The sequence below is a fragment of the Rhamphochromis longiceps genome, linkage group LG22, assembly GCF_057381845.1.
Source record: "Rhamphochromis longiceps isolate RC_006_pf linkage group LG22, R_longiceps_female_GT1.1, whole genome shotgun sequence".
NCBI classification, from domain to species: domain Eukaryota; kingdom Metazoa; phylum Chordata; class Actinopteri; order Cichliformes; family Cichlidae; genus Rhamphochromis; species Rhamphochromis longiceps.
In genome coordinates, this window is record NC_140577.1 from 20,398,200 (window position 1) to 20,636,938 (window position 238,739).

The 238,739-nt window shown below is 41.4% G+C and overlaps 7 protein-coding genes, 1 long non-coding RNA gene and 1 pseudogene across 10 annotated transcripts; 3 read left to right on the forward strand and 6 right to left on the reverse strand.

The window, feature by feature from the left end:
• Positions 1 to 1,519: 1,519 nt before the first annotated feature.
• On the forward strand, positions 1,520 to 8,518 carry LOC146644001 (uncharacterized). Its single transcript, XM_085396866.1, has 2 exons — positions 1,520 to 1,742; positions 1,993 to 8,518. Exon 2 carries the CDS (start codon positions 2,236 to 2,238, stop codon positions 4,156 to 4,158), a length of 1,923 nt encoding a protein of 640 aa, XP_085252992.1. The 5' UTR covers positions 1,520 to 1,742; positions 1,993 to 2,235; the 3' UTR covers positions 4,159 to 8,518.
• Positions 8,519 to 8,975: 457 nt separating this feature from the next.
• Positions 8,976 to 11,170, reverse strand: LOC146644002 (progranulin-like). The gene is made up of 5 exons (XM_085396874.1): positions 11,075 to 11,170; positions 10,863 to 10,940; positions 10,413 to 10,715; positions 10,106 to 10,279; positions 8,976 to 9,309 (listed from the first exon to the last, which is right to left on the reverse strand). Exons 2-4 carry the CDS (start codon positions 10,938 to 10,940, stop codon positions 10,112 to 10,114), a joined length of 549 nt encoding a protein of 182 aa, XP_085253000.1. The 5' UTR covers positions 11,075 to 11,170; the 3' UTR covers positions 8,976 to 9,309; positions 10,106 to 10,111.
• A 595-nt stretch (positions 11,171 to 11,765) lies between these two features.
• On the reverse strand, positions 11,766 to 17,547 carry LOC146644003 (progranulin-like). Its single transcript, XM_085396873.1, has 5 exons — positions 15,980 to 17,547; positions 15,565 to 15,714; positions 15,215 to 15,436; positions 14,172 to 14,309; positions 11,766 to 14,076 (listed from the first exon to the last, which is right to left on the reverse strand). The coding sequence occupies exons 2-5, from the start codon at positions 15,712 to 15,714 to the stop codon at positions 13,987 to 13,989; spliced, it is 600 nt and encodes a 199-aa protein (XP_085252999.1). The 5' UTR covers positions 15,980 to 17,547; the 3' UTR covers positions 11,766 to 13,986.
• Positions 17,548 to 17,694: 147 nt separating this feature from the next.
• On the reverse strand, positions 17,695 to 24,107 carry fam133b (family with sequence similarity 133 member B). Of its 2 annotated transcripts, none has more exons than XM_085396868.1 (11): positions 23,978 to 24,107; positions 23,166 to 23,263; positions 22,768 to 22,846; positions 22,113 to 22,199; positions 21,975 to 22,007; positions 21,725 to 21,796; positions 20,394 to 20,492; positions 20,251 to 20,289; positions 20,033 to 20,125; positions 18,536 to 18,586; positions 17,695 to 18,403 (listed from the first exon to the last, which is right to left on the reverse strand). In XM_085396868.1, exons 1-11 carry the CDS (start codon positions 23,999 to 24,001, stop codon positions 18,308 to 18,310), a joined length of 771 nt encoding a protein of 256 aa, XP_085252994.1. In that variant the 5' UTR covers positions 24,002 to 24,107; the 3' UTR covers positions 17,695 to 18,307. The 2 variants fall into 2 exon arrangements, with proteins under 2 accessions (XP_085252994.1, XP_085252993.1); XM_085396867.1 differs by having other exon boundaries at positions 20,251 to 20,292.
• A 1,471-nt stretch (positions 24,108 to 25,578) lies between these two features.
• Positions 25,579 to 64,638, reverse strand: cdk6 (cyclin dependent kinase 6). Its single transcript, XM_085395104.1, has 8 exons — positions 64,110 to 64,638; positions 62,899 to 63,264; positions 57,356 to 57,491; positions 52,234 to 52,401; positions 37,094 to 37,203; positions 29,800 to 29,850; positions 29,344 to 29,479; positions 25,579 to 28,823 (listed from the first exon to the last, which is right to left on the reverse strand). Exons 2-8 carry the CDS (start codon positions 63,120 to 63,122, stop codon positions 28,671 to 28,673), a joined length of 978 nt encoding a protein of 325 aa, XP_085251230.1. The 5' UTR covers positions 63,123 to 63,264; positions 64,110 to 64,638; the 3' UTR covers positions 25,579 to 28,670.
• A 21,682-nt stretch (positions 64,639 to 86,320) lies between these two features.
• Positions 86,321 to 95,563, forward strand: hepacam2 (HEPACAM family member 2). Its single transcript, XM_085396726.1, has 9 exons — positions 86,321 to 86,538; positions 88,895 to 89,254; positions 89,357 to 89,644; positions 90,813 to 91,112; positions 92,640 to 92,765; positions 93,194 to 93,215; positions 93,310 to 93,344; positions 93,738 to 93,811; positions 93,907 to 95,563. Exons 1-9 carry the CDS (start codon positions 86,472 to 86,474, stop codon positions 94,015 to 94,017), a joined length of 1,383 nt encoding a protein of 460 aa, XP_085252852.1. The 5' UTR covers positions 86,321 to 86,471; the 3' UTR covers positions 94,018 to 95,563.
• A 2,764-nt stretch (positions 95,564 to 98,327) lies between these two features.
• Positions 98,328 to 234,057, forward strand: vps50 (VPS50 EARP/GARPII complex subunit). 2 transcript variants are annotated; one of them, XM_085395498.1, is made up of 29 exons: positions 98,328 to 98,467; positions 98,970 to 99,038; positions 112,375 to 112,497; positions 113,411 to 113,482; positions 124,575 to 124,628; positions 130,238 to 130,308; positions 131,941 to 132,058; positions 133,016 to 133,051; positions 133,501 to 133,583; positions 149,084 to 149,126; positions 150,132 to 150,230; positions 153,301 to 153,441; positions 163,316 to 163,448; positions 174,310 to 174,401; positions 174,579 to 174,673; positions 178,704 to 178,802; positions 180,120 to 180,210; positions 181,262 to 181,447; positions 182,685 to 182,803; positions 184,311 to 184,417; positions 185,413 to 185,534; positions 190,152 to 190,229; positions 190,700 to 190,780; positions 211,667 to 211,815; positions 215,997 to 216,093; positions 216,737 to 216,895; positions 222,384 to 222,505; positions 232,293 to 232,482; positions 232,591 to 234,057. In XM_085395498.1, the coding sequence occupies exons 1-29, from the start codon at positions 98,435 to 98,437 to the stop codon at positions 232,708 to 232,710; spliced, it is 2,982 nt and encodes a 993-aa protein (XP_085251624.1). In that variant the 5' UTR covers positions 98,328 to 98,434; the 3' UTR covers positions 232,711 to 234,057. The 2 variants fall into 2 exon arrangements, with proteins under 2 accessions (XP_085251624.1, XP_085251623.1); XM_085395497.1 differs by lacking the exon at positions 190,152 to 190,229.
• Positions 135,827 to 141,141, reverse strand: LOC146644008 (histone H1 pseudogene; annotated as a pseudogene).
• On the reverse strand, positions 141,546 to 143,947 carry LOC146644009 (uncharacterized). Its single transcript, XR_014909240.1, has 2 exons — positions 143,113 to 143,947; positions 141,546 to 142,992 (listed from the first exon to the last, which is right to left on the reverse strand). It is a non-coding gene; the product is annotated as an uncharacterized LOC146644009 (long non-coding RNA).
• Positions 234,058 to 238,739: the final 4,682 nt, after the last annotated feature.

The window sequence follows — 238,739 nt, forward strand, 5'->3', positions numbered from 1 at the left end:
AGCACTCAGAAACTGGGACAATCTCTGACAGGAAGAGGTCTGGCAGACCCAAAGCCACAACTGAATCAGAGGAGAAGTTTCTGAGAGTTAACAGCTTGCGTGATAGGCAGCTTCAAGCACAGCTTAATAGTGGTCGTAGTAATCAAGTCTCAGTTTCAACTGTGAAGATAGGACTTTGAGCTGCAATGGACTACTAAAGACTGGAAAAAGCTATTATGGACTGATGAATAAAAAATTGAAATCTTCGGTTCATCACACAGGATCTTTGTATGCTGTTGAGTAGGTGAAAGGATGGTTCCACAGTGTGTGGCATCAACTATCAAATATGGAGGAGGAAGTGTAATTGTCTGGGTTTTTTGGGTGGTACAGAGTGAGAGGTACCCTGAACCAAAACTACTACAACAGCATTCTGCAGCATAATGGAATATCCTCTGGTATGCGCCTAGTTGGTCAGGGGTTCATCCTACAGAAAGATAATGACACAAAACATAAGTGCAAGCCAGGCCAGAACTACCTCAGGAAAAAATAAAAGATGATAAGCTTGAAAACATGGAGTGTTCAGCACAGTCTCCAGACTTAAACCCCATCGAGCTGGTTTGGGATGAACGGACAGAAGAGTGAAAACAAAGTAACCTACAAGTTCCACACATTTATGGGAACTTCTGCAACAGATATGGGAAGAACTTTCTGAAGAACATTTGATTTCTATTGTAGAAAGTCATGGGTGTTTTCAGCGGTTATATCTGCCAAATGTGGCTACATTGATGACACAAAAGTTTATAATACATCTTTCTCTATAAATTGATTTACTGATTTACTGGGCTTTCATTTCAGGGTGCAGTGAGACATTAAACTGCATAATTTCCAATAAAAACTGGAACAATTGTGGTGTTCTGATCAGATGGAAATTGAAATTAAGAATTTAGCGACTCTGATTCCATTTAGATATCACCTATCGATTTAATTCCTTTTTTTATTCTCTTATTAATTCTCATTGGCTTCTCGTTGGCTTCTCGTTGAGTCACCACCATCACTAAACAATATATCAATAACATTTAATTTTTGCAAGTTAATTGCATGCTTTGTTTATGTATGTGTAGATTTCCCCTCTTTGTTGTAATCAGTGTTGGAGCCATTACTCAAAAAACTTAATGTATTACACATATTGTCAGCTTTAACATCTCTCTGGGTTCTTGCGTAGCTTAACATTAAAATGCTATCTGTGCAGGTGCTTACAAAGAGACGAAGTTGTGTTAGCAGCGTAATGTAGTTGTTTCTGGCCTGGATGTAGTTTCCACTTCACAATAGTCCTCCTTTTGTGCAATAAAAATAAAAGTAACGTCCATATCCACCGTGTAGACTGCGCCACCATTTTCCTCCTCCAGCACACAAACTAAAATCAGCAATTCTTGTTTTAATACTGGAACATGCAAACATACATTGATATACAGAGTTTGAAAATCAATATGTGGTTTGTTCAACTTTATTCCTCAAGTAATGCTGTTCTGTATCACTAAAATATTATTCCCAGTACGTTGTTAGTTATGTGTTTTTAGCGCCCTCTGTGGTCGTTTCAAGTAATGCACCGTAGAAATGGTTTGTTTTGAAACAACTTTATTGAACAGGAAGTCAGCTCAAGGAAAGGAAGCGAGCGAAAGAAAGAGAGACATATCGGCACACGGCTTATGGTGTCCTGTCGGAAAATTTACTGTCTACATCTTTGGTTTACGGTTGTATCGCCGGTATGTACTTAAAGTTAAATTACAACTTGTTTTTGTACATTATGTTGCCGCTAGCGCAGTATTTGACCGTAAAGCTAATCTCGGTGCTAAGCTAGCTATCCGCGATGTCGGAGGTCGTCTGAGATGGCCTCAGTAGTTGTTTAAAAGTTTATATAATTAGACGTATGCTGTGTATTAGTACTGCGGTGTATAAATGTATGTTATGCTACGCTTATGTATGTCTTGACTGTATTTTTTGTCTTGTTTTTAGTTTTACCCTTTTGAATGTCAGTAAACCTGTTGACAACGCCCATCGGTCTTCAGAGTGGTGATATGAGAAAGGTGTTCACGCCCTTGCATCAGACATGCACCCGTAACGGCACAGTAAAACGGCGACATCCGCACGAACAAAGATAACGCAGTCATCGCACACTAGAGTGAAGCTGACCACTACTACGCCTGGGAGCAACACGGCATACAGCAGTGAGCCAGCAGTCGTCTAATCAACTCCAACATGTCCAGCAAGGCGTCATCCCTCAAGACCCGGTCCGAAGCTTCGTGTGCCTCCTCTACAGGTTCTGCAGCAGCCAAAGCCAGAGCAAAAGCTGAGGCAGCCAAGGCACGGCTCAGCTTCGCAGCTAAAGAAATGGATTTGAAGGTAGAAAAAGCACAAATAGAAGTAGCAAAAGCTAAAGTCGAGGCATCCATCGAATATTTACAGCATGAAAAAGATGTAGCTTCAGCCATTGCTGAAGCAGAGTCATTAGAAGCAGCTGCTGCCACACAGACAGAAACGCGCAGCAACATCTGTCCCTCAGTAACAGCAGAACGAACTAAACAGTATGTCATTGGCCAATCTACATTTGTGAGAAAAGAAAATGATGCTGCTCTTCAACAATCACAAAATGAAAATGTAACACAAAGTAAATCAGAGCTCACCTGTGATCAGCCACCAAGCCCTAAAAAGGAAAATGACCCACAAAAAATTCCAATTGGTCTAACAGATGATCCTGACTGTTGCCAAAAAACTCCAGTCATTTCCCCTTCTCCCCATGCTAATAAAAATTACAGTACCAATTGGTCAAATCAGGTGTCAGCATCTAGCTTCCATGATGCTAGGCCTTTATACAAAGAGCCTAGAGAATCAAATGTGAGTGACTTCATCAGATACTTTGCTCGTCGTGAAATAGTGGCAACAGGGCTGCTCCAGTTTAATGACAAGCCCCAAAACTTCAGAGCTTGGAAACACTCATTTGAAAATGCTATAAGCGGGTTAGATCTAACGGCAAGTGAAGAAATGGACTTGATGTTAAAATGGCTTGGCAAGGAATCGGCTGAACATGCAGAACAACTCAGAGCCATACACATCAACAACCCAGTCAATGGCCTCAACATGATATGGGACAGACTTGAACAATGTTATGGCTCAGCTGAAGTGATCGAGGATGCACTGTTTAAAAGAATTGATGCATTCCCAAAAATCTCATCCAAAGACTTTGCAAAACTGAGAAAATTTAGTGACCTGCTCATGGAAGTGCAGTGCGCTAAAGCTGAAGGAGACCTCCCTGGTCTCGCGTTCCTAGATACAGCAAGAGGAGTAAATCCAATCATCCAAAAACTTCCCTTCTACCTGCAAGAAAGGTGGATTACGGTAGGAGCCAACTACAAATGCACAAAATGTGTCTCCTTCCCACCATTTAGTGTTCTAGTAGACTTTGTTGCACAAGAAGCTGATGCTAGAAACGACCCCAGCTTTAACCTCACACCATCACCTGATGCACCCAGACCAGACAAACTATCTTGGAGGGCAAACAGACAAAAAGAGATTTCTGTGCACAAAACTGATGTCATCTCTCGCACTAGTTCAGACACACAGAGGTTCCCAAACAAAACTGTACATGGTGAAAAGATTTGTCCAATTCACAAGAAAGCCCATCCTCTCGCAGTGTGCAGAGCATTTCGCATGAAAACACTGTTAGATAGGAAAACGTTCTTAAAAGAAAATGACTTTTGCTTCAGGTGCTGTGCTTCATCTTCACACATAGCAAAGAACTGTAAAGCCAAGGTACAGTGTTCCGAGTGCAACGATGAGAAGCACTGCACGGCTCTCCACCCAGGACCAGCTCCCTGGCTAAAAGAAACCGAACCAGCAGCAGAGCATGGCGGGGAGCCTGACACCACTGAATCAGAGGAGATCACTTCTAAATGCACTCAGGTTTGTGGTGTGAATGAAGCAGGCACTTCATGTTCTAAAATCTGTCTCGTGAATGTCTACCCAGCAGGCCACCCACATCAAGCAGTAAGGCTTTATGCCATCCATGATGAACAAAGTAACAGATCACTAGTACGTCCGGAGTTCTTCGAGTTGTTTAATGACTGCGGCCCTAGTTCCCCTTACTCGCTTAAGACGTGCAGGTACCAAAGAGACAATGGGTAGAAGAGCTACAGGTTATGTAGTGGCAGCTTTAGATGGTTCAGTCCACATCTCACTGCCTAGCCTAATTGAGTGCAAAAATATCCCAAATGACAGAGACGAGATCCCCACACCCAGTGCAGCTAGACACCACAGCCATCTAAAGTCAGTGGCTCACCTCATTCCTGCCTTGGACTCTAACGCCCCCATACTAATGCTTCTTGGACGGGATGTCATTAGAGCTCACAAAGTCCGCAAACAGATAAGTGGCCCTAACAACGCACCCTATGCTCAAAAATTGGACCTAGGATGGGTCATAGTAGGAAACGTGTGTTTAGGTGACGTCCACAGAACTCCTGCAGTAAGGACTCTGTTCACAAATGCAACTGAAAGGGGACGTCCCACAGCATTCGAGCCATGTCCTAATGTTTTCAACATAAAAGAGAAACATTGTGGGATACAAGTTCCACTCAACTTCAGCTCCCAGCTGGCAGACAGTGCTTGTGAACCTGATCATTTAGGATGTAATGTGTTCAAACAAACCAGAAATGACAACTACATCTCACCTTCCATCCAGGACAATGCCTTCTTAAAAATAATGGAGGAAGGACTAACAAAAGACACAGATAACAGTTGGACAGCTCCTTTACCATTTAAAAATCCACGCCGAAAGCTCCCTAACAACAGACCACAGGCCCTGAATCGCCTAATGTCTCTTCTTCGCACCTTTGAAAAGAAGAAAGAGATGAAGGAACATTTCATCACCTTCATGGACAAAATATTCCAAAACAAACATGCAGAGATCGCCCCTACACTAAAAGAGGATGAGGAATGTTGGTATCTGCCATTATTCGGTGTCTACCATCCCCGTAAACCCACGCAGATCAGGGTCGTCTTCGACAGCAGCGCCAAGTATGAAGGCGTATCCCTGAATGACGTTCTGTTAACAGGACCAGATTTTAATAACTCATTGCTTGGGGTCCTAATACGCTTCAGAAAAGAAGCCGTTGCCTTCACAGCAGACATCGAACAGATGTTTTACTGTTTCAACGTGCGAGAGCAAGACAGGAACTACTTACGCTTCTTGTGGTTCCGTGACAACGACATTTCCAAAGAAGTTGTGGAGTACAGAATGACGGTCCACGTCTTTGGGAACAGCCCATCGCCAGCAGTAGCCATATATGGCCTGCACCAGTCTGTCCAACGCGTTGAACCGGACTGCGATGCAGATGTGAAGCAGTTTGTCATGCGTGACTTCTACGTTGATGACGGACTCAAATCTCTACCTACTGTTGAAAAAGCCATATCTCTACTCCAAAGAACCCGAGACGCACTTGCAAACTCAAACTTAAGACTGCATAAAATAGCAGCAAACAGGAAGGAAGTACTAGAGGCATTCCCGACTCAAGATTGGATTATTGTAACGGTCTTTTTACGTGTCTTAACAAATCAGCTCTGGATCGCCTTCAGTCTGTACAGAATGCAGCGGCAAGACTTTTAACTGGTACAAACAAGAGGTCACACATTACTCCAGTTCTGGCTTCTCTTCATTGGTTGCCTGTAAATTTTAGGGTTCATTTTAAAATTTTAGTTGTAACTTTTAGAGCTCTGCATGGTGAAGCTCCCCAGTATATCTCTGACCTGTTGAAACCTCATGCTTCATCCCGAGCACTTAGGTCTTCAGGTCAGAGGCTACTGGTGGTCCCACGTACTAGATTTAAAACACGTGGGGATCGAGCTTTTCAGGCACTGGCACCTAGGCTGTGGAACTCTCTGCCGTTGTCTTTACGCTGTCTAGACTCTACTGACTCCTTTAAAAAGCAGCTGAAGACATTTTTATACAAACGGGCTTTTAATTAATTTAATTAATTTTTACTTGTATGTCTGATCTTACTGTAAAGCACTTTGTGATTTTTATCTGTGAAATGTGCTATATAAATAAATTTTACTTACTTACTTACTTACTTACTTACTTACTAAGATCATGCCAAAAATCTAAAAAACCTGGACTTCGAAAGTGATTCGGTGCCCATGCAGCGTAGCCTAGGTCTCCTCTGGGACCTAAGTAAAGACCGCTTCACCTTTGAAGTATCTGATGAGTCAAAACCCTTTACCAGACGAGGTGTTCTATCAACAATAAACAGTCTCTATGATCCGCTGGGTTTTGTAGCACCAGTCACCATACAGGGGAAGTCGATTCTACGCGAACTTACAGCTGAAAATGGGGACTGGGATGCTCCACTCCCTCCCGAAATGGAAGAGTCTTGGACACAGTGGAAAGACTCACTCAAAGACTTGCCTAACATGACCATTCCCAGAGCATACACAGACATTTCCCCTTCAACAGCCGTGAAAAAAGAGTTGTGTGTTTTTTCAGACGCATCTACCAAAGCCATAGCTGCAGTGGCCTATTTAAAAGTGACAGATGCAGAAGGACACAGTCAAGTAGGCTTTGTAATGGGTAAGGCTAAGCTAGCACCACGCCCAGATCAGACTATTCCAAGATTAGAGCTTAGTGCTGCCGTTTTAGCGGTTGAGCTCGCAGATCTTATCTCAGATGAACTTGACTGTAAACTAGATCACACTACTTTCTACACAGACAGTAAAGTAGTCCTAGGTTACATCTACAACGAGTCTAGAAGATTTTATGTCTATGTCAGTAATCGTGTGACTAGAATCCGCAGATCTTCTCAGCCATGCCAGTGGCACTATGTAGCTAGCAGTCAGAACCCTGCAGATCACGCCACTCGTTCTGTTCCTGCATTCCAGCTGCCGCTTAGTAACTGGCTCACCGGCCCTGACCTTTTACATCAGATTCAGAATTCTCCAAATGACTCCTATGACCTTGTAGAACCCAACATGGACGCAGATGTAAGACCTCAGGTAACCGCACTCAAAACAACAGCCTCAACTAAAGAACTGGGCTCAGACAGATTCACCAAGTTTTCTACCTGGAAATCCCTCACACGTGCTCTTTCTAGACTAATACATGTCATCCACAACTTCAAATCACCACCAGGCAAAGCCAATCACTGTAACGGCTGGCATTACTGTGAAACGGGACTTACTGTGGATGAGTTAAAGCAAGCTCAGAACCTTGTCATTCGAGCAGTACAGCAGGACGTGTATGCTGAAGAAATCAAGTGTGTGCAAAAACATGGAAAACTACCCAAAACCAGTCATCTCAAAACCTTAGACCCCTATCTGGACAAAGAAGGACTCCTTAGAGTAGGTGGTCGCATCAGAGACTCAAACATTAGCCAAGGTGAGAAAAACCCTCTCATAGTTCCTGGCCACCACCATGTTGCAGCGCTTCTCATAAAGCACTACCACGAGCAGACCCAGCATCAAGGTCGCCTTTTCACAGAAGGAGCCGTTCGCTCCGCAGGATGGTGGATAGTGGGCGGTAAAAGAAAAGTGAGCACAATCATCTATCATTGTGTTACCTGCAAAAGACTTCGTGCTCCTTTGAGCACACAGAAAATGTCAAACCTCCCTCCAGACCGTCTCACAACGGATCCCCCGTTCACGAATGTGGGCTTAGATGTGTTTGGTCCGTGGTTTGTGTCTTCACGACGTACAAGAGGAAGCGTCAACCAGAATAAAAGAGGTGGCTGCTATCATAAACTGTAGACCCCTCGTCTCGGTTTCATCAGACCCAAGTGACCCCTTTATCTTGACTCCAGCTGTTCTCCTGACTCAAAAGGTAGCACCCCTTCAGGCTCCAGCTGAAAAATTCACAGCATCAGACCTCTACAAACATCAGTGGCGCCAGGTTCAGCACCTGTCGAACATCTTCTGGGACAAATGGAGGAAAGAGTTTCTCCCTACCCTACAGCCACGCCGCAAATGGCAGTCTAGCCAGCCTAACGTGAGCTTAGGAAATGTTGTGGTACTCAAAGACAGTCGAGTGCCAAGAAATGAGTGGCCTCTTGGTCTCATAACTAAGGTGTTCCCAAGTAAAGATGGTAAAATACGTACCGTGGAAATTAAGGTAGTTAAATCAGATGGTACAAAGGTGTTGACCAGACCTATCTCAGAGATCGTACCCTTGGTGCCTTCTTAACGTGTTGTTTTCTTCAACGTTTAATCGTGGCGTTTATTCACGCCAGGCGGGGAGTGTTCTGTATCACTAAAATATTATTCCCAGTACGTTGTTAGTTATGTGTTTTTAGCGCCCTCTGTGGTCGTTTCAAGTAATGCACCGTAGAAATGGTTTGTTTTGAAACAACTTTATTGAACAGGAAGTCAGCTCAAGGAAAGGAAGCGAGCGAAAGAAAGCGAGACATATCGGCACACGGCTTATGGTGTCCTGTCGGAAAATTTACTGTCTACATCTTTGGTTTACGGTTGTATCGCCGGTATGTACTTAGTTAAATTACAACTTGTTTTTGTACATTATGTTGCCGCTAGCGCAGTATTTGACCGTAAAGCTAATCTCGGTGCTAAGCTAGCTATCCGCGATGTCGGAGGTCGTCTGAGATGGCCTCAGTAGTTGTATAAAAGTTTATATAATTAGACGTATGCTGTGTATTAGTACTGCGGTGTATAAATGTATGTTATGCTACGCTTATGTATGTCTTGACTGTATTTTTTGTCTTGTTTTTAGTTTTACCCTTTTGAATGTCAGTAAACCTGTTGACAACGCCCATCGGTCTTCAGAGTGGTGATATGAGAAAGGTGTTCACGCCCTTGCATCAGACATGCACCCGTAACGGCACAAATGCATTATGCTGGGCTGGTATTGGGCAGGCTGAGGTGTTCATGGGCACTCAAACTGTGACGTGAAAAGATGATAAATAAATGACTGCATGACACAGCTGGGAAGAAGACGCTATGATTTTTTTATTGGTGAAGCTGGACAAAAGTATACAAAGGAATGGGAAAAAATCATAAAACAAATCAAAACATTTTCACCTCACCATCGTAACATCATACTGGTCTATATTCACTGACACTCAGTCACATAGGCAGTATAGGAGAATGGAATAGATGAAAAACACATTTTCATTATTTAAAAAACAATCGATAAGATGATTTGAGATTAGCTTGAAATCATTAATGATTTCCCTATTTCTACAATAGGGATTAGGCATTTTCAACACATGATGACCTCAGTGAAAAGTTTGCTTAGCTGGTCTGTGGAGATGACTGGTGACTCTTTCTCCAGTGGGCCTGAAATTAGTGCAAGTCTTTGTGTTAGAACAACATATTATAGTCATCTCACTAAGTTTCTCCCTAAGTCAGGGGTGTCGAACTCCAGGCCTCGAGGGCCGGTGTCCTGCAGGTTTTAGATCTCACCCTGGGTCAACACACCTGAATCAAATGATTAGTTCATTACCAGGCATCTGGAGAACTTCGAGACATGTTGTGGAGGTAATTTAGCCATTTAAAACAGCTGTGTTGGATCAAGGACACATCTAAAACCTACAGGACTCTGGCCCTCAAGGCCAGGAGTTCGACACCTGTGCCCTAAGTTTTCTATTTGGCCACTAAGGGGCCACAGAAACAAGCTGTGATTTCTGGTCCTTGGGCTGCTACATGCTTCACTATGCTTGCAGGCTAGTAGCTGAATTAGCTTGTCTGCTGTGTGTTTTGGGAAGCCAGCATACTTTGGATTTATAGGAATCTTTCAAGGCTGCAAAACGATGCAGAAATACTACGCAGAGCTGAAAGATCCAAATTTGGTAATAATACTCTATGACCTCATCAGGACAAGAAACAGCTGGTTAGAGCAGGTTCATCATGTCACAGTAGTCTGTCAACATAAATGATCAAACCCACAACTATCAGTATATTTAGCTGTTGTTCAATCCTGGTTGGTGATCAGATGTGCACGCCATCATTTGATATAACACCAGTAAACAAAGAAAGTCTAAAATGTAGCCTTGAAATTTGATCTGAACAGTGAGTGAAATTATCCCAGGATGTTCTCCACATGTGAAGGTGGTTAGAGTGTGGCGTTTCCTACCTTCTTCTAATTGTCGTCTTCCTCTGAAGATGGGATGAAGGACGCAGGTCCTGAAGGTAGTGCTGGCTTGCGGAGGAAAGGATATGTGAGTTTTTCCCTCACACAGTGCTGGTAGGTTCGGTCACAGTCAAATCCAATTGGACAGCAGTGGTAGCCATCCAGACAACATTTGCCCTGCAAGAAACACTTTTAGTCTCTCAAAAGAATAATTATCATAGCTGCAAACTTGTTTCATGGCAGTGGAAGCTAAAAGGAATTTTATTACAATCATATGTCTTATTGCACAAGAGTGTTTAGGCTGACTCACAGGAGAGTAGGGACAACAGGTCCAGCCTCCTTGTGGGTGTCTGCAGCAAGTAGTGCCATCAGGACAGTAGGTGTAACTGTCACAGTGGACCATTGATTTCTTTATTTGATCTGGGACGTGGCTCTCTTTAAGCTCCTGGAGTGGAGTTCCAGGCAGTTCAGGGGTGTTTGGTTTCTCCGCAGCCTCCTTCTTCACCATGGGTATGGTCAGCCACGGCTGGTCTAATTTCTCACAATTCATGGTAACCAGGTTACAGCGATATCCTGAAGGGCAGCAGTGGAGCAGGTCGGCGCAGCACATGGCCTGCAAAGTAAGACCAGCAGAACTTTTAACAACCAACAATCAAGTTACTGCACTGGTGGAAAGTTTCTGACTTTTATGTGCATGAGGACAGCAGCCAAAGCTGATTTTAGCCTTGCAGCAGGTGGCGTTGTTTGGGGAAGTACTCACATCAGGACATGCGATAGAGCATGAAGCAAATCCCCACAGAAACACACCGAATGACAAACACAGAGTGATCGTCAACATCTGGAAGACAGTAGCAAAATGACTGTAGATTTTGTCTCTTTGGAGTATCAAGGTCAGACTTTGTAACTTTAATGTAACACTAACACAAAAGCATAATTCACCGTAGAAGAAGTAAACTTTTTTGTAACCTTTACCTTTAGATAGTGAAGAAATTCAACAGCTTCCTGTGATGCCTTTCACTATTTCCCTTCTGTGGTATCAAACACTGCTCTTTATATTAGAGGTCAGACACTCCCACTGCACAAAAATGAAAGTTTCACTTCACGTGACACCCCTGTGTCCTGTGACTGAGACACTGAAGTACTTATTCAACTTATTTATGCAAGTAAAAGTGAAAAAGTATACACTTGTAAATGTACTTAAAGTATAAAAGTAAAAAATAAATAATAAGAAGAAGAGTTTATTTTTAGACTTTCAAAACACTCAAAGACACCTCGCACTCAATTAAAATTGCTTGTAAAATAATAACAAAATAAAAGTAAGAAGTACCCCTTCTGCAAGTTATCTTGTTCTAACTGCACTCTCACTTACAATATTAATTGTTTCACGTGTTAAAAAATGTGCCCATATTAGCAAAGTGTAAGATGTTTCTCATCCGCTCTCTCCACACACACACACACACACATATATATATAAACAAAATATAGTTTTTGTTAGCTACTTTTAGTTACTTCCAGTTCTAGCGAACTATACTAACCCTCGCTCACGACCACGATACAAAACATTGTAACTTGTGCTTCAGTTCTCCTTTCATGAGGCTTCTCTTTGTGTTATAAGTTGTTGCATTTCATTAAATCCTGATCCACAGTTTCTGTTCAGGTGCTCGCAAACTACTGCCAACACATAACTGAGTACACACAGACCTATAGAGAGAAACGTGCCTCGAAAGTGTTACGAGACTGGTGCGGTATTTATGCACAATTTTTCAAGTTCAGCTTCACGAATCAGATAGTTTACTCCTTGAAAAAACGTACAAATGTCTAAAACAGGTAAAATCACTCTCACTTCCTCACTTTTTTTGTTTGTTTGTTTTGCTTTCAAAAGTCAGTGCACATCTGCAGATAGAGGGATCACCGTGGTTGTGCATCACTCTGTCGCCCTCTGGAGTGAGTGTATGCCAACTAATCTCTGTATATTTTAAATATAGATATAATCCATGTAATGTGGAATAAGACGTTGATGCTAATCTTACCATTCTCTGGTAATAGCAGGCTAACACTAATGTTAGCTAATGACTAATCCTGAATAATTCACTAAGTCGTAGCAGTTTATTTAAACCATATATTCCCTTACTGGATGTTATTTGTATCCCTACTGTGTAATGCCTTTAGTTGTTAAATCTATGTTTTCTGTTGGAGAGGTGTCTTATTCTGTTTTTTTAAGATAAACGAAATGCCTACTTTAAAAACATACATTAAAAGGAGGAGGAAGAGGAAGCTCAGATGTCCCGGTTTTACACTGGGACATGAAGGCAGCCTACGTTTGTGGATCTGTGCAAAGCTGGCAGTCTGAAATTCTCAAAACCAGATGTGGCGATCCGTGCGCACATATTTAAGGTTTTGTAAGGCAGCCAGATGAATGTGAGACATTTACATGTACAGAAAGTTTTTGGAAGAGAAAATCCTCAGATTTCTGAAGCTAAACTCTAATTGCTTTGTAAATGTGTGTGCACTGGATTTGGACCATCTATTTTTTTGTGCAATTTTATGCAAATCATTTGGTTGGATTTTCATGCCTGGCTTCAATCGAGTGGGATTCAAATTACCCCATTTACCTTAAATATGATATTGTTTGGTGTGTTTCTGAAGGAAAAGAAAGCCAATTATGGTGTTAATGTTTTATTAATCTTGTGTAAGCAATATATACACAAATGTCATTATTTTAAGAGCAAACCAACCCTACTTCATTTAACTTAACTAAGTTTAACTTATATTAAAACTGTGTCTACAGCCAAGCACTGTTTTAATGTCTTTATATTTTGATCCAAGCTCATAATAAAAATCTATGACTCTCTCACACAAAAAAAAATGCACACAAATCACTGCACACTGGAAATCTTAGTTTACACTTTGTAAGACCTTTCTCTCCATATAGACCCAGTCTTTACTGGTTATTGCCACACTTCTTCCTTTTGACATGTGTTTGAGTGTTGGCTGTAAAATGGAGCCTGTCTTTGTTTCACTTCCCTTTTTTTTTTTTTTTTACCATAACTTTACCATTCCTCCTCCAACACTATTGTGTTACTGTCTTTCCTCATCTAACGGTGTTGCACCATCAGCTTCTTCTTGATTTCTCCATAATTCTAAATCTGCTGCCACCTGCAGAAACCCGGCTGTGGTGCCTGATTTGCAGCAAACTCAGCATGTCTGCTGCTATATCCAGTTGGTCAGATAGGAGACAAACAAAGTAAAAGAAAGAATAAAACACACAAAAATAAATACTTTTTTTTAAAAAAGCTTTCACCTTCCAGTCATCCACTTCTTTATGTGGCAGTGTGACCTTGCAACCGGTCACACCAACACACCAACATTTTGCGGCATGAAAACTCACATTTCTATCATTTTTATTTGGAAATGTTCTCATGTTTTAAACTTTCAATACAAAAATTTGACTTGAAAACAGCAGAAAAGCCTTTGATTTTTCAGTTTATGAAAAGAATCCAGACATTAGACATTTTCAACATGACCGCAGTGGAAATAAATGGTTGCAGGAAATCTTGTGAAGCTAATTTGTGAAGTTAAATGGTGAGAAGAAAAAAAACCAGAAGTTAAATGGTGACTGTCCAGTGACGCAGAAGTATCAATTTAAACACAAAACAGTCAACAGATACTTAAAGTAATCTTACGTGGATATAACATCAATTACCCACTTGCTGTCTTCTTGTGAAGCTGATCGGCTTCTATCTCAGATGAGGCAGTGTGTCTAACAATTTTCAGCAAAATCTTGACAAATCTTGAAGTAAAATAGTTTAAAAAATTTTAAAAATTAAAAAAAGAAAAAAAATATATATATATATTCAACATTATTTGTGCAGCCCCGAGAAATCTCAAGAGTAAGAATTTCTGCATTTCAAGGAGGAGGCCTCGCAGGTGTATCCATACTCACAGCAGTGCAGACCATCTGCACAACACTGGCCCTGAAATCAGTCAAAAGTGTTTGTGTTAGAACAAAACACCAACCTTATTCCAGCAAGAGGTGATGGCATTTCTGGGATTTATGTACAATCCTTACCAGTGGGTAGGGACAGCAGTTCCACTGGCCTGAGGATGCCTGGCAGCAAGACATCCCCCCCTGGCAGTAATGTAGGGAATCACAACGAATGACTTGAGCCTCAGGGGAGCCGACGTGTGTTAGAGCTGGTTCTGGTATCTGCAAAACGGGAAGGACAACCTAACTATTAGCCTGTTCCTCTTATCCAAAAATGAGTCCATTCATCAATTCTCTTAAATGGGGGATAAAGTCTATCTGAGCTGTCACTCAATGTACACTTTGTATGTAGGGATGGGAATTGATACAAATTTATTATACATCGTAGCATATCAAAGACATTACATTTGCGAAAACTGACTGCATGCTGTGGGTCAAATGTTTGCAGGTGCTTGCAAAGTTGCTTCAGCAGCACGATGCAGTTGTTTCTGTCCTGTATGCACTTTGCACCTTACCATTGCAATCTTGTCCTTTTAAGCAATAAAAATCAAAGTAATATCCACGTCCAAGACTGTGCCACTGTTGTCCTCCTCTGACAAGAGGAACCGATAAACAGAGTGTGCAAGCAGACTAACAACTCCAAGGAACTGAACTTTTTCTGTGTGTATGTGAGCGTGTGTGTGATTTTATCTAAAAGTCCTTAAAAAAACTGGTTTCTTTTTGTATTTAATTAATCAAGTTAAACCAGGATTTTTTTTTTACTTTACTTGGCCATCTAAGGAGCAGCAGTATTTCTGAAACCCACGAGGAAAACTACACAGAGCTAAAGGATGCAAAGTTGCAAAAATCAGCAGCTGTCCAGGTATGCTCTCATCGTGGTGAGAAACAGCTGATGCACGTGCACTTCTTTTCTTGTCACATATAAAATGATTACAGCAGTCTTGCAATATAAGTGAGCAAACCCACAGCTGTCATCACATTCATGTGACTGGTGAACTCATGTGATCCTGCGTTATTGCTTTATTTATTAACTCCTTGATTCTTTGTGTAACATCGCTTCTTTTCAACAAAGTGAGGAGTTAAAGCGACAGGCAGCCTTTAAATGTTGTAAGCGCAGTGTGTCCTACCTCGTTCATGCTCTCTTTGTCCTCTGACATAGGGATGACAAAGGCAGGTACTGAAGGCAGCGCTGGCTTATAGAGGAAAGGGTATGTGAGTTTCTGTGCAGCGTCCTTCTTCACCATGGGAATGCTCAGCCACGGCTGGTCCAGTTTCTCACACAGCTGTGTCACCAGGTTACAGCGATACCCTAACGGACAGCAGTGGGCCATGTCTGCGCAGCACACTGCCTGCAGAGTGAATAAGACTTATTTCCAATCTGACTTCCAAAACCAACAACAAGCAAAACAATAAATAAAAAAACAAAACAAAGCAACAACACTAATGGAAAGTTATATTTGTGTGAATATAGACTTACTTTTGGATACTGACAGCAGCCATATCCATACTCAGTCTTGCAGCAGGTAGAGATGTCTGAGCAAGTACTCCCATCAGGACACGTGATAGAGCAAGAAGCAAATCCCCACACAAACACCTCGACTGACAACCACAGAGTGAGCCTCGACATCTGGAGGGAAGAGCATCACAGTGACTTTTTCCTTTTCCCTTTAATTCTTTTCAACTGACATCAAGGTGATATTAAAAAGTAGATAAAGTGCATATTTCTTCGCAGCTTACAAGTCAGACTTTTTGATCATATGTACTCCTGTACCTACAGTTTCACGTTCGCTTCTTTGAAAACTTCTTGCTCTCAAATTAAACTTACAAAAGAGGATATTAAACCAATAAATTGCCCATAAAAGATTTTAAAATCAAATCTTTGAGTCACAAACCTTCAGATAGGGAAGAGATTCAACAGTTTCCTGTCATATATTTCGCACTTCCACTTCGCACTGAAACTTGCATGGCTTTTTATAGTGCAGGTAAGACCCGCCCACTGAGGAGCAGCTGAGAGCTTGACTTCACATCACAGCACTTCTGTCCTGTGACAGTCATATAGCAGTTTTTAAGGTTTCTGGAACTACTGTAGCTCACGCCCACAGATAAAGCTTCTATTTTTAAAGGGAAATGCATTGTTTACTGGGAAACTTAAAGATTAAACAAGGCTTTATGAGCACACATTAACCTTTCATACCTCGCACTGTTTTGATCACAAGACCTGCCTGTGAAGTCTCACTGAGACACAGTGCTGTCACTGTGATGAGTGGGTAAATGTTCTCAAACTTTTATTTGGCCTTTACGCTCACAGTTGGTGAAAGCTTTATTTTTTTTATTATTATTGAAATCACCTAAACTACGAAATGCCAGCACATCTTTGCTCAAAGGAAACCAATACCCCCACCCCCACCCCCACATTAATTCTCAGTTCCCACTTTTATACGTTAGGGAAATTACTGCATGCCAATCCATGGCTAAACGTGTTCTACTCTGCATTTTTCTATCCAGGTATGCTTTTACTGCACTGGCAGCGCATTTGGGATCATTGTCATGATAAAAAATGAAGCTGTTGCCAACCAGATGATTTCCAGATGGTATTTGCATGGTGGTCCAAACTCTGAAAGAACTTTGTTTTCATAATGCCATCAATTTTGACAATATATCTCAGCCACTTGCTAAAATGGCCCCAACCGTGACAGAGCCTCCAGCGATCACTCTCCTGCATTTATAGATGGCAATTTGAAGCTAAATTTTCAAAGTTCATAAGACCTGTTGCCACTGATTTTCTGTCCTGTTCTTGTGTAACTTGACATTCCCCAGCCTTTTCTCCTTGTTTCCTTTACTTAGGAATGGCCTTTTAACAGCCACCGTCCCTCTGAGACCATTTCTGATGATCTACCTGCTGTTCACTGAAGCTGAAGGGCCCGATGCACCTCCTAGGTCTTTTCCCCCCCTTTCTTAAGGATATGACTTTCAGATGGTGTTCATCTCCTGTGGAACCACTTTGTTGGTATAAAAAAAAGAATTTTATTTCTGTCAGTGTTATCTTTGCCATTTTTCATAGACTGAAGCCTAGATACAATTTAAAACTGGTTCTTTGCCAAGTTGTGTGTAGATACAAATAGGTTCATCCCTCAGGTTGTAAGGTGCTGTTTTTATGCTTGAATCATTCACAGGTCAGAGTTAAGTGGCTTAACAAACAAAAAAAAATCCTCTAAAAATGTCAGGTAGAAGCACTGGGCTGAAAGTGAGTGAAAGCCTTTCAGAAAGCCTGCAGAACTGTTGCTTGAGACCACTTGAAAAAATACGAGTCTGGCTCCTTAGAGACAAAATATGGAAAAATGAAGCTCATAACACTTTCCACAATGGTGTCACACTTTCGGCTCCTGTGGTTTCATCGGTGAGGCATCTCATTCATTTCGAGGTATGACAGATTCAAACACAAAGTCAGACTCATGGTTCAGTAACAGGCATTTAAAGTCTTAGTGAGGCTTACATATTTGTGTTTCTTTTTCTGGTTTCAGAAACAGAATGGAGAACTGGGTCCAGCAACCTGGAGACCTGCAAACAACACTTTCTGGCCTCAGTGTTGTAACTACATAACAGCAGCAAAGGTTAAAACAATACTTTATTATTGAACTCCATTGTTTGTACAACTACACTGCAGCGTAACAACTCATCTAACAAAAACAATTATCCCTTGTATTACTGTATGACTGTGCAGCTCATTTCTTACAACAATGGCCAACTTCAATATGAAGCTGGCGAGACATCTGGTCATCACGTCTACATGCATCACGCAGGCACTAGCATCAACAGCCTCGTGTAGCAATGAAAGATGTCAGGTATGAAGCACAGAGGCTAACTCCTAGAGGGCTAGCGTTCTGAAGGCGGTGGGGAGTGCCAGGCACACTCAAATCTCCAGAAAGAGATTTGGGGGGGGGGGGGGAGTTCAGTCCTGTCTTTGAGTGAACTTCAGACCAATAATGCAGAAAAATCATGGTGGTAAAACAAAACAAAAAAGATATGCACTATTTGTTTCCACTTAGAGGGACCAGCACTTTCTTCCCAATTTTCACTTCACACATAGAAGCCGAGCATTTAGGCCTGCTGCTTCCCCTGTATAGGTGGAAATCCCCAAAAATTGGATGCGAGTAGTTTTTGGTAGTCAAAGGCAAACATGACTCTACTTTTGAGCTGTCAGAAAAATGGAAGACATGTTTTCAGTCGAGGTCCGAGTCCGACTGAGACGCCGTCTTCTTTTTCTTTTTTCTGCCATGTTTTTTGTGCTTCCTTTTCCTCTTCTTCTTGGATTTATCCTGGAAAAAAAAAAACTTCTGCATTTTAGCGACTGATTCGTCTTTTGAACGATGTACAAAGATCTACTGCTCCGCCCACAAAATCTTGTTTGCGGACTGTCTTGAAATAGGAAATGAAGTAAAATGTCTCACTGTGAATTTCTCCTTTTCCTCGCTGCTTCTCTTTTTTTTCTTGGCTTCAACCTGCAGGAGTAGAAAGTTGAAAGGTGACGAAGAATTTAAAAAAAGAAAGGAAAAACAATTCCCCTAATATTTCACAATAGTGGAAATTTTGCAACAGCTGTAACAGCTGTGTGGTCAATCCAGGATTAAAGATGTTGTCAAACATAAGTCTTCATGACTCCTTTATCCCTCTTCTGAATTATTAAATACAATACATGCAGTACAGATCACTGGTTAGTTAAAGATGGGCATGTGACCCAGTTTGAGATTATCATTTATTTATTTATTTTATTTATTGCATCTTGTGTTTTGTAATTTGAATATATTTATTTACTTATTTAAATTCTTAAGGCTGTTTTACTCCTATGTTCAGCAGTTGCTATTTTTAAAAGTGCTTTATAAATGAAGCTGGCTTGGCTAAGAACACCATTTAATCGGATAAAGAAACTTGACACAAAGATTGACTTCCCCCTACAGTAAAGAGACACGAGAGCTTGAACATCTGGTTGCATAAACATTTTAGGAAAAATGAAACCGATTTGACTTTTGTTCTGTATCGCTACTGTATCCAAGTACGAGGTTTAAAGAGGGACACCAGCGAACGGCCTCAATCTGACAGGGCTGAAATGTAAAAGGCTCCATTGAATAACATGAAAAATGGTTCAGTTTGACTGCTTGAATGATTAAAGTAACTAAGGCTTTGTCCAGATAACTATCAGAATGAAAAGGTAACAATTCAAGACATAAATCAAAGTGGTTCGTATTTCTATCCGATGTCTACATGTGCATCTCAGGGTGAATGCTTAAATAAGAAAATAACATCTAAATAAATAGTGCTCAAAAAGTCAGCAGACAGAAACAAACATGTGATTTATTCAAGTATTTTGGTTGGAGGCTTCTTTTATGTGCAAAACAGGAGGATCACTAATGAGTAACCGACCCCTTTGTGATTACAACAGAAGCCCTCTGAAAAACTCAGGTGACATCTGGACCAGAGCCACTACAGGTTTGTATTTGCCAATTAGCTTTTTATTTTTATAAGATTATTTCTGTTAGTTTCAATTTTTCCCCTAAGACATCTAGTTTTCTGATTTTATTTTACCAAAACATTTTTTCTGATCTAATTTTAAGTTCAGTTTTAATCAGCTATAAAAAGCCTTGGTCTGCACAAACAATCCGTTCGTGTGCAAACAGCAGTGAAGACAGACTGCCATAAATATCTGACCTGAGAATAAGATCGACTCAGCTCTGACCAAAAAAAAAAAAAATTATCAGGGGAGCAATTACAGTGAGGAGCTATTACATTTAAAAGCCGAGAGGACCAAATAAGCAAAAGAGGAACAAAGGATGAACAAAGAGTAACGCTCAACTACTTCAAGTCTATTTGTTAAGTGAGGCGATGGATACATTAGCAATAAAAAAATAATGACTGCAGAAATGTGTGATAGAGACAGAAATAATACTTACTGCCTCATCATCATCAGAGTCAGCAGACGACTCTGATGATGAGCCTTTATAACTTCTCTCAGCCTTCCTCTTTCCTCTACGGCTCTTTTCATCCTGATGGACACAAGATTTATTTATTTAAGTTGTTTCGGGAAGAAAAAAGCCAGAGGAATGCATTTTAAATCAAGTGTCACCATCAAAATGACAGATAAGTGAATAACGGAATAAAAGTAAATTACCTTATCTCTGTCACCTTCTTCCTTTATTCTTTTCCTTTTCTTCTTGGAAAAAGAAAAAAAGGACAAAAAATTACCACCACAGTCCATTTCTATAAAACTGCAATGAATCGACTACAACTACATGCAGCATTAGAAAGAAAAACCTTGCTTTCAGCATCTGACTCATCCTCTGAGCTGTCCGATGCTCTTCTGGATGACGACTTCTTTCTCTTCCGCTTCTTCTTTACAGTCTTCTTTTCATCCTGCACGTGCAAACAAAAACTGCAATCAGGGTTTTACTGTATGTGAAGTAAAGCAGGAATCCTTCTAAGATCCATTAAAGTCTTTATAAATCTGATCTCTCTATAATGTACAGTTTTTTTCTTGTTTTTTTTTTTTTTTTTTTACTTTTGGGGGCTTTTTACCTTTCTATTAAGGTGAGAGAAGGCAGGGAAAAGACATACAGCATATGAAGTCAACAGCCTTGTGGCACACGGGTTGACTGCTCAAGCCAAAAAACTTGCATCGCGAGTTAGTTTTGATAGTAAACTGTCATCCAGCAGACTCCAGAAATGTCCCAACCCAAACCCGTTTAATGCTACATGCCGTGCAGCTGTATTGTGTTACACTAGATTAGGTTCAAATAAAGCACATGAGATTAGGGCTGCACAATTAATCATTAGAAAATCGCGATCTCAATTCATACTTATGTGCGATCTCATTTCCAAATGACAACGGTTTAAAAAATAAAAAAAAAATTTAAAAAAGGAATAAGAAAAAAAAAGAAAGATGACAATTGTACCGCATTTTGATCCGGGACATAATCTGCATGAAAACAAGCGCTTACTCTTCCTGCTCAACAAATGACAAGGGCGGAGCCTTATACCACGTGATACAGAAGCCAGCTGGCAGGGAAAAAACAACGGAGAGCATGTGAGAGATGATGAAGCTGCAAAGGCCAAGAAAGTGACAGGAGAAAATCCGTCCCGGTCAACCACCCCAAACAACAATAACAGGAAGCTTATACAGCGCTTCCCTATACCCGTCGAACTCCCGCAGGCACAAAGAAATTACGGAGGCTATTACTTATCACCTGGCTAAATATATGGCTCCCATCAACACTGAGCAAAACAAGGGATTTAGGAAAATGATCAACACCCTAGACAAACGCTACACAGTGCCGTCACGTAACTACTTTTCAAATGTTGCACTACCTGCTCTATACACACAGTGTCGAGCAACGGTGGAGGCGGAATTACAAGCAGTACAACATTTTGCAGCAACGACAAAATGTGAGACATTTGTTGTTTTTATGTTCAGTCTCAACTGTTACGAAGTTGATGTGCAGTTAATAAGTGCAATAAATATTTATATTGGAAAAGAAAATCGTGAGAGAATCGTGATCTAAGCAAAAATAAATAAATCGTGATTCTCATTTTATGCAAAATCGTGCAGCCCTACATGAGATGTAAAATGAATCGTAAAAGGACCTTACCTCGTCATCTGACTCTGAGGAGGAGCTGCTGGAGGAATCAGAACTCGATGAGGAGGAGGAAGATGAAGAATGCTTGACCAAAACACAGTGGAAGCAGGGTTCATTAGATATGAGGTTATTCGATTGTTTGAAAAAACAAACTGCATTTACAGGCTTGAATAAGAGACGAGTTTAGAAAACATGCACTCTGTGTGTATGTATCAGTAACACGGCACAGCTGTTAATCAAAATACTGGAGGTCTCTCCTCACCCTGCTGGATTTCTTCTTCTCCTTCTTCTTTTTCTAAACACAAATGCCAAGCAAACGAAGCACAGAGAAACAAAAAGTGAGTAAAGGTGAGAAATAAAAATAATACTTCATGAATCTGATACAGGATTCATATCATACCTCTTTTTTGTCTTTCTTCTCCTCCTTGTCCTTTTCACTTCCGCCTAACATTTTCTCTCTGTTTTTGGCGAGTTCTTTCCTCCATCTCTTAAAAAGCAAGAAACAATGTTACCAAAATAGTATGTGGTGTTTATCCGGTAACTGTTTCAATAAGGTGCAATATTCTCATCTAATATGAATTACAATGTGGCTACAGTGAGAAACAGTGATGACGCTTCAGATGCTGTACACAATAAAATAAATAAAAAAAAACTCTCAAGCTCTCACAGTACGGGCACGTTTCCATTGCAAACACAGATTTCCCCTAAGAAGGTAAAATATGTGCTCCGAGTCCATTGTATCAAACATTCTCACACTTGTACATAAACAGCCAATTAATAATAACCAACTAACCAAACAAACACATCTTTGGACTGTGGGAGGAAGCCAGAGTACCAGGAGGCACAGAAAGGCTCCAGCTGAACAGGATGTTTGAACAAGTGCACCCCTGTGCCACCCACAAATTAAATAACTTTAAGATTTCATTTGTCTTTTTAACTTATAGACAAGTAAGGCCGCCATGGAGTATTAAAAGTAAGCTAACTCCAGAGGAAAACTGTTGATTAACAGCCCAGTTCATGCCTGTTCAAATACTCTGTATATAATGCAAACGTACCTCGTTCATTTTGTCCTCAAAGTCAGCCAGGGCTCGAGAGCCCTTTTTCTTCTTCTCCAGCTGTTCCTTTAGCTCCTCCCTGATAAACACAATAAATAATTTTTTAAAAACGGATTTAATTCCAAAAGTGTCACCTTTTGGGAAAGACTGAATTATTCTAGTTAAAGGTGAGGTTAGTATTCTTATTTAGGAATCACTAATAGCTTTATTTACTTAATACTGTTCATACGCTTTAGAGTTTTGAATTTATTATAACCCCTTAACAAAGATTGTGCTGCCAGATATGTGCACCTTGACTCCTTTGGCTCTTTAATAGTACACCAAAAATGTTCTTGTGGTGATGATAAAGTGAGGACACCACTTTACACCACTAAGCTGCAAATCTGCCCTTTACTTACCATGTTGGTCGAGGTCTGCTTAAATAATCCTGAATGGTTGGCCCAGAGCCCTGTACCGGCCCCCTGGCTCGTGCAGCAGCAATGGGGTTAATGTAAGCCTGAAACACAGACAAAAGCATTCATTTCCATCCTTCTAATAGAGGGACACTTAAAATATGGCATAATGCATTGCAATTCACCAGTACTACATGCTGGATCGCTAAAATAGCTGTGAAACAGGGCAAACAGAGCCTGGGCATGGGGTTTACAGCAGGACTCTGCTACTGTGTAAGATTTATGTGTACCTGGAGCCTCCCCGAGGCGATAATATCATTGGCTAACATTAAAGGGGGAGACACTTGGAAAACGCTCAAAAGTAACACCAACATTAACATTAGCAGGCACAGCGCATTTAAACAACATTTAAAACAGGGACTGGAGTGCACAAATTACAGTAGTAATCAGTAAACAAGTAGTTGCTGTATTTTCTGCCAATCAACGACGGTCAAGGCAGTTCGCCTAAAAACCTGAACTACTCCCAAATTTAGGATTACCTTCTGATGCACTAAGCTAACGTTAGCTTTGCGTCGATCAAGCTGTTTGAAAGCCTAAAGAAACCAATCTACACTGTTGCATTTCCAAGCTAAGTGTGTATATGCGCGGCTAAACTAACCACCGTACACAGCAGGCCTAGCATCACAATACCTAGTGGACACGTACGTAAGCTAACCAATGCTAACTGCAGCGCTAGCCCGTTTATTTTTATCTTGTTTACTAAATGTCACGCGGTATATATGCAAATAATTTTAATCAAATTATGCGGCACCACTCACCACTCGATTGTCTCTCTTGCCCATGTCGAGTCAGCAATGGGGAACAATATCCAAAAGAAAGAACAACCATTTGTGTCACCTTGCTAACATTTACGTAGCCACTTCGAGTTGATAAAAGCTCGACTGATTCTTCTTCTTCGGCTGCACAATAGGCGGCTGCCGTCGCAAATACTACACTACTGCCCCCTTCTGGAAAAGAGTAGGATTTTGTGTCAGAATCCAAGTAGTGTTGTGCGACATTGCGAAATAAGCCAGAAATTAATGCTATTACTAATACTTTTATTTTACTTCTTCTTCTGGCCGCTCCGTTTAGAGGTCACCATAGCTGATCCTCTTTCCCCCATCTCACCCTATCGCAAGCATCCTCCTCTGTCACACCAACTCTCTGCATGTCTTCCTTTTTTCTTCTTGCCTTGCAGCTCCATCTTCAACATCCTTTGTCCACTATATCCACTATGCCTCTACTGTACAGGTCCAAACCATCTCAGCCTCGCCTCTCTAACTCTAACTGCTGAACCTGAGCTGTCCGTCTGATATACTAATTTTTAATCATGTCCACTCTGCTCACTACCAGGTTGACATCTTCATCTCCACCTCCCGTCTTTTTGTCACTCATACATCATAGCAGGTTTCATTATCATCTTGTAAACCTTCTCTTTACTCTTGAGGTTATTCTTCTGTCACAAATGATCCCTACGACAATCTCCTCCCTGCCTAACCCCTTTTTCGCCTCTCTTGTGCACTGCCTGTTGCTTCGCATGGTTGACCCCAGGCATTTAAACTCATCTACCCTCACTATCTCTGCTCTTTGCTGTTTCACTGTTACACCTGTTTCCCTCTCATTCATACACATTGTGAGAAAGTATTAAAGCAGGTGGCATGTTTCAGTTCCCCTATGATATGCAGAGATAAGGAGTAGGTTGTAAAGAAGAATAGAAAGCAGGAAACTACAAAGGAACAGTTGGGGAGTGTACCTTTCTATGTGAACGTTAGGGGGTGTGGCCTTGAATGTCATTGATAAGGAAACAACGTATTCTTTGTATGACTCGGTTTGCTGACTGTAGTGGGCGTAGGGTGGGCTCACCTGTAACCCCCGTGTCTAATCATGTGATTTAAAGGTTGCAAGATGCTTGTGGGACTACTAGATAAATATAGGGCAAGTCCCTTAAGGGAGCGCCCAGAGCCTTTATAATGAACAGATTGAGGAATTGCTCCTCAGATCCACTTGGTGCTTGCTGTGGCTGCATGTAGTGTGATCTCCCAACACGCATTGGTAATAAAGCTTTGATGAACGAAAACTTCAGCCTCATCTGACTCTTCTTCTCCAGCTGGGATATCAAACAGATCGGTGAGGTCGAGAAGTGAACCTGAACATGTATTCTGTTGTTTCAGTACTTTCTCTAGTCCCACAAAGTCCGTGCATTTCCTGACCTTCTCCATCAGCACTGAAAGCAAACAGATTCGTAGCGCTCTTTCTCAGCATGAAGCCACACTCCTGCTCACTAATCGCCTCTTTCCCATTTCTTCATGTATGCCTCACGAGCATTATCCCTCTGTATTTACTCCAACCCTGATAAATAAGTCCAAACAACATTAATAAAAAGCTGCTTTTTATTCAGCTGGTGCAACATAATAATAAGACACCGATGCATTCATACACAAGTATAATGCCAATCTGAGTGATGGATGAAGCGACGTTCAAAAATAGTGACACTGCTTAGAGTTCAGCAGTGGAGTTCAGTTGTTATGAGACTGAAGAGCATTACAGATCGGTTAAATCATAAGAAAGCACACAGTGACTGTATTAACTGTAATGAGATTAAAGCAGTCAATATTTTAAATGTAAACCTCCGTGTCTAACGCATTTGTAGCTTTCATTGCATTGTAGATGCCACTTACACCAGAAATGAGTCGTTATCAAATAGAAAAAAAAAAGAATAAATCACACAGTGTTAAGCAGACATGTATTTCTGTCATGTTTGCCACCTGGCCATTAGTTTGTGGCAAGAACAGTTTATACAGGCAGTTATCTTCAGACAGTAAGAACTACAGTAACATATATTTGATAAATAGTAAAGACAGTAGATTGTGATCAATGATACGATCCTTAGACAGCTTGACAGAGAACCTGAAGAAGTTGTATTGTAGTCATTCAGTAACCCAGAGATGTGCAAACTGTGCCCGAAAGGTTTCGGACGTCCGTGGAGAGAACCTGAGAAAGTCAGAGATTGAGTCTGTGTGTGTCTGTGTCTGTGTGCTAAAAGCACTACCTGTTACGAAACCCAAAAACAAAAACCAGTGTTACAAAGTTACTGTTCTGCAAGAACTACTAAATACAAAAATACAACTCTGGAAAAACTTGCTTTTACCTCGCGGGTCAAAACTTAACTTGGATAGAACGGCACGCCAAGGTAAAATAAAGCAGAAACTGTACACAAAATATTGTGCATCACATCGTCATCAAAACTACTGGAAAATCCGTAGTAGTTCTCAACACATGGTAAAAGAAATCCATCGGAACAACCCACCCCACGCAAATAAAACAGAAAACAAAGAAACACCTCTTGCCATGCAACATTCTGCAGACCCTCGCTACTCTACGTCTATCCGTTTTAACGACATGTCTATGTGCTGACAAACGCACATATCAAAAGGTTTCTATTGTTACAGCTTGTACTTTAGAACTAGCACAATTTACTGTACAGTACCAATGCTTTTCCTTTATACATTCCTTACAACGTCAAACTATTCTTACACGGACTCTACAATCCTTTAACGAGTTGGCATCACTGGTGTAAGAACACTGTATACCCCAGCATTAAAAAAAAAAAAAAATCAAGTTACAAGTATATAAGACTCGTCAATAAAATTAAAATTAAATACAGAATATTAGTGACACAAAAGTGTGCCAAAAATTCTACCATGTTGAATGAATAGTGCTTGTGGGTCTCTCTTTGACACTTCCTGCAGATCTGTCTGTGCATTACGGTATGATTTGGAAAGAAATAATTGGATTTCACAATAATTATAAAACAAAGAGTTCACGATGGTACAGCTAAAAGTCATTAAAAAGTCAAAGTCTATGTAAGTGGTAGGAACAACTCCAAGATGTCTCATTGTCTCAGCACCGATATCAGCCCCGTTACGAGTTCCTCAATGTGTGCAGAAACCATTAGAATCCCGCTACTGGTCTGCAGTTACTCTACACTTCCACAAGGTGGCACCATTATTATAGGTAAAACTGGAATGATAATGGACATGGCAGTGGGTGGCTGGTTTGTGATGCCTAACAATGTCTGAGTGAGTACACGGGTACATGAGCGTGCTTATGTCAGCGGCAGTGGGGACAATAAATGTGCGTGTGAAACGTTCGTCTTCTCACTGCACACACCAGCAGTAAGCAAGCTATTTATAAAAACAAACAAACAAGACAACAAAAATAAAGAGGCAGGTGAGATCCATCCAGGCTCTGGTCTGGTCCTCTATCTCTCTCTCCTGCAGTCCAGAGTCTTTTTTTTTTTTTCCATTGATAAGGATAAACACTGGGCATAAGGAGGTTTCCGCTCTTCGGACTCTACAGTCCCAACTCCAAATCCATATGAGGATTGGGTCACTTTGCATTGTTACACAACATTTCACATCCTGAAAGCAGCATTTACAATCCATCAGTTCGTGGAAGGATGACAGCTTGTGTGTGCAGGGTTCTGGGGGGCATTTGGTGCCATCCGTTTGACGCCATCTTCACCCGCTCCCTGCTCCCCAGAGCGTTTTATACGCCCCAGGGGGAAAGTATTTGCCCACTGCAGTCTGTTTTAGGCTTCGTTTTATATGTAACGTAAAACCAACATTAATGATGCTTTTTTTGACACTGATTATCAGAAAAAAAGCCATAAAGACAGAACATTTAACGAAGCTACCTATTAAGGAGTGCGAATGTTACCGCTCTAAACCGTGTCACACTTTGCATCAGCTCATACAACTCATTGCTTATCAGGTTTCTGGTATCAAGGGTCTCTACCTTTCAAAATAAAGTATCTCCAGGTGACTGCTGTTGTGATTTGGCCTTTATCTTTCCGGAATAAATAAAACTGAATTGAACTAATGTGGCTGAGCGCTGCTGATGGAGACCCAGATGTGCTGTTGTTTAGTTAAGATCACGCCTGCAGGGCCCAACAGCTGGAAAATCTCATTACTTGTCAGCCTGTATTTGGCACTTAGGGCAAACATTAAAACACAGCTCGGCAATCGCCCTCAATTAAAGCTTTCTGACCAATAACTAAGTGCTATAGGTTGGTGGTGACGCATCTTTGCAGGAGGCCACTGAGGCCTTGAGGAGAGAGATCAATGAAGCAAAGGATAGATTTTGAAATTCACAATGTAAACCTCATCACAGTGTGGCGTCATCATGATGGAGAAAAGCTGCAGTACTCAAACACTGATGCCTTTTCTGGACTCTTAAATATTTTCTTGAGATGGTGAGCTCTCCTGTAACCAGCTGTTTTGTTTTTACTTGATTTGAGTGGATTTGTTGAAAGGGAAACCTTTTTTTGGTAATCAGTGCCAAAAAAACTTTAATGTACTTTGATTTAACGCTGAAATAAAACATGACAAACTTTTTAGGAACGCTACGGTAAATACTACTTATAGCCAGGGGAACGTGGGGGGGGGGTTAAAGGGGAAAAAAAGAGGACTTTCAGGCACTCCTCTCCTCCATCGTGGACTTGTTGCTGGGGATGGGCTGGGCTGCGTACACACTTCTGCTGTGGCTGTCCACGCTTTGAAAGTAGGGGTGACTCAGCGCAGTGAAGGCCGATATTCTCCTGGACGGGTTGAAGGTGAAGAATTGCTGCGGGGAGGGAGAGGAAAAGAAGATAATGAGAGACCACCAAGTATAGATGCTTGTTTACATTTCTAGGTTGAATAAAATATTGCGTGCAGCTCGGTTCCCACGCTGTTTTTAAAATCAAAATCGATGCTCCAAAATGCAATAATCCTGATGAATGATCGATTATATTTGTGCTTTTATAAACAAGCCGAACTACAAGTTGGGTATAAATCTGCTCGATGGTGAAGTAAGCGCTTTGCTTCATGCATTTATTTTCCACACATGAGGATTTCAGGCTCCATGTTCAGAAAAAAACAAGGAGTTAGAAGATATAAAATGTATATTAAAAAAAAAACAAAATGGTACAAGGTCGTCAAGGTTACTGACAGAAGTTGTTTTGTTAGCTTAGCTCCTCGTAGCGCTTTGGCACATAAATAAATGTGCACGATGCCATAAAGGTGACAGTGATGCGCAAGTGACAGCTTTAAAAACATTTTCCATGCAATCTTTTGGGGACACACATGAGAGTTACACTACAAACCATTAACAAGGCCCGTCCCTGCTCGTCCATGTCTGGAACTAGGTCTTCTAATGGTTTCGGGGGCCGGGGTGTGAAGGCACTCTGTGGCAGGGCTACTTCCTGGGGCCAGTCTTCTGCCGAGGGTACCCCAACAACACTGTGGAATCATACAGATCATCAGTGTCTTCATCATCGGCAATGGGAAGCATTCACCACTTAATTCCAGTTCAGAGCATTTTTAAGGATTATCCATGAGTGTTGGTAAAGACTGGGGGGGCACGAATACATGCACCCCAGAAAAGCAGTGTGGGTTCATCTGATGGGTTTTTCATTAATTAGAAAAACAGTAGATGAGTGCATGTTCTGCCCTTAATGTTTAGGCAAAGGTTTGACTGAATCTTCCAAAATTCCACTGAGTTGAAAGAAAATATAACCGAGCCTGAGGAGAAATGGAAAACAAGAGTAGTCATTACTTACTCAAAAATCTTTCCAAGCTGATCAACATCCGAGTTTCCTCTAAACAGCGGCCTAGAAAACAGAAATTATAAAAAGGGTTAGTTTAGTTTCTACATATTATGTTGCAAAAACAAAACAAAACCCGGAAATGCAGAAAAAGTAAAATGTAAAGATTCGGTTCTCTCTTTTGTAACCTGCTTTAGATAGGAGTCATTTTCCCATGGTACGCTGTAAGACCAACAGCCCTGACATATAAGCTTTTGGCTCGAGGAATGTGGGACTCCGATGTGAACGTTTTGAAGTAGCCACACGCTCGCAGCTCCATCCCAGGAAACAGGGATTGTGGAGCAGTGTTGGTGGTGCTGCTGAGGATGGGGAGGGAAGGAAACGGGGGATGAAAGGAGGGAGGAGAGCGGCAGCAGGGCTGCTGGTGGTTCCTGTGGCTTTGGGCAGTCTTCGGGTGCCCGTGCTTGGCATGGGATCAGCACAGATTCCAGTAGTCATCATCAGCACAAGCCTGGCAGTCGCCACACGGGACAGAAAAAGCCTTTTTATCCCGTGTGTGTGTGTGTGTGTGTGAGAGAGAGTGCGAATGTCTGCTTTTGCTCTTGCTGACTGAAAGCGTGGAGGAAATTGGGAGGAAAAGGCGTTTGAAAGAAAAGTTGGATTATCCTAACAGAGAAAGAGGTATAGGAGCTGGAGCTTCCTGTCAAAGTTCCTCTGAGGGGAAATAAGGAGGTCCTGTTGTCACAAGAGGGGACTTGTTTAACATTGCACACACCACCACTTTTAGGCTAAACGAGATTAATATTTCTAAGTGTTCCTCACAAAACGAACACACAAGGCTCAGAAGGGGAAACAGCTCTCTCTCTGTTTCTTTTTTAAAAATACATTCCACTTCTTTACTGTGTTTGCTCACCAGCAGATGTCAATGTAGTGCCAGGGTATCATCATATAGATGTGCCTTTATGCATGCCTGTCTGCATTTTGTATCCAGGCCTTAGTACACCTCAAGTGCACCCCACTTAACTGAACTCAACAGAGACTGGTTTAGCCACCATGTGCTCCTTGTGCTTTCCCACTTGCAGGAAGCTTTGCATAGCTTACACCCACACTTTCCTACAGTGGAGACACTGGGGATATTAGTCACACAAAAGGTGTTTGGAACATTTTTACTGTGACAGCAGACTCCCTGTCACAGGCTTAAGTTTGGAAGTGGAATTAAGATCTTAGTTTCTTTCCAGTGTTCAGAAATGGTGTCCTTGAGTAACGGATGTCTCAAAAATGATTGCATATGCAGGTCTTTTAGGGCAAGGCACCGCACTGAGAACTTTGAAAGGCATGTAAGATCAGACCAAACCAGTTTCTGACTGTTGCAAACGAAAAAAAGAGAAAAAAAAAAAAATCACCTACAGCAAAGTTATCATGCCAAAACAAGTAGGGCTGATAATTCCGAGAGGTCCATTTTTAAACCTGGAGTGGTTTGTTGGTTTGTTGAAGGGGGATAACTGGATTCACACAGAGCTGGCCGCTGGCATGCACACACAGTCAGCAGCTGAGTGCGAGTGCTCGCGCCCTGGCATCGTTTCCCACCCTGAGATTTGCACGTACAAATCCCAATGCCCATGCACAACGCCACACAAGTGGCTGCAGTGAAAAGGCCGAGACCGAGTTGGGACAGGCAGCTGAGTCACGCATCCTTTAGTGCCAGCACGGCGTCGTCCCACATTCCTTTGAGAGAACCTCTGGAATGCGCGTGTGAATTCGCATGTTTGCACGTGAGCGTCTCGAACTATCTAAGTGGGAGCTGGAAAGAAATGAGGTGTGTGTGTTGGACTGCGGACTTTTCACGCAGGCTATCCCGCGCTGTACTGCATGCACGCGTGCATGCAAGGGTGTGCTTTTGAGAATTTATCAATCGAGTTCCAAACTGTGAGAAAGTCAACACGGATGTGGGGCCTCTCCCGGGCCATTAACGAACCGCGTTCAACCTTTTTGGTTAGGGGAATGTCAACAAGCACAAGCTCTCTCCAAAATTCATTCAAACTGTGACTCACCCAACACCATCCCAGCCATGCAGATGCAGACTTGTATAATATTTGCTCAAATTCCTTTGAGAGCAACTATTCTCACTACAGTACATAGTCATTAAAAAGACTTTTAATGACCATGTACTCTAATAGCATGTTTGGTGGTGAAAGTGAAGAAGAATGTGCTTATGAGTCATGAAACCTTTGAAGTCTCATGACTCAAAGAAAGACTTCACATGTTTCTGGCCTGAGACGTGACGTGGTGCGTCAAAAATGGGGGTCATGGCTGCTCGTGGGGGGTTTTAGGCTTACTTTCAAAATTACATCTAACCTATGAACTGACTGTTTCTTCTTCACTCAGCCTTTTTCACTCTGTGCTTATAAACTACTCTGCATTTAAATCATTAGTTATGAATCTCTGGTGTTCTTCCACAGGGCATCTTAACCAGTCGAGTCAGATGGCTGGCCCTCTCTGAGACAGTTTGTGTTGGAGGTTTCTTCCTGTTAAAAGGGAGTTTTTCCTTGCCACTTTCTCTAGGTGCTTGCTCATAGAGGTTGATTGTTGGGGTTTTCCTCTGATATTGCAAAGTGAAGATGCTACAATAATGCAAAGTCCAACCCGACATCTTGCAAACCAAACAAAATCAAAGTAAGCGACAGAAAACAGGAGACCAATTATTTTTCCTTTGTTTTCTATCATATATGTACAGACGGTTTAGTCCTGCAGTGTAGATGCTCACAGTGGTGAGTATAAACCAAAAGATCAGGGTTAACAGCTCAAAATGCTTCAGCTAATCTTTTTTACTACTCTTGATTCTAGGATGTCAGAGCTCTTTATGTCGTCACAACTCTGGTTCTGAGCAGTCGCTTTACCTGACCAACTATCTGTTTCCGAGGGGGCACCCAATCAGAAGAAAGCTGACTTAAAGGATGATGGACGAATGAAGGGGGCTCCAACAAGTTCTAGTATAAGACAAATTTGACTTTCAATCATGCAAAGATTTTCTCTAGTGGAGCAAGGAATAAAAATGTTTAGCTAGCAATGAGCATAACAGATCTCCTTTAAAAGTGGTAAACAATTATTCTGAAAAACAGCTTAATTGTGAGCATAGAGGTCTGCTTTTGTGCCCGTGAGCTGTCAGCATTTCTAATCTCAATTTCAATATAACTGCAAAACTAACAAACACTGCTTTCTCTCAATATCTTGCTTTCTTTCTCTTCTCCCAGGTGCCCTTTAATCTCTGACAGGTGGCCTTTTAAAAGCCATCTTAATCACCTGCTGAGACTGAGCAGAGAAGTGCGTGTTCGGGTGCGTTTGTGGCCATCAAAGAGCTTTGCCTTACCTTCTACCTTAAAGCAAAGTTGGGCAGATGCCAGATTTTGAAAATGAACTACACAAACCAACACACTTCAAAGTTTATTGTGTCAGGGTGCGAGGAGATGTACTGCATTCAACTGCTCACTCTGATCAGGGCTGCAGGCAGAACCAGTCTGTGCTTTTAAATGAGCACCATATAACACAAGGACAGACCTTTTGTACACAGATTAAGCACACATTGTTTCTACTATTTGACTTAAAAATGTTTGATTACAGATCAAGATCAGTTTTTTCACGACTGTAAAAGACGCATTGATGGGAAATAAACTTTGCTTTGTTCTCTTCATTTAAAGCCTGACCTTCAATAAAAAATTCCAGCTTGACCTTGCCACAAGTATGGAAAGTACCATACATCACTGACATTGAATGAAGTAGTTACGAGCATGACTGTGAATACATTACCTCTAAAACTTATTCGAAATTCACCCATAAACCGCTGAAAATATTTGAAATGCGGTGCACAGACACAATTTCTGAACGCCAATGACGAGGATAACGTTTTATACCTGGCGCCACAAACTGAAAACCTGTAAATGCTTCACCTGCTTTGCATGATTCGGAGTTTGAAATAATCCTGCTTATTTTTGGACCGCGGCCCCCTTTAATTCATCACCGGTCTCCGTTCCCCCCACCCTTCAAGGCCGACTATGAGAAACTTTTGACAGCAGAGGGGGACTTCTGTGACCACAGCTGTGTCATTCAGATGACCATACAAGGGATCTCTGCTCTCACCGAAACCTCTGCATACGCTGACCTCATGAAACTTTGGCCATGTTTCACGATTACACATCATTATGAAAGTGCACATATGGCGTGTGTATGTGTTTTGTTTTTTGATAAATATATGAACAACAGGAAAATAAGGAAACTTGAAACAGTTTGAAAGATGTCAAATGACGTGGGAACGTAAGTTCGAAGAGAAGCTATACTGTGAAGTGGTCTCGATTTAAATGTTGCAAACTAAGAGAATGAAACCTTAATCCTAATTATAAAACTAAGTATCAAAGCAGTCTCTCACAGTCCCAAAAGACCCATCTTTTTGTCCTATGTGTGAAAACTTGTAAAGCATCATTAAAATACGGTCACCTGCCAAGATTTAAATAGCCGGCAAACAAATTGAGCTTGATCAAACAACTCTTAGATCAAGTTTCATCACGGCACCATTTGTCAACAAGATACTCCGAAAGTGCCTCTGCGTGTTTTTGTGCAGCACGACTAGATGTTAGCCTTGGGTAACCTTTTGATAGAGGAACCTATACATTCCCATCAGGTCCCAAGTACAGAGCGTGGGTTGCTGTGTGCGGCCTTGCATGCTGGGGTAAGGAGTCGTTTGGGGAAGGAAGCAGGGCTGCTTCTCTTGGCACTTAGCCCTACCTCAGAAAGACTGTTATTATCTACTGTAGAACACACCACAGCCTGGCGCGGCCTCTCTACTCTCAATTAAAGCATACATTTTATACATACTATAGCACCTTAAAAACATTAAATCAACGTCGTCTTAATTTGACGAGGATAAAACTGCATCTTTTTGCCCCCGTCTTTTCTTTCTTCCAAAAGACCAAAAACAGGCAGTTGTAACTCTTTTTTTTTTTTGGGTGAAAACTGTCCGTTATTAGCTTGGCTCGCCAGCATGAAGTTCGTTAGACCACAAACTGACAAATACCTACACCAAGTAGAAGTAGAAGTAGAATCTAGACTTGCATGCTGCAACCACAGCAGACAGCAGTGTTACTGTAATGGCTTGATAAGCCAACCGAAATGTGATTCCTCGCTGCTCATAACGCATCTGACAGGTGTCATTTGAGGAAAAGATGACTACAGTAAGAAACTCCCAAATAACCGATTGTGACGAGTGATTTCAGTTCGTGTTTTTCAAGTTAAATTAGAGCAATGATACAAAGGACGCCCGTGGCCCTCTTCGTCGAGCTGCTCCTTTGTGAGCGATTGTAAATACAACAGTCAAAGAAAACTTAAAGCTTTTTCATCTGTTTACATGGGAACATTTTTATGAGTATTGACACAAGGGGTAAAAATCAAACTTGGGTCACAGATAATAACTGGATTTTTGAATTTATTTTTTTTAAACCGTAAATGTGGTCAACCCACCAGTAAAGAAGACGTTTTGATGTCTTATACTGCCCCAAAAATGTGTCTATTATATTATTTAATTCTTACTATTACTGCAACTTATATGATAAAATGAACAGTCAGATAATTTATGAGGGGGGCTACAGAGACTTTTTTTTTTTTTTTTGCCTCCGTGACTCAGTTATCAGATTTTATTGCAAACAAGTATGAAGGAGTATTTAATATTAATGACACAATGACTTTGTTCCAGTCCCCCATATCACTTCTCATGTCTGTAACCTCCCCAAGTGATTCGGTTAAAGTGCTGTGCTCACTGAGGAATGTCATCATTACTCAATCATTACTTAACAACACAGTAAAGGGACTTTGGTGGGTATTTTCCCTTCCACACTGCTTTGGCGTAACCCAAATAAGAGAAATTACAATAGCTATCAAGAGTTTGTTGGAACAGAAATAAAACTTCATCAGTCTTGGGTTGGACACCCTTTTCCCTTCAGAAATGCCTTAATTGCTTGTGGCACAGATTCAACAAGTGGCTCTAAAAATTCCTCAGAGTTTTTGCTCCACGTTGACATTACGGAGTCATTCAGTTGGTGCAGATTTGTCGGCTGCACACCCACGAGGTTAATCTTCCGCTGCACCACATGCCAAAATGCTGCATTGGATTGATATCTGGTGTCTATGGAGGCCATTTGAGTACAGTGAAATCATTGTTATGACGATATGAGCTTTGTAACATAGCACTTTATCTGCCATCAGAAGATGGGTACTCTGTGGTCTGTGGTCATAATATTCAGGTAGGCTGTGGCATTTCAACCATACTTATTTGGCATTGAGCATAATTTTAAATGGCACAAAAATATCCCACACACCATCACACCATAACCAGCAGACTAAACCTTTGATACTAGGCAGGATGGATTTATGCTTTCATGTTCACCCCAAATTATGACGCTAACATCCGAATGCTGCAGCAGAAATAGAGACTCATCAGATCGAGCAACATTTTTCCAATTATCTGTGGTTTAAACTTGGTGAACTTGTGTAAACTATAGCCTCAGTTTCCTTTTTTTTGGCTGAATAGGTGGTCTTCTGTTATTAAAGCTCATCTGCTTTCAGATTGGACATGTTGATCGGTCGTCTTGACCATGTCAACACGTCTAAAAGCACCGATTCCCTGCTATGTGATCGGCTAATTCGTATAAACAAGAAATTAAGCAGGTATACCCAATATAGTGGCTAGAAGTCTCTATACCATGCAACGTCACATCTTGGCAACAGGAAAGCGGGTCATCTATAAGGTCTACATGGCCTTAAGCACAGCCCCGAATCCCAAATTGTCTCTTATATAACCGTTAGCCTAAGTGTGTATATCACAGATAAAGACTTACAGTGCATTGAATAAGGTGTTGCACAGATGTGTGTGCAAATAGGTGATGTGGTTAGTAAGACCCAGCAAAGTGCTATTAAAAAAAGATACCAGTGAAAACAATCAAGACAACATGACGCTCACAAAGAGTCTGAATTTGAAGACCAAAGTCTAACATGTGTTTAGACTTTACCGCCAAGGTGCGTCAACACTAAACCTCTGAATGAAATGTGATCGTGTGACTCGGGAAGCATTTGTGAAAACTTCGACAGAATCCTTCCACATTATGTTTATTGTATGGTACACTGCTCAACAGTAAAAGTACCAGAATCAACATTAGTGGAAGAAACAAAGGAATACGAGAAATGCTTAGAGACTTTAACTGAAGTTCAAAGTCAGTCCAGATTTAAACAAGTATAAAGCCCAGATAGCTTTGCCCATCGGCCTCACCTTCTCCTGAACATCTCAGCGAAGATACAGCCGACACTCCACAGGTCCACCGGTGTAGCGTAACTTGACTGGAGCAGCACTTCTGGGGCTCTGTACCACAGCGTCACCACCTGTAACACAGCAGAAAACCCGTCAGGTTTTACTGCACAAAATACACACACAGACACACAAGTCACTAATGCACAGGGTTAATGCTTCTCTGCCCCCATCTTGAGCTTACGTAAGACATGAAATCATATCTGGCAGGACAGGCCTCCCTGTTCCCATTCTGGTGTACCCACTTCACACAATCTTTCCACATCAATCCACCGGGGAAACTCAGAACTGTATGTTTATTTACAATTGCAGCGTGAACGTCAGTACAGAGGAGCACCTATTACAAAGACGCACAATACATGTCTCAAACCTGGCAGACAACATGTGCATGGGAAATGAAAAGGGGGTGATTAACTGATATCAACCGCCCCGCTCTACCCCTCCTTCCTGTCAAAATAGAGAGAGAGGAAAAAAAAGAACACTTCCTGTCTTTTATCAGACTACCCTACATCCACCTGAAGCATCAACAGCAGCCATTTTGTGCTACTTCAAACCTAGCATGTTTTCCAAATTTGTCCCTGTAACTCTCCCTGGGACCTCGCAGTTTGTGTGTGTGGAGCCATGAGCCTGCAGGAAAGCAGCAGCATTGTTAACAGCTACAGTAGGGAAAGCCTCCAGACAAAACTCAGTGACCCCTAGTAAGAGAGTGGACGGGTTCCAGGTGCTTTCCTAAACTCCAGATTTTTCCTACAGCTTTTGGCTGCAGTTCCCCCTCCAGGCACTGCAGGCTGCTTATCTGGATCTTCAAGTCAGGGACGAATGTATGTAAGCAAAGAGGATGCACTGTCACGTAGATATATTTATAGACTTGGCTGGCTCTGCACAAGTATGAAGGAACAATCATTGGATTCTCCCCCTTTTCTTATAAGATCTTATTCAGTCTTAAAATATGCTTGAATAGGTCATTTGAGAGGAATGATCTTCAAAAGAAGTACGCAGTTAAATATAAACTATTAGTGAATGAACTGGGTCATTGTTTATGTGACCGGCACAAGTTGCTTGTGTGTTTCTGACTTGCAGGATTGTGGTGAAAGGAAACTCATGTTGGGTCTGATGCTCCACACTTTGCTTTCAGTATTTTTCAAAAACCTCTGAAACTGCTCTAAAACTTTCAGACACTCACAGCAACCAGGTGACACTTTCACAGACTCTGATTTGGATGATGAGGGTTTATTACTGGAAAGCTAATGAAATCCTCATAAGTCCCAGGTGGGCTTTCAGTTGATTGCCAACTAGCCTAAATTACATCCAAAAACTCCACAAAACATGCTACAAGTAATCAGACAGTATTAGTTTAAAGTACTGCAGTGACTAAAGGGTTTATGGTTGCTGGGCTGGTGTCTATTTGCATAGATCTTTACCTGCACAGAAAAGAAGGATTGTGGAAATGTAATCAAAGCACGTTCAAGATTAAAAATGCATGCATTATAAGCAGCAACAGTGGCTGCAGAGGACAGTTTTCATTGTTTTCAAGCACTCGGTTTCACTTCAATATTTAAACTTCTTTCTCTGTTATGTCTTCTCCACAGCAGGGAGGGCCGGGGGTAGTAGCTAAAGGGACCAACAATAGCACAAACACAAACAAACACAGGTAGCCCAGATTACAGTTTGCTCTACATATGTGACAATGCCATCGGGTGCACATACACAACTACGAAGATAAGGGTGTGCAAAGGTCTGCAGAACACATGTGTAGGGGTTTCCTTGTGCAGTGCTGCGTCAGGAGTCGCAGGTAGTGTACAACTGGATTTAAATACATTACTGGCAGCCTAAATAAATATTCTAGGCCAATCAATTACCAGGTCATCCGGCCATGGAATAGGAATTCCACGGAAATCACTTTATATATGACAGTGGCACGAGAAGATGTCCTGGATATGTGAGGTGAACTGAGCAAGTGAGCAAATCTCCAAGCCGACAAGTGAGATTGATAAGAGGAATAAAAACCTGAGCCGCATTTTTTCTAAAGTGAATGAGACTATTAATAGAGCCGGGGGCCGCATTTTGCAGATGTGTGATACTTTCTCATCTCTACTTCCTGCTTCAGTGGAAATAGGGCGGAAGTTGAGGCTAGTTGGCTGAGATCCGTCGGGCGAGTCACGTGACCAGAAATGAGACACGCATCTGCCAAGTGAGCACACTAACGAATTTTAGAACAGTGAAACCTCAAACCTCAAAGAAAATCATGAATGGAAGTCGCACAGCTTCCCATAGAGCCGGGCTACATACTTTCATTTTAATCAAGGACAGGACTCAACACAGCATTGCTACATTTTTGTTGGAATTTTTTAATTTTTTAAAAGAGATTTTAAGTTTGCAGCAAAGTACTGAGCTCAATCTTCAGTTACAGCATATCTGCATCTGGCGCCTATGGAGATATTGCCATGAGACGTTTAAATGCAGGTCGCCATTTTTAAACATGGATAGATGCTTAACCGACAAATGGCCCGCTCCACGTCTTCCTCTTACGCTTGTAGTTGCAGGCTAAAATGCATGTGACCTCAGTCTATTGCATGGATTTGTCACCCTGCAAAGTCAAAAGTCAGGACTCCAATATACACGTATGCACGCACGCACACATGCACACAAACTCACACTCTCACAAAGCCTTCTAGGAAGAACCACAGACCTAGAGCTCGGGGTATATCCGCCTCAGTGAAATGCAGTTATTCGAAAACCCAGCCACAACTGCAGATTAAGGCATATACATAACACATGCATGCACTTGCAGACACACCGGAAGATAGCTGTATTAAGCTTTATTTCAAATATGAAATTACACCCCAGCCACTTGCAAAATACTAAACCATTTTTGTAGCCGTGTATTTATGGCCTTGCATGCCTGCACTGAAGGATAAGCCAGCATTTACTCTAGATTTGTGTTTTTTGTCAATGGTCATCATAAAGGAAACTAAAACCAAAAGCAGATGATTTTTCAGTACTTTCCAATTTCCCTTACTCCATCTTTGACACTTAAATTTATTCCTGCTCAAGACATAAAAAAGTCACATATTTAAAAACATATTTATAGATCATTTTCATCCATATTCTTTGCACTAGATAGTGTTTAGAGCACCAGCTCCCTTTTCTCCATACATCCTCCCTCATCTCTATAAAAAAAAGCCTATTTCTCTGTTTCTGTAAGTCTATAAAACACACGTGTCTAAAATGCAGTACAGCCCAGACTTAAGTTGGAGAACCTACTGTGTGCATGAGTGGGTTTAGATCACACACAGTTTGACACTATGCATGGAATGCTCAAGCCTGTTGCATCCAACCCCTTGAAAGAAATAAAAAACAACAACTCATCCCTACAATGCTTTGAGACGAGGCCTAAACACACAACCAAATAACTGTTTTCACAGAGATGATTATAACAACATGTGTCTGCTACAAAATGAAAAAAGGACATTCCACACTTGTAATGTTCCCTTTTGCCCCCCCCCGCAATCTTCTTCCGACCACGTTTGCATTCCTCCTTCCTTAGTCTCGCTTTCTCACCCTTCTTATTCTCTGTTCTGCTTCACAAATACCCTCATTATACACTCCTGCTCTCCTTTTTCTGCACGGGCTACATGAACACACACAAACTCATGCACGCAGTATAACGAAAAGTCAAAAAAATGGGTCGGTCGTTTTGCATTTTCAATCTGCCTGCGTCCATCTGAAACCCTTCTTCGCCTATGGCACGGAAACAGAAAACCCAGGAGGTGGTCAGATAAAGCCAAATGAGAAAAAAGACAGAGCAAGCTAAGAGCAACACAGCGAGAGAGAGAGATGTAGTGAGTGCACGAGGCTGACTCCAGATTAAAGGACAACATTCTCGGAATTCCTTTCTGCTGAGACCATCGTCCTCAGCCCTGCCTGCTGCTCTTTCCTCCCGGCTCCTCATCAGGGAGGAAATGGCTTCTCCTACCCCCGAGGACCTCCAGACCTCCTAGGTCAGACCTCCAAGCCTGTCCGCCTTGCAACATCCGTTCCAGTGCTGCCAGTGCATGCTGCATGTACGGGGGGGCTTGTATGACAATAAGGTGCATGCACGTGAGCAAGGGTGGGGTTGGAAGTAGGGGCATTTGGTTTGAGCTATGTGTGAGTATTTGCATGCGACTTAGAGAGCACCTGCTTTAGCTTGGATGAGTATGCTTCAGTGCCAAGAACCTTCTTGTGCTAGAGTGTGTAACTGCAAATGCATGCAAGTCATCTGCAGCATGTGTTTGATGTTTAAGGGATAAGTCAGTTTATTACAGCCTGGGCTTTATTTTTCCCAGATTAGTGCATCTTTGTTGTCAGTGATTAGCCCGTGTGTTTACCAGTTAACTGAAGCAACATTTCGAAATGGCAACTTTCCATCGAATCAGAAATATATAACATCTGAGTAACAATTATGAACAATGAACTCTGGGACAGGCCATCACCCCCCACGCCATCACGGTGCCGAAAATTCAATCGAGGTAGCTTTCAAAATAAGGTCAAAGTGACTTTTTGGTAAACAACAGCAACTCTTATCTGAAGTAAATCTACTGCAGAATGGCTTGAAATTGGGTGCGGGGCAATCTCAATCTTAATCCAAAAAGAGATGCGGTGAAATGCCCTCATGGAAGCTGCTCATACCACACGTCACAATATCGCTGAGCTGAAGGATGTCTTTAAAAGTATGTTCCAAAAGTCCGCCAGAATATTGTGCAGGGTCTGCACTTTTGTTAAACACGTGTGAAACCTACGCTCGCCTCTTTGCCAATGTCGTTAGAATCACAAATATTGGCTGCGGTTGCACAAAGTAACAAAATAAGCCATAAACACTATAGCTCGGCTAGAAAAACAGGACCTACACTGTAATAACCAGAGTCAGTCATTCTTTTAGGTGAGCAGAACGTTTTTTTGAACTATTGGAGACCACATGCTTCATTCCTCATCCCATTCTTCTTCAAATCTCCAGACGTCTTCCTGTCAGTCAGCGTGACCTGATGTCATAAGGGGCTGCAGCGCCAGAAGCGAGGAGGCTGATGGCGCTTGGCTCTGGGCCCATGTTTACATTCCCTGTCACTGAGGAAGCCTAGGATGAAAGAGCACCACTGCACAGTGATACACGCCCTCCACACACACACACACACACACACGTAATCGAAAAGAGCAGGATTGTCGAAAGTCGATATTTTCAGTTGCTGAATCAACCGGAATAGAGTGGAGTGCACTTAGGTTTGAGCACATTCCTGAAAACAATCCACAACAAGTTGAAGTCTTCCTAAGAGAACCTCAGAGGAAAACGTATAAAGACTCCGGTGTATGTGGGCTGGCCAACATTTGGGTGAAGCAGAGCGGATGTCATAATAATAAGCATTAAACAGCATTGTGTCTCCAGAGAAACGTCAGCAGTCAGCCATCTTGTAAACACCATTATTTCATTCCTCCTTCACTTTTCCTCTCGCTCCCTTTTTTTTGTTCTGCAAAAAAAAGAAAAAAAATTCACAGCCTCCGATAATCACTCTGCCCAGACCAGGAAAGAAAATAAAGGAGAAAATTTAAAAGAAAAATGAGGTGGGGGGGAGAAAAGGTTCATGGAGACAGAGACGCCTGTGGGATGGACTGAGAGAGCGCGAGAGAACTACAGGGGCACAAAAAAGAAAAGTGCAAGAGCAGCACACAAACTGTATACAGTAAAACGAGGGGCAGTGAGACTGCTGCCAAAGTATGCACAGCGTACAGGAATGCAGCACGGGGCCCTCGGCACACAAAACAAAGACAGCACAGTCAGTGGCTCTCTCTCCCCAGTGCTACCACATCCGCACATCATTAACTGGAAAATTCCTGATATATGCTGTAATCCCCCCCCTCCTATTCCTCTTGCTGCTGCTGGTACAGACTAGGCTTTAAAATCCAGGTGACTGGTGCATGTGCACATGTGATTCACACGCACCAGTCAGTAGCCTCCTTTTCCGCACCTGCTGGGTTGCCAAGACATCGGCAACAATTAATACAGCAATGTGCAGAAGTACGAAAGTGTGTGTGTGTGTGTGTGTGTGGGGCGGGAGGGGGGGGGATGGGATCTCTAATCATATATGTATGTGTGTGTCAGTGTGTGTGTGTGAAACCCTGCGAGTGTTTGCTTATGTCAAACTGAGGCCAACCCCTTTGCTCCAGCCGGCTGCAGTCAAAGCATAGAGGATGACTTTTCCTTTTTTCCCATGTGGAGCCGTTTGAGGAGATATCTAAACATTCCCACATTCAGTGCTGCACGTGCTCTCCTGCGTGCACTGCGAGGACTTTTTCCCCTCCCTCCCTCGCCCAGCCTGCTTGCCTCTGTCTCTCTCTCTCTCTCTCTCTCTCATTTCTTGCCTGTCCAGAGCAGAAACACATTGTTTGGCATGAGGACAAATTCACAGACATGACGATCCGCTTCATACTTTGTCATCGCCGAGTTATTTCATTTTCGCCGAGTTATTTCATTTTCGCCCGAATGTTTCTGAGCTCTGCTGCATTAAACAGTGGCGGTGCATAGCTGATGTCTGACATAGTTGGACGATTGCATCGGCCCCTACAGCATGTTTTGGAAAGAGGCTTTTTTTTTTGTTGTTTTTTTAAACATTGCATTTGGTTTAAGGGGGGGGGGGGGGGGCACGACACACCTTATTTGCATGATCATCACTATCTTCTAAGAACATCATGACACTTTTTCCCGCCAACAGATTTTAACTGATATTTGTAGTCAAACGAGCATGCAGAGGTGGGAGACACTTTCATAGTGAAAATGCAAATGCAGACTGAATACAGTCAGACTGCTCTTGAAAGTCTTGTGGAGTTAAAAGCACGTCTGCCGTTTGAGCATGGGCAGGAAATCTGGTTTCAATTTGTTTAATGTCGTCTGAGATACGGGTGTCTAATTCTGGTACGGGTAGTGGGAGGGCTGCGAGAGGGAACCGGGGGGAAGAAGTGGGAAAACACCTTTGATCAGGTAACAGTTACAGTCCCCTGCATGTCACCAACCAACATTTTACGGGAAGTGGTGGCTGTCGACGTGCAGATTGTTTGAGACGAGTCTATTCAAAATTATGCAAATCAGAAAAGCAGCAATGAGTAAAAAAAACAAAAAAACAGTGTTTGTATTCAAAACAAGTAAGCCTCAGTTTAGCCAGGACATAAAATTCCCTTCGGCTCCCATGTCTCTCAACACACTGATGTAAGATAAGATCAGAGGCAAGACAAAAAACATTTTCACCACTAATAAGCTTATCTTGTCATTCCCAATGATGGCTGCGCGCTCCATGTCTTTTCAGTTAAAGCTAGAAAAACACAAGAGTTCAACAGACACCGCTCACATCAAAGTCTGCTGGCATTCCCCTTCAGTTTTCCAAATTCAATTTGAGTGGCAACGACATGCGCGTGACAGACATAAGAGCGGAACGCAATGGGCATCATGGGATCATCCTGTCGAGCCTTGTATGACGATGATTATCAATGTGTGGATGGCAACAATGGAAAGACCCCTATGGTCAGGTTACAGGAAGTTATTTATTGGAAGCTTCACCTAACTTGACCTGCATGAGTCACATGAAGCTGAGGGGATTCCCTTATCTTACCGTTAGGAATTTTCTTAAAAACACTGAGCTGGATTTCTCCTCAAGCTCAAGGTTTAACATGAACTGATATGTTTCATGCATTACGTATATGGTCAATAGGGATTAGCTGACCTTTTCATTAATTAAATAAAACATTCATTAATGCACAGGAGTGAAGAGAGAGAGATGAGTTCCTCAACGTGCATCCATTTCCATCATTCCAGTTATGCAGAGTTGCTGATTTGTTACAGAGCCCTGAGCTGGATAAGCAGGAGAGGATCGATTAATGCTCAGATGATGGAGGCAGATTTAAAGGACTTTTCTGCTAGAATGGCTTCATTTCCCAGAACTTTAGTGGGAGTGTTAACGAAAAGTGTAAGAGTTTAGTGTAGGAGATGAAGTTATACCAACATCCTGTTGATCCTAAGTGGGCAGAGCAGATGCTGTGGTGTGTTTGAAGGGAAAAAGAGATTCACTCAGATGCATAATCAACAATAACCAGCCCCAAAAATCCACCGTGCATTAGTTATTTCCTAAACATTCAAAATTCATCCACCCACAGCTATTACAAGACACCATAAAGTGTGTTTTCATTGTTACTAGGCTACCTGTTGCCTTTTTTGGTAGTTATTTTAATGGTTAGAGTTCATATCCTGTGAGACTGAAATGGAAAATTCTCCATAATAAAACTCTTGAAATGACAGGAAAAAAAGATCTCTGCCTTTATTAAAATAGATCAGAGTCTTACTAACATCCAGCAGTTATGGTGCTCTCTACCAAATAATCTACACGTTACAAACTGTGTCTGTCAACTAAAGGCATGCGTGCTCTTGTTTGTGTGCTCCAATGTTTATGGCCTAGTGTTGGTGCTGACATGTGGAAACTGTCTGATGTGCAGACTCTTGTGTGCAGAGAAAGCCTCTTTAAGCTGTATTTGTTCAGAGAAACACTTTGCACGTCTGTTTCAAAACACTGCTGTGACTCATGAAATACATAGTTTGTATTTCATGATATTTTATGTGAATCTGTTGCATGTGCTTTTCGTTGCAACTGCCTCTCGAGATTTATTTATATTTACCTACTTGAAGTTATAACCTTCGCCAAGGAGGTTATGTTTAGCATTTGCATGATTTCCCGTCTGTTAACATAATAGGTCGAAAGGTTTTGAATGAATCCTGATAAAACTTTGTAGCGGGTGTCGAGTGGGGTCATGCTAACAATCCATTAAAATGTGGCCTACATCCAGCGAAGGTCTTCCACGCCAACTTCATGATTTGTTACAAAAATTGGCGAAAAGACTTAGATGTGATGTGTATTGTCAAACTGTAGAAAGTACTGTGCAAAGATCTAAAATATGTCACAACAATTAATACATGTCACATGTGATATTTAAAACGGTTTCTCATGGGCTCTGCAACATGAAGGACGTGATACCGGTATGTGGGGTGTCACATTTGACGTTTCACCTCATTTTTACATTTCACGTCCCTTTCTTTCAAGTTGACCTTAAAATCTGCTATATCTGTAAAGTTATGACAAGAGAAAGAGCTAGTTAAACGTACTGCAGCATAATATAAGATCATAAGATCAAGTTATTCATGCCCAGTTACAAATAAATACCAATCATCTACTACCTACTCCTACAAAATGTTTGTGTATTAAAAGTAAATGTGTTATGCCATGTGTTGGCACTCTTTTAGTGCTTTTTGGTGAATTTATTATAGATTCTTCTTTATGTTTTCTGTTCACTCACTGTACTGGTGATGCAAATGATTCCTAGAAGGTTCACTGACACGCGTCACCTGCAGGGTTTAGGACGCTGTCACACTGGAAGCCGGTCAGGCCTTTAAGAACTCGAGTATTCATTTTAGATGTTGAATGAAATGAACGTTGTGCACATTTATGACAGATTCTCTGAGAGTGTATTGCATGTTTGTAACATCTATAAAGTAGAATATAGTATAAATTTCTACTTTTGACAGCTCAACTGAACTCTGAGTGGAATGAATTTTAAGAATGTCACAGTTTTTACATTTACAGCCACTCCCTGTTTAACGTGGTTTCTCTTTTTCTCTAAACCCACTGGCCCGAAGAAGGGCCGACACTGAGAAGTCACAAATTACTGCATCTCTGCAAAGACTATGTGCAAAGTCTTTTAGTTTTACAAATTAAACAACAGTCATCCCAAAGCATTTCATATTCTGAGATAAAGACCCTACCAGTGATTTAAACGTCTTGATGCATTCTCAATCATCCAGGTAAGTAAATCTCCAAAAGTTGATTCTGTTCATCTGGATGTAGCATTTTCCTGCAGCTTTTATAAGACTGGGGAAACCTGCAGTCAGCTGAGACTGAAGAAGTCACTTGGATGACTGACGAAACGTTTCTCCCACGGAAAACGCTACATCCAGATGAACAGAATCAACTTTTGGAGAACCCTACCAGTGTTGTCATCCTGCTAACAAACCCAGCGTTTACTAAGTCCATTAATAATCTCATTACATGTTTTCTGTCACTTTATGCATTTAAGATGCAAGAAAAAGTTGTGCTACTCTGTGAGTTGGTTTGTTTTGTATTAAAATGATGTGACACTTCTTCCCATTTCCAAAAAGATTTTGCTTCAAGTGCTTTGGCAGAAGGAGGATCTTAAAGAGCCCTCTGCACTCTTTCCTGTTATGTCAGATTAACCCATCAGCTTTTCCCATCTGCCTGTCACTCAAGGCAGTACAATGAGGCTGTAGCCAAACTAGGGTCATAAAAAAAACCCATCAACAAAGCAATGGTCCCTCAGGGACTGCCGGGGGGCACCCTAATCTGGACCCCCACACAAACCCTTTGGGTGGTCTCCCTCCCCTCTCCCTCTTTTTACTCTCCACCTCCTTTCTACGAGAAGCCGATTTGGTTGGGTTGGGGGGCAATCACTCATATTCATTCATGCATGCACCCGGACTCCATGACCCATTTTTAATGCACGTGTATTAGCAAGCCACCATGTTGCTATGTGAGGCAGCAAATTCATCACAAAAAGAGAAGTTCAGGCAATGCTGGTAAATCATCAGCAGAAAGTACAGCAGTGCTACTTTCAGTTAGCAACACTGGGGGGAAAAAAAAAAACCAAAAAAAAAAACCATAAGAGTGAGTGAGGGACTCTTTGACAACTTCATGCAAATGTTCATTTCAGTCATCTTGTCATTCTAGAAGTGCTAAATGAATCACTTTGAAAGTGAGAGAGAACCTCATTCGCTTAAGCAACAGCAGTTCTCTAAAGCCCATCTGTCTACCAGTAACGGTGGCATTAGGTGACTAAATATGTAACTGTTGGTCTGTTGGGCAAAGGGGAAGATCCTCTTAAACACTGTGTGTGTGTTGCATACAGTGTAGATTGTGCGCTTTATTATTAGCAAGAGGAAACAATGAATGGATGAATGGAGATTGTGTATGTGTGCGCGTTTGTTTGTGTGTGTGTTGGGCTGATAGGGGGATTCCAGATGCAGGAACATTCATCTGGAACCGAAGACCCCGTACTCGCAGCTCCACACCAGCGCGTGCATGTGCTGAGACACACACACACACACCCCCCATCTCGTTTTGTGGCCCAATCTAACCGAGGAAGGAAATGAGTGCTCGAGTGTGACTGCAAACAGATTAACATGTTATGTGCTGCTCTGTGTGTGTGCGCGAGTAGTTTCGGGGACTTCATAACTGCTGCTCATATGTGAAGGTGAATCCCCTAGCAAGTATTCTTTCCTCGACAAAAATGCCCCCGTCTAGTCATAAAAAAAAGAAAAGAAACTATCACACCTACTTGAGACAAATCCTCAGTACAACCACATACACACTAAATATTGTGTAACACTATGCAAATTCTATGGTTAATCATGTCTTCATCTACTATGAATAATCATCAGTCAGGATGATAGATAACTGAGGAAATACTTATCTTAATCTAAAAAACGTACCCTGTATGATAATACTGAGAAATTATATGTTTATGGCGTGGCCTACGATCATTACTCAAACTGAATTTCTTTCCTCTTAAAGACTAACCCAGTTAAAAGCAGCTATCAGGTGTAACCTTTGGAACCGTAACTCATCTGTACTTTCCAATAACTGCTGCCTTAATAATGAAAGTGCAAGTTCACATCAGTGTTTCCAAGACAAAGACTTTACCTGCCAATCTGCCCACTTATGTGAATGCCTCCCAGGGTATTTGTTGAGTAATCTTAGCATTTAATTTAATTATTAACTTAAAATTGAACAACAATGCCATCCACAGTGGATCTACCAACAGACACGCCCTCCATTCTTATTTATTAAAGTCGCCACCAACACGTAGCCGACCAGAGCACATTTTATACTCTTCTATTAGGAGCAAGTCCAAGCTCATGTACATGCCTGACATTATTGCCAACAGAGTGTGAAACTGATGACTGAAAATATCACATCTGGACTTTAAGAAGACAACGTACACAAAGGTCACTGGGGCATGCATGCTGGGATGGTCAGCTTACTTGACATTTTTAATGGGTTTGGGGTTTTTCTTGAATCTGGAGATTTGTTTCATTAAACTGCCTTTAAAACCACCAGAAATGGTATTTCTCCATAAAATTGCCTACAGAGCACCAGAAGTTGTTACTGTGCAGTAGATGTAAGCATGTCGGCTTTGGCTGTTACACAGAGAAGAGCACCAATGACAATGCCACAGACGAGCAGAATCAAAGCTTGTCCTCTATCAGCTCAGCTTTCTCGACATTTATGTCACCTGCACCCAGGTGGATTATGGTGGATGCAGAAAAGTACAACACCAGCCTATCCAGGTGCATGCACTTTTTCCTTCTGACATATTTCTGCCAAAAGAAAAAATAAATTAGGTTTTTGCCCCACTCACATGAGCCTTCAACAAGCCTTAACATAAGGTAATGACACTATCCCAATGGACTCAAAAAGTCCAGACACATTAATGATGAAATTTCCTAAAAGGCGGGCAGATCAGAAAAGCTTTGAATAAAAGTTTTTTTTAAAAAGGAAAAAGAAACCCAAAGTACTGAGCTACTGTTGCTGCCTACCTTGATCTTGAAAGTCTCATCTCTCCTCATTTTAAACTCTTCCAAAGACTCTTTTCAGTCCCTCTCTATATATATTATCTGGTCATCAGAGCCCAGAGCTCAGCAGTTAGGCATCAAAGTCCCGACAGCGGGACGGGAGGGGTGTCTGTCTCTCCTTGCCTGTTCCATCCCTGTCTGCGACAGCCACTGAGGGATTCCTGAGGCAGGCCACGGGGCCCCTTGGCTCTCAATTTACACAGAGAAATCCTATCATTTGGCGCTGTTCTGCCGAGCTACCCGTTGATGCCCTGTAAGTGCCCGCTACAACACATTAGACGCTTTTCATCCAACTCTCAGGGGATGGGAGGGAAGTTCAAGGCAGTGTGTCTTGTGTTGGGCTTTGGGGTCAGGAGTGGGATCCACCAAAAAGCCTTGAAGACAATGTCGGCATGAGTTTGAAGTATCCACACACACATTTTATGAAGATCCTACTACAAAGTGCATGTTCGAGGATGGTTGGTACAAATAAATAAAAGACAACACACACACTAAGTGAAACCCTGTAGAAAAGAAAAGAAAAAGGTTTCGAGTCAGTTTTTGAATGTAGTTACAGCTGTAACTGACTTCAGGTCAGCAGGCAGGTTGTTTCCAAACAGCATCACAGTAACTGACAGAACCTCATGAAACTTAGGATCTAATTCTGGAAACAGTTAAAAGACCTGCACCTAATGACCTAAGAGGTCTGACTGGGTTATAGGCACTAAACCAGTCAAAGGATTTTAAAGGTAATTCTCTGTTAAACTGGGAACCAATGCCTTCAGTACTGGAATAATATGTTCAAGTTTGCATGTACATGTAAGGACTGTAGCTGGTGCAGTGAGCTTAAGTCATTCTACTGATGATTCTAATAGTCAGTATTAAATAAATAAAGACTTACAACAGTCTAACCTGCTAGATATGAATGCATGGATCAATTACTCAAAGTCAGTTTGAGAGAAGGATTTTCAATTTTGTTTTTATCAATTTAGGTGGATGTAAACAGTCCTCGTGACTTTATCAACATGACTGAGATGACTGTCCAAAATAATGCCAATGTTTTAACCTGCTGACTGTGTTTGAGAAAAAGTGGTGATAAATATGAACAGATTTTCTCTCCTATTTTTAGAACAACAAATATTTCCATCTCGTTTCTGTTCAATTCAGAAACGTTTCTGACTTCCAGCAAATAATGTCATCAACGGATCTTATTCATTTGTGATCGCTATAGCAGTATAACAGTTCACCTTTCTGTGTTTCGGCGATTTTTTTTTTTTTTGTGCAATTTTGAATGCTTTGAGTTTTTTTATACTGTCAATCTCGTGCGAAGTCTCCTGTCCAGTACAGAATACGTTCACCTTGTCAAATTTACATAGATCTTCGATCGCTAACAGTGTTACTCAGAAGTGCTGTACTGTAAGTCTTCTCCCCAACAAACACAACACTGTCGACGAAGCATTTTGCACTGTCAAAGGCACCGAAAGGCAGAGGAAGATGCTAACCATCGCACAAAAAGTTGGACTTCTGGACACAATCAGATAAGTCAAACTTTACTCAACTCATTCTTCTTGCTTCCTCTACTTCTGTACCATTGATTCATTAATGTTGGATTCTCTGGCAGCTGCTCTATTCCCATGTTCTGGACCTGAAAACAGGGTTTGATCTTTGGTTTCATTCTATAATATAATTCTATAATATAATACTATTTTCAGAACGTAACTCCCGCGAAAAACGAGGGAACGCTGTACCAAGCAGGAGCATGTGAAGGTTAAAGAGCGATGGACCAAAGAAGGACCCTTGAGGAACTCCCAATGGAATTTTCATTGTGCAGATCTAAAACTGCTAATTGAAACATGAAAACTTGTATCCATTAGGTATGATGGCAACCAGCTGAGAGCCCGACACGTTAAAACCAATTAAATCGCAAAGCTGTTTAATTAAATCATTACAATCAAGAGCCACAAAGTCAACAATGGCATCAAGCACAACAAAGAAACAGTCTGTGGATCACTGTTGATCTTCAGGTCACTGATGACTTTAATAAAGGCAGTTTCTGTGCTTCTATTGGTTCTGAAACCTGATTCAGTTCAGGTGCTTCAGTTGTTTAGTTAAAAAAAAAAAAAAAAATTAACTATGAAATATTTTGCTTTGAAAGATAAGATCAGAAGTAGGTCTATAATTATTAATTGCCAATAAATCCAGCTATTTTTCTTCAGTAGTAGTGTGATTGCAACTCAAAAGAAGAAGAAAATAAATTTAAAAAACAAAAATCACCATATTTCATGGTGAGAAGTCTTGACGCGCTCATTCAGTCGGGAACCCATGCGCTTACAGTTTTGCGAGTATTTGTTTTGAAGGCCTCCACTGGATGAGACCAACAGCGTTTAAAAATATGACGACCATAACTCACCACTGACGTGAGCGCCATCTGGAAGCTGTAGATGCGAGCTAGACCAAAGTCGGCCAGTTTGATCTGTCCTCCGCTGGTGACCAGGATGTTTTGGGGTTTTAGGTCACGGTGAACCACACGGTGCGAGTGCAGGAAGTCTAACCCCTGGAGCAGCTGGTACATCATATCCTGTAAAAGAGCCAAAGAGGGAAACAGAGGGGCAGCAAGGACATAAACTTAATATGAAGTTTAAAAATGGATGGTTTAATTATGAGACTAGTACAGCAACGGCACTATTGAACACATACGGCGCAAAAAGGGCTGAGCGGATGGTCGTGGATGTTGATTACATTTGCAATATGATTACGTCTGACCTGTTGGATCGTCACTTCCGAAACAGTTCGTGCTAACTGTCTACACAAAGTCTAGGCTGCAAAACCTTGCACAGCTACAAAGATTTGAATCCATTTCTCCTTTGCCCTGAGCAACGAAAGGCCAGAGTGACAACAGCCTGCAGTGAAAAGCATTGTGGTACGGAGGGAGTTAACTAGAGGAGGCCTGCGTCTTTTCTCGTCGACTGTGGCAGATGTTTGATAACTGACACACACACACACACACACACACACACACACACACACACGATAGAGGCAGAAAGAGGCCCCTGCTTTGTACAAGCACAGATCTCTGTTACTCAGCAGCTGTCCTGCTAGATTTAATTGGCACTCGCTCGTTTTTTTTCCCCTCTTTTTTTTCTTTCAATGCCCCAAAGCTGACCTCAGAAAATAGCCATAGGCACCGCATCGCCCACGACACAAAGGGGAAGGTAAACTGGCATGAGCAGGAATGAACAAAGCAAGCTAAGACTTGTTCTTTTCAAATAGGAATACTCTCAAACAGGTGCCACACCTGTAAACAAAAAAACAAGTCATTCCAAGGGATTGTGATCAGGTAGTTTTGGCAAAGGCTGTTTAAGTAAATAAAAGTCGAGGGAGTGGTATTTCAGGTTGAATCCTAAGACCAACTTAAAAGTGTGTGTGCGCGTGTTTCTTTTTTTAGCCTCGCTTACATGTAGCACACAGCAGAAGAGCTTCAGGCACCTTCTCTGCTGAAAATACTTCATTTGGTTTAGGTGAGATGGGGGCAACACCTGAGTAGACCCATTTGTTCTGGACAATTACCTGGTCCGTGCTCAAGCGGGCATTAAGCAGACTTCGTATAAAGGGAGCTGCAAGTTCAAGTCTGTTTAGCGAAAAGACAGAACGATCCCCACGGTTGTGCTCTTGGATCTCCGATCGGGTACCCTCTAGAAATAGCCAAGGTTTGCGATCCATGTTTGAACACCCCTTTCTACAGCACCCATACTCCCTCCTACTCACAAGACACCCCCCCCCCCCAAAAAAAACAACCCAAAAAGCACTCCGCCAAGACCTCACAAGTGACATGGACCTGAGCCCGCAGCTCTATTCAGTGGCCGACCAGCTGGTGAGTGAGTCAAAGGGGTCTGCACACTGAAGCAGAAAACATTAGCGAGCAGTGTGGGGCTGGCTGCTGTGCGGGCCACAGAGGAGGAGACAGGGCACCCTGCTCACAATACTGTGCAGATGGGGAGTGATGTGAGTGTGTGTGTTTGTATACACAAACTAACAATGTTCCCCCTGGCTTGGTGCAAGTATGAGCGCATCCATTTCCAAATCCCTGTGTATGTGTGTGTGTGTGTGCACCTCGGTCTGTGTGAGGGTGCATCAGTGTGTGGGTGCCCTCTGACCAAGGACAGGCAGGATGTATAAACAGACCTTCCTTTCTACATCTCCACTGAGCCATGACCTCCCGAGGAGGGCAGCAGACAGACAGGACCATAGGACAGAGGCAGGCAGTTGGTTATTTTGTGTCTGTGTGTGTATATACAGGGTGGGGGGGGGGGGGGGGGGGGGGCTGACACAATAGCACGGCCCCCCCACCCATCAGTTCCTCTGTGCTTTAAATAGCCATTTCACCATGCTTCCTTTCAACAGCATTTCCTAGTAAATACTAATTATCTCACAAGTGTGACCTTTGGACAAACACATAAACAGTCTTGGCCTCCGCGGCCTGAGTGTCATCTTCTCTGCACTATCAGGTAGAGTCACAGCTGAGTAATGCAAAATATTTCAGTTACGTTCTACATGGTCAATATAACCACTGACAGCAGGCAAACATTAAGTTTATGCATACAAAAATATCGTTTATAACTTCTTAAAAATATAAAGGCCACTTGTGGCACAAAGCGATCCACCTCCCTCAAAGCTGATTCCAGCTGCAGAGAGATAAAAGTGGCTCACACAACTGTCTTCAGCTGGCAACGCTTCAAACTAAAAAGCTCCACAAACAACTTGGCCAGGAGGAAATAAAAAAATAAAAAAAATAAATAAATCACACAAAAAAAAGCAACAGATCTGACCCTGAAAAAAAGAAAAAAGAAAAGAAAAAGAGGTCCAGGGAGGGAGGGAAAAAAAGTAGTCAGCCCATGCAAAAAGCAGTCAAAAACATGGCTTTCTGAGTGCGCCTCCTTTTCTAATGCAAATGTAGCAGAGGCAGCCATATTGTTTATTGTAGCCAGGCACAATATGGGACATCTGCCGGTTAGCGTTAGTGTAATTCCCTCCCCATGCTTCATTAACCTCTCTTCTCCCCCTTCTTCGTGGACCCACAGAATAGAGTTGTGGAAGCTTGGATGATGGTGGCGGAGGAGGGTGGGCGAGCCCCAAGCGGTGGCCCGGCTGACGAGCGCTGAGGTTGGGGCAACCTGGCTGCTTGATGTCCTTCCAGCTCATTTGATTCCTGGACGAGGGCCCCTTGCATCAATGACCATGTGGTGGGTCTCGAGCCTGAGTGGGTGGTGTTGGGCGGAGGGCTGAAGTGGACAGGCTAGGTCAGGGTGGGGTGCTTCGTGCTGCGGTAAGACCGACTTTGAGAAAAACTATGCCTCTCCTTTCGGAGTTTAGGGCCACTGGTTGAAGGTAAATGTTTTTTCACGGTTAAAGGTGGACACGTTCACACTCAAGGGTAACTGCCATTTAATCAGATGGGCACCGGTGACACACGTCTGGACTGGGATTCAAAATCTGGAGTTGTTTTGGGGGGAGGGGATCCCCTTCGAGTTACTGTGGAGTGTCCACTGTCCCAGCAATAACACGGGATGGTGCCTGGCTGCCTCTGTAGCATTGTCGCTGTCCTTTTGTTCCTTGAGGCCTCAGCTGTTAGGAGAAAGCAGAGCCTGGGAGGGGGCTTAAGGGGTGGCCACATTGTTCAGAGCCCCAAAACGCCTCCTCAAACTTTTCCAACGTCAGATATGTCCAAGCATGGATAGCGTAGATGGTTAGACGGGTTGACATCTTATAAAACTGGCAATCCCACAAGTAAGCCTACTTCAAGTATTGTCAGGCCAGGTTTGCAGAGTTAAGAAAGCTGGCCGAAATGTAACTTCTCTGTCTTCTTTCCTTTCCAGTACAAACCACTTCCTCATCTTTTCTTGAATACTGAGCACAACAACACAGGCTTCTTAGTGGAGGTATGTACCAGTGTCCAGATGTTTCAACACGGCTTCAAATGTGAACAGACCGTTGACACATCTTCACACGTGGTCTGAGACTAAAAGAGGGGAGCGCTTGTTCACTACAGTCGTATTCAGTGCAGTAGCCTCTACACTGCCACAGAAAGAATCTGAGTCATTCGGGGTTTATGATCAGTCCTTTCGTTGATTAATTCGTTGAGTCCTATGCGACAAGTGGTCAGAGATCTGCAACCATTGGTTCGGCCATTTAACAAGACAAATAAGCAACAATCTTTTGATAAAACTGCACATTTTTACTCCATCCACTGGCACTACAATTATTAAGGAGTTGTTTTTAAATTAAATTAGCTAAATTCTAACCGAGAAAAGGACCTTTCTTCCCACCCTTTACTTCCATTAAATCCCCTTGGGCTATGTCCTTATTTTCAGTTTATTAAAAAAAATAAAATATAATTAGTTAATACAGCTTCATGGGACTCAAAACAACTGACTAGCTAATAAGGATTAACCTTCTGCTGAAACGGACTCAAAAACTGAAAGTAGCTATACATAATGATTGTGAAAATTTCTGAAGCGTCGAGTTTCCAGAAAAACGCTGCAGTATTATAATATCTGCTGCAGATGTGATCGGCGCACACATCACAGAAACCACAGTCTGTATCAACTTCGGCAAAAGTCATGGGAAAGCCTCAGGTGTGATCTACCCGACTCGTCTACGCTTGCACTGCATCCCACTGACGGCGTGGCTCGACACAAAGCTTTCACAAGCGAACCCAGGCCCGGGGTGATGATCAGCGGTTGCCGTAGCACCCGAACCTCTACGTTTCAAATTTGACACTTCAAACTCTCGAGGCTCCTCTGTCTAAAAAAAAAAAAAAAAAGAGATATACCTTTCCAATATTATTCATGACACATCAACTGACCTTGGGGTGAAACCCGATAAAGATCTTTTTTTTTTCTTTTTAAATGTTTCCCACACGAACTCCACTTTAAAAAAAAAAAAAAAAAAAAAAAAAGAGACCATAACAGAGGAAAGGAGCTACTTCCGACCTTTTGGCAAAGTGTAACTGGATGCTCAGTGGATTTATTTAACAAATTTCCCTATTCAACAACTTTTAGCACACAACTTAGAGGGCTCTGTTTTCAAAGACACACATGGAAGATTTTTAAAACTGGCTCTGTGTCTGTAATATTGTGTAAAGTCGGAGAGAAGGGTGAAAATAGAGAAGGCAGGGATCCTTTAATTTGGAGCCCATCTGCCACATGTGCTGCCCCTCAGAGTGCCCCAGTAACTCTGATGTTGGAGGGAACTGCTCTGCCTTCTGGGTCTCTGGCCAAGAAAACCCACTCAGAACCATAGAAACATGGCTGTGTTCAACCAATGCTACAGCCGCAGGAGATTAACCAGGCGCTTCCTATATACACTTCAAACAGAAATAATATTTAAAATAAGCCTCCTTGGGGGGTTTTTTATTGGAATATTGTGCAATAGGCAAGCACACACACATTTATAGTGATCATTAAAATGGAAAAAAACAAAACAAACTGCATTTACATTCCACTGTAAACCTAAATTAGAACGACAGCGGTTACCTTGATGGTCTCAGGCGGTACTCCAGGGTCAGGAGCCTTTTCCAGGTAGGTGGTCAGGTCCTGATCTACATGCTCAAAGACCAGAGTGAGTTTGGTTTCTCGGTCAGTCCGAGAGACTGTGCACACATCAAACAACCTAGGATAGGAGAACAGATGGACCAGATCAATACAACTGATTGAACGGGGGTGCACTAGGCTAAGCTCACTGCTGCTACACAAGGTAAGAGTACATCTACACAACATCAAATATTGCCCACAGGCTCTTATTACTATATAGACTATAATTAATCACCTTCTATAACAGACTGTAATTTAAGATTTCAGATTCTTATGCCCCATCAGTGAAGTAGGTAGGGTACTGCATTTGTTTTAGAGTATGAACACAACAATATATTATTAATATTGTAATATAGTATTTTAAATAAGAAGTTTATGATACCAGACAACGGTGTAACTAAAGATATTATCAGCAGTGTTGGGGAGTAACGGAATACATTAACTCCTCTCTCTGTCTCTCGCTAGCAAAGTTGACCCAGACAACAAAGTAAAGCTAGTTTTTGGCTACGAGCCCGACACTGACCCGACGTATTAACTTTACTACGGTTTGGAGCCGCAGACCTGTTTTATATACGCGGGAAACAGTTTTCTATACAAGATGGCTGCAAAAAGTGCAGCTTTACCTAATGTCCACCCTACTGTTAGTCATTTTATATTAAGATTTAAAATCTAGTTGGTATTGGTATGGCAAGTATCCTTCAGTAATGGTAATAAATCACACAGCAATAGTACATTCATGTAGTTGTAAAAAGCATGATAATATATTATGTAATCCAAAGTATTTAGAATACGTTACTCTCATTGAGTAATGTAACGGAATACGTTACAAAATGCTTTCTGGGGCATGTATTCTGTAATCTGTAGTGGAATACATTTTAAAAGTAACCTTCCCAACACCTATTATCAGTAACTGATCAGGGTCATTATGATAGCTAAATGTCAGTGTGTTTCCTGCTATGACAAGTGCTAATGCAAAAGCACAACCAGTTTTCTTAAATAGATAAAAAGATAATAATTAAAATGTATTAACAACCTAGCTTTGAATAAAAATGTTCCTCATATTAAAACCAAGAAATGAATCTGTATCTACCACCATCGCCAAGTTTTAAAGAACGGGACTGCTCATGTTTTCCACTGTGTTTCATGACCTTTTCTTTTAACAACACTCAGTTGTTTTACTTTTGAAATTAAAAGGTTTTTTCCATTCTCGCTCGATGCAGAAATTGGCCTGATCAACACTTCCAGGTGTTCTTTGTCATATTTATTTCACTCAATAATGTGCCAGATGTTTTAAGTGGGTGACAGGTCTGGGCTGCATGGAAGCCAGTTTAGCACCTGGTCTCTTTCACTGAGCCACGCTGTTGTAATATGCGTAGAATGTGGTTTGTCATCATCTTGCTGAAATCAGTAGGGGTGTAACAATACTTCAAAACCACAGGTTGGTTCATACCTTGTCATTTTTGTGCCTTAAGACACAGGATCGTCCTGTTTTTGTCTTTTGAGATGGTTTAAAACACCCCTATGAAAAAAAATCCTCCAATAAAACCATCATAAAAGCTGGGATATGAACTCATAAATCTGGACCCCCGATTTATCCTATGGGACGATAACAACATCTCCAGCTACGGCCACTGCTTTTTTGCAAGCCTTTTAAAACTTTAAGACTATTGAGCCTTAAACACGAGCACCTTGGTTTCCCAAGGTGACCAACTAAGGCCAAGCATCCAAATTATGTCAGTAGACCTGCCAAGGAAGGCTTTGATGAAAAGCTGGAAAGGAAAAAAAAAAAATCTATCCAGTGTGTCCTCTTCAAAGAGCACGGGACTACAAGCAGCATTCCTCAACCAGCACTATGACAACTCCTGACACGCTATGGGACGTCTAGTGGAGCCTGCCTGCAAAGGCAGCATCTTTCATCGTGACAACATAGAAGACGAAAAGCGCCTTGATGGATCTCCACCGAGCACATGTTGCATTGTCATTAAGGGGGTTAATATATGCAAGAGAGCAAAAACTAAACCATTATTTTCTTTCTCTTCTTCAGTCTACGATATAGTTTTTTTAGCAAAAAAAAAAAAGTTTAAATTAACAGGTTAAAGTTACATTTTAAGTGTTGCTCGTTTAAAAGATATTTTGAGTTATCCTAATATTCAGAGTTTATTTTAACTTTGAGTTGTCCTAATGGACAAGTATAAAATTATTACAAGCCCTAATTAAACTCAAAGTTTGGAAGTTTGCATTAGTTATGAAGACGGAAACTAAAAAGTAAACATTTTCCTCAAAAACTAATTTAGTCCTGTGGAGGAAAAAGTTTTGACTTAAGCTGCCAAAAAACTGGAGATAAAAAAATAATGAAATAAGAAAAGCTCACTGGCTTCATTCATGATCGTTGCTGTACTCGTTATATTCATGAGGTACCGTATTAATCCAGTGTGAAAACATCTTACACTTTAATGCAGGCACTCATTTAACTTACCTACAGTTGTAAAAGCACAGAAAAGAAATAACTAAATCTCCCTGGAAACTTGTTTACTCCTCAGAGAGGCATCATTTGTCCTTGCCAACAACCTGTTAATCAATGGGTTTGGTCATGCTGGAGTCAGAGGAGTGAGTGAGAGGCGATTCATTCAAGGTATTAGTACTGTGCATGATGTCAGAGAATAGAAGGCGCCCTCCTTCTGAAGCACTGGGGTTAAACGCCCCTCACAGCTCGATTGTTGGCCTACAATGGAGGCTTTTAGCAGACACTGAACATATGGAATGAATAATGGGCCTCATTACAAACATCCAGGGGTTGCCTGGAGTCACACAGAAGGCCCACAATGCACTTTTCCTGGCCCTGTGCTGCTTGGCTATGCTAGTTGGCTAAACTCAAGGGTAGAGGAGTTTCTCCGATGCTTTAAAGAGCTGCTGGTTTACGTGCTTTAACAAACAAATGTTGCTGCATAATATGGAAAGCGTCTAGTGAAGCAAAGTGTATCCATCCATAAATATAACTGACCAAAGATCGTTTTAATACTTGCTTACATGTCCGTCTTCCAGTAAGGACAAACCCCCACTGTGGACCCATTAAGCGAAAGCCACAACCATTATCCTCCATTATTCATTGATACGTTGGGGAATTATTGTTAGAGTCACAAGGGCACAAGCCATGCCTCTAAAACATCCATTTAGAGCTTCCCCTTCAATCCCAAAGCACTCGATATTCAGACTAAAACAAGCACAAGGTCAGACCTTGGCTTGTGCCAGCATGTGACGCAGTATCAGAGTCCTGCTCTCTCAGTGAAAAGTCATTACAAAAACCAAAAGAAAATGGCATCTGTGTGCAAAACAGTCAGAAGGAAAACTAGAAAAATATAGCTTCTTTTGTTTTTAAATATGCAGTATTGCCAACTGGCATTGATCGTGCCAAGTGTCATACTGGAGGCCATTTGGATAGGATAGAACAGTACTGATGGGCACATGAGTTTAACTACAGAGACAGTTATGGAAACGCCAGCACATGATCTCACTAAATCAACATGGGAACAGCTTTAATGTGCGTTCACATTGATCCTACAAGTCTTAGAAACTGTACTGGGGGGATGGACACCATTCTTCTGAAAGACCTGGTGTTGTGATGATGATTATGAAGACCAGGCAAAAATCTCCAAAAGGTGTTTAGTTGGGCAAAAAGCCCAAACCCTTGGTGATCCCTGGAACCCTGCAGACAAGGGTCATCCTGGAAGGGATCACTGCCATGCTACAGAAATCACACCGAGAGAAAGTTGGTCTTTAAGGTTGATTTGTGGTCAAATTTCACTCCAAGAAGCCATGTCTCACTTATCAAATACAAACCAGTGGCTGTGGATATATCGATTTAACGAAGGATTTATACTCTGCTGTTTAAGTAATCAGTAATAGACCGTTTGTGCTTAGTCACCTAAGGAAGAGTGGCTCATCGTTTTTTCCTGGCATATCACATTGCATGCATAATTCATTAAATGTGCAATGTAGACCACAATTTCCAACCATATTAACTACTGTTCATCTAGATTTAAATGCAGGCTTGCCAACTGAGGAGTCTTTCTGATGTATTTGCAATCAGTAGCCCTACAATGAAATTGTTCAAAGTCGCTTAGATCTTTTTATCTTCTTGATGCAGAATCATAATCAGCATTACCACGCATGCCAGAACATGGCGGGATGTTTATTTGATTGTTAACTGTAAAATTCAAAACATTTGCTCTTAAACTTTTTATTTATTTCATGCTTTTATTTTGTTTGTCACATTTCTGTAGGCTCTCTAGATCAAATGTATCTCGCTGGTTGGAAAATCATGTATACCCATTAAAAAAAAAAAAAAACTGAGTACATACCACATAGCACAGACCATTTTAAAGACTTCGTCCAATGAAAATCGTTACATGCACACGTGTTAACATGTGATTATGGTGTTGTTGACTACTCCCCTTTCGTCATGAGTGCATAAGCAGTCAACGGCATGGCTGCGCAGGCTTGCCAGTTTCAAACACGTGGATTCAGATTGCCAGGGTTTCACATACCTAACAGAGTCATCTTAAATAGGAAAATTAAGCGTTTCTGTTTAGCTTCTGTTGTAACAGTTAAAGAAAAAAAAAAGGTAACTGCTGGTTAAGCAAAACAATTGACTGAGAAATGTTACAACAATCCTCACCTAGTAGGCAACGTAATGTCACGTGGAAACTTAAAGGTTTCACTGAATGCAATGTCTTGTATCAAGTAATCCTGGGATGAGAAATATTTTGAGTGTTCTTAAGAGTATGGATTTCTAAGCAGGTAATTTCAGTTTTGTTTTGTCTTTTTGAAGATATCAGTATTTTTATAAATATTCCAAAATGTGAAAGGAGGTCCGAATGTTGAACGGCTACATTGTATGTCCGATGGAACCTCACATGTCTTCACCATTCCTAATATCAAAGGGATCTTGACCAAGCACCCCTAAACACATAAACATGCAGGTCTCGCTTCATTCTGCAAGTCAGCGATAATAGAGGCTAGGGTAGTGGAAAACCACCGCTTCCGAAGGATGCTGCTGCATCTTATCTATAGATGAAGATTTGCACACATGAAATATGCATGAGGTGACAAATGTGACTGGTGCCAACCAATCAAGATAAACCGGGGCGGGCTTTTGAACTAAACAGGAAGTTGAGAATGCACAGGTGTGCGCCTAAAACCTGCTGATAGTGACAGCCTCCAGTGTGTTGTTGTGGAGCCTGTGTTGCCTGCAGGAAACTAAAAGGGCCACCAGCTTCAGACAAGTCTGCAAGCAGGCTTTGCCACCAAAGGTCATATGAGCCATCACAGTTGCCACAAGAGACCATCAAAAAGGAAGTAATGTATACTTAGTCTCATATGCATATTTCTTTCACCTCCACCACCACGATCCCCCCACCCCTCCCCTCCATCCTGTCTCTTAAACATAAAGCAGGTTGGTTCCCCACCTCCGCTCACCCCTCACTTACCTGACAACATTGGGGTGCTCAAAGGCTTCAAGCTGCCTCAGCACCGCCACCTCGCGGATGGTGGAGAGCGGCATGCCTTCTTCCTCCGTCTGGACACGAACTCTTTTTAGGGCAACAAAGCGTCCCCCGTTCTTCAAATCTCTCGCCTTGTACACTTTCCCGTAGGCGCCTTCTCCAATCTCGGCCACAGGCTCATACTGAGTACCAACACTTTCTTTGTCCATTTTTGCAGAATCCACCCCCCCCCCCCCCCCCCCTTCTTCTTCTTCTCTTGTTGAAAATATTGCGGGGAATCCCGGGAGAGGATGACGAGCCAGACTCTCTTACAAAGGCATTTTCAGAGAAAAAAGTTGGCACATGCAATGCCTAGATGACAGGGAGACACAGATGGGGGAAGACACCATCTTTGTCAGATTTGGTCAAAGAGTGCTCCAGGTAGGCAATAAAAAGACTGTCATGATGTTTTATTCCGACTATCAAAATGAAAAAAAAAAAAAAGAACCGCTGCGTCCCAAGTTCCACTCCTCCTCCTATTACGCACTGCAGCTCATGTCCTCCTACCTCTAACATAAAACTAATGTGAAAAATAATTAAAATTAATCCCAGTTAACCCCTTTCAAGGCTTGCTTTGCATCCAATAATTTGTCTCGTGCAATCAATAATTCACCCCGCATGCGGTGTTGCTCATGTAATCTTCGCACGAGCTGTCTCGGGTTTTTTTTTTTTAAATTATTTGTTATCACAACATGCAAAAATGACCATATATTTCACCCGCTTCTTCGTTTTACGCCAGCAACAAGATCAAACTAGCAGCCCTCCCTGTGCTGGTTTGTCAGAGTTTCTCTTTGAGGACACCCAAACTTGCGAGCACGTGGCTGCATTGTCTAAACTTCCTACAGCAACAATCCATTTAAAACCCCTTAAATGTCGCTTTCCGAGCCCGAAACGGTTCGAAATGTGTGAAACGACACCGCATCCGAGTTTCAAGTGTGTTTTCATTAGCCTGGGTGGCTTTCCCGAATTTTTTTCCAATTTATTTTGTGCGTGGACGCAAAGTGTGCCAAATAATGGCTTACATTCTAATAAATCGGGGAATTGATCATGTCACCGTTTAAAACCTCATTGGGTTGCAAAGCAAGCATTGTCAGGCTCATAAAGACACTTTGTTTTGCACAAATATCTGCATAAATATGCCCACTTTCAGCGTTTACCTTGTTTTATGTTGTCAATACAACGTCGCAACGTCGGCATGCCCGGTATAACGCTGAGGACGCTTTCGTGTGTCGGATAAAAACTGCTCCGTCAAATGCATCCCTGTCCACTTTCCTCCATGCCGGGGCCACACAGGTAGTTGACGGTGCAGGCTCTAACCCCCCATCCCCTCAGACTACACCAGCCCAGGCAGACACCAAAATCGAGCGGAGGAGGAGGTGGCGGCGGTGGTGGTGGGCCGTACGCAAACTTGCGCGCACACACTCTCACTTCAAGTTTGTGTGTGGAGGGGAGGGGGTGTATGATTGGGAAGGGGGGGTCATAGGACAAAGGCAAACGCGTGATATAGCCCTCCAGAACCACGCTCTTCTTTGGATTTTCTCCTTTCTTTCTTCGTTTTTTTTCTTCTTCCATATATCCGCGGATAGGCCTATGCAACTGCAGCCTCGCTCGCCTTGTGTGAGCTCCGTCTCTGCCTGGCTTTCCCACGCCGGCTGAATGTGGCCTGACCCCCTTCAGAGAGGTTTGACACGGAGCGGGGACATTTCCGCATTCCTCCCCGACTACAAAGGCACACCGCCTCCTTTTGCTCTCCCTCGGCCTCCTCGGTGCTTTACCATTCATAGTCCTCTCCGCGGGTTTTGTCTCCTGTGTCAAAACCGGGAGCACGCAGAGATCGGGGAGGGGAGAGAGGAGGTTTGTTAGATGGACGGCCACACTATCTCCCTCAAAACTATTGAGGAGCTCCTGCGGCAACAATGCACCAGCAAGAATGCAATGTGACAAGCTCGCCCTAGATGAGCCGGAGGGGTCAGGTTCAAGGCCCGGTGGCTTGATCTGTGGCAGGGGGAACCCCCCTCTGCTCCGGTGGTCGTTTGCAAGGCATAACTAATGAACCTGTTTGTTTATTTATTTTAGAAGTTGGACATTTCTACAGAGTATCAGCTTCATCTTCACATCAGGATGAACCTCTGATTTATTTCACCTAAAAGGAGACGTTAAGAAAAATCTACAAATCCGTTTTTATGCATTAAAAGAATTATTATTAAGTTTTTTCTGATCTTAAAATTGTACCAGCATCTTCAGAAAGATTTGTAAGTCAATCAGCAAATTGTAGAATTTATCATTAGTTACTGCTTTATTTGAGATTCATGTTAGTCCCCGTTTTTTCTGACATCTGAATATTTTCTTAAAAAAATAAATAAAAATACATTTGTACAGATAAATGTATATATTTATCTTTTATAATTAAATATTAGTAGAGCTAAGTTTATTTTCATCTTCAAAACTTATTTATAGTGAATACATATAAATCAATAATATTAAGAAAATTTAAAGAAACCACTAAAAACAAATTTTAAAAACAAGAAGTAGTTTCAAACTTTAAAAGCTATAAATTTGACAATTATTATGGTAAATTTCCTCTTTTTTAACTCTCGTGCTTAAATATTTAAATTAGTTTCAAATTCCAACAATTTCATGTAAATGATCAAATTTTTACTTTTTTGTATGAAAGAGTCAAAAATGTATTGTTTTGCTTTTTTCCTTCTACTTCTGGACAAAGTTTAGATGTGACAGCACTTGATGTCAGATTGTCCCAATGAATAGCCAATTACAGGCTTGTAAGTAAGCCCCCCCATGATCATGCTTTCATTGGAACCCATGTTTTCAGAGAGTCATAGATGATCACAAGAAGGTCATTATCCCGGTGCTATGATTTTCATGCAAACTTGTCTTCCATGCTGTTTGCAGAGTTCCCCGATTCCCTGTGAAAAGGTAAAACTTTGGGGGGGATAATGACATGGAAGTATCTATGTCAATCTCCCTCCGCCCAGCCTTGTACGCAACCCCACATTTAAATAATTTGCATCACAAAAAACGCACAGTGCCGACAGAGTGTCCCAGACCAATTACTGTAAATGGGGACGTTTACATTTTTTCATCATCATTGTTCGTGTGAAATCAGCTCTGAGAGCCATCGCCCAGATTGAATACATTAGCAAACATACTTCTGATCTGGCTGGAAAACAAACCAACTAGATATGTTGAGTGCAGTATAGAGATGAGAGAGTGACACAAACCTCAAACGTTCACACACACAAAAACACTTTCTGAAACTGTAACCGTGTAACTCCACGACTTCTACAAATTACTCAATAGCTAATTCATAAAGTTCTCAAGCTTGTTTTGTTTTTGTTTTTTTCTCATGCAGGAACTGTCAATGACAGGATGGTCCAATTAAGAACATCCTCCTTTGGGACTAGCACGATCGGAATTTGATCTGATTTGATGTTTAATGCATGTATGAATACACGTACTTTTTCATAAAAATAAGAAATTGGAAAAAAGATTGGCCAAGGATTTCATTTATGCTAACTTTCGCCACACTCAGTTTAGCTGCTCTTATATAGAGACATCTTTAAACACTCTAATTTTCTGAATTTATTATTAAGACTTTATTATGAAAAAATTAAATTTCCCCTCCTTTTTCAAAATAAAACCAGTGGCAGTGTACAGGATTCTGACACACGCTTGCTAATCTTAATTTACAGAAAACAATGTGGATGATACTCATTTTTAAAATTTTCTCCAATTTCTCATTTTTAATAGTTTTTTTAAATAAAGGCGTCCATGCTGTGTTAATCAGAATAACCACAGTTTCCTTCAGAAAAACTAGAAAACTCAAAAAGGATTATTTTTCATTATAAGTAAATGTTCTGCATTCAAAATTCTACTTTAATTTAAAGTTTAGTAGTTGCGACACTAAATTGCACTCAAATATTTGTAGTTGTGTAGTAAAATGATATTCTGTAACAAAAGAAAAAAAATACCTATAAGGGTCTTATTCTGTGTGAAAATATTAGGCATTTAACAATATTTGGCTGTTGCTATTTTCTATGATGAGCCTACATTCGGCATCATAGGGTTGCAGATTTTTTTGAACTTCCCTATTTTATGAAATATTAGATAATTTAGGGAAGTTAACTAGGAAGTTTTGGGGGATGTTGCTAACACTCACAAGAAAACCAGACAAAAGGCAGCATGCATTTGCTGTAAAGGATTTTTTTTAAGACAAAAAGCCTGAAACCACCAGTTTCATCTCTGAGAATGTGTAACTATTAAGAAACTGAGTTTATGCTGAAGCAAAGCCAAACACCCGAGCTTGCTTTTCATCTCAATTTTCCTGAGAATTTACATTTGGCATTCGTATCGTGGAGGAATGTTTCTTAACAGAGCCACTCCTTTCATGTTCTTGAAAACAAGAACAACAACAAAAAAGTTTGGGGATTTAGCAAGTAAAATTCCTTATTACCGTACCATTGTGCGACCCTATTTATTGACAGGTTCGCACAATTGTTACGAAAGGTTGTCGGGACATTTTCTCAGGTATGAACAACTGGCAGCTTTGTCTGTCTGTGATAACACAGTGTGAGAGGTTTGGGGCAGGACTGCTGAATCAGGAAAAGGTGAAACCAAATAAGGAATCAAGTATCAGGCAGGCTCTGTTAAACTTTCTAATAACTCCTGGTAAATTATCTATAAAGGTATACGGCTTTTTCCCCTCTTAAACTCATTAAAGGGTTCAACTAAAATGAAAAAGAATAAAAAAGGAAATGTACAGGACATTAAAAAAAGCTTAAAGGATTAAGTCAGCAAAACACTCCAGTGGGTCCCCCTGTAGGTTAATCACTGCAAGCAGTTGCTTTTAGATTACTTTTATAAAAAAGATTTAAAAATATATACGTATTTAAAATCTGTATTAGTTACATTTGGATTAAGAGGAAAAAAAGAGAAAACGTCAAAAGAGAAGACAAATCATTTATTAACTGTCATGAAGAAGAAGAAACCCAGAACACGGCCTTAATTGAAACCAGTTCACACTGCAATTTGAAGTCGATTTGAAGTAGTCATACCAAACTGCTGCTTTAAGCGCCCCAACAAGGCCATTTCTATCTTTCACTCTGACTCTAAAACGTAAAAGAGAATGCAGTATGTTTGTGTGCGTGCGTGTGTGTGTGTGTGTATGTGTGTGTGTGTCCGCACGGCAGCTGCTGATCAGCCTAGCCAAGAGAGAATTACGGCCCTCCCGTGGGGGAAGAGAGAGGGGCCAACAAGGGACAGGTGACTCCTAGTCTCTCCCAGATCTCCTTACACCCACCCACCCATCCACACACACACACACACACACACACACACACACACACACACACACACACACACACACACACACACAGAGGGAGAGATTGATTGTGGGCTGGTCTACCACATCCCACTATAACAGAGGGGGATGTCCATATCACAAGGCAGGGGGTACAGTAAAATTAAGCCTTTAGGCAAACAGCTGTCTCACCTGGGGAGAAAGCTGATATGATGTGTGATATCGGATGCCTTTCTAAGCCCTCAGTCCCATTGTTGGGATTTACAAGCATCACTTAGTCTGCAGTTTTGAACCAGCCGTCAGCAGCTTGATATTTAAGTGACATTTTGAGCGTGAAGACAGAGGCTGGCGTGATGCGAGCAGACAATCCGACTCTGTTCTGCGTCTCTGACTTGATTTCCTTTCTCTCGTCCAACCAGTGTTAAGTCCAGAGTGTTTGGTAGAACTAAAGCTCCTTCTCTCTTCTTCCCCTGTCCTCCTCTTCTCCCCGCCACCGGCCCCCAGACACAAGCCTCTTTCTGTTGGGGCATCCCCATGGCAACCAAGCCACTAACTTGAGGAGACGACATAAAAACCTGCTCTTTTAGGGGACACAGGGACACCTGCTACCTCCGCCGTTGGGGAGGGCCTGGGCCTGGACGCAGAGCCACGTGCAGACACAATCACATACAAATTCATGTGGTCACAAACGCGCACACATTTCCGCACAAACGTAAACAGAGGGTCAGTGTGACATTCAAATGAGGCCTCAAGCTAGCATCTGCTCCCCTTTGGACGCTAATCTATCTTCCAATAACATTTCAGGTTGTTTTGGTGGCTTTTATATGTTATGGTAAAAGGAAAAAAAGAAAGAGTTCAATGGAAACAAAAGGCTGATTGTTAGTTTTAGTCTACAAATTTTTTTAATGTCTCAATCTTTGTAAGCTTCTATCTTTTTAGACAACAGTAGTTTCTCTAGCAAACAAAAAAAAAGGTTCTAAGGGACTGGCATGCACCTGCTCTGCTTACCGTCTAGGTTTTCTATACAATATCCATCAAAATACTGAATTTCTATGTAACAGTTCACCTCATCAACCCCAGCAAACATTTCAGCATTGAATAACTCTCACCCGAAAGTCCAGTCTTGAAAAATACACTTCGTCAGGCACAACTCCCCAACTGCTCATTAATGCAAAAATTTAAACAGCCAAACATATGCCAGCAACCCAAATGTTTAGGCATGTAGTCATGGTCAAGTCGACTGCTGAAGATCAAAGTGAGGATCACAATAAGGAAGAAAGCTGATTTAAGTGATCTTGAACATACCAGAGAGCGGTAGCTATCTGAGTGAAAATGCTTTGTTAATGCCAGAGGTCAGTAGAGAATGGCCATACTGTTTCAAGCTGATAGGGCAACAGTAACTCGTTACAATCAAAGTATGCAGAAGAACATCTCTGTAGGTGCTGATCCTTGAAGAAGATGGGCTACAGCAGCAGAAGACCACACTCCTGCCAACTCAAAACAAGAAACTGAGGCTACAATTCCCATGGGCTACCCCAAAATTTGATAATTGTGGATTGGAAAAACATTACTTGGTCTGTCCCCAAAGTTTTATTCTGTTTATCTGGATGTAGCGTTTTCAGTGGGAGAAACGTTTCGTCACTCATCCAAGTGACTTCTTCAGTCTCAGCTGACTGCAGGTTTTCCCAATCTTATAAATAGTACATTTGCATAATGAGTGAAACTAGTTTATAAGATTAGGGAAACGTGCAGTCAGCTGAGACTGAAGAAGTCACTTGGATGAGTGACGAAACGTTTCTCCCACTGAAAACGCTACATCCAGATGAACAGAATCAAGCTTTAGGGATTTATTTACCTGGATGATTGAGCATGCATCAAGATATTACTTGGTCTGATGAGTCTCGATATCTGCTGCAGCATTCAGATGGTAGGGTCAGAATTTAATGTAAACAACATGAAAGCATGGCTCTAGTTCACTGCACTCAAACTGTTTCCACAATCATCAGATCTCAGTCCAATAGAGCACCTTTGGGATGTGGTGGAAGAGCAGATTCACATTATGGACATGCAGATGATAAATTTGGAGCAGCTGTACGATGCTATCATACCAATATAGAACAAAATCTCCAAGGAATGTTTTCAGCACCTTGTTGAATTCGTGCCATGAAGAATTAAGGTAGCACTGAAGCCAAAAAGAGATTCAAACTGGCACTAGCAAGTTGGCTGATGAATGTGGCTCCAAAATGAAAGCATCCCAGACTTTCTTCCTTGTCTGCCCAGCAAAAGGAAGTTTATATCAGGCCATATTATATTTTCATCAGTTAGAACAAATTTAAACAAAACTAATCTGTTATTAAATATACACACATGTCATAAACTATAGCTGTGTCTAAAGTCAAACGAACACTGCAGCATCATTGAGAGTTAAAAACTGTCTAAATTAAGTTTAACATCCTGGCATCCATGAAAACTTAAAATTATGATGTACAGCTCTGCTACCACTTCCAACATAAATGAAGACAGAAAACTAAACAGCAGTGACGTTTCTTGGGTTACTGAAGTTGGACTAGCTGGTATATATAATTATGTGCTATGTGATCGCTAGCGACACAGCTATGTTAGCATAACATAAGTGAAGCTGGAGGATGCATGCTAACTTTTTTCGATTCAAGAAAAGTTAACGTAAGGGTTCCCGATGGTTAAGGACAAATGCAATAGCATGGCAGGATGCTGTAAACAGACCAAACTTCAGCCAGAAGAACAACTGAGATAATCCATCCACAATACGAGGTTAGTCATTAATATACTGCAACAACATGGGAATAGAGCAGCTGCGAGAGAATTCAACACTAATCAATCAATGGTACGGAAGTGGAGGAAGCAAGAAGAGTTGAGTAAAATTTGACTTATCTGACTGTTTTGTTTCACATAATGCGCCTTATAATCTGGTCCACCTTATGTATGAAAACAGACCCGTTCATCGACAGTGCGCCTTATATGTGTGCCTTAAGGTACGAAAAATACGGTACATAGACTAAGTTATAGGATCTAGATCGGGCCTATTTAAACTTGTAATTTTCATATCGTTAAAAAAATCTCATTAAATTGCACTTCAATAGATCCAAAATGCTGCTACTAGAAGAAGACATTATATTTTTCCTATGTTAGCTTCTCCCGAAGTCCGGATTTGCCAAGAATTGATTTTGAAATCTGGGACTAGCACAACTTACAGACTTTTGGTGTCCTATTATCCCACCAGAGTTCCAACATCAACAGTATCCCAACCGTTCCTAGATTTTCTAAAAGTACAACGGGACGCAGAACCTTCAGTTATCAGACTCCTCTCTATTAAATGTGCATAAACAGCCTTTTTCTGGAAACCCCCCACCTTTTTAACATGACTTTCTTATCCTTCGGGGCAAATCACAAGTGTCAGTTTCGTGGCAACCAGATGCACTTTGAGAAGAAGACAATATAGGCCTAAATACCACTTTCCAACATTATAATACATCAAGTCATTCTGTTGTCATTCTGCTCATGGCCAATGGGTGAAATCTCATCAAACAGACAGCAATTTAAAGCTCCAGCAGACCCATCAAAGGACCCAATTAACAAGTGTCAGTTTGGGGTCACCCTCCAAGCCGAGGCTTCCTGCGTCCTCCTGTTGCCGGTGGAATATTCTGGAGAGACTGCTGAGTGAACCTCTGGTGCCTGGCTGCTGTTATTTAAGAGTATTAATGATTAACTGAGAGTGCTATTGTCCCCTCAGGCCCAGCTGTCCCTCCTCTGCCGTTGATCCACTCCGATGCCTCCGGGCCACTAAACTGGCTCCATTCATGTGCTAAAGTGACAGCTGCTCTTCACATTCCACAAAATATTAACCGCAGAGACCGGAAAACAAGCCGGGAAAAGATAAATAAAATTTGACAGGTTTCTTTTGTCTTTTAAAAGGACGGCTGGTGATTAAAGGGTGGATCAGAGGGATTATTTCAAGTCTGCGCCTTTTTACAGTTAAGTAAGCGGAAGACAGAAGGACAGATAAATTTAGCTGTGTTGGCCCTTAGTCATTCAGGGGATGTGAAGCAAATGAACTCAGCAATTTTACTGTTAAACTGAAAGACGCCAAACAATGTCCGAACACGTGGCCGATTAGAGGTGAAATCAGTTAAAGAAAATGTATGATTGGGGTTATACGCGATGAGCAAAAGTCTGCTGTGTGTGGGAGTTTATCATCCATATCAAAGCCTTTATTGCCATGCCGTCTCCTTTTATTGTGCTGGGCTGTATTCAAGAAATTTTCGGTTGGCGTGTTTTTACCTGGGAAAGACCTGCGGACTGACTCTTCTGATGAAATAGCTGGAGCCAAGAAAGAAGAGTTTATAACTGCTATTTAATGTGCAATTTAAAGTGGCATTTGGAGAAAATGTACAGGATATGAATCTTGGCTTTACTCCTGTGGGAAAATGAGAGATAATCCTAATTAACCTGCATAAAGAAACAACAGAATAAAGAAAAAAGAAAATAAAATGAAAATTATCTGCACGCAATCGCACCATGCATTCTGTTGAATGTCTAAATCCTTTTCTGCCTTCTTACTCTGGAATCACTCACTGCAAAAGCAAAAGTATAGTAATCACTATCAGTAATTCAAACCTGTATCATCCTTACAGCTATATTGTTTTACAGCATCGGTCTTTAAAGAAATCTTTAAGCTTCATCTTACCGCGTACGGCACTTTAACAAGGTCTTTCAAAAGCACCGCTGGTGTTTCATTAGCATTTGCAGCTCTTTCAGTGTATTGTGAAGAACTGTTATTCTGTCACATGGAGATGGTTATCTCGCCTTATCTGTAATCAGCTGAGTGGTCACAGATACTGTTTGTGCCTGCTGTGCGAGCACAGGTTACTGAGGGTCATGTGCCCTTTACTGCTGTGCTTCTTGAACACAGGTGGGATCTAATTACTGGTAACGTGGTGGATTCTTTCCAGATCACCTTCAATTAAAGGGTCTTGCCAAACCCCTTTCTCTCTTTTTTCTTTTTCCACACACATAAACACATATTTTACATCCCAGCTTTTGATTTCTAGTGTGCATCCAAAGATGGATGCAACCGCAGTACCATCTTGCAAAGCAAATTAACAGCCTTGGAGCTCGTACCTGCAGGGTAAGCCTTATAATAATGAGTTTTGGTTAAGCCTGAGAGTGGTTACTTTTGAGACTGTAGTGAACAAAGTAATTCCCCTCATACCATATGTGGGTGATGGTTGAGCATAGTTCCTCTTTGCTTTTGCACTTTTGCAGTGCATCAACACAAATTTTTGAGTTTTTCCTCCAGTAGCATTGCAACCATTCTAGGTTTTTAAAAGCTGACACACCACAAGCGACTTCAGCCGCCCCACTGCCTTGTCAAAAACTCATTGGCTGATGTTCGAATAGGCGTGTACTGGTTACTGGCTCAGTGTATGTGTGGCTCATTTTGAGCCTGCAGTTTTAGTTTTTTGATTTACAATAGTGGTAGTGCAGGGAGTCCTCCTAAAAAAAGATACAAATAAGTAGCAGATGTTCATAACTCTGGAGTTTACTTTGCCAGAATTTGATAACAGGAAAAGGTTAACACAGTGAGAAATACCCCTTTTTGCATTGTGAAATACCTCTTTTTGCTTTCTGTTAGAGTGAGAGATCCTCATACGTGTCCGTTAAAGCTACTGCCAGCAGGTGGTTACGTTAGCACAGACTTGGTAAATTCTGTTCAAAGGTGAAAAAAAGTTTACAGATTAACATATCACATCCTGTTTCTATCACTTTTAAACTGTCCCAGATATTTATTTATTTATTATTTTTAGCCTGAAAGAGTCCGAAAATCTTTGGATTTTAAGACTTTGCCTTTGATTAGCCATGTGTTCGCCTATACATATACTAGGAAAGCTAAGGTTATTTATGGCGGGAAAAAAAGCATGTTTGAAACAGTCATAAGTGTACTGAGAGAGCTAGCTTCAGGATCATCTAGCCTCCACTTGACATATTGGAAAGTGGCTGTAAAAGTGTCTCTTTGTGGATTAAAAATAACTCCTCATTGCCACTGAAACTCAAATCACCAGAGCTTGTTTTACTTCCCACTTCTTGCCCCACTGCAGGGTGTCCTATGGAAGTACCCTTAAAAAACATCATCAAGTCATTATTTCCTTCCATTCATTTTCTTCTGCTTATCTGGGGCTGGGTCGCGGGGGCAGCAGCCGAAGCAGAGAAGCCCAGACTTCCCTCCAAGGCACCAAGGCATTCCCAGGCCAGCCAAGAGATATAATCGCTCCAGAGTGTCCTGGGTCTGATCCTGGAGTTCTTCCCAGTGGGACATACCCGGAATACCTCACCGAGGAGGTGCCCAGGAGGCATCCTTGTCAAAGCCCCGAACCACCTCAACTGGCTCTTTTCGATGTGGAGGACTAGCGGCTCTACTCTGAGCCCCTTCTGTATGGCCACTCCTCACCCGATCTCTAAGAGAGAGGCCATTCACTCTTTGGAGAAAGCTTATTTCTGCTGCTTGTATCCACAATAGAAGCTGCTATTATTTCCACATATGGAAAACGACTGGTGCTAATTTCTACTCTTATTGAGTACACAACATGATTTCTAAAAGCCAAACCCAGTCACACACATGTATTCATGCAAGTGCTTTTTTCGATGCCTGTACATACACGGATCCATCAAGAGCAACTCAGTGTCGTGTTCAAGGATACTTCATCATGCATAGTGGAGAAACTGGAAATCAAACCTCCGACCTTCTGACTGGTGGATGACCCAGTCTACCTTCGGTCATGGAGAACATTTTCTGCCTGATACCTCCAGGGAGAAAACCCCGGCTCCTCGGTTTCTCAACAGGAGTGACATAGCAGCTCTGGTGGGCGGCGGCGGATCTGGCCACCAGTGTTGGTCAAGTTACTTGCAAAAAGTAATCAGTAACTAACTACTGATTGCTTCCCCCAAAAAAGTAATCCTGTTACTTTACTGATTACTTATTTTCAAAAGTAATTAGTTACTTAGTTACTTTTTAAAAACAGGATTTACAACCTGAATAGGTAATAAAGCAATAGATCTTTCAGCCCAATTCTACTTTTTATGCATACTCCATCATACAAAATTTAATCAAATGAAAAAGTCTCTTTTTAAAACTTGTTTTATCAGTTTTAATCTTTTAACTTTATGCATCAAGCAAAAATTAAATTATATGCAACATTCTCTGACTGGAAGAAATTTGTTTAATATTTAAACCTATTTTCTGCACATTCCAGCACATAAAATAAAATAGTTTTTTTGTGTTTACACTCAGTCTTTCAAACAAGTGCAAGTGAAACACAGCAGAAAATAAATAAAATCAAAGACTCAGACTGTTGTTCTATTTTCACCTGTATTGCAGGAGTAGGGCAGGCAGAGGTTTGCCCTGGTGAAGGTGTGTCGCAGCAGGCAGTGGAAAAATCCACGAGTTTCTCTGTGAATTTCCCATTTCGTGGCAGCGCACTCGGTGCTTGCTCGGAATTTTAGGGGGTTTTTTTCACTGTAAAAAGAAGTTTTCTTCCCACACACTGCACAACGGACACTAATGTTTTTGTCACTTTTTACGGAATCAAACTCAAAGTAAGGTCAGTACTTCCATGCTTTAAACGCTGCATGCTGATACTCTCTCCCGCACTCGATATATTATCCACTGTTGATCTGCAGACAGCTGTTGCCACAAACGTCGCACTCGCTTACGTCATTGTCATGAGACACTCTCACAAGAAAATCACGGTTTTAGTAACGCAGTAATGCAGCGTGCTTACAGTAATCTAATTACCTTTTTTGCAATAGTAATCCCTTACTTTACTCGTTACTTGAAAAAAGTAATCGGATTACAGTAATGCGTTACTGCCCATCTCTGCTGGTGGCAGCAACTTAGTGGCTCAGGCGGCCGACCATGGGCAGCATTGCAGCTCCAGTGGCCTGCCATGGGTCCGGTGGTGGCGACATAGCGACACTGGAGGGCAGCTGCCGATCCAGCAGTGGCAACAAAGCAGTTCAGGTGGCGTGACCTCCTCACGTCAGGTTTTGTGGCAGGTTTTGATGACGTGCTGACCTCCAGCTTGGGCTGAGCAGGTCCCTCAGGCGACATGGTGACCTCCGGCTTAGGCAGAGGAGGTCTGTCAGGTGACGTGGCAACCTCCAGCTTGGGCTGAACGGGTCCCTCTGCTGCACAGACCTCCGACTTGGGCTGAGCAGGTCCTGGCGGTGGCGTAGTGACTGCTGGCGGTGGAGATGACGATGGTGCAGCAGCTGCAGGCAGGTGAGGTGATGGTGGGGTAGCAGCTGCAGACGGATGAGCAGAAGATGCCACAGGTGTTTGTGATGATGTTGGAGCGGCAGCTTCAGTCGGTTGAACAGATGATGGTGGTGTAGCAGCTGCAGGCAAGTGAGATGATGGTGGGGCTGAATGGGCCCCTCGGACCGTCCAGCAGGAGTAGACGCAGGACCAGAAGGTGCAGAATCCTCTGGCTGAAGCAACGCTAACTGCCACTGCACAGGGCACACAGCCGGCTTGGGATGCTGCAGCTGGGGCTGTGCAGTGCAGATAGTCTGTTCTAGTAATGGCAGTGATATGCAGCCCTCAGTTGTCTGAATGAGCTTCTCAGAACATCCAGCAGAGGATGAGAGTTGCTGATCCGGTGACTGAGCTACTGACTGAGCTACAGGCTCTGCTACTCTGGACTCAGAGGGGCACAAGGAGAACAGTCACCAAACACGGACTCAGAATTAGCTGTCAGTTCATGTTCATTTTCTGGCAACACAGAGGTTTTAAGCTTTTAAGTAAAAAGAGGCTCCAGTGTGGGCCTCTTTTTATTATTAACAGACTGGGCACTGTCCTTGGGTTTAGATGAAGCTGTCTCTCTTTCTTGTATCTCTGCAAAAACATTTTCTCCAACAACAGAGTCTGTTTTACTCACTGTGGCTCCTTGCGCGGTTGGCCCAGAGTCAGCTGATTCTTCAAAAGCCACAATAGTGGGTTGATTGGTGGTGTGACGAAGGCACGGGCGCCATCTCCTCCATGAAGGTGGGACCACATTAGGGGAAAAGGTCAACTCCGGTACTTTGGCATGTAAATCCCTTGTGGAAGGATTAATAAAAATAAGAGAGTCCGGTTTACTCACTGCAGTGATGAGGGCCGTGGGTCCGTCACCAGCTGACTGGGCTGAAGCCGCAGGAGTGGGTGGAGGTGTAGTGGGATAATGATGGTGAGGGCGCCGTCTCTCCCGTAAGGGAGGATGGAGCGATTTGGCAGCAAACATTGACTGGAATGCCAGCCGGAGATGCTGGAAAACCCATGCGGCAAGGGCTCCCAGGAGCACGGCAGAATCCTCCTTCCTCGGGCCGCCAACAACTCAAACAGGAGCTTGCCCTCAGATCCATTACAATACGTGTTATTTTTTTAAAACCCATAAAGTTCAGGGGAAAAGATGTGGAGGACAGAAACTCATCAAAGAACACGACCTGTACGTGTCTCTTGGTTGGGTCCGCAGCCCGGATTATGCTCTGTCAGTAATCCCATAGCTGTGAGAGCAGTTCCTCCTCCGTGGCGACTCCTGAGTCCGCTGGGCCCATTGTGGCTGGCTTGTTCTGCCACGTTGAGCTGGCAGACTGTGGGAATGTGGGGAAAATATGACCCAAAACGCAGTGCGATGAATGCATTGGGTTTATTTACGGTGAAGTACATAGTACACAACAATAAATCCCCTGCATTTCCAACTCCAGTGTCGTGTCTTCTTCCCAGTGCTCGTGCTCCGTGTCTCCGCTCCTGTGATACTTGTGCTCATTGCACTCTTGTTCCCGCACTCCTGCTGGAAAATCCACAGAGGTAGCCGTTAACTAGCGACAGACTAACACTCATTGATTTTGCTGAAAACGCTGACGGGTAGTCACGTAACAATCCAGCGTCGAGGAGCGCTCAGCCACACTGCTATGTTGCTCCCAGATGATCCTGATCATCTGCAGGTGTGTGTGTTCCTCCTCCAGCCTCCCAACGGGACACACCAGGAAAACCAGGACACCACACACACGCACACACACAGTACAAAGGGAACCCAGGGACACAAACACAACACATAATCACGGTGCACACCAGCAACATATAAACAAGTCCAAAACTGCTCATGGACCCTGGGTCTGACACCAATTTAGAATCACTAATGAACCCAACCCCACTAACTGCATGTCTTTGGACTGTAGGAGGAACCCAGAGAACCCAGACCGAACCCATGGGGAGAACATGCAAATGCCACAAAGAAAGATGGCGGCTTCAAAACCAGGACTAGCTTGCTGTGAGGCAACAATGCTAACATTGCTAAGGAGTATGTGGCAGAAAAGACAGCTACACATTTACTGCCACCAGCTAGTTTATATTTTTGGCCACTGCTTCCAATGGTAACTCCAAAGTCTAAAACTGTGCCATCAGGAAATGAAAAGCACACTGCAAGATACTGTCGTGGTCTGGGTGGTTTTCCACAGCATCAGCTCCTCCCCACTGGGTGGAGTCTTTGTTGTTCCTCACCTGATGGCAATCGTACCAGCAGTATTTATGACCAGCGCACTCAACTGGTCTTCGCCAGATTATCTGCCAACTTTAGTCAGTTCTCGGCCTCACGTCCATTCCTTGGTGACTAATCGTGTGTATTAACCGTATCTCTGTTTTTCTCGTCAGCCTCTGAAACCCACCTAGCAAGCTCTCCTGGATACCAGTTTGCTGCCGCCGGTAATCCCTCTCCGTTTTGGAGCTGCCATTCTCTCCTGCCTGCCTCCCTGCATTGCATGCAGCACCCACCTGGACCTCTCCTGCCTCCCCCCTCCACGCAACCCCCACCTGCAAGCTTGTAAGACAGCTCAGTGTACTATCCTTAGATTCACTCGCAACCCTCTGTGGAATTCCCCTGACTGCTCTGTCCTCTGTTTCAGTGCCCTGGCCCGCCACAGTTTCCCCTGCCCAGTACCTGCACCCAGTTATCCCTGCCATCTAGTTATCATCACAGTATTTTTCTCTCGCCTCAGACATCTAGTTTATGTTCATTGATTCTAGTCTGCACTTTCTGTTAGCCTCTGAGCATTGTAAAATAAAATCTCTTTTCGTTACACCTCACCCCTGGCCTCCGGTTTTGAATCTGCACTTGAGTCCATCCCATGTCCACGGGCCACTGCGCCTGACAGATACTACATACCAAACCACCATCACTGGTCATATAGGCTTAATATACACCCTTTTTCTCCTGGATTGTTGTAAGCATTGTGTAGTTTTCTCTTATTCTGCAATAAGCAAAGCAGACAAGCACAGACCTGAGCAAAGGGAGTACTGACTTTCAGTTTGGGATCATGCTCTGTCTTAACAGCCAACAGTTTACTGCTGGAGAGAACATAGAAGTGGCTGTGTTCATTCAACTCTGTATGCATGCACGTGCACCCACCCACCCACACACACACACACATACACTCTAGTTTGGTTTGTGGCACGTGTGATGTAAACACTGATTTTTTTTCTCACAGAGGTGCATGTGTTGAACCAAATGCTGCTGAAGAATTAATTAAGCAGTGAGGAATGACTGCAGTGGAATAACTTGTGCACTTTAATTTCTCTAGCTTAGAAAGCATACACTTTGCACCACGCAGACGTTTTACTTAATCACGTCTGAACACTAATGAAATCTAGTCTGTGTATCTATTTTTCTTTTCCTCCCAGTATGACACATGTCTCAGATGAAAAAAAAAAGAACTTATATTCTAAACAGCAATCTTTGAATTCTAATCTCTCTAAGGGGCTCTAGACCGGAGAACAGGAAACAAGATAATATGTCTGTGTGTGTACAGGTGTCAACTATGTAAACATAACTGTTGAGGAAAGTTTTTATCAGAGCTACACCTGCCTTTGACAGACACTTTGCCGCATGCGCTACAGTGAATGGGCTTTTAAGAAGGGCATATAAAAGAGGTATGTGCTCAATCACATCCACAGCATGTCTTTTGAATTACTCAAGCGAGGGAAAACAACAGCAGCATTATATAGGAAAAAAGAGAACTGCATAAAAATGCCACCCCTTTTCCTATAGATTTACACTGAGCTCTATGCTCTGGGTGTGTTTCAGGCATACAAAGCTGAGTGTTTAACTGGAAGCTGAAGAGGATCTGGGTTGCAGGCAGCAAGATTTGACATCAGCTTATTTCCTGTCATTGACTGTGGTCACATGGTGAGTGCGTGGGTGCTGGATACTGGAATGCGTTAAAGGGGTGAGGCTCTTGCCACAGTGACACACACACACACACACACACACACACACACACACACACACACACACACACACACACACACACACACACACACACACAGAGGAACACTTGGTATACAAGCTGCACCAAAGGAAGACATACAATTGAGTGGCTTGTTGAAGGATATCTGGTCGTCATGCAGATAGAGGTCGGATGTGTGGAAAGCAGAAGAAGCCTGAATGCACACACACAGACACACACACACTGTTGAAAGCTTCTCACACTGTTTTGACTGCTTTAGGGTGGAGGATGATGATGTATTCTTCAGGAGTCGCACTTACTTTATCAGAGCACTCTGGGCCTGATAAAAGTGCCACACTAGATCTAGAGTGATTAAAGGGTTCAGCATGAAAAAAAAGCCACTCACATGTCAACTTAAAGTGAAACATGCGTCTGAATCCGCCCACACACACACGGGTGTGCACTCACACTCACTCACGCACGTGTGTGTCCAACATTCAGTGTTTTCCCACCGTTATAAATCTATGAGTGAATGAAACTTCGTCATCCAATCGCAACGCTCAATGCTGTGCAGCCGTCCCCCGCCCCCTCCCCCCCGTTTGGTTCCGCTTAACCCCGCGCTTTCTTTCTTGTTTTCTTTCAGCTACAGACTTACATTTCTACATGTGAAACTGACAAGTATTTACATTTTTTTTATCCAAGGTGTGACATGCGCTGATCGACGGACTCAGACTGTGCACGGCTGCTCTATAAACTGCTGGCTCTTCCTGTGACCTCGTCTGTGTTATGAGATAAATAAGGCATATTTGAGACCTCACATCTGTACACTTCCACATCCTTTCTTTTGAAACCAAAGCAGCCTCTGGCATTACATCAGAGCTTTATTTTTTATTTATTTATTTTTATTTCCTACAAGGAAGTGAGAAATCAGTATGGATGGTAGCCTATAGTATATCAAATGGGCCTATGACAACCCAGTGTGGCTTCACTGTAATGACTGCTCCAGACACACACACACACACACACACACACACACACACACACACACACACACACACACACACACACACACACACATGCATACATGCATACATGCACATGAGTGCCAGTAGTGCAGCCTTGATGTGGGCTAGTGTGCTGTGTCTGCTCTGAGTGTCTGCAGCTGGAAACCAAGGCTGCTAGGAGAGAGGAGGAATGAAGGAGAAGAGAGGAGAAGGGTAATAAAAAATGGTGAAGGAGGTAGGGAGAACAAAAATATATAGACGTTTGGCTGAATTTTTAAATTAATGAGGAATGAAGAGAACTAAAAAAAAAAAAAAAAAGCAATCAGAGTTTGGTGAAGAGTTGGAGGCTGCAGGAGGCAAGGAGCCCAGAGGGGTAGACTCATGTTGAAATGTGGCAGACATGGGCTGGGAGGCTGAAAATGGAAAATGTGACATGTCGTAGCACAACCAAAGGGCCCCCATTTTAGGCTGTGTGGGTGTGTCACTCAGCTGCTGAGTCTTGGTTTTGGTAAGGTGGTCCAAAAAGGCCATATCAGACCCTGATGCACTATATGCAAATTATATACTGGTGCAAGCCTTGTTAGGTCAGAGTGGATCACCTTTTTACCAAATGTCGAAGGCAGTAAAGCAGGAGCACTTCTTATTCTGTCATAAGTGACATTTGCGTATGCTGGCTAGTTTGACATGATCTTGATCCCTTTTAATCCTGTAGCTGTCATGGTCCTGGGCCATGTTGGCCCAGTATTCTTGGTTCCTTGTATTTTCGCTCCTTATTTAGGCCATGTTTTCTGAGGTGTCCTGTTGTGGTGTTCCCTAAGTGTTTTCCCTTTGTGACTCTTACCCCCTTTGTGCCCCTCTGTGTATTTATGAGCTCTCGTCTCTCTTTGTGTTTAGTCCATGTTTCCCCCAGCCTGTTATGTCTGTGTTCTCCCCGTGCTCTCTCTCCTCCTGTCTGAACCTCTGTGTACTTCCTGTTTTACTTTGACAGTCTCTCGTCAGTATGCGTCATGTTGTGTTCACTCCTGCCCTGTCTCGTTATGTTTATCAGTGTCACCTGTGTTCCCCACCTGTGTGTAATCTCCCTGTGTTCTCTGAGTGTATTTAAGTTGTGTCTTCTGTCATGGTAGTTGCTGGTTTGTCTGTGTTGTTTCCCCTCGGTCTCCCTGCGTCTTCCCGTATGTATTTCCCCGGACCTCCCTGCATCCTCGTTTCTGGTTTGTGTTATTAGTTCTACCCAGTTTAGGTTTTCCTGTTTCATGGTACCCACACCGTTGCTGTTTGTATTTTCGGTTGTCAAATAAACACTCATCTGCACCAGAGCTGCCGCATTTTGGGTCCTATTTCAACTCCACACGGCTTCCCCCGCAAACCGTGACAGTAGCTCTCCGGTCAAGGAAGGATGGCTCTGCTTTTCTATAGCATCACTCACCAGGCCTGTCAAGTCAAAAGGTCAGGGTGTAAACCAAAAACCCATCCTAACCTAGCCATTAGGCAACCTCTGTTTAGTTTCTCAATATCCTTTGGTCTTGTGACAATCTGTTGTTCTGTTTTGAATGCAAATACCCCCCATTTTGCACGTAGTGCTCTTGCTATTAGTCACAGCTGGAATAATCAGGAGCTGTCAAAATATTATGACCTATTAGGAACTTACTTACTTGCACAAGCAATGTAGCTGCAAAATGTCACAGATTTGAACAAACAGTTGTGAGCTTTAATGCTCCCTTTTTCTTGTCGCCTTCTCCTCAACCAGTCAGGGCAGATGGCTGCTACTTCCTGAGCCTGGTTAGCCTGAGATTACTTCCTGTTAGAAGGGAGCTTTTTCTTCCCACTCTTTCCAAGTGCTTGCTAATAGGTCCCCCCCCCCCCCCAATACTGTAGGGTCTTTAACTTAATTAACTGAATTGAATTAAGGTATTTATTTATCTTTTTTTTTTTTTTTGGTGGGGGAAGGGTGGGGGTGTCAGGTAAGAATCTCAAAATTAAAGAAAATACAAAATTTTAAGTCCTTTAAAAAAACATGAATCAGGGTGGGCCATTTATATGGATACACTTTAATAACATGGGAATGGTTGGTGATATTAAAGTCCTGTTTGTGGCACATTAATATATGTGAGGGGGCAAACTCCTCAAGATGGGTGGTGACCATGGGGGCCATTTAGAAGTCGGCCATCTTGGATACAACTTTTGTTTTTTCAATAGGAAGAGGAGTGGATCAAAATCGTGTTGATATCTGGTGAATGCAGTAACCGGGTCATTGCAGCAGATTTCAATGCAAGACACTCTACGAGACTACCCATCTCCCATGCTACAGTCAGCAAACTGCTTGCTAAGTTTCGTGAAACTTGTTCAGTCTTGGATTTGCCAAAATGTGGACGCAAGAAAACCAAGCATTCCTAGATGAACAGTTTCCTGGAAAGTGGATTGGTCGTCGTGGGCCAGTTGAATGGCCTCCAAGGTCTCCCGATCTGACCCCCTTAGACTTTTATCTTTGGGGTCATCTGAAGGCAATTGTCTATGGTGTGAAGATACGAGATGTGCAGCACCTGAAACTACGGATACTGGATGCCTGTGCTGGCATTTCTCCTGCGCTGTTGCTATCAGTGTGTGAAGAGTGGGAGAAGAGGGTTGCATTGACAATCCAACACAATGGGCAGCACATTGAACACATTTTATAAGTGGTCAGAAACTTGTAAATAACTCATGAAAGAATAAAGTTATGTTGAAACCAAGCACACCATTGTTTTTCTTGTGACATTACCAATAAGTTTGATGTGTCACATGGCCCTCTTCCTATTGAAAAAACAAAAGTTGTATCCAAGATGGCCGACTTCTAAATGGCCACCATGGTCACCACCCATCTTGAGGAGTTTGCCCCCTCACATATACTAATGTGCCACAAACAGGACTTTAATATCACCAACCATTCCCATGTTATTAAAGTGTATCCATATAAATGGCCCACCCTGTACATGTGCTATAATAATAATAATAATGGATTGCATTTATATAGCGCTTTACAATACCACTATTCATTCACTCTCACACACTGGTGGAGGCAAGCTACAGTTGTAGCCACAGCTGCCCTGGGGCAGACTGACAGAGGCGAGGCTGCCATATCATGCCATCAGTCCCTCTGGCCATCACCAGTAGGCGGTAGGTGAAGTGTCTTGCCCAAGGACACAACGACCAAGACTGTCCGAGCCGGGGCTCGAACCAGCAACCTTCCGATTACAAAACAAACACCCAACTCTTGAGCCATGATCGCTACATATCCTTAAATGCAGTATAAGCTCTCTTGTGGAGCACTTTGTGACATCTGTCTGTGAAATGTGCTATACAAATAAACTTTTACTTACTTACTTTACAAGACAAATTAGAACCTTTATTTTGAAGGGTTGTGCAGCTTATTGTTGCAGACACTGTAAGACTTTGTCCTGTAGACGATGCGCTGACCCCATCTACAGGTGAAATGGAAAACTTGCAGGCTCTCTGTAATAAAGTGCAGTAAAAAGGACAATTGCAGCAATGTTTTGTGTCTTTTAGGTGTTATCAGCACCTTTCAGCAACCACAACTATTTTAAATGAATTATTTTATTAGGATTTCTTCACTGGGACCATTTGAAACTGTCTTTGAGGGGTGCCAGATTTGCTGAAGAATGTGCTCCGATAAACAAAAGCTTAATTGACTTTTTTTCTTTGTTAATATTATTATTATTATTATTATTATTATTATTATTATTATTATTATTATTATTATTAATAAAGCCACTTTTAACCATTAATCATTCTTTTCAGTTTTCTCAGTAAATAGGGATCCCATGATTAAGTGCTTGACAGCAGAAAAAAAAGAGACTTTCTTTAATGGTGCCATCACCAAACTAGGCACTCATTTATGCGGCGTACAATGGCTTAATTCATTCACTGTGCAGTTCATTCCCAATCCAACCCTTTATGAGGGTGGTAATCTACAAAGTAAAACTCTTCTGCACAAGTCACTGTGGGAAAAGCATGTTAGTGTTTAACATGTGACTATTTTTAACCTTTTTTAACATCTTCTCAGACTATGCGGGATCGCTGGACTGACAGGAAAAAAAGGTGCTTTTTAAGAGCTTTATCTCATTATCTCTACAAATGACCTAAATTAAAGTGACACAGTCTCCTCGTAGTAAGAGCAATGTAAAAAAAACTCCCATTTGCCATTAATGCCATAAGATGAAACCTTCAGCTTTTCTCCAAGGAATCGTTTTCCCCCCACAGCGTCCTCAGGGTTCACAGACAATATGAAAATGTGTATCTCTCTCTGATTTTGAGGAGAGTCTTTAGATGTCCTAAAGGCATATACATTCCTCGGTCTTACCCCAGTATCACTCGCTTTGTCTTCTTCTTCTTCTGTTATTTCTAGAATTACAAAATCATTCCACACAGAGTGGCGTTTGCTGACTGTTATGTCAGCCGAAAGCGCATTAAGCCAACAAAACTGCTGTTAGCAGGTAAAGGCTTTATTTCACAGCCCGGGGGTCTGAGGCAGCAGACAGCTGGTCTAATGTAAAGACACAGTTTCCATTCTGCTCTTTCACAGTTTTATGTCTCATCTTCCCTTTGATATAGTGCAAATCCTCAACCTGAGGGCAGCTCAGTGTGTGTGTGTATGTGAGAACACACTGTGTTGTCTCTCAGCCATGTGGACCTCTTCGTACTCTTGGGTTCACATGGGAGGGGCCTAGAGCTGCATGCAGGAAAGCCAGCTCCTCTTATTTCCCTGGCAAATGTCACCACAACCAGTCACATTTCTCTCCTCCTCCACCACCACCACCTCTTCTCTTCCACACCTCTCCTCTTCCTCCATCCCTCAGTCCTTGCACTGCCTGTCAGAATTCCCACATATCCCCAGAGGATAAGATGCCATGGAGGCCACAGGAAGAACTGTGCTGTGTGCCTGCTCTGCCTTCTGCCTTCTGTTCATCCTAACAGGTGAGTGCGGGTTTGTGTTGAGTTGTCACGACAGGACGTTGTGCTCGAGCTGTCAGTGTTGTGTTGGTGTAGTGATGGCTGCTGCTGTGGTTACTGTGTTTGCTTGGTTGGTAGAAACTGAAGGGCGAGCTGAGGAAGTTTTCATGGTGTACAGTAACAAAAATGTTCACTCACATCGTTGATGTAGTTTGTTTGAGAAACACATTTTCAACATATGTAAACCTTAAAATATGGATCTTTATAGGCACAAGAACTCCATTTAACAACACCCAGAGTGGGGTTTGTGTTTTTCTTTTTTTTAAAAAAAGCAAAACTTGACATTAATATCTTGTAATAATTTGGGAAACTGGTTGACAAGCTTTTTAAACTGAACAAAATTGAGCTCCCGACGGTGTGTTTAAAATCTCAGAGCTGTAAAGTTTTCCACGTAGTCCGTCCTGGTTCCTTTTGCATGTCCTTTCCATACTCGTTGCTGCATGACTCTACAGAATTAGCTTTTCTGTTCTGTTGTTGGCCGTGAGTAGACATAAAAACAGGGTCATTTGGAAAGAAGAAATGACCTAGGCCACAGCAGTGTGACTATGAGATAACAAACGTGTAATAGTGCGTGTCGTGTGACCTGATAAAGCCAACAGCAAAATCCCCCAAGTTTGGCTTCCCGTCTACTTTGATGTTTGTATCAACAGCCATCCTTGAGAAGCCCCGTTCGTCTTATCTGAAAAAGGACAGAAGATGGTGGCGTTTGGATACGTGCGGTGAGGTGACTCTATTTAGTATCCAAACAACTTGGATGTGTGTGAGGGTGATAAGAGGCAGGTGCTTTTGGGTCTCCACACGAAAGTGTATGTGTGTACGTGGGGGGTAAGGCCACCAAACGAAGCTTCCCTCTCACCTCAGAGTGTTTGTAATCATTGTGTCTGTAATCACCACCACAATATCCATGTTGTTTGGGGACAACAGTGAGGGAGCGGGCTCGGCACACTCCTCCTCGTTCTGCCTTTTCACCGGATCTCGGCTGGTGTAAACACAGACACACTCCTGCTACTGACACACAGACACACTCACACACACACACACACACACACACACACACACACACACACACACACACACACACACACACACCGAAACTGGCCTGCGGTCTTATAAGAATGGGACGTGTCACCGTGGTGTTTGTGCTGCATGCATTATTTAGGACATAACAGCAGACAGTAGATCTATTGTGATGTTCAACATGAGCAAAACATGACAGCTCAGAGGAACAGCAAGGGACATGAGGGAAAATATGGTTTTACAGGAAAAACAAAAGTTTCTCGAGTTTTCGCCCCATTTTTCCTATCGTGATTGCGCAGTATGATGTGTAACACAAACATAATTAAGTCTTGATGAATTCAAAGTTTACATTTTTTGATCTACAGCCTATAAAAACTGTTATTCACGACCGATCTTCAAGACATTTCTTCTGTGCCGAAAAAAGAGAAGATGCACAAACAGAAGCGAGACAAAGACACTCGAGCACAGAAAGAGGAAGTTGAAAGAGATAACTATGAACAAAAACTGTGAAGTTTTCGTGAGTTTGTTTCACAGCAGCACTGCCTACTCACATGCTGCTGCTTAACTCAGCCTGGCATCCAAATGGACTCAATCATTTCACCTCATGTAAAATGTCAAGTGAACACAGGTCGCAGCACAGATGTAATTCAGTGCATTTTGGAAAGATGTGGTCATTTAAAAATGTAAATTAATGACATCATTCATTCATCAGGCTGAGTAAAACCACTCGACCTTCCGGCTGAAGTGGCAGCATGCGCTGGAAAACACTGATAGCTCTATCGGCTGTTTGTGTTTTTCAAGGTTGTCTGTAACAAACTGCCCCGGCAACCTGCCGCAGCTTTAACAGACCACAAGATGCAATAGATCAGCAGTTGTAGTTACTTCACACAGCTCAAGTGTTTGTTTCGCAACGAGTTGCTATAAAAGAGACAGAGCCTGATCCTTGTCTGGCAACAATGTCACTCCGTAGGGAGTTAGGTCAATACCCGGAGGGAACCCATGCAAACACAAGGGGACATGCAAACTCCACACAGAAAGACCCCGGCCTGATAGTGGAATTGAACTCAGGACCTTCTTGCTGTGCGGCAACAGTGCTAAACACCGTGCCACCGTGCTGCCCACCCCATAAGCCTATTGTAGTTTTAATTGTAGACATTAGCTTGCTGGAGTCATCGTGTATACAAAGAGTTTCTCTGTATGAAACATGATGTGTCACATGGACAATCTAACATGTTACCTTTCACTGGTTGTGCAGTAATTGAGTTTTCCTTCATTCCTTCTCCCACCACCTGCATCAACTCAGAGGTCAGCTCCGAACTGATTCACATTGATCCGTCGGTGAGGCATGTCACTGAAGGGGACTCTGTGTTCCTGTCTGTGAAAACCAACTTTTCACCGGACAAAGCAGAATTTCAGGGAACTTGGTGTCACACCGGGATGAGCAGCACCAAGCCCAGGATTTTGGTGACATTCACCAAAAAAAATACAATCTTAAGCATGAAGCACCGTGACCACCTCGTCTTCAACAACTCCACCTTTTCTTTGGAAATCAAGAACTTAAACAGAAAAGATGAAGGAGATTATCACTTGAGCATCAACATAAAGCATGATAACAAACCAGGAGACATTGAAGAGGAGAAAACCATTCGTGTAACCGTAGATGGTGAGTTGCATGTTTCTCAGACCTTATCTTTCCCATAATTTAATTTTATTAATTAGCCATTGCTCAGATATTAATTGTTTCTTGCCTTCCACCCCTGACTAGTTCCCGTGTCCAAACCAGCCATTGAGAAGAGCCCTTCCTATGCAGTCATTGAGGACAAAGCAAACGTCACCTTGACTTGTTCTGTTGAGAACGGAACAAGAGTTATGTTTAAGTGGTTCAGGGATAATGTTGCATTGGGTCCCAGTGACAGATACCACTACTCCCAAGATAACTCCACACTGTTAATCAGCCCTGTGAGAAAAGAGGACAAGGGAAGTTATCACTGTGTGGCCAGCAACCCGGTCACCCGGGGCCAACACAGCAGGGCTGCGGAACTCAACGTCTACTGTGAGTAGCTGTAGCTTATTCTTCGGTTTCTGAACCCTGTAATGACTGTGTTCACGTCTGAGAGCTGCTTTATAAAGGTTTTTATTTTATAGAAACAATTAAAAATCTAAAATGTCACATATGTGTTCCTGTACTCATCCTAAACCTTGTTGTTTTCTCTTCTCCAGAATAGCTGGAAATGTTGGGTCATGTGTAAATTTTAGTGAGATCAGCCTACTTACTATCAGCTTAAAAAAAAAAAAAAAAAACATGTGCCTGTTATGGGATGGTATTTGCATGGGAGCAGACTTATCTTACAGAGCTCCTCTGTTCTACTATAAACGGCGTAGATGCACTGATAGACTTTATTGGATGTGCCAGTATGAGGCTGAACTGAGAACGTACTGCATGCGTAATTTTTCCTGGGTATTCGTTTTAATGCATTTAAATATTTACAAAACAGACGACTTTGTATTGAAGCGTGACAAAAGAAAGGCGTCGTAGGTTTTGTCTACAGCTTCCTGCACTTTTTTACCTCCACCTCTTTAGTCTTGTGTGTTGTTCTCATCTTGGCGGTGACATCATTTTTGTTTGCATAGGCAGATCGTGTTTGTGTTTCAACCTGCAGGAAGCACTCTTGGTTTCTTTCAGTTTTACTGTATTGAGTTTCTAGTAAAGCCGGTCTCCTTCTAATGTTTGCTTTCACTGGGAAATGCAATAAAAAACCAGCTGATAGTGAACTGGGCTGTTTGCTACTAATAGCTAATTGCTACTACAGTAATTCTCGTTTAACAGATAATTTTCTTATTTAACAGTTAGGTTTTATCTAAAATGTATATTAATATGTTTGTGAATAATATGCTTGACTGTGTTGGAAAAAGACAATTCTTATTTTAAGTTAGAGTAGTGCGCTTTCTCGACAGCCCACGTTCGGTGCTGTGCTAGTCCACCCCCGCCTCACCTAGGTCTCAGTGTTCTCCACTGGCACTGTCAACACACCCACCCGTATTTATCCCACTACTCCGTGTACAGACCTGTGACCCTGTATTTAGAAACTCACTTTTCTTACCCTGCTTTCCTCTGCTACCCAATCATGCCTTAGAGCTGAATGGTTCATGAAAATTACCCACAAAGCAACATCTCACCAGCAAACTGTCATGTTTTTCTCACTCTCCACCGGCCCACACAGATGGCCCTTACAACCTTGAGGTGAACTCTGTCCAGGGCCTGCGCACAGGGGAGGTGTTCACCATCAACCCTGGGGAGCTGGTCTTCTTTGAATGCCAGGCTGACTCCAACCCACCTAACAACTATGTGTGGATCTCCAAGACCCGCAATGCAACTCAGATTGTCACAGAGGGCCCTCGGCTAGAGGTGCGCTCCTACAGACTGGCCCAGGCTGAAGAGTACCTTTGCCGTGCCTTCAACAACGTGACGCAAAAGCAGGACGAAGCCCAGTTTACTCTGGTGGTGGCCAGCTTGGGAACAGGTGGGTAGAGGGTGGAACATGGCAAAAGGGAGGAGAGCGTGGGTAGGTTTTGGGAATCCTCTAAGATAAACACTCTGCAAACAGTGTGTCACGCAGAAGAGCTGGGTGAGCGTTTCGAGATAATCCTTGCCAATGATAAGCACTGACCACCTTTTGGGAACAGTTAGGGAGAGAAAATACTATAACTGGAGCATTACACTGCGTAAAAGCTGACAAGTCAGACCAGGTTATGGCTATAATGAAATATACAGTACATTATTATAAAACTAAGGTTATATCTGTGTTGCTAGGCTCCAGTACCTGCAGCATGTATTTAAGTTCAGTGGCTGGGAAAGTAAACACTGGATAACAGCTGTTATGTTTGTTGACAAGGTTTTATAGCATATGGAGTTTCTGTGTGCTGAATGCAACATTAATATGTTGCCTGGGTGATACTGAGAAAAGGACATTTATGATTACTGCTGATACTGGCTGATTTAACACGTTGTTTAAGGAGACAACAGATGCCCTTTTTTTATTGACATCGAAATCTTTTAAATCTTTTCTGATGATTACAGTTTTAAATTCAAGCATTTTACAGACATGTTAGCCACTGTGGAAAGCTATACTATCTACTGTCTGTAAAAGAGGATGATTTATTTATGTATTTATTTTGGCACCTGACCTGATCATATTTAGATAAATTGTGGATAAGAGAGTGTAGTTCCATATTTTCAGCTAATGCTTGCTAGCTTGGTTAGTTAGCATTGTACCTTGGTTTGGTTAGATACCTGCTAATTAATGGTAACACATAAATAAAATTGGTTTCATTTCTCAAGAAAAATAAAAAACAAAACAGACCACAGCTTAAACACATTGCAACAAACAATAGTTTCCAGGAAACTGTTATAAATGTCAAGTTCAGTAACTTCATTTAGCTAAAGTGCTACCTAAAAGACAGCTAGCTAGATACCGTTAGCCTTTATCTTAACTCACTGGCTACTAAAAAAACCATCATACATAAAATTTAACACATTTTAAACTGAAAAGTAAATTTCACTAAAGCTTGCTTGTTTGCTTGTTTTTGTAGCCGACTTCAATATCCCTGAGATATCTCACTGCAAGACACAAAAGCACGATTTCAATAACACATCTCAGATTTCTATGTGATAAACAGATGCTGCTTCAGTAAATGAAAGAAAATGTTACAAAAAACTTTCTTTTAGCTCATTGGCCAGAATTTCCTGTATTCATAAAATATACATAGTAAATAGTGAAAAAAATAACATGAAAATTGCAATTTAATTGTTTATCTGTTAGTTAATTACTTTGTTGAAGTATAAAGGGCCACTGCACAGGAATCTTAAATTTGGGAAAACTATGAAAATAAAGTTTACGTTTTCCAAAGCTGTCCAGTGGGCCAGGTTGGGGGCTGTTTTTTGCCCCCTGGCACCAAGACCAACTTGTTAACTCTGTCATTCCTACAAAACTGGATTACTTTCAAATGTGTGTTCATGTATCATTCATGTGACTGTTGTTCATTAACAGGGAAAGAGAAGCACACCCAAGAGGGTAACTCTGTATCACCGCTGGCAGTCATTACTGTCTGCTCTTTTTTTGTCATTGGCCTTATGCTGCTGTTCTTCCTCAGGAGAACCTGTCATCCAAAGAGAGGTTAGATACTGTTTTCTTCTGTTGCTTTGGGAAGCACTTTTTTTACAGAACCATATTTGTTTTTAATCCCTGTGAGTTCAATTTTTCTTTCCCCCTGGTTTCCAAGCTCTTGAATGTGGAATTTAATAAACCTTTTCCACAGCAGTCATTTTGACTTGAAATGTAATTAGAAATGGTATTAATTAATGTCATTAGTAACACGTGTGTTTGCCTACTTTTTCATGTGGAAAAAACAAAAACAAACAAAAAAAAGAAAATGTTACTGGGAAAATGTAAATGACTTGCAAATGTTAGATTAAAGGAAACAAGGGCAAAGTAACTTCTTTATTTGAGGAAGTGAAGGTCACATTTGTTATGCTGTCGCTTGCATGCGTGACTTTATATTTTTCTCTCTTTCTCATTCCCGTTCCCCTCTCTTTTATCACCAGTGCTTATGAGCATTTACAACAAGTAAGAACCTTTATTATGAAATTATTTCAAAAATCTACCATTGTGTCTTTTCCCCACATAAGCTTCAATTAACATTTTTATTTTTTCTGAGCAGACCGTTTTCAGAGCAGAAACGACCACATCGTTCAGGTAAACGTCTTTTTTGTTCACAGATTATTCATTTTTCCCTCTTACTGTCAAAAACATTAATTATTAGTGATCCCCGCATAATAACTCTCATATTTATTTATACACATGCATTATATCATATTTAACAAGGAACTGGATTGGAAATAGTAGATGAACAGGGCATTTACTGGACAAATCAGCTTCAAAAAAGCAAGTTTGAAAGCTAAACAACTTAACTGACCTTAACTCAAACAAGATAAGGAGAATTTAACTCAGATTAGAGCAGTTTTATTTTTTTAGATTTATGACATCATATAATTTACCATGCCATTATAAAGTCTGATTGGCTTTAGACATTAACAGCTGTACTGTAGCAAATGTTTTGCTCTGATTTATCAAAATGTGTATCAACAGGTCACGAGGATGCAACCGAGGACTTTGGCATCTACGAGTTCGTCTCCATACCTGGGAAGACGGAATCTACACAGGTATTTTCACAACCAACGAAGCAGCAACACTAATTTTGTCCAAAATCCTTTGTTTTTATAATGCTTTTAATTTGCACGTACGACTAATCCACCAGGCATCGTGCAGATCTTTGGCTCGTCTCGAATCGATTCAAGATATGCATACTACTATCTACGATGTGATCAGACACGTTCCTGAAACTCCGAGTCACAGTTTGCTGAAGTAAAGTCTGGCTGGAGAGCGGAGATGGAACTTTAAATGGTTTAACTTGAAGACTTCCTTGTAGCTTTATTCTCTTAAGTCTCTGTTATCAAAGCCTGAAGCACTGGTTTTGGTGGCCTGGTTTTTTGCACAAGGGATGAAGGAGACTTGTGGGATTACACAACCTGATAGTGCACTGCTGTTGACGAGAGTTTTGGACGGATGTTAAGTGTATTTTGCTGACATTGGTGTGAAATGAAAATGTATGTTCAGCTCATTTTTATTTTTTCTGTGAAAGCATAACTGAAGTTAAAAACCTTTTGTTTTCTGTTTTAAGGTGAAGATTATATAAAACTAAGCAAATTAGAAGTATTCAGTTTTACCTTATTTTGAAGATTTTCTGATGCATCCAAGGTGCCGAAATTGCCACATTCCTTGATTTATTATTTAAAATGTAGATGAAAAAAAAACCCATGAATATTATCATTTTAATTTAGCGTTCCCTGCTGACAGAGTATATTTTGTGAGAAGTGTTATAATTAATGCAGTACGAAATATATATTCAGGTTAACTGTAAATATTGTACATGGATTATCCAGCAGATTCTTTATACATATTATTCTATTCCTATGTTTCACTCTAATCTATTTATTCCTATTAAAACTTTCAGCCCTGCTTCCCCAAATGTAGCATTTTCTCTCTTCTCATAATGGACACAATGAAATGCTCAATGAAAAGACAATGATAAGGAATTCGTAATTCATTATTGTACAGTTTGCATTCACATGTTTGTTTTGTACTTTATTAAAAATATAACTGTTTACTACTCTGGTCAATTGGAGTATGCGCTGTTTGCTGACATCAAACAAGGACAATGTACTCTAATCTGCGAATTCTGCAATTATGTCCGTATTTTTGCTTTAGTTTGCCTTTTTTTTTTGTAAAAAGGCAAAAGCAGTAATGGCTTGAAATGAACATTTGTTCTTTCACACTTCCTGGAAAAAAAGAATAGCTGAAGCCAGCAAAGCTGTCAGTTGTTCTGTTGCTTCACAGTCCGTCTTTGTCTGATGTCTTGGCTGTAATCTCTCTCCCCGCAAGAGTTGTGCTTGCAGTCCCAACACTGCTGCAGAGCGCTAGCTTCTTTCAGCCTCGCTGTATTGGTATGCTGTGTACCTGATAGAGATAGGCAGCGACAGACGGATGGTTCAGCATGTGGCGTAGTGCCCTCCACCTGCTCCCGCTGACACCTTGTCACGAGTAGATAGAAACGAGTGTGCGCTTGCTCCTGTTTGTGTGCGCGCGCATACATATATGTGTTGTGGACAGAAGAAGAAATACAGAAATACAAATAAAGGGGCAAGCGTGGAGAGAAAGTCAGAAGTAGAGTGATTCATTTAGAAAGCGGAGGCCAAATTTTTATATGCAGCTCATTAGAAATGCTCCAAGTTTGCCAACCTTGGAGAGTGAATCACGTAAAGGAACTATTATGCAGCTTATTATCACCACACTGTTGTATACTCATTATGTGGTACCATGCTGAGTGCATCTTTTCAGTGTGTGAAATGCTATAGCACAAAATGCTGGCTACTATAGTAAATTATTATCAAACTGTAGTTGTTTCTTTTTTATCCCATGAACATTAAAAAACAAAAAAAATCTAAGTCTAGAACTCCTGCTGAATTCTAAGGTGTGACATATCACGACGCTCTCCTGCATAACAACAAGTTGTTTATTAAATCTTGGTCTAATTTTAGCTGTTGAACTGACCAGCCGAGTGTGCTGTGTCTTTGTGGTGGCATCTCCGGGTAGGGGTTGCCATCTGTTCCGTCTCAGTGTATACTTAAAGGGAGGCTCCACACTGTGGATGACTGCCTGACAAACAACAGTGGAGTAAATTCACCTAAGGAGAGCGACCTCACCTTCATTTGACTGGGAAATAGCCTGAGGCATCATTAACCAGGAACTAGAGCTCACAGTGCCTGCTGTGTGCAGCACGCTGCTTCCTTTTAACCAAGCACAGCCCGACATAAAACCTAAGGGGGCAATTACAAAGCAAGCTGAATAGGTCTGTGTGTGCTGTTTTGGGAATGATTTGGAACAGTTTACAATGCAGAGCCTGGCATAACTGCTTGCTTGGCAGAGATGGACCTGCGTGGCACTGAATCTGTGGTGACAGCGGGCAAATTCTTGGTCATGAAAGGAAATTTGCTGCACTAAGGAAAGCCTGCTTTATTGTGTTAACCTGTATGTATATAATGTGTATAATACAGATATACAGACAGTGGCTGTAGAATTAAAAGGAAATTCTACTTTATTCTTAGGAATAAAACAAACCCTGGAGCTGTTCGGAAACCGGCCCATGTGTTGTACTGATAATAACTTCAACATTATCACACACCTTATATTTTATTCATTAATTGTTTTAATTGAATCATTAGCATAGAAACATGTGTATAGGTTAATATGTAAGGCGTGCACATTAGTGTGTAAAAGTCTTGATCCACCCAGTCCTTTTGAGCAATAGTTCTTCAGGCTTTCTGGGGGTCTTTCAAAGGATTTCTTTCGACATTGGCTGCTTTTTCACTCATTTGCCGTGTCGTCCTTCAACCATTTGTTTGCTTGTTAGGCCACTTAACACTGACCTATGATTAATTTATGATTCAGACATATTAAACTCAATGGATGAACCAGTGTTGTGTCTGCACATAGCACACAGCTTAGCTTAGAACAAGTCCTTAATTTTATCTTTAGGCACTTTGTTACTAGCAGACTAGGCTAAAAACATCATTTGCTCCCATTTCTTTTATTGAGTCCATTCAAAATGTCAAAGACAACACAGCTGACAGACATAAAGTAGTATTTTTGCACCAACAAGGTGATTCCCAAAGAGCTGTCAGATGAAAATTCGGCACATCTTGATGATCTGCAATGAGAAAACTGAACAAGTGGAGGAAGTGGAAGGCCTAAAAATTGTTTACAGCAGATGAACATTTGAAAATCATGTCAATAAAATAATTAAAAATAAAATCAGCAAAGACCTGACACAGGACCTGACAGTTGCTCTCTGGCTCTCAGAGATGGTCTCAGTGGAAGGGTGATCGTCAAGAAGCCATTCTTGAGGAAGTGCAACAAAGAGAAATGACTGAGGAATGCCAAATTACACAAGACCTGGACTGGAAATCAGTGGCAACAGGTTTTTATGGAGTGATGAATCCAAATCTGATCTTTATTCATATTGTTGTCAATATGTATGCAGGAGGTACCACAGTGAGTGTCCACAGCCATCTGTAACAAAAACAAGCAAGCAGGAGAGGGTCTGTCATGGTTTGAAGCATTATTTAAGGCCGTGGTGCTGTGGATCTTTGTCAAAATTGATGGAATTATGAACACAGAAAAGTACAGCCATTGATCTGCCGTGCAACATGGTGGAATGAAACACATTGGTGAAGATTTCATGTTTCAGCATGGCAAGTACCCCAAACACCCTGCTAGTGCAGTAAAAGCAAACCTGGAGAGAGAAACACACAGTGAAACACTATCAGTCACAAAAAGAGCTTTGAATGTCATTCAGACAGAGGACTATTCCTGATGACTACTTAAAGAAATGACAAGAAAGATTGCTTAAGAGAGTTCACAGTGTGTTGAATGTTTTAATACCAAATATTGACTTTGAGGCTTGTTTGAATTATATAAACCCTATTTTTGTCTTACATACTGGATTTCTATGTATGTTTGCACACGCCTCAATAAACTGCTGCACCTGTTTCCCAGTTTTCCAGCAAAATATAAATAAATGTGGTGTGACTCAAGATTTCTGCAAAGTATTGAATAAATCCATATACAGAGATTCAGCCTAAAGCCATGTAACAGAAAAATAAGCATATGTGTTGCCATGAACATTAATGATGGCTCAGTTTTATTCCAGTGTCCCATGGCAGCCTCATTTCAGTTTTAGGAAAAACAATACAGCCACTGTGGGTTTTTTGTTTTTTTTAATTTGTTATCATTTGCACCCATATTTTCGTTATTTTTTGGCACAAGGAGGCTAGATGACTGCTAATATCTCTGTTAGTTTACTACCATCCAGTGGCGTATGGCAGCAGTACATTACTGTAGAGTCAATCTTTGATGCCTTGTTTATATTTGATCATATTTTATTTTTTAATTTCATTTTCTCTGTTTATAACAACACGTACTTCGGATTTCATCCAGATGTTTTCATTTTTTATACATGTGAAAAGCCTGACAACAAGAGCACAAGCTCTGGCTCTTAAAAAATACATTTCCCAGAAGGCTTTGCAACGTTCTGGTTCCTGCCCTGCCAGTCACGTGAGACTCAACTATGGCTTCCTTCTCGTAGTGATGGAGGTGCACTGTTGACAACAAGACACAGTTGGAGCTTTACTCATTTTTTTTAGCCGCTGATACGACTTGGACTTACGATGCAGAAGATCAAGTCTCTTATGGCCCGTCAGGTGAGCACAGCAGGTGTACAGAAACTACGCTGCCGGCTGTTTGTCTCTGACGGGAGCCGGTAGTTAGCACGACAGCCTGCTAAGCTAACTGGCTAATTTGACAGCTCATCGTTTGGTTCATTAAGTGAAACGTTCAGCCAGACTAAGAGCTGTTTCAGTTGTTTCCTTCAGGCAAATAAGGCATGCACATAGCAATTTACCTCACGCCCCGGTAGTTGAGAGTTTAACACAATAACAATAACAACACAATACAATAATGGGAACTGGGCGGATAGAAGGAAGTTCTCAGTCTGCACATGCAGTGGTGTTTGGCAATTGGTCAAAACTGAACACAACAGAGCATATCGCTTTCAGAAATCTGCCCCTCAGTTCCACTTTTTGCTGTATGCAGTAGTGTGCTGATGAAGTTCTGTGACAAGTTACAGATTAAAAATAAAAACACAAAGAGTTATGTTAAAGCTACCTGTTGTTTGTAGTTTTACTTTGGATTTTATTTTGGCAGGGCCTGAAAAGCCCCCAGGAGAGCATGGCAGACCTCAGTCCTGTGGAGAACCTGAGAATCCCGAGCAAGGTAAACTTCGACGACTTAGACTGCAGCTGTCTGTTTTGATGTGCTGTTTGATGCATGGACAGTGTTCATCATAAAATCAAAGTTTCTCCATCTACCACTTTGTGAGTAGATGCTTATCTTAATAGTTTTGCTGACAGCTTTTTAAAAGCTGCCATATTTTATTGTTTTCGAGTCACAGTGAACGCCATCAGGGAGGGATTGTTTTAGCACTGTTGTTGGACACAGCTGCAAGTTGTAACACAGACCCTGAGTGATGTCTTTGTCATTACCCAGAGTCAGCACTCATGTTAGTAGTAATGGCACCACAAGGCTGTCGGTATTACTAGAGATTTAATTTGTTAATCAATGTGTTGATGATTCATTAGCTATACACTGGATTTCATTTTTTGTGCTTTATCTAAACAGCAGTTGTTATATTATAGTTATGCACTACTGAAGGCTCCTGTTTATATCAGTTAAACAGACTTTATGTCAGTGCTCCTCACCTTACTCAATTTGTGATGCAGACACTGTTATAAGAGTATTTGAACATTTCTGGCATGACAGCGTTTCAAATTGCACTCAGTCATGCTTGGTCACAGGAAGCGTTTGTCACTATCCCCTTTGCATAAATTCAATTCGTCAAGTGTCGACGAAGCAAAAGGCAGAGCGGCTCTATTTCACATTTAGTTACTTACATTCATTCTTAGCATCACTGTGGCTTTTCACTGTAGTGATGACCTTCAATAAATGACTCTGAGTACAGTTTTGTTGCTGTATTTGTTCACAGCGCTGGGAGATATGAGCCAGGTCGACTGAGCAAGACGTTTAACCTTTCTGGGTTTTGAACACTTAGCGTTTACATTTTCTTTTTGTATGGTATGCTGTGCTGATGTAGCGTGTGCTTATTTTCTGCTCAGGCTAATGCTGTGCTGTGATAGATGAGACTAAAAAGAGAGTGCATTTTTGTCAGTTCACCAGTGGCGGTTAGGAAAGATTAAGCCGACTGAATTTTAAAATCTGCTTCCAGATTTTAAGTGTCTGATAAGCTCATACTTAGTGTGTGTGTGTGTAATATATATATGGGCTTATGCGTCTAATTGATTGAAAGCAGACTGTGTCTTCAATAAAGATTTCAGGGTTTGTTTTTTTTTCTATGGGCACCTCTGTCTCCTGGCCTTGGTGTCAGGTGACATGGTCAAACTGGATATGCGGTAATCAAACACTTGTTTTGTTTTTTCCTTGCTTGTAACATTCTCGTTTGTCAGTGCTGGACTGCGGATTCTGTGCAAGACCTATCACACCTGCTTTATTTGCCTTGTGTGTTATGAAGCAGTAAGGATAATAAGACCGAAGTAATGGCTTCTGTGCATGTGTTCATGTGGATGTGTGAACTGTAAGCAGACAGTATGCCGCTGTCCATCACCTATTAAGTTGCTCTTGTGTGTGCACTGCAAATACCTGCCTGTTGTGTATTGAACATACACACAGGGCATCATTGTTTGTTGGCTTTATACTTTGGCTTCATTTACTTTGCTTTCATTAATGTGCTGGACCTCTCAGCTTACAGGAAAATAAGATGGGGCCACGACACAAGCCAGGCTTCATGTAAAAGTAGTCCTCCTTCATTACAGGAGAAATAGTCCTCTGCAGGAGTGAGACCGAGGTGCTATTATATGATCATTTTGAGAAATACTGAGATCATGATTATTTAACGCGTCATAACCCAATTAAAATTAAACTTCCTCCATTAACATGATACTGACACCCACTGATTGGAACCATTGCTGTGTTTCATTTTTTATTATTATTAGTATTTTCTGTACCCATGAGTCACATCGTTTATCATCCTTCACATGCTGACAGCAACATCTGGCTAACTGCACGGGGCAGGCCTGATGTGTGCGATGATTAAGTAAATGCTGCTATTCAGTTACTGTTTGGACACAGTTTGAGGGTTTGAAAGCAAGGTCAAGATAAATGTGCAGTAGTCGGTCTGTGGCTGATCTCTCTTTTGTAGTATTTAAATGGAAGGACAGCCATTCAACACATTCATCAATAATGAAAGTGCCTGTTTGTTTCAGTCTGGCAGTGGTGGGTTAACACAGTCTGAAACAGGGTCATGACCTCATTAAATGGGCTAAAAAGTATTTAGAGGCAAGTTTGTTTGTTAGATTTTTTTAATTTATCAGTTTGACTTTTCTTTTAGTGATTAATAGAGGTTATTAAACTTTAGATGGATGGCCCTCATGTGAGATGCTTGGGGATCAGTGTTATTTTACAGGGGTAGTGGAAATGGGTGTTTTAAGTTATTTGAATGTTTTGCTATATTGTTGCAATGAAAAATTACAAGATTTGCAAAACCCTTTAAAGATGTCAGAAGCTTTTCTTTTGATTGGTAAGCCATAAAAGGGAAGAAATAAATCAGCTACGTCGGGGGCGGTATTTTCACTTTCTTTTTGTTTTTTTGCAGGGACGCAGGTGTCAGGCTGATTATGTGCACATACGGAGGTCAGACTCTTGGCAATAGCATCAGTTTACCCTCAGGGAAAGCTAGTCTCAAAGAACATCTTATCCCTTGTTCTCCTGGTGCTGTGTACCTAACACCTTCTACAAACATGTAAATCTGGGTCACAGCGAGACATGCGCTTAAAGTTAACAAGTTACAGTCTGTTCGAGATGCCAGTATGATGCCACCTCAGTGTGATGAGTAACAATTGAAAGCTATGACTCAACAGTAGAGCCACAGCATTTGAATAACAGAGATCTTGAGTGATGTCTTTGTTATTGCTCAAGGTCTGTGTTATTTTATCTGCCATGGTAGGAAGATTTTTACCAAAGCCTTTGTAGCAGAGATCGGTAACTTGGTTTTGGCTTCATTGGGCAAACAATAGTAATCATAACCTATTAGCATATTTTAGTTCAAGACGTCCTCATGTTGGTTTTGTTTTCTTCACTGATACGCTAGATGAGATGAAAGAAGTGATCCTTGAAAGGTGTTTGAAAAGCAGGTAGTTTGTTCAGAAGATTCTCGCTGTATTTCTCGGGACAGTTAATTTCTACAGTAGATGGTGTCACCTAAATTACTGAATGATCAGAGCTACCTGTTGTTGCTTACGTGACTTGAAGTTGTGCAAGATGGATTGTTTTGTTTTGATCTTGCTGATCTCATGAGAGTCCAGCTGCCTCGCAAGGTAATGTGTTTTCAGGCTTTATTAGATCTAGCCTTTTAGGAGTGACTTTACAATTACAGATCTTTCCAGACCCCATCAAAAAAACCAGACAGAAAAGATAAAAGATGGCGGTAGCTACTGTGATGTCATCTACTGGTTTTTGAAGTCCTGTTTGCTCATCCACTAGCATCCAGTGGAATATGCTCCTTTTAAAAACATAGTTGACCAAGATTTACACTCCACAGTGTCTTTTTTCCCTCCCTGATCCTGGTTCTGCTGGAGGTTTCTTCCTGTTAAAAGAGATTTTTTCCTTCCCACTGTCGCCAAGGTTTTGCTCATTGGGGGACGGATGTCTGAGGGTTTTACTTATTGTAGGATCTTTATTGTAGAATATAAAGCGCCTTGAGGTGACTGTTGTAAATATGTGCTATATAAATAAATTTCAATTGAATAGAATTAATTTTTTATTCAGTGTGACTTAATATGAGGCACTCAGCCCATAATTACATTAGGAAAGTTTTTACAGAGGTAAAGTGAAAAAGCAGTTTTCCCATAAACTTCTACAGGATCTTTTTGCAACCACAGCTATCGCCCTCTGGTGGCTTTCAGATAGAATGCAGGTTTACTTAGTTTATTTTTCTGGCCCAGAAGCTATATTAGTGTTGTTTTTGGATGCAGTGAATTAAGTCACATGGACTCCTGTGTGAAGCAGGTTTTAGCATACCATGGATACCAGAGCTTGTCTGCTGAATAAAATGGGGAAAAAACTGCAGTAGGAGGGCTTTTTAATTTCAGATGCATACTGAACAAGATACTTTTGGCTGCTCCCTTATTCTCACACACACACACACACACACACACACACACACACACACACACACACACACACACACACACACACACACACACACACTCACGAGAATTAAATGGCTCTAAGCCCTCAAGCTATTTTTCTTTAACAACTTTGATGTTTTTTATTCTTTTTTTTTAATCTCAGTGTTCCTAAGCTGCTTTGTGGCTTGTCAGTAAAAACAAGCCAACCTTCCACCCCTGTCCAATCCTTTCTGTTCAAAGCTGTTGTCTCTCTGTGAGTCACTGTTAAGAGGTTTCTTTGAAGGGGCTGTCAGGTTTTTTTTTTATCTCTATTAAGTGATTGCAATGATAACAAAGCCTAGAATAAAATTTGGTTTGGTTGTTTGGTTGCATTTATTTATTTCCCTGTTTTTTTCCAGAGAAATGAATAAATGCTGGTTATTAAAAAAGTTTGAAAGTCTCTGAGCCTTAATCACGCTCCTCGAATGTTGCTTTTTTTGTGATTAAGAAAAATCAAAGATTTGCTTGATGTGCGGATTTAGCTGTTTACTTTGTTTGCATCGTGTTGAAATTAATATTAGCAAAAGCTTTTTAACTAATTCACCATTTTCTCACCAATTTATGAATAATTTCCTAATCTCAAAGCACCTGATAATGAAAACAATCCTAATTACTCACAGTGTGTTATAGGTTTGGTCATACTGTGAAACATGTAGGCAGGTAATTTCAGTGTGATTTTGTGATACATTGAAGACAAAATTCAGTTATTTAAACCTATAAAGCTTGAATTATTTTATAATGGCCAGAAATTTTCATTTTTTAAAGCTTTATTGTTTAATGAACAATGTGATAAATGAAAAGAAAATCATATGTTTAATATTTGCAACATCTGATATGTTTGTGTAATTTATTGCTAAAACCTGCAGGTTTTTTCAGGGAAAAAATAAACCGCACCAGTGATGTTAAGGTCTCAAATCCTCATGTATCAAATATTAGACACTTGGTGTTGTAGGATGAGGTTTGCTTTTGAGAGACCAGCAATTTGTTTCCCCAGAAGCCTCGGTCGTGTTCGAGGTAAACAGCATTTCATTCATACAGTAACCATGTCCAACCAGCAGGGGTCACCCTCAACTTACCCACCGCTCATCTTTGCCAGATTTAAAGCTCTCTCCAGGCACACAAAGGAGCACACGTTCTCTCCTAAAATTATGGGATTATTGATTGGATAACTACTTCTATTTGCTAGTATTTATTTCCTGAAGACAAGGCTTTGGGATAAATCTGTGAGGAGGGCGTGTTTGATAATCTCTCATTAGTTCACGCAGGATGTCTTGAGGGAGAACAGCTTATTTTTATAGTTTCATTTTATGGCTTCAGGATCCAGTCGGGTTATGTAGATAAGATATTTTGTAATTATTTTTTCAAAAGCCAGGTCATGCACTCATACAGTGAAGACGCTGCATGGCATGAAAACAGAGTGCTTCTCGTGCTTTCGGCTGAAAGAGAGTGTTGAATGAAAGGTAGAATAATCACGTACTTCCATGCAGAAATTCAGCTGTCAGCGTTGCCTGGATTGTGCGATCGTGGCTGTGAAAGACAACATTGTTCTTAATGGCAGACGAATACACAGGCGCACAGTTAGTCTTGCGTGCATATACAGCACTGATTACAACGAGGGCGTTTTGATTCGTTCACGTAACGAATGATTCTATGGTGGAGATAATTGGCCCTTCTCTCAGTCTCTACTGTCTTCCATCCCATGTGTCTCTCAGGATTTTCACAAACCTCCTTTTGTTTATTCAATCTTTTTTGTTTTTATCAGCGCTGCTGTGTTTGTTGAGCAGTTATTTCTTTCTTTATTTTGTTGCCACAAGCATGATTTTCCACATTCAACCAGCGCTCCAGTCGAACATATCCCCCTTTGATTCTCGGATAAAGCTTGTAAAACGACCCGCACTTAGGATGCAAATAGATTTCTAATTTCCGCAACGAGATGAAGATTTCATTAATTTGTGGAAGTGGCTGGGCTGGGGGCCGGGGTGGGGGTTGAAGGGCTGTTTGTTTGTCTCTCATCCATCAAAGTGAAATTTGATCAAAGCCCCACAGCGGCTCACGGTTCGGGTTTCTCGTGTGGGCCGCGGGGGCGTTTGTTTTGCTTTGTGCCTGCACGGCGGCAGGCGAAGGGAATTATTTAACTCACGGCAGACCTTCAGTGAGTCATTCACTTAAAGATGTTTCAAGTTTTGCGCGTCACTGCAGGTGGGAGACTGAGGCAAAGAGAGGGAAGGAGAAAGACACTGACACAAGGTGAACTGCCTTCGAGTGGCTTCACGGGAGCCACTTCATTGTCTTCTGTTTAGCCCACTCCTCTGCCTTTTTTTTGTCTTCTTTCTGCCAGAACTTCTCCTAACAGTGAGTCATCCTCCTCATCCCTCCTCCCCTTTTCACTTTCTCTCATTTGAGCTGATTTCCCACCCACCTTTTTGATGGCGGAGCGTGATCTCCTAACTCTAGCCCTCCTTTTCAGTCTCACGCACTCAACCACACATCCCCCTTCTCTCCCCCAGGGGTAGGGTGGGGGGCTCCGGCTCGCTCCTTCACCTGATTTAAACACGGCACACTCGCCTCGAAATGGGCGCACTTGAGATTTGCACACTTGCACAGACACACGCATTAAACACATTTCAATGCTCGGTTTGAATCTTCACAGTTGCCTCGTGTGAGTGTATGAAGGGTTTCTCTGTGTGTGTAATTGAATTAGACGAAGCTATATTTTGCTGAAAATTACGCACAGCAGCATCGCCTCATATAAATGTCACTCAGCGAGACACGCTGTCATCCAGAGAAACATATTTAGTTATTTGGGTGGCACACTTCATCGCCTAGCTTCATGCTTCTTGCTGATAGGAGCTGGGAACATATTTGGGGTTAGGCAGGTGTGTAACAAGGTTTTCTTGATCAGTGTCTGCTATCTCGAGAAGGTGTACGTTTAACGAAGTATGCATATAAGGGTGTATATTGAATTTTATATTGCATTTGTCCCATACTTCCGTATCCATCCTCGTTATCCCCGAGCTGCTGGTCTATTTTTAGTGCCATTATGCTTTAATGTATCGATCCCACACAAACAAGAAGTTCGACTTAACATAAATGAAGGGCTTCCTCTCAGAATGTACTCACATTACAGAAGATGTGAGTCCTGTGCAATATCACTTAAATGTCAGATGAACCAAAATTGTATCATCTTACAGTAATTGCATTACACTGAGCAGTATGGTATTTGCTCTTTTCTAAAATGAAAATAAACCGTTTAGATTTACTACGTTAAAGCAGGAACTCTGGGCGATAAAAATAGGTTGACCTTTTATCTGTGAGACTGCTTTGTAGTGTTCCCCACAAACAGATTTTACTTTTATTCATCCATCTGAGAGAACCCCATCCTCAATGCCCTCATTTTAATTTGCGAAGATGACTCACTGCTAACCTGCTAGCCCTGGGCCTCGCTGTCTGACGTTTCCACACCAGCAGGCGAGGGTCAGATGAGCTCCACCTATTGCATCTGGTGATGGTGTAAATGGAGCAGGTGGAAACGTTGCTCAGATTTTGTTTTGCACATTTGCAGAACAAGGGCTGTCTTTGCTAATTGCACTTCAAGGTGATATAATTCAGACTCCATCCAGTCCACATTACTGGAAAGGACGTTGATTATTGCTCATAAAGTATAAATAATATTTACATATCAATTAAAAAATGGTGGAAATGCCTGGCTTCTCAAATAGAGAATTTCAGAAGAAGTTTGAGAGCCACCACCAACAGCCTGCTTCCTACAGGGAGTGCAGAATTATTAGGCAAGTTGTATTTTTGAGGAATAATTTTATTATTGAACAACAACCATGTTCTCAATGAACCCAAAAAACTCATTAATATCAAAGCTGAATGTTTTTGGAAGTAGTTTTTAGTTTGTTTTTAGTTTTAGCTATTTTAGGGGGATATCTGTGTGTGCAGGTGACTATTACTGTGCATAATTATTAGGCAACTTAACAAAAAAACAAATATATACCCATTTCAATTATTTATTTTTACCAGTGACACCAATATAACATCTCCACATTCACAAATATACATTTCTGACATTCAAAAACAAAACAAAAACAAATCAGCGACCAATATAGCCACCTTGCTTTGCAAGGACACTCAAAAGCCTGCCATCCATGGATTCTGTCAGTGTTTTGATCTGTTCACCATCAACATTGCGTGCAGCAGCAACCACAGCCTCCCAGACACTGTTCAGAGAGGTGTACTGTTTTCCCTCAAATCTCACATTTGATGATGGACCACAGGTTCTCAATGGGGTTCAGATCAGGTGAACAAGGAGGCCATGTCATTAGTTTTTCTTCTTTTATACCCTTTCTTGCCAGCCACGCTGTGGAGTACTTGGACGCGTGTGATGGAGCATTGTCCTGCATGAAAATAATGCTTTTCTTGAAGGATGCAGACTTCTTCCTGTACCACTGCTTGAAGAAGGTGTCTTCCAGAAACTGGCAGTAGGACTGGGAGTTGAGCTTGACTCCATCCTCAACCCGAAAAGGCCCCACAAGCTCATCTTTGATGATACCAGCCCAAACCAGTACTCCACCTCCACCTTGCTGCCGTCTGAGTCGGACTGGAGCTCTCTGCCCTTTACCAATCCAGCCACGGGCCCATCCATCTGGCCCATCAAGACTCACTCTCATTTCATCAGTCCATAAAACCTTAGAAAAACCAGTCTTGAGATATTTCTTGGCCCAGTCTTGACGTTTCAGCTTGTGTGTCTTGTTCAGTGGTGGTCGTCTTTCAGCCTTTCTTACCTTGGCCATGTCTCTGAGTATTGCACACCTTGTGCTTTTGGGCACTCCAGTGATGTTGCAGCTCTGAAATATGGCCAAACTGGTGGCAAGTGGCATCTTGGCAGCTGCACGCTTGACTTTTCTCAGTTCATGGGCAGTTATTTTGCGCCTTGGTTTTTCCACACGCTTCTTGCGACCCTGTTGACTATTTTGAATGAAACGCTTGATTGTTCGATGATCACGCTTCAGAAGCTTTGCAATTTTGAGACTGCTGCATCCTTCTGCAAGATATCTCACTATTTTTGACTTCTCTGAGCCTGTCAAGTCCTTCTTTTGACCCATTTTGCCAAAGGAAAGGACGTTGCCTAATAATTATGCACACCTGATATAGGGTGTTGATGTCATTAGACCACACCCCTTCTCATTACAGAGATGCACATCACCTAATATGCTTAATTGGTAGTAGGCTTTCGAGCCTATACAGCTTGGAGTAAGACAACATGCATGAAGAGGATGATGTGGACAAAATACTCATTTGCCTAATAATTCTGCACTCCCTGTATGTCCACCTTTATTTGAGTTAACAGTCTTTCTCAGGTCGGGGGGGAAAGTAAATAGTTCCTACAAAGATTTTCTGCCATTCCTCTGAGCCAATTTTCTTTGTTTCATTTCCTGGAGGTTTTTGTTATTGTTCTTGCTCAGTTCTATTTAAAGTATCCCAAGGATCAGTTAGCTCTAACTCTGACTTATATTTCTGTGTTAAATCTACACTTATAAGTGCATCGCAAACCCAAACCCTTCTGAAACACAACACCTAACCTGACGTGCACCTCCCCAGAAGTCTTACACATTGCAGACAACACAGGTATAAATGGTGGCAACAGCATTATTCTTGTTCCAGCTTGTTGACCTATGACTGTATCCCCATCTACACCTCAAAGTTCAATAATTAAGTTTGCTGATGACACCTCCATTTAATTTCTAAAGGGTTGATCTGACTGAGTGGTTTAGGGACACATGATCTAGTCTTTAACACCTCCAATGCAACAGAAATGGTCATTGAATTCAGGAGGTCTAAGGTCAAGAACCGCAGCAATTTCCTAATGTTGTAAACCTGCTCAACATTTGGCAATAAACCCCTTTCTGATTCTGATTCTGATTCTGATTCTGAAGAAACAACATCTCCCACTCCACATACATTGTTGAAATAGTGGCGATTGCGTAGAAGTAACCGGGAGTCACCCTCTCTGTGCACTAACACCTCCCAGTTGAGATGAGTGGGCACAATAAGGGCTCTTCTTCCTCAGAAACAGGCCAAACTTTCACAGAAACCGTTGATGAACTTACACAGGAGTACAGAGGAACCATCAACACTGCTGCAGAAAGGAAGGATCTGCATCGAGGGGCGAAGGTGTCTGAGCGCTTTGTTTCTATAGAGCTCTGCACTCACACTACGCCACCAGGATGACGAACAAAGCAGACGGTATCATAAGCAAGGATAATAAACATCCCGGACATTCTTTGTTTGAACCGCTGCCATCCAGCAAACGGTTCACAGCAATAAAAACAAGAACTAACAGACGGTTTTTGGAGCGATGGCTTCCACCTATCTAATTTCTGGAAATAGGCTTCAGTACTAGACACACATGCAAACACACACAGTATAGCACTGAGGACATTTTCATTGGCTAACAACACTTTAAACGGACTAGACTGTGTTTAAACCTGCTGTTTTTCTCCTCTGTTGCTGAGTTTACCACTAACTTTATTTTTATCTAAACTTCCTTACATATTTTTATTTATGTATTGTTTTTTAAGTTAAGACGAATCCAAAGGGAATTCTGTAAATCATGTGTAGTAATGACAATAAAGATCATCCATTCACTGAAAATCAAGCTTCACCGTTCACAGTCCAAATTTATCTTGGACTGTTCTGATAAAAGAATGCGCTCTCACTGTTCGTCAGGCTTCTTTTCATGCAGCACTCATCCTGCAATTTTGTACGGAAGAGCGAGCAAGGTTTTGGACACCGTCCATAGAGGTTGACAAACTCTCTGAGCTGTCACGGAAACTCTGTTGATAAGGCTTGTAACAAGACCGAGGCACTTGTTTGTCTGCATTTGAAAGTAGCTCACTGTCTGTGGCGTTAATTTAGGATGAGCACGTCTCTGTGCTTCTAATTAGTGATATTATTGCTTGCCATATAAGTCATGATTTCCACTGATATCTGGTTGCTCATTTTGGAACTATGTTCCTGCATGCATGCTAATTGTAAATCACAGGTATATTCCATTTTTATTTAATTTAATTTAATATATTAAAAAAACCTTTCATATATTCTGTGTTTTAAGATGTAAAGTGAAATATTATATAAAAAAACAAAACCTTAATTTGATGATTTTAGCTTCTATCTCATGAAATTCTCAATTCTTATGGTCAGTCAAAATAGAGTCCCACTTCTATATAGTATGCTCATTGTCACTCATATTCGTTGGGGCTCCTTTACCATGAATTACTGTGTGAGTGCAGTGTAGCATGGCGGTGATCAGCTCGCGGCACCGCTGAGGTATCACTAAAGACCAGGTTTCTTTGATAGCGGCCTTCAGCTTGTCTGTATTTATTGGGCTGGGTGTTTCTCATCTTCGTCTTGACGGCGCCCCGTAAATTCTGTGTAGGGTTCAGGCCAGGTGAGATGGCTGATCAATTGAGCACAGAAATTACACGGTGAGCAAATTATTTGGTGGGAGTTTCTGCAGGAACAGGAAATCAGCCTTTATGCTTCATCCAGACTCTTAGATCTTGATTTACAAATAAAATCAATTTGCTGTCATGTTTGGGACAGTTGTAGCCCTTTTCCTGGTGGTGGTTTGATGCACCAGCCACAGTCAACGTTTCAAAGCTCTCCTACTTTCTTGATTCAATGGTTGTTGTTTTATTTGTTTGTTCGTTTGTTTTTTTTATATAAAAATTGCTACAAGGCTGCTGACATCTAAGATGCTTGTGCACCTTTTCCTATCACACAGAGAAGGGTGATAGGAGCCAACTTTCCATTAATATGCTTGCAACCAGCCAGCCTTTTCAGCAGTTACCTTCAGCGGGGATTGTCATCTGGACAATTGTCCAGTCAGCAGTGTTTACCATGAGTGTGGTTGTGTTGGGGAACCAGACTGGGAGCAGCGTGGCATTTATACTGGTCGAATAGTCACTTAAAGTCTAAATGAAATATTTTAATACTGGAGTTCTGTTTTTCATGAGCTATAAGCTAAAATCAGAACTTTAGGTGCTGTAAATGTAGAATTGATGAAAATGACTTTTTTAAAATTAAAATTATGGAAGAAATTAATTTAAATATTTTAGATACACTAGTACTTGTCAGATTTATTTCTGATAGCTGATAGCTTTTGAATCATTTGACTTGCATGCCCACTTCTGTTCTGTGGAGTGAAATATGAAGCCAGATCCAGAATAGGCTAATAAAAATTAAAAAAAATAATGTTTTTCCTGTTTAGTCTGATTAAATGCTGCTTGGACCTTTTTGATCAAAGTCCCTTGAAAGGCTTGCAGTTGGTTCAGATGTTTCCTATGATTACTGCAGTTTTTATCCTAAACACATGCTTTTTTGTGTTAAATAAGCTCAGCGTTTATTATTATTTTCTGCTTATTTTTTGCTTGAAACATAAAAAAGTGTCATCCTCCAAAAAATGGGTATTACACTTATTATTCTCATTATAGACTTCAGTGGAACCCGAATTCGGTTTAATTTAAATGTTTGTGATTTGATATTCTGATGTAACTGCTGGATAGATTGCCTTAAAATTTCATACGGATATTAATGAATACTCAAATGAAACGGTAAACTTTTTTTAAATTTGTGGTAACTTTTCATCCCAGCACTTTGGTACTGACATCTGCCTGCATCTCAGCTCATTAAGGCAGTCAGGAGTGGGCTTTGAAACCCTTCATCTAAAAGACTCAACGCAGCAATAAGCCTCAGCGGATGCACCGCATGTTAATCAATAAGGCTCTGATGTTTCTCAGAAGGGAATCTCTGCTCTCTTCTTTTAGTCATTTGTGTCTTTTTGTCTTTCCTCTCATCGCTGCCTCCCTCCCATGACAGCCAACCAATGAAACAAGCTGCAATCTTTTCCTAAAGTCTATGATTAACATTTTTCTCTTTTCATCCCCCCCGCCCCTTGTCAACGCCCTTCCTTTACCTCTCCTTGTCCCTTGTTCTCTGCCTCATTTAAGTTTAAGGACAAATCCTTCACCCTTTAGCTTTGTCCTTAAACTCCTCTGGAACTCTTGCTCCTCTAATCCTATCTCTCCCTCTTTTACTGATCTTTCCCCCGGCAGCCTGCTGATATATCCTGTTTGTTCTTTTTTTCCTTTTTTTTCTTCCTGTGACTATATCTTGTTTATTGTTTTGTGGGTTTTAATGTAATAGTGTGTACCTTTTCTTTCTAGTACTTTATACCAAGGACATCTTCTAACTCTGTCTCTCTTTGTTTGTCGCTTTCTCTCCCCGCCTGTCTCGCCGTGTTGCAGGAGGAGCTGCGGGAGCTGAGGGAGCAGCCCATTGACCCCCAGGCGGAGCAGGAAATCATCGACAGCATCGAGGAGGTCTACTTCTCAAATGACTCCTTCGACATGGTGCAGCATGAACTGGAGGTCAGATACTCTGTATGATTTCCAGCTCTTGTGCTATTGACTGAATGAGCTCCACTCACCGGTTAAGCGATAACAAGCGAGACTCGCTTGCAAGTTCCCACGCCCCCTTTCATGAAATCATTTCATTAAATCCACCACGTTTCAGTAAGTTTGATAACAGAAGTATTGCATTTCTAATGTGAAGAAGTATTGTTTATTGTGCTCTGAACCCCGTCTGGCTGGCAAAAATAAAGCTTTTTCACCTGAGCTGCTGTTTCTTACATTTCTGCTGAGCCGCATGCATACAATTGACGTCTGGATTGATGGATTGCATCTGCTCAACAGAAGAAGGGTGTGAAATCTCATTAGATTTATCTTGGTATTTCTACACCATCTGAAATGAGACTCTCAGTCAAGGGGAAAGTAATTACCTATCATCCTTTGGGCCATGGATTTGTAATATCTTCTTTCAGTAGCAGAGTTTGTTTGCTGTTTACCTTCACTAATCAGAGTTATGATCTGGGGAAGTATATTTTAGTAGATTATTTTTGTTTGTTTTTCTTTTCTTTGAATGAAGTAAAAGCTACACCTACCTTCAGCTTAGGCTCTTTGAAATACCTCCTGAGGTAGCTTTAAAAATTAAGATGCTCAACAGTGAGGATTAGCTCTTGCAAGATGAATGAAATCCCCGCTTTGGCCCTTAGCACCTGAAATTTGATAGTGTCATAGTTCTGCTTTGAATATATTTTTCTGTCTGGCACACTGAGCGAGGACTCGTACTGTGTTAAAAGCCAGACGTGGTGGGAAGCAGCATGCGCTGGTATCCAAGTAAGCACAAGCAAAAAGACTGGATGCTAACAGCAGTCTAAAGAGGAGGTTTTGTAAGCAAACACTAAGGTTGCATGTTTGAATTTCTGTGTGTGTGTGATTATAGAAACTCCCGCCCGAGTTGAACCTGCAGGAGTTGGAGGAATACAGAGACAAACTTAAAAGGCAACAGGCAGCAGTAAGTATCTCTTTCCCTCTCTCTGTCTTTCATACAAACTCAAACCCGAAGGCACACAAACACAGTATGGTGTCAGACCATGTCAGTGTACGTTATGATCATTTCTGCCTCGTGCTTGTGAACATTTCTAATCTACAGATTGTTCTCTGTAACTTTTTCAAATCATCTTTTGTTTTTCATTTTATTGTTTTATTTGACATGGAAACCCCTAACTGTTTTTGTAGTTCTGCTGAAGGTGTAGCACGTGATTTTTAAAAAAGAAAAAAAGTCCTTCCTGGAGCCATTTGTAAGTTAGTTGTCCAACTAATTGTTTTGCGCGCGCGCGCCTGTGTGTGTGTGTTAGGGCCTGTGTTAGTTGTGTAGTAATCAAAGTGAAAGTTAGAAACAGCAGAAGGTCTCGTGCTTTTATTTCTCACACTGTGCGGCTCTGCTCTCTGTCATTCTCTGGAGCCATAGCTGCTCGCTCATCCAGTGAATATAGCAGGTAGAAAGAGGGCACTGTTTCTGTGCCAGGAGAGCACATTGTGAAGCAGTAGGGTACTGTAGATTGTCTTTATTTTCCAGGCCTTTTTTGAAAAAAGAAAGCAAAAATGGCTAAAGATAAAAAGTAGCTAGGTAACGGCAGTGAAGTGAACTCAAGCACGATGATCACTGTTCAGTTGAGGAATGTCAGACAAACAAATTGCCATGGTGTTTGAGTCTGCGTAAAAAATCGAATTGAATTTATATACAGATATAAAAACTTGAAACTAAATAGTTAACCAATACCCGAATGCCCAAATGGTCATAAATAGATAGTGACTGATTGTAATGAATTTGGGAATCTCCCTTTCAGTCTGTTTTTTAGTTGGGTTTTACCGTCTTTTGTCTTCAGTGCTGCCTTAATTATTAAAGGCACAGATTAAATATGATGCTGGAGACAGTCCTCAGAGATGTCGGTGCATATTAACCTGATAGCATCAGACAGTTGCTGCAGAATTGTTGGCTGCACATCCATGATGTCTTCCACCACATCCCAAAAATGCTCTGTTGGATTGCGATCTAGTGACTGTGGAGATCATTTGAGTACTGTGAACTCACCGTTATGTTCTAGAAACCAGTTTGAAGTGATGTGAGTTTTGTGACATGGTGTGTTATCCTGCTGCAAGCAGCCATCAGAAGATGGGCGCACTGTGGTTGTAAAAGGATGCACATGGCAAGCAGCCATCAGAAGATGGGCGCACTGTGGTTGTAAAAGGATGCACATGGCCAGCAACCATACTCAGGCAGGCTGTGGCATTTAAACAACGCTTAGTGCGATTGGTACCGAGGGGCCGAAAGTGTGCCAAGAAATGATCCCTCACACCATTACACCACCAGTAGCCTGAGCTGTTAACACAAGCAGGATGGATCCACGTTTTCATGTTGTTTACACCAAATTCTGACCCTATGATCGAGACTCATCAAACCAAGCAACATTTTTTTCAGTCTGTGTGAATTTTAGCTTCAGTTTCCGGCTCTTATCTGACAGGAGTGGTACCCGGTGTCGTCCTTTGCTGCTGTAGCCCACCATCTTTAAGCTTGGATGTTGTTGTTACCATGCGCTGACTTAAGTGTTGGAGAAAGTAGTTCACGATGCATTTTCTGCTAGTTTCTTTCTTTAAAAGTGTCAGTATGACACCTACACTACATAAAAAGCATGACAATAAAAGTTTGTTGGATGTCAAAAACCTCAGTTGACCCTGTCTCAAGGTCCAATTTATTAAGTTTTTACTGGAAAATAGAAGCAATAAAATTCGTTAAAGCCGACCTTGCTGGTTCACACTGTCGAAACACATTTTAAAATAATGATGTACTTGAAAAGAGAGTTTTCATTTATATAAAAGTGTTGAGTTTCTTCATTTGCCCCATTAAGTCATGGCAGGTTTTCCCGCACTGCTGTAATTTGCAGTTTGAGACCCATAGTCAGCACTGTGACGCTGAGAGTTTGTGCAGCTCTAGAGGAACGTAAACAGCCCAGAACACTTTTTACTTTTGTTTTTTGATGAGATGTTTTAAACTGCAAAGAAGGAATGAAACAAAAACACAAAAAAAACCAACAAATGCTCGATGCTGACGACGCTCAGTAAAAACTGAGTGAAGGTCAATCATTTTGTGCCATGACGTCAGTGCCTGCGTTTTCATCCTCAGCAAACTCATTTCCATAGCGGCTGCTCTGTTGAGGTTATTCAGGTACTCGCAGTTTCAGACGGGAGAGATGGCCTGTCAACAAATTGTATTTATAGCATCATGTGGCAGAGCAAGAAGCACTTTTTCCCTCTGCTTCTTCCATCCCCACAGTCCAGTGCAGATATTACCCTCCTACCTTCCACCCTGACAGGCTTCTGTACTTTTGCCCACTGCTTTGTCTCCATTGCTCCTTCAACTCTACTGCTATCCTTTTTTTTTCACATCGATTTCCTCTATGACTCTTATCCCTCTTTTTCATGCATGCTGCGCTTCCCTCTTCTGACAGTAGCCCACAGAGCTGCCTGTTTAGTTAAGAGGATGCTTTAGACTTTCTGCCCCGTGGCATGGTGAGACCTGTACGTTTCTACAGTCTGAGTACACAAAAGCACCCTCACACATCCTCTCTCAGTCTCTCACGCTTTCTGTCTCTCGCACTTTCGCTCTCTCTCCCTGCCTCCCTGGCTCGCTGGCTGTCAGCCTGCAAGCACGTCGTGGGAATGGCCACAGTAATTGGTCCAGTGTACTGTCAGGCAGAAAATCCCCAGCTAAGTTTCTCAGCAAGCTCATCAAATGCAAATGTAAAATCCTGTGCCTACGAAAAGCCTTGACCTGTTTATCTGACTCAGTGGCCTGAGTATATTCAACATATCATTTAACCTTGTTTATTTTTAACTAGTTTAAAATCTCAGTTATGACTTTATTTAAGAGACAAGATAAAAGTATAAGAAAAACAGTTTACAGTTATCAGGATTTGCAAAATGCGATGAATCTATGTGAAAATGAATCGCTCAAAAGCTACTTAGAGTCAGTTTTTCTATTAAGGATATAAGACTGAGACGGTGGGTTATAGAGGTGTACAACATCTACTTTTAACAGAGTCTTAAAGAAAGGTTTTGTGCAGAAAAGTCTTAATTTCTCAGACAGACAAGCACCTCATCCTAAATGTGAGGCATGGGGGAGGAAGCATCGTGGTTTGGAGCTGCTTTGGCTCCTCAGAGGAAATCAAAAATGATTTCATATATTTTCAGAGGAGAATGTCAGGGCAGCAGACCTGAACCTTTAGAGAGGTTACGCTACCTGACAAAACAGAAATATAACAATGATGACAATGAAGTCATATTAATGAATGATGATTTTAACCCAACTGATATCCCCAACATACCAGGGATCTGTAAACTGTTCTGTAGAGAGGATTGACCCTGACATCTCCTCCGTCGTTGTGCCAGTCTCATTAACTTCTGATGGAGGTTGTTGCTCCTAATAGAGGTTCTATAAGTTATTAAATTCAAAAGTTCTGTTTCTAACAAATACCCTATTAATCATTTTGATAGGAAAAAAAGTAAAAGTCATTGTGGATTTAATACCTTTGCAGATATATGTATCCTTTACTATTCCTTTTAAGAATTAAGACAAATTCCTACACGGAAAATAGATAGATGGAAATCTCTTCCTACCTTACATGAATAATGATTATCTGTACTTTTTGGCTTTTTCTTTTTAATGTAATGTTAAAGCCATAAAAAGTGCACCTGTCAGTTCTAGTCTTGCTAAAGTTGTAGGAGGTTATTTGGCATTTTAAAACATGGAGCCAGTGCAATATTCATCCATCTTGTTGGGTTAAAGAAACGAAACACTTTTTCAGTGGTAAATTAAGGTTGTTGGAGTATCGGGGTGTGTGTGTGATTGATTTCATGTTTTGATTTGGTTCAGTGTGGCGAGTTCAAAGACTTGTTTGGCAGTAAAATCGATGTTACCTTATGCAAATTAGATGCAAGCTTTGAAACATGCTGCCGGAGCACAGCTTAAAGGACTGCGTCATTTTCCACACTTTGGAAGAATTTCTGAGACAATGTACAGCAGAAGTTGCAAAGTTGTTCTGTGAAGTCATGCATATGCATGAACTTTGTGTTGTGGGTCTCTGCAGCCAATTTTGTTAAGACTATTTCTAAAGGTGGGCAGTGTGTGTGTGTGTGTGTGCACTCTCTGACTCTCCTAGTCACACGTGCACATGTCCATGCTCATGCAATCATCAGCATGTGAAATAGGGCATTGCACTTTGAAGGGGCGATAATAGTGCTTTTGAGATGTTCAGCATAAAGCTGTCCTGCGATGGCTGATACCGTGGATAGGCTCCACACCTTATTTATAACACTTGGCTGTAAGCTTAAGTGCGAGCTTGAGTTAGTGCGGAGCAGGGGGTCGAGTACAAGAGCTGAAAGTAACAGTACTGTACGGGTAACTGTGTTTGCCATTGACGCAGGAGATGTGTGAAGAACTGCTGCAGCGACTCTATTTATGTGAATGATCTGCTGCAGGGTGAAGCAAACTTTCTGTGGTTTCATGGGTGAGAACAACTGCCCCGTTCCTCTGCCACAGTGTCCAAGCTTAATTGGCATCTGTGACACGCAGCTGGCCCACAGAGGCTCGTCTCACAGCTAATTGCCTTTTCGTGCTGCGAGACTTCAGCCCATACGCAAAAATGTCAGGGTTCAGATATGTGATCTGCCGATGCTTTTTCTCATCATTTGAATGTAGCACACAAATGCTGAAAGGCCTTAATTAAAGTGGACGCTCATGCTTGCTCATACATCTAAGGCCTTCTTCAAATCCTATAAAAAATTTGAAAAGTAATTCCTCCTCCAAATCAAGGCCTTGAAAGTTTGCAGTAACTTGTCAGTGTGTAATAAAGTACAAATATGCATGACCAGTGCTTAAAGAAACGGCTTAAATGTGGTACCATATAATTTTATATTGCTCTTCCCATCTATCTGAAAGTGGCTTGCTTTTTAGGAATGTAGGCAGAGTTGATATTAGCAATGCGAACGAACATTCTCCATTTTTAATGAAACATGAAAGCTTGAAATGAATTCCCCTCCTGCAGCACTTATGAATTCTGTTCCTCAGCTCAGTTTTTAAAATGTTGCCAGTCCCTGCCTTACTGCCTTATTGCTCTCCATGTGTGCATCAGGTTTTAGAGGTGTCCTGCTGTGGGAAAAAGGATGTTTCAGGTAGAGCATTAAAAGGACCGCAGATGGTTATAAAGCAGGTAGTGCTGTTTTTTGTTTTTTTTTTAAAAAAGAAAAAGACATTTGCCTCCATTTAGTAGCCTGACTGACAGAATACATTATAAAAGGCACTGAATGTGTTTGGAACAAAATCCATCTATAAGCAAGTGTCACTACATGACAACCATTCATTATTTTGGAGTAAGAAGCCCAAGTCCCTATTGAAATCAGTCAAATTGGGAAAAGAGACACAAATTTAAGTTCAGTTGTCATCAGGACCAAAAATAAAAACAAAACACTGTTTATCTGCTCAGTGGCCTGATTATATTCAGCATATAAGAGCTTAACATACTTAGTGTCTTTAACCCACGTTTAAAAGCTTGTTTCCCCTGCAGGTTATGCTCCTGCTGCTCAGAGATGGATCACGTTAAGGCTTCATTATTGGTTGAGTCCATCTAGCCAATGCAATAAACATGTCCAGCTCATTCTACAAAGCACTGAGCAAATGCTATGTATGCAGTTACACCGACTGTATAAAAAAGACGGATGTACCCTAGTGGTTTCTAGACTGAGCCTTTTTGGTAGTTTAATGACAGCATTTGAGATCTTACCGTGTTAGTTTTTTTTTAAGCAAAAAGTGTCGATATTTAGACCGGACGGCGAGGTGCTTGGTTATCTGCTAGTATTTGCCAGTTTGTTTGGGCCTCGTCAGTTATTGGCACTTCCACCTTGCCTTCACTTTTCATACACTAGAGCAGTGGTGTCAAACATAAGCCCTGGGGCCCACAATCGGCCTTCAATCTTCAATCTGGACCATTGGATGGCTTTGAAAAACGTGAAGGGAGAGACCAGTTTTAGACTCTGAACTGTATTTTCACAACTTTTCCTGCCGATAATGAATTCCCCCATGGTCATGCACAATACACCAAAGTAATTAAATGATAAATTTCAGTAATTTTACACATTTAATACTTACAGTTTAAACCTCAAGAGTCATGCTGACAAGTTTCTTTCATTTACCAAAGCAGCGTTTCTTTATGTAGAAACACTGAGCTCCAAATGTTAAAATTGCTCTTCTTTGTCTTATATGAAGTCATTTCATTGATTAAATGTCTAGTTACACATCTTTACACTGACAGAGTTTTACCAGAGATCAAAGTGGGCTGTTTGTGGCTGGCGATGGAAAATAAATTTGACATCCCTGCCCTAGAGGTTGCCGCTTTTTAGGAATACAGGCTAAGAGAAACATTTTTGCAGCCATACAGAAGAAACAATTGTAAATCTGTCATGCGTCAGTGCCGTACCATGATTGGCTCCTGGTGTGGCTTTGATTAGCTCTTTAGCATCTTTTTCTCCTGTGAATTTTTTTTCACTGTTGTTTGGTATTTTTTGGGGGCGTATTGCTTGTGTGAGAGAGCAGGCTGCTTTCCACCCCCACCCATCCAAGGTTAAATATGGTTTTATAAGACTGAGAAACCCTCGCAGTTTATTTTACTTTAGCTAGCCTTAATCAGGAAACTGACTCATATGCCTCAACTATACAGCATTTGGTATAATTATCACATGTTTGTATTTATCTGCAATACACCATATTTACTGTATTTTTAGTATACAGCTTTCTTTACAATGATTTGGTGTCTCTGTTAGCTTTTTCTAACAGAGTATGTATATGTGTGAGTTTCTGTGTAAAGTCTCTGAACCTCATATGTTTATACCAGTTGTTGTTGTTATTATTATTCTACCACTATAAATGCCGACCATGTTTATATGAGTTGATTATCATTCATTTTCGACCGCTAGATTTGGATAGTATTTACTCCAAGCACCGTCACTGCTTTGCAGCCCAGTTACTGCACAATTAACCTCCATTAGAGCAAGCTGAGATTTAATGACTCTGGCCTTGTGGCTTAGGTAGGAGGGTTTGGGTACTCATAGCTGTTTTTCATTCAACAAAAAAATAGAAAGAAGTTTAGAATTGAATCAGTGAAATGCCAATAGGTGGCGTTATAGCATTATTTTGGGATAGGTTCGTGAGTGGTTAAGGGGGTTATTCTGGGCTCACATTAATACGTTACCTCACTGTTTTCTGTGTCTCCACCATTTTCTTGCCACATTTGTTGCGCCTCTTCTGAGTACTGAATAATTTTTCCTTGGTGAACAATTTATGCATACATTTAAATCTTAATAGAGGCACACACACACACACACACACACACATGCACACACATGCTTTAACCCTGCTGAAGGAGCCGCTTCAGCTGAGCTGCGTTTCCCATCTGTTCAGGTCTCCGGTTTGCTACCACGCATACTTAACACACTTTGAAATGTCATCCCCACCCATAGCCTCATCTGCCGCGTATCAGCACATACAAAAACCTCCTCGCTACCTCGACTACTCGTGCTTATTCTCTTCTCCTGTAAAACTCCACTTGGTGCGTGCTGGCTTATGTAGTTGCACGGTAAATGGAAGAGAGGTTGCTTACTGTGAGTGGGAGAGAGATTGGTTGGGTGCTGCATAAGCGATTGTCCTTTGCTGTTGATCATGTATCTGTAGTCAGGTTTTAAAAAAAATCCAAAGTTAAGTTGCTTAGTATTGAAATTACTGCTTTTTTTGTAAACGTGTTGCTGGATAAACTTCTTGTAGCACGTTGTTGGATGATATCCTGTGACACCTATGACATCTTGAGCTCGGAGAGAGCACGTGCTACAAACTGGGGGCATGGAGTTCAAAACATGTGGTGCTTAACAGCGATAGTCATGCACATACACTCCTTAATGCTTGAAAATATTTAATTGAAGGCATTTTGACAACTAAACAGGATAAATAAACTTGAGTGGACCCCACCTTGTTCATTCAGTGTGACCTTGTTTGTCTGATCCTTCAGTGTGGATGAAGCTATTCATTTTCCATTGGCCTGCTGTGTTCCTCACTTTTTCCCCTTTCTCCACTAAAAGTTGTGATGGGCGTCACACGTAGCAGAGGTGGGTCAGCCTGATCTCATGACCTCCTTTAATGCTGTGTTTTGTACCATATGGGCGCAAGCTTTTTCAGTAATTAGAATCAGAATCAGAATCAGAATCAGAAAGGGGTTTATTGCCAAATGTTGAGCAGGTTTACAACATTAGGAAATTGCTGCGGTGCTTCAGTGCAAACATAGTGTCATAAATAGCACTTAAATAGACATGAAAAAATAAAAGTAGGAATAAGAATTAAAGTGCTACGTAGAAAGATATGTGCATGAGATATACATGAGATATATACATGAGAATAAGAATTAAGAGTGCTACGTAGAAAGATATATACATGATATATACATGAGTGCAGGTGGTGATCAGTGCCAAACATGGAATGATGCAGTGAACACAGCGTAGGGTCATGTGTTAGTGGCGGGGACAGTCATATGGTTATTGTTCATGTGTCCAACAGCAGAGGGGAAGAAACTGTTCTTATGGCGAGAGGTTCTGGTGCGAATGGACCGGAGCCTCCTGCCTGAGGGTAGCAGGTCAAACAGACTGTGTCCAGGGTGAGAAGGGTCAGCTGAGATCCGAGCTGCACGCCGCAATGTCCTGGAGGTGTACAGGTCCTGCAAAGATGGGAGTCTGCAGCCAATCACCTTCTCAGCAGAGCGCACAACACGCTGCAGTCTCTGTTTGTCCCTGATAGTGGCTCCAGCGTACCACACGGTGATGGAGGAGGTGAGGATGGACTCGATGATTGCGGTGTAGAATTGCATCATCGTCCGTGTTGGCAGGTTGAATTTCTTCAGCTGCCTCAGGAAGTACATCCTCTGCTGGGCTTTCTTGATGACGGAGGTGATGGTGGGCTCCCACTTCAGGTCCTGGGTGATGGTGGTACCCAGGAAGCGGAATGAGTCCACAGAGGTGATGGGGGTGTCAGTCAGGATGATGGGGGGGAGTGGGGCTGTGTGCTTCCTGAAGTCCACAATAATCTCCACTGTCTTCTGGGCATTCAGCACCAGGTTGTTGTGGCTGCACCAGGACACCAGACGTTCAACCTCCCTCCTGTAGGCAGACTCATCCCCGTCAGAGATGAGCCCAATAACGGTGGTGTCATCTGCAAACTTGATTAGCTTGACAGACTGGTGGGTGGAGGTGCAGCAGTTGGTGTACAGGGAGAAGAGCAGAGGAGAAAGAACACAGCCCTGAGGGGAGCCGGTGCTGATGGTCCGGGAGTCCGAGACATTCTTTCCCAGCCTCACATGCTGCTTCCTGTCCGTCAGGAAGTCAGTGATCCACCGGCAGATGGGATCAGGCACATTCATCTGGGAAAGCTTGCCTCGGAGATGGTCTGGAAGGATGGTGTTGAAGGCAGAGCTGAAGTCCACAAACAGGATCCTGGCGTAGGTTCCTGGGGAGTCCAGATGCTGCAGGATGAAGTGTAGAGCCATGTTGATGGCGTCATCTACAGACTTGTTGGCTCTGTATGCAAACTGCAGGGGGTCCAGGAGGGGGGCCGTGAGGGTCTTGAGGTAGGAGAGAACTAGGCGCTCAAATGACTTCATGACCACAGATGTCAGAGCCACGGGTCTGTAGTCATTTAGTCCAGTGATCCTAGGTTTCTTGGGGACAGGGATTATGGTAGAGGACTTGAAGCAGGCAGGCACATGACATGTCTGCAGTGAGGAGTTGAAAATGCCAGAAAACACTGGGGCCAGCTCGTTTGCACAGTGTCTGAGGGTGGCAGGAGACACGCCGTCTGGGCCGGGAGCTTTCCGAGCATTCAGGTTCTTAAACTGCTTCCTCACATCTGCTTCATGAATATGAAGAGTTGTGGTGGGAGGAGGTGGTGTGAAATCCTCTTTTGTGTGGGGTGAGGAGGGGGGTGTTGTAGGTGAACAGTTTGAAGGTGGTGGTGGCTCTATGGAGGGGGGAGAGGTGGGGGAATTAGTGTCCAAAGTGCCTCTATTGTTGGGGCCGTTGGAGGTGTGAAGGCTGCCTGATGGCTCGTCAAAACGGCAGTAGAAGTCGTTAAGGGTGTTGGCTAAGAGCAAGTCATCAGTGGAGTGGGGGGTTTTAGGCTTGTAGTTTGTGATATTCCTAAAACCTTTCCACACAGAGGCCGAGTCATTCTCTGAGATCTGCTGCTGCATCTTCTCAGAGTGCTGATGTTTAGCAATGTCCACTTCTTTAGTGAACCTGTACTTGGCCTCTCTGTAGCAGTCCCTGTCTCCGCTTCTGAACGCCTTTCTCTTTTCCAGCCACAGCTTTTTGAGTTTAGGAGTAAACCAGGGTTTGTCATTGTTATAACTCACCCTGGTGCGTGATGGCACAATGCTGTCCTCACAGAAGTGGATATAGGAGGTGACAGTGTCTGTAAACTCGTCCAAGCTGTTAGAAGCAGCCTTCAATGTGTCCCAGTCTGTGGTCTCCAAACACGTGCGAAGCTCCTCCACAGCCTCGTTGCTCCACAGTTTTTTAGTCCTCACGACAGGTTTGGAGAGCTTCAGCCTCTGTCTGTACGCGGGGATTAGGTGGATCATGGCGTGGTCAGAATTACAGTTTCACCTTAGCTGTAAATCAAAGGCATACAGAGGGGAACACAAGAAATCACAAAGGGAAATGAGGAAAAGGAGAGTTCTCTCAGAGAAACAAGAGTTACGTTATTGAGAAGGACGCTGAATGAAATGAAACAGAGAATGCGAGACACTCCCTTTAAAAGGATTCAGCTGCGTAGAGCCAGAGATGCAGACATCCCTGATTGTTATTCTCAGCCCAACCTCAATAGCGAGATTGCGTGGCCTAAACAGTTTCTGTGGGGTGACATTTGGGAAGAACATCAAAAAGTCTTCATTCATTCTTCTTTTTTTCATTTTTTAAATTCTACTTTTCACGTTTATCGTCTCTTTCTTTGTCTTCAGGTTTCCAAAAAGGTCGCCGATCTCATTCTGGAGAAACAGCCTGCTTATGTGAAGGTAAGCCTCCAGTGTAGGCTCAAAACCACGCTGAATAACGTGCTCTGTATTCCAGCTCCTGACGTTTAATTCCAAAACACATCAGTCACTGTTTAAAGTGACGTCTTTTCTCAGCCTATGAGATGCGATAATTGGACGTAGTTATTTTGACGCTGTGGGGTTGTCAGTAGATGTGTTTCTGTGAATGTGTCATCTAAATACGCCAGCAACGATGATGACTGAATTTTGGTAACCATGGCAATAAGAAATCTAAATCCATTCACGGATAAAGAAAACGGAGGGGGGAGCATTCTAGTTTTAATGCAGAACGTAGTTGGGATGTGAATGAAAACTTAAGTCTATAAAACCCCTTCTTTGGTCACCTAGTGATGAAGGTCCTCCTATAAAGACGCAAACCGGGGGCGGCCTGGTTTGCGTGGGGTGGGTTCCATGTGATGGCAATCTTAGGCAATCGATGTGGGGGTTGACGTAGAACAAGACCTCCAAAGCGCACACGCTGGTCAGTCACAATGTCCTGGAGGGGACGTGTGGCAGTTTGACGATGTACTTGATCCCCGGGATCCGTCTTAGCCATCGCTGCTGGGCCACATTGAGTCTTTTGGCGATTCTGGCTGATGCTTTCCACGTCTCACAAACGTAGATCGCGGTAGGTATAACGATGGAGTTGAGCAGTTGAATCTTCGTCGCCAGAACGATCTTTCAAAGTGTGCTTACGGATCAGTGGAAAGAAGACCAAGGTCATGAGGATAGGCTATGTGACAACACAGGACCCCATTATGGTAGGATTGCAACCACTGGAGGAAGTGAATCAGTTCACCTACCTGGGCAGCATCCTGGCAAGTGAAGAAGGCAGAGCTGGCTGTCAACTAATCGAAAGGTCAGCGGTTTGATCCCCAGCTCCTCTAGGCCACACATCAAGATAGCCTTGGGCAAGATACAAAACACCCAATTGATTGTGTATTATAGATAAAAGTAAATATTAATATAAAACTTAAAAGCCAGTTGAAACCATTGTCAATACGTCTATCTCTTAAATAGCCTCGGTTTCTAGCATGTGTCAAAATCAGTGTTTTCACTGAGGTTATCTTGTTTTCAGATGTTTGGTATGGTCAAGTATATTTATATAGCACATTTAAAACAGAGTTGACAAATGTGCTGTATATTAAAAGTATTTAGCCCAAAGAGAAAAATTGGACTAAAACTCCAGAAAAAATGAACACAGTACTCAAATATGCAGTCGCAGGGAATACCAAGCATTTATCCTGGCCAAACAGCAGATGACTGACAGCTTTACTGTGCTATCTAGTGAAACTGGACTGAGATCACTGGCATTGTGAAGCCATCTGAAGGTCGGCCTATGAATAGTAAATTGATCATTATTTTCGCAACCCTCCCTGTGACTCTGCAAAGTCACGATAACAGCAGAGTTTATTAGCAGACACTGGCAGAGGTTTCAGTGCAGCGTTTCCATTCACCCATCCCAACTCGCATTCAGTCAGCCTACAGCCCTCTGGATTTTTCAGGGAGATTCCATATTCACCACCTGAACATCATAAAGCGAAGGATGATGGGGTTCTAGTCTCAGTCAGAAAGATTCGGAGACTAATATAAGCCATCGTGCTGGTCTCTTGATTTACTCATATCTTAGAGTATCTACACTACAATAGGAACAGAGGTTTCTCTCCTGTGTTCTTGAACGTTTTTCTTAATTTTTTTTCCTCTCGTGTGATATTTCATCAAAAATGTTGCACAGAAACACACAACCTAAGGGTACAATGCCACTACTCCCCAGCGCTTGCTGTGTGCAAGACATCAAAGGGCACACAAATTGCACAGACACGTACGCTCATGCCTCAGTGCTTGAAATGAAGGGCTGATAAGCTCGTGATGTGATTCATAGCTATATAGTGACTAACATCTCTCACTGCTATTGGTGTCCTCCAGCGACACATGGCCTCCGCTTGCACTCGAATGTAATATGGCTTCTTCTTCGTGTTGACGGATACTTGGACAGCCAAGCCAATATCACTAATTCATGCGTTTGTAATTCTTTCATAGTGTTTTTTTTTTTGTTTTTTTTTGTTAATATGCTCAGATTTTCCTGCAATGTTTTTTTTTCTTCTTTGTGCAGATATAACATTTTCTGTGAGGTCAAGGTGTTTCCAATTAAATTGCTATATTGATAAAACGGGCTGCCGGGTGGTTTGAAATAAGTGCCTGCTCTTATCTCGTCAGCTTTAAACAGTTTTGGATTGAGTGGCCAAACTGCATGACCCTTAGGCTTGTCAGGAAGGGGAGATTACTTTGCTGCAAACCTGGCTGTAATAAATCTGCAGGTAGCCCTGACCAGGTCACTCAGCACTGCTGCAAACAAATGGATTACACTGGTAGTCCGTCATTTTCCTCTGGAACGACTTATTTATCAAAATTACTGTTTTCTCTTCTTTGTTTTTGCCTTTACTTCCAATTCCCTTGAAGATTTGTAATTTACCCAAGTCTGATGGTCTTACTGTGGGCTTCTTCCACTGGCAGGACTAGAATCTGGTAAGAAATATATCTGCCAGCAGGATTAGTGTCTCTAGAAATCTGCAGGTATGGTCACATACCCTTTAGATAATCATGTGTGAATGTGGAGCTGTGTGAGCCTGCACTTATATTTCCTAACTTTGCTTCCCAGTGACCTTAATACTACAAAGTGAACCGGTCCAGGCCAAAAACAGCAGCATCATTAGGATGTATAAGCAGGATAGGTAACGCTGAGCCAGTGCGAAGTCAGTGTGCGTGCTGGTGGTGGGGGTCACAGAATAACCTCTTACGAATATATGAATAGAGAAGCTTTGGAAAAATATCCCTTGTGACTAACTACCTCCTTCTCCTTAACCTTTGCTACCGACACCCACAGAGCTGTGTTTGTGGATGCCGTTGTAGTCAGACCGTATGGTGTGACTGCATTAGAGTCATCTCACTTTTCCTGTTTATGTACAGTACATAGAAATGTACAGTAAAACATGTTTTTTCCCCCTTCCATTCAAACCAGCTGTGCAACCTTTTTTTATCTATTAAAACCTGCCCGGCCATTTGTCAGAGCCCACCACTGTGCACAGTTAGTGCATCTCCTCTTGCACAAGCTAAGCTGATTGAGCCCTCTGTCAGGTTAAGTGTAGCTTACAGATAAGGTAGACAGCTCGGAGCTGTGGTGTAACAACAAATTGGAGCCTCGGGCTACATACTGAGCGCTCATTGTGTGGAGTGTGCGCGTGTGTGTGTGTGTGTGTGTGTCTGAAAAAGTATGTGTGTTTCTGGTTGAACCTGTATGTGTGAGCATTCAAGCTGTCTTTGTGCTTCCCCGTGTAATCCACAGGTAACAGAATGCATCAGCACCTTTGTACTAGCTCACTGTGGCATTTGTTTAACTGCAATAACTGTTGAGTGCGGTATTACTTTATCTTGATAATGATCACCAATATATGGCATAGAGGATGGTAGATACTGGAACACAGGTGATTAGGGTTCATGGGTTCATCATTGACCTGATTTTCCAACAAGTGCACATATCCTGTTATTATATAGACAGTGTATTTTAACTTGCCATTATCTTTGGGAGTAAAAAGAGAGATTTTAGCTGTGAGAGTGATGTCTGTAACTGAAACTGCACGATCCCCTTCGGTGTGAACATTCGGATGAGTCTGGCTTCAATAAATGTTGCTTACGGTTGTTCGCCTGCGCTGCTCCCAGCGCATGAATCTATTTGTTCCAGTCAGTTTTTCAGTTACACCTGAGGTAAACCTGCTGAGTCATCCAAATCCCAGCTCATTCCTACATCTTAGGGCAAGTTCTGAGGACATATTTTAAAGTATAACCGAATTACACGCAAATGCTACACTGGTACCTGCTATTTTTAACCTGCTGCTTATGAATTTATCATTAAGAAATACTCAGATACTTGGTGACTCATACATGTTTGAGAATAAAGATCAGAGAAATCAGCGTTAGTGTTATAATGAGCTTAAATTTTTTTTTGCTTTACTGAAAAAAACTAAATTTTAGTTGAATTTTTTATAATGTTGGGTATTGCAGTACCTGGCACTAATGGTATTATCACAACCAAACACTGATCATGTATGGTTTAATTGGATTGGCTGAGAAACACTAGAATGCAATGGAAAAAGACAAAAAGCTCTTATTAAGACTTTCCTGGCACCTACACACCAAATTTGATACAATACATTGTAACAGCTCTGGCTTGAAGCTTCTACATTTTCAGTTATTGTTGATTTTTGTCAACGAGGTGATAATGTTACTTTATGCTGATTGTTGAGGGCCCTGTGGATGGTGGAAGTGCACTGGACTTTAAAAGTCCACTGTTGGCCTCGGCATGGATTTAATTTTCATAGAAATGTTCAAAATACACTTTTTTAGTATTTATATCCTGACACATGAATGGTGTCTTATATTCATCCAGAAAAACATCCATATCACATGGTGTACGTACCTTAAGAGAAACCTCTGACTATTACATGAGCCCTTGCAAAGTGTTATGAGGACTTGACAAGGTCTTTGTCAACACTCAAGATCATAAGGGCAGATCTGTTTGAATCGGCTTATTGTTCTCGTACCCACAGCTGAAGTGCCTCTTTGGTGTTGTTGGTTTATTTTTAATGACCGTGGAAAATTGAATTTCCCTGGATTATATTCCATTGGTAAAAGGTTGTTTTTTGCCTGACAGTGTTATGAGGATTTTTTTCTTTTTGCCAACACTGGACCTTTCTTGTGGAAAAGTAATACAGCATTATAAAAGAGGATCAAACAACAAGCTTCTCCCACCTCAGGCATGACATCTGGCAGATAAAAAAAAAAAAAAAAAGATAAAAGCACAAAGAAGACAAGGAAAGTCAAAAATACGACGGTAAGCTGTTTGTCCGTTGGCCCTGTATTGGCTAAGGGTGTGCTTGTTCTCAGCCGAGGTCATTCAAGTGGCATAATAACTGCACTCTCGGAGCAAAGTGCTCATTGATCCTTTTCTAAATGTCAACACCGAAGGGAAGGAAGACATTCTCTGATTTTTCTCTGTTTTGAAAGTTATTCTCCTAAACTGTGGTATACTTTGGCTCTGATAAATTTCTTACAATAAGAACATCATTTGTGTTATCTGTCTGTTTGCAACAGAATGTAGATGGAATTTGCTGTTATGTCTTTATGTGCTGGATGGGGGAAGTGATTGTTGTATAGAAAGTATCATAACTGAGCAAGTGTGGTGATGTCTTTATGTCGGTGAGCTTTCAGAACTTTTGTCCAACAATAAACCATCTTGCAATGGGACTACACCAGCCATGATGTCTCTGAGTTCTTAAAGGCTCATGTTAAGGTTCACATCGACATCTTGTTTGGTTGTAATGCTCTCATCTTGAATGCCTACCTGCTGCAGGTGTTGTCTCCATGTTTTTTCATACTGTTGAACAGACAAACAGAGTGAAAAAGGGTGAAAATAAATACCAGCTACAGTGTCACATCTGGTAATAACCCATTTCATTCTAAAGTCTTTTCTTAAAGCACTTAAAGGCATAGTATGTTGCTCTCTCTCTTCTTACCATCTCATTTCTTATTTACAGGAGCTAGAGAGAGTGACGGCGTTACAGACCAACCTGCAGCTGGCAGCAGTCATTTGCACTAATGCAAGGAGGTAATTGCGTTCTGTTACATATCATCTATTCTGAGAAACCTACTCAAACAGCTCATTCAAAGTGCATCTGCATATTAAGTGCTTTCCTCATAACCATAATGGCTTTCATTCAGATATTCTCAGTTTGTTGATGTGGTCACATTTGAGAAATATTTTTGTCTTGTTGTCTTAAAATAAAGTAGCTGTCCAAAACCTGCCACCACACATGATCTGTTCTTTGTTTGTTCGAGCCGCTATGTGGTTTGTGTGGGTGGTATAAGACAAAGCTTTATGCTGCCAATTCCTGAAGGTTTCGATGGACATGTAGCATACAATGCTATGTAACAGTTTCTTTTTATAATAAAGTGTAGATGGACAAGATGTGTTGGGGAAATGGCATCAAAGGTCTTACAGGGCTGGATTGAATCATATGGTTACCCTACCCCTGTCACTCTTTTTAAATTTAAATAATAGACTCTTGTTTCATGGTTATTCCTTTTGAAAGCTCAGATACTCAATTATTTCAGTGATTTGTATAAATAGAAAAAGTCATCTTCAGGTACAAAAGTCTAGGGTCACCTCTTATTTTATTATATTTTACTTCCAGGGTGCCAGAACTTCCTGTTTTTCTTGGCTGCTTGACATTGGCTGCTTTTTCACTCATTTTCAGTCCAGTCCTTTTACCTAACTGTTTTTGGAGTCTCCCTTTTTTGTTTTTGTTTGTTTGTTCATGAAGCTATTTAGCACTGACCTGAATCACTCAAGCATAAAAACGCTTAAGCGATGAACCAGTGCTGTGTCTAGACATAACCAACGACTTAATAAAGAACCAATTATACATTGTATCTTTAAGCAATTTGTTAGTGGCTTATTTCTTGAATTTAGTCAAAAATATTGCCAAAGGTATAAAATAGTATTTTTGCACCAATAATTCCCAAGGAGCTGTTAGCTGAGAACGTGGCATGTGTCAGCACTGTGTGCTGTGCCCCCTTAATAAGTTAGAGGGAATGGGACAAGTGAAGGACAAAAGAAGAGGTGTGAGGAATAAACTTACTATCTACAGAAAATAAACAGTATATGAAAGTCAGGAAAGGCAAAGGCCTGACAATGGGACCTGAGAGATGCATCTCGCCTTTCAGTTAATCCATCTGCTGTTCACTGAAGCCTCATCAGAAATGGTCTCAGTGGAAGGACGGCTGTCAAGAGGCCATTCTTAAGAAAGGGAAACAAGGAAAAAAGGCTGATCTATGTCAAATTACACAAGACCTGGACTCAAAATCAGTGTCAACAGATGTTATGGAGTGATGAATACAAATGAGACAGTTTTGGTTCAAATTGTTGCCATTAAGTATGTAGGAGGTCACGAGAGAGGTACTATCTATAGAGGTGTCATAGTTTTGGCTGCATTTCAGCCAGCAGTGATTTGGGACCTTGTCAGATTTTATGGAATTATGAGTTACAAGCTTAGACCTCAAGATCTTTACTCAGCACTGAAAGCATAACAAAATAATGGTGCATTCATCTATTACTCTTAAAGTCTACTACTACCTGGGCTATGGTTCTGTGTGTATATATCTTCTCTTGTGCTGCTTACCGTCTTGTTTTTGACCTCTGAATACTTGGTAACATTGACCTGAGACTTCTTCTGCGAAGGCAACTGAGTGTGGCAAAGGAGGGATTCACCGAGGCCAGCCTCGGTCTCCTGGCCAATCAGAGAAGGCGACAACTGCTAACAGGCCTGCTCAAGTCTCTGAGGACCATCAAGACCCTGGTAAAGTTAACTCACATGGTTTACTATGCAGCTTTTTTTTTTGGGGGGGGGGGAGACCAGGGAGCAACCACGGAGCAACCACAAGTTTCTGTGTTTCAGCAGCTGCTAACAAGCACTACATGTTAACAGTGATGTATTGACCAGTGAGCATGGAATAGACTATCAATGAATTTAAGTGACTTCGCTGTTGTAGTTGAATATATCTGTGGTTGGGTAATGAGTTGAGCTCATGTCACCTTTGAAGGGGGCAACGAGGTGCCTTAACAAACATGAAGTTTCAGGTGTATATGTGGAGAGGGTGCTTTGCGCTCGCATATTTAGGTGCTCAAATTGCATCCTACATACAAAAAGTTGAGCTCGACTTCTAATCATTCTTCAACAATTCAACAATTCTCAGTATCACACATCAGTGATCTTTAATTGGTTCTTGAGGTCATCCTGCAAGGATTCATTCTGTTGTTTTGGTTAATTCAACTTTCAACATTGTAAATTCTGACTTTTGTCTTGGTGCTGTCCTTTGAATTACTCTAGTAATGAATACATTTTTCTGTGCACTATTTTCTTTCTACTCTTTTTATTTACTAATGTGTATTGGTTGACCTGCAAAATCATTTAAGTATGATGTAGTCCTCTGATTCTGACTGACCTACATCGCTCTGAAATAACTTCATAAACACAGTGTGATGTTACTGTTAACAAATAAATGCAGTCTTCAGTAATCACTGCAACAGTTTCTCTACACATGATTTAAAATTAAGCTGGGAGTTAATCAGACATGCTCTCTTTTAATCACTTTAATCATTTGCTCACACTGTAATCAGAAAAATATGCTGCCAACATGATCACAGCAGGAAGCGCAGAGCAAGTTTGAATAGATTATTAGTTCGTATTGTGTCCTCTTAGGTATTTGATGCTGTATTCATGTGTTTTTCTGCTTGTCATTGCTCCCCCTCACAGCAAAGAACAGATGTAAGACTCAGCGAGATGCTTGAGGTATAGTAATCCCTACACGCACGCACACACACACACACACACACACACACACACACACACACACACACACACACACACACACACACACACACACACAGTAAAAGGTCAAACATCAGTGGGGATTCAACATTGAAAGCAAAACCCACACAAACATGAGAGACAAATACAAATCTATATGTGCTGTTAAGGTCAGCAGTACAGTATATGGAATAGATTTCACTGCCACTGTGTGTAATCCTTGGTTATTTGCAGAGTACCTGCTGTTATAAGCATTTTAAGAAAATTGTAGTATTAGACTGGATCAGAATCGTAAATCTATAGTAAACCATCATCCACAGCTTTCACCTGGTGTGATTATGGACTAGTTTTTCCATTAAGCCACACTGAAAATCCTATATTTTTGTGTCATGTAACATGCATTAAACATTATAACTCCTCTGGTTCTTTAGGAGGAAGATTATCCAGGTGCAATCCAGCTGTGTCTGGAATGTCAGAAGGCCGCCAGCACCTTTAAACACTACAGCTGCATCAGGTAGAGTACGAGCAGATTGATAGAGTGATATGTTACCGTATCCAGCGGGAGTAGGCATCGACTTCATTTTTCTGTCTGGAAAATATTTTGTTATGAATATGATTTTCATGAGTTATGCTGTTGTTTTACATCTTCCATTGTCAATTCTTATTTGGGGTAGAAGAAATTTAGAGATTGACCTGATTTTAAAATATTGATTGGTTTCTCTTGAAATGTGTCTTTTTTTTCATGGCTGGAATCGAATTGCTCTGGTGTAAGACGTAGCATTAACAGGGCTTATGTCCCCTTGTTTGCATTAGGTGTGATATCAGAGTAGTTTCTAAAAGTTTTAACCCTCCAAAGACATTATTAGTGCGCTGATATTTCAATCTGAACCAGAACATCTTTACTTCAGCCACAGTTTTCTTTTTAAACATTTGGTTTGGTGTTTTTGGCGAGCTTTAATTCTGAAGTCCTCAGATTGGAAAACACATATTACCAGTTACAGGCAGGAAGCGTGAAGGTTGTGCCACAGAGATAGTTAGACTGGAAAAACTTATCAGAGGTGGTGACAAATGTAAAGCAATGAGTAGCTTCTTTATTTTTACGCTCTCCTTTTTTTTAAATGTAAGAGTGAGATTTGAAAAGCTTTAGGGATGATTGATGCAGAGAAAATGGGAAATATAGTGAATACTTGACGGTTTGTAGCTGGGTGTTCAGACCTTTTTATGCATTGACAGATTGATCCGGGATGCCAGAGAGATGAATAATGATCATCTCCACCCATTTCACCTGCCCACGGATCCATCTTTTTGTTTTCCTTTTTAGTCAGTTTCTTGACAGTCACGACTAATGGCTGTCCCTCCCTGAGCCTGGTTCTGCTGGAGTTTTCTTCCTGCTAAAAGGGAGTTTTTCCTTCCCACTTTGGCTGGTTTTCTTTGTATTATTGTAGGGTATTTAAATTTGGTGCCCTATACATAAAATGGAATTGAACTGAAAAATTGTGTCTGTAAATTGTATTACGGGACACTGTGTTCCTAACAGCCTGTTGCAAAACAAATAATTTCTTTAGATTGTCAAAGATAACACAGTTTGATAGATATAAAAGATTATTTTTTTGAACCATGGAGGTTCAACATGTCAGGCCAAAAAAAATCCCCCCAAAATAACTACATACAACAGAGGGACAGTATCTGAAAGACATATCGTTAAGGAACAGAAAAAAATGCAGTGAAAGATTCCCATTGCCTTTGCAAACATGCACATGCAGATTTTATTTTATATCCCACAATGTCTTAACACAGTGGAGCAGAAAACAAAGGCAGCCTCGTTGTGATGCCAGAATGACAACCTGACTGTTGGGAAATGGTGATCAATAAGGCGGCGTTATGCAGAAGGGATTGTTTTGGTGTGGAAAAATCCTCCCACTGTCCCCTCCCGCCTGCAGCTGCCGCCTATACATGTAGCTATCACCCCTGTTTCCACCGTCATTAATTTATCATCATTGCAGTTTCATTTCGAAAGTGATGCTCTTTAAATGTGCTCGACTGTGGGTGCGTGGATTAGACCTTGCACCATTTGCCACCAGTGTCAACACCCACCACAAGAAGCCTATCAGTGCAGTAACTTGTTTGTGATCATCGTAAAACTTGTTCTTGCAGTGGAAGTTTGCTTGCTCTTCACACTCGTGCTGTTTTTTAAATTCTTCCACTGTTTCTTCCTCCTCAGTGGATGCAGTTTATAACATGGGTACACTGATTACACATCTGTCATGCTGCGCAGTAACAAACTGCACTTTCTGTCCATACCCCTTAGGCGGCCCGTTGCCCGTCTGCTACACTTCCATTTAACCTTGTAGCGATGCTTTTCCATTGATTGCTGAAGGTTGTACATTTGTCATGCCCACTCTTCGTTTGACTCCATTTGTTCCTTACCCTTTAAAAGTCAATATCGTCTGCCCATGAAGGTACTTAAACGGCTGTCTTGGTCCATTTTCTTCAGGCAGCTTAAGGACCCCATGTGTCCAGCATTGTATTCACGAAATGTGAACTCCGCTGTGATCTTAGAATTACAAAGGCGGTGTGTTAGGTTTGTAGCATAAACCTATTCGCTGGAACGTTAAGACAATATAATTACACTGCTAAGCAAGACACAAATAGGCAAAGTTCTTCATGTTACTCGTGCACGGGAGAGAACCGGACAACCGCTTGACTCCAGTTGGTCTCGTCCGTCCTCCTGTAACACTGCCCTTTTATTGAGGTTACATGAATATGCATAGGTTCATTAACATACGACGTCTACATACAAACAAAGAGTACCTTGCCTGTGTGTATGTGTGTGTGTGTGTGTGTGTTGCTGATCAAAGGGTTAAACATCCTTGGTCAGGAAGAGGGTAGCCTCCCCCTCACCCTAGATGGTTCATCCTAGATAACACGGTGAGGAAGTCCTGCAGTTCATCTAAACAAAGAGCACTTAGACTAGAACAGACGTAGCTACGTTAATCCTACCATAAAACAATAAGACACGGTATGACCTCTCATGCTCCCAAAGTGCTGTCTAATACACACAAAGTTTGCAGACTATCAAGGATCAAAACCTCTACCAATCTACAACTAATTACAAAACTCTAAGCATATATAAGTAAATATTTCTAAGCATAAATGACAATCAACAATACAAATCTAACATTTCCCCCCTTTTTGACCTTTATGCTTAAAAAGTTCCCAGGTATGAATACCTCATGTCTGACAGTTTCAATGCAAACCTTTTTATACTCAGCATATGTCAAATCACCCTAAATTACTGAAAAGGTACACAGTTTAATAAATGTATTAGCAGTTACCCCATTCATTGAGCTCATCTCTTGGCAAACTACATCTTACGAGCAACCAAAGAAATTGTTAATTTAATAGTGAAACTAAAAAAGTAACATTTTCAAAAACATCTCAGCTTGGTGGTGCTTCCTCCGGGTGTGCACATCACATGTCTCTCTGCAGAGTGGTTTAAGCTCTGCAGGGCGTCATGAATGTCTCTTCCAGTTGTTTCCATCACTGTCCATAGGACCAGAGTCCAAATGTATGTAGAATAGACATTCAAACATACCAGTTGGTTTTGTTGTTCGTCAACATGGGTCTCAGCTATTTCCAAGCTGCAGACCTCTCAGCACTCTAGTTTTATGGCCTCTTACCAGCCCCCATCACCTGACTTCAGACCTTCGTCTTGTGAGGGGGATATTTATGACTCCTTAATTGTCCACGCTCTGCAGAGAAACACCTCTGTGGAAAGGGTGCAGGGTTCAGTTGTCTTACTGCTGTTATGATCCCAGCAGCCTTCAGAGTGTCATCGTATGCACAGTATAGTGGCACAGCATTAGGTGATGTTCATAGGAAACTGCTGTCATCACCACCATAGCTTCTGGTTCCTGTGCTTTCATAGAATCATGATGTCATCCCCGAACTCCTTCTGCGCTGTCGATGGAGCTTGGCACGCTCCCCTCATCCCACGAGTTTTCATGTTCCAACGCTGCTGAAGGTTTAAGGCAGAGCACGTCGTACACCTTAGTTGTCTTCCTCAGCGTCAATATTGAATCTTTCATTTTATTTAAAATCTCCTGGAAGCTCAGTAGCACAGCTCTCTGTGTGATGTCTGCTGTGCTGAAGATGATCTCTGATCCTCCTGAAGCCTCTCTCCTGGCCTCAGCTCCCATCTTGTGGACGATCCTCTCCTCTATTTTGCAGGCAGTTTCATGGTCCTTGCTGTGGCTCCAAGGTCTGATCTCATGATGGGCCCCAACCAGCTTGACCTTTGACCTCAACCACTGCCTGGCTGTCGGCTATGCCTGGAATGGTTCACGCTTCTCACTGGGCCTCTGAAGATTTCTCAGGAGATTACTGCTGCACCTGTATTTCCTTGCTAAGAAGAAAAACTTCTATTTGGAGAGCATGTCAACAATCATCAAACCACATTCTTTAGTTCAGTGAACTTCACTTATAGGCCATCAAAGCCTCATCTGAACATGGATGCACCACTTGCATAGGTTTAATATTTGTAAATAAAACGGCTAATCACACAAATCACTGCAACAATAATAGTAAACATTGTTTAATGTTAATCCTTGCACTCCACCTCTTGACGCATGGACATTCCCATGCGTCAACTCACCAAACCTGGATCCCTGTCTTAAAGAAAAAGATTAGCTAGATCATGTCCCAGGCAACATCAGGGCATCTCCTCTGGAGTAGCTCCGTAACCCTGCAATAAAAGATGTTAGCGTGTGTTGCATATTAAGTTTGCTTAACACCTGGCTCTCCCAGGAGCCTGCATACACACCATCACGGCCTGGAAAGCAAAATCTGGAAGTGAAATCAAACTTCATACCTGTAAACAATTGTATCATAAGAGTAATAAGCATTCAACATCAGCAAGACAAGTGTCATGTGCAGGTTTTCTCAAATCAGTAACTACAACTATTACCCTAATTCACCTCAGACATGGATTATCCCATGTACTCTGTTAACATTAATGTAATCAGTGACTTCTCTTAAGCAAAGTCACTCCACTCATATATTATTATTATGGGTTCAAAAGTGGCCAGCAAATGAGCCCATAATAAACTATTCCATAAATACCGTAATCTCTTATTTGTTTTACCCATGTCACTTGTCCGCTTCAGCTGAATCTACCACAGCATTCTCAAAGAAACAAACATTAGCAATACACATTGACTGTGGTCAGACGGAGGTCAGACACAGGTCAACGGATTCTAGAGGTGCCATAAAACACCATTAAGTTAACACTCGCTGTGGAAACAGTAACACTGGTCTCATCACAGTATGTCTCAAACTATATTAATTTCTCCATCAACATATGCCTGTAACTACAGTTTTCTTCACACATAAACCCAGAAATCTCGTAGTAGAGAAACATTAGCCAGTATTCCTATAAATCACATGATCAAACACATGAAGAACCATAATGCTGTAAAAACGAAAATGCAAATGTTAGCGCTTGCGCAGGCGTATGCATACTTTGTCACAGATATCTCTGTGAGCACACAAGCTAGTGAATGACGCACACATAGTAAATTCACAGACACAGAAAATGGCATTTAAAATGTTAAATCATCACGCAACCTCGAGTGTTGCTGTCATCTTTCTGCTCCTGTAAAGGGAAGCACACACAGACTCATCTGCACCCCTGCCAGGCGGGGGTCAACTTCACACAGTCGTGTTACATCAGTAAAGTCTTGTCAGCTTTTGTCAGCTTTTACCAGTCAGTCAGTTTGTTTTCCTTTCACTCACTCATTCATGCATTCATTCTTTCTTTCTTTGCTGATAGTGGAACCTATCGTCGCATTTAGTTTCCACTCTCAGCAAAATGACGTCATTTCAAAAAGAAAAAGAAGAACTTTAGTTTGGATTACATCGCTGAATCCTTTTGGACTGGGACTGTCATTTAATAATTGTCCCAAATAAGTGGCTTTCTCCAGAGTCCATTTAAATGTGGAGAACTCACTTGGCACAATTTTCTCGACGACGTGTAGCGCTTTTAATTCCCGACGTGCAGATCTGCTTAAAGAACAGAGATTATCAAACAAAACTTTCAGTGCACTGTGAAAGTATCAAAATAAAAAGGCCTTGTTAAGTCATGACACAAGCTCCTCATCTCAGGAGGGTAAATCATACCATTAGCATGGTTCATCATACCATCATACTAATCGGCAGGCTCAACTTCACAACAAAAGAAAAATCATCAGCTAGATTCACTCCAAATCAACCATCAGCTGCACAACACACAACATAATCCTAATGTCTTATTAGCTATGAGTTTAATTACCAGGTCTGTGCTCTTCACTCATTTAGGCCACAGATCTATTTTATTCAATTTTCCTTTTCCCTTCATCATAAAACATGTGACATGCTGTCATGCACTTCACAAAACAGTCTGTTCTGACGTATTCAGAGTTGTGTATCTAAATACAGGATTCACTCGCACATCAAAGCAGGAAACTCAGTGTTTTAGAGTCTCTACTCAACACACAACAACTCCAACACATCTCATTCACTCATACTAGAATTCAGTCACCTTTCATTAATCTAAAACCAATCAACTAATTTGCATATCAGCTATTAACCCACCAAGTTGACAGGACGACAGAAAAGCATGTTCAAAATAGTATCACAAAAGACAATTTCCCTCATACAGTAAATTACATGTGCTGCCTCAATCAAGCAGGAAGCTTCTCCCAATTTACCATTTTAACAACTAAATTTATTGTCTGATCACTGGTTGGTCAAACCAGGATCTTTTTTCTCACAAAAGTTAAATTGTTGTCCTGCAACTTGGAGAGTCAATTTTTTTTCTTTAGGATAAATTCAGCATTTGATAACAAGTGTCTGCTAAATTGACACTATTGTAACACTGATGAAAGATAACAAGCTAATTTTCATTACATGTGTTTGTGTTATTAGGCAGGTCCAATGCATGTCTGTGGAGCTGCATCTCCAGCAGAGCATGTTCTTAAAGCTGCCTTTCCTACACACTTCTCTGCTATTATTTAATCATTTCTTAACTAATGTGCTATGAGTCTTCATGAGTCATTTTGTGTTTGGAATTGTTAGTAGGGTTAATGCATGTTCTGCTTGTGTGTGTGTGATTTTGTATATGTTTCTATTTTCGCAATGTTTCAGACTCCGTCTCAATTTTCCAACTTAAGCAGTCAGTTTTCTTTTCCCCAGGTTTGCTAACCCAAATTTTGATTTCCCACATTAAATAATTCCTATGTGTTCTCACCTAGTCTTCTCACTCTGTTGTCCTCTCCCACTTCAACAGTCCAACAGCCGGCAGTTCTCCTTCAGCTTTGTCCTGTGTCCCACTGTCTCTTCTTGCCATTTTACTCCACAGGTGGCAAATGTCAAACTCCAACTGTTCAGTTCTCCTCAAACGTTTTCTTCACATGCACAGTGAAGTCACAGCCACTCTCACTATTGTCCTCTGATGCGGTTGACTTCGTGCTAGTGGCTGAAGTGCTGCTGCTGCTGCCTTCCTGGGCGACTTCTTAGCAGCTGCTGCCGGTTTCTTGGCTTTGGCCGCGGCGGGCGTCTTAGCTTTGGTCTCAGTAACCCTGTTCATCTTGAAGGATCCGGAGGCCCCGGTGCCCTTGGTCTGCACCAGAGTGCCCTTCGCCACCAGACTCTTGATGGCGGTCTTGACACGGGCCTTGTTCTTGTCCACATCGTAGCCTCCGGCAGCCAGAGCCTTCTTGAGGGCGGCCACGGACAGGCCGTTGCGCTCCTTGGAAGCGGCCACGGCTTTCACAATCAGCTCGCCCACGCTGAGGCTGACCTTCTTGGGCTTGGAAGTCATCGTCTTCTTCTTCTTGGCCTGAACCTCGGCGCAGGGCGCAGGGCGTGTTTATGATGGAGCCTTTCCCACCACAGCGCTGGCACGTTGAACGCATCATGAAGGGTCCATTTCTTTCATGTCGCTAGCCAGCATGCTAGCTGCATGTGGCTTGCCCGAGTCACTCAGTCCTTTTTGAGCATTTCAACATGCTGCCACCGCCATCTTGCTCGCCCCTCCGTGGAAGTCATCCAATCAGACAGGAAGATGGGTTTGCTTTCTTCTGCTGCTGTTTATCCACATTGCTGCTGCTTTGCTGGGACTTTTTGTGCTCAGGACTTGCTGCTGTCTCTTTATCATGGAGCTGCATTCCTTATCTTCAGGGAGGAGTGAGCTCGCTTGTGAGGTTGAGAAACACATGGCACTGTAAATAAGTCAGCCAGAAACTTGGCCTGCATGTTTCCAATGATGTTAAACTATAACTTTCTTCCGACCGCTGCATGTGGAAAATTGATTCAGGTCTGCTTTTCACCTGAAAGTGACAACTAAGACATTTCATTATTATCATCACTGCTTAATCAACACATATCTCTCTCTCTCTCTCGCTCTGTGTTTTTGTGAACGGTCCTTTCTTAAAAGCAGAAAATGAACCTTTTTCCTATGATTATTTTTTTCTACAATATAAATTCTCCCTCTTATTCACTCTTTTTTTTTAATTTTTTTTATTTACAATAGCTGGTGACCTGCAAAATCACCGCTGTCACTCACAATCAAAGGCAATTACTCTTGCACAGTGCACAAAAACACTGTGATGTCAGACACATTCACACTCACTTTGTCATCTGCAAAAATAAATCACATGGCTGATGATATGTGCCATGGTGATCCGTAAATATGATCACCAGTTTATTTAACTATTTTTCAACCCAACAAACAAATAATCAAAAACATGATGCTGATGTTATGAACACTCTACACACAAGTCAAGATGCAGGAAAACTGCTCATGGAAACGTTGCACACTCCAGTTATCACAGTTATCATAGCGCTGTTTCCCTCTCTTAGAGTAGTTCTCAGACAGCTCTCGATCTGATAATGTGTAGCCTGCTCATCAGCTCAGAAGAAAAAAAAAAAAAAAACTGCAACGCAACATCACACAGTAGTTGCTCTGCCCACAGCGGCAAAGTCTTACACTTTCATATTCAACTCAGCTTCTCCATCATGTACTTTTAGATGTTTCATACAGGGTTGAGCATATTAGTTGTTTTCACAGATGTGCTCTATATCTCAACAATGGCTCATAATAAGACGACAGTCTTCCACACAGGTCAAGTGCCTCTATGCACTTCATTAGTTTAAATATTTACCTATATCACTTCACCTCACATGTCATCGTACTGAATTTAAGCAATCACAAGCGTAATGTAGATGACTTTTAACAACTATCCACCTCAATTACGTCTATGGTCTGGCACACAGGCTGAAGAGTTAACGTTTTGTGTCAGCAAGGGGTGGGGGGACAGCCACCCACCAGAGCATAGCTGCTGATGTGGGCTGGCCTTCTCCACACGCTCTTCAAGGCTGGTGTGTTTTCTGAAAACTTCTAACATTTTAATCTCTTCCATTTTTAAGCCTGCGATTAACCGCACGGCTCAGGTCCGCGTGAAACCCGCGTGACCGCGCTCGCGTGAACCCGCGCAGCTGTGGAGCCGTCGCTCTCTCTCTTTTTTACATAAATACTTTGTGCTGCCAGGAGCAAAGTCCAGCACAAACGTCTGTCTCCCTCCGACTCACTCTTGGTTGCTTAGAAACCCATGATAACAACAACAGTCGGTGTCACAGACCACATGTTCTGCTCCGCACACACTCACACACAACAACAACAACGATGACAACAATGACAACGACAACAAAAACAACACAAAATAGGCCTATCGTCCAGCACAGTCTGGACCCCGCGGAACTTCTCAACGCCCCACAAAGCGGCGGAGAACTCACCTCTAGCCACACAAAGTAGCGAGGAACCTCTTGCTCCACAAAGTAGCAAGGAACCCGGGTATCGCTACACAAAGTAGCGAACTTCTCAACGCCTCACACAGTGGCGGAGACTGCACAACGACACGGTTATAGAGTCGGCCTCTTCTCAACGCCTCACACAGTGGCGGAGACTGCACAACGACACGGTTATAGAGTCGGCCTCTTCTCAACGCCTCACACAGTGGCGGAGACTGCACAACGACACGGTTATAGAGTCGGCCTCTTTAAACTTACTTGGCGTTGCTTAGAGTGTAATATCAGCCCGAATCCCGCCGACCGTCATTCATCGAGGAGAAAAGACAGACCGCGAATCCACAGGAACTTCCTGGCTGACGTCAGTCTTTCAGCGTGCCTCTCCCCCCCTCGGTGAATGCGATTCCAGGGCTCCGGCTCTCGAAGGACCAATTAATGTTAGGTTTGTAGCATAAACCTATTCGCTGGAACGTTAAGACAATATAATTACACTGCTAAGCAAGACACAAATAGGCAAAGTTCTTCATGTTACTCGTGCACGGGAGAGAACCGGACAACCGCTTGACTCCAGTTGGTCTCGTCCGTCCTCCTGTAACACTGCCCTTTTATTGAGGTTACATGAATATGCATAGGTTCATTAACATACGACGTCTACATACAAACAAAGAGTACCTTGCCTGTGTGTATGTGTGTGTGTGTGTGTGTGTTGCTGATCAAAGGGTTAAACATCCTTGGTCAGGAAGAGGGTAGCCTCCCCCTCACCCTAGATGGTTCATCCTAGATAACACGGTGAGGAAGTCCTGCAGTTCATCTAAACAAAGAGCACTTAGACTAGAACAGACGTAGCTACGTTAATCCTACCATAAAACAATAAGACACGGTATGACCTCTCATGCTCCCAAAGTGCTGTCTAATACACACAAAGTTTGCAGACTATCAAGGATCAAAACCTCTACCAATCTACAACTAATTACAAAACTCTAAGCATATATAAGTAAATATTTCTAAGCATAAATGACAATCAACAATACAAATCTAACACGGTGTCTAGTCTGAGCTTGTGTGTGTGTTTTCTTCTGTCAAAGTAAAATTATTGGACTATTACACAATTAAGGTATGTCGTGCATATAATTATAAATGCCTGCTGCCATCATGATTCTGCAGAAATAGAAAGATTGTGCTAGATGTGTTTGTTTTATTGTGCAGGAGAAGTACAGCTCAGCATGTGAACAGTTTAGAGCAGCCTGCCCAACATCAGCAAGCAAGCGTCACGAGTAATAGTGTGTCACTTGAATTTGTGTTTTCTTGCTATGCTTTAGAGATCATGATAAAGGGGTACCCCCACCCCCTACCCCCCGAGCATATTCAGAGTCAGCTCAGTTTCTTTGGTCCGATGGATGTTTTTTGGGGTTTTTTTTTGTAGTTTCCCTGCCCATTTCTGTATTTGTGGCTTGTTACTTTTTCTGGTGCTTTATAAGTTTGGAAGGAAGATGATAAAGGCGACCAACCCCGTTCCCTTACTGACAAGACTTGACACCTTAATATGTACCAATAACGATGTCTGGATTTGTCCAAGGGTGTCCATAGTAACCTGTGTAGGCGGAGATCACTCGGACTTCTGACGTACACGTAGTCATTTTGTTCTGGATGCCTGAAATATGACAGAAACCACTCAGTTTCCACTAGGTTACCCCTAGTAGGCATCCAAGGGGGAAAGAAGTAACATTTTCATTGATTTGTAGCTTGCCCTTTCCAATAATAAGCAGAAAGTATCGATCGTGTCTTAATTTCTCCAGCAAACCAGTTTTAGTGAGACATGTTGTCTCTCTTTAATATTTGGATCTAACTGGGTTTTGATGTTAGCTGCTGTACTAAATACTCAGTTTATCAGATTAATCAGAGCGTATGCATCTGTATCCAAGGTTTGCATAAGTTTTAGTCCGGAAAACAAAGTAATAAATTAACAAAAAGCAAAATAAAAAAGGAAAGTGACTCAGAAATCTGATAAAATTTACAAGCGTTACTGAATAATCCATTACATTGTATCAGCTTTTGGTGTTACCTTGGAGCCAGCAAGTCATAATAGTACCCATGCAGAACTCCAATAAAGACATTAGTTGCAAATACCTCAGGAAATATTACATAAAATCTTGTACCTGAAAAAAATAGTAAAACAAGCTAAGCACATTCTAACAGTCTGACAGGATCAATTTCCCCCGCTGCTTTTCTTTCTAAACTCTTTTATCTTTAAACTGATTCCTACTTACCCTCTTCTCTTTTAGCTTTCCACAAACCTCAGCTGCTTTCTGTCTGGCATAATTCTAGCAACTGCCATCCCCTCTCCCCCATCTTTCACTCTTCCAAGGTCTTTCCCTGCTTCTTTGTTGCCTTTCTACCTGTGTTGTGCAGTGGCTATTATAACTCCAGCAAAAATGTCACTCTCACAAAATCTGAGGATCCTGCAGATCCTTGAAAGCACAACACACATCATCTGTTTTAGTGAGTCATCAAGTCAGTGTGAAGAAACTAGCCCCAAGGCTCTATGGACACCTTTCGCCAGTTATTAGTGAAAATGGGGTGAAAAAACCCTCCTAAATTCCATCAAACTATGTTTCAATGCTTGTTTTCCCTGCGGGGAACAGATTGCTAATTAGGTTTTTCCTGCTCATCTGTTATTTATGCATTCTGTCTGATCAGCGATGCCTGCCAGTATATAGGGAGGAGCTGCATCTGTGCATTAAACCGTATGTACTGGACAGTGACGCATACAGAGGAGAAGGACTGAACAGCAGTAGGTGATTGGCTCTCATTGACTTCTTGTAGATCTCAACAACCAAGAGGTCGAAAATTTTGTGCCAAGTGTGCTTAAGTTAGGCTTAGAAACTCATTTAAGGCTTCAGTAATGTATGATTAAATCAGCCACTTTAGCTCACTGGATATCATGCATTCTGTGTAGATGTATTATTAAAAGTGCAGGTGAGTCCACTGCTGTAAACTAAACCAAAAGACTAAAAAATGACCTAACTGCTGTTCAGGAATTACAGCCATTTCTTTACATGTACTCCCTCATTTTTAGAGTTTTAAACTGAAATGGACAAAATAATTGAATTTTAAATACAAGGATTATTTTTAATACTTGGGTAAAAAATGTAGTCTGTGACTGCTTGAAGTCCTGAACTCATGGACATCACCAAATGCTGTGTTTCCTCACGTGGGATGCTCCGCCAGGCCATAGCTGCTTTTTTATGGGTCTCTCTGCTTTCAGGTTTGTCTTCAGTAACTGAAAAGCTGCTTTATTGGGTTGAGATCAGGTGACTATCACATTCTTTGCTTTGAGAAACTCTTAGGTTGCCTTTGCTGTTTGCTTTGGATATCCACTTGCGCTGTGAAGCACTGAGTTTTGCAGTATTTGGCTGAATATGAGCAGAGAGCATAGCCCTGTCCACTTCACAATTCATTGCTTCTTCTATCAGCAGTCACTTCATCTATAAACACCAGTGACCTGGGTCCACTGGCAGATGATAGATGATGTTTTATACTTTGGATCAGGAGCTGTTTCTCTCCTTTTCCATAATTTTCTCTTTCCATCATTCTGGTGGAAGTTCATCATGGTTTCATTTGTTCAGATAATTTTTTCCGGACTGTCCAGACTCTTTTAGATGTTTTCTGGCAAATGTTAATCTAACCTTCCTGTTCTTGTTTAACAACTGCACATTGCTACATTTATATTCATGAAGGCGCCTCTTGGTTGTAGACCTTGATAATGATGCACCTACCTCTTTGACAGTATTCCTTACTCGGATGGATGTTGTGAAAGGAAACGATTTGAGCTTGTCCTCTTTTTAAGAATACACTAGATTGTGGATTTGGCTACTCCTAATGTTTTTGCTGTCTCTCTCAAAGGTTTATTTAGTAAATGGAGGCCTCCTTCACTTGTACTAACATGTCTTTCAACCTTATATCAAGAGTTCCTGTGAACAGCTACGAAATGCAAGTTCAACACTTGGGATCAACTCCAGATCTTTTATCTGCCTAATTTGTCTTAATGTAGTGAGATAACCTGGCCAAGAAACCTGTGTGTCAGTCAGCTTTCTAGCTACTTTAAAGCCTCTGAAAATGGGGAGCTATGTATAAAAATAGCTGTAATTTTTAAACAGTTAATGCACTATCCTTTAAAAACCCTTTGAATCAAAGCTGAAAGTCTGCACTTCAGTCAGATATTGATTATTTGATTTAAATGTGGTGTGCAGAGGCAAAATCTACTAAAATTGTCTTTGTCCAAAAACTTGGACAAACTTGCAGAAGTTTGCAGCTAGCAAGGTAGACAGCCAAGGTACACACTGAAAACAGCTTCTGTGTTTGGTGATATTTGAGGTCTGCCACTAAAGAAAAAAGCAACCGAGGTTGTGCTCGCGTCAGCCTACACTGCTAATGATTATATTTTTCTTTTATGCTTTCTCAGTACTTTTTAGCTCGCAGTTTAGCTCCTGTTACTCTGCACTGCCACATAATACACTTTAATGTTTCATAAGGAGAGACTGCTAACCTTGAGTTCACCTCTGCACAGAATCAATCAGGGATTGGTTTGGCCTCTTACATTCTTTATTTTGTCTCTCTCACGCACACACACAGACACGTTATAACAAACGCAAACTGTGCTCCACTAGAGGCTACAGTACCTGGCTTACGGATCACACACGAGTCTTAACCGGTCTTTCACACAGGGCTGTGTACGTGTGTGTTTGTGTCCACTGGCATGGACTCTGCATGTGTCAGTCCAGCTCCCAGCGTGCTACCGCATAAAAAGGAAGAAGCAGATTAGCAAACGTGCAGCAGCTGTGCTGCTGAGCTCAACCTGGCACTACTCCCCGAATCACTCTGCCCCACCTCTCCTCCTGCAGCTAAGCAAAAACCACACCCAGCCACCACAGGGGCATTTATCATCCTGGCCTCTGCCCTTCTGGTGGATGTTCTTAGTCTTGCTCTACTTTGGGCCTTTCCTGTGTACATTCAGATTTATTAGCATTGATCAGTTCATCCCTCTGGATGAGCCTGCTTTCCAGCTGCCTTCCAACTAATTTTCTTTATCTTGGCTTTTAATCATAGAGGAATTGGCTGTGACTTCCTTTTTCATATTGTGGCCAAGAGTTTCTGATGTTATCGTTGCTGTCACGCATTTGCATCCCCGACTGTATCTCATACCTGTGGTAAACAGCTTAGTCATCACTGAAAGTTAAACTGAGGCTGGCTGCTGCAAATCAGTCCTTCCTAACTTTTATTCTCATCTCTGCCTTTTTTTTTTTCAGTCTAAACACCCACATTTCGCTTTGTGCACCTTATAAACGCACACGCATGTCTACACACGTAGATACATTACCGAATTTCAAAGTGTCTGACTCATTTATTCACCTGTTTTGCAAACTGCTACGTGCAGCTTCTGTCCCTTTGCGGACTCCTTCTCTTCTTCCTCACTGCCTATCCCTCACTGTAGCTAGATGCTTAATTAGCAATTTGTTAAGGACACACTCTCCCTTCGGCAACTACACACTCACAAGGCACAACATAAGAGCAGGCTGACCTGAAAAAGACCCCGAGCGAAGCGGTGACAGAGGCAGGAAAACAGTGAAACAGAGGGTGATTATGAATGGATGCAGTGGCGGGGAAGTCACAAGGGAATTGAATCGGAGTCTTGGGATCTGCAAAATAGTCATGTTTCCTGTTGATGCTTCTCAGCTTCAGAGTTGAAAGTGTTCGCCAGGATGAGTCGAAATCTGAACGCGCGCCAAGGATGCGTGGGCATTTTGTATCTCAGATAGCATGATGCTTGCACAGAAACACACACTATCAGCATTCACAGTTTATTTCACTGGCACACATATTTCCAAACTTGGTTTTCATCCATCAGTGATTTTCATGTTTTTTTAAATAAACCAATTAGTTGAACTAATTCATTCATAATTTGATCTTCAGTATTGTTTGTTATTGTTTTTCTTTACAGCTGAAATGAAGTTAAATGGTTAAAAATGGTGTGCATTTGGTTTAGAGTCATTTGTGATGGACATTTTCTAATATTTGTTGTCATTTCAAACAGATCAGAAAATGTAATTGACAGCAATTAAATGTCTTAAATAAAAAAATTATATTTTCTCATCCACCTTCTTATTTCCACAGCGAGTTGAATTCCAAACTACAAGACACTCTGGAGCAGATCGAGGTATGTGCGTCCATGCTTCGTCTCTAATTCCATTAGCAGAGAGCAGTAAAAGAACGTTTAGCAGTGTGTAATATGGAGTTCTAACCTCATCATTTTCCAGAAGCCTTGATCTGAAAGAAGCAATTTATGCTTCATTTTGACATTTTTTCATAGTTTGCCTTTCTTATTCTGGGTCTGCCAAATATTGACACATTCAGAAAAGTCGTTATTATGAGTGTGCAGGCATAGTAAATTATCTGTTTCATCTCTGGCTTTGTCGTAATATGTGTGCGTGCATATGTGTGTGTGTGTGTGTGTGTGTGTGTGTGTAATAAATGGTATGCAAGGCAATTTTCTCTTTACGCCTGCTGCTGCGCCTGAGTAGATTAATTACTTACAGTTTTGTCCGTAAACAAGAAGGAGACGTGCTCGTGTGCACATCCACCTGCCTGGGTGCTCGTTTGTTTACCTGTCAGCATGAGTTAGTTAAGAAGTGATGCAAAATCCTTTAAAATCATAAAGCTACTACAGTCAGAAGCACTTGGACCATCTATTGTGCATCTAAGACGGTCTTTTAAATGTATGAATATACGCGTCCCCAGCATATGTTGTATACGTAGTCATCTGGCTCTCTTAATTACTTTACTGACTAGTTACTTCCTGTCGTGCAGTTCTAGTTTTTTTGCTTTTTAAGGCATGAGAAAATGATTTGCGATGCAAGGCGATTGATCATTTAGCCTTTATCAGCGCTGTGCTCTTTGAGGTCAGCTCATTGTTACACATTACACACTCTCATGCTAACTTTCCTTGCCTCCCCTTATCTCTTTGTCAAAGTCTTAGACACACACACACATCCACATCCAATTACCTGCCCTTGGCTGTGTGTGATAGCTTTACAACTGCACGTCCATATCTAAATCCCCGGTCTTAAGAACGATAATCCCTCTCTTTTTATTTTTTCCCCCCCCTTTCCCCTTACTTTGGCCCTTTTTCCCCTCTTTGTCATCTGCCTATTTCTGGCTCCAGGAGCAGCTTGACGTCGCTCTGTCGAAGACTTGTAAGCACTTCGATGTCTCGCACTACACCAAGGTCCAGCTGGCCTACACACTACTGGGGAAAACACAGGTCAGTGGTTTGACTGGCCTGCAAGGGTCAGCGGTAATGGCTAAACATGGATTGACAATAACCTGCTTATTTTCTTTGTTTGCTGCAACTTTTCTTTCGTTTGACTTTGTCTTTTGCTCTTATGGGGATTTTTTTGTGTGGACCTGAAAGATAACTCCATCCTTTCAGTTTCTGTCCTTGATGCTGTTGTTTTCCTTTTTGCACTCCTCTGCTACTTCGGGAGTTTGTCCAATTAGCTGCTAAAGTTGGTCCCTCATGTTTGCAACTTTTTTTTTTTTTTACCTTTTAGATAAAAGGAAAATCCAGAAATAGTTTGGTTAGAGCCAAGAAAAACATAAGAATGGAGTTTTAGTAAAGTTTTTCTTTGTTATTAATGTTATTACACCTTTTTAATTAAATGAGTGTATTTTTAAACCAGCTTGTACATTTTGTGTTTTCTCCTTGAAATAAAGCATATTTTAGTCTCTCTGAATGAGCATGGCCACATCATAATTTTCCAAAATGATCCAATATTCAAAACAAACAGTGTTTGCCTCGGACATGTTTAGCTTATTTGAAGCTGTAAAGTCTTTATGTTAAGAACCAAAACAAAAAAATTACAGCAGTTTCTCAGGGAGACACTATAATAGACTTTAACCTTGAATGACACTGCTAATATCTTTTATTAGTAACTCCTGCCTGTTTTTTCAACTTTTGCTCCCATGTTCCCGCCTGAAATCGAGTTACACTGAGAAGATGAATCTTCTGCAAACACGATATCTTATTGTAAAGCTTTAAAATGTTAGTCAGTCTGCTGGATTTTGGTGCATTAGTGTGAAGAGGTTTCGCAAAATCCCATTATGGCACCTTGTCCACACGCCAGTGTTAGTTTTGCAAAGTTAAAGACGAAATTAGAAAGCAGAGAGCAGTGTAGCTGCTAACGTGCTGAATATCCTCACAACCTGAGAAACTTGCTTTGTTGCTTGCTTTGTTGAGAATGAATGATTCCGTACAGTCATTGTGTTAAGGATGATTTACAGGACACACTAGCAAACTAAGGAGCTGCTGTTGTTGTTGTCGTGTCTGTGTTTATCTCAGTTAGTCATTTTCTTTATCTTCATCTCAAATTTTGTTTTTGCCACATTGCAGACAAATGCGCTCTTTTAAACTGTTCCTTTTTGATACACAAATTAACTGTCTGAAGGTAGTAATCAGCCTCACAAAATGCCTAACAAACTGTAGCAAACTGTGCCAAACCATTTGCATCCCCCCCCGTTACAATAGTCTCTTGGCAGTCATTACCTAGCTGTGATGGGCTGGTTTCATTCAAGCTAAATAGTCTGACAGATCGCTTTATTCCATTTATCTGTTTAATTCTTCTGTTTGGGAGAAGAAGCTGCAAAATAATGAGTCTGGACATGCAGTTTATTGATATTTATGCCTACTAAAGGGGACTCATGCTGATTTTTTTACATTTTATTTTCCGCCATACATAACGCTACAATCGCCGAGGCTCACGTCAAATTTAGCTGAAGACGAGGTTTATTGTCACGAGGGCGGTTTGCCATAGTTACTTCCCTTTTTTTCCCTCTTCTACAGTCTAGACATTGTACAGCCAGTATTTTCTTTTTTTTTCCTCATGTGTTTTTGGGTCAGATGAAGTGAAACTCCCCGAGAAAGAAGAGAAGAAATGTTTAAATGACTTTTGTGCAAGCAGGGTTTCACAGCGGATTTTGGGGGGAGCTACATTTTGTGGTCATAAGCTTTTAGTAAGAAATCTAATTGCACTGCAACACCCATTACCTAGGGCTTTGCTCAATACTCTTCCCACGTCTCTTGCGACTGTTGTGTCCTCATTTCTCAAGGGTCCCACAGTGAGACGGTGGGTAGGAGCTGCAAGACAGTAAATTGGGGGTAAATGTAAACTGACTTTAGAAAAGAATAAATTATAGCAGACACAAACCGACTGCATAACTATAGTTTTTTGGGGCTTTTTTGAAAGATAAGTGCTTTTTTTTGTATTTTTTAGTTATGAGTATCTTTTGGAATTACTCTTACAAGAAAATCTTTAATGAAACTGTCAGTTAAGGTAATAAATCAATGTATTTAATCACTATTTTAGGTTAAATGAGCCTACTTTGTGTGAAAATTCCGCTTTAGGTCATTTTGTTTTAAAGCCCTCGCTTTGCTGTTGTTGTTTTCTTCCCATATTTGTCACTGGGATCTTTTCACTGTGAGCTACCTGCCCACGATCAAACAGCAGGCAGACAATATTGATGTTGAGCATCAATAGAATATTCCCCACGGGGGTATGTGGAGACAAAAACAGTATTTTATTATTATTTTTTGTGTGTGTGTCTGTTTCTTTTTTTTTTTATTTAAGGGAGGGGAGTATTGAATTTACAGTCACCAGGTGGGCACGAATATACCTCCAGATAAATGCTTACACTACCTCATGTTTGCTGGATCTGTATATAGAAGAAATGTCATTACCTGTAGTCGATTTCAAACAAAAGCACAGCGGAGATGGAAGAGGCTCAGTGGGGAGTTCACCGAAAAGTAAATAACAGCAGGTTATTTGTAGGCAGTGTTTAAGTAGCAAGCGAGTGTGTAATTGTGGATTATCCCCCCCCCCCCCTCGAGTCATAATGCTCCTATGATAAATGATTTCAACAAAATGGCTTCAGGTGTGTCACATGAAATTAATAGTGCGACGAGTGAGCGGAGCTGGAGGCTGCTAGCTCTGCCGAAACACAACATGCGTCACCAACATGTCTGTCTGTCAATGTGTTTTTCTGCAATTTCCTTATGACTTCATTAATTACCTTTTACAGCAGCAAACTACACTTAAAAAACAAAACAAAAACAACAACTTTGACTGGAACACTGCAGTTCCCAGAGTACGCGGCTATCCTCATTTTCCTTTGTGCCATAGTGTGAAACTAGAAATATTAAGTATACAATATGTGTTCCAAGAAGTGTGATTTGCAATTTCCCTGCTGTTTGCCTTTTCACAGAGCCACACTGGCAGACTGACAGTGACATCTTGGTGTAATAGTTTTCATAACAGTGTGTTTGGCTCTCTCTGCAGACTGCTATGGACCAGTTACACATGCACTTCACCCAGGCCATCCACAACACAGTGTTCCAAGTTGTGCTGGGATACGTGGAGCTGTGCGCCGGCAATGCCGATACCAAGTTCCAGAAGATGCAGTATAAGGACCTGTGCACGGTAAGGAGCTGGTGCTATCTGTTTGTTCAGTGTTATGAGCGGCTTCTTTGCTATATAAAGGATTAAGTCCGCTTCAGCTGGTTAGCGCGAAAGCCTTTTTCTTTTAGTCAGTATGATGAGAGCATGAAACCAGTGCGTTGTGCTGGATACACAAATACTTACTCGAATACGTTCTTATTCTCTTGCAGTGGTTTGTCAGATTTTCGTAAAAGTTGAATTAAGGAGGAGAGAAGAGCACGGAGAACATGATTGAAAGTAAAGAAGTTATTACTTCAGTGAGAAGCATAGTGTATTGTAGCCTTTCACTGTGAGATAATTAATCTTGGTCACAATACAGACTCAGTGCACTGCAGCAGCAGCAGTGCTTTTTACTTGGGGGAGGGGGTCTCCATACTGGCCCACATTCCTCAGATCTCGCTCTGTCTGTCTTTTTCTTTCCATTCAGATCGAAATAAATCACATTTCATGCCCAGCAAGCCAACTTGGCCAATTCATCATGAACATGCCGGGAGTGAGTTACACTCTCACCCAAGGGTATCAAGGAATGCTCTTAGTTATTGTAATCAAAATATTTTGGCTAGAAAATGCAAACTTTCTGAATGGAGAGATACCACTAGAAGTGGGGGGCGGGGTGCCACAACTTCATCTCACATAGCACCGTAAAGATGCTGAAATGTAACTGTGATCTGACGGAGCTCATTCATCCACAGAAGGACTACTTTATCAAAAAAAACAAAAACAAAGTTCACTCTATAAACCTGCAGTCTGTGTGCAACAGCTGACCTGTCAGGTGTGTAGAAGAGCACAGGACATTGTTGGTAATGTTTATGCTGCTGTGCCGCCTGTTTAAATGCACATTAAGAAGCTTTTATTGTATTGTTTTACTGCTGCGGTCTGATGTTGCAGGGTTTATCGTTGTTAAAGAAAAGTGCCACTCAGGACATCACACATCTGCTGCTGCTTCAGAAAACCCAGATTTCAATCAAAAACACCTGATTCGTATCATTTCCCACAGTTTTTTATCAATCGTATTCAAAGTTCACAACAATATACGAGGCCTTGGGGGACATGAGCACCTAGGTTGGCTAATTTGACCTTGACTTTCACTATTAGTACCCAAGGTCAAAATTGAAAATTTCGAGAAACCATATCGAGGTATCCATCACATAAAAAGGCATGGAGAGAGCTATGCAACACACTTTTAATGTTTTCAGTACGGTCCCCTACCACATGATAATAACGCCATAAAATCCTTATAAAACATCAAAGCTTCGGTATAGCCATTTACTTTGTGGGGGAGTTATGCTCTCTGAGTGCTCTTTTGTGTTATTATTTATCACCATATTGTTATCACCCTGAGTCACATTAGTGTTTTGACCGGCATTTCAGTATGTAGCAGATACATTAAAGGTGAATGGCGGCTTTGGAGAGCTGCTGAGTAAAGTACTGCAGAAATGTGAAAAAACAAAGAGAAAATAAACACTCCATGCTGCTCGGCTCACTGTAAAAAAGTAACTTTACTGTCTGTAAAGAGCTTTTTTAAAGCTTGTCTGGCACATTAATGTGGCACAACCCCCACTGCCCTCCTACGCTACATGTTAAGGTCACCTCTGTTACATTAAAATGTCATTTGTGAGGACTCTCTTAGCTCATATTGCCAGCTAATTCACCGCGCCTCACTGTCCTGACAACCTTGATATAGCTCGAGCGTCTCTCTCTCTCTTGAGAGAGACACAGAGTTGGTATTTTGTCAGTATTGGAGGTGACGTGACATCCTCAGAAAATATGTCCTCACGCCTGGCCTGCAACATAGAGGGTAAAGCATATGAAGGTATAGATAAAGGTTATCCCAAGCCTTATCTGAGGATACAGTTTCTCCTTATACGTCTGCTGTTGCTGTGGATTCCTCCCTGGTCCTTTGGTGTTTGAATGCACAGCTTTTACCCAGGGTATTTCCTGTATGCTTATATACACCATGGCCTGTCCTTTACCTCTTACCTTTGAGCTACATGCGCTTGCTTTCTGTTTTCATCTCTTCCACCCCTTTTTCCTGTGTGTTTCTCTCTGTTTATGCATGTTCTTCTACCCCTGCTGGTAGATGGCCTGAGAGGAGCTTATTTTCCTGTCTGTAAAGGGGTTCCAGGTCAAAGATTATTTTGGATGAATGTGTTCCTTCAGCCATTTGAAAGGCGACTGCTTGTATGTAGGAATTTTTTTTATACACAGTGAAAAAATCATTCTTCCTTCAAGACATAACTGATTTTATTCTTTTTAGTCTTCTTCCTTGCCTCCTTTTTTTCTAATCCAGACCAAGCAACTATTTATTATACCTCTCAGTCACGATACACATAAAACTGTGCACAACCTACTGTTTACTTCCGTTTGATGGAGTGTCTGTCAGCATATTGTGTCGCCTGAATGGTTCCACTCACAATACGAGCACACTACGGGTGAGTGTAGGTACACTTCAGAGAGTGTACCTACACTCACCCATTGAAGAGTTCTGAGGATGTTGTTACGGTCTTCTGTTCGATATGGCAGCTCATTCAGAAACACTCAAATGGAGAGGCATGTGAGCACCCACGTGCAGTTCCTTTGCTTCAATGACACCATATGAAGATCAAGTGTTTTGTTTTGACTCCTTACATTAGGTTATTTTATTTAGTGCACTTATATCTGCATTTGAAAATGTCAAAAGGACAATTCATTGAAGTACCTATTTGAAATATATGCCTATAGCTTATGTGGTTCATGCACAAGCTGCAGTGAGGTGCTCTTGAAGAGGTACTGAAAATCTAAAGAAAGTTTGTCCTCTCTCTCTCTCTCTCTCTATATATATATATATATATATATATATATATATATATATATATATATATATATATATACACACTAGGGGTGCAACGATACACAAAATTCACGGTTCGGTTCGGTTCGATACTTTGGTGTCACGGTTCGATATTTTTTCGATACAAAAAAAATGTTCATGCCTTTTTAATTTGTCATTTATTAAAATTATAAATATATATTTTAACTCAAAAGTACAGTTTTTAAATTTAACCCTAACCCTTGTGCGTGTTTTTTATTTTGACAGCGAATGCGCACCTGCGGACCACTTATGTGCAGCCCTGGTTATTTAGCTCGTCATATTGCAGCCACAGAAATTCTTTTGTCCATAAAACCATAAAGCTGCACTTTCTTTTTGCCTTATAGTCTGATTTGTCATAACTTCTCCGTTTTGTGGTAAGCTTTTCTTTGGCTGTCACTTCTTCACCCTGACCTGTCTTATTTGGCTCAGCAGAACTAAAATATATATCTGTCTGTGAAGGTTCTCAGTCATCCAGGTCATTGTAGTCAAATATATATCCTGCTGCTTTTACACGCGCACTCACATAAGCTCAGCGATTCTCTGCGCGATCAACCTCTCACATGTTTAAGCTGCGGGAGATTTCACTTGTCATGTTTGCATAGTAAGCTAACAATTAATAAGACGATGTCAGAGGAATTGGTGCGCAAATTTTCATCACTCACAGATCAGTGCTGTCGCTCTCTATACACAGTTCGCACGATTGCAAAGTGAAAGCAAAAAAACAAGCGCAAATTCAAACGCGATTTCAATATGTCACATATTGACAGTGGCTCACCGATGCCAATGACATAATTACCCAGCTACATTTCTGAAAGAATGCAAAAGCATTGACATATATTTTTCCTACAATAGCCCGACGGGCAGGGCAGAGATAGATTTTGGTAGCCCGACTGAAAAGATCGCTAGCCCCAGGACGTCGGGCTAGCGATATTGCGAGCCCTGTATCTGATTGAGGAATCACTCATCTTTGAAAAAGAAAGTTTATTACAGAGAAATGGCTCTTTCCAAAATAAAAGCTATACTATCCGCTTCTTCTGGGCTATATTCTCAGCAGCATAAGGAGAATCATGTGTCTAAATGACTCGGCTAAAGTTAGTAGCATGCTTGTTGTTTTTGTCTTTGCACTAGGATGATGTCGGCGTAAATGTGCAGTCATATTCGTTGTGTTCCCACTAGTGCTTTCAGGTTAATCTCGTTGAAATGACCTTAACGCCACAACACGGCAAATCTCCGTTAACGAGCTACCGCCGATCGCCCCGTGCATGGGGCTAGATGGCCAACATATTAACGAGCTAACTGCGCTAACACACTAGCTCCCACCCATGTAATTGAGCATTGCATGGCAAACATACTGTTTTACTTTAGTCCATGACTCGCTTACCTTCAGGGTCATACGTCACATGAAAACCAAAATAATTCCAAACGCCAGATCTGAATGCCCTGCGCTCTTCCTTCTGACGATGCTGTCTGTGTTGAGTGCTCAGTGAATCTGCGTTCGACTACTCCGCCTAGGCAGCACTGTCGAGCCTAGGCGGAGTAGTCGAACGCAGATTCACTGAGCGCTCAACACAGACAGCATCGTCAGAAGGAAAGTTGATAAAATAAATCAAAAATTTTGTATTGTTCGATACATATGCGTACCGAACCGAAAGCACTGTATCGAACGGTTCAATATCGATACGAATATCGTTGCACCCCTAATATATATATATATATATATATATATATATATATATATATATATAATTTTTGCGACACTGATCACTCAGTTCTTGTTTCCAAGGTCTGTCTGACATATATGAAGAATATACTTGTTCTGGCTCAGACTACACTGAAAATGTGTTTTAGGCAAATGAGCAGTGCTCTTTGAATAAATACTTTTGATATGCTCATAAGAAACGTTTGACATGCTCATAAGAAACGAATGAAAATCCCACTTTCTGTGCTTGTCTAGGCCTGTAATAATGGGAAATTTTGTTTTTCTGTGGAAATGCAAACTTTATGGGCTCCTCCCCTGATAAATAAAATTTGAGGAAATGTTACAGCCACATCTCCCCCTGTGAACTCACCGTTTAGTTATGCGCCTTAAAAATTCAAGGCAAATGGGAGCACTCAGAAAGGTCAGTTCTGATTGTGAAAGGGTCTTATTAATTTTACATCAACATCTCATCAGTATTGGATAGCCTCACCTCCCATCAATCCCCTAGTCTATACGAATCTCTTGATTCAAATAGGTTAGTTCAGTCCAGAAGTCATAGACTGTCACACAGGAGAAGTGATGAGGGTGGACTGGGCACTTCATAACAAATATGATACATTTCTTGCTCGTAAACCATAGTGATTATAGTAATGATGTTTATCCAGCCTGTCAGAGTAAAAATAGCATCAAATGAGAATGAGCTCATGCAAATATTTGTTTTATTCTTTCCAGCATGCACACACTCATTTCTAACATGCTGGGATGCTATTTTAAATCAATAAGTGGCCATGATTTACAAAATGTCATACAGTTAGGTCCATCAATTTTTGGTTCTGCACACCACAGTGGATTTAAAATCAGCCAAGACGTGATTAAAGTTGAGACGTTCAGCTTTAATTCAAAGGGTTTGTTATTGGTAACACTGTAACTGTTTAGGAGACCCATGAAAGTTTTTTTTCTAAAGATGTTCTCAATCCTAGATGGCCTCTGTTACAACACTCCAGTCGTTTAGGCTAATTTAGTAATTAGCCTAAACGACTGGGTATAAGAAGAGGATTCCAGAGATGGTGAGTCGTTTTAAATAGACATGGGGAGTGTACACCACTCAATACAAATACTGAAGTTAAACAATTCAGAAATAAATCTTCTGAGTGTAAAATTGCAAATTCTCATCTATGATCCGCAGTATATTGAAAGATTCAAGAAATTCTTAGAAGTGTCTGAATGTAAGGGCCACGATTCTGTAGTAAAAATTAGAACACGGGGTCAGAAACACTTCTGATTCCCATCGTCAGTGAACTGTTTAACAAATTCAAGTTAAACCAAATAACACACAAAAAAATATGTATTCTTTTCACGAGGAGATGTGATGACGACTCAGATTTGACACCTCAGCATATATTAATAAAGATGGGATTTCACAATGATTACAGTAGTTTCTGGTTTTGTCCAAGGGTAGCTGCATAGGTAGAGAACACTCTCATCCACTTCTGGTGCAAATCCAGTCATTATTTTACATAAGCAGGCCTGAAATATGAGAGAAACCGCTCAGTTCAGAAAAGAGGACCAAATGTTGCTCATAGTAGGCTTCCGAGGGGTAAAGAGTGAGGCCACATGGAAAAAGTCTGTCACCACTTCATCAGAGATGCACCGAGGTGAAGTGGGAGCTGTCATGAGGAATAAAAATTTATTGTTGTGGATAACCATCATAACATCTGATGTATTGATGGGAACTGTAAAAGTCAGAATGTACAGTGGTATTGTGGGTAGCTTGCACCTCTTTGAAAGCACCATTAATGCTGATTGGAGTACACAGGATTTTTACACGTTGCCATCCAGGTGTTGTCTTTTTTAAAATATTGCTCAAGACAGTGTAAAACCATATTCAGCACACCTCTGTGGAAATGTTTGCTTTTTCAAAACTACAGCATGTGACATCTTTTGTGATGCAAAAATAACTGCTGGACACTGGCGCCACCGGGCCCTCTGACCACCACCAGTAGGCAACGGGTGAAGTGTCTTGCCCAAGGACACAACGACCGAGACTGTCCAAGCCGGGGCTCGAACCGGCAACCTTCCGATTACAAGGCGAACTCCCAACTCTTGAGCCACAATCTCCCCATGAAGCATGTTGCTAGTATCAAATTCAAAATGAGCACATTGGAAAAAAAACATTTAAACGCCTTAGATTTGTTGTTTGAAATTTTATGTCTGTTGTGTCTGTACACAGACTTTTTACAGTGTCCCAGATTTTTTCTTTAAAACAGAGGTATAGTGTAATATAGCTGCATGTTATGAGCTTTGAAGTCTGTAGAAGCTGATAGTGAGTCTTGAAACTTTCTTTTTAATTATCATTGCGACATCTGTCCCACAATCTTTGAGTTTGCTTTTTTTAAAATACAACCTTTGGGATTTTTGTATTACTGACCATTCTGTTAGGCCTTGGACTGAATTTGTACCCCCAGATGTTACTTATTCTTAGCGAGCAGCGCTGCCACGATCGTGGGAGAGCTTTTTTGTTAACTATTGCTCCAGATTGCCTCATTGCAAAATCAAACTAATCTACTGCAGAACGATGTGCATCTTATTATCCCAGCTCTTAAGGGTGGAAATTGGTCTCATGTAGTTTGTTTTTATTACCCTGTCACAGAAGCTGTTTAGCTGCGCTTTTAAACTTCCCTCAGTTCTCTCAGAGGAATGTTTTTGCTTTATTTTGGATCATCATGCCAGGGTGCCCAATTTATTAGATCTTTCTCTCTTTAGTCTCCTGGATGATTTGTGTATGTATCTGAATATCTGTGATTTGAAAAGCAACAGGAAAAGTCACCAACTGCGTAGCATGGGCTCTTAATTGTTGCTTTTGGCAAAGTTGTGATGCTGCATTTACATTACAGTTTTGCAAAGTTTTTTTAAATTAATTCATTCTAAATGCTGGATCCTATTTCGTTAAGCCTCATTCGTGAAATCGCATTGAGGTCAGGATCTGTTTTGAAAATTAAATGTGCACAAGAAGACGGCAATCCAGGAAAAACCATCTGTTTCTAACACATCAAGTACAAAAAAAACTTCACAGAGATTATTAAGAATATAAGCTGTAATTTTAAGCTGTGCTGCAACTTTTAAGTGCAAAGACTGGATGCCAGTTATCTCTGTACTCAACTAATGTAAGATATTGCAGCTTTTACCCAACCAGACTCGTACAATAAGTCTGCAATGTGAAAGTGGGAGCCAGAATTGAAGAAAGTCTTCTCTGTGAGGTGCTTGTTTAATGATGTTTATTGAGTATTTGAGGGAGAGAGCCGGGGATTTGCGACTGTCCCTCGATCGAGGAAAACTGCATTCTCTTGTATTCTCTTGTCTTGTAAAATGTGAGGCATTTGTATTTTTTTCTGCTTGCTCCTGCTTATGCCCACTCGCACAATTAAGGGAGAAATTCACTTAGCAGCACTTTCTTTCCAAACCCTCCCTGATACTTCTTGGCATTTGAAATGTGCATAATGATGGGAAACTGTCTTGAGAAAATCAAATGCCTAAAATAGATCCCGAACAGCTTCCCAGCTCTCATCACTGAACTCGTGGAGAGGGATGTGTCCAGCGAGGTTGATGACTGCTTCCAGTGATGGTGTAGATAATGTTTTTATAACTGCAGGTGTGATGGGCAGATCACTCACACTCAAACTCACACTTTCTGTGAGTGCAGTCGCGCTTACTTCTTTTCATTAAGCCCTGCTAAAGATCTTAACCTTCGCACTCAAACACCCCTCACTCTGGTTGCTTGGCAACATGGTGCTGTGATATGGTGGTGCTGGTGGAGAACATGAAATGCTATAGGTTCATGAGCACGCCTATCTAATTGGCACTGTTAGTCTGTTTGTAGTTAAAGATATATTTATCTGTTTTCTCTTTTTTATTGACACAGGTTGAATTTAGTGGATTGCAAATTGCCAGCTTGCTTTGTGATGCAGTGAGAAGTCCCTCTGTAGCCTGTTTATAAGCTTGGGTACAAGTAATGCTTTTAAAAAGATGCGTTTGTTTTCCTTGTATTATTGTGGAGTCATTACCTTACAGTATTAAGAATCTTCAGGTGACTGTTGTTGTTATTTGAAGCTCTAAAAATCAAATAGAATTGAATAAAAATTGAATTGAATTGGGGAAGCAGCACTGGAGCTGGAGACACCAACAGATTCATTAGGAAGGCTGTTTCTGGGAGTGGCTTTGGTGGAGTTGGGGTCACTGAACACACTGTTATACATTGTGGATTACATGTCCATCTTCTTCACCGCTCACTAGACAGGCAGCATTGACTGACTGAATCTGCTGCACTGTCATACGGACAAAGAGGAAAGGCTGTGACACTCCATAATACAATATATGTCTGAATGAGGTGTATCTGCAGGATAATACCGAATACGTTATCATTTTATCATATATAAACAATTTATTTTAATACTATTAGTACTATTACTACTACTACTACTACTGTCAATATTACAATAATTATTATAATTTCATGATATTCATTTTAGCTCCTGAAACAAAGGAATTTCCAAGACATGGGATTAATAAATGATTTCTTATTGTATTAGAATGATCAGAATATTAACAAAATATTGCGCTTGGGCTAAAAGAATATTAAAGTGGATGTATTCATCTTTATCCAGACTAATTTTCCACCCACATCACATCATGTATATCTGCAGCACTGGGCTTGTTGTACAGATGCACACAAATCAGACAAAATGTATTAGAGCTTGACTGAACTGCTGTTATCACAGCAACTACAAATTGTTGATATCCCTTTGCTTTCCTGCATGCCTGCTAAAAGGATGCTTTGTCAGAGACATCATAGACGTACTTCACTGTTGCAGTTAAAGTTTTAAAAGTCGTCTCTGTATTAATGTGGAAGTCAGTGACACGGTTACGTTGAAGTCTAATCGCTCACCTAGTGTGCACATCAAATATTTCCAAATCTGCTCTGTATATTTCTGTGATTACATCTCAGTACCGTCCCTGTTTTAATCACTTCTTATTTTAATTAACACTTACATAACATGAAAGTGTTTCTTGTGACACAGAAAGTGTTTTCCAGCAGTGTCCTTGGATGATTAGCATAAGCAGACTTTAATTAGATGTAATGTAGAAGACGGCCAGGAATCTGTTTTGCCCATCTCAGTAGCCCATATCTTTATTTCACACTTTTAAAAGTAGGTGCAATAGAGCTAAGGAAATACAGCACAAAGTTTTGTAAAGAATTAATCTAAAAAGGCTATTTTGACCTTCTTTTCATTATTGCTCTCTCTCTGCAGCATATTACCCCGGACAGCTACATTCCCTGCCTGACAGATCTGTGTAAGGCATTGTGGGAGGTGATGCTAAGCTACCACCATACTATGCAGTGGCACGAGGAGCATGACAAACAGGAGACCACACCCACTCCAGGTAAGAGTTTTACCTGTTCCGTCATATCAACTCAGTACAATTTCTCAAATTATACTTTACAAATCTTTTATTATTATTATTATTATTATTATTCAATTAAATTGAGTTTTATTTATATAGCGCCAAATCACAACAACAGTCGCCTCAAAGCACTTTCTACTGTAAGGTAGAGACCCTACAGTGATACAGAGAAAACAATCAGACCCCAAATGAGCAAGCACTTGGCAACAGTGGGAAGGAAAAACTTCCTTTAAACAGGAAGAAACCTCTGGCAGAACCAGGGACTGAGAGGTGCAGCCATTTGCATGAACAAGTTGGGGGTGAGGGGAAAAGAGACGGCCCATCTCATTCCAGACCATCTCGACTGGGTTTAGGTCAGGTGACTGTGGAGGCCAGGACATCTGACCCGGCACTCCCATCATTCTGCTTCTTGTTCAAATAGACCTTACGCATCCTGGAGGTGTGTTTGGGCTCATTGTCTTATAGAAAAATACACGAGGGTCCAACTAAATGCAAACTGGATGGGATGGCATGTCGCTGCAGGATGCTGTGGTGGCAATGGACTTGGTGAAAATGGGCTCCATTTTTTTCCCACTGTCAGGGTAGTGCCAGTCTTTCCTTGTTGTTGATTTCCACTTACAATACAGGGAGTGCAGAATTATAAGGCAAATGAGTATTTTGTCCACATCATCCTCTTCATGCATGTTGTCTTACTCCAAGCTGTATAGGCTCGAAAGCCTACTACCAATTAAGCATATTAGGTGATGTGCATCTCTGTAATGAGAAGGGGTGTGGTCTAATGACATCAACACCCTATATCAGGTGTGCATAATTATTAGGCAACGTCCTTTCCTTTGGCAAAACGGGTCAAAAGAAGGACTTGACAGGCTCAGAAAAGTCAAAAATAGTGAGATATCTTGCAGAGGGATGCAGCAGTCTCAAAATTGCAAAGCTTCTGAAGCGTGATCATCGAACAATCAAGCGTTTCATTCAAAATAGTCAACAGGGTCACAAGAAGCGTGTGGAAAAACCAAGGCGCAAAATAACTGCCCATGAACTGAGAAAAGTCAAGCGTGCAGCTGCCAAGATGCCACTTGCCACCAGTTTGGCCATATTTCAGAGCTGCAACATCACTGGAGTGCCCAAAAGCACAAGGTGTGCAATACTCAGAGACATGGCCAAGGTAAGAAAGGCTGAAAGACGACCACCACTGAACAAGACACACAAGCTGAAACGTCAAGACTGGGCCAAGAAATATCTCAAGACTGGTTTTTCTAAGGTTTTATGGACTGATGAAATGAGAGTGAGTCTTGATGGGCCAGATGGATGGGCCCGTGGCTGGATTGGTAAAGGGCAGAGAGCTCCAGTCCGACTCAGACGCCAGCAAGGTGGAGGTGGAGTACTGGTTTGGGCTGGTATCATCAAAGATGAGCTTGTGGGGCCTTTTCGGGTTGAGGATGGAGTCAAGCTCAACTCCCAGTCCTACTGCCAGTTTCTGGAAGACACCTTCTTCAAGCAGTGGTACAGGAAGAAGTCTGCATCCTTCAAGAAAAACATGATTTTCATGCAGGACAATGCTCCATCACACGCGTCCAAGTACTCCACAGCGTGGCTGGCAAGAAAGGGTATAAAAGAAGAAAAACTAATGACATGGCCACCTTGTTCACCTGATCTGAACCCCATCGAGAACCTGTGGTCCATCATCAAATGTGAGATTTACAAGGAGGGAAAACAGTACACCTCTCTGAACAGTGTCTGGGAGGCTGTGGTTGCTGCTGCACGCATCCACAGCCTCCCAGAATCCATGGATGGCAGGCTTTTGAGTGTCCTTGCAAAGAAAGGTGGCTATATTGGTCGCTGATTTGTTTTTGTTTTGTTTTTGAATGTCAGAAATGTATATTTGTGAATGTTGAGATGTTATATTGGTTTTACTGGTAAAAATAAATAATTGAAATGGGTATATATTTGTTTTTTGTTAAGTTGCCTAATAATTATGCACAGTAATAGTCACCTGCACACACAGATATCCCCCTAAAATAGCTAAAACTAAAACCAAACTAAAAACTACTTCCAAAAACATTCAGCTTTGATATTAATGAGTTTTTTGGGTTCATTGAGAACATGGTTGTTGTTCAATAATAACATTATTCCTCAAAAATACAACTTGCCTAATAATTCTGCACTCCCTGTAGGTTTAGCAGATTTCTTCCTTCGAAAAAGGAATGACTGAACCTTGCCCTGTAAAGAGAATGTGAAATGCATGGCAGTGCTTTAGTGCTTTCTTTTTTCAGCCAGTAGCAGAACAATCACTCCTAATTACTCTGTCTCATTCTCTTCTTTTCAGTGGTGCAATGAAATGTGTCATTATAGCTTTACAATTAACCATTTTTCCAGTAATGCTCAGCAGTTTGATGTATTTTAGTTATGTTGCATTATGAAACTTAAACTAGAACAGTAGTCTGTCTTAATTACTGGAATATGAATTTTATGTACTCATTATTGGATTTACATTATGCAATTAATGTGATCCGGGTGTAAGGATTAGATTCATGCAGAGTTGGTGGACTATGATGCATATGTGACTTTGGGTTTCTTCTGCTTTGTGCTAATACAAACAGGCCTTTTTAGAAGCTGTACAAGGATTTTTTTTTTTTTGTGGTAAGACATGTAACACTGTATTTATAAATTATTAAATGTAAAAAGGCACCCAACTCAAGGGATGAACACACAACTTAGCAAGAACCTAATTAAAATTGTATTTTATATACTTTCATAGCAGCCTTTCACTTCCTTTGTTGAATCTATAAAAAATGCTGAAGATAACAGTTTGATAGGTATAAAATAGCATTTTTGCACCGTGTTTTTTTTCCCAGAGAGCTATTAGCCGAATATCCCAGTAAAAAGTAAAAGAGGCAAAAAAAACTATCTACAGCCAGCGTTGGAGTCATTACTCAAGATTTTCCTCACCTGGATGATTGTGCACGCATCAAGACACCTGTTACATTACTTTGTCGTTATTCTGTAAAAAGACCTGAAATGCACTGTCACATAATTACCAGCTAACAATATACAACTATAGGCTGCAGTCCTACACACCAACAAAAATCCTAATGAGGACACTTTTGATGCTTTTATTTTTTATTTTTTTGTTCTATTGACCAGTCCTCAGATAACTGAAGACCTTTTGTAATGCATGTAACAATATAATTGTAACTATCATTTAATTACTGAGAAAACATGGAGAAAAGGTTAAGGTATCAAATTTCATTAGACCAGGAATGAACATAAATGATATGGAGCGTTAAATCCAAATTCAAATCATTGTCAGTATTTTCGTCGGAGGTCAGCTGAGAGGCAAAATGATGGAATTGTGAAGACAGAAATCTGATCCACTGTGGATTTGGTTTTTATCAACCATGTAATACCATCTGTGAGGGATCAACCATACTGCATACCTAAATAGGAAAGCGCCCAAGGGAACTTTATCAGTCATAGATTGGCCACCCCAGATTCCAACTTCAATGCTATTGAAGCAATGTATTGTTGCACACTTGGACAAATGACACTTCCAGGCATAGATGAGTTTAGAATCATTTTTCCCAGGGGTCCAGTATCTATTACAATACATTCATCTGTGTCCATTACATGAGTCCCACAGTAGGATCATCTTGACAAAGAAGGAGAAAAGGCAGCCAGGATCCAAAGAAGAGCTTTGAATGTTGTTCAAGAAGCCCGGAAAACTATTCCTGAAGACTATTTAAAGAAATTACTTAAAAAAGCTTTTCTATGAGAGTTCAGGCTGTGTTGTAGAATAAAGGTGGTCACACAAAGTAATGACTTGAACCTTCTGTTTTTGCCGTACTTTACATGCAGTGTGTCTCTGTATATTTGAACATTTCAACAAATTGCTGCTTCTGTTGCTCTTTTATCTAGCAAAATACAAAGAAGCTCTATTCTCAAGGCAATTCGTAATTTGTGGTTTAAAAGTTGAATAAAAGTAATAAAGTACACTGGATTTCCAGTTACTGTTACCTGATTACTGTTAATATAATTATCTGAAGAATATATCGAAAATAAGATGTAAATGAAGACCAGTCATATTAGCCATGCCTATTTATTTTCATCCCCCATATTGTACAGCATTCATTAGGTGAATGAATGAGGGCACAAAAGGATGTCCTAAATGGTTGATGACATGCTATGTTCGCAGGATCCTTCATTAAATGTGGTCGTCCTCAGTGTGGAAAGGACGGGTACCATTTTCCCTTTCCTGAGGCACATCTGTCATCTCACTATTCGATTGACTGTCACCTCCATGTAAAGGTGTCCTTGACCCTGGCTTTGTCCTGGTGGGGTGCGGGGGCGGGTTGTGGGTGGATCGGGTGGGTTGCGAGTAGTAATTTACTGTATAAGCTTTTATCATTTGTCAAAGAGTATTTTGTGGCGATGGTGACCTTCATCTCCCTACCTAACACAATGGATTTGCCGCTGTAGCACACTCCCCGTCGTGTTTGATCAGTTCCGATGGCCACTGGGAGAAGCCGTGGCTCCTTGTGTGGGAGAGCAATTGAGCATGTTGGAATGTACAGAAGCTGCCTTCACACCACATTAATGTTTAATAGCATCTTGGTATATAAACTGAAGTAGGGAGAGTCAATTTGTGTGAAATGTCCTAAGATTACTTCTTTTGGTGCACATTAGAGAACAGAGTGATGGAGTAATCCACAACAACAATGCTATTATGACACAGCATTGCTGTGATGCCTAATATTGTTGCATTGGTGAAACGTTGCAAGGCAGTGATCTAAAATATAACACCATATCTGTTTAACTGCAGGACAGCTTATAACCTAGAAAATGAAAATCCAGGAATTATATATTTATTCTTTCCATTTGTGTGTTATTTGTTATTAATCGGTTCTTAGCTCTGATTAGCTTTTTTCTGCTTTCAAACATTGGCTGAGTTGTGTTTTTCCACTGCAACTTAGTGAAGTTTGTGGTAAATCTAATTGCCATGGAAATCTTTTTAAGCACCTGCATGTTTCAAATAAAAATAATTTCTGGTGGGAGGTTAGATACTATGAATAGATGCCAAGACATTAAGTTTTATTTGTTAGTAAAAAAAAACAAAAACTTTTTATGTCCAGACTGCACTAAACTCTCACTTAGATCATCTTTAATCCTTTAAGATTCATTTGGATTTATTAACCAGGCGTTACAGGCAATTTTTGGCCAGTAATTCATTCTGTTTTTCTCCCTTTCATTTTGTGTTATTTCTCAAATGTATTAAATAAATAAATATATATATTTTTTATCCATGACACACTAATAATCACCCACTGCTTCTTTTAGATTGTGTTTTGCAGGCTACAATGGTAAAACCTTCCGCTTTGGAAAAATGCAAAGGTTGTGCACGTGCTGCTTTTATATGCATCATATTTTTTTAAGAAAACACACAGAGGGGCCGATGCCTCTGCAGGGGTTTGACCTGTGAGTCACTAAGAACTTTGTTACCTGCGCAGACACGAAAGGTCAAACACTGTTTGCCACCTATGGATTCACAAAGGGTTGCTTTCCCTGCTTTCCCTGTTATTTATTTCCTCCTCTTCTGTAGAAGCAATTGTTAAGGTTTTTATTAGTCAGTGTTGGAGGCTTGCCTCCACCCTCACCAGGTTAGCAGCGGGAAACCACACTGACGTGAACTAAGGTGACAACAGCAGCATAATATGAGAAACTCAGAAAACTGGTGGAAAGATGAAAAATTGGGGCAGGATATTATGTCAAACTTAATATAAAGGTTATCAGTTCCAAATTGTTTTGTGAATTATCAGAATAAGTTGCTTTTGCTCTTTAAGCAAAACCATAGATTTTATCTGTACTAGATTGATATCAGATTTTCGGGGTGCATCTTATAACCTGTTTGGTTTTTCTTTTCTTCTTTTAATTTTATTTTTTACTGAGTAAACATAGTCATATCTGATTGTCAGTTAATCAAATGAGATTCTTTAGTTATACACATTTACAGGGAAAATTATGGAGTCACTATTTTTAGTCATTTAAATTAATGAGTTTTCCAGATCAAGTAGAGGAAAAAATTGTTGAAACACTTGAAGCGGAGGAAAATCTCATGCAATCGCTTTCTGAAGAAATGTAAAGCTGTAGTTAAATGAGTGTTTGCAGACCTGAGCAAGCTATTACACGTGGCTAATTGAAACAAGTCATGGCACCAGCAAGAGAGTCGTTTCGTGAAACAGTAGAAAGATTTATCCAAATCTTTAAGAAGGAAATTCAATACAGAACATGCAAACAAAGTGAGGGCATCAGGACAGAAAAGAGGAAGCCAAATGAAAACCAGCACGTACAATAAACAGAAGAAAAGAAGGCTACAGAGGGCTAAAGAGCAGCAATTGTAGGCTGTGAATAATGGAAAGGAAGTGATGTTCAGTGATGAATCACCAATCTGCCGTGGATATGCAGCTGGAATGTTTGCTGTTCCTGTGGTGTTCCAGTGAAATGACCACCTAAAGGAAAAATAAAAATAACCCCAATCAACTGTTCCCAGTGGCCATCAGAACTGTGGTTATGTTTTTGGCAGGATTTAGGTGCGTGTCATTCTTTCTGAAGCAATCATTGTTGTAAAGTCTAGTGTTTTGTAGGCAAGTGGATGCTAATTTCAAACTATTAGTTATTACTGCAGTGTTAAAAATGGTGGGGAGGATTGTGTGCTTCTTTTCGTACTTACTCTTTTTGGCACACACCCTGTGGATCTCAGTATTGTGTCATGAATTACCGTATTTCCCGGACTACAAAGCGCACCTGAATATTAGCCGCAAAAGCTAAAATCAGGGGAAAATCCTGTTTTGTACATACATTAGCCGCACCTGACTAAAAGCCGCAGGTGTTTCAATGTTGACTTATCATATGTAAGAGAATATGCACAAAGGGAATTGTCAGGAAAGAGATGGCTGTTTGGAGACACACCCCTTTTATTAATATTTTGAAAAACAAGTTATGGGTACATATTTGCACATGTAGTACATAACAGTAACCTATAGCACACCAGAAAAATAGATTCGGACTACCTTTTAGGCTCAGGTGCAGTGACACGGAGAAGAAAAGTCAGTCATTCACCATCTTTCTCTTCTTCCTGCGCTCTAAAACCACCAAAGTCCTCTTCTCCAATGTCGGATACAAACAGGCTCAGGATGGCTTCGTCATCCACTCTCCGCTTCTCTCCTTCGTTGTCACTTTCAAAACCAAAGAAATCCTCATTGTCAGTGTCAGAGTCGAACACCCTCAGAAGGGCCGTGGCGGTGTCCTCCTCTCCATCATGCAGCAGTCCAGCCCTTCAAAATCCGTTGGTGATCGTGGATGTTTTCGCACTTTTCCACGCTGTCAGAATCCACCGGTGGAGTTGGGCATAACTTGCTTTTCGCAAGTTTATCGCCGCTCGTCATCCATGCCTCCCGCTGAATGCGTAGCGCTACTTTGAAGTTTGTTTTTCGCGCTACTTCGTACGGCACTACGTTGCCTGGCGGACGGACATGTGACTAACATACCACTCTTGAACCTCGATCCTTCCGCCAGGCAACGTAGTGCCGTACAACAGCGGAACAAACAAAACAAATCGTCTTACGATATCACAAAAATCATGGAAAATCCATAGAAAAGCCGCACCTGACTAAAAGCCGCAGGGTTCAAAGCTTGTGCAAAAAGTAGCGGCTTATAGCCCGACAATTACGGTAGTCACTTACAGTTCCTGCTCTCAATTTTATCAGAGCTCTTAGCTTTCACGACCTCTCTTCTACTTGTCTTCCCCAATTTTTGTCCCCGCCCCCCCCCTCACACTGCCTCACATCCACTGCCGCCCGTGTGCTCATTAAATTGAACCCCGATATGTCAAGTTGCCATGTCACCATGTCTCCTAGGCCTGCGTTCTTTTGTCCTTCAGTGAATGATGCGATGGTGTTTAACAACAGCATCCCAATTAATGACTGAAATTAAAACCAGAGATGGGTATCTGTTAAAAATCGCCAGACTGGATTGTTTGTTTTAAAGCAGCTATTATTATTATTATTATTATTATTATTATTTATTTATTTATTTTTTAAATTATTATTATTATTACAATTGTAATGTTATGGATGTAGAATGAAAGTAAGGGCTGTGACGGTAAAATGAAGGGATGGGCTGATGTTAAGGTAAGTAATGAAAATACTTCCAAGAGGCAAGACACGTAGATGAATAAGGCCACACATTTCATATCAGATCAACCCCCCGGGAATTTCTCAGTGTGAAGATTGCAATCAGTTGGTGGGACGAGAAGATAATCATCCATGATAGGCAGGTGCAAAAATATTCTTGCTGACCGGAATTTAAATTAGATCTACGGTTTGGCATAAAAGTTGCATCTCCTTGTCTATTAAATCATTTTGCAGGTCTGGTGCCCAAAGTGAACATCATCAATCCTTGGTAACAGGAGGGGGAGTTTTCACCCTGATGACTATGGAAATGTTTGACCATGTCTGTGATATAAAGCAGTTACAGTGGGGGAAAACAATTATCTCATCCACTGCTGAATTTGTAAGTTTTCTCACTTCCAAAGCAATAAACAGACTCTAATTTTTACGATAGTTTCATTTTAATCGAAAGGTCACTGCCTTCTTTAGACACTCCTTTGTTACCTTGGCTGTATGTTTTGGGTCACTGTGATGCTGGAAGACGCATCCACAAGCCCATCGTCAGTGTTCTCGTCCAAGACGCGTTGAAGTCATCCTGTACCCTTAGCAGGGAAAAACAGCCCCGAAGCATAATGTTCCCACCTCCGTGCTCGACCGTGCTGATGATGTTCTTCGGGTCATGCTCAGCATTTTTCTTCCTACAAACACAGCGACTTGAGTTATGGGAACGATGCGAGTGCTGAGAGATTTCAATTCTTTCTTGGGTTTCTGAGTAACCACACCAACAGTTGTCACCTTCTCACCCAGCTTGATGTTCTTGTAGCTCACTCCAGCCTTGTACAGTCTCGTCCCTGATGTCCTTTGACAGCTCTTTGATCTTGCCAATAGTAGTGGAGAGGTTGATGGAAGACATTGAATCTGTAGACATGGTGCAGCATGGGATGAAATAATTATTTCCTCATGTGTAGTTGGGGTAAGAACAACACGTTTCTTAGTGGTTTGATGCTCTAACATTAATTGCTGGGCATAAAATAAACGTGACAAACCTTTTAGGTCATTAAAGTTGAGGATTTTCATTCTTTAGCTTTACAAGTTTAAAAAAATGTTCATTTTAAACTCAAGATTTAAGCTCTGAATGATCAGGCATCAGTAGTTTTACTAAAATATATTTTTGGACTCATTATTCAGCTAAACCACTTGTTGGAGAATTGTTGTATTTTGGGCATCACTGATCTAAAGATTCTTTACTTTTTGAACTTCTTATCTCTGTAACAAGAAAAAGTACACTCAAAGGCATCGAAGCGTCAGTTCATTGAGGAGTTCCTGTGTTTGTTTTTATTTTCCTTTATGTCTTGGATCCAATTTTTTTTCTTTTGTTCTGTTTTCTTTTAATGTCTTTTTTGTCTTTTTTAATGTCTTTTCCTGTTTTTTCACTCAGCAGTGACCTAATTCTCCCCTCACAACATCTTGATGTAACTGTCCCTGCTGGCTCTTTCTTTCCTATTTTGTCATTATATTTATATAATTAGATTTACACAGCATGTGGGCTGTGTAAATCTAATGCAGATTCATGTGTATGGCTTTTTTCTTCATTTTTCTTTTTAAATGGATGCGCTTTTTGTTCCAGCGTTAATATGAAAACACATTCACCACCACAGATTGTTTTCATACGCAGCTTTGTAACGTCACCACATACTTTTCTTTTCTGAGCACATAACGTACACGTACAGTTTTCTCATTTAAAAAATTGCAGGAGATATTTATAGTCGTGCACAGCAGGGCCACTGCACAGATGCTCTGTTTGACAGCAGACGTTTGAGCCAAGCGGAGTTAAATTATGTGTTTGTGTTTCGGTCTGCGGGTCTTTCAGTCATCTTGCTGCATAATTCATGCCTGTTCCCAAATTGAAATTCCATGTTAATCCAATAGGAAGACGATGAAAGGAAAAGGTAATCTATTTGAAAAGGAACCACTGTGATTTTACTTATTCATGTAAATAACACATATATTTATTCGTTTTAATAGAACATAGTAAACACAGCCACGGTTTCAAATTCAAGGTCGGGGTATATTAAAGTCCGGGTGAGCCCAAAGAGTTTTTCACTCTTGGATCTGTGTGATGTCGAAGAGAGTGGATTTCCCCTATCTGGTCATCTTATGCATGAAGCTCCGGATGAGGGGCAGATAATCAGCAGAAGCTACCTTAAGAGGAAAGAAACTCAAACAGCTTATTTCAGACAGAAGATGAAAAAGAAACCACCCAAATTAAGATAAATATTTGATTTTTTTTTTTTAATAATCTGCAGATCTACTCTTCTCATGTATAAGAACGAAACTATGAAGCTAAGCAAGAGTCTGAAAGTGTTTAAACTACATATTTACTGTATAAAATGTGAATCTTTAAATCAACTATAAAAAGCTGGGTTTTCCCAATCGTTTGGTTTTATTTTACGTTAATTATAATCATAATTACCTTTTTGTGCTGGGAGTGGATTGCGATCCAGTCTTCATTGTGCAAATGCGCGTTAAAATTGCTAAATGATGCAGAGTCTTTGACTCTGAAATGACAGCCAAGCCAGAAGGTAAAGGAGGTGGATCTGAATAGAGAATTTTAATTGGTCACTGTGTGTGTGTGTGTTTTCGTTTTTAATTCAACTGTATGCCTTTTTGACTACCTGCAGAGGATGCTGCTGCCGCCGAGTCCGATGAGCTGGCCGTGGACCGCAGTTATGTGAAGAAGAAGTTGGAGCATGGACTGACACGAATCTGGCAGGTTTGTTGAAAAGTCTGCACCACCGTTTAAAAAACAAAGTTTTTCTGAAGCATTTCTCTTCCATTAAATTTATATTTCATTTTTTATTTTTTATTTTAATTTCTGATCCACTTGGAGCTGCCTTATCACAGGTTCTCCTCCCACAAATCACTGTGTCACTATTATTTCTCTCCACAGGATGTCCAGTTGAAAGTGAAGGCCTACATCCTGGGGACAGACATGTCGAACTTCAAATACGACGATTTCATAGTGGTACTGGATGTCATCAGCAGGTACGCCTCAGGTTTAGTGCAGACAGCTCATGCTTGTATCCAATAATTGGCCCTCATTATCTTGCTATTGCTGTCCCTTCCTCTTTGTGTGCCCCCCCCCCCACACACACACACACCTCTCATCCTTTTTTTTAAGTTTTAGACTCACACTCATTCATTCTTATGCTTCCAATAATGGCAACTGTTTTTTGTTAACTATAAAGGTAATTTCTCCAAACCCGTTTCTCCAACTCCCCCTTTTTCCTAGTGTACTAAGAAGAATCATGGATATTTTTTGGGCCTTTTTCAGTGGGGTACAGTGAAGAGTTACAGGGAAACAGAGCGTGAGAGGAGAAGACGTGTGGCAAAGGGCCGCGGGTCAGATTTAAACCCAGGTATACGGCATATGGGTGCCTGCTCTTCCCGGTGAGCTAAACCAGCGCTCAAGAATCAGAGATGTGGCTCTACAATGTGTTAATGGTGGTGTTTCCTAAATCTAGCAGTGGTATCGCAGTTACTCATCAAGCGATTGTGACGTTTTTTGCATTACGCAAGTTCTTTGTTTAGCTCCGCAGAAAAAATATATCATTGATTCATCAAGAACGATCCCCTCACATCATAGGAGAGAGACAGAAAATACGAAGCAGACTACAAAGATCATTATAAGTTAGGAAACATAAAACTAAAACTAGATCTGGAAAAACCTTTTTGTGAAACGTTTAAAAAGATTATATTAAATGGATGTGAATATAAAGGAAAGTAATGGAAAAAATAGTGGGTGTTCATATCAAATAGACAGGACATGTGTTTAGCTTTAGTCTTTTTCACTTTGGTCAAATTGGTTAACTCAGTCAGTCTGAGGAGGCTTTTTTGGATTTTCACCCCTCAGTCGTAAAAGGCTGGTGGGCTATAGTCGTCACCCTGCTGGGCGGGCGAACAGCGTGGACACAAAATAACTAATAATGAAAACTACAGAATAACTCTGGGGTCTGCAGTGTTTTGCGGCTTCTTCAGACTTTTTTGCGTGAAAAGTAACAACAGTGACATGAAACCACACACATGGTGCCTACACGTTAACCCTGCCCTAAAACTACCCCAGCACCTCTAAACACAACATCCAAAGAAAAAGCAAAAAGTGAAAGATTCCACCAACCCAGAGCTCAAGTTACTGTGTGCCAGTTCTGCATCAGAAATGCTGTTTCTGCAAGTGTTTACTGTGAGCTGATGGGTTGTTTTAGCGTTCTTATCGCTGTAAAAGCTCTTTGCTATGGCTTTCAGAAACGTTGTTAAAAGAAATATCATGTGCACGTCTTCCTGATTAGGATATGTAGAGTTGCTGTCATTGCATATCAGACACTGTTATCAAGTAAGACTGAAGTACTGTTAAGAATACAGGGAGTGCAGAATTATTAGGCAAATGAGTATTTTGTCCACATCATCCTCTTCATGCATGTTGTCTTACTCCAAGCTGTATAGGCTCGAAAGCCTACTACCAATTAAGCATATTAGGTGATGTGCATCTCTGTAATGAGAAGGGGTGTGGTCTAATGACATCAACACCCTATATCAGGTGTGCATAATTATTAGGCAACTTCCTTTCCTTTGGCAAAACGGGTCAAAAGAAGGACTTGACAGGCACAGAAAAGTCAAAAATAGTGAGATATCTTGCAGAGGGATGCAGCAGTCTCAAAATTGCAAAGCTTCTGAAGCGTGATCATTGAACAATCAAGCGTTTCATTCAAAATAGTCAACAGGGTCGCAAGAAGCGTGTGGAAAAACCAAGGCGCAAAATAACTGCCCATGAACTGAGAAAAGTCAAGCGTGCAGCTGCCAAGATGCCACTTGCCACCAGTTTGGCCATATTTCAGAGCTGCAACATCACTGGAGTGCCCAAAAGCACAAGGTGTGCAATACTCAGAGACATGGCCAAGGTAAGAAAGGCTGAAAGACGACCACCACTGAACAAGACACACAAGCTGAAACGTCAAGACTGGGCCAAGAAATATCTCAAGACTGATTTTTCTAAGGTTTTATGGACTGATGAAATGAGAGTGAGTCTTGATGGGCCAGATGGATGGGCCCGTGGCTGGATTGGTAAAGGGCAGAGAGCTCCAGTCCGACTCAGACGGCAGCAAGGTGGAGGTGGAGTACTGGTTTGGGCTGGTATCATCAAAGATGAGCTTGTGGGGCCTTTTCGGGTTGAGGATGGAGTCAAGCTCAACTCCCAGTCCTACTGCCAGTTTCTGGAAGACACCTTCTTCAAGCAGTGGTACAGGAAGAAGTCTGCATCCTTCAAGAAAAGCATTATTTTCATGCAGGACAATGCTCCATCACACGCGTCCAAGTACTCCACAGCGTGGCTGGCAAGAAAGGGTATAAAAGAAGAAAAACTAATGACATGGCCACCTTGTTCACCTGATCTGAACCCCATTGAGAACCTGTGGTCCATCATCAAATGTGAGATTTACAAGGAGGGAAAACAGTACACCTCTCTGAACAGTGTCTGGGAGGCTGTGGTTGCTGCTGGACGCAATGTTGATGGTGAACAGATCAAAACACTGACAGAATCCATGGATGGCAGGCTTTTGAGTGTCCTTGCAAAGAAAGGTGGCTATATTGGTCGCTGATTTGTTTTTGTTTTGTTTTTGAATGTCAGAAATGTATATTTGTGAATGTGGAGATGTTATATTGGTTTTACTGGTAAAAATAAATAATTGAAATGGGTATATATTTGTTTTTTGTTACATTGCCTAATAATTATGCACAGTAATAGTCACCTGCACACACAGATATCCCCCTAAAATAGCTAAAACTAAAAACAAACTAAAAACTACTTCCAAAAACATTCAGCTTTGATATTAATGAGTTTTTTGGGTTCATTGAGAACATGGTTGTTGTTCAATAATAAAATTATTCCTCAAAAATACAACTTGCCTAATAATTCTGCACTCCCTGTAGATTAACACATTCTTTACTTAAGGGAATAACCGGGTATAGAAATGCATGTGAAACACTGCAGTGAAACGTGTGTGATATTTTTGCTCCAGTATCATTTCTTCAGTATCTCCTCTATAAACACCTTTATTCTTGTAAAAACAACAAAATAAAATAAGGTTAAGAGTTTTTTTTTTTATCATAGACATAACAGTACCAGTTACAATGAGTATATGCTTGCATACTTGAGATCAAATGTTTTGTAAAGTACAAATGGGGAATATTATTTGAACTGGGTGCTTTAACGGAAAATTCTGTGGTTCCACTTCTTTAGCCTCGCGCTCTCTCTTGACTCGCATGTTACAGAGTTACCAGAGCAGACATGTGTACAATGTGTCAGAGCCTCTGCTGGCTCAGCTGTCAGTCACACACACACACACACACACACACACACACACACACACACACACACACACACACACACACACACACACACACACACACAGCAGTAATCCTCCTGTGGCTTTGATACGCTAAAGGCTGTTTTTGATATTGGAAAACCCGAAGCCATGACTCCTGCAGTGAGAGATCCCAGCACCTTAGTGCTCTCTTATCATGTTAGACTTACCTTAGGTTTGTCAGCTGCCTCTAATGTAATGAGTGGCAATTGTTTTTTTGTTTTTTTTTTAATTAAACAAATTAACCAACAACTGGCTTAATCATGATATTCCTGACCTGCAGTTGTGGCATCTCTCTGCACACCTAGCTATAAGTGAAGTTATTTCAAAGCTCTAACCTCAAAGGTTGGCTTCAGTGGTTCATTAGGCAGCTGGTTTGTCCTCTCATTATAGACTTCATCTGATAAGATACCTACTGTAAATGAGCCATCTCATCCCTGCAGCTATCGATAAAGCTGTTGTGTTCATTGCATCTCTCGAGCCAACACGGGCTGCAGAATGCCAGTTTGTCTTAGTGCAGTCTCTTCAAACAGGAGGTTTGTTTTAACACTTCCACTCTGTCTCTGTCTTTGTCTCTAGCTCTCCTTACTTTATCTTCCTTCCCTCCTGCCACACTTTTGGATTTGTGATCAGTTTTTCCCGCCAACCTTCTCTTTCAGGTTGATGCAGGTGGGTGAGGAGTTTTGTGGCAGTAAGTCTGAGGTCCTGCAGGAGTCTATCAAACGCCAGAGTGTCAACTACTTTAAAAACTACCACAGGTAAGAAACATCTGGGGCTTCTGTTTGATCATCATCCGAACCATGTGAAAGTTATGGCAAATGTTGGTCAAGTCTTTCAAAGCTAAACATGATGGAAAGTAGATGAAACCATTTCTTAGAAAGCAGGATATCGTTATGTGAGAGAAACCTTTGCACACGGCGATAACCACTTGCTGCCTCCAACATGCTCTATCCCAGGCGTAACCCTCTTCGGAGCTAGATGTGTAATTACATGCCAACACTCACTGAGCTGGAAGCACATTTACATCCTGATTGCATAATCTCCTGCCAAATTCATAAATATGTATAGTTTCACGCGGAAGGCTCCACATCATCTGAGGTGATTTGCATTGATCAGTGTTAAGGTTACCTGTCAAGAATCGTTGATAACGCGCTTAAATATGATTCCTCTTATAAGCGTCAGTCCTGTGACACAAATCGGGTACAGCTTTGGGTTACAGGTGGTGACATGGAGGTGTGAACATGTAATGAAAAAGCAGAAAGAGGTCAAAGAAACCCAGAGACGAAGAAGACTCGACCAAACACACACACACACCTTTACACCGTGCCATTCAGAGTGCTTTATATTTACCCTATAGCAAAGTATGTCTATGTTTCTCCGTCTGGTTCCTGCGGTAACACACCCGGTCATCAGCGGGGGTGTACTGTCAGCCTCTGGATGCAAAGCACAGACTGACATTGTCAGAGTTCAGGCATAATAAATATTTTAGAACTCCAGCATTGTTGATATCCGCATGGGGTTTTCTTTGTTTTGTTTTGTTTTTTTTTCGTGCTGAGCGATTGAACTAGTCTCAAGGTTTTAATGTCCTCTGATTCACAGTGGATTGAATTAAAGAAATTCAGTTGTCGAGTGGACGAGTGTACAGTATTACAGTGAATATTCGACACTGTCTTTTGTGTTTTTTTTACTTTCATACTTTAAACGCCTTAAAGAAAAGAAACAAGCAGCACTGCTGTGTTTGAAATGAACACCGCACTGACATTTCACACCGAAGGAAGGATACTGACCTAGCGGGTGAGCACCTGGGGTGGCTGCTGTGAGCTGTGATCACAGTTAGCATTGAATCGTGTTGCAAACAGCACACACAGAACTTTTCCTTCACACTTCGCATTAGTGACCTTTGCAGGCTTTATTGATGTCATTGTGTTTAAATTGGGAGCTGCTTGACTATACGGGGTTGAATTAGGTGATTAATGGACAGATGTTAATGCTTTCTGTGTCTTTCACTTTTTCTTCTTCTTGACCTTTTCCTCAGCACTGTGCTCATTCCCTTTTCTCTTTTCGCAACCCCTCAGGGCCCGACTAGAGGAGCTGAGGATGTTTCTGGAAAATGAGACGTGGGAACTGTGTCCAGTCAAGTCTAACTTTAACATAGCCCAGCTCCATGTGAGTAAGAGACACAGCACTGAGGCGAAAAGGTGAAGGGAGGGTGATTTCATTTATTCCACGGTGTCACTCACTGCTGTGAAATTTGCATGAGGATGTGAAACGCTGAATCTGCTCAGTGACGTGTGCGCGCGTGCAACCGGGTGCAAGTGCGTAAAGTTCACTGCTCATTATAAAACACAGATGAAGATCAAACGGCTGCTGTCCCTTATGGGATGTATGTTAGACAGTTTTTCTCACACTCATGAGCCACAGTTTAAAAAATACAACCTTTCCTATGGACTGCACATCCATCTCTGAATCTCCTATTCCACCACATCCTATTGGATTAAAATCTGGAGGCCGTCTCTGTACAGTGAACTCAATGTCACATTCAGGAAACCAGTTTGAGATGATTTGAGATGGCAAGTTAACCTGCTGGAAGCAGCCATCAGACGATGGGTACGCTGTTCATAAAGGGATGGAAATGGTCAGCAGGAATACTCAGGTAACACTGTGGCATTTAACAATGCTGAAGAAATTCCAAGATTAAGTAGAAGAAAACATTTTGCGATCTGAGTGTACAGCTCGTTGCACTTCAAAGCAACACTGATGAATGGAAAGGAACGTAAAGAAAATGAGTGCAGTGAACTCGAGTATTTTTTCATCTTTATCTTTTTTCCTTCATCTCTGTTTTGCTTATACGCACAAAACGATAAATAAGCATACCAAAGAACCCTCCTAATAAATGGACTTGCATGGGAATTTTACATGCCTTTATGGCAATGTATTACTTGGCCTTCACTACAGTATGATTTAAGCGTGCGTAGTGGAATTCCTCACAGACGTCCTGTACAGATGGTGATTTAGCTTTTGTTGTGATGCAGCCGCTTAAAACCAAGTGGTCAAAGGTACTGTGTACAAGTGACGTGTTAATTGGAGTTCTTGGCTCTGTTTTCTTTTAAATTACCTCTAACTTTATTCATTTTAAAAGTCTCATAGACTTTTTGTAGGATACTCTGATCAGTAACAATTCCCTGTGCGTCCCTGTGTCCCATCTTCTCCGATCCAGGAGTTTAAGTTTATGGGTCAGTGTCGCTCGCCTTCGGTGTCCCCGAGTAGGCAGGCCGCGTCTTTGAGCAGCTCGGCCCAGGAGGAGCTGTCCCTGTTCCAGCAGTACCAGCGAGAGGGAAACCCCTTTGAGATGCACATGGAGCACAAGGAAGAGGAGACGGAGGATGTGCTGGCATCCAATGGGGTAGGTGTTATGAAACACACTCCATCTTGTAAAAAAAAGTTAAGAATAAGTCGTGTCTGTTGAAAGTTGAAATCTGTTATAATACTGCAGTATTTTTAGGAATATGGTCATTTTGGAAAAAGTCACAAGTTAGAATTGAAACACAGAACTAGATTTGATTATAGAGCGTGCGTTTCCACCAGCTAGATAAACCCACTTACATAAGTATGCCTAATTAAGCCTGCCTATAGAGTCAAACTTCAGACGAGTTCATAAGGAGGTGAACTGATTTGAGAAATAATCAGCGTCCCTTAAGCTCTCATCACCAGGGTCATAACAAGCGTTTATTAGGGGTTTGAGGGCAGCCGTGCAAAACGTGCCATAGTCATTACAGGGCTTTGACACACTGTCTGACAAGTAATGTTAGCCATTCAATAGAAAATAAACTTGTACTTGGCTAATGATTAACCCAAGAAAAGAGTTTCATGTAATGCAGCTGTTTTTTTTTTTCTTTGAGTTTGTTAGTGTCCAGGCCTCCGGTATAGGAATCCTTTTAATTTCTTAATACATTTTCGGGAACTGTGTTTTGTGTTAAATATAAATTAAAAGCACTTTGCTTTTAATTTAAGTAGTGTCCCTTTTAGGAAATAACAACTATTGCCTCATGCTACAGAGGCTACTCATCTGCTCCTCCTATGGAAAACAATATTTCTCTTTCAGATTTCAGAGGTCCCCCCACACCTTTGGCTTTACTTTATGATGACATATCAACATATCTGTATAAGCCTTTGGTGTTTAGCTGTTCATAAGCGTGTAATCCTTTATATATGATGCTTGTGTTCCCTTGGCATGTAGAAAATATTGCCTTATTTCAGTAAGGTATAATCTGAACTCTCTTGTGAGAGGTGAATACATTTTGTGCCCTCCCAGCAGTATGTGAGGTATTTGAAGTGTTTATTTGTTGCTTTGTGGGTAATTTAATCACAGAGCGTTAATGCAGTTTGTTTTTATTAGCCTTCCACCATTTTTATCTTGGGGGAGTGGGTTAATACTTTGTGCTGTTTCAAAATCTCTGTGGACTCTTTGTTGCTGTGTCTTGCGACCAACAGCGCCGGCACCATTTCCCCGTGGAGTTGGACTTTTTTCACACCTGTCTTAACACTTGTCTTCTCTCTGTTTTACCCACTTTATCTGAACTCTATCCACCGCGTTTTTACCCCTGACTTCAATCTCATCTTTCTCTTCACCGTTTCTCAAGTACGAGTCAGACGAGCTGGAGAAAAGCGTGTACCAGGATTACGACAGCGACAGCGATGTCCCAGAGGAGCTCAAGCAGGACTACGTTGATGAGCAGACGGGTGATGCTCCTCTAAAGAGGTCAGTTCCATGTCCGGCTCCGAGTGTATGCCTCAAATTTACAGACAGTCCATGAATCTTCTGTTTAATTCCACTTTCAGCTTGTTTGATAACTGGATTTATGTTTGTGCTGTCCGAAAGAGTTGTTAGATTTCAGTTCTGTTCCAGTTGTTCTGAAGACCAAAATTTAGTTTCTTGCTTGTTTTTTTTTTGTTTTTTGTTTTTTGTTGTTTTTTGTTTTTATATGAAAATTGAGAACATGAATTATAGTTTGTTTATCTTATCAGACACGTTGAAGACAGCTTTGGACAGCTGGTACATGGACCAGTTAACAAACAAAATAAATTTTCACTGCTAGCTGTGAAATATTCAAAAAGTGAGCACACCGATTATGTTAATTACACACACCAAACTATCTGTCTGTACTTGAGTCTTCATTTTGAAGGCATTAACCAAGTCTTCGCACCTCCAGCACCAACAATTTAAGCTAACCTCTGGCTAACCCTGCCAAGTCAGCAGTAAGCTTTTTGTATATCCATGAAAAAGTTACCTTTCCTTTCTACCTCGGCTAATGCAATTGGTGCGTATTGTAAAATTAGTGGCTATTTAATAATGGTGAAGGCAATTATACACTTCTCTGTTCAGTGTGTTAAAGCACTAATTTTCATTTGAAAGAGGGTTTAATTGCAGCTGGAGAAAGTTTTGTATTTTGCCTCCTTTATTATCAGGGATGCTTGAATTGGAAAGAACCTATCATTTATGCAAGCGCTAACTGTTTTAGCATTTCACAGCTTTAACAGTTTAGATGTTCCTCTCGAACTGTTTTAGCCGACCTCGTTTAGAACTGCAGCATTTTCCCTGCAGCATGATGGGGTCTTAAATTTTGCGTCACCGTTCAGCTGGGACGGTCTTTGTCGATAAGCCTGCTGTGCTCATTTTGTGTGTGTGTGATGAACTGAACTGCCAAGAACTTGCAGTAAATTAATGTTTTTAGGCAAATCTGAGAGCTGATCTAAAAAAAAACGTTAGGATTTGCACTGGAGTCAAAACCTTGATTCATTGCAGTTTCTGTTTCCTGCCTTGTATGATGACATACAGTATTATTTTATGCTTTTTAGTTCCTCGCGTGTACTCAGCTGACATTAGTCCACGATCACTAAAATCCTTATTTCCTGTTCTTATAGGCAGGAATTACTAGTGCTTAATTATGTAATGGCTCATATAGTCGCAGAAATGAGACAGACCATGTAATGATTTCTGCCCATGTAATCATTGCTGGCTAATATGGCTTGGCGAGCTCCATGTCAGGGTCTGGTGCTTCAGGATCACCAGTTCTGAGACTTCACCACTGGGGTCCCATTTCCTGTGTTGTGAAATGGGTTCTGATTGATCAATTACAAGAACTGTGACCCACAGTGAAGGCTTTGCACCTGGCCCTATCATTTCAGGGGATTAATGATGTTGACACGTATTAGCAAGTCTCTTTTTCCTCATGGTTCTGACCTACTTTCTCTGACTCTGCCACCAGCGTACCCCGAGAAACCATGAGAACCAAGAAGAAGTCCGACTACAACCTCAATAAGACCAACGCACCAATTCTCACCAACACCACGCTCAACGTCATCCGGCTTGTTGGTGAGTCCTGGAAACACACACGCACGCACACACTCTCATTGATGACTAACCTCTGCTTGCGAGGTGTCCAGACAGTGTGTCCTCTCTGGCCTTCTGAGAGTTTCATTTATTCATCATTAAAGCCTGCAAAATACTGCAATTGGCACGCTCCACATCTGCATGACTGAACTGCACTAATAGTGGTTAACCTTCGCCCTGAGTTCCTGCCTTCTGTTTCCAAAGAACTGCTTACATGTATAAATATGTGACGTAGCTCTAAAGACATGAGAAAAGAGTCTGATGATGTACCCTCATAATGTGATTTTAGAGAGGAGGAGCTATCTTTGCTGTTTTGGCTTGACTGCGCATACAGTAAAAAAGCAAAAGAACCGTATTTTGTCACACGCTACATAATATTGATTTAGAGCCACGTGGAAAAACTTGCAGCAAGAAAAAAGACCCCCAAAGTTTGATTCCATACAATCACTTCTAATTCAGTCTCTGCTGGACTTTGATGGAGTTAGATTGCTCCCTGAGTTCTTGGTGCAGAATTTAAGAGAAAGGGTGTGAAAAATGAGAGTGTGGGAGAAATAGTGCTGCCTGGGTAGCAAAGCCAGCTAGATTGAGTTTATTTCTTCTTTTTTTTTATTCTTCCATACATCAGTTCTGAGTCAATGGTAACCTTGTTACACCCCTGTACCTCTGTAGTTATTGCCTTTATTACCTTTCTGCTGAATTAAATCCTTGCAATTTGTATGCAAATGCAATATGCTCATGCTGTTGTCCTTCCCAAAAAGGATATGGTTCAACCACGATTAACTTACAGTAGTTTAACCCGTTTAATCTCCTTCAAAATTTACTCAAGTACAGCGCCATTTCATTCTGTGTAAAGTGATGCTGGGTTTCACGGTGCTAAAGAACAGTATGGATGCCCTCTGTGTCACACACAGCACTCGACACAAAGCTTCCATTGTACTCGGATCTAACTGTTACGTCTTTGTCTCCTCTCCCTAAAGGAAAGTACATGCAGATGATGAACATTTTGAAGCCAATTGCCTTTGACGTCATCCACTGCGTATCACAGCTTTTCGACTACTACCTTTACGCTGTGTACACTTTCTTTGGACGCAACGACATGGTACAGTATTCCTTCATCATCGTGGTGTTTTGTCTATCACATCGAGTGTTTATACTGAAGACTAATGAAAAAACGAACATTTGCTAGCCAATAAAAGACCCTTGAAGCAAAACCTTGTGAGTCAGCCCATTTTCGATGTGGCATTTTTGCATTTATTGGCTCTGGAAAGTATTTGTACAGCAAATTTCCCGCTGGTTTAAAAAATAAAATCAGTTTAAAAAAGTTACAGACATCGATTTGATCCTCAGAAAACAACCCTAAATAAATATTTTCAACTTCTAAGAAGCACAAACACAGTGGGGGCAGTGTCTGATGTTTTTCTTATGACCGTGCACAGGAATTTGTTTATTGATGAAATCATGAACTTTGCAGTGAAAAAGCCAAAAGATGATGCAGTGAACAGAAGTGGATATCTCACCAAGTTAGTCTCCTGAAGCATACCGTCCGCCCCGTTCAACTAAATTTTGCCCAGGAAGAAAGATTATGACCTTCCCAGAGCCCTGATCTGAATCACTATCTACAGGATGCCATAAAGGAAAAAAAAAGCCTGATGGTCTAGTGTTGCAAACCTTTGTGAAAGCTATTGCAAAATTGAATTGACCCCCTCCATGCCCAGATGTTGTCAAGCAGTTCTGCAAGCTGAAGGATGTCAAACTAAACTCTAATACACAATAAATCTTTAGTGGATTGTTTTGGCATGGTTTTAAACTCCGTGTCTGTAGTTTTATCATTCAATACTCTAAAGAACACCTTCTGTGGAATAAAAGATGAGCATGTGTTGTTGCCCCATCTTTCCTAAAATAAAGGTTTAAAACCAGAGGGTAATACCTGCTTGCTTGGTTAGCAAGTTAGATCTCCAAACTACACAACATGCATGCTAGTTAGTGCTTAGTACTAAATCAATGAAATGCTATAATTTTACCCACTAAAATGAAAGGATAGACTTTATGGACAGGCTGGTTAATCAGGAAGCCAGAATATTTGTCAGATAAAACCTCACAAACGTACTAAGCAGTAAATATGTTTTTAATGCTGTTAATTTTGGTTTTTGGGTTAAAATTTCAGTTCAATTCAATTCAGCTATATTTATATAGCACAACAACAGTCAGTTCATACTGTAAACTAAAGACCCTACAATTATAAAGCAGCAATAAGATACTTTCATTTAGGTCAGATTGTGCCTGCGCTGTTTATGTACAGCAGATGAGTGATTAAAACTCAAACACTGACTGTCTCTCACTCTCTTTCCCCCCACATATTCTCCTGTTAACAGTTTTGTACTCTCGATATTTAAGACAATTAGGGCAATCGTCACTTTTTTGAAAACTTTGGAGTCGCAGCCAAGCGTCAGACTCTGTCACTTCTCTGTTTTTGTGAGAAAACTGGGAAAAAGAATCAGCACCTCCAAAGTCTGAAACCATGATCATTAACTGGAAAAAAACCCCAATACCTATCCCTGGTCAGGCAGGAATTTCTGTCGCAAGCGATGAAGTTCATTCACAAGTGATGGAGAGAGCGGAGCAGGAGAAAAAGACAAAAAGATTGACTGATGTATTATCTGCAGTGATACAGAAGCGGTATCAGTCTGTTGTACAGAAAACAGAGCTGGGTGTGAAAGCGAAGCTGTCAATTTATTGGTCGATCTCCATTCTGCCCTCACCTATGGTCTAAAAGAATGAGATCACTGATACAAGCAGCAGAGACAAGCTTCCTCTGAAGGTTAGTAGGGCTCTCTCTTAGAGATGGGACGGTGAGCTCGGTAGCTTAGAGTAGAGCTGCTACTCCTTCACATTGAAAGGTGTGTCAGTCATCTGCCATGGGGAAGATGTCCTGTGGGCAAACTCAGGATATGCTGGCAGGGTTATATATCTGGGCTGGCTTGATGCTAGAAAAGACAGCTGGGGGTATCTGCTTACACTGCTGCTCCCGTGACCCAGACTCGGATAAGTGGCAGAAAATTGATGGAAGTCTGTGTTGCTTAACTCACTTTTGGAGACAGACTCAAGAGGCCACTCCAGGAACTGCATTTATTTTTGGCGCTTCCACGGTTGCCTCATTGACTGCTGTTTTCTGATTGTTCCGGATGCATCTGAATGTCTTTCCCAATAATGGCAAATTTAAAAAAAAAAAAAAAAGCTCCATAAAAGATGAAACAGGGAAAAGCTGGGGGAAAAAAGTATAATCTTGTGAGTTAAGTAAACCTCATAAGTAATCAAGAATTTTTGTTTTTGCTCATTGTAATGCCGACTGCGTCTGCGTTCGCAGTGTAGATGTTCTGTTGTTGTGAAATTACCTTCATACTCATTTCCAAAGCTCCAGAATATAACTTCTTGACACAAATTGCTTAATATTACTTCTGCTGCATCAGTAGTAAGGTGCTTTATGGAGATTGCCTGCATTTATTATTTCTTTTTTTAAAATGTTTATTAGATGATATACAGTGAGATGTGAAATAACCACCGCTTCCATCTTTTCTCATTACTGTCTGTCTCACAGTAAAAATTCAAGCTGAACGATAGGATGCAGTCTGCGAGCCCGGTCCCTCCACTCAATCTAAAGGCTATTATGTCATTTATACTGTGCCTCACAAAGAAAGAAGAAAACAGCATTTGTGTCAGTATCACCCTCAGGGATGCAATAATGATGGCAACAAAATGACTTCTATCCCGTTGAGGTGGAAGAGATAACGGGGATGAAAGCTCCACGGGGGCCCCTCCAACTCGGATTATTGGCGTGCGTGCGTGCGTGCGTGTGTCAAGAAGAAATGAGGAAAGGTTGAGAGTTGATAAGTTGTCAGTGGGTCACTGTCACCGATGCAGAATATGTCAGCCTCTCAGTATCATTGCCTACCTTGTCTTTAAGCGTATATCATTTTTTTGTTGCTTAAGCCGGCTCCTTCAGCCATTTCTTTCTACCGTCTACATTCCCAAAAGCTTAATCTAATTTTTCTTCTTCATGCTTGTTACTCTCACCATCTTCCCGTGTCATTTTCACTCTCTGTTTGCATCACTCTGTAACTTTTACCACCACTATTTATCCACCGCATCCACTCTAGACCTCAAAGTGTCACTTCATGAACCCAGCCGTTTTCATTAATGGTCTCACTTGAAGAGCCACCGACAGCTAAATGCTAATGTCCCCATGAATCTTTAAAAAGCTCCTGGAAATTGCTAGTCACATACGCTGGCGTTTTGACCTATAGGCTCTGCTCTCCTTACACAGCTGGAATCAAGATGGGCCTGCTTGACTCCCCCACTTGAAGAGTAATGTGTGGCATTAATATTCAAAAGGGTAAATACACTCATTATCTGCGTGTGTTTGCCTTGTTAAGGCAAGCCGCGCTTTTGACGGTGTCACACATGCTAAAGATGTATTATGCGCCCTGCTCGCAGATTCTCCGTCGTCAATAGTAGCCGGGTTTTCTGCTCCAGGGGCTGTGACAGGCAGATTTGCTAACACAGTTTTGAGAAAAGTGATTAATGTTTGAAAATTGTAGAAAGCTGAACCTCAAGGGGGGGGGGGAGAATCTTCGGTTTTAGCTCTGGGAAGACGCCGTGGAGGGCTATAGTACGAAAAGGGCAAAAAGAGGTGTGAATTGAAAGATGGAAGGCAAATGGAGACAATAGAATATTTTCATTTTGAGTAACGATGGCAGAAATGGTCGGGGGTAAAGGCTGCCTACTGAAATGAAAAAGGGGTTCACTCTCAACTCCTAGCTGCCACTCGTACTGGATGTTATTTATCTTGTGCAGCAGTACAGACTCTCACCTGTGGCCTACAATAAAACCAAACGACGCCCGACTGCACCAGAATCTTCAAAACTGAAGCCAAAAAAAAACCTACATCCCAAAAACTGTCACTTCTACTTCCTCCTACCTAAACAATGGTCACTGAACAGCCTCTGCCAAACAGCATGTATCTCAAACCCACGCTGACATCGACAACTACTAGATGTGTGTTTTTCCTCCTGATGCCCTTCCATGTGTTTAAAAGTTTCTAAAAGCAATATGAACAACCTGAGAGCTTTTTAAAGTCTGTCACTGACTATCAAGGTCAGGGATGCCACACACATACAACCGGCTTTGATTTCAGTTGGGCCAAAAGCAGTGAAACTGCCCTTTCTGTCAATGTAAAGATTTTTAACTAGACATTTCATCCCATTTAATATGTGAAAAAGAAGTTCAGTTTCAACAAAACGTCTCATTGAGTTTTTATACAAGGCGGTCTGTGAACATTTGGTCTGTTGGTATTTGTAGCTTAAACAAAAAGCAAGAAGGACACACACAGCAGTGACACTTAATTCTAAGATGTTACTAAACTGAGAGAGATTAAAGGGGCATCGGGTTTTCACAATGCCACCTCTCTGCATGTTCAGCTGCTACACACTACAAACTGATGAGTCCCGGTTTACTAAGCTCCTGCTGGTCATAAATGGAAAACTTAAAAAGTTTGTGAACAGAAAAATTCCACTTACTACTACATTTAATCGAATTATGTTTGTTTGCTTTCATATTTCTGTTTTTTTTTTTCTAGTTGTGTTTTCTTCTTCCAGAGTCTTTAATTTGAAGCTTTTGCTTTTTGTTTTTCCTTTCTTGCTATCCGTTCGTCATCCGTAAGCCCGTCCCAAGCCCATCTTTGCAAGCTCACGGCAGCAGAGAGGCGGGCACCGCCAGGGTTGTGGGCCCTGCCTGCTTGGTAAGAGGCACAACCTGAAGTGTTCCGACTACTTCACGGTTGTGCTGCTTAGAGAATCCAGCATGCGTGGTGTGGTTGTTTTCCAGCCCTTAAGATGTGCGCGATTTGCTTTCACAGGCGACATCGAGCACATCTCGGAGTGATTTCAGAAGCATTTGCATTGAGGTTTCTTCGCTTTCACCCTCTCCGCTTCGTTTTTCTCTGAGCTCTGTCTGTCACCTTCTGTTGTCAGCGTGATTGTCTGATTGTTGATGTTGGTTCTTCCCAGCTGCTCCTCCCTCTTTAGGATTAGAGTTGGCTAGAAGCAGAAAGCGAAGTCTCTTTTGTCTCTGACTACATGAGATGAGAGCAGATGTCCCGGTGTGAGCGTGATTTTTACACTCTGTTGAAGTGTGTGTTCTTATAGAGGGAAGATTTTTGTGCACATTTCAAACACTCATTCTGTGTGTGTGTCTGTGTCTATTCTACAGTATGAGTCATCAGGTCTGGGCCTTATCAGCAGCAGACTGAGAACCACACTGAACCGGATCCAGGAGAGCCTCATTGATATGGTAAGACTGCGTCTCGCTCTTCCTCTTTCACCTTCTCTTCTGTTCACTCTTTTACCAGCGTGCATTATCTCATTGTCTGTCTCATTTTCTGACACAAACACACCATCTCACGCCTCTGTCCTCCCATCCTTATGCACCTCTTTCCTCTTAATGTCGCTCCTCTCACTTTTTGGCCATCCATTCTGTCCGTACTGACCATGCTGTACGTGTGGTCTCATTGTTTAGAGAGCCCACAGCCGGTGTCACAACATGCATTATGGGTCATCATTATCTGGCCGATGGTCACTCAGACTCGTGTACACCTCCCTCTGTTTAAATGGGCAGGCCAGGGTGGATATGTGTGTTATTCCATTAGGGCTCTCTAGCGCTGCTCCTCACTGTGATATTACATAGTGACAATTAGTGTGGTGCTGTCTACCTTTTGCCTGATAATGTGTCTTTCTGCAGTCTGTCTCTCCTGTTACATGATCATACAACTGTCATCTCTTGCTTCTGCCTTTTATTTGCATGCCTTTCGTGGCCTATTTTGCATTATCATAGCAAGAAACCCTACAATCCCGTGTGAGCGTGCATTTGGTGGTGGTGGAGAGAAGAAACTCCCTTTGCAGTGGACCAAATCTCCAGCAGGATGAGGCTTAGGGAAAGGCAACCATCTGCCTCAACTCATTAGCATTAGAGGAAAACTAAGAGGCAAAGACCGAAGAGAAACAACAAACTAAATAACTATAAACTCCCTTCAGGCTGGTAGGGACAGTAACCACAGATAAGGATCATGTTGCTCCTGAGGCACAGATACTGATGGAAAACACACAGAGAGCAAGGACGGAGAAGGAAAAAGCCCAAACTGCAGGAGAGAGAAAGACTGAACGCTAATGAAGTGCAACAGTCACATATGAATGTATGCAGAGCAAAGTAGAGGAGATGTGTTCAGTACTTCATGATATTTTGTCTAGCAGCCTAAACAGCAAAGCTAAAGGAAGGTTCTAGGTCACTTGAGCAAACCTTTACTGTAGGCCTCATCGTAAAGTTATACACCCAAGGTGTCTGCCAGCTAAACCCAAAGTGGGAACTTCTTCCACGGGAGTGGAGCCTGATCACTGACAGCTCTGCCTCCCACTGTGCTTTTGGAGTTACTCAAGTAACAACGAGTAAGCGTCATGTCAGGTGTGATGTAGCTACAGGCAGCTACTTGTTAGTAGGTGTTAGTAAGTGTGTATTTAGGTAAAGAAATACAGATTTCTTACCTTACCTGGTAATCTGTGTTTGTGAATAAGCTGAGGATACAACTTTCTGTTCTTTACCCTGCTTGGTTTCTCTTTGCAGTCTGCTTCTAGTACAAGTGCTATAAATCATTTGCTTTGGAGTCAGGATTTTGTTTTGAAAAATAACTTTAAATCTTTCCACCTTTGTGAACTGTGGTTGTTGCACCGAAACAGGAAGGTTTGGACTGAATATACATCGAAAGCCCAAGAATATTGGCACTTTTCTCTTTTTCACTTTCCTCTTCTTTTTTTCTCTTCCCTCAACAGTTAGCAGCACATTATTGCTTTGTTTTACAAAACCCCATAATGGCAATTTTCTTGCTACTTGCTTGTAGTCTCTATAGCTTCACAGTTTGGAGGTGGTCTGACGAGAAGAAGAAAACAAAAAGCAATAAACAGAGTTATGAATCATGAAGGCGGAGGAAAGAATAAAGATCTAAACTTTAAATTGTTGTATGCTGCTGCATGTTTTCTCCCTTCAGGGGGCCCAATAGTGACTATTTACACCTGAGTACTTTTCTGAGTAAACTGTGAGCTGTTTTCCAATATCAGACAGGCCTGCGGGTGATGTGTTCACTTTTTCAGCTGATCAAATGGACGCAGATAAACAGACAAACTGAAAGCAGAGAGATAAAGAGAACAAAAAGAACTGAGTCGAATTGCACTGAGGCATTTCTGTTTCTGTGAGCCCACGAGTCCTCTCAGAAGACAGAAGCGTGCTAACCCGAAAGCACACGGATGCGCATTCATATTTCAAATAAGCAAAATCATATCACTTTGCCCCCTGATTAAGAGCCATTTCCAACCACCTTGGAGTAGGGCTGGGCGATATGACCCAAAATTCATATCTCGATATTTTTTAGCTGGATGGCGATATAAGATATATATCTCGATATTTTTTTAAGCCATAAAGTAAGAACAAAAAGAGTTCTTAGTCAAAGCTGTGTCCCAGATGTCACACAGGCACTTTTATTAACATACAGCACAGATGTACATGAAAAATTACTCAAAATTAAATTATGAGCATTCATTAAATAATAATGCTCCATAAATAAAAGAAAACAAGGTTGTTTTTGTGCTAAACAAAGAGCTCACAATTGTGCAGTCAAAATGTAAACTAAAAGACGCTGAGCGTAATAACAAAGACAGACAGATTTTACAGCTGCTCTGTTCCCAAGTTTTACTGTGTGACTGATAGCCTGGAGTTTGAAATCCGCTTCATAACCACGTCTCTTACAGGTGCCATTTATGGTCCTTATACACACACAATACGGTAATATTACGTTGATGCACAGTACGTATCACTCCGCGAAGCTCCTCGGTAGCCGTAATGCGCCGACAATCTATCAAGCGGTGCAGCTCCGTAGCTTACCAAAGTCGTACTCAAACATTTTTGACAGATTGCTGAACGCCGTGTACCACATAAAATCGGTTCGCGGCCACCAAGCACAACCAGAATTCATACATAAGGCGCGCTATCAACTTTTGAGAGAATGAAAGGATTTTAGGGTTAGCGCGGTTAGCTCGTTAGCGCGGTTAGCTCGTTAGCACGTTGACGCCGTCCAGCCCCACGCATGGGGCGATGCGCAGTAACTCGTTAACGGAGATTTGCCGTGTCCGTCTTGTCGCTGCCTGCACGTGAAGCGATGGGGTAGGAGGGGGAGTTGTCTTCAGTGAAGGCGAGGCGGAGTAACGTTGCGTAGAGACAAAAGTGGACAAAAGAGAGGCAAACTTGCGGCTCCACAACTATAATTATAACGTAACATAGACTATATCGATATAAAGGATATTGTCACATCTTATATCTCGTATAAAAATATATCGATATGTTTTAAAAACTCGATATATCGCCCAGCTCTACCTTGGAGGAGCGATGCAGTCTGGCTTTGTAACTTCCCATCCTTTCTCCAGTGTAGTGGCAAATGCTTTCAGCCCATCTTGTCTCATGCAAAGCTATTTTAGCTCATCTTAATAAATCATCTGATGTTGGGAAAATGCCCTATATTCCAAACTAACACAGCACTCCCTATTTTGTCTCTTTTTTTCGTCCTTGTCTTGCTCTCCTTTTACTCTTCTGTGTTTTACATCATGACCTACTCACATAAATCTCGCAGAAGCTTGTTCTCTTAGATGAGGCGGACTATAAATCCTTCTCTATCTTGTTTTTTAAAGATTGGTAACCTAACCGCACAGTGAACATGCTGATGTATTTCTACAGAGCACAGAAACTATTCTACCTGCATACAGATACATAAACTGACACACTCCAGAGATCGTGACAGGGAAGACCTCATTTGTAAACACATTATAAAGTTAATTGCACACTGCATGTCAATTGAGCTGCTGAATCCTTGCGGTTTTGTTCACCTGATTTGCCATCGCAACTGTCTGATTCCAAAACCAATGTGCTCGTAATGACACAGAGTCCCATATGAGCACCAGCGAGATTCCATCTCATCTGGTCTCAGGTACAGCGTGCCTTCGGTTTAAATTAGGACTCCACTGGGAAAGTAAAAGATCACCTCTTAGTTTATGTTCCATTTCTCTACCTCTCATATTCTTGATTACCTCTCTGAAACCCTGTCGGGTAGCTTGGCTCTGACACTTTTTGTTTCAAGTCCACTCACTGTGGACTTTCACTATTTTGTTTAAAGTGTTTGAAAGGTTGGGCGGCTAGGGAGCATGAGTGGGAGGGATGTGTTGCTGTATTACACAAAACAGTTGTTACATAATGTTTAATCACACGCACGGTCTATTTCATTGAAATGGAATTGGATGCTGTGTAGAATTATCATCTGTTTAAAATTCTCACTTGCAAAAATTCACCTCCTTTGGTGATACTGCTTGGGGCAGGTTAGACGACTTTGCCATATCAGAATAATGTCATGAACCCCATCAGTAGCCATATTATCGCTGCCAGAAGGTTCAGCTGTGACAGCTGTTGACAGCCGTTGCTGCAGGCAACGTTGTGAGGAGAGCTGACGAAGGCTTGCCTTTTGCAACGAAATGATGGGAAAGCCACCTCCGGGTTGACTAACCTTTTACTTATCTCCCTACGCAAACCAACAGTACTTCATCTTTCAATCAGTCCGCTGGTTTATCGCACTTATTTGTGCAACTGTTTCGCCGTCACGTCTTTCAATTTTTATCATTCCATCTCATCTGTTTGTCCTGTCACCTCCTTCTCTTTAGCAGCTGTGCACCAGAGATTACATGCCTCTCAGCTCTCAGCACAAACAACTGCTTGTTGTCCTGCAGTTTATTGGTGCTTCTGAGTGAGTATACACTGCTCACATTGATCCAAGGATGAAGAAAAGATCATACAGCTCGAAAATTATTTCCCTTTTTTCCCCGTTCGATTTCTACCATCTACCCTCAGTCGTGATACATTGATTAGATATGTCTTTGCGCGCCCATAAGCTTGATCATGGGGTTTTCGTCTTTCGAGTACAGTGGGACGATGGCTTTTTTGGGCTTGGCACTGAAACTACAATGAGAAGTCGGGTCATTTCTGTGTTGGCACCACGAATCTGACATTAGCTTGCTTGTAGAAATGTACCTAAAAAAGCTGCACTGACTAGCACCTGCTTGTTATTTTCAGCCAATATTAGCCAATATTTTCAGATCTCTCCATATCAAACATATATAGCAGCTGATAAATTTAACTTTAAAAAAATAAAAGGAGAGTGAAAAAGACCCTTTAACAAAATTATAAGTGTTGGTGTTGCATAATTTGTCCACCAGAGAGCACTCTGGAGCCTCCCTGTTAGCATGTGGACTACGTCAAACACAACAGTCAGCTGATCCGTACAGAATAAATAACAACAGATAAAACATGTTTGGGAGATCTGTTTATACTTCCTGTGTCTGGAAGAACTAAAAGTATCGGCCTATGTATCGGAATATCGATGTTTTGGGTCACCAAATATCGGTATCAGTATCAGTCTTAAGACACAAAACGAGAAAACATTCAGAACTTCAACAAGCAAATGATCACGTCTACAGATTTATAGTACTACTGTCACAAAGGTGTTTATACAGCACTGAATGCTTTCCACTCACTTCTCAGACTTCATATGTGTCTCCCAGCATCACAGTGATAACCCCTAAGCTCGTGTTGTTTTTGTGGTTTTTTATACTGGCTTGGCACAGTCAACACTTGCAAGTTATATGTCATGAAAAGCACACACACACACACACACACACACACACACACACACAAACAAACGACATTTCTTTTTCACCCATACACACACAGAGACTGCACGCTGAACGCACTCATTAGTTGTGCGTCGCTCACGAGGGCATGTCATTGTCCGTGCTGGCCTCTCTGTCACAGCCTGCTGTCTCGCACTGTTAATGATGCAACAATCCAAGGGGGAGTGCCATGTGACAAAGATTATAGATCACTATTAAGCACCATGGTGTTCCTGTTTATACTGTAGCTGTCAAGATATTGCAAGAATTGATGTTTTCTTGGAGTTTTAGTTGAACATGCGCACACACACAAACACACACACTTTATTGATAGGCCCAGCTGCAGGTCATGCTCCTCCGCTGCAATGAGGAGACAGTATATCCCCCCGGATACAGTAACACAGATTCCTGTCTAAAACGTCTCGTCAGCTTCTGCCAAAGCGTCATCACATCTCCCACTGTGACGCACAACTCGATAAACAAAATTATGCACTTCGGTTGAAATCTTTTGATTTATATGCTGCATTATCTTTACTCCCAACACCAAGCGCCACGCATTTTATTTTGGTTTCAGTCGAACTATTAGGATTTTCCTTATTTTTTTTTGTCATATGTGTTATTAGGATAGTGGATGCTCATATTAAATATGGCCAAAGTTTCAAATGATGAGATTAGCATATGTACAAGTAATCCCTGTGAGCTCAAGGGTCGGGTTTCAGACTGCTCAGAAACCTCATTTTCAGTCAGGTTTTACTAGCCTTGACTCTTTGTATGATAACAGTGAGCAGATATATGTAATAACGTCAAATTCCTACCCACTGCTTTTCAAACCTTTCATTTGCGAGGGGCAGCCAATCAAAGCAAAGCTGGTTCAAAGAGAGGGTAGGCTCAACAGGAGGAGAACTAATTGTTTCAGTCAATAGATAACTAAGACCCAGTATAGACAAATGAGGCTTATTACAAGTCATAAATCACATAAAGCTACTGTAATAGAGTTGAAGAGTGTGGACCTGGAAATAGGCATAATATTCATGTCTAGTTTTCTAAGCCAAAGCGCGTCAAGCAAAAGCCTTTTCTTCCTGTAAGATGGTTGTTTTGCCATCCCAAAGAAGGTGAAGAGACCAGCAGCTGTGGGAAAAGAAGTTCTCAAAGATGGGCTTGGAGAGGATGGGCGGTGTCACACAAAATAAATTAAAGCCCTAATTCCATTTGACATTCATCTAATGAGAACCAAATTTCTAGTATTAGAGTGACAAAGAGGTGCAATAGGATCCACTTGACAGTAATTGCCTGGTAGACAGTCCGTTCCACTTGGCCATAAATCTCTATGGAATGGATTGGAGAGGAGTGAGCAGTCAATCACGATAGATTGAGACACTTGAACTGAGAGATCACTTTTCCACTCCCAGCGTGACGCTTCTTCCACGACAAGTGTTATTACATATTTACAAAGTTGTCAGAGTGTGCTGTACCATTCGGTTTATTATTTTTTTCCCCAGGGGAATATTATTTAAAAGTTTAAGTTTGTCTTTTTTACCAGTTAGCTTTGATCAGCTGAACGGCTGGGAAGCTAAACTTGCCAAACCTGCTGTTTGTTTCAAAAACCCAAAGGCAAGACTGTCCAGTCCAGGGTTGTGTGGGGACTGGATACTATCCAAGCTGTCACACGCTCTCGCCAGTCCATGACAGAGTAAACGCAAACAGGCAGACAAGCACACACCCTACAGCCAATTTAGGAAGTTCAACTAACATGCATGTCTTCAGACTCTGGGAGAAAACCGGAGTAACTGGAGTGATCTCCTGCACAGGAAGTCCACGCAAACTCCACACAGAAAAGCCCCAGCTGAGTGGACGATTCCAACCCAGGATTTTCTTGCTGTGAGATGACAGTGTTGACCATTCAAGTGTGAAGATATTGTAGGGACGTGTAACAGGGACGTAAATGTTTGGGGGTTTTATATTTGTTTTTCTTCAGTGAGAAGGTCGTCTTCTCAGACGTCTGCAGCTGTGGACACACAGCGCCTCCAATACCCACCGCAAAATTAGCTCAGACTGCTAACCAAAATTATGCTACTTAATAAATCACCCAATGGACATGCAGGGAAACCTAATAATCAAATAGATTATCCACCAGAGGTGGGCCGTGATCCAGAATACCAGAGAATTTGTTGAGCCATGTGAAATCCTTTGCCTGCAGTGCTGGCTGTGGCTGTTTAGAAGAAACAAGGAAGCCAGCAGCTATTGTTTGTTTCTGTGCTGCACAATTGCAGTAGGGTTGCTTGGAAACTGAAGCACTCGGGTGATTTTGCGTTCAATAGTAAGGGTGCTATGTTAAGTTGGAATTGCAAATATGAGATAAGAGGAGGCTGGCAAAATGTTTCCCCTGGCAGAACGCAGTATTTTTCAGAGAAGAACAGTTCATCCTGATCGATAGAAGGCTTTAGTGGCACTTGACCCTGAAAGACGTTTTAGAAATAGCGTAATATATCCCATGGGGATATCATAAGACAGCAGAATCTCACACTCACAAGCATATGTCGATACAATTGTCTGTCATCATTAAGGATTGTATTCAGCTGGTTAAATATCTTAGCCCTCTCATCTTTGATCTGTAAGTGGAAAAACACCAGGGATCGACAGCCTTCCAGCTTCTCCCGCATCCCTGATTTTCTGTATTAGTCAAAACTTTGCTTCTTATCTGATTTGAATTCCCTCCCCGGATATTCAGTTTTAGAAGCTGTCTCGTCATTGCTCAGTTTCATTGCACAACGGCGCCTGGCTTTGATGCTTGATGTCTTCATATTTAATGATGCTGTTGGTCCACATGGGGAAACAATTAGGATGTCAATGCCTCGCAGGCAGAAACAAAACTTGTTTTGCCGTTTGTCTCTGCAGAGAATACTCCGGTCCTCGAGGACGGTGGACATTTAGGCAAGCTGCTCTTTCTCAACTACTGGATGTTAGCAAAGTTCACATTATCATCATCATAACTGACATTTACATTGGTTTCAGCAATGGGAGAATTTTCTGTCTTTTTTGTACTTTTGTAAGAAAAACTACGGTAAAAAAACATTTGCAATTACTTGGATTTTAATGTCAGTACAGAATTTAAACTTCATGTATATTTATTTATTATTTACAAAGAACATATTGAATGCTGTGGAGTTTGTTTGTTTTTCTTTTTTTTTGAAAAATTATACTAATTTTGAAGTCTATCTGAAGAAGAGATATATTACACAGTACCAAGGCACAATAATAAATAAAACTGGATTCTGCAGTATTGCACTGTTGATTATTTTCATGTGTTTATACAGCCCAGCACCTGCCCTGCTCTTTTGGTGTGCATGAGAACTCTGGAGACAAACGGCTGCTTATTGTAGGAGTTCAGTTCAAATTGTAAGATGGTCTTGCTTTCAGAACGGAAAGTGGAGCTCTCATTGTTCTTCCAGGGAAAGTAGTAAAAGTCCTGAATTTCTTCCATCTGTGTTGTTGTGAAATGATGAATACTCAGGTCTCCAGTTTTGTGCATCTTAGTCTTCAGTAATAGGAAAGTGAAGATGAAAACAAGCTATTGGAAGGCCTCAATTTTGGGTTTGGGAAATTGTATTGTGCCTGTACCAAATTGATGTTTTAGTTTAAAAAAAAATCTTTAGTTAATAAGAATCATATCAACGTCTCATAAGTCGAAGGTTTGGTTTACTTAGTGCGTTTGCCTGTTACTTTGTTAAGGAATTATCCAGGGCAAACTAACAAAAGAACAAAACTGTCTGTCAGAGGGAAGTTTTTTCTTTTCCTCATCGTTTAGTGTAAGAGGTTTTAAAATGCTTTGTTAACTCAAGGCCACTTCAAAGTGCCAGACAGATAATTAAAACACGGTGAGCTCACAAAGAAAGGAATTGTTCTCTCGCTCCACTTTTGGCCCCATTATGCTGCATGAGATTATACTAAGAATTTAGACACTTACGTAGATATTTCTTTTTTCTTTAATACTGAAGAATTCAAATTCTTGTTCACGTCCCACTGGTGAACTTTAATCATTTTTATCTTTAATCATCACTCAGTAAACTGTATAAAGTGTTGCACTGGGCTAGAGATAATGAAAGGTCTTATAACTTAATTATTGCCGATTATTAATTATACTTTCATAAAGCATTTAATGACATTATTAGAAGTTAAAACTAAAACTAATACAGTAAGTACATTTTGTTTTCACATAAGAATTTAAATGTCAGTTATTAATAAGAGCTGCAACTATTCACGGCCACATTGTTGTCCTCATAAGTTAATAATAGAGAGGTGATATATGAAATTATAGAATGCTGAAAGATGACTGAAAGGTTATTCTTGTTGCATGAGCAGTCTAAGTTACACTCATCTTACTGTAATACACAAAATCTGTCTGTGCGTTTGTTTCTTTGTCTGCCAACTCCTCCTAAACGTTCAGCAGTTGAGCAACCAAACTTGGCACACGGGTACGTCTTCGGTCACTGATGGACTGTATCTACGTCAAATATTATGCCTAGCAACCACAAATCAACAGGCTAAAATGACCTTTTTTCTTTTTACATTTATGCACCTATAACACCTTATAAAAGCACTATGTAATATTTATTTCATGACAATTGCATCTAAAAAAAGTGAAGTTATGCATCATATATTATGGCAGATTTCCTGGAAACCACCTTGCAACAGTATAAAAAGGCCTTTTTTGCCTTTATGCACTTATATTCCCTTATGAAAGCATCCCATAATTTTAATCTCATGACAGTAATGTCTCATTTATATTCACTAAAACTGAATTATACATGTTGCGCAGCAACAGCCTAGCAATAAACTAAAATAACTAGTATTTTCAGACCTACATACCTTTAGAAAAGCGTTGCATCATTTTATTTTTATGGCCAATAGCATGACCAGGTCAAATAATACTGTAGCATCCCAGTATGTACTATTTAATTTAAGTTGGCACTTGTACCAAGGATGGACTAGGTTAAATATATATATATATATATATATATATATATATATATATATATATATATATATTTGCAGATATAATTGTCAAACTCAGATTTTAATTTAGATTTCAAAAATGGCCTTGAGCATTGAGCATATGTCATTCTGCACAGTGATGCTTGTCTGAGTGACAAGATCTCATATTACGGTTACCTGAGACTATTTAGGCAACATTGCAGAGGTGCAGGTAAGACTGTGACATGTTGGCGATTGTATTAGTGAACATCTATCTAACTGATCTCAGAATCTTATTTTTGTTCGATTTATGTCAACTGTTCCTCGTTCTTTCTTTGTTCTTGGTTTAGTTAAAGTTAAACTAGGCCACATTTCCTTCAGGTGCAAGTCCAAGGGAGTTCTTAATTATTTTGTTATCAACAAAGACCTCCTGCTACAGTTGTCCTGATTAAAATAATTTGAATAATTGCTTAGATTGCCCAAACTGTTAGATGAAAATATTCAGGGCTCATTACTCAAACAGCCTGTTCATGTACAGTAGATTAATTTAATTGAGCTGAGGAATGTGCATTGAATATCTCTTTCTAAAAATTAATTAGAGGACAGTTTTGACAAAATTCCAGCTCCCTTTTCGGCTCTTTATGGTAATAAAAAACTGCATTTTGCAGTAGCGATCGCTAGTGGGCGTGAGCGGAGTGCTTAATGCCGCTTTCACCAGTGTTAAAAGGTCCTGTATGCTTGTTGGTTTACTTTATTAAGAAATCTGTGCCTATTACACGCTGTGATTTTTGCAAATATGGTTATATAAACATTTTTTCTTTTATTTGGAAAACATTTCACTGTTTCTCACATAAACTCACCAATAAATTATCTGACAGGCGATAGCTGTTTCAAATCTTGCGTTTTAATGTTTGATGGTGGTTTGCATGCTGACGACAGATCGTTCCTTTGGTAAGTCACAATACAGTGCTTGTGAGCAATGCTGTAAGATGAGTCATATAAGCCCGGATCTCTACAGCTGCCTGATATGTAGGCAGCCTAATAGTAGATGTCAGGACTGGCTCTAGCCTGCTGTGTTAGGGTGGGCAGCTAGAAATAATAAGTGAGCAACTTGAGCGAGACAAAAACCCGAAGTTAGAGCAGCTGACAAGTATCCCACGGGTTGGTGGTTTCAGTCCCAGTTCAAATGATGGCGTCTTCTCTCTCTGAGATGTGAAAAATAAGCACAGTACATAAAGTCTTGACTAAACTAATCTTTAAAACACTAATTTGTTCCAAGCAGCATGTAGCAGCTGTAAGATGGTTTTCTCACAGGCTGAAGAACATCAGTCCCTGCATGAATCCAGACATTTATCCTCTGAAAGAGAAGCACAGATTATTTTGGAGTTTGGAAAGAGGCAGACTGCAAAAAGGACACAGTATAACATTTTAACGTCATAACACACATCAGATTGAAACGCTAATGCATGCTCGCGGGTTCTTTCTCAGCGTCCTGCAGCTATTTAGAAAAATTACATATAAGGGAAAATCTCAGACGCATTTAACAAAATGAGCATTTTTAGTGAATGTGAAACACGTTAGCTTAGCCAGAGCATCACGACACGTGTAACCAGCACAAAAGCTGCTACAACGGGTAAACAGGAACTCTAAAATGAAACACAAATACTGATTTGAATACGTTAGAGTTTGATATCTATTAAAAGATGCCATTTATTTATTTTTAGTAGTTTAATGTGTGTGCGCTTTTTTTGCTGCCTTGACTTGAGGGACAGCTGTCTGCTTCCTCTGAATGTTATTTATATGTAAATCAGATCACGTTAAGAGGGCAGTGTGAGACTTGAGTATGCAAGCTGTAAGGTGCCCACACAGTCATAAGTTTATATGCCTCTTTTAGCACTGACTGACGAAAACCCATTTTTTTCCTCTAAAGTCTGATTTGGTGGGCAAGACGCCCGTTCTGATGGGCTCAGCCCACCCCTGCCATAGCTATTGTACAGCTGGGCTGTGTAGATGGAGGGCTAACAGTGATCACTGTGACAAAATTGATTGATTGATTGAATCTTTATTTTGAACATGTTGAAAAAGTATAAAAAAAAAAAAAAATAGAATTAAAAGAGACAAATGAACAAAGCAAACAAAAGGAAAACGAGCAACCACAACTCCAAATAACGTCCATGTTCAAAAAGGAGCAGGAAGAAGCATAAGCTTATTTAATCCCACCCCTTTTCCACTATCTAGTATCAATAGACTACAGAAATACCTCCTTGTAATTACATTATATGTTATGTGTAATTTTTTTTATTTTTTTTATTTTTTTTTTTATTATATACACATATATGTTTCTATCTATCCATACCTACGTATATACACACATACGCACATATACACATTTTCAATAACCCCATTAACACCTGAAGGATACACAACCTACAATTTTATATATATATATATATATATATATATATATATATATATATATATATATATATATATATATATATATATACACACACACACATACACATATATATATATATATATATATATATATACACATACACATATATATATATATACATACATATATACCCATACCAACAAACCCGTGCATGCGCACACACATGAAAATATTAGACAAGAACACCCTATCAAATCTCTACCTTTTCCCTGTACCCTGTAAAATGGTCTAGACTTGCAGTGGAAATAACTTTCCATGCAGCGTTTGTCTTTCATTGTTTGCCAGCACTTACTGCTCTGATTAATGGTATATTTGCCTGTTGTGTTCCCAGGTTAAACAGTCAGAGCTCGACGATCATTTACATTAGCACACTCAGATAAATGTCTTCACGCTGAAAAACGAAAACAAGCACATTTTCTTACCGAACTGATGTCAGCTGTATGGAAAGAACGCTGCCTCGGGAAATGCAAAAATGTCCTCTGTAAAGTTGTGTGCTTTGTGAAGATCTTCTTCTCAGTGAACAGTGTGTACTCAGCCTTTGGCTCTGACTTTGAGACTGCTGTGACAACTGCAGTAAATGCAATTTCAGGCTTTCACAGCAGAGCTGTTTCACCATGCTTGGATCCTCACAACACTTTCTTTTTTCTCCACAGAGAGATAAATTCAGATGGTTTTTATAATTAACTTAATGCAACCAGCAAGTACGCGATTCGTTTTTATTTTGATTTGTCCAATCTTTTCTTTTCTTTTCTCATAGTGGAGGAGAAGAACAATAAATTGACTCTGTATTGTTTATTATATTGAAGAAAACCTCATCTTGTAGCTCTTCATCTTTTTCAATTTAATGTTACTGCAGATAACATGAACAAAAAAATATTTTGGTAATCAGTGGATCTAAATAATTTTTTTTTTATTAGTCATTTAGTAAAATGTACAAAAAAGAGTGAAAATATTTCAATTACTTCCTCCAAAAGTCCTTTTTAATCTTATTTATTTATATATTTATTATTCTTTTTTACACTGGCATCTATCTAATGCAATCTAATACTCAAAATCATCAGCCATGTTCCAAATATGTTTATTTGTTTTGATTTTAAATTCTTTCTAAAATATTGTTATGATTAATTGGATATTATTCAACATTTTTCTGATCATTTGGGGGATTTGGATGCAGTAGTTACAGGAGTACATGCTCAAATTTTACTTTATAAATGTTGTTCTAGTGCATCCTTAGGTGGTTGCCAGGCAACATCATAGTGTATTTATAATAGTGGATATAAATAAAGCATTACACATGAAATGGAAATGATGGGAAGCTTTTATAAGGTGTTTTTCTTAATTAATTTTTTTCATACCTGCCACTGGGCTAAAATGATCCCTTCTTATGTATATGTATCATAATATGTGATGTAGATAAGAACTTTTAAGGGCCTTGGATGCACCTGTGTGCCACTAGGTCTTGCTGTATTATAGTAAGACTGAGATAAAAATGTAACCTTTTTTCCAAAATTGCATAATTTATCAATTTTTTTTAGCATTTTAAACATTAAAATGCTATTAAAACCCAAAGTCCAGTAAAGTCATTGTGTTTATTTAGACTGTTTACTAACTAGATAGACTACTTATTTGGTTTTCTTATTTTTTCCCCAATGACACATTTTTTAGGTTGTCGTAGTTGCTGATTTTTAATTAAAGTAATATTTCCATTGCAAATACTGGTCTTTATGATTAGTATGCCAGAAAATGCCATTCACCATTATAGTAAATGGTGAAAATAATCAAAACTTATTTCTATATTGATGATAATCAACCAATGATCCACCAGCCAAATCAGGCCCACCATCCCATGTTGGCTTATTTATTAAATCTCTAAAAAGAATTGATTGAAGGGTATCCAGATATAATTTTTGTTAGAACACTTTCAAAGCGTTAGTAATTTAGATGCATAATTAGCTGCTAAATGCAGAAAAATATAATATTTATCAGCCACATGTGCATAGTTGTTTCCTTGTCCCAAGTTAATGTAGTTAATAGGTTGAGGTGAGTAATGGAATTTGTACTACTTATTGATTTTGGGTAAATATCGTTTTTAACGGGCTCCTGGCCTGGCGTCATTTTGCAAAAGTGGCCCCCAGGCAGAGCAGAGTACTCCTGGTCTACATCATCTACACTCTGAACTTCATTATGAAAATGCAGTTTCACTATTTGTCTCAGTGGGACATCAGAGAACTATCTAAACTCCTCCTAAATGCCTTCAGCAGCTGCAGGATATGAATCAAATGAAGTATGACCTCTTCACTATAAGTCACGCTATATGGAAAGATCCAGCTAAGCGCCCTCCATCCTTCAGCCCCTCGTATGACGTTGAAAAATCTATCACTGACTCTTAATTTGTCCAATATGGCATTCTTTCTCTCATACTTGGCAATGCAGCAGACACATGGTGTTACTTTGCTTTTATCTGTCTGTCTGTCATTTTGAGTGCCATCATAAAAGTGAAGGGATCATTGTTTTTGTGGTTTTTATCTCCGAGCGTATCAAATAAAATGCAAGTTACACAACAGCTGATTACAGTAGGTCCGTAATGATGACTGAAGGGTTGATGTCTTCATATCTTTAAGTTGTATTTTTATCTGTTTTCTGATAAATGCAGCAGCTGCTAACATCCTCACGTATTACTGTGTCTGAGTCGTAGCTCTGTGACAGAGCGGTTCAGTACGACAAGGAGCTTCCTGTTGTCTGGAAACATGGCAGATGCCTTTTGATTATATGCATCTGTTTGTATCCATTACATTGTCACGCTAAATGATTTCCTAAGCATCAGACATAATTTGCATGTTTATCCCTAACAATGGATTGAAATATTCAAGGCTACCAAAGGGCAATAACACTGGGATATCATGTTTCTTGCTCTTACACACAATCAAATGCTGCTGCTATTGTAAACATTAGGGGTGCAACGATACACAAAATTCACGGTTCGGTTCGATACTTTGGTGTCACGGTTCGATATTTTTTCGATACAAAAAAATGTTCATGCCTTTTTAATTTGTCATTTATTAAAATTATAAATATATATTTTAACTCAAAAGTACAGTTTTTAAATTTAACCCTAACCCTTGTGCGTGTTTTTTATTTTGACAGCGAATACGCACCTGCGGACCACTTATGTGCAGCCCTGGTTATTTAGCTCGTCATATTGCAGCCACAGAAATTCTTTTGTCCATGAAACCATAAAGCTGCACTTTCTTTTTGCCTTATAGTCTGATTTGTCATAACTTCTCCGTTTTGTGGTAAGCTTTTCTTTGGCTGTCACTTCTTCACCCTGACCTGTCTTATTTGGCTCAGCAGAACTGAAATATAAATCCTGCTGCTTTTACACACGTACTCACATAAGCTCAGCGATTCTCTGCGCGATCAACCTCTCACATGTTTAAGCTGCGGGAGATTTCACTTGTCATGTTTGCATAGTAAGCTAACGATTAATAAGACGATGTCAGAGGAATTGGTGCACAAATTATCATCACTCACAGATCAGTACTGTCGCTCTCTATACACAGTTCGCGTGATTGCAAAGTGAAAGCAAAAAACGAGCGCAAATTCAAACGCGATTTCAATATGTCACATATTGACAGTGGCTCACCGATGCCAATGACATAATAACCCAGCTACATTTCCGAAAGAATGCAAAAGCATTGACATATATTTTTCCTTCCTACAAAAGCCAGACGGGCAGGGCAGAGATAGATTTTGGTACCCCGACTGAAAAAATCGCTAGCCCCGGGACGTCGGGCTAGCGATATTGCGAGCCCTGTATCTGATCGAGGAATCACTCATCTTTGGAAAAGAGAGTTTATTACAGAGAAATGTCTCTTTCCAAAATAAAAGCTATACTATCCGCTTCTTCTGGGCTATATTCTCAGCAGCATAAGGAGAATCATGTGCTAACAGCTGTCTAAATGACTCGGCTAAAGTTAGTAGCATGCTTGCTTGTTTTTTTTCTGCTTCCACTTGTCTTTGCACTAGGATGATGTCGGCGTAAATGTGCAGTCATATTCGTTGTGTTCCCACTAGTGCTTTCAGGTTAATCTCGTTGAAATGACCTTAACGCCACAACACGGCAAATCTCCGTTAACGAGCTACCGCCGATCGCCCCGTGCATGGGGCTAGACGGCCAACACGTTAACGAGCTAACTGCGCTAACACACTAGTTCCCACCCATGTAATTGAGCATTGCATGGCACATCCAACATACTGTTTTACTTTAGTCCATGACTCGCTTACCTTCAGGGTCATACGTCACATGAAAACCAAAATAATTCCAAACGCCAGATCTGAATGAGGGTGGGGGAGGTCCATGTTGCAAGGAGAGCTTAACTTCTGTCTCGCTAGCTTGCCCTGCGCTCTTCCTTCTGACGATGCTGTCTGTGTTGAGCGCTCAGTGAATCTGCGTTCGACTACTCCGCCTAGGCTGCACTGTCGACCCTAGGCGGAGCAGTCGAACGCAGATTCACTGAGCGCTCAACACAGACAGCATCGTCAGAAGGAAAGTTGATAAAATAAATTACAAATGTTGTATTGTTCGATACATATGCGTACCGAACCGAAAGCACTGTATCGAACGGTTCAATATCGATACGAATATCGTTGCACCCCTAGTAAACATGTAATAATAATAGCGTAAGCATTTCGCTTAGAAACCAGTAAACATTAGGGGGTCAGGCAAGACTTTTTTTTTTTTTGCACATTTTACCCTAAACCCTAGTGAGATTTCCCCAAGTTTGTTCCACGTCTCTGATTATATTTGTGCTGTAGATTCTGAAAACCACACGCATAAATTCCTAAATGTCATCGATGTTGTGTTTGTCCTTTCCCGCCCACCACATTTTTCTTTTGAGCCCAGCTTTTTGCTTTTACCTGGAGGATCCCTGCAGACTCGCATGAATTTGGAAAGGAAACACAACTTCTCTCCCAAATGTCTTTCAGAAGCCTGTTTTTATGCTGAAAAGGCACAACAAACGAAAGGTCAAGCGTCATGTAGCGTCATTAAAAATAGACCAAACCAAACTTTGCTTTAATGTCAAACTAATGCAGCTTGAGATTTATTTTATTCATTCAAAGGACAGTGTACAGTTCTTGTATACAACTGTAATGTAGCACTGTAATGTTCTTATTCATGGTAAACCTGTGGATTTGTTTTTTGCTGACTGGCAAAAGTCCTCATGCTGCTCACTTCTCTCTGTTAGGCTATCTTACATATAAAGAGGTGTTTTTACCCTACTTCTTTGTACCGAAGATCCTTTTAGGCACCATCCCCCCCACCGCAAGCACAGCTTTCCCAACACTGCAGACGCAGATATAAAAGAAGAAACAAGTGAAAGAGGTTGAATTCTAAAGCTCCAACACTCCACAAAGAGAAAGCAGCTGCATTTGTAAAGAGGCGCGTTTTGACCATACGCTGCTGATATGATAAGATCTGCTGTTACAAAAGAAAATGACAAGAACAAGCGCACAAATAGTTTTCATTTGATTTTATGGGAATATTTATTGCGTTTGCATGTTTGTGTGCAAGTTCCTGTAGGATCTGGCAACGTCACACGTACAAATGGCTGCTGGCCACTGCAGCGAAACATTTATTTATTTATTTTGCTATGATCCCGTTCCAAATGTTAACGTCATTTGCTGTAGTTTGAAGAGGGCAGTAATGGCCTTTCTGGATTAACTCCATAACCATTACACGTTTGTCATGTTTATGTGCAGGGACGTGTTTAAAATGCTGACAGCTGTGCTCATTGTGGCGACTTGAACCCTTTGCAGTGTTCGAGATGCCTTTGTATCTTTTTAAAGCAGATTTAGTAGATCAAAAAATTGTAACTCATGACTAAGCATGTGAAACTGAGTTTTCTCAGCATATAGTGCTTAAAACATTTATTAGACCCCTCCCAGTGTAAGGTTTAGCCTCAATTAATAGTACTGGTGTTTATCAATGTCCTTTTTTTGTGTTTTATGGTGGTCTTTAATCAAAATGATGAAAGCAGACAAACAACTAAACCTCAAGTTATTTAAAAATTACTTTCAGTGGTTGAATTTTATGCTTGACTACTTTGTGACTTCTCAGACAAGTCCAGTGTGCCGGCTCAAATTTGTGTGTTAAAATGGGAATTCAGTTTATTTTCCCAGTAAATATAAAAGAAACTTATAAATTTGTTAAGCATTTCTGTGCATTGTAAAAAGCCTTGGACAGCCATAATTTAAAAAAGAGTAATTAATGCGTATCAACCCTTCAAGGAACTAAATTAAATGTGTGATTAAATGACTCAGTAAACGAGGACTGCATCTTTAACTTGGGGCTCAAATTGTTCTTCCGATTCCCCGAGTTTAGAATAACTGCATTCACAGCTGTATTAGGCCAAAGTGTGGCTGTTTTGGTGAACGCTCTGCAGCCTTTTGACAAAGTAAAGAAAGCCCTTGGCTGACTAAATATCAGTGTGCATTATTTCTTCTGTTTTTTAAGTGTTTTGGTTGCTTACAGAAGAAAAAGGAAATGTGCCGTTTGTGAATTATACAACAAAAATGTTAATAGTCATATTTTTTTTCGTTTGCAGTCTAATTTCAGCTCAGGTTTAATAATTCAGGGAAAACTTTATGCGATCTTTTAATCTCTAACAAAGACGTAATGAGTAACTTTAGCCTTACCTAGTTACTGAAGGCTTATTTAATTTCACCATCTGCGCTGAGAAGTATTCAATTAAATTCAATCATGTTTATTTCGAGCCGCTCCCGCGATGAGTTGCAGTCTCCGCAGGGAAACCATTAGATCCCCACTGCTGTAAAATAATATCGATCAACTGTTAATCTCCCCGAGTCAATTTCAGACCGATGATGATTTTGGCAACACTGCGCGTTTGATTGAATGCGGAGAGATAAGTTGGAGGTTGTGTAAAGGTTGAAGTTATCACTTTGAGGGAGACAGCATAGCTCCTGCTTGTCTGAGTCATAAATTGTCCACAGAGCTGCATTCTGTGCATTTTTGCAGCAGTGCGTACGCCGAGCTGTTATAGCCCGTTTTAGCCGCTGCTGGCATTTTAATACGGAGCACGTCACTCTGTGTAAAACACTTTCATTTCAGAAATGGTTATTTGTCTGCTGTTACTGAATGTTTTTCATCTGTTATCAGTGATAATAAAGTAGTGGCATGAAGGTCTTTTATCAGGCAGGATTTGACATTTCACGAATTCTTGCCATCTTTTTTTGGACCACGTAGGAGTGATGTAACCATTTGCTTTACTTTTACTCATTAATCTTCATGCTACAACAGTTTGTCTCTACTCTGGATACTTGGCAGGACCTCGGTTATAAAAGCTTTCCACCGCTCTTCTGGAATAGGAGTGCTCGTACACGATATTAGACCCAGACTGCACTGGCCGGTAGTGCGTAAGTGGACGATACGGTGCAGCATTAATGGCTCCCATTTGTTCATTACCTGCGTGATTGCTATTGATCTGCCAGAAGCTGTTTCAGGGGGCTTTGCAGTCACAGAGTACAAAGCTCTGTGTGCCAACATAATACATTACGCCACCAAGACATTACTTTATTGTTTTTTATGCAGATGCTGATTATTGTGGTTGATTGGAAGAGAGCCGGGTTGAAACCTTTCTATTTCTCTTTCAGTAGTTTTTCGATTGAAAGGATAAAATGAGTGATAAATGGAGTGTTAGAATGTATCAGAACGATTAATGCTGCCGCTTCAGGAGTGTTTGGTCAGCAGAACTTTACTGTGTGTGGGCTTCGGCTGTGACCGGGTCCCTCAAAGTTGATTGCACTTTAGACGATGCATCTGAACTGCTCTTATGTTAGATTAAATGTTAAAGTGATCGCAGGACGACATACACTGAGAGAGAGATTAGCAGGGAAATGATTGCGCTTCCCTCTGCTTCAAGTGATATTACAATGTTTCCTTCGTGTTAGTTTTCTAAAGTCCACCTGTGTTTCTTTCAGGAGGCTGTCGGGGAGAACGCAGGGGTGCATGGCCCAGCAGAGGACAGGAAGGAGAAGGTGCCCAGCCCCCATCTCAGCCAGCTGGTGGTCCTCACTAACAGCGGGACTCTCTACGGGCTGGCACAAAGGGTGGTGGCCACAGAGTCTCTGTAAGCACACACCACTGGAAGCATTTGCACACTACATTAAAGTATTCCTTACATTACATTGACATTAGTGCGTGCTTTATGTCATCGCTTGTGTGTCCTGGCAGCGCGATGTAACGTGACAGTTATGTACATCAAAGCACTCTGTTTGATCAAGTTATAGAGGCCGCTTCTCGCTCACTGCCTCGTGTCAGGATGGCAATAATGTCATTACACAGTTTTCCACACACTGGCCGGCAAAGATTAGCCCTGCCTGCGTTGTGTTCCTGCACACAGCAACACATTTTAGCGCCCCCAAAATCATTTCCTTTCTCTAATTTGATATGTTTTAAACTCTCTCAATCAGTCACTCAGTAACCAGTTTATTTTTGTACTCCTCTACTCTGTTTTTTCCCTCCCTCTCTGTCTTACTCTGTTACATTCACACTACACACTGGTGCCCCCGTGCATAATTAGGTCAAGCTTATCATCAATGCTGACAGCACTTGGGCCCTCAGAGGTCTGCGCTGTACAACAACAGCTTCATAATGAAAGTCTTGTAAACCAAAGGCTCTGACAGCGCTGTTGCCAGAACGCTGAGTAGGCTTACACTCGCTCACAAAAAGGGTTTCGTGTTTTGGAGGCAGGCAACAAGCTCCGAAGAAGAATGAAAGCAAAACGGCTAAAGTGTTTAGTGTAGGTAAAGTTTAAAGGACCAAAGCAGACTTATTCTGTGCAAAACTGCGAGAAATTGTTGAGGGCGTTGGTGGTCGGGTTTTATTTTTTATGCTTTTGATCTAAAAATAGTGTTTTTAGAAAAGACAGCTCACAGTTTGTGTGTGTTTTTAGCATCCTCAGCCTGTCCCATTTCAAACAAAATCTCTGGGAGAGAAAAGAAAGTGGACACGGCAATCATGTGTGAGAAGAATCAAAGACAAAAGCTCAGCAAACTGACCATCAGTTGTTCATTCTCTATGCTGCTGGTCAGGTGTTGCATCTATACAAGCGTGACTCTGAAGTGCAGTGTGTGCTTTCTTATTCTTATTCCCTCCACAGCACATGATTATGTTGCTGAGGTAAACACAAGCTGTTCCTGCTCACCTTAATGCGATCTTCATTGCTCTATGAAAACAAACGGACGCAAAAAAATATCTTCTCTCTGGTACTTTTACGCACCCATCCAAAAAAAGTTGGGCCGGTGTTTAAAACGTAAGTAAAAACAGAATGCAGTGATTTGCAAATCTCACCAACCCACAAAGCAGCTACACTTCTTAACAGCGTGGTACTAAAAAGAAAGAGTTGGAGGAACATTTTGCAGCTTATTTGGCAACAGGTCCGTAACATGATGGTATATAGGGAACGTCTCTGAGATGCCAAGAATAAAAATTGGCAGAGGTTCACCAATATTGCAAAAAAGCCTTGTAGAACAGTTTTAGATTCACTTTCCTTGATGTAAAATTATGAAGACTTAAAGATCAGCAGTAGATAATATCAATAAAAGATTCAGAGCATTTGGAGAAATCCTGTTTTCTTTGGGCTAAGATGATTTAAAATAGACTGAGGCAAAGTGGAAAACTGTTCTGGGCTCAGATGAGTTGAAACTTGAAATTCTTTTAGGAAAACATGGATGGTACATCGTAAGGACTAAAGAGAGGAGGGACCATCTGGCTTCTTATCAGTGCTCACTTTAAGCCTGGGCGTCTGATAGTATTGGGGTGTATCTGCACGTATGGAATCGGCATCTTGCACATCTGGAAATGCACCATCAGTGCTGAAAGATATACATACAAGCTTTAAAACAACATATGCTCCCGTCCAGATGAGCTCGGAAATCATGTGTATTTCAGTAATAGCTGCATACTGCAGTTATTCTAACAGCAGGAATTCATAGTAGAAGAGTGGGGAGTGAGGTGGCCTGCCTGCAGTCCAGACCGTTCACAAACTGAAAACATTTGGAGCGTCATATGTCAAAAAATACGGTATAGACCCAGGAGTTTTGAGTATTTTGAATCTTACCAAACAAGACTGGAACAACATTCCTCTCCTAAAAGTCCAGCAGCTGCTCTCATCAGATTCCAGATGTTTTTGATGACGACTATTTTTAAAAGAAGGGATGCTACACGGTGGTAAACGTGGCCTCTATCCCAGCTTTTTTTGAGAAGTGCTGCTCGCATCGAATTCAAGACAAGCTAATATATTTTTTTTTAAATGGTGCATTTTGTCACTTTAAGCATTTGATATATTTTCTGTGTTTTGTTGTTGATAAAATGTGGGTTTATGGGATTTGCAAATCAATGCATTCTGTTTTTATACAGTGTCCAAACTAGTGTGAATTTATTAACATTAAATTATGCTTTAAAATAAAGGTTTCTGTTTGGGTTTGGATGTTAATAATATGCAAATTGAATGCAATTTATCTTTTTTTCCTAAGCGCCCTATCTAAAAGAAAATTCAATTTATAGCCGCAAGAGTCTATTAGAAGAATAATGACACAGATGCACTCACTGGCCCCTTTTAAGGTACACCTATTTAACAGCTTTTTAATACAAATATCGAATCTGCTGATTACACAATGCATCATACCATGCAAGTGACTTAGTATGTGACGGACTGGCTGCTCTGAGTATTTCACAAACTGCTGATCTGCTGGGATTTTCCCACACCATCATCTCTGGGGTTTACAGAGACAGTCTGGAAGAAAAATATCCAGTGAGCGGCAGTTCTCTGGGTGAAAATGCCTTGTTGATGTCATAGGTCAGAGGAGGATGGCCAGACTGCTTCAACCTGATAGGAAGGCAACGGTAAATGAAATAATGAGAAGAAGAATAGCATCTCTGAACACACAAATGTTAAACGAGAAGGAGTTTACTGTACTCAAATGGCCACCTGATCTCAATCCAATAGAGCACCTTTGGGATGTAGCGGAATGGAATGTAAATTTAGTGACTGTCACTTCTGTGGCCTCAGACTTTTAGTTCTCTGATCTTTCTCCAAAACCCCAATTTATCAGCTAACGACAGGTTACCTTTAGCTTGCAGTGAGGGGCGTCTGCAGGTTTAAGGACAGCTTTTTTTTTTCACTTCATTGGTGTGTGCATTCACACCCAAACGGAGGTTCAAGAGGCAGCAAAAGAATGTGGAGGTCCCACCTGGGACTGGTGTCTTAGTCTGATTAAGTCGATTTCTCCTGTTTTATTCTCTCTTTTTTCCTGCTGTATTTAAGAGCTCTGCGGAGACCTGTTGTTCTTTAATTAATGATCCTTGTTAAAGTCAGGACTCAACTCTGAACTTCAGCCCACGTAAACATGTTCACTCACTTTTTATTTCATGCACTGTAACACTTCAGAGCCATCGATCAGCCTGAGTCAAGAGGTCTTTATTTAGTCAGTGCTGGATACAGAGTGGAAGGGGGGGGGTATTAGTTCTGAACGCATTGATTGTTTTTTTTCTTCTTCTTCTTTCTGTCCTGTATTTCTCTCTCTGCTACCTCTTTTGGTCTGAGTGTTTTTTCAAGGATAATTGAAATCCAATCCTTGTCAAAAAACCCAAAAAACAAATAGAAGTGCTGCTTGATTTGTCGGACGTGAAAATACTTTGCTTTGGGAGGTGAGACTTAAAGGTTTGGAAGTCAGACAAGTTTTTACAGCAAAATTACAGCTGACTCCATAATTTACATTATAATAATCAAATTTGATGTTTAGCCTATCCCAGCTGTCATACCCTGCCTCTCGCCCTATGACAGCTGGGATAGGCTCCAGCGCCCCCCGCGACCCTGAAAAGGATAAGCGGAAGCGAATGGATGGATGAATTTGATGTTTATTTCATCAAAACGTGACCAACAAGGGAAGAAATGAGATTGAACAGCAGGAAATGCTGGAAACTCAGGTTTAAGCACATATGACTAAAATCTTGATCCAATTAATGGATCAGAAGAATCAAGGGAGACAAAAAAGTAAAAAAAAAACTTCTTATTCCATTTGAGATGTTTTACTGTTGTTCAAGAGTAACAGAGATTTAAGGTGATGTTCTCTCTAATGGTCAGTTACTCCACTTTGTAATAGTAATACGAGCTTTTGTAAATAGATCTGTCACTCTTTAATAACACAAAAACAACACATCGTAATTGCCTTTTCTTATGTGTCACAAGCAGAATGATTCAGAGCATATGGGCAGAATTTAAAGGCTGTTTCTCTTTGGTTGTGTCAGTGTGTTTCTGGCAGAGCAGTTTGAGTCCTTGCAGTCCCACTTGGACGCGATGATGCCTGCAGCCAAGAAGCCCTTCCTGCAGCAGTTTTATTCCCAGGTATTGTTTGGTTTATACAGTTATGCCTCCTCTGAGGGCACAGGCCTCAATTATTACAGTAACTGATCATGTCATCACTGTCAGCTACAGCTGTCAGGTTATTTCAGACGTCGTCTCCAGCTGTAGAAAACCGTTTGTCTTTTATTTTATTTTAACCTCTTGTAAGGCTGAGATTATGTTATTTTTTGTTATTTGTAATTGATTTTCTCCACACATGCACTTAAATATGTGGTTTATAGGATGTGTTTTCCTTTTGGATTTCACTGTTAATATTTAAGGCACAATGTGAAATATACTGTGTGACTGTTGTGGATGTGCTCCCCCTCCCACCTGCACTCCACTTGCTTAATTGTAATTGTGCCCTTTTGTTTTCTTTAAAAACAAATGAAAACAACTCAAACCCACATGGATAACTTTGCTTCTTTTTCTTTTTTTTTGTCTCTTTGACATTTGAAATTCAGATGAAGAGACGGGTCTGTTTGACCCAAAACATCAAGTGAATGTCATGTCCTGATTTCGCTCATTGGAAACTTTAACATTGTTCTTCCTGCAGAATAGCAGGCAGTTGAAAAATACCTTATCCATATGTTGACTATAATGATCCACTAACTCTCATATATGTATCCTTCCTTCCTGCACTCAGACGGTGTCTACAGCCAGCGAACTGCGGAAACCAATTTACTGGATCGTGGCGGCCAAGGCCATCGACTATGAACAAATGTTGCTCATGATGGCCGGAGTTAAATGGGACATTAGGGAGATAATGTCCCAGCACAATGTATATGTGGATGTCTTGTTAAAGGTAACGACGAATAAGAAAAGCGAATGCTGATGTTACTGTAGCCTATTTTTGACCCACTACGGACAAAAACCAGCTAAAGTTATTAAGCATACAAAAACTTCCCACCTGACCATCACTTCAAAATTCCACTGTTTGGAAAACTACTTGAGCTAGGTCCTTTAAAGCTTTTGGTATGATGGCTTTATGAGTGTAGCTCACATTAACATAGACTGATGGATGCTTGAAGTCCCTAAAATGTTTGGACAGCAGATTTGAAGCTCCTGTAGAAACCACAGTGTTGCAGGTAGGGGACTGAGATTTTGTTTAGAGCCTCTCATAAACAACCTGCATCATATTCTTTAAAACAGTCTAAATCCAATTAAGGGTTATGCACATATTAACGCTTAAATGTTGAAGCAGCTTTTACTCACATTTCATAAAGATCTCATGCAAATACCTCATTAGGGTTTCTGCATCATTCATATCTTTAAGACCCTTGACTTAGCAAGGTGAATATAAATGATTCTGAGACTACTTGGTGCCCTTTTTAAAACCCTTTATTCCTTTTTTGTGCATTTTATAGCAAAGAAAAGTCCACAAAGATCTCAGTGCTTATTACTTTTCCCAAACAGATACCGTGTCCTCTCAGTGTCACGCAATATCCACGCTACACAAAAATAGAACACAAAGCAGCTGTATTAGATTTACTTTTATCTAGCAGGCATCCCTCCCCCTCCACACATTGTGTCTTTGTTGCACTCATAAAAAAAAAAAGTGTTATCCTTCTGCCATCAGTACACTAAGCATTAGCTCTTATTCTTTTAAAGTCTGAAACTGTGAAGGTCATTGTTCTCCTCCTTGACTCAAAGTTAATTCAGGGACCTTTAATATCAATTATTTGGGATGTGGGTGAATAATTTATTATATGGGTGAGCTGTTAAGAGCCAAATGCAGATCTCTCCTGAAGTTTTCTGCTTTGTTAAAGACATCTGAGCTCACTGCTCCCAGAAGTATTTTTAGAATGAGAAAGTTTCTTCTAAATGTGTGTCTTTATTCATGCTGGCTACTTATTCTTTTATAAACTTGCATGGCGGGGTAAAGGACACATTTTTCCTGCTTCTGACACTAAGAGAAAGAAAGGTGCGAGGGGCTCGCTGCGGTGCGGAGCCATAAACAGAGCAGCATCAAGCAGAGGCAAAATCATACATAACAGATGGCTGATGGCTGAACTGCTTAGTGACTCGGACAGACGTGGACAGACATCGTATACGCGTGTAGTTTTCCATCAGGTGCTAATAGCCTCCCCCGTCATCGTGTCAAGACGGTCATAATGCATGCGGGTTGTGTTACGTGATTGAAATAAGTGGTGCTGAGTTTTGTTGTAGCGCGCACACAGCAATATTTTATTCATGAATTCAGGTTGATCCCCAGCATTCAACAATGGCGCTCATTTGCATATAAAGTGGCAAAGACATGCCGAAGCCTCAGAATGACTTCATTGACAAAATGCTTGAGTCAGAGTCTATTGTGAGGCTGTGAATGAGTAACATTTCATTTCAGGGTGTAAAATTAATGGGAACATGCATTAAGGTTCACGTTAATTTTTTTTCTATAATGATGCAATTTAAAAATGTAATTTAATACTTGCATATTTTATGAATTTATTTACAATCTTAACACTTAGACCCCCGGAGAGCAGTCATTTTGGTTTTCTACCTTAGACCCCCGCGGAGTCATCATTTTGCGTTTCTACCTTTAAAAGCCGGAGAGCAGTCAGTCAAATGCTGGAGTCATTCATATGTATATTGGGTCGTTACCTAGGAATTCTGGAGGGAGGGGAGTGGGGGTGAGTGATTGAGGGGGTGGGGGAGCTGCTAAAAGCGGTGAGCTTCCTTTTGTGTTTCATCTTGATGCATTCTCAATCATCCAGGGAAACAAATCTCCAAAAGTCACCAACTTGGAGTGTTTCAGTTTGCCATCTTGGGGAGAAATCAACACACATGGGTGTATGTCCTTTGTTGCTGACATTTATTGATAAAAACAGTACAAAAAACCAACCATTTGTACACATATTTACAAATAATTCAACATTGTCAAGCAATCACTCACAATCCTGGCACTGCCATGGTACCTGTAGTCTGCATTTACCACATGTGTACCTGTAGCAGTGAACACATCGCACAGTGGCCTGATTTATCTTGCATTTGTGTTTGACCTGACACGTGGCTCTTTTTCCAGGGCTCGGTGTGGAGGGTTCTGCCCGAAGCAACTGTTCTTTTCTTGCCTTCTTCGCAGCTACATGAGAGTGAGCCAACTCTGTTGCAAGCGCCACCAGGAAGTCCACCCGTCTTTCCTTCGTCCCGGTGCATGCTTGATACAGCACATGTGCATTCAGTGCTGCCATGTCAATCATGTTATAAAACACGGCGACTGGCCAGCGCCGTGTTCCTTTGCGGACAGTGTACTCCAGAACCATCTGGTCAATCACATCCACGCCACACTTTGTTTTGTTGTAAAGGGTGACAGTGTTTGGTGAACCACGCTGTGCATGCTGCTAAGAATATAGACTGTCTTCTTCCGTTTGGCCGCATACGCCGTCAGCGTGGCAGCAGAGGTTGAAAACACCTAAGAAATAAGATAAATTGTTATTTTCATAGCCCTTTTACACACAATGAAACACATAAACATAGAACCACAAAAGACCTGCAACATACCTGAGTGGTGAATTCATTGCGATCTGTTGCGATCTGCAGCAAACTTGTCAGTCTTTGCTCGATCACAGCGGGTGGACTTGTCATCAAAGCGTAGGTGTTGCATGATGTTTTGGAAGCGGTTTCGTGCCATAGTTCCAATTATCTGTGGGTTTCCCAGGTTTGCTGACCAGCAGTCATTTACCGATGGAAGCCTGCAAACCCCCCGCAAGATCACAATTGCAATAAATGCCATTAGTTCAGGGAGGTCCATGAACCAATGAACATGCTCCGTTTGCTGTGCATGTTGAATAGTCCATTCTTGAATGCTACGAAGCATGTCAAGAGTGACGAAACACAGGAAGCTCTGAAGGTGACTCGAGATACTTCTCCTGGCCTTAGCCGTTGGCTCTCCATCTGCAGCGTACGCTTCTATTGGGGTGAAAGGGAGACAGGTCCCCACCTGTTCTTCACGCCACACTGTGCCATCTTTCGCTGTCTCAGTCCCCAAACAAGGTCTCTTTTTCGGTGGAGAAGCAGTCTCCTCATCTGCAGTGTGAACAAATTCAAATTGTGAGCAAAATGGGAAGGTCAAACAAAATCACAAATGCATGCATAGATACTAATTATAATTCCAGTATCTCCTCCTCTGTATCAGAATAATGTCTGAAATATCTTACTTACTAACTACATCCACTTACTTGTTTGAAATGAAAAAGGAAATAACATGAAATGAAACTAACCGGAAGACTGATCAGACAGCTCTGAGTCCGAATCCGGCTGAACTGCTAGGTCTTCTCCATCCGAGTCACAAGGGTCGACTTCCGTCAGGATCATTTCCAAGGCCTGCTGAGTGGTGAGTCTTCTCTGCATTTTCTTTCCTTGGAGAGGAGGTCCGTACACCAGAGGCAGTGCCAGGATTGTGAGTGATTGCTGACAATGTTGAATTATTTGTAAATATGTGTACAAATGGTTGGTTTTTTGTACTGTTTTTATCAATAAATGTCAGCAACAAAGGACATACACCCATGTGTGTTGATTTCTCCCCAAGATGGCAAACTGAAACACTCCAAGTTGGTGACTTTTGGAGATTTGTTTCCCTGGATGATTGAGAATGCATCAAGATGAAACACAAAAGGAAGCTCACCGCTTTTAGCAGCTCCCCCACCCCCTCAATCACTCACCCCCACTCCCCTCCCTCCAGAATTCCTAGGTAACGACCCAATATACTTATGAATGACTAGCCAATTTAGCTTCCACTTCCACCATTTGACTGCTCTCGGGTTTTATAGGTAGAAAGGTAGAAGCCTGGGGATGCTAGTGTTAATCTGCATGTGTCATATTTACATACTTACCTAGGTACTGCAGTTTGTTTTTGGAAGGCAGTAACAGAAAATGAATCAGAATAACATTTTAGATTTAGATTTAGATTTTAGATGTAGCTTGTATTCACCTTGGGATGCTGTCAGACCGGAGTACAGTATTCACCGGCGCCCAAATGATTTGTTTTTGCGCATGATTTGTGGCTCGACAGCTTCATACATGCAGCCCCCGCGCTCTTCACTACTGTACGTCAGCATGCTTTGCTTCCATCAGTGCAGACGGCAGAATTATTACTTAGCTCTGTTAGAGTTTCAGGAAAGTAACCCACACATCCTGCCGGCTGCTTACACTGGTGGAAAAAAACAATAATTTAGCCGAGATTGATCTGATTTACTTATAATCACTATTTTGGATGTATAATTTAAGCTAAATGGTTTAAAGGAAAACCCAAATGCTGTTTCTTGAGGCAGCGTGTAAGAGAGAATCAAAGGAAATCCTTAAAGTGTTGTTCATGACAACTTTTTGTTTTGTTTACGTCTTCCAGTTAGAATCCAACAAGGTCATTACATCTCAGTTCATCAGGTCATTTTAAGGGATAAAGATAGTGACGCTTTTTTTTCTCGTGTCATTGTGTTGAGGGGCCATTTCAGAAATCTACTATCTGGAAAACTAGTTGAGCGAGGCCCTTCAAAGTTTTTGGTATTATGCTCTCTGGAGTGCATGCAGATCAAGTTAACATAGAAGGACAGATACTTGGAAGTCCCGTAATTATTTGTAAGTCTGATCTCTGACAGCAGATTTGGAGGTTTCTAGAAACCAAAGTTTGCAGGTAGGGGACAAATGTTTAGCTTATTAAAAAACAAGCTGCATCATATCCTTTAACAGTCTAAATCAGGTGAATAGTTTCACACACGTTAAAGCTTAAATATGAAAAAGAAACATACTTTCATCCAACTTCAGTGTGATACCAAATCCAAGTCATCTTTTTTAGAAAGGGCAAGCTTCTGTTTATTTTATATTCAAAATGTATGATGGATTTTTGAAATGCACAAGTAGATGCACAATAGAAGAACAAGAATGCAAGAAAAATGTCTAAAACTTTCATCTCTTCAGTTTTGTTTGTGTTTATTGTAGAAACAGTAGAGACCTTAATATGCATAATCCATATTAAGACGTTATTTTCTTTTTCTGGCTAATCTGTGATGGTTAGGTGGAAGCGTTTGGCTGAATAATGTAGTGTCCATATTGAGATTTTTGTGTTTAGACCTAATTGTAGCTGTAGTAATATAGAAATATAGGAATCTGTTAATTAAAATGTTGTTTATATGTTGATATGAAAGTTATGGTACTTTTTAGCGAAATATGACCAATTGTATAAAATATTTTCCTGACCACATATACTTTTTTTTGGTAAAAGACCAGCGATTTGTTTTTCTGCTGCGTCGTGTTGTACTCACGGGAATGTGTTCACCTTTTCTTTCTCCCCGCCTCATCAGGAGTTTGAGCAATTTAACAAGCGGCTGGGTGAAGTTTCCAGACATGTGCGCATCCCCCTGCCTGTGTCCAACGTCCTCTGGGAACACTGCATCCGTTTGGCCAACAGGACTCTTGTTGAGGGGTAAGAAAGTGTATGCAGTGAGTTATTGTTAAACCTTAAATATAAAAAAGGCAAGCTGTTTTTGTACATAATGTTTCCCCCCTCCACCATCTGCATGGAGCACCGACTCAAAGCCGTGCGTCACACACTTGGTGTGTGTCTGTGAGTCATTTGCTGCTTTATGAAAAGGCTGTTGTCTATTATCATACTGCTATGGGCTGCTCACAGAAAAAATAACCTATAACAGTGGCAGCGACAGTTTAGAGAAGTCTGTCACTCAGTTTCTCTACTTTAACATGAGCAAGAGATTCATACGAAGACTCGCTATTCCCTCCAGCAAAAAGCACTACAGGCTGTTTGCCACTGGCAGCAACCATCTCCTCAAATCTACTGAAACAAGTGCACATCCCAGTTTGAGTCGGGCTGCCATCTGCCCGAGAGAAATTGGGCTTTTTTTTGTCTCTCTGCACAAATATCATACCATACCAAACAGATACTGAGTCCACTAAAACTGTGGAAAAACTGTAATTAAGAAATACATCTTAAAATCAGTGAATAAAACACCTACAATAAAACCTCGGTTAAAGGAAAGTCATTTTAATGAAAACAGTTTTAAGTAAGATACATCTTTGTTCATCAAATATTTTGAAATATGAGCAAAGCAGCACAAATTTCCGTGAAATAAGGATCAGGCAGAATCAATACCTGAACTTTAAATGAACCCGTTGTGCTTAGATGTGTATCCACCCACCTCCTACGATCCGCATCATGCCTTTCCTAAAGCCAGGAAAAATCCGGGTATGAAAGACTTTTTTAGGATATACAGGTGAATGCAAAGCAGTCGAAGTAAATGCTGTATGCTACTGAACTACAAGGAGGAAAGAAGTGTAAAGCAAAATGTTCAGATTGCTCAATCTTCGTGTTAGACTTTTGAACTATTTGTATGAGTTGTGTAACCAGGCTAGGTACCACACAGTTCTGCTTTTAAACCACTGCATTTAGAAAAAAACACTGAAGCATTCGTCATCCATCCATGCCCCAATTTTTCTCATTAGTTTTCATTAGTTTGTGCACTACAGGCAACCGTTGACAATAAAACACATATCTTATGCTTCTCTGTCTGACAATCCAATGGACGGGTCTGGGTTTGGTGGTTGCCACGAGAACAGTACTTGTCTGATTGCATTGTGCCAAGCGTCAAGTTTGGTGGAGGGGGGATTATGGTGTGGGGTTGTTTTTCAGGAGTTGGGCTCGGCCCCTTAGTTCCAGTGAAAGGAACTCTTAATGCTTCAGCACAAGAAGATATTTTGGACAATTTTATGCTCCCAACTTTGTGGGAACAGTTTGTTTACGGCCCCTTCCTGCTCCAACACGACTGCGCACCAGTGCACAAAGCGAGATCCATAAAGAGACATGGATGAGGGAGTTTGGTGTAGAAGAACTTGACTGGCCTGCACAGAGTCCTCACCTCAACCTGAGGGAACACTTAAGATGAGTTGGATTGGAGCCTGCGAGCCAAGCCATGTCGTCCAACATCAGTGTCTGACCTCACCGATGCGCTTCTGGAAGAGTAGTGAAAAATTCCCATAAATACTCCTAAACCTTCTCAGCAGAGTTTAAGCTGTTATAGCTAACAAATGGTGGGCTGACATTATATTAAGTCCTACGGATTAAAGGATGGGATGTCATTCAAGTTCATGTGTGTGAACCCAGAAGAGTGAATGCCTTTGGCAACGTAGTGTGTGATACACTTGGCATTAAAGGGTTAAAACTGAGGTTCATCAATCTCTGCTGACTTTTTTTACTGTTATTACAACCTTGTCCTTCTGGATGCAAACCAAGTATAAACATCTTTGGGTTTGTTGGAATTTCTTTTGAGATGTCACGCTGAATCTGGAACAGTTTTCCTTTAACCTCGGTGCTTTTTACTGTCTTTTCTGCTTAAAACGGATCTTTTTACTCTCAGGTTACAGTCATTAATAGTGCCACTCAATTTGTGTTATGAGCTGAGCTATTGCCTCAATGATTTGAGGCTCACACTTCTCAAAAGAATGACTCAAAAGAAACTCAAACATGCAAAGACACACAATTACACAGAACAGAGGGGACACAGAGAGACATGAAGGGCAAGGGATCAAAACTAGAAGCCATAGAATAAATCACACACAAGTACAATAATACAAAAATCACAAAGAACTAAAAACGCTGGGTCAGGAGACCCAGGACCGTGACAGTACCCCCCCCTCAAGGGCTGGCTCCAGACAGCCCAAACACAGAAAAACAAAACCAAACAGAAAACAACCCAGGGCGGGCGGCGGGGGCCCAGGACGGAGGGCTCGGAACAGAAAACAAAAGAAGAGCACAGCAAACACCGGAGCCCAAGAAAACAACCCAAACACAGAGCAGTTCAGGGGGCCGACCATGCGGAAGGCAACGGCGGAGACGTGGAACCAGTTCAGGGGGCCGACCGTGCGCAAGGCAACGGCGGCGATGCGGAAACAGTGCAGGAGGCCGGCCGTGCGCAAGGCAACGGCGGCGACGTGGAAACAGTTCAGGAGGCCGGCCGTGCGCAAGGCAACGGCGGCGGCGAAGGAGACAACGGAGCAGTTCAGGAGGCCGACCGCGCGGAAGGCAGCGGCGGCCCTCCAGTCTCAGGCGTGCTGGCCATGGCCTGGTGGGCACAGGACCAGACGAGGCAGGACCAGACGAGGCAGGACCAGACGGTGGCGATGCGGGGGCCGGACCAGGCGAAGCACAGGCTGAGGCTGGACCAGACGAGGACGAAGACTCGGAGGCCGGACCAGACGAGGACGAAGACTCGGAGGCCGGACCAGACGAGGACGAAGACTCGGAGGCCGGACCAGACGAGGTTGCAGAGGCTGAGGCTGGACCAGGCGGAGCTGCAGAGGCTGAGGCTGGACCAGGGGGAGCACAGGCTGAAGCCGAAGCTGGGCCAGGCGGAGCAGAAGCAGAAGCCAAAGCTGGACCAGAAGCAGAGGCTGAGACCGGACCAGGCGTAGCAGAAGCAGAGGCTGGCCCAGGAGTAGCAGAAGCACAGGCAGATGCAGCCGGACCAGGCGACGACGAGGCGGTCGCAGGTGGCGGCTGGACAGGCTCCTCGGGCCCTCCAGCTGATGCGGCGTGAGGCTGAACGGGCCCCTCGGACCCTCCAGCGGAGACAGGAGGCTGAACGGGCCCCTCGGACCCTCCAGCGGAGACAGGAGGCTGGACGGGCCCCTCGGACCCTCCAGCTGACGAGGCGTGAGGCTGGACGGGCCCCTCGGACCCTCCAGCGGAGACAGGAGGCTGAACGGGCCCCTCGGACCCTCCAGCGGAGACAGGTGGCTGAACGGGCTCCTCGGGCCCTCCAGCGGAGACAGGTGGCTGAACGGGCTCCTCGGGCCCTCCAGCGGAGACAGGTGGCTGAACGGGCTCCTCGGGCCCTCCAGCGGAGACAGGTGGCTGAACGGGCCCCTCGGACCCTCCAGCGGAGACAGGAGGCTGAACGGGCCCCTCGGACCCTCCAGCGGAGACAGGAGGCTGAACGGGCCCCTCGGACCCTCCAGCGGAGGCAGGAGGCTGAACGGGCCCCTCGGGCCCTTCAGCGGAGACGAGGAGGTGCTGGCCGGGCTCACTGGAACCCCCAGCGGACGAGGTAGATGGCGGCGTGGGAGCCGCGGAGTCCTGGATGAGCTCATCCGAGCTTCCAGCAGGAGCTGATGTAGAGCCAGAGAGGTTTGGGACCCCTGGCTGAATGTTAAGCCGAACAGAAGACCGTATTGCTACCGGGGACTGGGCCAATGGTTCAGGTGCGAGCTGAGCTACTGGAGATGCGGATGAGAGTGGGAGCTGAGCTACTGATGGTGGTGAAGTAGATAACTGCACGGGAGACTGAACTGAGGGCGTCTGCACTGGCACAGGGGACTGAACTGATGTCTGTTGTAACGGAGGTGGTGAGAGTGGAGTAGGCAGTGGAGTTGATGACTTCACAGGAGAATGAACCAGAGGTGAGTGCACAGGAGACTGAGCTAGAGGTGGTAGTGATAGTTGAGGGGAAAGTGGAGCTGGTGATTGAGTGGATGACTGTGCTAAGGGATGCTGCACTGGGGACACTGGAGACTGCGCTGGGGACACTGGAGACTGCACTAGAGACTGCAGTGACGGTTGTAGTGGAGGTGTAACGGGTGGAGGAGTGGCTGAAGTGGCTGCGGGTCGGGCAGCTAGTGGCTCAGCTACAGAGCATATTAACGGCAGGGCTATGGGTTGAATGTCTGACTGAGTAGCAGCCTGAATGGCTGGGTGTAGTGATGGTGGTGGTGGAGGCGGCGACTGGGCTTTAGGCCGGGCGGCTAACTGAGCTGAGGGCTGGGGAACACACAGTTCATTTTTAACCGAACCCTCAGGACCCTTCATTTCAGTTTGTAGCTCACAACCATCTGAGTCTAAAACAGTCTTTGGATCCTTGGAGTTATTGAGCACAGAGACACCAATCTTCCTAGTTTCATGGATAGGCTCGAAAGGAACAGGAGTGACACAGTTTGAATGGCTCAATGGGCCAGAATAATTGTCCTTAAAATAAGCAGTTCTTTCATTTCCGGTGCCGCTTACACAACAAGCCGGCCCGGAATTAACAGTTTTTATTTCTGCAGGAGCCAAAAGAGTAGCTCCACCACTCACCCTAGCCGACTGTACAGGAAGAAATCCAGGCCCTCGCTGGGGCTGTGAATGCTGGCGGGGTGTCTGCCGCTTCCCTGTTGAAGAGGGAGAAGGGCTGGCTGAAGGTGATGTGGGAAAACTTGGCTGCAGTTGCTCCTGCTGCGGTGTGGAAATGTTGGGTGTACTGGGGGGAACAATGATAATCCCCAGCATTTTATAAAATGCCTGTGCTGGCGTGAGCTGGTTGCTCGCAGGCTCATAGTATTCCTCGCGGTGCCGCCTCGGGCGCTTTCCTCGGGTCCGGGTTGCAGGCGTCAACAGTGGAGAGGAAACAGAAAAGTGAGTAGACGGGTTAGTGGCAAACGAAGACGACCGGCTACACGGAGGACCCCCAAGAACCAACCGGGTCCCATCAAAAGCCAAGCGGCGCCTCCTCATTGAGTCCGCTGGATCCTTTTTGTGGTCGCGTCGTTCTGTCATGAATCGCTGTGCGGCAGGCAGGAGTTGGACCCAAAGTGCAGGACTCACAGACTCAGGGAGGTGAACTCAAAACTCAGCTTTATTTGCTGGCAGGGAAAAAACATACAAACTAATCTAAACTGGGAACTTGGAAAACTCACAGAGAGACACACAGGGAGATCCACACAGCATGAGGGACGACACGACACTGACTCAGAGAAACACAGGGTTTAAATACACTGGGAAGTAACGAGGGGAATGAGACACAGAAGGAGGGCACAGCTGGGAGAAATCAGGACTGACGAGACAAGCAAAGCAGGACGCATTCACATGAGACACGGACCATCAAAGTAAAACAGGAAGTATCACACAGAGACGCGAACTTGACACAGTGGAGACAGCAACTAAGAAATACAGAGACATAAACCATAAGGCAGAGGTCTAAGAACCAAAATACACAGGGAAATACTCAGCTGGGAACACAAGAGACTAGACTAGAGAGAGTAACAAAAAACCAACCATGAGAACATAATGCACAATGCAGAGTGACAGAAAACAAGAAACTCAAACATGCAAAGACACACAATTACACAGAACAGAGGGGACACAGAGAGACATGAAGGGCAAGGGATCAAAACTAGAAGCCATAGAATAAATCACACACAAGTACAATAATACAAAAATCACAAAGAACTAAAAACGCTGGGTCAGGAGACCCAGGACCGTGACAGATTGGGTGCACAGCAGCATCGAGTCACGCCGACTGGACGGTGACGAAGCGAGAAATAAGCAGCTGACAATCATCGTGAAGTTCCACACATTTTATCGGAAATATGAAAGGACTGCGACTGACGTCAAAGCTATCCCATTTACAAATTCAAAGCAGGTTATGCTGAACCGTGTTGAAGCCAGGGAACGCAGTTCGGGCTGAAAACAAGTCCTTGCTCTAAGTGGCTTTGTTCTTTCCAAGTGTTTTAAATAAGAGGGAGAACATCGACTGCGAGGCATAGGTGGATGCCTCGGCCTCAAACACAAAGAGAAGGGAACATGTTTACTTCCCTACACGTTTGCTGAGCGCTCTTCCTCTTGTTGCGTAAGAGAACTTTTGAACCCTTTCCAATGACCAAATGGCCCATTACGACTGCAATGCTTGGCAAATTTAAGCTGCTGTTGCCGACCGCCTGCCTGGTTCTCCCAGTACACCCTCCAAACACACATCTCCCAACCCTCTGGCACAACGAGATAGAGCGGTCATATTTATTTGTTTGTACTCCGACCGCCCTAGTCTGTTATTAATTTTCTCTGTCCAGCGCTTGTCCTTGTCTCCTCAGAGACTCGCAAAAACCGCTCCGTTAGCATTCTGAGCCACAGCTCAAACACTCGCCACCAAAAACTCTGGCAGCTTTGACAAGAAAAAGAGAGGGAGAACGACAATGATGATGAGAGAGAGAGAGACGGGGAAGGTGAGGGGAGAAAATGGAAACGAGAGAGAGAAAAGCTGAAGTGTGAGACGGGGAGAGTTTGCAAAGTGCAGATGTGTTGTGTGGAGTGTTAATGTACTGGAGATGTCACAGTCCGACCTGCCAGTGCGCAACAGTGCTCGCTACCAAACACATGGAACACAAGCAGACACACACAATGAAATGCATGTGTACTCTGGCCCACACACATGTACCAACACCACAGGCCGTGTGGAACAACCCGATTTAGTGTAATACTGAAGGGAAATAAAAAAGAGCCCGAATGCAAACACCCTTAAATACACATACAAGAAAATGCTGTAAAAACACACGTGTGTAACAGCTGGAACTCTAAACAGGTTTCGGTCAAACTTGATTCCAGAATTAAATATATACACTAAATATATTCATCCAAATCCACAAATATAAAGCAAAATATCGAAGTAATCCTACGTAAATAAGTAAATAAGAATTATTACTAATATTAAGTAGTATAGTAAGTATTTTAATAAGACAACAGCATATTCTGCAGTAAAATCACACCAAATAAAACCATTGAATTTAAGATGATGTGACTTGGATTGTCACAAGATCAGACTTACTATATGACACTTTGGTAAGAGAATATCATCTCAGTTAATTAACAGGAATTAAGCACCATTTAAAAGTGAAAGCAACACCCTGTTTGTTTAATTTGGAGTTAATATTTGGTATTTTTCTGAGAGATTTACCGAATTTATGTGAATAAGTACTAATTTTATTTTACTGCAATTTTTTTACATTTGGAGGAAAATAATGAATGGTTGTGATGTCAGCATTGATCAGAATAATCGGGATTGTCATTTTAGCCATAATCGTGCAGCGCTAGCATTGACGTGGTCCCAGCCACGCACACCTGTGCCATAACGTGCCTCCACCATGTTTGACAGATGATGTGATAAGCTTCAGATCTTGAGTTGTTTCTTTCCTCCTTCATATTTTTCTCGTCCCATCATTCTAGTACAAGTTGATTTTTTTTCATCTGCCAAAAGATTTTTTGCCAGAACCTTTCAGGCTCTTGTACGTGTTTTCTGGTAAAATATGATCTGGACTTCCTGCTCTTTAGTGTCACCAAGACTTTGTACCAGCACCTCTGTGTTTACATTCAGGATGGCATCTCTTGATTGTAGAGTTTATCAGCGATAAACATCGAGATTTCCTTTTTGACTTTGCTACATATTTTGAAGCATTTTTTCTTAACCATGGAAAGAATTCTGTGATCATCCGCTGTAGTTGTCTCATGTGGTCTTCCAGGCCTTCGGATCTCAAATTGAGAGTTGAGAGTGACCAGCTGCCAAATAATTAAACACTTGGAAACATCTCCACATCTTATCTGTCCAGTTTCAGTTTCAGGGATGTGTTCAAATACAGCCCAATTTGTTGTTATTCAGTTCAATTTAGTTTCAGTTATAAGGTGCCAATTCACAACAACTGTTGCCTTAGGGCGTAATAACTTAAACTCCCCTTACTATCAGTGTAAAGAAGTTGAACTACACATTTAAAACCTGATATATCTTAATATAAGGGGGGGAAAAGCACAACTTTAACTGTACGTCTCAGGTTTTCTACTTGATAGAGAAAAGCTGCTATAGTAAATTTAAAAGCATCACTCTTTGGAGTTAAATTCAAAGACATAAATGTGTAAAATTACGGAAAAGGTTTTGATAGCTGATTGCCCAGACTGTCTTTTAATTAGAAAAGAGAACGTTTTTTAATTCACAACAATTTTCTTTTCTTACTGAATTTCCTCCCTAAAATTTCTAAAGTAGATATTAAAAAGACAGAAACTTTGGTCATCCAATTGTTTTTCTGTTGCTTAATTACTTTGATGTAGTATGAATGTAGCAAAAGCTGTAAAATGCAAGAAAATATAGTCTAAAAATTATGACCTCCTTCCCAAAACCATAGAGTGGGTCCTGATTTGGACTCTTTGCCAGGCCAAATCTGGCCCCGGGGCCTTATGTTTGACACCCTGGGCTAATTTGTCATAGAATAGAGGGAAGAGGCCTCAGCAGAACTTGAAAACTAACTTTCAAGTTCCTGGAAATTAAGAACTGTATGTATTTTTTTATTTTATTTTTTTTAAAAAGGCTGTAATTCCTAAATGGGGGTGCACAGAGGCAAAATTGCAAAACATGTCTCATGTCCAGTACTACACAGAACTACTACAGTAACTGTGTAGTAATGATTTTGTCATTTTGTATTCCGTTTCCCTTTTTTGGCAATTGGACTGCACACTTTAAACACTGGAGTAGAGAGATGGCTTCTCTGAAACCATTACTGTGCAAAAGTTTGCAAAGATATTTACAGTGTTATCATTGTGTCTTTTTATAATTTATTTTCTCGCTTAATATAAATAAAAATCTTTAGTGTTGAAGTATTGTGACACACTCCATCGTGCAACTGTTGTTTTCATAGAGGTTTTGACTTGTAGCAACAAAACCTGCTGACCACAAATCACACTTCCATCATATAAACTGAATGACTCATTATGCATTTGTACAAGGATGTAATTTATATACTTTTTACAATCCCGTAAATTTTCTCGTTTTATTCCCTTTATTAAACATATTACACTTTTCTTATAAACGGATTAAAAATGTTAAACTTTACCATGTAACTACAGAAGCTTCATTTACTTTTCTGCTGGGGTTTATTTCGACTTTTTGAGTTTTAATACCCTCGAAGAATTTGACTTTTTTTTAAAAAGCTGGAGCACAAATTTCCAAATGAAATATACCCAGGGGTATAAAGAAATATTTTTTTATTACAACTCTGTCTTGCAAGCCTGATGGAATGTGTATATATATATATATATATATATATATACATACACATACACACACACACATATACACACAGAGTACTGGGCATTTTCACTTTGCTAGGTACATTGTGACTTCATTATGCACTCAGAGCACTTAAGAAAGGCAGATTTTGTCTGACATTTGGTGATCTGTGCTTGGAGATGTCTGAAGAAGTGCAGAATGTCTGAGCATGGTGATATTTGGCTGGAGAATTTAAGTGTGGAAAATATGTGATGTTAAACATAACCCTTAGGTCACATGCATGCGAGCGACCACTGGGATTGACTTCCAGAATTTACTTGTGTTTCAGTCGTTACTTACCTCTACCTGAGCACTCAGGGCAATGCTAATGTCCTTCTCCGTCTGCTCCTCTGTCCTCCTCTGTAGCTACGCTAATGTAAAGAAATGCAGCAATGAGGGCCGGGCCCTGATGCAGCTGGATTTTCAGCAGTTCCTGATGAAGCTGGAGAAGCTGACTGACCTGCGCCCCATCCCTGATAAGGAGTTTGTTGAAACCTACATTAAGGCCTATTACCTGACTGAAAATGATATGGAGCAGTTCATCAAGAATCACAGGGTGAGACAGTGACACAGGCTGGTGGTTATAGCAAGTTACTCCATTTCTGTTAAAACAGCGAGACCGTGTGTTTGATTTTTCTGACCGACTCGTTGTGTTTCTTTGCAGGAGTACTCCATGAAGCAGCTAGCCAACTTGGTGAACGTTTGTCTCGGCTCACATATAAACAAAAAGGCTCGCCAGAAACTTCTGGCAGCCATCGATGACATTGACAGACCCAAGAGATAGACCAATGCACAGAGAGAAGCCCAAACATACTATCCATCCCACAGAGATGAACCCTCCAAGAGTGTAGCTCAGCGTTGAATGTCTTCATTTTCAAGTCTAAAAGGTGCATTTAGCAAGCTGGAAATAAGTAGCAGAGCTATTGCGCACTAGCTCTAATACTGTACATTATCTGCTAATTGCTAATTATGTGCTAATCTAGTCTTCATATGGTAAAAAATAATTAACTCCTGCTTGCTTGAACGCACCTTTTGATTTGCCGATATACATAAATACTAAACCTCTGTTTACTTCCAAGCATGTTGCAGGCATTCTATGCATATACGGACCAGAATGCATGCCCTCATGTTTTCTTACAACATGACGTTTTTCTGCAACCGCAACAGCTTACGTTTCTTTGAAGATCCCGAGTTTGTTTGTCTGCTGCTCACTGTGTAATGCGGTGTGTCCGTTTAGCACTCGGCTGCTTGTGGCTTTCCACCCTCCGCAAAAAAAGCCAGTGAACATGTGCGAGTGGCTAAATCTGACTCTTAATGTTGTTACGCTTTCCCACGAGAACATTTTAAAACGCCTTTACTGTCTGAATGTGTTAACTGAAGTCAGTGGTTCTGGGTTATTGTTGACCTTAATCGTTCACTGTAACTTATTGCAGGCAATACGCTCGCTGTAGATGATTTCACTTCGGGGTATTTGCTGCGTCAGACTGGATTCTCTGCTTGGTCGTTTAGTTAGTTATGTCCATGAATTAGATGAATCTAAATGAATGATGATTCTGAAAGTAATATAAATTGCTGTAGTTAGCATTTGTTTGATTGGATTATATCTGCACCAGCTGCATTTATTTATCTGCCATCTGTCATATCCTTTTTTTTTTTCTTTTTTTTTTTGGACGAGCAGTAGAATTTGGCTCATTTTTATCTAAATTTGATAGGCTCCGATAGTTTAACCTGAACGGACTTGCAGAGATGTTTGTAACCGTAACTTCCTCTGGAGAAAAACAAACAAACAAAGGTTTTGCTTCACCTTTGTATATATTTTGTGTGCAACTATTCCAAGAAGAATACTGTAAATGTGAATGTTTGAGCAATGTCTGTATTTATTTCTTGCTTCGTGTCTTATTTGGGTTTTTTTTTTATATGATATAACTGCTGGAAGTGTACTGTAATATATCACCTCTCAGTATGTTGTGACGTATCACCTGAAGCATAAACAAATATTTAAAACTGTCATATTATGTGAAGGGTCAAGTGCACTATAATAAATTTAAAAAAATCAATAAAAATCATTAATCGGTGTTGGAATTTTAGGTTGAACCACAATGATTCTAACGCAATAAACACACTAAAGGTCGATGCCAGTTGTGGTGTTTTTCCTGCTCGTTTCATCCTATTTGGTGTCATGCTCATAATTCCCAACCTTTCCAATCTCTGTACCGCAGCAGTTTTAGTAGATTAACTGTTGCTTTAATCAGAATATATGAGTGCTGCCTTTGAGCAGTGCTGCTGTCCATTCTAATGATGTTTTAGTCAGCCAGGAGCAGGACGCTGTCAGACTAATTAATGTGGTTTCCTGTGTGGTTACAAGCCCACAGCCTTCCTTTTCAGGGGAGACTACTGATTAGGCTGAGCAGATCTACCCATAACAATGATGAGTCATTGCTTCCTATTGTATTAGAGTTCAAACTTTTTGCTTTGCCTGTCATCAGTTCGTGGTGGGTTTTGATATAAAAGACATCAATGTTCTAATAATAATGAAACCTGGAGGCTGAAAGTACAGGCATTTAATTCTTAACAGAGCTAAATGCTGTGGGTGGATGTGCGTGTGTGTGTCCATACAGAAGAGAAGCCCTTAAGCAGCATCCAAGTGAACAAGGTGAACACTTAGCAACTCTTCATCAAGCTGGCGGTCTTCCAGGCATGGCATAGTTCTGAAACTGATTGCGCAGTGATGAAGTTTTCACAGTTTTGGCTCACCCTCGCAATAGGTTTGAAATGAAGAGAGCATGATGTCATTGAAGTGCAGACTTTCAGCTTTAATTCAATGTAGGGAAATGCATTTAATGAGTGTTGTGAAATGAAAATGTGTGAAAGTGATGAAATAATAACAGGATTCCTCTTTTGTGCTGATTGCTAGCTCTTCGCTGTAGCCAGTGCCGGTCCTTCACGGATATTCCTGCCTTTAGTCTTGAGTAAGTGAAATGTGTCTTGGTTGGATTAAGATCGGCTCAGTGATTCAGCCATTACAGAATTTTTTCCACTTCCTGACCTTCAGCTTTCAGACGCTCCTGTGTTGGTATTGCAATATGTTTTGGGTCATTGTCTTATCTGTGCAATAAAGCATCTTCAAGTAAACGCTGCTGCGTTTGGCTGAAAGTTTACCCGCGTGCACTTCAGGATTCATCGAGCTGTGCTAGCGATACGCTACTTCCACACCAGTGTTTTACAGGTGATGTATGATTTTCATTTAAAATTGATGCTGGCGGCTCAGAGAAACTATGAAAAGTCTGTCACTGTCCAAACATTTCCAGATCCAACTGTACACTAGATGTCATCTGTATAATCTTGCCATGTCACCCAAACATTCAACAGGGAGAGAGCAAACTATCACTTCTCCTGGTGTAGCCGCGGCTATCAGCAACATGCTGGTTCTCTACAAGCATCAATCCCCCCTGCCTTTACTGATTTAGTGTTCAACCACTGAGCAGTGCAAAACAAAGTAATGACCCAGTAAAAAAAATATCCTTAAAATGATTAAATACGATTAAGCATTTTTAAATAATTAATCCAATTAGTGCAGAATTACTGATATGGTTTTAATATTAGTAATTACTCAACGGGTCTCAGCGTGTTAGATGATAGATGAAGTTCGTGAATGCACAATTAGAATAAGGCTGAACAAGTATGGTTTGTCTGGAAGGATTCCCAGGAGGCTGTTTCTTCTCATGCAAGAACAAGGCAGCACAGCTTGGGTTTGCAAAGCTACATCACAACAAACCACAAGACCTCTGTAACAGTGTGCTTTGCGCAGATGTGACAAAAGTGGAGATGTTTGCCCATAATGCACAGCGTCACACTTGGCGAGCTCCAAACACCTCATATCCACCATCAGGCACAGCGGTGGTAGGATGATGATTTGGGCTCGTTTTGCAGCCACAGGACCCGGGCACCGTGCAGTCCCTGAGTCGGCCATGGACTCCTCTGTATATCAAAGTGTTCTAGAGTCAAATGTGAGGACATTTGTCCAACAGCTAAAGCTCGGCTAAAATTGTGTCATGCAACAGGACAATGATCAGAAGCACAGAAGCAAATCTAAAGCAGAATGGCTGAAAAAGAAAAGAAACAAGATGTTGCAGTGACCCAGTCAAAGCCCACTGGAATCTTCTAGCTGCTGTTAAAGCACAATTGTAAAGAAGAGTAAGACTGAAAGTCTCCACATAGATGTGAGAGACTGATAAAGTCATACACGAGACTATTACTTTAACTTGTTGAAGTAATGGCTAAAGGTTGTTCTGCTATTAAATCACATGGAGGTGTCTACATACCTTTGGACAACTTTATTTATTTTTTAGATTTTCCATTGTGTGAAATCTCTCTGGAACATTAAATGAATTTACCTCGAGGACATCATGTCACACAATTCATGATTTGATTTAATTCATCATCCTCGCATAATATTAAGATAAGATAAGATAGAACTTTATTAATCCCTCGGGTGGGTTCCTCTGGGAAATTCGACTTCCAAAAAAAGCACAGCAACGACCAAAGTTACAGTTACAGAACTGTTATATATATATATATATACACACACACACACACACACACACACATATAAATACAGAGACAAATATAAATAAAATATACAAAGGGGATAAATAGAATAAATAGGAATAAAAAATAAAAATACAAGTGAATTGCACATTTGAAGTATTGAGTCTATTGCACTGTTGACTATTTACAAAAAGTATTGCACAAGGTATTGTACAGTGAGGTGCAGAGGCACTACAGCTTAGTTGTTCCCTCCTTTGTCCTCCTGTTTCCTGTTTCCCCTCCCTCTCCCCTCCAGAGAGGAGTTAAACAGTCTGATGGCGTGTGGGACAAAGGAGTTTTTAAGTCTGTTAGTTCTTGTCTTGGGGAGAAGCAACCTGTCACTGAACAGACTCTTCTGGTTGTTAATGGCCGTGTGCAGAGGATGCCTGGCATTGTCCATAATGTCCATCAGTTTCTTTAATGTCCTTTTCTCTGCCACTGTCACCAGAGTGTCCAGCTTCATGCCGACCACAGAGCTAGCCCTCCTGATCAGTTTCTCCAGCCTGGATGAGTCCCTCTTTGCTGTGCTGCTCCCCCAGCACACCACAGCATAGAAAAGTACTCCAGCAACCACTGACTGGTAAAACATCCTCAGGAGCTTCCTGCAGATGTTAAAAGACCTCAGCCTCCTGAGGAAGTACAGTCGGCTTTGTGCTTTTTTATACAGGTGCTCTGTGTTGCATGACCAGTCCAGTTTATTGTCCACCCACAGCCCGAGGTACTTGTACTTGTTGACCACCTCCACCTCCTCCCCCTCTATCTGAACTGGCAGTGGACCTTCTCTGGACCTCCCGAAGTCCACAACCAGTTTACTCTTGTAAAAAAAGACTAATAACAAACATCACAAACATGCAGAAATGCAGACTAATTGGTTTTATCAGTTAGCCATGAGGAACATTATAATGAGTTTCAAACGTGAGGAAAGAGGGATGAAGGAGAGAAGGAGTCCGAATCAAGGTGAGGTGGGGGAAAAGGGGAGATGAGGTTGGAAGTGTGCAAGGATAGATGAGAGAAGAGGGGATGAGGAAACTGGGAGATTTGTTTCTGTTGCCAATCTAGATGCAGCTCATGTTCTTGGCTTTCTTCTCCTGCTCTTTTCTGCTGCGTCTTTGCTGCTTTTTCTTACCTTTACAGCTGTTTGAGTGCTTTTTCAATCTTTTCCTCTGTCAGTTCAGTGTCTGCCATTTTTGAATTCATTTCCATCCTTTCCACCTTCTTCTCTTCTAATGCTTTCTGGACTTCCAACAATTCCCCTTTATGCATTTTCAGGTCCATTTTTTGTTAGTTATTAAAGAAAACGTGCCCACATTCCCCATGCATGGACAAGTAAAATAATGCTGGTGAGGCTGAGGGCTTGTTGTAGCCTGCTGTTTGGGTGTGCAGCTAGAAAAAAACTGGTGGACTACTGGAGGTTAAAGCAGCCAACTAGTCACCTGCAGTTTACTGGCTTGAATCTCCGAACTCCTCTCTGAGATGTTTGTAAAGAACCCCTGACAAAAATTAAGGATAAGAAACAAGACATTTGTGACCCTGCACAGTTATCTTCCTTTAACCAGGAGGGCAGGGGTCCTCCTTTATTTCCTGCATTCTTTACCCACCAAGTGTACTTTATCAATCTTTGGGTTTAACAGCTTAGCAGTGGGTTCCAAACTTTCTGTACTCTCATATTACAGTTATTTTACCAAGTCTGATTAACATTATTTTAAAATGAGAAAAACAGCAATTACACCAATTTCAGCCTCTCAGACTTCAGAAAACATGTCCTAATATAGGATGTCCACCTTTTTTTCATTCTGACTTCTCCATCGGTGAAATAAATCATAACAGTGATGTGTGTGTGTGTGTGTGTGTGTGTGTGTGTGTGTGTGTGTGTGTGTGTGTGTGTGTGTGTGTGTGTGTGTGTGTGTGTGTGTGTGTGTGTGTGTGTGTGGCAGAGATAATTACTTTTAGCACAAAATATTCAGCATGGGTGTGAGCCGATCCTTCAGAGGCAACTTTCAGTCTACAGCTATGATTCACACGGACAGCTCAACTTTAGCAGCTAGAGTAATACTACTAATTACAAAATTATAAGAGTAATTACACTAATTAATCTAAATAAATATTCTTGGGCCACATAAGGAGTTTCTGTTATTATATATCTATATATTGTTTTTGCATCAGTGGTATTTGGCCCTTGGGTTTTCTTGCTCAGGTTCCCTCGCCTTCGCGCCCTCCTCTAACGCT

What these genes read in the sequence shown, in the direction of transcription:
- LOC146644001 (XM_085396866.1), top strand. Translation starts at nt 2,236, where the DNA reads ATGTCCAGCAAGGCGTCATCCCTCAAGACCCGGTCCGAAGCTTCGTGT.
- LOC146644002 (XM_085396874.1), bottom strand. Translation starts at nt 10,940, where the DNA reads ATGTTGACGATCACTCTGTGTTTGTCATTCGGTGTGTTTCTGTGGGGA. An exon ending in GCTCTATCGCATGTCCTGAT is followed by an intron (nt 10,716 to 10,862) that starts GTGAGTACTTCC and finishes CTTACTTTGCAG; the next exon opens with GCCATGTGCTGCGCCGACCT. An exon ending in CCTGTTGTCCCTACTCTCCT is followed by an intron (nt 10,280 to 10,412) that starts GTGAGTCAGCCT and finishes TGTTTCTTGCAG; the next exon opens with GGCAAATGTTGTCTGGATGG.
- LOC146644003 (XM_085396873.1), bottom strand. Translation starts at nt 15,714, where the DNA reads ATGTCGAGGCTCACTCTGTGGTTGTCAGTCGAGGTGTTTGTGTGGGGA. An exon ending in GCTGCTGTCAGTATCCAAAA is followed by an intron (nt 15,437 to 15,564) that starts GTAAGTCTATAT and finishes TTCACTCTGCAG; the next exon opens with GCAGTGTGCTGCGCAGACAT. An exon ending in ACTGCTGTCCCTACCCACTG is followed by an intron (nt 14,077 to 14,171) that starts GTAAGGATTGTA and finishes GACTGATTTCAG; the next exon opens with GGCCAGTGTTGTGCAGATGG.
- fam133b (XM_085396867.1), bottom strand. Translation starts at nt 24,001, where the DNA reads ATGGGCAAGAGAGACAATCGAGTG. An exon ending in AGAAGAAGAAATCCAGCAGG is followed by an intron (nt 21,797 to 21,974) that starts GTGAGGAGAGAC and finishes GTTTTGGTCAAG; the next exon opens with CATTCTTCATCTTCCTCCTC. An exon ending in CCTCAGAGTCAGATGACGAG is followed by an intron (nt 20,493 to 21,724) that starts GTAAGGTCCTTT and finishes TTGCACGTGCAG; the next exon opens with GATGAAAAGAAGACTGTAAA.
- cdk6 (XM_085395104.1), bottom strand. Translation starts at nt 63,122, where the DNA reads ATGGACAAAGAAAGTGTTGGTACTCAGTATGAGCCTGTGGCCGAGATT. An exon ending in GCTGAGATGTTCAGGAGAAG is followed by an intron (nt 29,851 to 37,093) that starts GTGAGGCCGATG and finishes TCTGTTTTCTAG; the next exon opens with GCCGCTGTTTAGAGGAAACT. An exon ending in AGGGACGGGCCTTGTTAATG is followed by an intron (nt 28,824 to 29,343) that starts GTTTGTAGTGTA and finishes CCCTCCCCGCAG; the next exon opens with CAATTCTTCACCTTCAACCC.
- hepacam2 (XM_085396726.1), top strand. Translation starts at nt 86,472, where the DNA reads ATGGAGGCCACAGGAAGAACTGTGCTGTGTGCCTGCTCTGCCTTCTGC. An exon ending in GGTGGCCAGCTTGGGAACAG is followed by an intron (nt 91,113 to 92,639) that starts GTGGGTAGAGGG and finishes GTTCATTAACAG; the next exon opens with GGAAAGAGAAGCACACCCAA. An exon ending in AACCTGTCATCCAAAGAGAG is followed by an intron (nt 92,766 to 93,193) that starts GTTAGATACTGT and finishes TTTTATCACCAG; the next exon opens with TGCTTATGAGCATTTACAAC.
- vps50 (XM_085395498.1), top strand. Translation starts at nt 98,435, where the DNA reads ATGCAGAAGATCAAGTCTCTTATGGCCCGTCAG. An exon ending in GGAGACCACACCCACTCCAG is followed by an intron (nt 163,449 to 174,309) that starts GTAAGAGTTTTA and finishes GACTACCTGCAG; the next exon opens with AGGATGCTGCTGCCGCCGAG. An exon ending in GGTGATGCTCCTCTAAAGAG is followed by an intron (nt 182,804 to 184,310) that starts GTCAGTTCCATG and finishes CTCTGCCACCAG; the next exon opens with CGTACCCCGAGAAACCATGA.